This window comes from Sander lucioperca, chromosome 23, assembly GCF_008315115.2.
Source record: "Sander lucioperca isolate FBNREF2018 chromosome 23, SLUC_FBN_1.2, whole genome shotgun sequence".
Lineage (NCBI taxonomy): Eukaryota > Metazoa > Chordata > Actinopteri > Perciformes > Percidae > Sander > Sander lucioperca.
Window position 1 is genome coordinate 19,372,681 of NC_050195.1, and position 288,358 is coordinate 19,661,038.

The 288,358-nt window shown below is 39.1% G+C and overlaps 14 protein-coding genes across 40 annotated transcripts in view; 6 read left to right on the plus strand and 8 right to left on the minus strand.

Moving 5' to 3' along the window:
* Positions 1 to 1,014, minus strand: part of enosf1 (enolase superfamily member 1) — an 8,612-nt gene extending 7,598 nt beyond the window's left edge. For both annotated transcript variants that reach the window (XM_035998085.1, XM_031292867.2), the window contains exons 1-2: positions 836 to 1,014; positions 650 to 752 (exon numbers count right to left, since the gene is read on the minus strand). In XM_035998085.1, the coding sequence (XP_035853978.1) occupies positions 650 to 752; positions 836 to 916 (184 nt within the window). In that variant the 5' untranslated portion in view covers positions 917 to 1,014. The remainder of the gene's footprint in view (positions 1 to 649; positions 753 to 835) is intronic.
* tyms (thymidylate synthetase) overlaps positions 1 to 3,674 on the plus strand; it is a 15,987-nt gene extending 12,313 nt beyond the window's left edge. Inside the window, exon 8 of the mRNA XM_035998086.1 lies at positions 3,656 to 3,674. The gene's annotated coding sequence lies outside the window, so the exon portion shown is untranslated. The remainder of the gene's footprint in view (positions 1 to 3,655) is intronic.
* On the minus strand, positions 1,046 to 23,934 carry LOC116045280 (tyrosine-protein kinase yes). 2 transcript variants are annotated; one of them, XM_031292864.2, is made up of 12 exons: positions 23,378 to 23,934; positions 14,271 to 14,571; positions 12,311 to 12,410; positions 11,524 to 11,622; positions 11,188 to 11,291; positions 9,368 to 9,517; positions 8,730 to 8,885; positions 8,075 to 8,254; positions 7,243 to 7,319; positions 6,849 to 7,002; positions 3,908 to 4,039; positions 1,046 to 2,769 (listed from the first exon to the last, which is right to left on the minus strand). In XM_031292864.2, the coding sequence occupies exons 2-12, from the start codon at positions 14,560 to 14,562 to the stop codon at positions 2,561 to 2,563; spliced, it is 1,653 nt and encodes a 550-aa protein (XP_031148724.1). In that variant the 5' UTR covers positions 14,563 to 14,571; positions 23,378 to 23,934; the 3' UTR covers positions 1,046 to 2,560. The 2 variants fall into 2 exon arrangements, with proteins under 2 accessions (XP_031148724.1, XP_031148725.1); XM_031292865.2 differs by having other exon boundaries at positions 14,271 to 14,575.
* A 3,824-nt stretch (positions 23,935 to 27,758) lies between these two features.
* Positions 27,759 to 33,372, plus strand: adcyap1a (adenylate cyclase activating polypeptide 1a). Of its 4 annotated transcripts, XM_031292952.2 has the most exons (7): positions 27,765 to 28,058; positions 28,273 to 28,377; positions 28,962 to 29,096; positions 29,733 to 29,837; positions 30,651 to 30,785; positions 31,305 to 31,425; positions 32,916 to 33,372. In XM_031292952.2, exons 2-7 carry the CDS (start codon positions 28,280 to 28,282, stop codon positions 32,922 to 32,924), a joined length of 603 nt encoding a protein of 200 aa, XP_031148812.1. In that variant the 5' UTR covers positions 27,765 to 28,058; positions 28,273 to 28,279; the 3' UTR covers positions 32,925 to 33,372. The 4 variants fall into 4 exon arrangements, with proteins under 4 accessions (XP_031148813.2, XP_031148814.1, XP_031148811.2 ...); XM_031292951.2 differs by lacking the exon at positions 32,916 to 33,372 and having other exon boundaries at positions 27,764 to 28,058; positions 31,305 to 32,710; XM_031292953.2 differs by lacking the exons at positions 29,733 to 29,837; positions 32,916 to 33,372 and having other exon boundaries at positions 27,759 to 28,058; positions 31,305 to 32,710.
* A 32,831-nt stretch (positions 33,373 to 66,203) lies between these two features.
* Positions 66,204 to 67,829, minus strand: LOC118494390. The gene is made up of 2 exons (XM_035998283.1): positions 67,307 to 67,829; positions 66,204 to 66,997 (listed from the first exon to the last, which is right to left on the minus strand). Exons 1-2 carry the CDS (start codon positions 67,747 to 67,749, stop codon positions 66,430 to 66,432), a joined length of 1,011 nt encoding a protein of 336 aa, XP_035854176.1. The 5' UTR covers positions 67,750 to 67,829; the 3' UTR covers positions 66,204 to 66,429.
* Positions 67,830 to 113,180: 45,351 nt separating this feature from the next.
* Positions 113,181 to 123,387, minus strand: mettl4 (methyltransferase like 4). The gene is made up of 8 exons (XM_031292878.2): positions 122,948 to 123,387; positions 121,828 to 121,893; positions 120,388 to 120,748; positions 120,012 to 120,081; positions 118,398 to 118,572; positions 118,180 to 118,286; positions 118,006 to 118,097; positions 113,181 to 113,512 (listed from the first exon to the last, which is right to left on the minus strand). Exons 1-8 carry the CDS (start codon positions 123,173 to 123,175, stop codon positions 113,256 to 113,258), a joined length of 1,356 nt encoding a protein of 451 aa, XP_031148738.1. The 5' UTR covers positions 123,176 to 123,387; the 3' UTR covers positions 113,181 to 113,255.
* Positions 123,388 to 123,414: 27 nt separating this feature from the next.
* On the plus strand, positions 123,415 to 155,837 carry smchd1 (structural maintenance of chromosomes flexible hinge domain containing 1). 3 transcript variants are annotated; one of them, XM_031292875.2, is made up of 49 exons: positions 123,415 to 123,759; positions 127,801 to 127,876; positions 128,473 to 128,631; positions 128,738 to 128,820; positions 129,012 to 129,145; positions 129,243 to 129,357; positions 130,041 to 130,160; positions 130,304 to 130,470; positions 131,464 to 131,557; positions 131,670 to 131,886; positions 131,980 to 132,100; positions 132,532 to 132,712; positions 132,857 to 132,905; positions 133,040 to 133,113; positions 133,502 to 133,699; positions 133,790 to 133,903; positions 134,353 to 134,459; positions 135,918 to 136,000; positions 136,094 to 136,207; positions 136,874 to 136,951; positions 137,057 to 137,176; positions 137,267 to 137,411; positions 140,270 to 140,372; positions 140,546 to 140,618; positions 140,907 to 141,046; positions 141,942 to 142,070; positions 142,213 to 142,437; positions 142,691 to 142,833; positions 143,405 to 143,490; positions 143,574 to 143,692; positions 144,650 to 144,811; positions 145,568 to 145,696; positions 145,838 to 145,917; positions 146,101 to 146,258; positions 146,365 to 146,480; positions 146,589 to 146,650; positions 146,748 to 146,835; positions 149,264 to 149,395; positions 149,535 to 149,690; positions 149,798 to 149,924; positions 150,576 to 150,695; positions 151,064 to 151,143; positions 151,306 to 151,428; positions 152,294 to 152,475; positions 154,292 to 154,401; positions 154,875 to 154,945; positions 155,029 to 155,194; positions 155,275 to 155,433; positions 155,543 to 155,837. In XM_031292875.2, the coding sequence occupies exons 1-49, from the start codon at positions 123,628 to 123,630 to the stop codon at positions 155,635 to 155,637; spliced, it is 6,015 nt and encodes a 2,004-aa protein (XP_031148735.1). In that variant the 5' UTR covers positions 123,415 to 123,627; the 3' UTR covers positions 155,638 to 155,837. The 3 variants fall into 3 exon arrangements, with proteins under 3 accessions (XP_031148735.1, XP_031148736.1, XP_031148737.1); XM_031292876.2 differs by having other exon boundaries at positions 132,866 to 132,905; XM_031292877.2 differs by lacking the exons at positions 132,857 to 132,905; positions 133,040 to 133,113 and having other exon boundaries at positions 123,416 to 123,759; positions 155,543 to 155,836.
* A 710-nt stretch (positions 155,838 to 156,547) lies between these two features.
* On the plus strand, positions 156,548 to 169,944 carry emilin2b (elastin microfibril interfacer 2b). Of its 3 annotated transcripts, XM_031292909.2 has the most exons (9): positions 156,548 to 156,835; positions 157,028 to 157,153; positions 158,531 to 158,712; positions 158,847 to 160,457; positions 166,162 to 166,356; positions 166,446 to 166,499; positions 166,579 to 166,629; positions 167,607 to 167,723; positions 168,512 to 169,944. In XM_031292909.2, the coding sequence occupies exons 1-9, from the start codon at positions 156,708 to 156,710 to the stop codon at positions 168,841 to 168,843; spliced, it is 2,796 nt and encodes a 931-aa protein (XP_031148769.1). In that variant the 5' UTR covers positions 156,548 to 156,707; the 3' UTR covers positions 168,844 to 169,944. The 3 variants fall into 3 exon arrangements, with proteins under 3 accessions (XP_031148769.1, XP_031148770.1, XP_035854105.1); XM_031292910.2 differs by lacking the exon at positions 166,579 to 166,629; XM_035998212.1 differs by lacking the exons at positions 166,446 to 166,499; positions 166,579 to 166,629.
* A 67-nt stretch (positions 169,945 to 170,011) lies between these two features.
* LOC116045303 (phosphatidate phosphatase LPIN2) lies at positions 170,012 to 185,283 on the minus strand. Of its 4 annotated transcripts, none has more exons than XM_031292907.2 (21): positions 185,137 to 185,233; positions 181,240 to 181,297; positions 179,026 to 179,226; positions 177,329 to 177,424; positions 176,789 to 177,084; positions 176,590 to 176,706; positions 176,298 to 176,424; positions 175,653 to 176,121; positions 175,081 to 175,180; positions 174,635 to 174,807; positions 173,984 to 174,077; positions 173,797 to 173,866; positions 173,611 to 173,694; positions 173,317 to 173,396; positions 172,684 to 172,840; positions 172,298 to 172,446; positions 172,044 to 172,130; positions 171,782 to 171,934; positions 171,167 to 171,281; positions 170,919 to 171,022; positions 170,012 to 170,820 (listed from the first exon to the last, which is right to left on the minus strand). In XM_031292907.2, exons 2-21 carry the CDS (start codon positions 181,270 to 181,272, stop codon positions 170,676 to 170,678), a joined length of 2,850 nt encoding a protein of 949 aa, XP_031148767.1. In that variant the 5' UTR covers positions 181,273 to 181,297; positions 185,137 to 185,233; the 3' UTR covers positions 170,012 to 170,675. The 4 variants fall into 4 exon arrangements, with proteins under 4 accessions (XP_031148767.1, XP_035854103.1, XP_031148768.1 ...); XM_035998210.1 differs by having other exon boundaries at positions 172,684 to 172,843; XM_031292908.2 differs by lacking the exon at positions 181,240 to 181,297 and having other exon boundaries at positions 172,684 to 172,843; positions 185,137 to 185,283.
* Positions 185,284 to 187,128: 1,845 nt separating this feature from the next.
* myom1b (myomesin 1b) lies at positions 187,129 to 217,654 on the minus strand. Of its 10 annotated transcripts, none has more exons than XM_031292779.2 (42): positions 217,489 to 217,644; positions 216,809 to 217,029; positions 214,798 to 214,932; positions 214,508 to 214,682; positions 212,026 to 212,183; positions 211,760 to 211,852; positions 210,521 to 210,609; positions 209,902 to 209,943; positions 209,085 to 209,099; positions 208,077 to 208,238; positions 207,195 to 207,356; positions 205,624 to 205,765; positions 204,881 to 205,080; positions 204,377 to 204,430; positions 204,152 to 204,276; positions 203,888 to 204,071; positions 203,621 to 203,795; positions 203,412 to 203,533; positions 201,029 to 201,046; positions 198,998 to 199,194; positions 198,768 to 198,894; positions 197,548 to 197,732; positions 197,344 to 197,458; positions 197,098 to 197,254; positions 196,903 to 197,009; positions 196,755 to 196,799; positions 196,530 to 196,666; positions 196,280 to 196,424; positions 195,510 to 195,569; positions 195,012 to 195,079; positions 194,799 to 194,912; positions 194,156 to 194,215; positions 193,817 to 193,904; positions 193,694 to 193,732; positions 193,501 to 193,606; positions 193,058 to 193,221; positions 192,779 to 192,815; positions 192,540 to 192,562; positions 191,692 to 191,747; positions 190,880 to 191,095; positions 187,913 to 188,054; positions 187,129 to 187,821 (listed from the first exon to the last, which is right to left on the minus strand). In XM_031292779.2, the coding sequence occupies exons 2-42, from the start codon at positions 216,958 to 216,960 to the stop codon at positions 187,661 to 187,663; spliced, it is 4,752 nt and encodes a 1,583-aa protein (XP_031148639.1). In that variant the 5' UTR covers positions 216,961 to 217,029; positions 217,489 to 217,644; the 3' UTR covers positions 187,129 to 187,660. The 10 variants fall into 10 exon arrangements, with proteins under 10 accessions (XP_031148639.1, XP_031148638.1, XP_031148647.1 ...); XM_031292778.2 differs by having other exon boundaries at positions 187,129 to 187,822; positions 187,911 to 188,054; positions 216,809 to 216,974; positions 217,489 to 217,633; XM_031292787.2 differs by lacking the exon at positions 216,809 to 217,029 and having other exon boundaries at positions 187,129 to 187,822; positions 187,911 to 188,054; positions 217,489 to 217,654.
* myl12.1 (myosin, light chain 12, genome duplicate 1) lies at positions 206,220 to 224,135 on the plus strand. 4 transcript variants are annotated; one of them, XM_031292793.2, is made up of 5 exons: positions 206,220 to 206,225; positions 216,764 to 216,769; positions 222,667 to 222,861; positions 223,086 to 223,247; positions 223,583 to 224,135. In XM_031292793.2, the coding sequence occupies exons 3-5, from the start codon at positions 222,678 to 222,680 to the stop codon at positions 223,753 to 223,755; spliced, it is 519 nt and encodes a 172-aa protein (XP_031148653.1). In that variant the 5' UTR covers positions 206,220 to 206,225; positions 216,764 to 216,769; positions 222,667 to 222,677; the 3' UTR covers positions 223,756 to 224,135. The 4 variants fall into 4 exon arrangements, with proteins under 4 accessions (XP_031148653.1, XP_031148650.1, XP_031148651.1 ...); XM_031292790.2 differs by lacking the exons at positions 206,220 to 206,225; positions 216,764 to 216,769 and adding an exon at positions 221,032 to 221,145 and having other exon boundaries at positions 222,662 to 222,861; XM_031292791.2 differs by lacking the exons at positions 206,220 to 206,225; positions 216,764 to 216,769 and adding an exon at positions 221,038 to 221,153.
* Positions 224,136 to 234,188: 10,053 nt separating this feature from the next.
* On the plus strand, positions 234,189 to 237,970 carry fastkd3 (FAST kinase domains 3). Of its 3 annotated transcripts, none has more exons than XM_031292938.2 (7): positions 234,189 to 234,322; positions 234,635 to 236,131; positions 236,402 to 236,487; positions 236,997 to 237,171; positions 237,252 to 237,321; positions 237,418 to 237,532; positions 237,764 to 237,970. In XM_031292938.2, exons 2-7 carry the CDS (start codon positions 234,676 to 234,678, stop codon positions 237,860 to 237,862), a joined length of 2,001 nt encoding a protein of 666 aa, XP_031148798.1. In that variant the 5' UTR covers positions 234,189 to 234,322; positions 234,635 to 234,675; the 3' UTR covers positions 237,863 to 237,970. The 3 variants fall into 3 exon arrangements, with proteins under 3 accessions (XP_031148798.1, XP_035854142.1, XP_031148796.1); XM_035998249.1 differs by having other exon boundaries at positions 234,660 to 236,131; XM_031292936.2 differs by having other exon boundaries at positions 234,190 to 234,322; positions 234,657 to 236,131.
* An 88-nt stretch (positions 237,971 to 238,058) lies between these two features.
* Positions 238,059 to 241,631, minus strand: chmp5b (charged multivesicular body protein 5b). Its single transcript, XM_031292939.2, has 8 exons — positions 241,425 to 241,631; positions 240,696 to 240,800; positions 240,048 to 240,094; positions 239,800 to 239,893; positions 239,627 to 239,698; positions 239,157 to 239,265; positions 238,495 to 238,610; positions 238,059 to 238,400 (listed from the first exon to the last, which is right to left on the minus strand). Exons 1-8 carry the CDS (start codon positions 241,491 to 241,493, stop codon positions 238,350 to 238,352), a joined length of 663 nt encoding a protein of 220 aa, XP_031148799.1. The 5' UTR covers positions 241,494 to 241,631; the 3' UTR covers positions 238,059 to 238,349.
* Positions 241,632 to 247,250: 5,619 nt separating this feature from the next.
* Positions 247,251 to 251,468, minus strand: LOC116045350 (delta-type opioid receptor-like). The gene is made up of 4 exons (XM_031292985.2): positions 251,276 to 251,468; positions 250,752 to 251,004; positions 248,552 to 248,904; positions 247,251 to 248,191 (listed from the first exon to the last, which is right to left on the minus strand). The coding sequence occupies exons 1-4, from the start codon at positions 251,373 to 251,375 to the stop codon at positions 247,662 to 247,664; spliced, it is 1,236 nt and encodes a 411-aa protein (XP_031148845.1). The 5' UTR covers positions 251,376 to 251,468; the 3' UTR covers positions 247,251 to 247,661.
* Between the last annotated feature and the right edge of the window lie 36,890 nt (positions 251,469 to 288,358).

Consider the following 288,358-nt stretch of genomic DNA (forward strand, 5'->3'; position numbering starts at 1 on the left):
TGCTGTCTCAGCTAGCAGTTAGCCGAATTAGCTGTTAGCTAAACTAACATTAGCTTGCCTGTGGAGGCTAACGGCAGACCGCTACAATCAGCTAGCGGTTAGCCGAATTAGCTGTTAGCTAAACTAACGTTAGCTTGGCTGTCGACCGGAAGCGTGGAACAGATCGTGCAGTGTCGTAAATCCTCGTACAACCGCGCATGCGCGAACATTTTGCGCATGTGCAGAACGGATCGTGTACCGACACATACCTACATTTAACATTTCATTATAAAGAAGCAATGTCATATTTACAATTTTAGTCTTTTGTGTGCCTGTTTTGTAAATGATTTTACTTTGGTTACGAAAGCTGCGATAATTATGTTGAATATTGTGTATTTAACCATTTTATGTATTAATGTAATTAAGCATTTAATGTAATTATCTGATGCTGTATAATTTCATCCAACTTAGTTCAATTCACAAATAGGCTACAATGATTGGAACATGCAAAAGTTGAATTTACGCTCCAGAGAATCGTAATTCGGAGTTTATTAGGAGCACATGAACGGGCAACAACAGGCAAGCATTCCGAGGCCTAGTGTGTTGGTCGTGTTCTGAGGCTAAATGCGTTGTTTAATTGTTCGTATTTTGTGCATTGTGTAAATCTTACCAATCTCCGTGCCTTTCCCCAGAGTGAATGTGAAGCCGAAGCCTTTCAACCCGCAGTCCGTGTCGATAACCACATATGCGGTTGAATAATCCGGGTCGGTGTGCTGAAGGGTGGAAAGTTAATAAAGGTCTTTGCAAAAGTACAATACATGCACACAGCAAAGTGTTGCTGAACAAACTTCCTTACCATCGCATCAGAGCCGTGCTGCTCCAACGACGTCGGGAATCTCACATCCCTGACTGTCACATTAATAATTTTGTGCGACATTTTGTCACTGGATTTACATCCGCCTTGTGACTCAAGAGTAGGAGCGTATGCTTCAAAAGCTACCTGTCGAAGTTGATCCCACCCACTTCAGCCTGTCAAAACATTTCATTTATAAAAAGACCACTGGACTTAAAATCACGTCTTTATTGTACAAATTCCTCAGATGAGTCTTCTTCACCCACTTTCTCCCTCCCAAATATATTTTTCAATCTTGTCCAATTTATTAATAATCTTATAAAATGATGATTTTATAATATACAAAGCCCTTTATTACAAGCCCAGTCGTCAATTAGTGTTCCCATCATAATACTGTCCCAATGAGCATACAGGAGCAAAAATGCAAAGATAAAATCACTGTAAAAAACTGTCATCATTGCTATACAAATAGTTTCTGTAGAGCCACCTTAGATACATGAACATGAAAGAGTCCCAAGTGCTTCAGGTAGTCACATTAGATAACATGTAGAAGATAACATGTTGTTTTTCCAAATTATTTGGTGACTTTGTTCATAATTTCCACTTTTAGAAAGAGTATCTGTTAAGTGTCATTCTGGCTTGGCAATAAGCCACAAGTCCACGAGGTTCATCACTATTTAACTCACTGACACTGTGAACAAACAGTTTTTATGTAAGCATGTCTTTGTAGTGATTGCAGTGAGATTATACAACCCTGGCATGGCGGGACAGAAAAAGTTATGGCCTTGTTATAAAAAGTCCTAGCAGAGATTTTGGATGATCATGGACAGTTGGGTCTTCAAGTCTTCAAATGAAGCTATAAAACCATGTCCATGTGATATGAATAAAATATAATATAGTCTTGTGGTAACAAAGGAACATAGAAGAAAATAATATAAAAAGACAAAACAAAATGCATTGTTAAATATTACAAAAGGCATAAAAGACCATGTCACAGTCTCACTCTAGTCACCCATTTGTAACAAGTATAAGACATTGCACTGTAGCTGATGAAATGTAACTAAAGTTAAGCTGTGTGGAATTTACTTTTAAATAGTCACTGTGAAATGGACTGTGGTGATGATCATTAGTCCCCTGAGAGCTTTTCCCTATTAGTTTAATATATTATCTCTGTTAATTATTCATTGTTTTGATGCATAATTTACCAATTTATCACAAAAGAATATATTTTGGAGACAAAGAGAGTGTGAGAGCTCCCTATTAAACCACATAAAAGCCCAACAGTTGGACTGCCATTCTCAACAATAGGTTTTTCTATTGGGAGGCATTATCACAGCTTATTTTTACAGCAATATACTGTGTTCATGAGAACAAATTCAACATGTAGTGTATTTAAAATATAACTGAAATGCATTTGTTTCTTTCTACCACAGTCATTATTGTACATGGTGATGAAATACACATTAAAAAAATCAAACATTTTACACAGCTAAGACTTGCGTAGTACCATGAATGAAAACAAAAAAATATGAAAGTAAAATTAAATGAAGGCGGACACTGAAAGCAAAAAAAAAAAAAAAAAAATCAAGAATGGGTAGAGTAAGTAGTGGTTTATGCAACTGGTTAGCCTCCAGCCGACTTTTTACGGAGTCGAATAAGAGCTTATGACAATGTCAAGCTACGTAGTGTGCTCCCAGGCGTAGGGATACGCAGCAGAGGCCAGGCAGGCTATAGGTTCTCTCCAGGTTGGTACTGTGGCTCTGTGGCAGTGAAATAGTCCTCCAGGAAGGACTGGAGGTACTCGAAAGTGGGCCTCTCGTCCGGGTCCTTCTTCCAGCAGAGCTTCATCATCTCGTGCAGGGACTCGGGGCACCCCTGGGGGCAGGGCATGCGGTAGCCTCGCTCCACCTGCTCCAGTACCTCGCGGTTCACCATGCCTGAGGAGGAGACAGGTGGCAGAAAAGAGCTTTTAATTGTTTAGGTTTCTGAAGATTGTTTTTCCAACAATTCATTTTTTAGTATATAAAATGTAAAAAGAAATGTGAAAAATGCTTGTCATAAATTCTTGGATCAGATCAGATATACAGCAGAGAAAAGAGGTTCAAATAAGCAAATTAGTGACTTTTTTTCTTGATAAATTACATAATTAGTAAAAATAAATAAAATAGATTGACATTTTGGGACATATGCTTGTTTGCTTTCTTGCCAAGAGTTAGATAAGAAGATGGATGCCACTCCCATATCTGTCAATAAATTGGAAGCAACAGGAGACCAGTAGACATTTAGCTTAGCATAAAGACTGGAAACGGGGAAGCAGCTAGTCTGGCACTGTCTGAAGGTAACAAAATCTACCTACCAGCATCTCTGAAGCTCACTAATTATCATGTTATATCTTGTTTGTTAAATCCATACAAAAACTGAAGTCCCTGCTTGTTGCCTGGCAACCTCATGACTCCAGAAAGTCCCCCTAAAACTTGAGTTAATGGGCTGCTAGCTGTAGCTTCCTATTTAGCGTACAGATACGAGAGTGTATTGATCGTGTCCTCTAACTTGCACTAAGCAAATACTGTATGTATATTTCCCAAAATGTCAAACTATTCCTTAAATCAATTATCAGAATAGATTTTTAATTCATTTTCCGTCAGTGGACTAATCTATTAATTGTTTCAGTGCTACGTCTGGTAGAAAGTGGAGCTGTGTGAAGGTGGTGCAGAACACTGAAGGCACTGCTCCCCAGGGCAGTGTCAGCCTGGCAGATGGTTATAAACAAGAGTGGTGTTCAATCTCCTGATCGTCCTCCACCAGATGGTCTCATCTAATCTCGTGTGTGTGTGTGTGTGTGTGTGTGTGTGTGTGTGTGTTCCCCCTGCAGAGGCATAAACAACCAGCGCAGACAATGTCAGACGGCTTCACTTCATCCTCAGACATTAAGAAGCACATCAGCTTGACGTCTACTGACAGACTGAAAGCTGATAACTCCGGCCGTTAATCACCGTCCCTCCGACGGCATGCAGCACCATTTTTTTTTTTCACACCCGGTGTGTGTATGAGTGTGTGTGTGTCACTGTCATTTACCTGGGTAGGGCACTCTGCCTTTGGTGACCAGCTCGGTGAGTAAGATCCCAAAGGACCAGACGTCTGATTTGATGGTGAAGCGGCCATACAGGGCAGCCTCTGGGGCTGTCCATTTAATTGGGAATTTGGCTCCTGTATGGGATTAGGTGGAGATGGGTGAGGTGATTCCACTAGAGGGTGTATGCCTTTATGTCTGGCTTTACTTCCAGTGAATCACAATGGCCATAGTGATGGCAATTACATCATTAAGACAACATCATTTTTTGTTATTAAAGTGCTCATATTATGCTCATTTTCAGGTTCATAATTGTATTTAGAGGTTATATCAGAATAGGTTTACATGGATTCATTTTCAAAAAACACCATATTTTTGTTGTACTGCACATTGCTGCAGCTCCTCTTTTCACCCTGTGTGTTGAGCTCTCTGTTTTAGCTACAGAGTGAGACCACACTTCTGTACCATCTTTGTTGGGAGTCACACATGCGCATTACCTAGGTCAGCACTACAAGCCAGTCAGAAGCAGAGCATGAGGGAGTGCCACGCTAGCAGCTAGGCGAGCATTATAACGTGTGTTACAAAGTGACGCACGTTCATCACGGAAGTAAAGGCTGGACTACAACAGAGCTGTTTGGAGCAGTTTGTGAATGTAGCCCCTGGAAAATACCTCCTTTTGAAAGTATTTTTGTGTGTTTACATATAATGCAGAATTGAATCTGTATTCTGTTCAGTAATGTATTGAGACATGTAGTTTTATTATAAGTTATGCATTTCTTCACCTCGCCAGTAGGTGGCTACATGAGTAGTGTTTTGTGTTACAAGATACTGCAAGAAACCATAGAATGAGACACGTTTTCAGGTGGTAGTCAAGGCCTGAAGTGAAGAGAACATGAAGTGTGTGTGTGCAATGATGTACCCTTGAACTTGCTGTTTCGTGATAAGTTTTGCTGTGAAGGAATTAAACTGAACTTTTATACACTACTAGCACGGTCGCTGTCTGAGTGGTGTAACATGAACAGTGTTTTCTGTTGGAGATGGTAAGTCCCTTTGGGGTGGATTTTGGACTTTTTCAGTTTGTGAACCTATAACATGCACAAAAAAGATATATAACACAATAAAGGAAAGGGAAAAAGCCAAAAAGCATAATATGAGCAATTTAAGGTTCATACAGGCTTGTAAATGCCCCTCAGAGAAAAAGGTTTAAGGAATAAGAATGAGTAGTAAGGACATTATTCAGGCTCTTATAAGGATCGGTTCACCCAAATTAAAACATGCTTTCTGCATGCCCAAGCATGACATTATTTTCTTTGTCATTATTTAAGGCAAGACCCTACAGGTGAATAGGGTAAAAGGGTTAACTAAAATATATCACATAGAGCAGTAGTGGTAGTGTGCACATCCCCACCGGTGAGGTGCAGGGCAAAGACGCATGGGAGAATTAGCAGAGTGGGGGAACCTCATTCTTTTTAACTAAAATATATCACCATGAAACTTCCCCAGTTTATTGTGTCCATTTAGACAAAACACTTTGTATTACAAGTTTTTTGAAATTGTATAATTGTATGTTTAAATATGCAAATTAGCTATTATCTAGTTAAATATACACTAATGTGCAAACATTTCCAGAAGAGAAATGTCAGTGTTCACATTTCTGTTCTGGAACTCTATGCACATTAGTGTATATTTAATTAGATAATAATAAAGCCAGGTTCAAAATTCTTGTTTAATGTTGTTGATATATTAGAGTCAAAGGTTTTACAGAGGGAATTTTAGATATATCATTGTATCACTCCGTAAATCAAAAATACTGTCAACAGCCATACAATAAATTTGTTGCTGTGTTTTTAGAAAAAAAGTGTTATATAAATCTGGCTATGAATGATTAATGAACAAACCCCTCTGCGATAGGAATGAAACTGGAAGGTTTGTAAGTACTGCACTGCTACTGAAGTGGAGATTTTCTGGGTTAGGGTTAGTATGAGAACAAACTCACTTTGAGTAAACGGCTTCTACAGCTAAGTATTGTAAAATTCCATACAAAATCCCATTCATCTCCTCCTCTGCCAGCAGCAGTTAGTTACAGTTAAATATCCTGTCGCTACTAGCAACCACTGCTGCCACAGCTCTTTAGCAGTTAAGCTAACATTGAAGAAAAATACATCGAGGAAATACTGACAGGCATATTTGATGTACTCTCCAGGCGCCTGTGTTGAAGTATTATCTGTAGGTGTTCTTTTTACAGCTGCTTTGTATTTGCTAACCACGTTAGTCTCTAAATACTAGCCAAAAAAAGCTAATGTGCAACATTAGTCTAAGTAACTGTTGATTCCTGTTGGGCTATGTGTTGCATTGTATTATTATGTATTTAACTCTTTGTTCTCTTACTCTTGTTGACTCCACATGTATGTTTAATAGATTAGTTACTCTGTTGTACTTCCTATGGGGACTCTGAATGCCCACCCAGGTGTTTTCTGTGGACTATGTGTGCGTTTATAGACTGTGAATGATTGATATCAACCTGTTAGCTTTGCTGCACCTGTTAGGGCGGGACAATAGTGGAGCTTTCCTGCCGTCACTACACCTGGCACAACACTAAGCTGGGTATAGTGATGGCAGGAGATTTCCACTGTATCAGGTTGGAGGCAGAAATATCAGAGAGGGAACTTGGGCAACTAAAACCAAAATGATCCACAGCTAGATACCACTACAGGTAGTAATATGGGTGAACCAGCCCTTTAAGGAGCAGAACATTGCAGTGAGATGAATTATCCCAGCGTGTAAAAGTGCAACTAATCAGAGGGAACAGCAGCATCTGGTTTCCACTATTATCCTAATTCACCATGATAGGAGACAACAGGGAGTCATCCTTGCTGTGAGGTGACTGCTGTATCCTGACACCTCATTCACCTGTGAGTCAGTCTCTGTGTGAGTTTATGTACCCACCTTGCCTCGCTGTGTACTCATTGTCCTCTATCAACCTGGCCAGACCAAAGTCTGCGATCTTGCACACCAGGTTGTCGGCTACGAGAATGTTTGCGGCGCGCAGGTCCCTGTGGATGTAGTTCATCCTCTCGATGAAGGCCATGCCGTCAGCGATCTGAAAACAAAACATTTGACAGAATCTCATGACAGTTGCTTCGATAAATCATTTTTAGCTCCTCAGACTCAGAACATCAAGCCCTCTGTCAGGCATAAAGAGGAGGCAAATAATCAAAGACATGTTTGCCTGAGGCTGATGTTTCTTTCTTTTTTTAAACAGAGGCTTAAAATAAAAAAGCTAAACTTAACATTCACTGACAAATTCTGCATTCAAGAACCACTTTGTGGTTTGTCTTACCTGTGCAGCCATGTCTACCAACAAGGGAAGCTTCAGGAATTTTCCATCACCCTCTTTGATGAAGTCGAGCAAGCTTCCTATAAAGGCAGCAACAGTGAGAAGTCGTAAATGCAGGACCGACATGATATACTGTAGGAGCAATAAAAGGGCCGTGATACCAACTGCATACCAATGTGCTGCTATATGAAATGTTAAACAGTTGAATTAAACCCTCCATACTCACTATACCTAGGTAGGAAATGAAACTATCAAAATGAGCTTGACTGTGAATTGGTATGAGATTTAAAGTATTTTCTGCATGAAGAGAAGAACTGTGGAAACTACAACAGCAGTTAATCTATGAGATGACAACACACAGTAGATCAACAAACTGAAGGCATTTAGACACGGATGCACACACAGATGCATTACACACATACATCTAATTACTCGTAAAAGCCTTTTAAAAAAACTGCATTGCACAAAACTACTGCAGTTTTCAATTAAACATCCCAGTATCAGGCCTCAGGGAACCACAAGGAACTTTCAAGGACTTTCAATCTGTGCAGCACATTAATTAAAACATCCATAAAATTTACATTTTCCCTTTAAGGAAAATTGCACATATGTGACATCAGTACAGTGCCTGATAAACCAAGGCAGCGTGATCACAGGCTAAGATGCTTTGCTTTTCTTTAAAAATGGATCTCATCGGTGTCACGTAACAGGAAACAGCTGAGTCTTGTTATTCTCCAGGGTCAAGAGTTCTCAGAAATACAGTTTAATTGCTAATAAAATATGCCAGTCTGGAGCTTTTAAAAGGTTTTCAGGTACATTTCAGGTATGTGTGTACCTTTGGCCATGTACTCTGTGACGATATAAATGGGTTCTTCAGACACCACAGCATAAAGAGGCACCAGTTTGTCGTGCCTGAGCTTCTTCATGATCTGAGCCTCTTGGAGGAAGGCCTCAGGCGACATAGTGCCCGGCTTCAGCGTCTTTATGGCCACCTTAGTGGTGCCGTTCCACGTGCCTGCAGAGACAAAGATAGGGAGGGAGAGAAACACCCACAGGCCACAGGGGTAATCAGTGTTGTTAATGGGCTGGGCGCAAGACAATATCATTAATTAGGTCTTGTAATTGCTTAGACATGTGCTGTCATGCATGCACTCCTTGCAGAAATATGCCTGGGATGAGTGGATACAAGCCCGCGGTTCAAAAGGCTACAAATAAGTTTGGCTTGAGCTGAGTGAGACGACCCCTGGGGATAAAGAGAATACAACAAACAGCGGAAGCAACTGCAGGAAGTGGATAGTTTCCCAGTTTGGACAAAAATAGACACAATAAATATAGACATTGGGGTGTTTGATTTATGCGCATGTTTGCATTTCCTACATCAATCTGGGTCGATTTTGTATTTCCCCAACTAGATAATTACGACTGAATACTAAACAAACAAAGCATTTTTCTGAACATGTTCCAGCGTGCCTCGTCTGTCTTGCTCTTACCCATCCAGACCTCTCCAAAGCAGCCCTGGCCCAGTTTGAGCTCCAGTCGCAAGGATTCCCGGGGGATCTCCCAGGCATCTTTAGCAAGCCCCTGAGTCTGAGGCTTGACTGTGGGGCAAACTGTGGTCAGCCTGTGGCAAAGCCCGTCGGCATGCTCTGTGATGAAAGGACACGCAGAGATCAAAACACTACATTACACCCAGCAGTGTCACAGGCACACACACAAGTCTCTGAACCAGCAGGATACAGGCTGTTAAAGGCTGTTTCATGCATCAATCCATTCTATTTGATGCGGATGAATTCATGCTCTTATACTAACTGTGATGAAATATAAATGAGATGATTTTTTTTAACAAACCAAAATCCTCTCCAGAGTTGCACTGAAATGAAGTGGGATCACAGAGATTTAACCTCGACTCTCCTCAGGCTGAAAATCCTAACTGCTCTATCAATTGCTATTAAAATAAAAGACTATTCATCTCGGGGGCCTATCGTAGCTGGCACAGAAAACTGCATGGTGGCACAAAGCAGCAGGTGTGACTGAGAGTAATTTCCACGTGTGATGAAAGACTGTGGTGAATAATAAATGAGATGAGACAGAAAAACAGAGTAAGCAGGAAGCATTGCATACAAAATACCTGTGTAGTGTTTGACAAGCTTCTGTAAAGTGTCAAACTGTGCCCGGGTAGTGATGTAGTAGCCCCCACTGTCAAGCTTGCGGATCTTGTAGTGTTTCACATTGTCTCCTTTGGTTTCATCCCAGTCTCGTATGGAGAGAGAATAAGCTCCTAGAGGAGACGAGGGAAATGTTCTTCATCCATCAAAACAAAAGTGTCAGTGTGCGGGGCCTATAAAAGATGAAACGCTGGTTCCATGAGTATTTTTGTTTACTACTGTAAATTCCCAGTTATCTTGTAATGATGTTTTCTCCTCAACATAGAAACACAAAAATGCCTTTGTTTCTAAGAAAGTGATTTTTCTCCATCAGTTTGGTATGGCTTATGGCTTTAAATACTCTGTAGAACACACAAATCTGTATCAACTGTACAGGTGCTGGATCAAGAAACAAACTGAAAGCAGAGGTCAGACAAAAGATCAGCACACTGCACTGATAGCTCCCAATAAATCTAATTTATTTATCAGGCACTGACAATTGATAACGATAGAGTTAGATTGAAACATTGCTCTATTAAATCAAATATATTGGGAGCTAAAAGTACAGGTTTTAAGTACACTTAATTCTGCTTGTTTGTTTGTCACACTAGAAAATATGCATCACACCTGCAAAATATCAGCATATTAGCATGCTGACAATAGCATTTAATACAGCTTCACAGAGCTGCTAGTATGGCTGTAGACTCTTGTTATACACTGTCATGTTTTTTCCACTTTTCTTCAACCTGGACTGCTTCCATCTTGAAAAGTGCTACATAAATAAAGTTTGCTTGCTTATCTATCTTGTGCTCTAAATACTAAGACACCCGTGATCATCAGCTGACGTTGCTGTGGAGAAGAAGCCAGTCAAGAGGGGCTTTGTTTTTGCCTTTTGGAGAGAAAAAAACACAGCACCATAGTTGAAAAATTCATCACTGACCCAGAATCTGAAAGGTTCCTATCAAGCATAATCTGTAGCAACACAGTTTTTGAGCTCTGTGATTGGATGCTTCATAACAAAATGCACATTGGGAGTTTTAACCTTTGGACATTTTCTGATGCAGTTGCTCATCTTATGTACCGATGATTAGACCGGGAGAGTTTTGTGTCCATCCAAGCCTTAAGGTGCTTACACACCAACCAGACGGCCGACCGTCGGCAGAAAAGGCAGTCGGGTCCCCGAGGTCCAAAAAAATGCCTCAAAACACACTGAGGCGACGCCGACTTGAGCGTATGCTCTGCGTGTGCACGAAACGTAATACGTCTCCATAGCAGCAGATGGCGCTTCTCTGTATTGTTTCCCAGAAAATGAAAACCGGCAGCTGATAGGACGAACGCATCACGTGGGTCTTTTTTCTCCGGAAATTCACAGCCAGACTGTCATGGCGGCTTGTTCAGAATACGTCATATTGTACTAAAATAGTTCACCGAAACGTGTTTCTGAAAACATTTTAAGCGAGAAATAGGCCATACAGTTGCTGAATCTGTCTTCATTTCAGATCGACAAAGGTCAGTTTAAAAGATTTTCGTCAGATTTTGAGAGGATCATCCGCTCGCCATTTCCGGGTGAGTCCCGACTGCCCTGTCTCCGACTGAACACGTTGGGTCGGCCAAAATGAAGGCCAACGGCTCCTTGGGCGGATGACGGCACGGAACACACCGAACAGACTCGAGTCACCGACCTTGCCAGACGGTCCGACGGCCGATAATCGGCTCTGTGTGTCAGCGCCCTTAAAGAGCTCCATCTTCTAGTAGGCTAGCATCATTTAGCTACTACTACACTTCATAAAGAAGCAATCCTCACCTTTAGTAGTTTCACTTTCTCGCACCAGGAAAGTTCCTCGATGGTTTCCTGGATTCAGCAGCAACCTCTCAGCATCTTTGCGTCCCATCTTACCAAAATACCACCTGTCAAGAGAAAGCATTTACATAAGAAAAGCTGCCAAACTCACAATTTAAGGGGTGAATGAGAAAGCTGAGTGTGACTGTTGAAAATCATATGATGAAGCTTCATCCGGGTTGTGAAGCTGTTAGTATTGGGATTGTGTTGCAAGCCACATGAGATGGGATCATGCTAGTGTTATTATTCTCCTGGAGCAGTCGCCATAGATGGAGTAATGAGGTTATAACAATGGCTTACTCTTCAGCCTGGATGGAGTCAGCAGGGGCCACATAATTGCTCGGGATGTAGCCATTCCTCCCCGTGTTGATGGAGCGAGCCTCCCACCAGTCTCCCTCTCTGCAGTAGGACAATGACACAGGAGAGATGATTATGATTTTTCTGAGAGACGTTCATTTAACAGTCAACCAAGGCCTTGCATATCCTGCTATGATTGATACTGATGAAAATTGGTTAATAATGGTTCATGGTTAATAATTTAAGCCTTGGCTTTGTATAAAATAATGCTCACTTTAGCCGACATGGTGGCTTATGGAAATATTTAAAAATGGACATAGCTTTTTAAGTAATTTGTTCTGCAGTCATTTCAACTTCCTGATTGTCTGATCGTCTTAAAAATGTAAGGTAGGTATTTATTTATTTTTTTTTTACTTTATGTGACTGTCTGTTTATGTCTTGTATCACTTGTGGTTTCTTGTATTGTCTCAAATTAAAAAAAAATAAAAATAAATGTGAGGTAGGACTGAAAAACCTTGTCACAATGGGGAATGAATGAGACTAATCTCCTTTACATTAAAATGCTATAATCTCAGGCAAAATTTCTGCCACAGCAATAATCAATTAAAAGATCCACAGCACTGAGCAGAAAGCCAGGAAACAAGTGGTAATCAAACTCATTCATGAATACACATACACAAAGAACAGGTGCAGTATACGGAATACTGATTGAGAGGCATTTCATAATTACTGGAAACACATCTAAATTAAAGCCCCCATAAATTGAGAGGGAAACTGGGAAGATGCTTACGTATTGTTAATGATCTGGAATCGGTCTCCTTTTTTAAATGAAAGATCGTCAGATGTTCTGGCTTCATAGTCATACAAAGCCACAAAGAACGTAACACCACCTAAAAACACAAAAAAACAGACCCACATGTAATGAATAGGGAGCTTGTGAAAGTGAGTACTGTGAACACATAACAGGACATTATGATGATGTAGCGAGAACAGCAGGTTTGTTTGTGTGTGAGACTGTTTCAAATTAAGGTAGGCCAACAGATAGATATGTCTTACCAAGGTCTGAGAGCTCATACTGTATTGATTTTCTTTGGCTTAAAATTCTATAGAAAGAGTGCTTCCCCTGCATGTAAATATGACTAGACTCAACACACTCAGACACAAGCTAAAGGACAGTCAATACATTAAACTGGTTTTTAATAGGATTGTCTCACTCAGTCGTAATCTACCCAATTAGCCATTCTTAAGTTTTAAACATATTAATGGCACAACATGTTATACGAAACATAGTTCAGTAAATTATGGTATGACACAAGTCATCTTTCCGTCCCATGCCAGCATCCTGTAAAACACTACTGTACCGTCACACCCCCAGCCAGATGACATTCATATACCCACCACCGACAACAATGCTCTGTCAAAAGTAATTCCATTATCTCCTGCAGAAAGCAAATACCATGACAGTGCCACCTCCCCCCCCCAACACCCTCCCACCCTCTCTGAGGGCAGATAATCCAAGATGGAAGAGGATTACAACCTAAATCCCACCTAAACAGGAGGGTTCAATCTCATCTCTTTGCTCTCAGGATCGCTGTAAACTGCTTGGACACATTAAGGGTGATCACACATGATAACAGGACCGGTGTTAAATCGAACAAGGAAAAGCTAGTTAAAATAACAATGGCTGGGGCATTAGCTGTGACACCAACATGTCGGATCAGCATACGGACTACGTTAAGCTCAGTGGTAAGTATGTTTGCATGTTTTAGCCCATTTACGGTAATACAAATCATGCATACTTCACATTACTGCTGATCATTCTCCTCAGCATACTGTGTTTATACTTGTATCACAGTTATCATTATGTCTCTATTTACTTTTGACATGTTTGTCCTCGTCGTAGTGTAACCATGCATTTGTAAGTACAGATTAGTTACTGTCAACAATTAGATAAAACAACGAGTTTAGTTTAGCATGTTAGCATGCCAACATTTTCTAATTAGCACTAAACATAAAGTAAGTTATATCATTTTTGCAGCTGTTTGGTCATGAACCAAGTTTGGACTAAGTCATGGTGCTAGATGAAAAGGTAAGGGATCACCAAAATTATCAAAATTAATTCTAAGGAGGACACGAATGTGTGTTTTAAATTGCATGGCAAACCATCCAATAGTTGTCAAGACATTTCACTCAAAACCAAAAATGTCAATCTCTTGGTGGCGCTAGAGGAAAAGTCAGGGAATCACTAAAGTCATTAGGATTCATCGCCTGGTCACCATGGATATTAGTAGCAATCCATCCAATAGTTAGTAACGAGATATTTCACTAAAAACCAAAAATGTCAAGGGATCACCAAAGTCAATCAGTTCATTTTGTGCCATCTCTAGATGGATTACACATCTACAGTAAGTCAAGTCTCTACAACTTGAATTAAATACCATATTAAAAAAAAAGATGGTATTAACGATTTAATACCATACGGTATTATGGAAATACTACAGCAGAAAGCTGATTGAAGGATACAAAGATTACAAGTGGCTGCCCAGAAGATAAGAAAAATACATACAACAACTTAAACCCAATGGTAAGCTTTAAAAAAATGCAGTCAGCAGTAAAGGAAATGGGCTACAACATTAAAAAACAGTGGTATGGTCCTTTATGATATAGAAGTATGATATTAAGAGGGCAATGCTCTCCATTAAGACCATTATCAGTATTATAATGTCATCTTACAATCAAACACTACTCACTTGAGACAGTTCCAGAAAACGAGTTGGACACAGGACCGGAGAAGGAGGATGATGCCCCTCCAAAGGGAGTCATGGCAGACGAGCCACCAAACGGCGTGAGGGTGTGGTTGAAGTTTGCAGCCCCAGAGCCTGAGGAGGAGGGAGGTTGGTTCTGCTGCAGCTGGGTGGGATCCGGTCCGTAGTGACCTACGTGAGGTGTGGTTATGGTGGAGTTTGGGTCTGACACTGTTGAATTCTCTGGCCGATACTTCATCGTAGGGCCTTTGTCCTCTTTGCTCTTAATGCAACCCATTGTCTCGCCCTGCATGGACAGACACAACACAAAACTGTCAATGTAACGCCAGCAGATTGAAGAATACAGCATCCAATTCATCACTGATAATACATAAATGAAGTGAAGGGCCAAGAGATGTGCAGGATTAATGATTACAAAACAAGGCCTGTAGGCGCAGGAAAATGCGTTATGAAAGGAAAATCTAATGACCTGATATTTTCATGTGAATCATTTTGTTGTTGCGACCCACTAAGACTATAAGCCATGTGGTAACTGGGACATATGGGTAAATGGTAAATCCGCTTTGAACCGCGCGCGACTCAAACGTGTCGATTCAATTGTGCATGCTTGTTTTGAGGTACAGTACGACAACTGTAAAACGGAAGGATAAAAAGGTGATTATCATTTTACATTGTTGTGACCCATTACAGGTCCTTGTTGTTCCATCACTTAATGTTAACTTAAATAATGACAGAACCATTCTGCCTTGAAGAAAAATAAGAACCATTTGCAGTATCAGTTCAGTGTCCTGTTGTGATTCAAAGAGCCCTCTTTGGGGCCCTCAGCCATCGTAGGAATTACTAAACCTGCCTACCATGCACAGACCCAGGAGCCCAAGGGTTTAGGGGTCCTTGGGCCAGAACAGTATGAAGCTATTATTTGTTGGTGGAAAGTAAATCAAATGAGATGCAAAATGACCACAAGGAGAATCCAAACGACCACAAAGGGACTAAAAACAACAAAGAGATGCAAAAGGGACACAAAGAGACCCAATAAAAACTACAAAGAGACTAACAAAGACTACAAACAACATCTGAGTTGATTTTGTGTCTCTGAGTCTGAGACTTCTGGGTCACCTGCAAAATGTTACAGAAACAGTCTGGGTGTCTTGCTCCTTGGGGCCATCGTCTCATAATCTGTCCATGCCTCAGCCGGACCACGCTACAAGATTTAAAACATTGGTGTATCTCCATCTGCGTGGTTTTCATTCCTCGTACTAACGTAATTTGGCCTGAGCTACACTGAGGCATTCTTTTGTGAGGTGAAGGCCTGGAAAATGTGGAGACAATCAGACACGCTCGTAAAGACGTCTAAACTCGGGGAGATCAGAATGTTTTCATTCTCCAAGAACAACAGCTGCTCGAGGAGTTGGACTCGGGTAATTGGCGCTGACACATTACAAGACAGTAAAACAATAGAGAATTGAAGTGAAGCTTTCTTCGGTGATGTGGAACATGAAAGCAGACTAAACAAACAAGGTGCTACTGAACAGCCTCGTGGCACAGTTGGTGACATAAGTAACAAGATTACAGGGTCACAATCATGCATCGGTGAAACAGAAGAGGATCTGCTGGTGCAGTGAAACACCTTTCACTGATTTTGTAACAGTGGTCTTGATTTTGGGAGTTGGGAGGGATTTTTCCTCATCAGAGAAGGAGGGGCGCATTCGAGAGTTCATTGAGTTCTCCAGCTGAACTGCCAAGGAAATCAACAAAATGGGGACAAACCACAGAAACCTTCCAAAAATTCAGAACACTTAGCTCAAATAAAACCGTACAACTGTTTAAATTGCAGGTTACAGCTCATGCTGAGCATTGAGCAGTCCTCTATAAAACCATTTTATGAGTGGTCAGTCACTGAAGACGTGTCAAAATGAAACAGATTTCTTCTTTAAAAATGTCTTCAAAAGGACTAATAAATCTAATCTCAGATGTTAGATCTAGAGCCAATATGTTGAGAATGTTGGCATGGAAAAAAGACCTAGTTTTTGAGCCAAGCTTTCCTTTAACCTCGAGACCAAACCAGTGTCATGGAAAGCAGAGGGCTTCACGCAGTGGCTCAGTCAACTATGGTGGGCTTGTGTTTCATCATCAGACAGACGAGAGTCTGACTCGTTGGGTCAGTAGTGAATTTACCACGCCATAAAACACTGGACATTGTCCTAGGAATATTTGCACTTTAAAGTTTGCACATCCAAAAATGAGACGGCTTCATAAAAGCGAAATCCCTCTTCCAAAATGATCATTAATGCATAAATACTGAGCTGAACTTATGGAGCCTTTTAAAGAGAATTCAAGTCCTTAGATGTCAAAATAAAACACACATTAGAAGCTTGCCTAATAATTATGCATATTATGCATAATACTTTAAGTCATTAAACAGTGTAAAAATTCCAAAGATTTGCTGGCTTTAGCTTTAAAAAAGAGCATTTAGCATAGTGATGTTAGCGCTTAGCTCAAATCGCCACTGTGCCTAAATACAGCCTCAAGGGGCCACAAGCTGTCGTCTTTTATCATTAAAAACAGAACACTGAGTTCTTTGGCTCTCGGTCAAAGTAATTTATTTGAAGCAATTTTATAGAAACAAATAGCAAAAAGATCAATCAATGATTTCAAATTATTGTTAGCAGTAACCCTAATATGAACTTCTACAGAAACATTTTTCTTTAGATTTGGACTTGTAAGCAGTGTTACAAATACAGAAATTCCCACCGGAGAGAAGAGCGGTCAGCAGACAGTCCGTGTAGTATACATGCACACATGTTCCCTAGTTATATGATATATGGTCCACCATCTTTACCAAGAGCTGAACTAAAATTTCACTACACACTAAACAAGATTAATTCTTCTGGAAAAATGTCTTTTAAAAATGGTAAATCATTGCCTTTTATGCACATAAAAACACAATATCCAAACAAGATGATTCCCACCGAATCCAGGGTGAAAAGCAACAGAATAACTCAGATAAAATTCCCATTAGTGGCTGTGTGGGCATAACAAAAAAAAAAATCTGATCTAGTGTATGAGAGAAACAGAGAGGGGGAACAGCAGGTTGAATGAGGGAGGGGGCAACCAGGCAGACAGTGCCAGCTCTACCAGCTTGAACTACTAGGAGGATTATGAGGATGGGGGATTTACCCTAAGAGGATAATAACAGAAAACAAAAAGGAGTGAACACCAAGGCCTGGAGCTGAAACAGTGCCAACCCCAGACTCCACCTGCACATGTTCATTTTGGCCTGTGTTGACCTTCAATATTTTCAACAGTGAGATGTGTTTCAGAACTGAGAGGGATCTCTGTTGGAGGGCTCTTATGGACTCTTGCTGTGATGATATAATGCAAACCGGCTTTGCTCGGAGCCCCTGACTCAACTCAGCTAGGCCTCTAATCAGTGCCATGTTGGACAAACCAGCCAGCCATCACATAATGACACCATGGGCTTTGTCCACACTTTAGAATGCAACACCAAAGTCAGAATGCGGCAACCCTGAATGAGGTGAAAAGGAAATAATGTGGGTGGCATTTAAGGAAAAAGTCATAATGAAAGGTGTCTGAGAAAGATCACAGGAAAGATCATACCTCATTTTTTAAGTAATATAAGTCCAAAACTGTGCAGACACACTGGATCTCAAATGTCACACCTCACTGACTTTTACATCCAAGTCTATTCACTAAAACACAAGCTCATTCCTGAACAGCAGAGCTGTGAAATCACTGGGAAAATCTGGCTGGCTGCTAATTATAGTAACTTATTCTTATTGCTGACAACATCACACTGCCCCCAGGATGATAACATGACCTACAACAATACATCACATGCAAACACGAGAGAGCCACACAGAAAACAATGAGAGAGGAAGGTAAAGAGTTTACATGTAATCACAAAATACAAACATGTACATGCAAAGGCTCCCTCCTCTATCTGGTTGGAAAGGCGTGGTGCGATTATAGTCCGTTCTGACAGATACACAGAAAAAACAGACAAAGTCAGCTTGACTTTTCACTCAGTTCATCAAAGCACCGAGATTTTGTGCAAACTGTTTGAAATAATCCGCTAAAGGCAGAAATGCCTCTGTCTTCAGCCAACCTGACTGTAATATCTTAAAAACAAAGATGTGTATTCTTCTATGCAATACCAGCAGACAAAATGACGAATGAAAAATAAATTATAAAGTAATAATACAAAAACCTTGAATAACTTGTCCTTCCTGTGTTCATCTTTGGTACAAATACTCCTTGTCTTGACTCGGTCTCGACTTGTCGCTCTTGGACTTGTCTTGGACTCGACAAAGGTGGGCTTGACTACAGCCCCGCTTAATACACTTTAATATCTGTTTATTTATTATTATTAAGTAATTGCATTTTGCATCTTTTCCTCATATCGTGCAGCCCTATAGTGAAGTATACATTATTGAACAAAAGAAGCCAAAACTATGTGTTATCTCATACAGAACTTGCAATCTGAATGAACAGATGTATTTTACTAAATTTCTCATCATGCATTATAAATAAACTAAAACTGATTCTAAAATAGATCTTTCAGCATCTTACATTGTTTACAGCCTCCACTCCCCTAGGGTTTAGATAATCTAGACTCTGATGAGGTTGATATTTGGCTGGATGACAGTCATGCAGCCGAGCTGAAGGGTATGAAGGTGGAGTTCCTCCACCCATCAGCCAGCGGTCTGAGTGAAACCCTGCTCAGCATTGCATCGGACAGCTGTTAGCGGCTGCAGACGGGGAGGGTCTCTGGAGCTTTACTGGGCTTCAGATCTGCAACAGATGCTACTGGCCACCATCTACCACATTCCTCTGATGCCAAAGGGTTCCATCTAGACAAATGTTGTGATGTTATTAGGGATGCACCGAATCCAGATTTTTGGGGAACCCGACACCAAACCAAATCCTATTCCCATCCTCAGTCCATCCAACACAGTAAACACATTAATGAAGTAAACAACGTCCACAGCAGTGCATTTTTCATTTTATTTTAACTGTAAAAAAAAAAAAAAAAAGAATAGGCAACATTATGCCAGGAAGACAAGTGAGAAAAACTATTTTGACAAGGCCAATGTTTACCCTATCTCAAGATCCAATCAATATCCAAAATATTACCCTTTTAGATTTATAATCCCATAAACTAGGCTAAGTAGGTTGTCTGGTTAACACAAGTTTTTAGCTTTGACTGTCCTTCCTTTGCCTTACCTGAAATTGCTGCATATTGGCTGCTGTCTATAGATTCCTTCATGCACAACTTGTATTTTTTCGGATGTTTCATACATACAGCAGCGATGTTGTGTGTTGTTGACGGTCCTCTCGGGTGGTGGAAAAAAATTCTAAAGTTCGGCCGAAACCGAACCCCGTCAAAAAGGGAAAATATTCGGCCAAATCCAAACCCGAAACCTGGATTCGGTGCATCCCTAGATGTTACGGATGTAAAGCCTCAAAAGAGCGTCTACAGAAACTTAAAATTAGAAATTAGATCTACACCATACTGGCTGCAGAGTTCTTTTGCAAGCCCGCTCAAAGTAAATCTCTTCTGAGGCTTACAACGGTTTGAAAAGAAACTATTGAATACATTGGAAATGTATAGAAAGACTTGAGAGTGCTCGTCTGTTTTACTTTGAAATATAGCAGCTTAATTCCTAAGTTGTCTTTAAACCAATAATTCAGTCCTAAGTAAAAAGCTGTCTTTGAAAAAGGAGTTAATATTATTACTAAATGTACTTAACTCGACAAATCAGTCCACAAGTCCTCATAGAAAGCTTTTGTTGTGCTCATGTGAGTTAGTGTGCTGCCAGAGAACAGACATCACACATTTCTAGAATAAACAGGTCTTATGGGAATATCTGAATACTGCCACCTGAGTCTAGGGTATAAGTGTTAGCTATTTTGGGAATCTGAGTGTCTCTACAATCATCCATTTGTCAGCACAGAACAGGGCCTGTATTTGAACTGTCAATATCTAATAGAGTGACTGAACTGTTTTCTCTGGAGAAATATATCCAGACCCACTATCACATATTGACTAGAGATGTTTGTACACAAAACATTTTTTTTCAATCAAAGTTTCACATAGTAGTATGAGGCGAGCTTTCATACATTTTTGGGCTCTGCCTTTCTCAAATGCTGGAACATTTAGTCAGTAAGCTATTAACCGCAACACTTTTTTTTAGAAAAACTGAAAAATCTGAATTTGGGTTGAATAATCAGCTGCTCCATACAGATTAAATGGCATAGTAACTCTGCACCGATCTCATTCACCGGATTGGGATCAGCTTGATACTGACCTTATTAAGTGGCTCAGGGATCTGCAATTACGTAAGCGATTTTTTTGTCAATGTCATTTTAAAAGGTCAGTATTTCCACTATCAGCAGGCCAGCCATTAGGAATTATAGACAGGAGGACAACATTTTCCAAATTGGGCCCCTCATCCACTCCACCACCATCACCCTCAGCTCTAATACCAACACAGGTAATTTCAAATACGCTCTTGGCCATTAGAGGCCAGAGATGGAGTCTCTAACAGTATGCAGAAATATTCACATACACCATTTTTGAAAAACGGCAATGCTGCTTTTTTCCCCTCCCGCCAAAATTTAGTCTGAGTTTAGAGCGTTATTCAGCTCCTTCCTGACAAGATGGCATGCATGGTTAGAACCAATGGATGCATTAGGTCGTCTTGTTTTATATGATACTAGTATCTTCACTCTAGCTTTAAAACCCCACTACAGTGAGTCTGACTAGCTCCTCATCTTTGCCATGGTCACAAGTCTTTTTTTTGGCCATTGCCTCTCTGGTCCTTTCATTTTCTTGTTCTCTCTGTACCCTTGCTTTTCTTCTTGGAGCTCCTCAGTTTTGACTTAGCTAAGTAGGCTGCAGTTCGCTTTACATCTTTACATTATCGACTTGTGTGTTTGTTTCAACCGCACTGTTTTCACAATAACTGTGGAGGGGTGGGGTATCAGATAGTCTCGCATTGCCAGACCTTCCTCCACAGCGCTGCAAATGAGGGTCTGGCTAATCCAAACAGCATTCCAGAATGGGAGAAAAACGTGCTCTGGTTCATTGGAATTTATTTAAACCAATCACAATCGTCTTGGGTGGCGCTAAGCGCCTAGGAGCCCCGGTGGCGCTGCAAAATAGCCTCGGGAAGGAACTTGTTTTGGTGGAACATGTGTACATTCAAGGGTTGTTTCAGTTGTACAACAGAGAACTCAGATTGGACAGATAGTCTAGCTAGCTGTCTGGATTTACCCTGCAGAGATCTGAGGAGCAGTTAACCATAGTCCTCATAAAGAAAGCGGAAGGTAACGGACGTCCGGCCGTAAAGAGTGACATCCAGTGGAATTTCCAGCGGCAACGGACCAATCCCAGAAGTGGAACATTGTGGATATAGACTAGGTATCAGATGACAAGTTGAAATGTGTTTATTGATAACAATAAATGTATTTATCATGTAAATACAGTACATATAACTTGTATTGCCAGTGATATAAGTCAGTACGCAAATTGTTGTATTTGATCCCATGTAAGGGTCAACCATGGACCTTTGCATGGGCCCCCCTGGGCCTTGAGCCAGGGCCATCTGTACCCTTTGACCCCTCTGACGGCAGGGAACCATCTCTGGCTAAATCAATAGGTTTCACACAGCGAGGTACACTGATTTTAAATGTGTAATTAAAACAATGCTGGTACCAGATCGATACTCAGTATTGGCGGATATCTTGAGTTGAGTTTCAACAATCTGTATTGCGAGGAAAAAAAGTTGGATCCCTGTTTGTTGAGTCATAACATCCTGAGTTGAGCTGTCACATTTTAATAAAACATATAACACTGGTACTGGTGAGCGATATGCACAGGAATTCAAATCTTTCTTTTCAGATATGAGACTATAAAGTATATGAACAGGAATTTCAACACTTCATGAGCAAAAACTCATGCAGAAGTCATTTGGGTAAACAAAGTCAATGTCCATTCATTGTCAACGGTGCCACTTATTAATCACCTTTATCTTAGAAATCACGGCATTCCCCTTTACCTTCCTTCACTCCATGTTCACCAGTCCTTATATGGATTCTTACTAGCAACGATTCAGTCACTGTTGCGCAGAGCAGTTCAGGATGAGCTGTATCTTTTACATGACATGTTCTCCAGTCACCTCAAGCGTGACAGTCATTTTAATTTGAGTGTCACACACTGTGCGGGTAATGAGGAAAATTTCCCAGTCCCTGCCCTCAAAGTGCAGGTGAAAAAGTAGAAGAAGAATAAAAGCAACAGCACACACTTGGGAAGACACAGAAAACTGTTGTGACTCAGCTGTTAGATCAGGAAGTTTGAATTCAGACTGACAACAACACCAAAAAGGGCCTGAACCTTCTCACCCTCCTCATCCTCCTCCTTAACCTGCTACTGATTTAACAATAATCTGACTCAGCATGATTCAAAGATTGGGTTAAATATTGTGATGAGGTGGCACGTTTGCCTCTTGTGTCCGGAGCCAACATGACTTTAAAATAATATAATAAGTGGGAAACATCTTCACGACAGTGGTCAGAACAGATCTGAGAACGTTTTTGTACACAAGTTAATCAAACAAACAGATAACATCAATTAAACCATTTTCTAAATTGGAGTTTTAACTTTCAATAATTTGCTTTACTTCCATATAACTACACATATAAACATACATAAATTAAACTATTTAACACATTGAAATGTTATTATAGTGTCAAATATCTGTGGCATACTGACCTTGTCCTACTTTAAAGTATGCACTGTATCTGCTATCATATATGGTTGCAGTAATATTCCTTTGGGACTTGCTGCACATGCACTGATATGTTTTACCTATTTAAAAAATGATTTCATGATTAATTTATAGCTCTTGGTTTGCAGGGGGAATAGCAGCATATGCTACAACCTACAGACAGGTATATATGTGTATTATCATAAGACAGTTTCATTCCTTTGTTGACAGGCGAGCAGCCTGCGTTTCGGCCCATCCTTATCTAATGCTTCTGACAAAGACCACTTTAATTTGGGATTTTACCTTCAAAAATCCGCGTTCTTCTTCTCGTGTTTTCTCCTTGTTTCCCCTTCCCCTACTGAATCAGATCCGGGACACAAAACAAAATTCGAGTTATTCCAACCGGGACCGAACCGCCTCCATCCATCCAGCAGAGAGCCTGTGGTCGGATTTAATGTTGAAGTTAAATCAAAGCAGCGTTACAGTCTGTGAGGATGGAGGAGACAGTCATTGTCACCAGAGAGGTTTAATCCAGCTGCAGCATTAAAAAAAAAAAAAAGTGAGATCCTAAAGTGTCCCAGCTCTTTGTAGCCTGTACTTCCTACTACTAAACTTGCATCAACCCCCACACAACAACATGGCCGACCCTGCCTGCGGTACTGGAGCAGCCACACACAGCTGGAGAGATCCGTCCCGGTTCAGCTGACCTGAGAACAGCGGGGGGACACGGGACGATCACACGAAGGAGAACCGGCAGAATTAATACATTATAAAGAGAAGATAATGTGAGAGACGAGAGAAGAGCGGTCCGGCGGAATGCAGCACGGTTTCATGGAGAAAAAGGGAGGACTCAAAGCGTCCTCAATTTGTACCATTTTCAGTCACAAGTACAGATCTCTAACCCCCCCTGCTGGCTGTGCTGCTGATACTGCAGCTGCACATCTGCAGCTCAGGAAAACAGAATGAGGATCAGCTTTATTGGCCAAGTATGTGAACACATACAAAGAATTAGACTTGCTCTCAGCAGAACAATTTACAGGAAGGTAGAAAAAGATATACTGCTGTATATATATATATATATATATATATATATATATATATATATATATATATATATATATATATATATATATACTGTATATATATATATATATATATATATATATGGACATATGTATATATACTGTATATATACTTATATAAATATATAAATATACTAGTATAATGTCACTGCTACTATATTGCACATATCTGTACATGTTGTTCATACATTGTTCATATTACATAGCCATTTTTTCTGCTCTTATAACACTGCAATATGTTTCTTGTAGTTAAGTGGATGTTTTAGTGTCACAGGATTATTGACACTATATGACTTGACATATGAAATTGATGGACGTGCAGAGGACAGACTGGATGATTGCAGAGTAGAATTGGAGCAGCAGTTCATGAGGCAGGTTGAACTTCCTGAGCTGGTGCAGAAAGTTCATCCTCTGCTGGGCCATTTTGAGGTACTGTGGATCCCAGAAACCTGAAGGTTTAATGAGGCACTCCTCCTGAAGTCCACTGTCATCTCCACAGCGTTGAGCACGTTCAGCTAAGGTTATGATCACACCAGAGGGCCATCTCACTTATTGTATAGTTGCTTTTAAAGGACAGCAACATCATAATTCCAGATACACTACTGCACATTTTAAAACACAATAGTAATTGAGCCTATGGCCCACTGATGAAAGTATTTTTTCTCCATTGTATACACGCACAAAATGGAACTATGCACACAATTCTGAAAACTTGAACACATGTATGCACATGTATTAACCACAAAAAAGCTCTGACAAAATGAAATACATGATACATTACATTAACTTGTACATTTTGTAATGTTTATATCCACGTGTCCAATTTTCATCTTTTTGCATCACAAGCCACTCTCGTGTCACATGTCTCACTCGTATATTGTAAAAGCTGAGTGGTAAAATACTTGAATCATGAGACTGTAACCTCAATAAAACTCTTTAAACACAACATGTTAACACCGGTAGCCGCGATATATAAAGCTAACGGTGCTAAAATTAGAATGAGTCATATGTTCTTTATTGGGGTGATAAAGCTCACAATACGCACGCACAAACACACATACGCACACACACACACACACACACACACACACACACACACACACACACACACACACACACATCTGGTACGATTACTCACAGCTCTTTCCAAGTGAAAGAAATTAAACTGTGTGAATTTAAGGCAGCTTTGTTGTTTGCAGACCCATCTGACCAAACAGTAGTGCATTTGCTTTTACAGTGCCAATATTATTGATGAGTTACTGTAAGGAGCAATTTGTAAATTTACCGTATATGGATTTTATGTTAGATTTATCCGATTGTTTATCAGTTTCATTAAATAATCCACATGTTATATCAACACATGCTTTTATTATACAGTGTGGCCACAAAAGCAACAAACATTTAACTTACAGCAGGAGATTAAAATGTTCAGGGCAGCAAGTTTATTACAGTGTTATTTCACTGTGATTCTTACTTATATGGTGAGGTGAGTCAATCATTAGGAAATTACTGGATCAAAATTCTTATCTACTTTATGTTCTCAGCTCCGCACATAAAATTAGAGGGTGGCAAAGTGATATCCTGGCAATACCAGCTCACATATTGATTAAAAACATAATTATATAATGATCAAAACCAGTTGAGTAATCAGCATTTTACTGTGATAACCGATTCAACAAAAAACAATCCTGATTATATTATTATTGTCTTGTGTTACAGTAATCATACTTTATTTTATAGCCTACCTAACTCATTAAAGGTGGTTACATGACAATTTTGCTCTCTTTACATGTCCATTTTGAATTGATACAGCTAGGTAATTCTGTATACTAAGATAGCTCCTGTATCTTGAAGAACATTTCCTCCTGTCTACCTGGAGGTCTGTGGCATTACAGTAAAAACCTTGATACACTACAGTGAAATTTCTTTTCATAACCACTTGGGTGCAGTGCTCTCTCAGAGTAAAGAAAGTGCTCTACTTCAGTAGACATTTTCTAAGATTTTACCCCTTCATCTTGAGAATTCAGCATTTCTTACACTTAGCAAACTGTTAGCTGACGTCAGAGCCAGACGAGTATCGACCAGTCTGAATCAGCCACTAAAGATTCAACACATGGTCCTGATACCTGTGTGGACAAAGCTGGCTGTTTAATGAATGGTGACTAATAGGGACAGTCATGAGTCCTTGTAGTCCTTGTACTTTATCTTGTGGCCTTCTGGAGGGGCCCAACCCCTATGTTTGGGAACCAGTGGACTAAACTACCTAACAGTAAATAAAAAATAAAATTAGTCGCATTAACAATCTGACAACAGCTGTTCTCCTGTAGAATGAGTCCTTTTACTTTCGATACATTTTACTGATGATATTGGATTTTGAATAAACAACTGTGTGTGTTTACATTGTTGTATTGATACTTTTACTGAAGTAAAGGATCTGAGTACTTTTCCACCACTGGATTCAGGTTATTCATTGAATATTTGAATTGTGTGTTATACATCACTTACACTTACGAAAACGGAAAGTGGTTCAAGAGATGACTAGATGACTCAGGTGACAGGTTTCTGGTTCTATAACTGAACTTGACAGAGGTGGAGTATAGGTAGAAAAATAGAATATACTTATGAATCAGTCAGCTACCTCAGAGACATCTCTTTAGTGCTTTAGACTAGTCATGTTTCAGCACCGGGCAGCTCTGCAAGACAATAACGCATGTTAATTATATAAATAGGCTAATACATAATCTTTTCATCACCGTCCAATAAAAATCATGCATTTCCAAATTTGGCGATTTTGAATTCAAATGAGGATTACAACAAGAAGCCTAAAACAAGAAAAGAAAAACATCAGAATGTAAAAGTGCATTAATACAAATACTTTAATCAGATGACTCAGATTCAAACTCTACATTATACTTAAGTATCAGAGACAACATTATAAATATACTTAGAATTTAAGTCAGTCTGGCTCAGAGGCATTCGTTATAAGAAAGACTGTCAGTCATATGTCAGCACTGGACAGCTCCACAAGACAATTGCTAATGTTAGTTAAATATATAAGTATGTTAACACCACAGATTTGCATTAGTGTCCATTAAAAATAATGGATTACCAAATTTAGTGATTTTAAGTGTTTTAGATAAACTGTGTTAGATTAATAGTTCCTCTGAACAACACTTAACAGATAAGTGGTTGTGTAAGTGAGTCTGGCCTCTGACTTAACAGAGGTGGAAAGGTAACATATGTGAAATATGGTCAAAAATATACTTATAAATGAAGTCAGCTGCCTCAAAGACATCTCTGTAATGCCTGAAAGCCTAGAAGCTGTCAGACATATTTCAGTGCTGGACAGCTCCCCTGCACATGTCAGCACTGGACAGCTCCCTCCCAGCCAACCAGGCCTCTTGTGACGTCAAATGTTGACATTAATTCATTGTTTAATTAATGATAATGTTTGAATTCACAGGATCCATTTTTTTAAGACTTGGCTCGGGGTCTTTCATTGACGCGGAAGAAGGATGCACTCCAATGGGACGGGGGGGGAGGGAGGGGGGCTATGACGCAACCGCCCACCTCCCCTCTCCAACTCCCCCACCTACGTGACAAGTGAAAAAGGCATGGCTCTCGGATATATGAATAAAAAACCAAGGGGAGTTAAGTTCATAGGACGCAGGAAAGTTCTCCGCAGACAAATGTTTGGCGCTCTCCATGACCGAGTGCACGTAGAAATCCCAGAGAACTGAGCTGCGGGCGCACGGAGGGCTGAACACTCGGAACAAGCACAAGGAGACCGAAGAGGCGCTTCACTGAGGGATAGAAGAAGAGGAGAGGAAGGGAGAGAGAGTGACTGAGATCCAATCTCACTCTCCCAGTTGAGGTCCTCAGCGGATCGCGTCCCACAACTGGTAAGAGGAGGCACTTTTCGGGGGATTTTACGCAGCGTAAAAGTAGGAAAAAAAGTCAGGCGTGGCTGATTTTGTGCTTTTACAAACTCACCGGTTTGGTGTGAAAGTAACATGAAACAATACAATCCACCAAAATGCATCAAAGAATTGTTCTCATGAGTAGATAAGTTTGATTATACACCTGTTTACTCACTTCATGTTTTTTCTTTTGCAGCAGGACAATGTCAAGTAAAGCGACTTTAGCCTTACTCATCTATGGAATCATAATGCATTACAGCGTCAACTGCTCACCTGTGGGGCTTAGCTTTCCCAGTGTTAGGTATGTACACTCCTACTGTCACTTTTCAGGTGTTGATTTCTTTCTTCTTTTGGCTTGGCATTGTTGCACTCAGCAGCAGGATGCAGACTGTAGACCATATCTGCTTCACAGTTAGTTATGTCTGTGGCTATAATAGCCTATTAGATTACTGGATTACATCATCTGACAGCGGATCCATGGGGCTGCTCACACAGCAATAATTGCGGAGAAACATTCACCAGGGAACGGCGGTAATGTGATTTAGGCTGCTGGGGCAGTGAAGTACAGTATCTCCATCTGTCCTGCAGCCATTAATCGATCAATTCATGTGATTAGATAATGAATGGGAAACGGTTTTGTTGTAAGAACATGGCTTCTGATTTTTAACAATCAACAACAATTGAATATGTGTTATATACATATAAACGGTGGTATTTCTGGTGGACAATTGTACAGAGTACTGCTTCTTTTTTAATTTAAGACATAAAATGTCATTAAAAGAGTTCATAAAACATGTTTAATTATGTATATTGGAATGCACTGTCACTCCTCAGCAGCCGCAGAGTTACTGAAACAGATTGTGAAAACGTGTCTAATCTTTTCAGACTTGACAGTGAGGTTTATGATGAGGATGGAAACTCCTTACCGTCCCTGGATTACGACAGAGACCAAATGGATGTGAGAAGCCCTCCGTCTGTCGCTGACGACGTCTACACTTTGTATTACCCTCCAGAGAAAAGGTGACTATTTATTAACATTTTACCCAAACTTATTTTTGTCTCAACGTTAGCGACATCTATGTTGAACGTCTCATTGCCGTAGTCCTATTTCTGTCCTCGTATGTTGTACGTTTTGTGTGAATAACGTATCGTCGAAATGTTGTTATTTATTATTTCGAGACACGCCTTCACCAGATTAGTCTTGTTTTAAGTGAATCCCCAGGGAAACTTAGACGACTGAAATCATGCGTTCATTAAAACGATCAACGTCTTCAAACTGCAAGAAAAGAGTTACAATTCTTTGTGAAATCTGGCTGCATACTGAAGCGCTGAAAACTTCTTTATCAGAGTCTAAAATTTAGTTTTACTTAATTAAAATAAGAGAAATGGGCGGTTTCAGCAGAAGTGTTGATAAAATACAAAATAGCCTACTCTGGGTAATTTAAGAAAGCACTTCAAAAAAGGCACATGGAAATAATCTAAAAACGACTTGTATTTTTCGGAATGAATAGAGCACAAGGCCCAATATTATACTTGTAATTGACTTGTTAAGATGTTTTTTATTTATTTATTTTTTTAAGTGCAGCTACTTGAAATTATTGCCTCTCTTGCGCTGGGTGTGTGGTGATTTTACTGTGTGGCTATCTATCATCCCAGAACGGAAAGGCATGCAGACGGCATGTTTAATAAAGCCTACAGGGAAGCGCTGGGTCAGTTATCAGCAAGGAAATATCTGCAGTCTCTGATGGCAAAACGTGTAGGGTAAGAGCATCTTCTTGGTTGTCACCGCTTCTTTTATTATGTTTTCTGTCCTATGTGCATTTTTGTTTCTTTGGTCTGCTCCTTTAAATGTTCATACTTCACGCTGTTATACGTACTGTGCATGTCTGTGGTCCCATTATCTCCCAGCATGCATCTAACATCCTCTGAATCAGCCTGCATTAATGCTATAAGAGCACAAACAGGCGCTTGATTGATTTGGTAAGTGTGGTTTTCTGAACCTGCTGCTGCGTCGTTAAGGCGCAGAGAGAAGAATTAACCCGCACAGGTTTAAATTTATTTCCATATGAATAATGTATAGGCTAGAGTCCCAGTGGATCCCGATGGAAGAGGGAGGGGGAGGGGAGGGTGGGGAGCAATTACTCAAGCCTTATGAGCAGGCCTATCACATCTTATTGCAGGTCGAAATATATGGCAGATTGTCCGATTGATGGGCTAAAAGTTAAACAAAGAGAGAATATGTCTCCTAAATTGAAGATCATTTTGCAAAGATTCTTTATGCAAACATTTTGACAATGGAAGTACAGGCTCCCTGCTTTGTCCTGGAGAAAAAATGGTGAAATCTGATTATTTTCCCTAAAATGCTCTAAGGACATAGCTTGTGTCTCTGCAGGCTGCATTGTTGTGAACAAAACGGGAAATCTGATTATCTAATTATTTCCCCTCTAAGATGATGACACAAAGATAATTGAAGTGTAGCTTCACCTCAGCCCCACATGCTGTACATACAGAGGGGATCATGTGAATATAAATGCACCAATGTGATGATAGTGAAACCTTTTGTCTCTCACACAGCGGGGGGAAAATGATGGACGACAGCTCAGAGCCTCTGTCCAAGCGACACTCAGACGGGATCTTCACAGACAGCTACAGCCGCTACCGAAAGCAAATGGCAGTCAAGAAATACCTGGCAGCAGTCCTTGGGAAAAGGTATAGACAGAGAATTAGAAACAAAGGACGCCGGCTGGCATATTTGTAGCATCTTCCTCCTCCCCTCCTGAAAAAAAACAAACAAAAAACTTAAGTGTGTACAGCCCCACATGAAGTCATTTTGAGATCTGAACAATCAGTGGATCGCTTTTGTGTTCTTAAACATGTATTTATGTATGAAGTAAGCCATTAAAATGAATATTTTGATAATAATATTGTTTTTTATTTTGTACTTAAAGCACTTGAGGACACACATGTCTACTTTGTGGACCAATTTTTGTTCATTCTAAAAAAAAATAGCCTCTATTTATGTATTCATTGATTTATTTTTTTTAGACCTATTTATTGAGGGGAGACAATTGTTGACATGACGATATGCTCCAAACAGCCCTGTCTTTTAAATGTTTAGTGAAGAGATATGATTGTGAGGAAAATAAATAGTTTAAAAGACAATCAATGTATTGAATGCTGCTTTTTGTAAAGTGACATTAAGAGTTTAGTTGTCTTTATTCACAACAGCCTTGAAGACATAGGTTTTCACCATATCCTACAAGACATAGACTTTGATGCCCTCCCGGACGGGGATGAGTTTGAGGCTTTTTTGGGAGACTGGCTGAAACAGTTCTCTCCCGAATTTCCGGTGAGTTTCAGGCTCTTTCCTGAGGCCGTTATCCTCACAGCGGCGTCTCATGTCCCTCCCTTTTCTTCTCACCTTTAACACTCAAACACTCAACTCTTCTTCCACCTCATTTGTGCTCCTGTCTCTCTTAGAGTCTCACAGATGTTTACCTTTATTCCTCCTAATCCCACAGTGTGGAGAGACTTTTGCTTAGACCGATATGTTATACATATCATTTGCTGATTGATTTGACAGATTTATCCTCTTAATGGATGCAAGGATGATAAGATAATTATTTAAATAGATCTGGGTTAGACCAGATGAGAGCCCTGTTGGCTTTAAACAATGCCAGTTATCCATTTTCAAGTCAAAAGGAGATTCTTGACCAAAAAAAACCCAACCAAATCTGAGATGAGGACCAGAGTACTTTTGAGGTTTTTCTTGTCCTTTTCTTCCGCAGTGTTTACACCTTGTGTGAGAGTGAGCTTACACCTTTGACTCATGTAAATTAAATTGCCGATCTTGTGTTTCTATCAACTGGTTTCTGCTGAAGGGTTTCTCATGTATATCTGCCCATTTAATAAGTATCACTAACATCTAAAGCATCAGGCAAATTATTTAAAAAAAAAAAGCATAAAAAAAGAAGAAATGAAACTTGTTACATGGTGACTTATCCATCTAATTTGTTCTTTGTGAGAGACACGAGGCATTTTGAACTTTTGTGTTTCAACCTTCTGGGTCTATTGTGCTTCCCTTTTCTGTCATGTGAACCAATGTAAAAAAAAAAGAAAAAACTTCAGTAGATTGCATGATTAAAGTAATTGCACTAGCCACCGCATCTGTGCAGACGACTCCAACTAGATGGTTTTGCTTGCTTTCTGACTACTGCAAACATACATACCTGTCATATCTGGATGTTGTTTTGTGTTCTATTCTCACATTTCTACACAAACTGTATGTTGAAACTTTGTCCTTCTCTGAAGAATTACCTGAATGTACTTTACTGCTGGCAAGAATCTCTAAGTCTAATGTCATGCTTTATCATTTAGGCTCTGTTACTAAACTAATTGATTTTGTAACCAAGTGTTAAAATGTATATGAAGAAAAAGCTGTGATTGGACATTTAAAGTGGTCTCTTTCTGTAGTATGGCACAAAAGCTGCCCTAATTGACATCATTTGATTTAAAGAAGAGAAAGGATGAGATGCATGTACACAAGAAGTTAGAGAGACATCAAGAGAAAGCAAATAGAGGAAAAAAGATGACAAATAACACGCTGATTTTGAAAAGTTGAGGGATCAAAGTTTGCAAAAATCTACAAGATAAGACAAAAAGCTGACTGTAAACAAATGATATCCCCCCTGTCTGCACACTTCTTACCATATTTGTGAGAGAGAAATATATATTTTGCATAAGAAGCAAGTTGAGAACAAGTTCAAAACAGCAGGGTAAGAAGTTCTTCGATCTGTGTTTACTGTATCAATCTTTCTTTAATTTTGCATTCTCCTCTAGGCTTTGTGACGCAGGAAGCAGTTTGCGGCTGTGGTGCCTTGCATCGACTTTAAAATCGCCATGAATCACAGATGGCTATTTAGTAGCCCTACAATGCTGCACATCATCAGCTTACATTTCACCCTTTTGTTGTTGTTTTTGTGTTGCACAGACGTTTGATAGGATCTTTAGAAGCATCCAGCTTTAAGACGCCCAGCGTACTCGCTTGCAAATGCTTTCTTTTGCACTTTGTTTTTAGAGCATAGACGTAGCTTTTTGTGAAAATAGAGGGAAGGATCAGTTTCCCGCTCTCCATGAAACATTATATGTATGATAATGAAAGCGCCAATAGCCTTACTAAAATGAAATAATCTTCAAAGATATATATATATTTACTGTGTAGAAAATGAATATTAGATTACTACTTCAAATGGCGATCTGCAAGGGTCAAGTCAATAAATGTTTAAAAAAAAAAAGTGTTGTAAGATTTGTATGAATAAATTTTTGTAAACAACAAAAATTTCGTCTAATCTTTGAAGCCAATATCACCATAAGTCTTTCAGTTAAGACGTATTTGAGAGGATGAAAAAACGAGTAATAAAGACCAAACTCATTATGCTATTAAAATGGAGATGGACCCTCCCTCGACAGGTTTAACAGAATGTTACATATGAAAGGAGAGATGAAAGAAATTAAGAGAAAAATCAGCTCGTGGACATCACAGAGGTAAACAATTAGCAGTATTAAAAACATCGAAAAGACCAAACACCATCAGACAAGACAAAGCAACATACTGCAACTTCCAATCAAACACACACACACACACACACACACACACACATTCAAACACTGGGAGAAAAAATATTAAATTCATGCTAAAATAACAAAAATAGGAAGTGTCAATCACTTTTCTCTTTTCATCAGTGCGGGAGTTGTATGTTGTAGCTGTGTGGACGGTCAATAATACAAGATGTTGCAATACAAATAAGAAACAAAGGCTAAGCTGGTGAGAAGGAGACTAAAAGATCCAAATCTCTGCCCCCATTTTCATGGTGACTCAGTGGCTTTTGGCAGACGAACAGTGACACCAGTTGGCTGGGTGTCTACCTCCCCTCGGGACAGCATGAGTAAAGAGACGTGGGAGGGATCACCCAGTCTGCTCCACACGCTGCCTTGCTGCACTTTACACCTCTCCAGGACTTCAGCACTCGCCACCAAAGGCCTGCAGTACTGGTGGAACAGTTGGCAGGTCTCAACACTGGTACATTCACTTTGTTGCCAAAACCAACAATGTCGGCGTGTGAGGCAAAAGAGCTTAAACATCCACAGAAATGTTGGAATCCACATGTACTGTATTATGAGAGAAATCTACCTCTTTATTAAGTCTTACATAAAATAATGTGGTGGTGCAGCTGCTGTTGTTATGAGAGAAGCCATCTTTCCCCAGCAACAACCACAACCCACATCACAAAGTAGACTGAATGCAGTTTTATGCTGTGGCGTTCCTGGTTATATAAGTTTAAAGTTATATGAATATGTTTTCATATAGATGGTTCAAGATAGGCTCCTAATACATATGTGCAGGCTGTGGTGTAGCAGCACTCTTGCACCATTGTTTTAGAGAACAATTAGTCAATGAATTGATTACTTGACAGAAATCTAATCAGCAACTATTATGATAATAAACTAATCATCCATTTGTTTTTTAAGATTATTTTTGGGGCATTTTCGGCCTTCATTTTGATAGGACAGCTGAAGACATGAAAGGGGAGAGAGAGAGGGAGGAACGACATGCAGCAAAGGGCCGCAGGTCGGAGTCGAACCCCGGCCCGCTGCGTTGAGGAGTAAAACTATACATATGGGCACCTGCTCCACCAACTGAGCTATCTGGGCGCTTGTAATCATCCATATATAAGCAAAAATGCAAAAAATATTAATGGTCACTGGAGTTATTGGTTATTGTGATATTAAACTAGATGTCTTCAGATTTGGATTCAAATTTGTGGGATTTAAATTGGAATATGTCAACTTGTAAAGAGCATTTTCACTATTTATGTGAACGATTAATTGGTTCATAGAATAAATATTCAACAGATGAATCTACCTACATTATTGTCATACAAAATTACTGCAACAGTAGGAGACAAAACGACATAAGAAATAGCCCCCTTTGTCTTGTATTTTTGCACTTTGCCAGTATACCAGTAGGCACGTCTTTTACTGGGTGTGTTTGCAAGCAGGTAGAGGCAGAGTGGGGCTTTAACCTTCAAAGGGTTTCCCTCTACAGTCCCTGTGGTGCAGGAGTAAACCTAATGAGATGCAAATGATGTTATGACAAGGTTTAAAAAGCAAGCAGCCATTAACGCTTTAACAGTAAAGAAATTATACAAAATACACAGCTAGTATTCAGCCTGGCTATGCTTGTGGGTATGCTCAATCACTAACATTTCATAGCTAGATACGTAAGCTAACATTTTGAGGTACCTTTAAAATCTCTGTCCTTATATCTATTTATTTCACTGCATACACAATAAATCATAAGATAAATGCCTGTTCCCTGTAAGAAAACTAGCAAACATGAACTTAGAGTTGGAGCAGGATTGACACAATGCTAAATTAGCTAACTATATGTAAGTCTGCTTATTATAAAGCATTAGCCTCAGAACCCACATTGAAGCTAATATTGATTTTCCTCCATAGGCAGAAGCAGGATATTAAATATACACATTGCAATGGAATAATGCTATAATCGCTATAATATAATGATAAAATGTGATGTAACCTATCAGTCCAGTGTGTTCCCTCATGTTGAGACCCCAGGGTGCTTCCACACTGTGAGTGCAGCAGGTGGCATTTGGAATTCCACCACCCACCCTCTAGCCCTCCACCCTGTTCCTTATCTCCACTGTATACTTACAAATCATAGCTAATGACCTTAAATAGATGCCCGTATCTCATAATATCTGATAATACATTGAAGGCTAACCTCTGAAGACCTGCCCTGAAATCTCTTTAAAAGGCTTCAATTACAATCACATTGCTTGTGACTGTGAGTAGTCGCAGAATCACACCGCAGTATCAGACTGAGCCCCCACACAAAGCCTGTCGTGGCTCTCCCTGCTCCCCCGTCTGCGTAATAACCCCCCTCTCAGACGTGATGGCAGGGCTTTGATTTTGTGGCCCGTGGCCTCAACTCTCAGAGGAGTGCAGAGAGAAGATGATCAATGGGAGTGATCTGATTCCTCCGGCCCGTGCCAGACCCTTTCTTAACCAGGCTAACCCAATCAGACAGTGTTGCCAGGCAACCAGTCCCAGGAGGATGCGTTGGGAGTGGGTGGGGCGCCAGTGACGTTCCTGGGCACCCAAAGATCACGCTGATATATTTCACTCAAATGGCTTCAGTCTCTCAGCTATGTTGTCTTTTACTGGCTGGGCTGATAAAGAGGAAAACAGAGGTGGAGTAATGTGTAGGGATTCATAAAAGTGCACAAACATAAAGAAAGACACACACACACACACACACACACACACACACACACACACACACACACTGTAACCAATGCTTTCACAAATTAATCACAACGCACAGCAGTCAAGACGTATTTGTAAAAGACAAAAATGTGCTAAAAGTATAAATAATTCTATAATTTTAAAGGAAATGTGAATTGCACATTTGAGCAAGTCATTGAAAGTGGATTTTTTAATTCTGAATTTATTTCACTTGAAGGATTTTGAGACCCAAAGAGCTCAAAGTATCCAAGGTTTTACAAGAAAAAAAGTACCAACACTACAGTAAGAGTCTACAGTCTTGAGTCAGCATGCTAAAATGCTCACAATGACAATGCAAAAATTTTAACAGGTTTGATATTTACTATGTTCACCATTTTAGTTCAGTATGTTGCATGCTATTATTTGCGAATTAGCAGTAAACACAAAGTGCAGCTGAGGCTAATGAAAATGTCATGCAGGTGTTGGGCAAAGTGACATTTTGACCTAATGAAAAGTTTAGTGATCACTCAAGTCATTAGGATTCGTGATCTGGGAAACATGAACAGATGTATTACATTTTGTGCCAATCCATCTGGTAGAATGTAAGATATTTCACTGGATAAGTAGTGAAAACTTTGTCCTTCTGATGGTGCTAGATAAAAGTCATGGGATCACCAAAGTCAGCAGGATTCATCCTCAGGGGACCATGAATGTGTGTACTAAATTTCATAGCAATCCATTCGATAGTTGTTGAGATATTTTAGTCTGTCGGTGGATAGACCGACAATGACATCCATAGAGCCACGCTGCTAAAAATCCCAAACAATACACAATGTTTCAAGCTAAATCTCTCATCTGAACTCCAAAAATAATGTTTTTTTTACACTTTAACAATGTATGAGCAGAACAAATCAAACTATCAAAATCCTTGTATTTCCTAAGCTGCCTTTAGATAAAAGATAAGTTGCAAGCACTATTATCAAAAAGCAAATACATTCAAATATATGTGGTGCCATTGTTTAACATTGTGTCTATTTCATATCCAACTTTGCTGTTGGCAAACTGCAGCCTGATATACTCAGACTCTCTCTCTTACACGTTCAACTCCTACTCCAAAACCCAAACTCCGAGCTTCAACCCAGGATCCCCCCTGCTCCTCTGGGTGCCGTGTGAGTGACAGCTTTCTGGAGGGGGAATCCACATGAAACCGTTTCATCAGTGCCGCCCCCTGGGTCCTTACTTGACTGACTGCAGCATGGTGCAAAAGTTCAGCCATTATAGAAAGCTATTGCTGTATTCACACTAGTGAAATGTGTCGTTTTTTTTATGTCAGACCTTTAGCAAAAGATACATTTGTTATGTGAGTGGACAGAATCAGTCATCTTATACTTGGAACGGAAGAGACTCTTTTTTTCACGAGGATAAACAGGGTCTGAGGTGTTTGAGGTTTCGAGCAGTGCTGGGTTGGGACTTGTTTTTCAGGACCAATTAAGGTGTGAGACATCAGACTTTTCTCTACTTATGCTACTGTTACACTCTATATTTAATCATATAAAAAGGATATTGGACCTCTTCTGCAAAACCCTGGACAATTCATTTGATTAGATTGTGGTTATGGCAAATAAACTATAATTAAGATATGATTAAAATATCATCATTATGGTGCTAATACTTTTGTACTGTAGCTTTGTATTGCCAACATGTTGTGTTTTGTGTTTTGTGTTCTTTAATCTCTTTAAATTTCACCATAATGTGATTTATATTAAGGTGGAAAAACCTTGACATTTTAGACATCAAACTGGGAGGCTGTAACTTTTGAATCACAAACTTACACATTCTTCCTCTTACAAAAGTTAAATTCACAGCAACAAAATGCAACCTTGCTCAATTCACTACGCTCCACTGTGTAACAGACATTACTAAGCCAGTTTGCTGACTCCTGACTTTTCTTCACTTGAGCTACTGTTAAATGCAACCACAAGTTGCGTTACTTACGTCAATGATGATGCCTGTAGCACACGTAAGGCACAACCTTGAATAGCATATAGCTGGGAAAGCAGGGGCATATCACATCGAAACATACTCTATGAATGTGGGTGTTTTTGATCCAAGATATGCAAGCAGCATGTTGAAGTTTTCAATAAGTGGCTGTAACTTGTTGCCACAATACAGAGTCTTGCTTTTTAGTCATTCATTTACAGAAAATCAGTGAACCATTAAATAAAAATTCTTCTTCTGTAGGTTCAACATATTGTATCTGGTTTGTATTTATAGGGGACCAGTGGATGTGTGACATTTAATAAAGGCCAAGCAGCTGGCAATTTGCAATAGTCTCAGTTACAGAATGCATATATATATATATATATATATATATATATATATATATATATATATATATTATTTAAAAAAAAAAAATGTATTATCAACAATATCAATGAGAAGCCGTCTGAACAAAGACCCATCTAAATAATACATTTTACAATGTTTTATGTTCATATTCTTTTTAAACCTGTTCTTTTGCAGCACCCACCAATCCCATTTCTCAGGTTTCTCCTCCAGCTTCCCTCTCTCTGTGGACACCGTACACTACTTCAAAGCCCAATTAGCATTCTCCTGGCTCAGACGTCATGGCAGTCTGGGTTCAGAGGCCAAAGGTAGGGGAGCATGTACGTGGATTTGGACTGAACGCTGTACTCATTATTGGGCTGTCAGCTAACCCCTGATGTCATTTTCCTTACACCATTAGAGATACTGTAGGTATCAAGGCTAAACTGAGCTCACACATACACCGGCCGCAGCACCATTAATATGCATCTACTGACGTCACGCTATCGATCCATCCATTAGCACACCATATTACCTCATGAAATCATCACTGAGAAAGGACAGTGACTGTAACTTTGCAAGCATACAGCATGAAGAAGGTCACAGACACATTGGGAGATTTGACAGATATATACACAATTAAATCACACACCTCTCTGCACATTACACAATGCTCTAGCCCACTGTTTTAGGAGGTCATAGAAAGAGAGAGAACAAGGCGATAAAATGTCTTGTTGTGGTAGTTTTCATATCTAGACATTCATCATTCATCTGAGACCAATGAGACGAGACGGTGGTGATAAATCAGTTCAGCTGCTTGCTCTAAATCCTGCTAAAGATAGAGGTGGAGTTAATTCATCTCACTTGTGCTGACGTGGATATACCTGTCGTCTGTTGTTGCAGGAGGCACACCGCAAGCAGAGATAAATCATATGCTACTACCAGAATAGAGCATTCAGTCATCTCTTAAAAGAGAGCATCACACTTTTCCAGCTTCATTCTTTTGTTCCTTTGCAGCCAATTGAAACAAAATCATTCTTTATTTTAGCCAAGTTACAGTATTTCATAAGAAAAGGAAATTAGACAAAAAAGTGTTTTTTTTGTGGGAAATGCTTTGATTGTTCATAATGTATATTAACCCCAAAAGGCAACTTAAATATAAACTTAAAATAGCAAACAATAAGATAAATGACCAATTATTAGCCTCTGACACACTTTATTCTATACATGTCTTAATCAAGTTGTTTGCCTTAAATTGGCTATTCAGTGCTGTGAAAAACTAAGAAACAAAGCTACAGTGATAACTGTGTTGGCAGATAGGACCAGAAAAAGTTTGTAATTTGACAAAATGAATCTGATCTTAAGGTCCACTTTTTTTAGCTGTTTCAGTCCTAAAACTGCTCTGAAAAACGGAGAAAAGTGAGCAAACAACTGACACTGAGACTTTTTTTTATTTAAGGTTTCGTTTTATGGTTAAGATGCTTTAACTTCTTTAAATGGGCCAGATGACATATAAAGGTAAATGAAAGTAGAGAACTTGAGTGACACCTGCTGAAGTGATATGACAGTTCATATGATAACAATGATAAATTTAAAGGACATTTCATTTTTTAAAGGTGCAAAAGGTAGCCAGGTTGAGAACGCTAAGTCCAATGTCCCACAATGTCAATGTTAGCCAGATACTCCACAGCGCAGCAGAGTTACTAGATGCTGCTATGTTGACTGTCATAAAAGCCTGTGCTCTCGCAGAGCTCTGTACCCGGCTGACAGTCACCTTTTATTGGCTAAACGTAGCTACAACAACCGCCGAAAAGACTGCAACCCAGTGGAGCTCTGTACCGGACTGACGTCACTGAAAAAAACGCTTAAAGACAGCGACCTCGCGGTTGTCTGTACCCAGGGCACAGTTACCGTTTGTCGGCAGGGGAGAGACTTTCGTTTCTACTTTCCAGACCCTGTTATATGTATAAAATTAAATAAACATATAGCCTTTCTTCCATAAAGATTATAACTTTGTCTAAGTTTATGTGTGGATGACAAAAAACATTTGCTGTTGCATGATCTACAAAATAAGTTAACATTACTAAAAACAGCTTTTCTACACTGTACATTACACATTATGGTTGCATGTCAGTTTGTAACAAAGTGGGAATCATCTTCCTATTCAACATATCACTACCTTGCAGCTGGCGATGGTAACGTTAGCCACACAAATATTCCATAACGTAACACATTGCAGAGCGACCTGTAGAGAATGTAAGCTGTGCCCCAATTCAACAAATGTAGCTCAGCGCAAATTCTTTCAGGAAGACCTAACAAATAATCAGTCTCTCCTAAAGCGAATCAGCGCTTGAGGCACTGAGACTCCATAAGACTCCATAGGCCAATCACAGCGTCACAACACTGTTTTAAAAGCGCTTTCTCTCCCTGTGCTATCAGCGGTCATTTCAGAAAGGCGTCGTCCCTCCTCCTCCCCTTCTACCTCCCGTCCTAGTGATTCTACGGATGTCGCTCCAGTGCCTCCTCGGTCTGGTCTTCCGGCCCTTCCCCACCGTCACCGGTGTCTGGATTCCATCGGGGGTTACATCATGGTTCACTACCCCTATATTAAATGTATTAATATATCAAACGTATTAATACAAATGTATTAATATAACGATGGAGTTCAATCTCCAATACTATGTTCAAATTATGCTCTTGTTCAATAAAACATTTTGCATATCTGCAAACAGTCTCTCCTGATTGAATTCATGCTACATGGTTGTTTTGCCAAAGTTAAATTGCATGTTTTCATGAGGAAGTCAAACTTGCAGTTTCTGTCATTTGTCTGTCACGGTGGTTGTAAGCAGCCGTGGCCCACCTGCTTGCTTGGTCATCCAGGAACATTAGCAATTAGCGTGTTAGCATGGCAATGTTAGCCAGCACCAGTCGGGATCACTTCACCGGCTGTGTCTCAATTTTTTGTTTTGCGAGTAACTAACTGTTGAAGTTAAAACAAGTTAAAACATTGGTGATGTTTTAGAGCAATATACTTTTAGGTCAAAAATGTAACTTATTTAATGTAAACTGCTGTGAGAGTGAGTGACACTGAAACTGAGCTGAAAATGATTGTTTCAATGCTGATTAAGCCTAATCAGCATTCGACTGCCTCACCGCAACCCTAGCTTCTAAAGAATTGAATAAGTCACGTCTGTTATTTAGCATAAAGGTAGAAACACAAGGAGACCTATTGTTTAATCAACTTTGAGAGCCATCCCCTGTTGGGCCAGACAAAGAATGAGTATTCCTGTAGTTTGGAAACAATTGACATTGACTTGGTAAGATCCTGTGGCCGGGTGTGGCCACAAGACACATGGATTAGGAACACCTTTTCCTTTGAAGACATCTGACCAATACGGAGGGATTTAATTTGAGGAACCACCCTCAGCTCCTTAGGATAAATTTGGAAACTTCACAATGGTTAAGGACTGTTTGAATGTGTCTCCCGAAGGGGAGGCATGTTTGGCAGTCCACTGCTGGCCGTGTTTTATTGATGTATTGTTTTGTATTGTTTGGACTGCAAAATTGTGACCCCACAAGGAAGCATGCTTGCAGTCCACAGCTGCAGTGCAACATTTGTTTTTGTCTTGTCATTTTCACCATGTTGTTTATTAAATCTTTTTGTTTAACTTTCAATTGGACCCAAGCCTTTCTCCTTCCTCCTCAGAAATCAAACAATCACGTTGTGTGCTTTTAAATTTTCCAACATAACTCAAGAACTCTATAATAATTTAATGAGAGTACACGAATGTTGAAATGAGTGAAAATGCCCATCCCTACTAGCTGCCGTGATGAATTAGTGAGGCTTAGTGCTTACCTGTTCAGGAGAAAATTAACAAATTCAACGTCCTTTTGGGCTCTAAGCTGTCTCCATCTTTGAAATGCATTTCCAATATTTACCCGTGTTTTACCACATATCTGGTTATGCAACTATTTAGAAAGATGTTGAGTTTTTTGTAGGTCGGGTAGAATCAATTTGTTAATCCAGTTTGTTTGGTTGCTGCTACCATGGCTGCAGGCAGCACGTTGTTTTTGCGTGTTTGCGTTTCATGTCTGACAACCTGGGTGTCAAAATGGGCAACATCACACAGGCCAAAACAAAAAGATACATTCCGTCCCAGAATGGACATTTCAAAGGAGAAAATTTAGCATTGTTGTCAGAGAAGATTTTAAGCATGTTTCCTTAATATCAGATGACATATTGTGGTAATTTTTTGATTTAATACAGTAAATATATTACATGTTGGACCTTTAAATTGTGTCATACAAAAGTTACAGTAAATCACCGATCAAAACAAATCTACAAATTTGCCTTTTCATAACTTAACTATTGTTTATTTTAAACCAACATTAATTGATTTTTTTGGCCATTGGTCACGCTAAAAGTTATAAACACAACACGGACATATTATCACCTCGTAAACGTGTTGTGATGAACCTGCTCGCAAACAGTTGACATGACACTTTGTTGTGTTTCTGACCGCCTGATGAATGTAAGACACTTTTTTCCCTAAAAACGAAAACTGTAAAAATACTGTAAATCTTTTTGTAAAAATTTTATCATTAAGCTGTGCACGGCCAAATCTACACCAATTCTATAAAGAGTCCATTCATTCTTCTCGCTCCACATCAGTACAAATGTTGCTTCGGGCTGACATTTCAAGGAAAGGCTCCTGTTATTCATCTTCATTGGAGATTTCCTCCATCAGTTTTCCAAGTCGCCAAAGTGAATGGCGGCCTAATAAGATTTCATGGATTCTTTTAACCCTTCCACCTTCGTATTGGCATGTAGACAAACAGGTGATGAATAAGAAAGGTAATTAGATTTGACTCGAGCTCAAACATATTTCTAAATTAGCTGCATGACCAATGCAATCTGCTTTGTTGAAGAAATTAATTTCCTGTCATACATGATTAGACCGCTGAATATTATCCTGTTAAGTCAATGAGTCATTCATTCCCCTTTGGATTTTACATGTCGTTAACATCGCTTGGCAATGTAGTCAAACATTAAACAGTCTTTGGTGTAGATTGTCTTGATGATGCTGAATATAGTATGCAAATGTTCTTGTTTTTATGTTGCCCCTGAAATACCAACATTCACTGGATTTAAAAAAAAATTTTTTAATGAGTCAGCTAGGTTAATGACCAAAAATAGCAGCAGGTTTGTTCCTCAGATGTCAGGCTGATTTGCAGCTTGACCGCTAATCAGCAACTAACTAACCTTTATCAATTAAACATCCATAATAACACTGGTGGCTATCCTTTGGGTGCTTCATAAAAGCAGCTTTTTAGTCAGCCACAGATCTGAATGAGAGTGCCATCATTTATCTTCTACTCTGCCTGTTTCATATATATCTTTAATATCTTCAGTTACTAAAATAGAGCCTCTATCTTTAGCTGTTCACAGTTCATCTTAGCAGACAGTGACTGCTCCTGAAATAAAGCCTCTTGTCTTCTCAGATTCCTCCTGAGGTAATGCTGCCGGGCGGAAGTGTTGATGAATGACTGAAAAATGTGAACACTTTTCAGTGACTGAAAAGCATTGACATCATCATTCTGTAGCTATTAAATAATGCCAAAAAAAGATATTACAGATGTGATAGAAACATAGACAACCACAAGCAACTCAGCAACCCAGCAGCTGCAGACTTTGAAAATGTGAGGACGGAAAAAGTTCTATTCCGTACATAAAATCTATGGTTTCCTTGAAGCTTGAAGTCTTGAAAAATGCATTATGCTCATTTATTTGTCCCCTGCACACGCTGAAAAATCACTGCTGAGCAACCAACAACCCTTTATGTCAGGATCAGCACCATTACTGTCTGACTGTTAAGCTCTGAGCTTATTAAAAAAGACTGAGCACGCCATATCTGCCAACATTCCCGAATCCTTCAGTAAAGCCTTTTTTTGTGTTTGGGAACATGTGGAGGGGCAACACTCCTAGGTGTCATCCTATGTACTTTCTGTTCTTCCTTATGTCCTGCTGCTCCATTTGAACATATCTAATGATGTCATATATTTGTTCAACGGCATCACAAAGTGCTACTGTGACATAGAGAGACTCACCAAAGAGCCATTTCTCAGACAGATCATCACATTGTAAAAGATGTGAAATAGCATATGTTGTTAAGAGAAAGTGGTAATAATATAGCATTTGATTGCACCTAACTCTTGCTCTCACTTGTCAAGCTTAAATTTCAAAGGTTGTTACTGAGGATGCAACAGAGTCTATGATTATGAGGCCTTTCCTACAGTACAGACACCGGATGGACTAATGGTTCCATTATAATACACAATGATTTGTCTGTCATGCTGATTTGTTACCAATTCAGCATGTTTTAGAAACATATCCAGTCCGGTGTAAATGATGACACTGGTATCTGCTGAGACACACTGTGGCGAGATGCAATTGCTCCTGATCATTAAATCTAATTTTTGCGTCCGTTTTTAAATGTGTCAGTTAATGAGACTAGTTTGTGGGATCCTTCTATCTGTTCTAACAATTGTACCCTTCATATGAATGCTTTTGATATTGGTGTTTCATTTTACGGTGCCTGAAAAACAATCACAGCATATAGTGAGTGAAGAAGTGCTATAAGAGGTTCATTGTCAATCGTCTACGACATACTCTGCATGTTTGTTTGTCGTCATACATAGCTCCTCTCTACACTTACATATTTGAATCCATTGTTTAGCCATGGTATAAAGGCGTGGCTCTATGGATAGTAATGTTGGTCAGTTGACATGAAACTTTGGACAGTCATGGTCTCAAGACAGTGAATTCTGAATCTGGTGATCCCCTGACTTTCCCTCGGGCGCCACCTTGATGTTCAAATTTACAGTTTTAGTGAAATTTCCAATACTTACAAAATACATACAAAAGTGTCTGACCAAATACCTGTGAATATATTCCCATCAGCCTCAGCTATACTTTGTGTTTGGTGCTAATTAGCACATGTTAGCATGCTAACAGGCTAAACTAAGATTGTAAACATTATAACTGCTAAACATGTTAACATTGCCATTATGAACATATTAGCATTCTGATGTTAGCATTTAGCAGAACGCACACAGCTGCTAGCATGAACTCAGCCTTGTTTTTGTCTGATATGTATACACAGTGTTGTGCTGTGTTTGACTTGTTATTCATTACAAAACTAATAAAGACTTTATTAAAAAAAGCAGCCTTTGGCTGACCAACAAAAAGAGTGAGAAAAGGCTTTACATAAGGAAAATATATAAAAAAGAAACTGAAGGGGAAGCCACTCGAAAGCTAAAGTTGATGCAGTCACAGGAGATACAAGCTTCCTCATGCAGCTGGAATACACACACACACACACACACACACACACACACACACACACACACACACACACACACACACACACACACACACACACACACACATCATTTATAAGAGGACTATGAGACATTGTTAAATCTCAAACCGAAACTGTGTTGTAATTTTCAACAAATAATTATCGCATACAGTTAAAGTTCAAATCAGGATGAACTGAGGTGACCCTGAGGTGGTTCTCCATGATCGGAGAGGTGGATGTGTCTCTAGTGACAGTGAGGGCACGGCACCCTCACCTCACCCTGAATTTCATCAGCCCATATACCCCAAGGGTATCCGGTCAAACTAAAGTCTACCTGGAGGAGAAAAGCGTTGTACCACTAGAGCTGTCAGTTTAACATGTGGTGTAAACTACACTGTATTATAATAGTTCAAAAGGGAAAGGGCTGTAATAGTGTCAGTGTAATTATGTCATGTTTAATTGAGAGGATGCATCACCAGGATGAGTGTTTTCCTCGTCTCTCCTCTCTGTTTTGTAGGAACGAGGACTTGCTCATTATTGGTCCATTCAATGCAAAGGGTGTTTTAGTGTCAAATGAGATTTGTCTCACCATTAATAGTTACCATCAAGTAATTGGTCCAGGCTCTCTCTGTAATTTACTCTCAGCCAGCGCTGCATTGCTTTATGGTGAATAATTGCTCTTGTCTGGCTCACTACTGTTATGGGTAACATGAGTGTAGAGCTTCTGCAGCTGAGGGGACAATGATCCACAAGCCACAGGGCTCCAACGCTCATCTATTCTAATCTGCAGTGATATCTTGTTTAGAGCTAAATATCTTCTTTTTTTATTACAGAAATTCAGTTATTTTGTTGCTTGCAGAAATATGAGAACACTGCGAAAATGAGCAAATATTTAAAAAAAAGTTAAGATAGGATTTTATGCTTCTTTCCTCTACGCTCTACCAGGATATTATCTCCCTATAAAACTTGAATTTAAAAAGTTCACTCCTGGCAAGTTTGTATTTATGAAACTCCTTCAACCACATCCCGGGCTCTTGGTGATAAACAATGAAGGTGAATGATTCCACAATCTCATTTAATGGCCATAATGTCCTCATAAGACAGGCTCACAGCACTATGGATAATGCAGACGCACAGACATTTTAATAATCCAGTACTGTGGTGCTTTTTCTCTCCCCACAGAGCTCACTTGTATAACCTCACTGTATACTGATGAGCTGATGTAAGTCTTTTCGTTCATATGAAAGTGGAAAAATATAAGTGCAGTTTTTCTTTGTCTAGTAGATCATCATTAATTGCTGTGTCTGTACCCAAAAATACAATGCAATCTTTCCTCCTAATGTCAAAAACTGCCAGCCTCAAGTTTCTTAATGTGTCTGTGTTTAATTGTTATGTAATCTCATGTACTTTTTTTCTTTTCAGTTGGTCTTTAAATTCTGAGAAAAGTATCCATAATTCTTCATATTTAAATAGAACATTAACATACACCATATAAAAAAGAAGGTTCACCAATGAGGCTGTTTCTCAATTGTTAATAAATTACTAATCTGAGACCAAGAGAATCATTAATTATTTGTGCACAACCATGCTACAGATGTTCAGCATAAAATCAGATCAGATCTAGTAATTGCTGTACACTGACAGAGGGAAATAACAACTTTTCTATGTCATCAGTTAATCTTACAGGCTATAAATTAATGGAATGAGAGTGGCTAACATTTTCTCAGGGATAGTTTCCTTTAAGAGACTATTGTTGGACTATTACATTTGTAGTTCAGCATACAAAAAAGAGTCATGGCATGCAGTATGGTCGACTATGCTGTAAAATAATTTATTGTGATTTTGGGGCTTTGATTGCTCCTCCTTTGGTCCTCATGTGCGTGGTCACGGAAGGCTTGTATCATGTGGACACGCCGACAGTTTTGTTGTCATTACTTAGAATTCCTCATGCAGGTGGCAGAAACTATGCACTATTACAGGTAGTTTTTTTTGGACAGTTATGTATCATGTTAGACATTTTGGAATCTGGAAAATTAGTTTATTTAAGATACAGATTTAACAAAAAAAATGTATACAATCTTCCTCTTTTTATACTTACAATTTTTTGTGGTTTTGAAGTATTTCAACAGAATTCCCCCAAATTAACAAAATATGTTGTTTGTCCATGCTCTCTGGAACAACACATAAGCATTTTCTGAAATCGACAGTAGGTCGTCACTATTTGTCTACGCCTTCTAAAACAGTTGGACCGCTATGGTTATGGTTCGGTTACGCTTAGGCACAAAGATGACTCGGATAGGTTGGGGAAAGATCAAGGTTTGACTTAAAAAAATACTACTTTGTTAAGGTTAGGGTTTTTTATTGTATCCTATTCATCCACCCAGACTTCCTGGACAAGAGTCATAATTACTACGGCAGCTAGATGTCATTTGAATGTCTTTTTTTGCCATTTTAAAGTGGCTATACGTAACTTTCAGTTTGTGTTGATCATAGTGGCCGCTTTGGACAAAAGCAGTAGTGTTTTTACCACACCTGTTGTCGTAAAGGTCTTTTCTTTACGGTGCTGTATTACCGAGTTAGCGTTACCAGGAAGTCATATAGATGCGATGAATGTTTTGCTCAGACAGAAATTTACAATAAGATAATACGTCACAGATGCATCGTTGCATTTCAAATGTTGCATACGTAACTTCACCTACGTTGGCTGTATCGTAACTTTGATTAATATAGCACATTTCATGAAACCCAAGGATGCTTTACACAAGTACAGTACTAAATGGAAGGTCAGCCGTAATTTAATGTCAGCTACTGACTACAACCACATTGCGCAATGTAAAGTTATTTTTAAATAGTTATAGTTATTTTATTAAATAGACATATTACATACCTGTGAGCCAATTTGGGGTTGGTTTTGTATCATTTACAATCCTGTAATTGTCTACATCTGTTGAAAGCCCAACCGAGATTGACTTCGTTTAATTTCCTTTTTTCTGTGATGGCCCTGCCCCAGTATCAGCCATAACTACAACAGATAACTTCTAAAATAACATTAATATACAATTAGGCCTATATAGAAATCTCCTGCTACCCTTTACCTGGCTGGATACACTAACACTGTTTTTTCGGTGTTACACCAAAATCTGTGACCCATCAGAATGTGTGACTGTAGAGCATGGATGTATAATGACAGTAGAGCTGGTCGACCTGCCGTAAATCGTATTGTGACTTTGTGGGGAAAATTGGACCCGGGCAAAGGCATTATTAAAAACTATATAAAAATAGTGTTCTTTTAATTCTTTTCACTGTTAGCCTTGTTTGCTGTTACAGGTCCTTTTTGATCATCAGATGAGAAATTACAATGTTTCTGAAACATTTAAAAGTTACATATAGTTACTTTAAACACCCACTCAAATATTTTAGCCTCACATCACTGACGTATTGAAGTCCATTCTGTATGTGTCACATCATGACTTTCTATAGAGCACAACAGGAATCCGTACCTCACCTGGCTGTGAGCCACAGAGAAAACAGGTTCTCATGGTATATTGATGGCCTTGGCTCTGATCGGAGTCCTTCACTGTCTGCTAGAGCTGTCCTGGTACATGCCTCACAAATTTTTAACTTAGGGGTAGGATTTAAAAAAAAAAAAATGTCATTAGTGATTTAGCGATAAAAAAATGTTCCCGTCCTTATGACCCATACCCTTCTCTGTGTGAACTAATTTGGCAGTTTTTTCACAATGAGGTTCACCTCTGATTTGACATTGCTGCATCTTAGAAACAGCAGAGTTAAGCTTAATTTGGGGCAGCGGCTTGGAGATAAATTACTTATTTACTTATTTCAATTTATATTTCAAAAACACATACACTGCCAACTTCCCATCCTGCACATTTTAAAGAGTTTAGCCTTAATCCAACATGCAAGAAAATTAAACTACAAGCGTCCATGCCATTTTAGAGGCTCCCAATCAGATCCAGATGAACTTTGTCAAATGAGAAGGTTAAATGTGAAAGCCACAAACTGTTTGCATGGCCAGAGCTCATTTCTGCGTGTGTTTGACAGCTGTGATTGACAGTTTTGGCAGACTCCTTAGTGCCCAAAAAGTTATTTTTGCAATGCTAACCACAGGGCAGCGGGCACACGCTTGAGACGTGGCATTCAGTGTTGGGAGAAAGCGCTGATACTGTGCCTCATTACTGTAGTTTGTTTTGTGTCTCATTGTTAAATGTTTAAATACTTGCTTAAAATCTTTGAATCTGGCGAGGTCAAAGAATTAGCAAATAGCAGATTTGCTAATTGGCTAAATGTGACATTGAATTATGCTGCAGTGTTGTTCTCGAAGGTAATTAGCTGAAATTATGTTAATGGTGTTCTCTCTGACTGATTTTCAAGAGATTTAATTACAGATGTAGCTAAATGGGCAAAGATCTAGCCTTATTATGTTGAACAACTCCTGTAACTCTGGGAAAAAAAGTAACAGGTTGAACATTTTCTTCTCCTACTTATGATTTAAAAAATATCTATCTATTAAGATACTTAATAGCCTTTTGAGCTTGCGATAGCTTTTTGAGCAAAGACAAAAGTGACATGATTAAATAAACAATGCAAGAATCATCTGTGTTGCATGTTGGAAATGCAAATCCAGAGAAGCAGAGCTGCACATCTCCCCAAGTCTGTTAATCTCTGTGACACCTTGACACTTTTATGAGCTCACATATCTGTTCACACGCTCAATGTGTTCATGGTTGCCCCCCGGTGATGCCTTGATATCACTTGCTATCTCAGCTGCTTGAGGAGCCGGATGAGCTACGGTGAATTTCCTGATGGAGATGGAGGGAGGGTGGCGAGTGTGTGAGGAGGGCCATGACAGTGAGAGGAGCTGGGTAATTTACTCATGTCCATTCATTATCTTCATTAAAGTCTGAGGGGCAGACACATGCTCACTGTCTGATTTATCCAGGCAATCCCGGCAATGATAGGATGGTCAATTACACTCCCTCCTCCAATCAGATTCACCATTTCATTAATGCCGCTCTGTAGATGACTCATCTGTATTTCAATCCTCTGTTGAATCATTGGGCTACGTAACGTCTTTAACTTAATAGAAAATCATTATAATCTGTATTGTCCCATTTCTTTGTTCAGTAAATGTTATTAAATGTCTAACCTGCTTCATAGAATAATCAGGTTAAGTATTTGTCTAGACGATTGAGCGCAGCTGAGGTATTCCAGCTCCGTTCAATCAGACTGGTGGAGGACAAAATCGTCTCCCACTTCAGATTTTTGGTTTGTTGGAGAGAAAGATAGTTTTAGCATGTCTGTTTATCATTCTCCACTGTTAACAGCCTGCACAATGGAAACAAGTCTAGGAGTCTACAGCCATGCTTGCTGCTCTGTAACACTGTAATTAGGCACAGTGGTTATTTGAGCTTAATGCTAATGTCAGCATGCTAACATGCTCACGATGATAATGCAGTTCTGATGTTTAGCAGTTATAATGTTTCCCTTTTTAGTTTTGTGTGTTAGCATGCTTATTTGCACTAAGTACAGCAGAAACTGATGGGAATTTCATTATTTTTGCAGACCATAAAAATAACTATTGGCCAACTTACATTTTAAGTAAACGTCAGGGGATCATCCAAGTAATTAGGATTCCTCCTCTGGGGAACATGAATGTATGTACAAAATTTAATGGGAATCCATCCAATAGTTGTTGAGAAATGTCAGTCTAGACCAAAGTACTGGACCGACCGACAGACATTGTCATCCATAGAGAACATTGACAGGCAGAGTAAATAACAAATAAGAGACGCATCATATAAAGAACATTATGGTTTAATTGGTTGTTTTTTCCACTTTGAACCAATAAAACCTTCTGTAATGGTTAATAAATCCCACCCCAACATAAAACCCAACAGCCTTCCTCTGCCTAACAAATATTACACTGGGTTTCACTTTTAAAGTGCTCATATTATGCTTTTTGGCTTTTTCCCCTTTCTTTTATTGTGTTATCTATTTTGTGCACGTTATAGATTTACAAAGTGAAAAAGCCCAAAGTCCATCCCAAAGGGACTTACCATCTCCAACAGAAAATACTGTTCACAAACTGCTCCAAACAGCTCTACTGTAGTCCAGCCTTTACTTCCGTGACAAACGTGTGTCACTTTGTAACACACGTTATAATGCTCGCCTAGCTGCTAGCGCATGTGCAACTCCCAACAAAGATGGAATAGAAGTGTGATGTCTCACTCTGTAGCTAAAACAGAGAGCTCAACACACAGGGTGAATAGAGGAGCTGCAGCAATGTGCAGTACAACACAAATATGGTGTTTTTTTTTTTAATTAAACCATGTAAACCTATTCTGGTACAACCTCTAAATACAATTATGAACCTGAAAATGACCATAATATTAGCACTTTAAGTGATACATTCCTGGTGTTATATCCTGCCCTAGCACACTTTAGTAGGAAATGCATCACATTAAGGAAGAATGATGCTCTCAAAATACTATTTCATTTTAAATTCAGAAGAAAATGATGCAAAGCTGTTGAAAGTTTAAAAGTAGTTATACAATAATAGATGCAAACGACACTAAATGACAAACTACTGGCTCAAAAATTAGCACTGCTGTGAATTAACACCTCTGTGACACAGCCTCGGAGTCTCATCATTTTGTCCTCTGTTTGATGGATATTTATAGACTATGAAAGACTTCTCAGTTTTTTCTCAGTGTCAAACGGGAACCAGCTAATTAGAAGTTAAGGTGCAATCTCAAATCGTGATCAGTCCAAACACCAGGAAGGATTTGGAATCACTTTCTTGGTAAGTTGTTGGAGGGTTGTGTGTCTATTTGGCTAATATTGCTTCTGCCAAATGTCAGAGAACACAATGTGAACAATATTGTATTGATATTTTTGCAACATTTATCACACATTATACATACAATACAATAATTCTGCTGAGGTCTGGTGGCCTTGAGGCTGAGCTGGATGTCAGGCTGAGGAAAGGAGAGGTTGATTGGAATTAAGGCTCTGTTGGTAGAAGCCCCAGCAGTGACAACCACAGGAGGCTAATTGGCCTTTGCCATTTAGCACATTGTCAGTTGAGGAGAATGGACATATTTCCCCATGTGTTTTGACTTCCTGGTTTGCATAAAAGAGCAGAAAGCAGCGTGAGAGCAACACCTTCACACCACATTCCATATATATATATATATATATATATATACTGTATCTGATTAAGCAGCCCTTGTTATCTGTCATTGCCAGAGAAATTCTTCCAACAATTGGTTGGTGTGGTTGATTAATATTTATTCAACTGTTGCCAAATCCTGATTGGTGCACATTTTCCCAACTGAGCCTCCAGCCTCAAACCAATAAAAAAAAAAAAAACACACATTCAGAAATCTGAAAAAATCTGAGAAAAGATTTAAATCTGATATTTTGGACATTGCTCTTTTTTTGACAGAATTATAAGGCCAGGGATAGCTATGGAAATATGTATGAAATCAGTTTTCTATATTATTAAAAGATTATGTTTAAAAAATGGCAATTGTTAAAGTGTTGGCTGATCTTTCTAAATTCTTTTTGGTAACACTTCATAATACAGTCAGGATTTACAATATTATTTTGTTGTATAAATAAGGTATCAATAAAATCTTTATTGAGAGAGAAACATACACAATTGTTAATCTCTTGATTCCTATATTGCTTCCACTGTATCTACATTAAAAGAGACATTACGCTGATTTACTGTAATTCCAGCTCTGTGTCATGGCAGTGTGGGCAGTGTGTGCAGATGAACCTCCAAGGCCGCAGTAGATGATGCCAATTGCGTCATGGAGGTCCACTGAGATCCGCTGGAAAACGCAAAATGGCACGTTTCTTTGCTCTGTGAACTGGCGCCATGGAGGAAAGCCAAACACCGTAAATCTAAACACATTGTCCACACAAAGAGGACACAGAGCTAAAATCGGCAAAGTATACCAATAGGACCTGCTATGTATTTTATTGGTATCTTGTTTTAATAAATTTACTCTGTAAATCGCAGGCTGTATTATAAAGTGTCAACTTCTCTTTAACTAGTGCAGGTCTGGATAAATAAAAAGTCTCTTATTACAAGATAAAATATCTCACATAAGGAATTCCTACTTAGGATATCTGTCATTGTTTTTATGATTTTTACATATTTATGAAGGACTTAGTGGTGGATGTTAATACTGACGTGTTATCTGCAAGAACAATGCTTTGTGTCTATTAATTGTGTGTTTAAATTATTTTCCACCAAATCATTATTCTCAATCATATTTCTTTGCAGCAGGTAATGGCAACCAATTACCAAATGGTAGAAACAATCGATCCACTGTGTCCTATTGTAGTTTGTATTCATATCTATAAAACTAGCAAAGTGCCTGTATGTACTGTACATTCCTGTACTATGCATGCACACATGAGGTCTTAGAGCTGTTTGGCTTTGACCTGCTGGCATTTCTATAGGCAGAACAGGACAGATCACCTCTCCCTGCAGCCTCCCTGCTGGGCAACAAGGATCTCACTGAGTCATGTGTGTTTGTGTGTGTGTGTGTGTGTGTGTGTGTGTGTGTGTGTGTGTGTGTGTGTGTGTGTGTGTGTGTGTGGTTTTCCCTCATTGTCACCAGTTTCCATCGAGCCTGTCATCCTCAATTAGCTCACTGTGACTGAGATCTTTAAATGCTCGGTAACTACAAGAAGCTTACAGAGCCAAAAATCAGCAAACAATGTGTTATGATCCTGCTGTACAAGTCAAATTATAAAGGGGAAAAACTACAGATTTTCTTCACCTTCAGCTACTGTATAAGATTAAACAATGCAAAGCCTCTCCTGGTGAGTAACCTCAAACCTCTGCTGTGCAGCAATACACTCGGGATATTATAAATACATGATATGCTAAACAAAGCCAGTTTGAAAATTGGTATCGGAACAATATTATGCCTTCTGCACATGTGTTACTTCTCACATACTGTCAACACACAACCATGTATGTGATACATTGTATGGAGAGCATGGAGGTTATGTGTTAGGTTTAATGCTTCATACATTTTCTATGACATTTTTCTTTTGGTTCTTAAACCTGAGTTAGCGCAGCAAGGAAATATTGAGTCCAGAATCTTAAAATCAGATCCTCAATACCCTTTGCACACGATTTCATCCAATGTTGCCTTATTTCATCACAGAAATTGTCAATTAAACAGTTCAGGCTGTTTCTTTGTTAAACCTTTAATCATTTCATAATTTACTGCAAATATCATCAAACCTTCAATCACTACGAGACAGGATTGCAAGTTTAAACTGAAGTCCAGATTCAAGTCCAGCGGTGACATGACGAACACTAGTAAGTGTTCTCATGTTGCGTTTTGTTTGCAGAGTTTTCCCGCAAGAATGTAATCATTGACAAGATTCAGTGATTTCTGGTACAGGTAGCATCGAGGGCTCTAGACATCTATCCTGCACATTTTGTTTTGATTTTAAATGAAAAAAAACACCATCATAATGCTGCCATATATCCTAAAGATAAAAGGAGGTACAAATCATTCCATTTGGTTTTTAAAACAGACTTGAAGATGCATGGCGTCTCACTATGTGTGAAGAGGCATGGATGTTCTCTCAGAGACAAAAGTTCAAACGTCATTGTCTTTAATTAATGGATTTGTTTTTGTTTTTTTGGCACTAAAGCCTGGAGATAAATGCTCATCTGCAAAAAACTGCCATGCATCACACCACCATAAAACTTGCTAAAAATCCTAATGAAACCGTAAATGGCAAAACCAGCCTCCTGATAAACAACAGAAAAGATTATTTTAGATTGAAACTTGCAAAATTGTAGCACTTGTCTACTTTGGATTAGTGTTACATTAACAGTCCTGGAGGTATAGATCATAAAAAATGCAGAAGTGGCTCAAACCTTGGATAATAAATGAGTTTCTTTCCTTTTAATATATATATATATATATATATATATATATATATATATATATATATATATATATATATATATAGAGAGAGAGAGCTCAGCAAAAATTCTGACAGGAAGACTTCTAACTAATCATGTTTCTCTCTCTTATAAACTGAACAGATATTAGAGACGCCCACTTTAGCTAACCAATCAGAAGAGGCCCTGAATTTCTCAAGCCAATCACAGCACGACACCTCTGTTTTAAACCTGTCTCTCTGCTGCTCAGTTGTCATTTCAGGCTAAGAACAACCCTCCTCCTCCCCTTGCTCCTCCGGCCTTCATCCCGCACGGCTCCTGGTTCCTCCTCCGACCCGACTGCGTCGGCTCATCGGTTCGACATTCGGGTTCCTCACACCGCCATCAGTGTCTAGACTCCATCGGGGGATCAGCTTTTGGCCTTCTAACCCCCTAATTATTATCATTCAATAATGATGGAGTCTAATCTCCAAAGACTGTACATGTCATATCATGCTTTCGTACAATAAATCTTTGCATATTTGCAACGAAGTCTCTCCTGATTGAAATATATATATATATATATATTTAAGTCAGTTCTCTGAAAAGCTTGGCTTATGTGTAAGTTGACCTTTGCTTTAAAAGTAACTAGAATTAGACATTTTCTTTCACTTAATCATATACTTCAATGTGACTAAACTTAACTCAATAAAGACAAAGGTAGAGGTCATACAAAAGCATGTTATTTTATTAGAATACTTTAAATATAATCTGTTAGAAACGCGCCTCTCTTGTAATAATTAGGAATCAAAAACATTTCCCTTGTGACATTGCTGCTTTCCTTGGTCAAGTATTTTGTTTAATTAAGCCACGTCCACCTGCCACATTTTCCAGCTCATTACCAGCTCGCTACTTCAACCTGCTGCTTAAGCTTGCAGTAAGCATAGCACAATGGCCTCATGGGAGAATTAATAGGTGACCGGTCCAGCTCTGCAAAGGACGTGTTGTTGTTTACGGATGAATATCAATTAGCAATAATTGTAATTTCTTTAGGTGAGATTCCTTCTTTAAGCCCCTAGTTGTTTTCTTAGTCTCACCTGCACAATCTTTCTTTTTATTTTTCCTGTTGTGTTCCTGTTGTCTTGATTTTATTGTGCAAAAAATGAAATAAAAAAATAAAATAAAGCAAGGTACTTTTTTCCATTTTAAACCTGTAATATGAGGAAATATGGTATGAAACTACAGAACACATGCTGGTAAAATAACGAGTATCTTTAAGAGATTAATATTAATATTTGTGTTAAAGAACAACTCTACCTGCATACATTCCAATCATTAATATTCCTGCCTTACTCTATGCTGGCTAAGCTCCTCCTCGGTTTTAGACACGGCCATGAGATTCAATACCTTCTAAAGAAGACATTATAAGCAACCAATTAGTAAAGAGGCAGATTGCAAAGATTTCCATCAAGACGGGAAAGGAAAAGAAGACAGTCAATTAACATGCATTTACTGATGTAAGGACAGCATCATCCCACTAAACCCACAAACACTCATCCATTCAGTCAAGGCTGGCCGCTCTCTATTGATCTGACCGCTAAAGAATGTTGTGCATTATAGGACTGCACCATTACTCATCTCAGCTGAATGGATGTATTGCAGCAACAGACTAACTAAAACACTGTGGAAAATAAAGTGAAAAGGTGTGTGTAGGAGGTGATGCCGAAGTCTATCTGTCTATAGGCTATTTGTAATTGGATGGCTTGACGTCCACACAGGAATTGCAATATTTAATTGACGATTTAAGTAATGCCATGGAAATATATATAAATATATATGTTTGGTCAAAATTGATTGGAAATTTTTTTTTCCACAGTGTCCTGTTTCTGAACTCTGATCACTGATTGTTTGATGTCATTTGCAGATGTAGTAGTTTGTCTTATTTCTGTTGTTTGTTGCATTATGTTGAAACTTTTTATGCTGCTGTCTTGGCCAGGACTCCCTTGTAAAAGAGTAAATAAATAAAATAAATCAATGCCACCAAGGACATCAAAATAATAATACTAACACAGAGAAAAGAGGAAGGATATTTGCAGTTCCAATTTACAGAAGTCACTTTAAAGTATGTGGCAAAACCTTGTGTTTGTGACTGAAGTATTATGTAACGATGTATTATCCAAGATATATTTTTACTCTGTTCTCTCTATTCACTTCCTGTATAGCTTAACAAGTACCAACCTTGGGCTGGATGTGGATTTCTTTTTCTTCTGTCAAAAATGCTTTTCATGGGGAGTCAGCCTAACAAAGACATTGCTTTATGAATTAACAGAACCCATGTGGATAGACTGAATTCAATTTAAAAGTGGGAACAAAATAATATTTAATACTCCGCACAACTTGAGTCAAAGCCTAACCATGGAGGAAAAAAATACTGATTAGAAGTAATTAATGTGAGCAGGAGGGACTGATTACAAAGAGAAACTGGTGGCATCTTGAGTCTTTAAATTAAGTTGGGTGATCACAGAGATGGAGATCAGGTGTGTTTAGTGATGATTAAAAAGCAACAGCTGAGCTCTCTGATCAATGCCAGAGCTGCAGTGAATTCCCCCACTGGAAATTTGATGGTGCTGGAATCTGATCAACAACAACATCTACCTGCCAGGTTGTTAACACCTGATATTTCCAAAGGGAGAGAGTATTCATGATTAAATAATAAGGAAGCGATACAAGCTTGGCTTTCGACCCCAGACTTGTTTGGAAAAGTCTGAACTTCTAGTTTCTATGGCTACTAATATCCATCCTCCTGATAATAAAACATTGATTGTAAAACAATGGGTTTGAATACCAACAGTCGACACCTAAATAATGCACCAAGCAGAGCTGAATGGAATTCATACAAAGCTGGCTAAACATGATTCAGCCCAAATCAATAGTCAGTCTTTTGTTGGGTGTTGTGAATAAAAAAGTCGATGTGCATACAGCGTGGCATTCAGAGACAAGGCTCCCAACAGGTTAGAATGGATCATTGGAGTACATCACACAGTGACAGACCTCCAGGTGTTACTGCAGCAAGACGGACAGGAGGACGCAACCTCAGACAGAGACAGGTGACTGTCCATCCTCCAAAGTACTGTTTCACTGAGGGGCCTTTGATGCTTCCTGGGCCATAGCTGACATCACTACATTTTAGTGACAACATCAGTGCATGAGGTGAAAGGCTTTGATGTGATGCAGCATGAACAGGATGCAGTTTGTGAAGAAATCTACAGTTGCATTTTAGTATAGACATAGAAATAGAAGAATTCAAGAGGAGTTGGAAGAAAGAAAATCTATGATACATGGTGCACTCTCCCATTTGATAACAAGCGGTTACAGGATTGTGTTATTTTTTGACTGGGTAGAACATTTAAAAGATAATCACCAAACAGACAATCAGACAATAAAAGATCACAAAATCACAAGATGTAATTGCAGACCACAAACTGGATGTATAGGCTGTGTGTTTAGATTGAAACTTGAAACATTCTTGGAAACTTTGAAAAGTCGGTTTTGGAGCTTTTGATCTAATCACGAATCAAACAATACCAATCAATGTTTCCTGAATAAAGGAGAAGGCATTGTGATATCTTTCTCACATCGTGCCTATACAGTCATTGTTAATTCTTCCCCTTTAAAAACAAGTGTTTTTTTGAAAAAGGGTTTCTCAAAGAGGGTTTCTCATTTCATATCCAAGCTCTTTAATTGGAATTAGGTGTTACTGAACAGGCTGCTTGTTAGAGCTTGTCACAATGAACCTGCTGCGTACTGAGAGGAATGTCTCCAAGAAACACACAAACCACCCTCAGCATCACCTGAAAAGTATTGTTTCCATAGAAACTCTGAGCAACTTTCCACCAAAATGAAAACATTTCTGAGAACAGGCATTAACGAATCCTCACAGATTTAACCAAAAAAAAAAAAAAAAAAAAAAAGTATAACACACAAATGTTCAAGGACTCTTCCTCATGTACTTGACTGTGGAGATTAAACTTAAATTTAGACACTTTGGTCAACATCATCACCACCATCATCATTTCTCCCACATGCTAGCTACTATGGCTGTCAAAGTTAACACTTTATCACATGCTGTTGAAATTAACACACCTTATTTTTTAAAATCACCTTATTGGATTTCCATTTTCATCTTTCCCCAAAAGACAGGAGAGGTGCCTGTAGGAAGGGTGACTATATTAAGCCACACAAGTATCTACGGATAATTACACAAAGATGCTGTTGACCTTGAGTGTTCAATATTAAATAAACAAAAAACTTAAAACCTAGCTCACTATTATTTTTTAAATGTTATTTCATCATTTATTTTTATGATAACTTTACTTTGAAATTATTGTTTCTCTAACAGGAGCTAACTGAATCTGCAGGGAGTTGTTGAGCTTGCTTGCAGAAGATATCCAGCCTCTGTAAATGCCTCAATGGAGTCCGCAATGCCTCCATTTAGTAAAAAAAACAAGAGATTCAGACCCTCTGACAATCTATTGCAGTTGTGGAAATACTCCTGCAGTGCCTCAAAGCTGCTGTGAACCACGTTTTTTACTCTCACCTTTTACGCAGCAGCCTAATTGCTGGGAAACAAAGTGGCTGTCATACCTGAGGTGGTTATTGTACACTGTTTGGTGTTCTCTGTGTTCCTTTTTATTTCCCACCTATCATCCTGAAAAGGCTACGCTGATTAAATTCAGGTTTTTGTAGGTTGATCATACCACTGAAACCGGACAACTTTCTAAAATCAAATTAATAAAATGGAAAACATACAAAAAATAGAAAGAAAATAGTCTTATAGTGATGAGTGCCCACGTCACGTGCAGCTACATCATGTAGATCTCGATGTCCTTTACCAATCTCTTCTCTGACTCCCTGTTCATACTCGTGATCAAAGGCCAATAATGTGACCTGCACCTGAATATTTTATTCTTGTTTGTGCTTCCTCTTCGAGAACGCCCCTCTTGCATTATTCATTACGTGAGCTCCCCATTGATTCAGCTTCTGTTTAATCTCAGCAGTGGCGCAATACTTCCCACGTCAAAGTCACCGTCACTCCTACCTCGGCTTCAGCTGTCACACATAAATACCTGCTCCACCCTCCGTTAGCTGAGATGAGGTGACTTCAGGCAGCAACAAGTGAGACTCTCAGGGTCTGGAGAAACTTGTGCAACTAGTATTATGGGATTGGTTTAAGAAGGACATTGTTGCTCGATGGCGTTTTAAGTCTCCAATGTTGCCTTCAAGGCAGCTAACCCTAACCTAAACATAACCATTGCCGCGCTGCCTGGAAGACGACATTGGGGGCTTAAAACACCAAACACCAACATTGTTACTTCTTTCTGTGACTTCAGCTGCCTCAGTACTGAGCCAATCCTTAACCTTTTGGTAGTCATTATAGGCAAATAGAGACTCATTTTGATCTTATAACTAATGTCTGATATGAAATATTCAAGGACCCGAGGCTTTGCCAATTAGCCAAGCTGTAGGCGGTCAATGATGCTGCTATGATGGCGTTCACTGTGACTGGGTATGTAACCACTATACTGTTATGGCCAACTGCGAGGCTGTTGTCAATGTCCCTGTCAGGGTGGGAAGGAGCACTTAGGGCAAAAAGAACATTTCTCAAAGGTGGTCACTTCATTCACACAATGGTGCCATTTAGTTCTGTCATACTGCAGGATTTAACAGCGTTTTAGGGTCATAAATGAAACATCTTTATTCCCTTATAGATGAACAGCAGACACAGCAGATCCACCTAGACTTGCCTTTTTTTTTTTATTTGCAAGTTAGCTGTCAAATAGATGTTGTGGACTAAACAGTACAACAATTGATTGTGATGCAGTAATGCAGTATTTGGAGCCTATACCAGCTCCCCCAGCGATAGACATGGTACACCCTGGACAGGTCGCCAGACTATCATAATTACCCAATGCTTGCATGTCTTTGGACTGTGGGAGGAATTCAGAGATCCCGGAGAAAACCCATGCTAACACGGGGACATGCTAACTCCACACAGAAGGGCTTTAGCCGGCCTATCTCGCAATTTGTTAACCAAAGATAATAATTATGTTCACCAGCTGGTCAATACGTTTGTCTGTGCGCGTTTTGGTTCTAGACAGGTACCATACAAAAAATCATCAATTTTGTTTAGCTGAAGACGAGGTTGATGTGAATGTTGAAATTGAACAACAGCTGTAAAAGTGCATCTTGTAAAGCCAAACAAGCTGAGGGCACCTGAAGAGTCACCACTAGTGACCCTTTACACATTACTCACATTTCATTCATATGTGCTTCATTTCCACCACTGATAAAGTTGTATGCTCATCCAGGTGATTACTGTATATAAGCAAACATATCCTCAAAGTTTATTGGGGTTTTTCAATTACGCTCAAACAAGCCACACATGCTGCATGTTGTTCATTTATTACAAACAGGAAATTTGAAGGTGGTTAAAATTCTGGTGAAGGAAAACATTGTGCGGCTAAAAGCTGTAATATAAATGTAATTGCTGCTATTAGTGTCACAATGAAATATAAATGCAGAGGAAGTTGAGGGTTTCCACTAAAAGGGTTTAAAATTGCATTAGTCTTTATGGTAGGCATTAGGTCAGAGGTGACTTATGTCACCTAATTGTGTGGCTGACGTTTCTGATTGGACAACACACTTGTCCTCACATCTGTTCATTCTGGATTCAGACACTTTATCTAATCCACAAGTGCAAGACAAGTCCAAACTCTTCATGCGTCATTAACATCCAAATATAGTTTACATAAAATACTCTGTGATAAAAAAAGAGCATCCTGTCAATGTTGCCTCTGGTATTTCAGGAGATGAAAGAGCTTCTTGACAGAACTGTCAATGTTTACTAAATATTTCATCTATTAGACGTGACCACTGAATAGTCATGTAGCGGGTATAATCTCTCTGGAGTAAAATGTACGACCAAATTAGCAGTTCGATTTCCATATCAAAAGCCATCGTAGTTTCACGGCTCAGGACTAGAAAACAGCACAGGGAAACAGGGGAAAGGCAAGCCATGTGTTGTTTCTGTGCCATTGATATACAGTGTGAGCATGATGTGATGACATGAAGTGAAATCTTGATGTTGTTACTTCACTTCCAACATTAGACATCCTGTAAAATTGTGCTTTGGGGCAATGAAAAGGTTTTATATTAAATGTAATGCATTAGGGATCACACCTGCCTCTCGCTCTGCTTAGACACAAATTGTATTTCCTCACTTTTTTAGGATGGTTGAAGAATTTTTCCTTCTTTAGGTATATGTTGTTTTAGTAGAATTCGGTGGTAAAGAAATTTGTATTTTTTATTATGAAATATACAGTAGTTGTGCTGCTGTCTGTGAATTAGGAGAAAGTAGCTGCTTGTGACTTAATCCATGTTTTGTATCTTAAAGGGACAGTTCACCCAATAATCATGAATATATATTGCCCCCTTACTTGCCCAGTGTTGGAAGAAATCATGACACATTTACTCATAATAATCCACAGACCTGGTTGTGAGCAGTTTTGACTGATAAATGGAACAACAGGTAAGAGGAAAAATATGTACTTTGGATTTTGGGGTGAACTGTCCCTTTAACATTGAGTGCATCTTGGTTTATTCCTTGTTGATTATGATCATCATGAACTTGTCAAACATCACATTGCCTCTGTTATCGTTGTCTTGCCACAACATGAAAAATCAAATAATATCTGTCACTGGAAATGGTTATCAACTGAGCTCAGCTCAATATAATGGTGTGTGGTCACTTAGTGAGGGCTTCATAAATGGTTAATAAGTGGGGTCATGAAACATTAGCATCACACTATTGATTTCCAATGGTCTTGTGTGCTGAGTGATGTTCAGACGCTGTCAAAACAGTAATTGTTTTGTCCATCACCTCCTGCCTAAAGAAGTTCAATAAGTATTGATTTCATATTAAGTGTGTAATAACTTCCAAAAGTGTCATTGAGAGTGGATACTAACTTACAGTGTCAGGACTTAAAAATCTGACTTTACTAAAGTAATTCTCTCTGAAAAGCTTTTCTTGGATTTTCTTCAACTCAGATTTATTTGAAATGGTTTAAACTTAAAATAAATAAATAAATAAATAAATAAAATATCTTTTATTGATTAAAATCCAATACATTTTTATTTGTACATTTATTTTGTGTTCCAATTAAATAATATGATGATGAAATCATGTACAACAATGAGCAATTTTAAGAGACTATTTAGAATGAATACATTGAATGGATATGAAAAGGACTCAAGGTTATAGTATTGTATACTGATCGTATGGTTCCTGGGCTTATATACTAAGTCTAGTTTGAATGGGTTATTATTCGGTTTGATGTAGATAGAAGGAAACAAAGTAGATAGATGGAAAAGAAAAAAATGTGTAAATGTGTGTGTGCATGCATGTATGTATGCATGTGTTCATGTGCGTGCAGGTAGGTAGATATACGGTACATGTATGTGTATGTAAACATGTATGAATAAGTGAAGCATCAAATTGTCTTGTATTTAACTAAAGTATAATTATAGAAAAAGGGGGTAGGACCAGAACATTTTATGAACTTCTTCCTATTCCTTTTTGAACATGGGAATTTCTTATTTGAATCACTTACAACAATTTTGGAAGATCGTGCTGAGATATATATATATATATATATATATATATATATATATATATATATATATATATATATATAATGTTTTTTTTTTTTTTTTTTAAACATGTTTTAAACATGTTCAGAATAACCTAAACCTAACCGTATTTGTGTCTTAGTCATTGCTGTTCTTATGTATTTTTCTTTTCTTTGTCTCTCTGCTACTTTTAGTGCTTGTGACCTCCTTTTTGTCTTTTCTCTTCCTTCTTTTGGTCTTGGTGTTTTATTACCCTCCAAAGCACTTGAATTCCATTTGTATTAAACTTTAACTTAAAAATGCACCTGTGTCTTTGATAACATCCACTTCTATACAATGACTTTAATGCATTGATAGGTTTTGTGCCACTCTACACCGATTTATACAAGCTGTTATTCTTTTTTTACAGTCTTTGGTCTTGACCCGCTTGAGAGAGTATGCTAGATTGGATCCGATAGACGTGTTGACGTCAAAGGACGTGCCTTGTGGCCCGCCTTATTCTGCTTCTGATTGGCTTACCCTGGTATTCTTACCCTATCCCTAACCAATCCCCACTCCTCATGCCTAAACCTAACTACGTCGACCATTCTAGCAGATCTGATTCACAGAGGTGGAAAAAGTACTAAAATATTGTACTCAAGTAAAAGTACCAATACTTTGATAAAATATTACTCAAGTACAAGTAAAAATACCTATCTGAAAAATTACTCAAGTAAAAGTAATAAGTAGTTCATTTAAAATGTACTTTAAGTAAAAGTTACTTAGTTACATTAAAAATAACTGTACGACAGTGTGATAATAGGGCAAGGGTTCATAAATCCAAAACTATTTTGTTTTTAATTTAAGAAAAATCTATACAAATGTATACACATGTAATAACAACATAACACATCTCATGTAATTACACTGGTCCAATTAAATAAGGCCACGCATCATACAGATGTCCTTTGATAATTTATTTCCACCTTTTCGTCGTAAGACACCGTGAAAACTACAAGAAAAATAAACACATAAAATACAATTAGTCAAATATACTTCTTTCAGTCATTTTACAGTCTCTTAAGCACATTTCCTTAAGTAGATGGGCCCCACAATGTTAGCGTCACAACAGTACAGAAAGAGCATTAAATGCAAAGAAATTACAACAAATATTAAACACAAATATGACAAGGCTGAAATACAAGAAGCACAATTACCGTGTGCGCCTCTTGAACCGTGTAAAATCTTTGTTTGAGGCCGTACATTTTTTCTCTGCAGCCACGTTGGCTCTCTCTCTGTATTCCTCTCACCCACAATGCAACAGGTGAGGCCTTCGCTAAACTCTGGTCATTTGACCTCAACATCAAAAATGACATTTGTAATAAAGCAACAATTTAAACAAACAATATTTTTAAGGTAAAATATTTTAGTACAGTTTTAAATCCAACATCCCTTTTTAAACTCTTATTTATTACATTTTTAATGTTTTTAATTACTGTATGAATTCAAACACTAATGAAATTAGCAAAATATAGACTTAAACATGAAAACTCAGTAACACTGTCCCTCAGACAGTTACACTCCCATCAAATTACTATGATTTATGACACATTTATGGAAACATTTAAATAAATCTAGTAATTTTCAAAAATAAACAACTGGCATTTTATACCTCTCAGGTCAACACTGCCACTTTAAACTCTCCTTACTTGTAGGTTCTTAGAGATTAGTTCCATTACAACACATTTTAGTTGTTTTCTACAAGTACAACTAACTTATGAACAGGTCGTTCAAGAATGGATGAACTAGTAAGTCTTTGACCCTCTTTCCTGAGCTTTCTGTTTCCCATTTGTACAGTAACTTTCCGCACCAACCCATCTTCGTCTTTACAAACATCTAGTACCCTGCCAATTCTCCACTCATTACGGGGCACCTCGTCTTCTTTGACAATGACGATATCTCCAACCTTCACATTACGCCTTGCAGAGTGCCAGCGTTGTCTGAGGATAATGTTTGTCAGATACTCTTTCTTCCATCTACTCCAGAATTGTTCTGTCAGGTACTGTACCCTGCGCCACCTTTTCTTGGCATACACATCTTCTGCCACAAATTTTCCTGGAGGAGGAAGCGGAACAGAGCTTTTCATGGTCAGCAAATGGTTTGGAGTAAGTGGTTCTAGACTTTTGGAATCATTGATGCTGTCAGTAGTGAGGGGGCGACTGTTTACTATTGACATCGCTTCATAGAAAAATGTCCTTAAAGACGCATCATCTAATCTTCCAGCACTCTTGGAAAGGACACAGCTGAGAACGCTCCTAACTGTCCTTATCTGCCGTTCCCAAACCCCTCCCATGTGACTGGCATCAGGTACGTTCATGATAAAGTCACAATGTTTTTCGGCCAGGTAAGACATCAGTCTGTCTTTATCAACTTCTTTTAAAGACTTTGTGAGTTCATTTTTTGCCCCCACAAAATTTGTCCCTCGATCTGACCTGATTTGTCTTACAGCTCCACGAATAGCTATAAAACACCGCAGTGCGTTTATGAACGCATCAGTTGTTAGATCTTCCAATATTTCAATGTGAATTGCCCTTGAGGATAGACAGGTGAATATCAGACCGTACCTCTTATGCTCTTTACGAACCTGCTTAGTGAGAAAGGGCCCAAAACAATCCATCCCACAGAAGGAGAATGGTGGTGAGGGATCAACACGGTTAGCAGGTAAATCTGCCATCTTTTGTGTTTCCGTTGGTCTGCGAGCTCTCCTGCATGTGACACATTGTTTGATGTAACTTGCCACAATTTTGCTGCCACCCACTACCCAGTAACCATGTGCTCTGAGCTCGTTGAGAGTCTGTCCTCTGCCTTGATGCTGACCTTTTTCATGGCAGTAACCTATGATCAGAGATGTAATCACCCCATCTCTTGGTAAGATTACCGGATGTTTCAAGTCATGAGGTAAGCAGGCCTTCTTTAATCGTCCTCCCACTCTGAGAACACCGTCTTGCATTACTGGATCAAGCTGGAATAACTGATGGTTTTGTGGCAGTTTACCATGATTCAACATTTGTATTTCCTCTTTGAAGGCATTCTTTTGAGCTAACTTCACAAGTACAAGCCTGGCTTTCCTTCTGTCTTCTACACTTATGGGCTCTGCTGTTTTCACTCTCTTTGCCAGTTTCTGTATTCGAGCAACAACATTCAATGTTGTATGCCATTTTGAAAAACGCCCCAGTCTTTCCAGAAAATTGTCCTCTTCAACTACTTTTGTCTGTAGTGCTTGTGTCACTTTGACTTCTGGATCTCCCACCATAAGCTGTGGAGTTGACCTTTGGGTGACAATTTCTCTTTCCCACAAGAATTTTGGTCCAGTGAGCCACGATGAATTCATCAACTCTGCCACCTTGAGCCCTCTGGAAGCATGGTCTGCCGGGTTTTGGTCAGTGTCAATGTAGTACCACTGGGCCGGGTCTGTTGTTTCTCTGATTCGTTGGACTCGATTGGCAACGAAAACATGAAACCTGCGTGCCTCGTTGTTAATGTAGCCTAAGACTACCTGTGAGTCTGTCCAAAAGTATTCTTGGTCAATCTTGAGCTCCAGCTCCTCCTTAACATACTGCCAACTGCTGAGGAGACCACTGCGGCTGTTAACTCCAGTCTAGGTATGGTTACAACTTTGGTGGGTGCAACCCTGGCTTTACCTATGACTAAGGAGCAATGCACTTTGTCTTCTGTCACCACTCGGATATATGAACACTGACCGTACCCATAGCTACTCGCATCCGAGAAGTGATGCAGTTCAATCCTCTGTACCTTCCCTAGGTTTTCAGGAACAAAGCATCTTGGAATCTGGAGTTTCTGCAGATTCTCTAGATCATTCAGCCAATTCTCCCATCGAGGCTTTAGTTCTGCAGGCAACTGTTCGTCCCATCCAATGCCCTTTTGGCACATTTCCTGCAGTATTTTCTTTCCCAGTAGAAGGAAAGGAGCCAGGAAGCCTAGTGGGTCAAATACAGAGGCGACTGTGGAGAGAATTCCCCGCCGTGACGCTGGCTTCTCATCCAGGGTGACATTAAAGGAGAATGTGTCACTGTTCGCACTCCACTTCACTCCCAACACAGTCTGGACTGGGAGTTCCTCATGATTGAGATCCACATCCTGTACTCCACTAGCTAGTTCACTGTCAGGAATAGACTCCAAGACTTCTCTGTTGTTTGAGATGAACTTGTGGAGGTGTAATCTCCCTTTGGCACATACATTTTGCGCTTCTCTGACTAGTTTGATGGCTGTGTCCACAGAGTCTACACTGATCAACCCGTCATCAACATAAAAATTCTTCCTTATGAAGTTGGCTGCTGCGGGATAATCCTTCTCGTTTTGGCTTGCAAGGTACTTCATTCCATAATTTGCGCAGCCTGGAGAAGATGCTGCTCCAAACAGATGGACCCGCATTCGATATTCTTTTGGCTCTGCCTTTGTATCACCGTTTTCCCACCACAGGAATCGTAAGTAGTCTCTGTCCTCTGGGCTTACATGGAACCTGTGGAACATTTTTTTCAACGTCACAAATCAGTGCAATTGAGTGTTTGCGGAACCTGCAGAGTACTCTTGTCAATCCGTTTGTGAGGTCGGGTCCGGCTAACAAGTGATCATTCAGAGCTGTACCCTCATACTTGGCGGAGCAATCAAACACAACCCTGATTTTTTCTGGTTTTCTAGGGTGATATACTTACTCCCTGGTGAGGAATATACCAGACGTATCCTGCCCTGGGTTGGTTCTCAGCTCTCTCTGCATCCCCATCTTTAAACACACTGTCCATGAACTTAATGTAGTCATCCTTGAATCTAGGATTTCTCTCAAATTTTCCCTTCAGCTGCTTCAGCCGCACCAGAGCCAGTCGCTTATTTTCTGACAGTTGTGGGCGTGTCTTAAAAGGAAGAGGCATCTCGAGGTGTCCATCTGCATTCTGATGTATGCTTTCATTCAGTAAATGCGTGAACTGAATGTCATCTTGTGATATGCTCTTTTCCCCCGGGTTAGTATCTTTGAAGTCAGCTTCAAGGGCTCTGATGACATTGGCTGGTGTCAATGGTGGAAGTTCCTTCACAGATACCCGATGGCACAGACCTGTCACTTCTGTTGACTTTGCGACCTGAGATGAATTGCCAACAATGCTCCAACCCAGGTCAGTTTTGATACCATACGGCTCATAGTCACCTCCTGTTATGACTCGTCGTGGAGCCAAAGCTCTGGGGCAGTCATAACCTATGAGGAGTCCAACCTCACACTCCATCAGCTCTGGTATTTCCTGTGCTATCTGGGTCAAATGTTTCCACTTTTTGGCAGTTTCAGGGGTAGGAATGTGAGAATGTTCAAGTGGAATGAAGTCTCTGGTGTAAGCAGGTGGCAAGTTGACAAAGCTTTTTGAGGTATACCCTCTAACTCTAAGCCCACTGACTCTTTCACTCTGAACAATGGAATCTTTTCCCATCATAGTGGTAAGCTTCAACTTGACTGGCTCTGAACCCGCCCCCATCTTCTCACTTACCCCTTGGTCTACAAAAGTGTTGCTACTTTGTGTATCTAGTAGGGCATACACTAAGGTCTCTGTTTCAGGGGTGTTGATTGAAGAAATCCAAACAGGCACTATCATGGATGTGCTCCCACCTTCACCTCTATCGACGCAGCAGGAAAGGGAGGATGTATTTTCTTCTGCTTGCATAGCATGAGAAGAAGATGCAGCAGAACGGTCCTCGTGAAGTGGTGTTGGATGAGGTTTCTTACATATACCACAAGCTGCTTTATTCTTGCAGTCCTTTGAATTGTGTCCCTTCCTAAGACAACCAAAGCACAGATTATTGTCTAAAACAAACCTTTTCCTTTCCTCTGCAGGCTTACTGGAGAGCTTCTGGCATTTGTGGATGGAGTGACTCTCTCCACAGCATAGGCATGTTACTGATATGCTCACTTTCCTTGATCCATTTGAATCTTTTGAGCTGTTCTCTACAGCACCGCATGTTTTCATAATTGACATTGATTTATCAGATTTATCTGCTTTCACATTTGTACTGAATGCACTAGCCTTTGGGCGTTTTACATCTCTTAGTGGCCTTTCTTCAGGAGACTTTAAGGCTTGAAAGGATGTCACAGGATTGCATGCTATATCTGCTTCCTTTGCTACAAAGTCAGCAAACTCCTTGAAATTGGGGTATTCCTCTGTTTGTCGCAGCTGCTTTGTGACATGGCGATTCCAGCGAGAGGTTAACCAATCTGGGAGTTTCTGGAGCATCTTTCGGTTTTCCTCACAGTCATTCAACACCTGGAGTCCCTTGATGTGAGGCATGGCATTGCTGCATGCTGTCAGAAAATCGCTAAATTGTCTTAATTTCACTGACTCTCTTGGGCCAATCTTCGACCAGTTGCTCAATTTTTCTATATATGCACACTGGATCACAAAGGGATGTCCGTATCGAGCATTCAATGCTTCCCATGCTTGATTGTAAGCTTCATCATCCTTTCTGTAGAAGGTTCCTTCTACTACAGATCTTGCCTCACCACTGATGTATTTCTGCAGGTAAAACAACCTGTCCACTGGATTTATACATCGACATTCTATCAGTGCTTTGAAACTTGTTCTCCACTCTAAGAACTTAAGTGGGTCTCCTAAAAAGACTGAGGGTTCAGGTGTAGGAAGTCTTGTAAGAAACATGGCATCATGCAGGGCTTGCACTAATGATGCTTCATTGTTAGTATTGGTTGTTTGTTCATCACCATTCTTACACGTTCGTTCTTTTTTCATTTCTTTACGTGGTACTGGAGGTGTTGCTTGGTTTTCGCTGCAAATCTCATTTGAGTCAGCTTCAGAGTATGCCCTAAGCTTAGCAGCTATCACATCAAGATCTCTCTGATTTTCCAGTCTTTTAAGTTCTTGCTTTTGTGCAGCAATTGCCTCCTCCATGTTTATTTCAACCTTCTTTGCGGCCAGCTGCGCTGCACACTCTGCCCTTTTGGCTGTTATGCTTTGCTGTTCTGATGACTGTGAAGAACGGTTTGAGTGGTGGCTACGAACAGTAGATTTGGTCTTTGAAGACCCAAGTATTGACTGGGCATACTCTCTGTCCAGTATCAAATGAAGTCTTGCGCTTTCTGCCTTAGCATCAAATTCCTCTTGTCCTACTTCACTCATGCGTACTTTCATTAGCTCCATCAAGTCTCTTGATACCGCTGTGCAGGAATCCACCTTCCTTCTGATCTCAGTAGAAGGTGTTGATTGAGATCGTACATTTACATATGCATCTTTCACTTGTTTCTCTAGCCCTTCCACAGCATCCATCATTTCACCCAAGTCTTCATCAGAGCACTCATCTTTAAGATTGGTGCGTGCAGCTTTAACCTGCTCTTTCCATTTTTCATACAATGTTATGAATTTACTCTCATTTTGAGAGATCTCTTGTTGCTTCAGCTCCAACATTTTTGGGGTTAATTTTCTCTCTCGTGAAGATCTCCTGAGGTTGTCTGTCTGGTAGGTGGTAGAGATAGGCTCAACCGTTGATACTTTTACTATCTCTATTTTAGCAAGAATTTCACCTATAAGTATTTCTAATCTCTCCTTTTCAGCTTCATCCGTTTGTGCCTTTAACTGTACTCTCAAACTACTTAACTCCTTTTGAAGATACTCTATTTCATCACTTAACTCTGCATTTGGTGATTTTTCTTCATGAACTGACATTTCACAGATTTTAGAAAAGGCACTGTCAAATTATTGCTAATTGTGCAGATAAACCCTTACAACTATGTAATCATCAGTGCAATCAACTGCTATTTCTATTCACTCAAACTCGTTTGAGTATTTAAACTCTCAGATGAAAACTATTAACAATAACATTAAAACATTAATAAAAATTACACTGATAAATCAGGAACAGCAATTGGGCTATAAAGACAAATAAAATTAATCTCTCATTACTAAACCAGTGTTTTTAACAAGTTTCTTTTAACATTTTTTGTCTTTTGCTCATAAGGATTAATGAATGACGGTCTCTTAATGAACCAGTAGTTTGTTTTATCAAGTCCTTTCTTTCAAACTGTACAAAAGTCCATAGAGAAGCACAGAGTAGCACAATCAAACCTGGCGCTGTCTGTGGAGCCGCCCGTTTTGTGTTGACCGCAATGGACGAAACGGATACTGCACTCTGTGGCCTGTAGGGGATATTTGCGAAGCTGTAGTCCTCGCTGTTGCTGTCCTCTGTTGGCGAAATCGCGGCACTCTCCAACCTGTGTCGAAACGACTATCCTTCCTTCTCCCGTGGATCAGCACGTCACTTCTCTAGCTTCTTGTCCGGTCACACGCTGCCTCAGCGAAGCCTCTCTCTCTCTCTCTCTCTTCTTCACGGACACACGCTGCTCTTTAGTAAGACTCTCACTTTAGACTCTTGGCCATGCTGGCGTTACGTTTTCACTGTAATTACACTGGTCCAATTAAATAAGGCCACGCATCATACAGATGTCCTTTGATAATTTATTTCCACCTTTTCGTCGTAAGACACCGTGAAAACTACAAGAAAAATAAACACATAAAATACAATTAGTCAAATATACTTCTTTCAGTCATTTTACAGTCTCTTAAGCACATTTCCTTAAGTAGATGGGCCCCACAATGTTAGCGTCACAACAGTACAGAAAGAGCATTAAATGCAAAGAAATTACAACAAATATTAAACACAAATATGACAAGGCTGAAATACAAGAAGCACAATTACCGTGTGCGCCTCTTGAACCGTGTAAAATCTTTGTTTGAGGCCGTACATTTTTTCTCTGCAGCCACGTTGGCTCTCTCTCTGTATTCCTCTCACCCACAATGCAACAGGTGAGGCCTTCGCTAAACTCTGGTCATTTGACCTCAACATCAAAAATGACATTTGTAATAAAGCAACAATTTAAACAAACAATATTTTTAAGGTAAAATATTTTAGTACAGTTTTAAATCCAACATCCCTTTTTAAACTCTTATTTATTACATTTTTAATGTTTTTAATTACTGTATGAATTCAAACACTAATGAAATTAGCAAAATATAGACTTAAACATGAAAACTCAGTAACACTGTCCCTCAGACAGTTACATCTCACACATGACATTTAAGACCCTTAGAAAGGTATAATGTGCAATTTTAGTTCAGACCATCCCATAAAACGTTTTCAAACAATCAATTGAAAGTACCATACATTGTTAGTTCTGAGGGCCATCCTTCTTTTCTCCACAAACATAAACAACAGTTAAAATGCAAATCAAGGCCAAATCACGTGTTTTGACTCCATAAATGGGTTAGACCCTAATGTTCACAGCCCAGACTAGCAGCTAGCTTCTACACATCTAGGTAGCCCGTATGAGCTAATTAGATGTATGTGAATTAATTTAGCCAGTCTCCTACATACGTTGCCCTATGGAAGGGGTGGGCAATTCATTTTCCAAAGGGGCTACATGAGAAACAGGGACTGTTTTGGAGGGCCGGACCAATATGCTAAACTCAATTCTGCTCAATATTAATTTTATGTCAGGCGGCATGTTCTCAAACGTCTCTTTTTTCTCTGGGCATATTAGCGCAGCAGAGTCCACCAAATTGTGGCTTGTGAAAATGGCTTACTGTTTTTGGCGATTTTGTGGAATATGACAAAGCTGGTCTTGACTGCTGCATCCCTGGATGCCTTGTTGCTTTTGCAGCAGAACTAGCAAAGCTTCAGATGTCCGTGCCTGGTCTGCATCAGTCAAGTTGTTGTATTTCTCTGCGTGTTTAGTATTGTAGTGGCGATTCAAATTCAATTCAAAATTCAGTTCTCGGCAAACTAAGCACACGGCTTTACCTTTGACTTCAGTAAATAAATACTTAGAAGTCCATGTTTGGTTAAAAACTCGGCACTCTGTATCGACCTTTCTTTCTTTCTTTCTTTCCCATGAGCTGACATTTTTGAGGGATAACAGCTCATTCACGCTGCATTCACATCCATGCTAACGTCTCCCACTCAGTTCGCGGCTCGCCGACACAGGGGTCCGACCATCCGACACATTGCAGTTCTTCTTCTACTTTTTTTAATTGCAACTTGCAACCAGAGAAGAAGAAGCTGCATACGTTCGCACAAAAAAAGAATGCCCAGGTCTGGTCAAGTGGGTAAGTGACGACTTCACTTACCCCTTGACCCAGTCGACTTCAAGGCAGCGCTGTGACCGTCGACTTCAAGGCACCTAACCCTAACCCTAACTATTGCCTAATCCTAGTGCCTTTCAGGCAGCGCTACCTGGAAGACGACGTTGGGGGCTTAAAACACCAAACACCCAGAACAACTTGGAGCTAAATACTCTGAAGACAGTGGAGATGGTTGTGGACTTTAGGAAAGACGCAGCCCCACCCGCCCCCATCACCCTGGGTGACTTCCACAGTCAACATTGTGGAGTCCTTCCGCCTCCTGGGCTCCATCTCCCAGGACCTTAAGTGGGAGCTGAACCTCAGCTCCCTCGTCAAAAAGCACAAGGATGTACTTCCTGCGGCAGTTGAAGAAGTTCAACCTGTCAAAGACTATGATGCACTTCTACACTGCCATCATCGAGTCCATCCTTACCTGCTCCATCACCATCTGGTATGCTGCTGCCTCTGCTAAGGACAAGGGCAGAGTGCAGCACATCATTCGCTCTGCTGAGAAGGTGATTGGATGCAGTCCATCAGGACCAAAACCTCATGCCACAAAAACAGTTTTTTCCCCTCAGCAGTAGGCCTCACCAACAAGGCCCCAGACCCCCACTGACACTGACTCTTAACCCCCCCCCCACACACACACCTTTCACCAAGTCAAATTCCACATAAGTGTACTTATTGTGGCATTAAAACCTTTTCTGATTCTGATTCTGCAGAGTATACCACCTGTCATAGATTGCTGACACATTGTGGAAGCCGAGGACAGAGTAAGGCCGAAGGATAAGAAGCTGTGATATAGTCTGAACACTGGCCACACACAACACAACAGCTGACCTTATAGCAGGGAAACCTGCAGAGAAAGTGAAGCAGCCTCTGCAGCGCTTTGTTCAATACCTTAATAGTAGCTGGGAGGCTGGGGGGAGTTTATTTTTGTATGTTTTTGTCAGGAACCACCCAGGGATGTGAGTGAGCCTGGTTGTTTTTAATTGCACTTACCACCTCAGTGAAGCTGTAATTACTTTACTGTGAGGCTCATTGTGCTGGTTTGTTGATTCATCTTTTAGCATCTTTTAGTTGGATTCAAAGACATGCTAATGCGTTTGTGTGGTTTGGAATAAAACCTGGGCTACTCTTTTCAGCCTCATGAATAAAAACACACGCCAAATGGCCTAGTTATCCCTCAGACTTAAGACAATGGTGATGCATTTTAAGACGCCGTAGTCATGGGAGCATGTATTGAAACAAATTGCTTACTTTCTTGTCTTGAAATTGCTCATGACTATGACTCATATACATTCACTCACAGTGACATATGTGGCAGCCTGTTTATGTCTCTGAGCAACCTCTTGGCTGTGCTCTCCAAAGACGGACCATCTCAAATTCCATAATCCCACTGTTTGCATGTATGAGCATACCCCCGGTCAAGCATGAGAGAGCCAGCGCTCGCCAGATCTCATTGATTGTCCACACGAGTCTCTCAAAGAAAAACCAATTTAGTTTGATACTCAGGACGTGATGAATGAAGTGTGTTAAGAAATAAGAAATGTGAAGTTTTGTTAAAAAGAGATGAGGGCATTATGACAATCTACAATGTAGGTCACCTCGTTCCGTTAGATTTTCATCACATCTCGTTGAAATACACCGGAGGCTGCCGTTTCTGTGTTTTGTTTGTTTTGGTGAAAGCTATTCCTTTCCACAAGTAACACGGATTCATGCTAAACCAAAATTTGCATACTTAATTTAATCATCTGGTGGATTTATAGAGCAATATTTAATACATCTGAAATCCATAACTTGCTGCAGGGTACTGCCTGAAGACACTGAAGGCCTCACTAATAAGATTTAAAGATACCCAAAAACGAAAACACTGTAACTTCACCGTTGGGCTTGGTTACAGGTCAACTTTAACCTGAGCTACCACAAAGTATTATGTTACTCCATAACCAAGTCCTTATAGTTAAATATACCTTAACAACAGTGGTATCAGATCAGAAAACGGACATACGACTACTATGTCTAACGAAACTAACAATGTTGTTACTGTGTGACAGATCAGAAAATGCAAATACTGGTTTTTAACATTTGCATTTAATCTAATTATTGCTATTTAGAATTTAGATTTGTCAGTTAGCTTTAGCATATATATTACATGTTTTGTAAAATAAAATCTAGCTGCAAAAAAGTCAACAAAACTTGAAGATAAAATGAAGCTGTTAATGTCTTTATGCACCACTTTACAATCAACGTTTTACCGATACAGAGACCATCCAGAATTAGAGGTGGATAACAACTTGTCTGTTGTTTTTGTTGTGTTGCTGTCTGCCATGAACAAGGAGAAGAAGTCATGCAGAGAGACCTGATCAAGTGTTGATTGTGTCCAGTGAGACTGTAAAACATGTACGGGTCTATTACTTTTATTCTGTATTCCAAGACATTTCAAAAACGTCTTCAGTCAGGAAAGGTGACATTTAAAAAAAAAAAAAAAAAAAACCCAACTCATAATAATAGAGTAACAACTCTTCTAAGAAAAGAGCTTAATGACAGGATTATCTGCTTATTCTAATGCTTAGACAAAGTCATATCACACAGATATTCAAACCCAAAGATGCCACTTTTATGGCCAAAGCATCAAATAACAATGTGTCTATGTCTTGGAAATCATTTTGTAGACATTTTTATGAATTGTAGGTGATATGATTGGTATCTTTGAAAATCTCAGGATGTGAACTAGAATTTAAAATGAAATTCTTTGGGTGTTAATCGCACTTGGAGAGATTTTTACATTTATTTGCTTTCAGCTTTCAAGAAACTGTATATTACCCCTCGTAAAGGTTGAATTACATAATCTTTACTCAATTTGCCTTCCAATTACGTTCAAACAACTACTCTTAACACTTTTTTTCCACCTATCCTATTTGATGTAGTAGAGAAGCTGCTCCGTTTCTCTGCCTTGTCAGCTTTACATGTGTTTAATTGCTGATCGCACAGTCACACTCCTGCATGCATTTGTTTGCTTTCTCTCCATGTGGTGGTGAGTAGGTGGAACAAGCAAATGTCACCAACGATATAGTGTAGCGCAGTTAGCACTACACGCACGCACGCACGCACGCACGCACGCACGCACGCACGCACGCACAGGCTTATACATATGCTGTTATATAACACCCACTGAATGATATACAACCAAAGTGTGGCAAGAAAATACATACTGTTTCTTTATTTTTACAATGACTTAATTGAAGAATACTCACCATTCATCCCAATGTTGACCATACACTCTTGACACGGTGCTCTTTGTATCATAGTGTGATTGAAAAAAACAACAGAATGACGCAGTTCTGTGCTGCTCCACACACCTTAAGCACCTTTCACCTGCCAATTTCTCTCCTGGTTTTCTGGTCTTGGGCTGTTAACACACACAGAGGCATTGGTGCACCTGGGGTAGCAGAGAGGAGATGGGATTACAGTAATAAGGCTCTGAACCCAGTGTTAACCTGAAGCTGGAGCTTCAGAACATGTGAAATGAGAAAGGATGCACCTCAACTTGTGGGTGAAAGCAGGGCTGCAAGAGTAGAAAATAAGGAAACATTACCCAGACTTTGTCAAAAGCAATAGAACTCTGTATTCATTTTCTTTCTTCTACTTTTTTTTTTGGATTCATACTCATGCATTTTCTTTTAGACTACACTAAATTGGCAAAATCTAAAAATGCATCTTTTTTCTCTCAGTTTTGGGGAGTGAGAATGTGTTGAAGGTGTCAGTATGCTCGAAACTAACTAACACACGTCATCTGACACAATCAATCGTTCAAATTCAGACAGTATTTCCTCAAATGCATTAATTGTGTTGCACTCATTGGTACGTGCTCAATTGTACAAAAAATAGACGAAAGTAGCTGTGTAAGAAGAAGATAAAAGACAGATTGAGAGAAGTTAAAGCCAAGCGTAGTTCTTCTCACCTCTGCACACCAATCGCTGCATGAAGCGGGCGTGAATATCTGATTGTTGGTTTTCAAATTGTTCCAGAAACATTCAGACGCAGCCCCTGCAAATCTGACATTGGAAAGATAAAAGGGGAGGGGGGTTTTGGATTCTATTTGACTATCTGACAAGCATTTTGGTTGAAGGATATCCTTAAGGCCCTGATCAGATTGTAATGGGTTTCGATGAGAGGGAACCGTTTCTGCTGTATGTGCCTCACGTTTTTACAGCAGCACCCTAAATTGAAAAAAAAACGGCGGAAAAAACGCCCAACGTCATTAACTGAACAGCAAAACAACGGTTGGCTGAAGACGGGTGATTGGGTGGTTGCCTAGCAAGAATAACATTCTCCAGACTCAACCCAGTAATCCCTAGAAAACAAAGGAACCATGACATAGCTGTCATACCGAGATATTTAGAAAGGGATCATTTTAAAATATTCTTTTATCAGAGGCGACCTCTAGCTCACCCAGTAGTGTGTGCGCTCCGTGCAGGCTAAAGGTTGTTTTATGCTTCTGCGTCAACTCCACACCGTAGCTACGGCGGCGTGACCCTTTCGGAGTTCTGTGTTGGGGTTGCTTTGCATCGCGGTGCATTTCACCGCCATAACGCTAGGGGGTGATAAGTCTGAGGTTATTTGCGAGGTGTCTGCCAGCCAGTTTATGTTATGTTAGCAAGCAAACTTAACTGCCCACAAAGTACTGCTTGCTGGCGAAGTGCTAATTTCAAAACGTTACTGACATATAGACACTACAAACGGATAACCCTGTCATTGTAACCAAATATGTCTGAGTTTATTTGCAAAGCTTATGTCAGTGAACTAGCATGTTGCTACTCCCCATCAACACACAGGACGAGTTCACCTCAACGCAAAGTTACACATTTTTAGAGGTGCACGTCAAGCTACCGCGGAGGGCTCGGAGGGGGGTTTGCAGCAATGCAGAGGGATCTGCGGGGGTACGCTGTCGATTCGACGTAATTGAGTTTAGGAAAAGAAGAACGGGACGGTTGCATTTAGAAAAACGACAGTTCGGTTTAGGAAATGTAACATGTGGGACACGATCCCCGGTCTCCTGGGTGAAACCTCCTTACGTGGATTTTCGGGCTTTCATACTACTCGCTACCTTAGTCCCTTGCTACGTCATCTTCTCATTGACTTTACTTTGGCATTATTTTCCGTGATGGCCACACAGAATTTTCACACATTCCATGCCACCACCACGTAATGCACTGTTAACAGTTCGTGCTCATTTCACGGAATTCTGTGAGACCAAGCTGTATGGATGGACGTCATTTTCAGATTTAGCTGTCTTAGCGTGCAAACACTGTCACTCTCTCTCTCGGCCGACTGACCACGATCCTCTCTTTGAACAGGCTGTCAGGGCAAACGTGGACATCTTGAATTATCTCATCTTACTTCACACATGTACTCCACCTCTTCTCAAACCTCCTTCTTTCCTCCCACATCTTTAGCTGTCTTTGTAGTGGCTCAGTCACCCTGTCGCCTCTGTCCTCTCTTTTGACATAATGAGTGCTTTCTCTGTGTCCCCTCCTAAACCTCCAGATGCCACAACAAGACAGAGACAGCTGATTGAACAAATGATAAAACAAAAAGCTGAATGTGCCTTGAGTTGACACTTTGTCAAAGCTGCACTGTTTTAATGACATTGTTTTCGGTGCACACTTTCTTGTTCACTTCTTCAATGAGTTTATGGTTCATTCACATCATTACATTTCACTGGAATTGTTCCTTGAATTGAATGTGACAAATAAAATTGATGAATTGATTGATTGATTGATTTGAGCATTTATAATGTTGCTGACAACTGCATTGTGTGAGCTGAAGCTAAATTTAGTGTGTTAATTAACCAAGCTCCAGTCATGCTCTGGTTGTTGTTGCAGTTTGATTTGTTTGTGTCACCCAGTGCAGACGCCTCCCTCGTACTCTGCTGGCGATCATGCATTTAAATATCTGAATTTCTGTAATGTAATACAGATTTATCAAGTTTGAAATAGATTTATTATGTTGTTGGACAATAAAAGCAACAGTATACTCCTGACTGAATTTAAGACTCCTGCACAATGTTTTTTAATTGAAGAACTGAAGATAACAAACTCTCCACTAAATGTTTTTTTTTTTTTACCGTGGCATGGGGGTGTAATGATTAATTGTTGCTAAGCAACAGTTTGTCCTAGCCATCTGGTGGCTAACCATCTTGTCAATTTTCTGTATCCCATCAAAGCCTGGACCAAGTAAATGAACTTGAAGACCAAATATTCAGCTAAAATATCAGGGCCTATGTCCGATATTTTTGCTCTTGTTTTCATAGGTAATAGCTTAACTTAAAAATAAAAAACGCTGGCCTAAGTCTATGATATTGGGTGCCTTTTTGTTTTGACATGTTTTGTTAGATTTTGGTTTTTGGAAGTATTCTAGTGTGAAAAAGTTTACGTTCAAGAGTGCACTATACAGTATCTTACCGGCAATGTGTATTTTTATTTAAAGCTGCTTTATTTTGTATTTAAAATGTGTAATATGGATGATGTTGCTTATAGTAACTAACACACAGAATTATCATCCAGCTCTGCAGTTCCTCTCAGCTCTGCGAGTTTTTCAGCATCTTTCAGCTCATTGTTGGTTTTACGGCCCGCAACTGTTACACTCACCACTCTCATCAGCTTTGTTTTCAACTGCAACAGACAGCTGTTTTCAGTAACAAAGCTCTACCTGCTCGGCACCAAACAACAGACAGACACAGTTAGTGACTAGCGGGTGAACACAGTGGAGAATTTAGCAGCTAAAGAGAAAGATATTTCCCTCAGGAGTTGGTGGAGACCAAAACAAAGCTTAAAAAAAAAAAAAGAGAGAGAGAGAGAGAGAGAGTATATACTGCACATTGATCAGATGGCCAGAAATGCAACTCTGAATTATTTTGCTGAATGTTTAAACAGGTCACTGTTTGCATTATTATTATTAGCCATATTAAGTAATATGGTAATAATAATATGTCAATGTTGTGTTCACAGTGTGTTGCATTGCCTCAAAGTGGCCAAAATAATCAGTTATTGCAGGTTCAAATTAGATATTCTTGGTGCTGGAATAAAATTGTAGTTAATTCACTTGTTTGATGGATTGGGTACAATAGATAACACTGGACCCGCCAAAGATCTCCCCATTCATTTGAAAAATGTCTACAAATTAGAATTTCTTTCCAAGTATAGTGTATTTTGTAAAGCTGGAGTAGATGTTTTACGTCTTTACCTGCTTTTCATGCCACAGCACACACCCAGAAGGAAGTGAAAATGTGTGCTGCTGCAGTTTTAACACTAAGCAGTCGCAGTTAGGATGCACTCTGCGATGGGCAGGTCATCTACTTTTACTATTAAATTTAAACTCTCACGCCCTTTGCTCTTTTTCCTCTTCAGTAAAACCCTCTCACAGTGGGTCTCTCCCTCTTTCTATTTCTTCTCTTGTGATTGCACTAAGTTGCAAGACGTGCTTTGCAACTACTTGATCTCTTTCTCCTCCCAAAAGATACAAAGCAGATTTTTCCTTGTTTCCTATCTGTAGTACCCCTTGTCTGGAATTTTTATTCTTTTTTTCCTTTAAAAAAATATTTTTATTTCCTTTAAATATTTTAAAAATATTTATGTTTATTTGCAAAATTGTGGCAAGCATGTACAACTGTCTTTAATTTCAATATATGTGGGTTCCTTTAATAAGCCCTCAGGTTGTTTTGTTTTTTTATCCCACCTGTGCATTTTATTATGTTATTGTATATTTCTGCTTTTTTATTTTATTTTATATGCACAAGTAAAGAAAGAAAGAACGCAGATATAGCAATGTCTGCCTCCTCTGTGTGCAGACATTGTAGCAGACACTGTGTGCATGTTTGTAGCATCTGTTCAATCTCTGCTGGTTTATTGATTGATAAATAAACAGATTTGTCTTGGCTGTGTAATATCGATGACAAATCTGGCAACCCCCAATACGCTTGTTGGGCACTGCCAAGGTGCTTGAGAACTCAACTCTCAAAACGTGGCCTGTAGTTTTACAACTTCTGTAAAAAAAAAAATAATAACAATTGAGTATGCAACATTAAATATTTTACATGTTAAAGTTAATGTGGCAGCAGATTGTTGCTGTGACACAAACCTTCTGTAAACGCCTGATAAAGCTTCAGCTGTGAAAAACCTGACAAGGGTAGCACTAAAGACGAAGACAATGTGACTTACATGGACTAAAATAATGAAGGTAATGATTTACACTTTATTTCTCATCTTTGAATATGTCACAGTATCACAACTTTTAACTCAACTGAAAAGAGTTTTATAGAGGTTTTTTTTATTATTTTATTATTTTTTTCTTACAGTGTAGTAAAAATATATACATATATTGAGTCACAACCAAGTTTAAACAGCGTTACGCTGTTTGCATACTGGATTGTGGAAAATATGGCATTTACATTTTTTTAACCACCAGACAAAATGCTTTATAAACTTCAAATTGAAATACACTTTTATTTGTATTTTGCTAAATGCATATTTGAATAACATAACCTTGTTTTTTATTTGTATATACTGTAACTTTTTGAAATGTACTCACTTTTGCTAACTGACATATGTGAAAGGACAAATCTGATTCTGTCTCAACAAACTTTGCAGAGATTCCACATTAAAATGAATCTGCTTTGTTGCAGCTGCAAGGTATTCATTACTCTTGCCATTTACCTACCTGCCAAATAAATAATGCCACAAAAGTTTGTTTGTCCTCCGTGTCCTGTTTTTGGGTACACCATACATATTTATCTTTACTGATGAATGATCTATTATTGAGCCACTGATATTCTGGTGTCATAATATTACCCACATTGTTTCTTATGTGTTTTATTAATTAGATTGATTGTTTTACTGTCCACAAAGTCCCTCATCCCCCATCTCCATATGAGGGATTATCTATAAAAAACTCAAAAACAGAACCAAATTTTTTAAATTCACGTGCCATATCTTGATATGAAAAGCATCTGCACACTGCTACTATCTGTGCAATATCCATGAATTGAGCCAAGCTTTCAGTCAGGAACCTAATTCAAGCATCAATAGTTAACAGGTTAGAACAAATACGGACGATCACAATCACTTGATTACATCTGCTGCAGAATCATGAAGATTTCAATTCCAAAAAAGACATTATAAACGTATTACAAAAGTATTAAAGTATCTGCTTATTTGGTGTTATGTCTCAGGGTCATTATGTCAACTACCTTGTTCAGGTACAGTGGTATAGTGTACAGTATAGGTGTCAACATGTTTTGGAAAAAAGGTCTCAAAGGTTTTTTCCCATCAGCAGGTCAAGTAAACATCTGTCCCCCTCCATCCTCCACACAAACAAAAACATTCTGAAAAACACATATGTATTGGTGATGCATGATTTATGGACTAAGCAGATATACTTTTCACTCTCCCCTTCGTTTTTTACCGAATCCTCAAGAGTCCGGGGTGTTTCACTGGTCTGGCAGTTTTGTACTGTTAATAGATGTTCATTAAAATCCAATTGCATATTTGGATGTGTTTTCTTTTTCGGCATCTAACGAGTATAATTAAAATGTATTCAGTGATTCAATGCCATTGTCTCTGTGGACCTTTAAAGCGTTTTGGCCAAAAATACTAATTAGTGTCAGATTTCCACTGTAGATTAATTTACTCTTTTTTTCACACACACAGACAGGCTCTGGTCTCTCTAATGAGGCCTGTCGAGGTCTGGAGGAGGAGAGAAAAGAGGAAGTACAGGTGGCAGCTCTCTAATTATGTCCCCAGTGGATGACTACATTACCCAGATATCCCAGGCCTCTGACAGGTGGGTTGGTGGATTGGAGATGGACCATCACTGGGACGAATGACACTTTTAATGAATCATTTCCTCAGTTATTCCATTAGGGATTAGGGAAGGGAGTGGGCTTATATTTCCATTAAAATAGTGCACTTTTGTTGTCTCTGCACAGTAGAATTGAAATTACAGCACATCTACATAGCACATCTACAGCGATCTGCTGCTGCACCGACTCTTTGCTCGATGTAGTGAAAAGCCGTTGTGGTGCAGCGAAAGCCATTGGAAATAACAGGGTTCAGAGCGCAGCGGCACCATTGCCGCCTTTGGTTTGAAAGGCCCATTGCCTGTCAAGACTTTTACTAAAAGGTTAAAGTTGTATTTTTTGTCAACCGTGATAACACCGTCTACATTAGGGGGCATGCCTTTTTGGTTCAGACTGATTCTGTTGACACTAAGAAAACACAAAAACTTTCTAATCATGGGTTCTAATATGATTTCAGTTCCAACGGACAGCTGTGGGCTGACATTGTTAGCTGTGAGCTTAATCCCAACTGTTATTTATACACCTACTACATTACTTTGTGACTCTGCATATTACTCCATGTTGTGATTTGAATCACAGAGTACCGTACAGTGCTGAGGTTACAGAACTACCTGTTGCTGTGTGTTAAATCTAACAGGACAATGTACGTATCCTTCCAATGGTCTAATTTTGTAAAGGAACGTATGGTTTAAATTAGGATTGATATCTTATGCTATGTGGGCGGAAAAAACATCTTGTACTGTATCAATGTTCATAGGCTACACAAGCAATGACGTGCTGCAGTCGTTAGCATACCACAGAGAGAGAAAGAAAGATGTTTTAATTACTCACATTACATAACCAGCACTATGTGGGCTTTTTGAAAAAGGGGGGAAAACGTCTTGTAGCAATATTCATAGGCTATTATGATGTGCTGATTTATTTGCTAAGTCTGTTTCCATTGCACTTTGGCGGATTTTGCTTTTATCGATGTACCAACTTTTCCAACTTAGCCAGGCCTAATTTAACTTTTTAGCAATATTTAGCATTTTTTTTCTCTCTCGAATTTTTTAAACCTTTAAAAAATGGAAAATCATTAAAAAAATGTCACAAAAAGTACAGTCATTTTGACTTTAAACACCTTAAATTAATACCTGACTTGACAACTGTATGTGTATTTCTTCACTACTGGAAAGTAATATCTCAATATTCCCTTCATTCCCTCCTCTTGTTTGGATGAACAGTAGTTGTCCTTTCGAAAACGGTCATGGGAGCAGGCCGAAGCTTCCTTGGCAGTGATTTGTGTGGAGGGAGTCAGGTCCCATCTGTTCCCTGTCCACGGGGGATGTTGGGTTAGCCAGCCAGTCTCCAGCCCCACCACACTCCCCCCTCACATCTCCACTCCCCCTTAACACCCAGAGAGAGGATAATGAGAACAGGGAGAGGGTGCACCGCACCACACCGGGCAGCATGCTTGTCTGAGCTCCTGCCTCGCCACGTCTCGTCCCCTCATCCCTGTCATATAGACTCGGGGCCTTAGCTGGTCGCATGTGATCAGAGCGATCAAGAGGTATTCTTCAAATGCAGATAAGCTTTTTGACATGTGTCCTACTGACTGTTGCTTCAGTGACACACTCTTCAATCACAGACAGTAGCACTTATAGGGTAAATCCACCCATTTAAAATAAAGAAGCATAGGCCTGTAATTCCCTCATTTTCTACCTATGTACATAAATTTGGTTTAGCATCAAGTCTTGTGCTGCAACCTTTTTGCCTTTATAAAGGGTGATCACAAAGCGAATTTTAGTGTGAGAGTCAGTAATAACACTTTGCAAAAAAGGAACTTTATACTTATATCCTGCAGCTCACTTACAGTACTGTATGTATTTTTTTCACTGTTAAACATTCAGTGGTACAAATGCAAGCAGGCCAAAGCACAGCTTGCAATATTTCATTGAAATATGTAATTAAAAGGAGAATCTGGCAAAGGATGCAGCTTTTAAATTTAGTTTTGTTATTTTTATCCACTTCTTTAGAGCCAGTGACTCAGCGTAAGATGTCAAGCTCACTTCTCTTTAAGTGTCATCATTTTTCTCTCTAATAGAGAATCAATCAATTGTTTCTCCCCTGACAGCAGCTTGGACGAGCCTTTCTGTAAACACTGTCTGAGATGTGACTAACAGGCCACCGTGATTTGTGTCTAGCCCCTCCCAAATGACGTCTTTCATTTCCCCCCACACCTCTTGGCCCGTGGAGCTCTGACAAATGTTTATTTTCACTATTCAGAGTTAGACTGAGCATTAAGTCATTTATTCCAGCTTGTTGAAAACCAACTCATTGTCTGGCACAGCCGGAGCCCACAGTGATCCGGCCAGACGTTGGAGGCTTAAAATTTCACGACTTAACAGTGTGACCAGATGTTCCAGTGACCGTCTCACGTTTGCAGTGTAACAGATGAGCTCCGACATCACACTCTCTGCCGGCCAGAAGAGGCTGAGACACACCCACACAAACAGAGGAAAACTCCCAATGGGCTTTCACTATCTGAAAATGAAATTACCCTCACTCTGCCTGCAGAACACAATATGCTTAGATTTGCAAGTGTGAATGAAAGTGTGTTACCCTTGTACGACTTCTGAATACTTGATAATATTGTATTCACATTCTTTTTATCCTCTGCAAGATTAGTGTTACACAAAGGAGCCACAGTCATCACACATATGTTTGTTGAAATTTTTCAGTATCTCATCCTGTTCTGCTCCACATTTATGTTTGCAGCGTTTGGTTGATTGCTTGCGCTCACATAAACACAATAAAAAGGCAAAAACACCCTGGATCATTCTTTAAGGGCAGCCTGGAATTAAAGTGTGTGGAGGGTGGATATGGTCCTTTTTGGAACCCGGGTCAGACGATCATTAGAATATTGATTTAAACAGAGAATGGACTCAGATCATCCTGGCACAGAGATTTTGCAGGATGTTTGCAGGATATTATTTCACTAAAAAAACAGAGTTTGAGTGTTAATTGCACTTTGGAATTAGTGTAGCTCACATTCAGACATTCATCAAAAGTTATGCAACATTGTCTATCACCCCAACTGATATATTTATTTCAAAGCAATTTATCCTGTCTATACTGTATGTGTTAGTATATGTGGTCAGGGTGGAGTCTATCCTGCACAGGTCAACAACACTACATAGGAACTAGTCTGTTTTAGGCATGCAGATATTCTTCAGATACAGATGCAATTATATTAGTGTAGACAAAATGTTCAATACCTTCACTGGAATACACTTTTTAGCATGGTGTGTACTATTGTATGTCCACAATTCACTGTAAATATCTACTAAATTAGCTCTAATGACTTTGTATTGTCTGAAAGCTCGGTGTTAAGTGGTGAGTAATTGTTTTTAAATGGGATTCCCGTCATTGTGTACCAAAAAAGCCGGTCCTTTACAGTATTTAATAAGACACGTAAAAGCCTCCTGTTCAGGTTTTAATTATGAATCTCGTTTATGTTATTAATATTTTCTGCAGAAAGTGTCTGAAATAATGTAAATTGCAGCATTTAGGTGCTTTTGAAAATTCTCCATGTTCACCATCCTTGTGCTTTTTTACGTGTTAAATTCATGAATTATGCAACCAGTGTGAAAGAGGTGTAAATTTGTTTGTGTAGTGTGAGAGCTGCACAGGGTTAATTCATTTACACTTATTCATTTTTTTTCACTACCACCTCTCCCTGGTTGTCACACACACACACACACACACACACACACACACACACACACACACACACACACACCCCTGCATCTGCCTACACATCTACACACACATTCAGTAAAGGATGTAAAAAAGCCCAGAGGTCAGAGGGGCAGTGGAGAACTGGAGGAGTGAAACTTTGAGTCACTCTCCACCTCCAGTCTCTCTGCGTCCCGCTGCTCCTTCGTACCTGATGGGGACATCTGACTGTTTGATGTGTGTGACAGCGGTACAGAGAACACCACACCCTGCTGTTCTGATCTGGTCTAATCGTGGACCCACCGCCGCGCTCTCCTGCCGATTTGCATCCTGTCACCTACAGGGGAAAAGGTCAATCCAGGTAACATCACAGCTCAAAAGGCAGGTAACTCACGATTATTTGTACCGTCCCAAACAAACATGGCTGCAGCTACACTCCGCCCCCCCCTCACTCAGTGCATGTTTCAAATCCACGCCTTCACACGGAGCTAGACGCTACAGGCTTGAAGCCAAGTGGCAGCCTCAACAGCTGAGTGTTGAAGCCAGTGCAGAAGTGCCTTTGGATACAGTTGTTCTAATGGCATCTCTAGTTCAGCACATTTCCAGTTGTAAAAGGATGTTTGGGAGGGAGCTAATGCAAGGAGGGTCTGCACCTTAAAAACACCATTGTTGCACTCTTCCAGGTGGAACTTATTTATACTTTACTTTAGTGTAAACGTTATACACTAGTATTGACTACCTGTTTATTTTGTTTCTTCATGCTTCATTATTTTGTACATGCTTAGAATGTATATAATATTCTACTTTTTTTTAAGTATCTAATACTGTTCTTGTGCTTCTGTGATGCTTCAATTTCCCTGCATGAGATCAAGGTTTATCTTATTTATTTTGGAGAATTTGCAATTTGTGACAGTTCTGTATTTTGAATATACATATGTTTTAGTTTTTTACAGTGGATTGCTTCTTAATACTGAGTAGTTTCTCTTTTCACTTTTGAGCGGTTGTTTTTTTATTACATTTTTAGCATTTAATCATTAAACAATTCATTCATACTCCATCGATCCATATATCCAACCTCGATGGATTACATTTATACACCGCTATTTTGCACAAGGAAACTATATTTAGGGGTAAAATATGCTTGCGATTATGTTTTTTTTAATTATTTACCGTTTTTGCCGATTGCTTACACACTGAAATCAAAAGTATTACACAATTATCAAAACCTTACACTAAAGGACCAAAACATTGGCCCAGATGTGCACCACTATAAGCACAATGTCGGCCTCACACCTTTTCCAAAACAATACACACAGTGATTTGCAAAACACTAAACACACTTGTATACATTAGACACAGAAGTATATCATGATGTCACTTCCTTGCAATTCCAAAGCACTGACTGTCCTCTGACTGTCATATTACCACACCTCTGAGCCAGTCTGTGAAACACAGCCATCAGGTGCGCAAACACATGATTGCTTACAGTTTTTTCCAATTGCTAAAACACAATTTTGCAAACTAGGCTGGTTTTATCAAAATACTTAACATAATTCACAAAACCACACACCCAAACTGCAAAATACCTCACATATCCTGCAAAATGAAGCACTGCAACCAAAACTACATATAGCAGAGGCCCTGGTATTGTGCATGCTGACTCACTGAAATAGCTTACTGGGACACTTGATGGAACTGAGCAATCGTTAAGGTTATCAATTTCAGCTGTGCTTTTCCTACTGTGACAAGTCAAAATGTCTGCTGTGAAGAAGGTCCACTACCAGATTTCTGTCTAACCAACTACACACTGTTGGGCATAATGAAAAGCACTCTCATCTTTAGTATGCTTTCCATAATACTAAAATAGTTCAAGTTGTAGAAAATTCTTCAGATTGTTCACATGCACAGAAATATTTGCAGGTACACACACATGCTGTTGAAACATTTTATTTTTTTTAAATTTTTCACCAAACAAGTCGTTGTTATAAGTTATAAAATGCAGCAGGTAAGTCTAGTATTTTCTGTACTGTATTTTTTTATTTCTTTTTTTGTTTGTTTGTTGTTGTTTTTACTGTAATTGTAACCTGTACTGGATATAGTATTTCATGTTTGTCTGTTGTTTGCTGAGCTAACAGTGTTATGCACACTAATGGAGCTCAGCGAAAATTCTGACAGGAAGACTTCTAACTAATTATGTTCTCTTTCTTCTAAACTGAACAGATGTTAGAGACGCCCACTTTAGCTAACCAATCAGAAGAGGCCCTGAAATTCTCAAGCTAATCACAGCACAACACCTCTGTTTTAAACCGGTCTCTCTCTCTGCTGTTCAGTTGTCATTTCAGGCTAAGAACAACCCTCCTCCTCCCCTTGCTCCTCCGGCCTTCATCCCTCACGGCTCCTGGTTCCTCCTCCGACCAGTCGGCATCGGCTCATCGGTTCGACATTCGGGTTCCTCACACCGCCATCAGTGTCTAGACTCCATCGGGGATCAGCTTTTGGCCTTCTAACCCCCTAATTATTATCATTCAATAATGATGGAGTCTAATCTCCAAAGACTGTACATGTCATATCATGTTTGCGTACAATAAATATTTGCATATCTGCAACGAAGTCTCTCCTGATTGAACTGCAGTAGCATGAAAACTGGGACATGTTTTGTTGTTGTTTTGTTTAAGCAATCAAAATAAAACAATAAAAAAATAAGTTGAACTTCCATTATTTTTAGTTAATCTAAGTTTAGGAAAGATAACCGCCATGCCCAGTGTTCCAATGGCCACCCTGACCTCTATATTCCTCCTTTTCTGCACTGAACATTTGCATTGAGAATAAATCACTATTTCAGAATAGTATGAATTCCAACCATATTTTAGGCAATTATCAAGGTCAGAGTTGCAATGAAAACAGGGCAGACTCCCTTCAGCTTTTGTTAGGCCCTTATGTGACTGCAGCAATCAGGTGCTTATCAACGTAATACGACCACATGCAGTACTTTATTCATACCCATGAATGATAATTAACTAAAAATCAACTCACTCTGCTTTTCTTTTTCTCTGATACACTGTCAAGCATTTGCTATTCTACTTCATTAATCAGAGTTGAAACATTTGGTGCACTGATCAAGGAGGTGCTCGTGTTTTTAAGTAGGTCCTATTGTTAAATAAATTAAGTAAAGTGTCTTTTTCTTCCCTTTCCCCAGAAAAAGTTTTAAATTACACTCAGCTCTGGAGTTTTTATTTACCCAGAAAGAAATCTTTTGAATCAGCAGCAGGATTGCCTAACTGCAGTCTCACCGTGTAGCTACATAGTGTGTTGTAGTTTAAAATAGAGGAAATGGTTAGCAATATGACCATGTTTACATTGAATATAATGGAGGGGGCAGCAGTAATTGCTTGCTAGCAATAAACAAGCCATTCTTTAATGTCACCAACTGTTGTTTAGTACCCTTTTTTTTCTTTTCTTTTTTTACTTTCTTAAAAGTATCGGTTCAGGCACCGTTAATTATGTATGGAATTAATTTTGATTAATTAATCACAAAGTATGTAATTAATTAGATTCATTTTTTTAATCGATTGACAGCCCTAAATAATATTCTAACTAATAGTTTGATACTGCTAGCTCACCTGAGCTAGCTAACGCTACAGCTTAGCCTAGTAGGACGCCATTCATGTTTAAATTTCATGCTGTCATGAGCACAAGCCTCTCGTCCATGAGTGCACTTCCTCTGCGCCATGATACAGTTGGTGGGTGTGGTTTAGTAGAAAGAAAATAGTTCCTACAAAAAGGTGAGAGAAGGCAGTCATCTATACAGCCGATATCTCCAATAGTAGGCAACTCACACCAATAGCACTACAAGTAAGAGAAAAAATATACATTTTTTGATTTTGGCGTGAACTGTCCATTTAAGTTTAGCCTTAAGTGAACTGAAGACCTCTTAAAGAATCTGTCAATAATAACTACATGATCTGCTTTGTTTTGTCTTCTTCTCCCTAAAGAAAAATCTTAAAATATGACTTGAATCCACATTTTAGTCATAAAAGTTTGTTGTTGGATGAATTTATAATGAACTCAACATGTGAGCAAAGATATTTGCTGTATAATAAAGTCATATAATGTGCTTTATTGCCATCTAACAGCCAAGCTTATCGATGTCTGTTTAATGATCTCCACTGCTCTCTTCTTGCTATGAGCCGTCTGTCAAAATTCAATTAATTTGTCAGAGGTTATTCGCCTGTCAGTGCACTGCATTTTAATAAAGCTGAAGAGCTTTGATAAGACCTCGCTTTAATTGACGGCACGCAAGCGATAAAGCTGGCTTTATTTATTCCCTCCTTTTATTTTGTCTCTTACAGTCAAGGATTCTCCAGTGCAGATTGATCAGTGAATTAAGGATGCACTCTTAAAGTCCTCCTGAAATTGTATGAAGAGTTTTCAGCAAGTACTCTTGTTTGAACTCCCCTCTGGGTTTTGGAAAAGGACAGTGACATCCCAACGCTGGGACTGGTCTTCCCTTGTATGTGCCGTCTCTGTCAGGCTGGTATTCTGAACTGACACGTCTCTTTTCCATCAAAGCAGCACATCTGGCCCTCCTGGAGCTGGACTCAAATGTCACCAAGAGCCCCCCACAGAGTGATGCCAGCCCTGTGTCGGGTTACACCACCAGATATTGAAGGATTTAAGTGTCATTCTTGTGTCGCTGCCCACTGTGATGCCCATGGGTTACTCCCTCGATGTCCCTTTTAAGAATTGTTATGCAACGGTTAAACAGGTTGTCATGATTCAAACTATTTTTTGAATAAGCATCAGTTTTGAGATGTAATGTTATCAGCAGTGGAACAAAAGACTGTGATAGTTTACACACCGTAAAGATTGTGTGTTCATGATGTGCACTGAGGGTGAACTGCACACATGCTACTGCCGAAACCTTCTTTGTCGTGACCAATTACTGTGCATCATCATCCTGATAGCTAATTAATCATGTCTCATGATTTCATTGGCTTTCAAGTGGATGTTACACAACACTAAACCCTTTCCCATGCCCAGAAGACACACATGCATGTACAGTATGTTTGGTGAGACTGCACACCATTCCTTTAAACCTAGCACATACAGTATATAGGACCGTCCGCAGCCCAAGATTTATGATGCCCAGAAAATGTTAACAGGTCCATTTATGCAGACCCCCAATGTAGTGTAAACAGAACTGTGTGTGTGCGTTCGCTGTCCCTGTCTGTTTCTGGACTATATAAGTGCCTACTAATGTGATGAGCGGTTGATATTAAAGGAGAACACCATCAATTTCAGTGGTGAAAGGAAGTAATCAGTTCCTTTACTTAAGTAAAAGTACCAATACAACAATATAAAATTACTTCACTAAAAGTAAAAGTCCTGCACTCACAAACGTACTTAAGTAAAAGTCGATAAGTAATATCAGCAAAATGTACTTAAAGTATCAAGAGTAAAAGTACTAGCTCTGCATGTTCCCTGTAACTGACATTATTAGATTGTGATTAGATGTGCAAGCAGCTTTTTACTTTTGTGGCTGGTTAAAGTGGAGTTTGAACTACTACTTCTACTAAATTAAAGGGCCAGTCCCCATATTTCAGACATTAAGTTAATTTTACTACAGACTAAAAGTCAGGATATCTCGTCTTCTTTTTCCCCCATTGAGACTTGATTGAGTAGTTCTAAGACTGGTCTTGACAGGTTAAGTAGGGCACGAGACGCAGCTCTCTGCAGGTCTCGGCCGCTGCTAGCTCACATTACCAGATACATCTTTATGAAGACTTTTCTTTAAAGGCCGATAAGTCAAGTTGTCACAGGCACTTTTCCCCAGGTAGAGTCTCATTTTGTACACGGAAGATCAAGGAGGACTTTGGGTTCGGCTGCAGCCTCTGCAAATGGGTTTTCAACAGAACTGCTTGTAATTCCTTGTCCAAATGAACTCTGGCATGTTTGCCTATTGACTTCCACATATTTAGATTCATGATAATTCAACATCTTATGAAATCCCAGGCAGGGCTGTGATGTTTGCTCTGGGCTTATCATCTAATCATTTGATGCAGGAGGCTCTTGTGTTGTTTAGACATCTATCTAATAAAAAAACTGTAATTTGCTTTATTTTGAAAGTGCTAAAGGATATACAGTAATGATGCATAAACTCCTGTATGATGCATGTTTATGTAATTTAGAACTTAGTATTTTTTTAGACTTCCTATGACTAGTAGCACATTTGATTTTTATTAGCACCATTCATTTTATATAATGCCACTATTCAAAAGATATTCAGCAACTACTTTATCTTAAGATGAGGCATTTTAGTTGATTGAAGTGAGCTAACCAGGAGTAAGAAACAGAGAAGACAATGCATTATTTTCCCATGAAACGGCAATATCTACTGTGGTACACAGTTCAATGCATTTACTCCACAGATCTCACTACATTTTGATCTTGCTACCAGATCCTTAAGCAAGAGTAGAAATACTATGATGCAGAAATATTCCCTTATAATTAAGTACTGTCAGTGCTTGAGTTAGTAAATGTACCTAATTTCCAACCCTGCCAAACAGACACAAACACAAAATACATGAAATGCATTGTAGTAATAGATTCATGCTGAGAAAAATACAATCATCCTGGAGGTACAGTGGAAATTTAGACCAGAACAAATATTAAACTACTTAACTAAAGGTCATTAGTTAATTCCCTACCATAGCCATGGTGGTAATAATAACTAGCTTAGGGTCACAGGAAACAAGCACAAAGTCACTGACTGATGGAGGAATTAGTTAACCATTAATGCAGGGACACAACACCCAGATCCCCGACTGTTCTGAGGAGAGAAGAGGAAGAGCGCCATCCCATCAGCTTGCATAATTGGGGGGGAAGTGAGTTTGATATTGATTGTCTGGAGGATTAAAAAGAGACAGGTGTTGGAGATGTGTGTCTGTCTGTGTGTGTGTGTGTGTGGAGGGGCAGTTGTTTCTGCTGGACAAGACTTTATTTAAGGCGAGAGTAAATGCCAAAGTGGCCCAAAAGGTGCCTAATTAAGCCGTTCGCTGGCTGTGAGGTGAGCTTTGTGGTCAAACCATTATATCTTCGCCTTTCACTTCATCTCCTTCTTGGCGAGGGAGCAGGCCTGTAATCATTAACGAAATGTTATGGATGAGTCCTTGAGAAAATCCTCCGCTATGTTCACATGAGCATCAATCATGTATTGACTGAGTTTGTGCAAAGACGGGAGGCTACAGCATGCAAGCAGAATATCAGAAGTTTTGGGCCAAACTGGCTGCCCCCTGTCCTAACTTCATAACAAGCTGTCCAAAGTGTCTATGCTATTAAAGTCTTTTTGTTTGAGGCTACCTGTCACTTTCCTCCCCGTATCAAACTGAACCGATGACGCCAAAAAAGGGCTCACATTTGGGAGTAGAACCTGACAATATTTCTTACAGCAGAGCAGACCTATAGTGCAACATCTCCACCTGAAGCACATTTTTTACTTAGCTAAATGACGATGTTAGAAATATCTCCTGCTTGTCTGTCTCCCTCTAGCTTTCGGGGACGTGGATGTGTGCAGCTAATTAGCATGGGTATAGTTTGAGAAGGTTGAGTCACTCAATTTACCCCTCCTTTACAGACTCTTCAGCTCAATGAATTACGAGTGGGCACATTTAAATTACGTTTAATTTTTTCACTCAATAAATGGTTGAAGAAAAAAAAATGGCATGGCCATTGCAATTTTAGTACCATATTGTATTGCATTTTTAAGGATATTTGTTCATTCAAAAAAGAAAACTTGCATGTATCTATCTATAAATTGCAGGAATGTCTTTCTGTCTGTCTGTCTGGCTGTTATGCGCATATCTCTCGAACCGAAAGTCCGATGGATTTCAAACTTGACAGGTGTCTTGCTACGGGCACGAGTAAGTGCAGTGCCAAGTTTGACGTTGTTTGGATTAGAAATGCAAAAGATATCGTTGGTAAAAGAAGCACAGATTGTGATATTTTGTGATTACATTCTGAATCTGCAATGTTCTCTGTCAGGTAAATACAGTAGTAGGTATAGGCCTACAATGTCTTCCTCTGATGTAGACGTAGCCTACACTGTAAGTCAGTAGTAGGCTATAGGCTACAGTGGAGTAAGTGGTTTGGGGTCCTTCTGTAAGTAATTCTGGGGTACAATTTGGTTTTGAAGAATTCTACAAGCAGCACTACCACAGGCCAAGCATTCGCCTGTTCCAAACAGGCACATTTTCAACGGGCTCTGTACTAGTTGACTAAATTTGACACATTTCTTTACTCAGTGTTTCCAGGGCGTCAGATTTTTTTTGCTCTAGATTTAGACATTAACTGCTAAAATCCTCACATTTGTCCATATGATGTGATTTCATGCAACGGGTTCTGGTTCTCGCACCTTTAGAGTTACTCCTGGTGATGTCAATCACCACATCAAAGGAAATATAATAAGCTCTCCAAAAATGAAGGCAAGCAATTAATCCTCAGTGGAACGTCAGATCAATAAATAGGAGCTGAATACTAAATGAAAACAGTTCAAACCTTGCCTGGCTCCAGACCTTTGAATTCGACATGAAACAGTGGTTTCTCCATTGAAAAACGAATCAATACAATGAACGCCGCTGGGGTCAAGTGTTATCAAGGTGTATTGCACAATACCACAATTAAAAGCCAGAAAATATAAGTGCTTCTTAGGCTGCATCTTAAAAGCATCCACCGACTCAAACTGTCTAATGTACTTTACTGCACTGTACTATATATAGATGGATGACAATAAAGTATCTCGTATCTCTTATGGCTACGCTTCAGTGGTGTCTTAAAATGACAGTACATACATTGGTCTGTAGTGATTGGTTAAGGAAAATCCTATCCCCCTCCCCCACATAAATTGGTTAGAGTGGAGGCAATGTAGTGTAACGATTTGACATTTCTGTCTGATATCAGGCAAGTTCAAACCAAGAGACTGAACATGTTACCTGTGGACCCACAGCATATCAAAGGTCAAGCTGGCCTTAGTGGATCAGAGGGGGTGTGTGTGTGTGTGTGTGTGTATGTGTGTGTGTGTGTGTGTGTGTGTGTGTGTGTGTGTGTGTGTGTGTGTGTGTGTGTGTGTGTGTGTGTGTGTGTGTGTGTGTGTTTGTGTGTGTGCAAATTTTCAACTAGCACTGGACACACTGTACACTGGAAACATTATTTGTCACGGTTAGTGCGAGGAGCAACACAGGGCAGAAGAACTCAAAAAACTCGCAGGTAATAATTCACAAGGAGCTAATTACAAAACAAGGCACAGCTGAGTGGGCAAGGAACTGGAATACAGAGGGAAACACTGTTATTGGGTAACAAGACAACAAGGACAAGGCAACCCAAAGACAGTCTGACGAGGTTAGACACAAAACAGGTATACAAGGGAAGACGTACTGGGCAGGGCTACAGGGAAAGAAGGAAAACACAGCACAAGCACAGAAAACTAAGAATATGAACAGAAAACCAAATACAAAACCACCAGAGACAAACACTAGAGCAGTAAAGGCAACTAAAGACACACTGTCACACTTTAACTTAGAATCTAGACAACAAAAAGTCTGAAGGCCTCTGGCCACAGAGCAGCAGTTTGACAGAATTGCTTGGGAAATACTTACTCTTAATAATTATCATATAGTGTATGAAAGAAAGAGCAATATGCCACAGCATCTGAGTTACACTGTTAACTGCTTGATATTTTGTCAGGAGTTATCACCCTGCTCTTTAGTAAAATAAAAATGAACTCGATTAGATGATATCATTAACATGTTGGTGTGATGAGAATTTCTGCTACTGAGCAAATTCAGTTCCTGTTTTTTCATTCAAGCCTGGCTCTGAGCCAAATCTTGTCTGACTCATCTGATTATTTCTGTAAACTATTTTGTACAAAGCCGAGTCATTCACTGATGTGATCGCCACTGGCTGTGAATGAGAACTCCGAATGAAGGGTTTGTTTTATGTGAATACGTTTATTTAAGGCACAAGGCTGTAACCATCTGGGTTTTTGTCATTACCTTTCCAGTACTTATTTCTTCAAAAGGTAGAACAGATGACTATACAGTAACATCATGTAACATCATTCATTTATTTTTAATATGATTTTTAATTTTCTCTATTACTACATCAGACGGAGAATGGGGTTCATATTTGGTGGTGCATATTGTTAATTTATTTTAACTTGACACATGCCTTGGTGCAACAAGTCCCCCAAATTAAAGGACAAAATATGTAAATGTATCACTGACCTCCAGAACATATATAGCTTATATAACAGCATATAAGCATTTTCATATTGGACTTCACTATCAACAGGACGTGCCTTAGTTTTCGACCGTTTTGTGACATTACGACGATATGATTATGGTTTGGCTAGATTTAAGCCCCAAAATTATTTTCTTAGGGTTAGGGAAAGATCATGATTTGGGTTTAAATTACTTATTTGCTAACAATAATGGACTTGCATCATCATAGTAACAATAATAACTACATGGTTAATGCTAGGGCATGATCATGGACATGTCAATAAACGGGACATGTATGGTGGTCCCCCGTGTTAAAGTCTGATGTTTTGACTCGTCCATCCACCCCGACCTCCTCCCTCTGTGGACTTTGTGGCTTCAATAACAACGTCACACTACTTCCTCCTTATGGACAACAGTCATGATTTCTATGGTTGCTAGAGGGCTTTGCACTTCATCGTAAACACATGACATTTTTGGACTCTTGCTAAAACGACCGGTGAAGTCATTTTTCTTGGGTGGACAGTCTTCTCTGGTGTTTCTGTTTGGCTATGATGACGCAATTTCAATGGCGTCAATTTTTTCACTTTACGTCATCTTTATTTCTGATGGTCACTGTTTTGAAGAGAGATAAAAGGGGGCTGGTATTTTTCTACATCCTTCTGCCCTCTCCCTCTCTCACAGTGAGCCTTGCTATTGCAGTCAGTTTCCATGTAAGTCTCTCCTCTCTAAAATACAGCTCCAGAGCCCTGGAGAGGGGATGCTGAAGTGACGGCATGTCATCGCTGTCCCATATCAGTGACTCACTGAGGCCTGTGTGCCCCAGCCTGTCACCGACCTGTCGCTCTCTCTTGCTGGGCCAGTTGGTGGCACAATGTCTCACCACCTCAGATTATTAACACCAACTCAGAAAAATCCTCACCCGATGAAAGGTTTCACAAGAGGAAGCACCTCTAAAATACCTGTCTCTCTCCTTGTGTCACTCTGCAGCATCCCTTCAACACAAACCTCTAGCTTCAACATGAAACAAAAAGACTACTCAAGAAAGTGTATTCATGCTAGTCTCACTGGCAGGCCTGAGTGATTTTGACTGCTGGTTAATTTGGTTTACAGCCACAGTCTTCCCCTGAGCCCAGAGGGTAGAGTAATTACAGATGTCCGAGAAATGGATTTCCCTAAACTGCCGGAAACACTATGTTATGCCATTAGAGGAGACATACTTAGTGATACAGATTTGCGAGCTGTCAGGAGCATGGGGAATAAGGAGGGAAGTGATATAGTGTGGACTTGGAAATGCAACTTAAACCAAAGAGAAAAGCTTTATGTGGTATGACAGGTGCTGTGGGGCATCCGGTCCCCAATACTGAGCTAAATATTTGAAACTGTAATTTGTGGGTTAATAAAAGCCACAAGTGAGGGTGTGGGTGGCTGTATTTCTTTGTTGCTGACATATAATGATGGAAAATTTCAAAACACTAGGGACAATATTTTATGGAGACTGCCTCAGGGCTTGTTGGAAAATGAAAATTGGAATTAAGTCCTTTGTATGATTCGTTTCCCGTATAGCTAAACTTTAAGACCTCTATCTGCTTGGGTAAGTGCCATTCAAAAAATGAATTCATACTTTTCTTCAGTTTTTTTAGGTAGAGAGGTCTCTTACATGTAAAGTCACTGGAGTTACTCATATGTTTGCTGTGTGTGAGGCTTTTTAGTGAATGCTATCACTATAAAAGCCAAAACATAAAGTAATGTGGGGCTCAAATTACAAACAGTAGAAACAGATTAGTGAGAGTTTGACTTGTTATGAACAATTAAACTCCTGTAACAAATTAACTTTTAGAAAAGACGTATGTGTGAACCCCTCAGTCTACCTTTATTTGACCTAAAATTCATTATAGATAGGTCATTTTCCATCACAACCACTCAGCGTTAAAGGTGAAAGTCATTAATCTTTAATGAGACCCTTCCCACCTTGTTGGAGAAGGGTATTGGACAGGACTGATAGATCTGGATCTGTTAGGAAAATAAACGTTCCAGCAATGTTGAAAGTGGAAAAGGGCTGTAGATAATAGTGTCAAAACCAATTTCAAGTTCATCAGATACATGAAACACTGACCATTCACTAAGCCCTTACAGTAGCTAGGTTACAGCGGTTGAGCTTTCCGTTCTCGTATGGCACATAACGGTGGGAGATTTACCACTCGTATTGGCTAAAAATGTGGCTCCTTGATTTCACACAGAGGTAGATGAAAGCATGCTCATAATTTCTAGCTGGCAATGGAGTTTTTTGGCTGAAATAACAGATTTTATCAGCTGTAGCTAGCTATCAACGGTCACATTGGACATATCATAGTGGGGGGGAAGTTTTAAGCATCAACGACTTCATTTCCTGCATTCCAATACACTTTTATGCACCAATTTATGGTAAAAAAATACCTTTATTCAGCCTATAGATGTTAAGAAAAAAAGCATGGATGACAATTCAAAATGTATCAAAAATATAATGGAAAGTATGTTGTTACGTGTCATTGGGCATTTTTAAGTGGGTATATAGAAATCCTGGAGCTTACTATCATGTAGACTACACCACTGGAAGTGATATTGATAGGCTAAGCATTGTGATTTACGTAAAACAGTGTCGGCTTTTTTTGCCAGCTTTCCTTCCTGCATTTTGCCTGTAAAACCGTGTCTGTGTTCTTCATATTTATGTAGAATTATAGTTTGCTCTTCTTCTGTAAAATATGCGGCTCTGGTAGATGTTTGCGATTGGTCGTGGTGCGCAAACACCGCCTCTTTTATGTGAACGTGTGCGCCGCTGGATTGGGAAACCCTGGGTTGACTGAACTAGTTGATAACCAGCGTCGTGACACAGGTTATGCGGGACCGCGGTTGTTAGGGTTAGTGAAGCCGGATAACTGAAAGAAATCCAGGGCACGTTGATCTTGATTCGTAGTACAGGCCTCTGGACAGAGCCGCTAACATTTGCCTAAACTCCTGATAACATCCAGGAAGTAATGCTAAGCTAGTTAGCCAGACATGTTAACGATTACAGTTTACATTACAGCAGATAAACACACTGTTTAATCCATTCACATTAGTTCTTGTTGTCTAGTTTTCAGGAAAGGCTTTCGATAGGCCTGAAGAATTTTGAATAATTTTAATTTTTTTTGTTAGTTTTTAGTCGTGAAACAGGCACAATATGTATAATAGAGCATCTTGACAGTGTGGTGAATCTTAGTTATTGATTGCTATTCAAATTACAGACTAGTAGATCTCACTAAATTCAGTGTGGATGATTCATCATCCCTTGAATCTTTTTGTTTTTGAAGATGTGAGCACCGTGTCCTCAGGCCGATGGTTGAGAAATTTCTATTGGTGATATATTTAACACAGTTATATTTCACAAATCAGATACATTTTACTTTTGTAAAATGTAACTTTAAAATGAGTTGATGCACCACTGTCCTCTGACATTCAAAGTTTCATAAGTAAAGAAGCCCTGAAGCAGTTGACTGCAACTAAAGTACTTTGAGTGATCTTTGCCACAGATTACCAGAAAAGGACTTTTGGTTTTGTTTATTGTTAATATAATAGATTATTGTACAATTTGCTTTGAAAAAAGCCTCTTTGAGCAAATAAAATTCACAGAGCTCTACATTACTTCCACTTCATCACTTATCCTGCAGCCAGCTCAATATCAGAATACTAATCCAGAGAGTCTGAGTCAATACTCAACAAAGGTTATCCATCGGATTCTTTCCATAAAGAACCGATCCATACTGCTGTATGAGCAGCCTGTTTAAACAGTCAACCTACTGCTGGCTTTGTTTACACAGGGATTTATTGAATTGAAGCTATTGTTATTGCTCTAAAATTTATTCCCTCAGATTCTGACACAAAGGCTGACAGTGATAGCTCCCCATGTGTTTGGAGCTATTAAAGATTGTATATTTTTTTTTATATTTGTAGCATTTGTGAAAATTGCACATCATCATATTTCAACTACAAATTACACACTACACTCTAATAAAGCTTATATGTCATTTATTTCACCTCTGCTTCCCTAAGTCTATGTACTCCTTTAAGAGGTCAAGGTAAAAAAATAGAGGTTGTTGTTGCTGTACTGTAGAGGTGGGAGTTTAGGCAGGCGGAGACACACCACTGGGACTGTGATTGATGGAACCCCTCTGAATAACTGGCTCTTACCAGCAGCAATCTGCGAGCGCTGCAGCCTCATCAACACAAACCCACATCCTACACTCACGGATTTACTTGCTCTCACATTCTCCCAGTGTAGCAGTGACAGCCATTGCTCTGATATCCTGTTAATACTGCATGGATCAAACAGCTGACACATTTTTCATCCTCTATTTTTAACTCTCAAGAAAGAATCCAGGTGTGGCTTTATCTGCCGTTTCCTCAGTGGTCAGAGCTGTACACTAGCCAGGTACCCATCCAAATTTTAACCAAATGTCCAGAAAATGTACCAAAGAAAATGGGAATTAATATGCGTTTCCATCCACTAGTTATGCGAACACTATAGCTAGTTTATCGAGATAAACAGCTGGTGGCATTACAGTAATTCTCCAGTCGGGTGCCATTGAACCATTGCAGAAGATGAGAAGATAAGACGAGATGACGTAACACATGATGAAAATGTTTTGCCATCCCCTTTTACAAACAGGGAAGAATATTAGATACAAATACAAATTTTATTCCATTCTTTGAAATTATGTAAAGCAAATAGAAATGTCTTTGTGTATAGAAAATGCTCTACAAATAAGTATTCCCTTGCCTTGTCTTACCTTGAAATATCCAAACCCAAGACTACATATTTTTATGGCTCACAACAGCATTACATGGAAATATTCTAGATGTCTTCTGCATTATGTTAAATACATTTACCCAAAATTCAGCCTGACATTGTTTTGGTATTTCCAGAAAACATTGGGGACTCTGTTTAGCTGCACAGCATGAGTTTGTACAGTCATTACAAATACAATTTAGTCAAATTATCAACTGAAGTTGTGCATTGATTTGTTATGTCCTTCTCTGAACTGTTCTGGATCATCCATTGGCCCGCTGATTAAAAAAGAAATCCTACAAACACCAACAAAGGTACAAAGTGTATGACAGGAGAAAGGGAGAGGAGAACCCACTGTCATATTATTACCAGTGGCATACTGAGCTTTGTTTGGAACACTACTGACCTTTGCTCAGTAGAGACAGCAGGGTTGGTATTCTCCAGCTGAACCTGCTTCTCTTGTTCCAGAAACAAGTGATGATTCACAAACCAAGCAGCATTGGAACTCCAGCTGCATACATTCTGGTCCGTTACTGAGTACAAGACAATTGAAGCTGCTATATTTTCTGTAGCCAAAGGGAAGGGAGGACGATTCAGTGTCACTATATTTCCTGGAAAAGCATGACATTAATAAAGTGAGTTCAGTGTCACTATGGGACAGGGACAAATACAAAATCACATGCTGTCAGGGAATAACAAGCAATAGTTTTGCAACAACCTTTTGTTTTACACAAGAACAAATCTTGTATTATCAAGTATAGCAGCACAAGTTTGATTGACCAGGGTCATAATAGCTGTCAAGAAATACCTCCACACAGTCCCTTAGTTCATCTAGTCTTTAGAAAACAGTCAATGTAGAAATGACAACACTTGCTTTTTTCCAGTATGAGAAGCTGCTCTTTTACTAAGTTGCCAAAATGGACACTAGACCAAAAAACAGTTGAACATTACACCGAATATATGTTGAAGATCTCACTCCAAAGCCATGGGCACGAATATCCTGATACAACTCTTCACTCCTCTTCACAAGATTTAGGAACCTGGCTGCAAGGATTCGCTCCCGTTCAGCCACAAGAGCATTAGTGGGGTTGGGTGCTAATGGTGGACGATCAGGCTTGACTCGCAGTCGGTGTTTCAGTTTATCACAACAATGTTGGATGCAGTGGCGATTTAAGAAACTTAGAAAAAGTGAGGCCAAAGGGGATGCCAGGCTAGATTTAGGTATACAAGTAGAGAAAAATGTGTATAATTATCAAACATTAGTAAAACAATAGGTTCTCAAATAAACCAATTCATCATTCAAATATCAACATAGATTAAAGAAGAAAACAACTATATTATGGGCTCAAATCAATCATAGTGGGTAAATAATCAAAATATTACCCAAAACGATATATCACTCAAAATAACTAAAGGAGGAAAACAATAGAATGGAAAAAGAGGAGATAATGTTGGCAATATAAATCATGTTTTTTATGGCAGTACACAAAGTGCTGCTTTTAGTTTCAGATGGCAGTGATAGTTGCAACTTTTCTGATGGTATACTGAATATTCTGATTTATTATACCTTTCCATCTGACTTTTCAGTCCCTCACATACCTTTTAGACCTGGAGCAGAGCATTTGGTCATTGGTTTTTGTCAGTGTACATTGTCATGGGTTTACTGTACAGTGTGTTCCTATCATTGGCCTGCTCAAAGACTTCAACCCCATCCAAGTTCGACCACCACCTAGTTCTTCCACACTTAATTGGGAAAACCATGATACACAATAACACAGGAAAGGTGCCTTCCCCAAACACACTGTTAACTAAAATAGCATGGTATGTTAGGACTACGACCCCTTCAAAAGTAAACAGGGACATACTTTTGGTAATTTTCTATATGTGAATACCGATACTGTCAATCAATTGAGTCTAAAAACATACTGTATGTTGTTTATCAACCCACCTCCTCTCCAAAGTATTCACTCACCTGTTTGAGTAGGCCTACCTCTTCACTGTTTAACAGCATCATTCTGTTACTGTTTTTTTAGGCCTGCCGATCACACATGAATACAATTTTATCATGTAGTTGTAATCACTCAAATGCCATTTCACAAAGGGATTCTTGGCTGCAATCTGTAATAAACAGAAGCCTTTGGCATTTTAATCATTAGCATAGATTAATTTTCCTCCCACAGAATTAAAAACTGCCATGTCTTTTGTTTACTCCTCTCACAGTGGAGTATCCTGCGGCAATGCATCCACTGTGATGCAACATGACCCATCGCTGACATAGAAATAATATTTACAAAAGCTTCCTTAGCAAAATAATGCAGCGTCTCCTAGGCAAAGTGAGCAAAGAGGTATTTACTGAGGAATAGCAGAGCTTTTCCTTTTTAAAGTTGCCCATTCACAAATTCACCTTTCTACTACTCCTATAGTTGCTACCGTCAATCTACTCCTGTACCGTGTTGGTATAAATGCATAAAACAGATTTTAAAAAAATAGCAAGCAGAGTTAGGACAGACAGGAAAAGAGAGCTGTCATGAATCTTTCTGTTTAACAAAGCTAGAAGATTTGTAAATCTGGCGCATTGATTTCCTGCCTGCTGCCATCCACCTGTCATCTATTTTGACACCTAAGCTACTTACATCCCTCAATTTATCTCATTCAGTGACTATTTTGGACTGGTTGCTCATGTTTGGATGTTCAAACTGTCGTTTTTCTTTCTATTTGACACCTTTTCATTGACTGACTGACACATGCTGCTTGCTGACAGACAGATCTTTACATGGGAGACATGAGGTATCCTGTGAATGAATATGGATGGCGCTGTCCATCTGTCCATCTGTCCATCTGCAATTAGGCCTCGCTGACACTGAATGCTGACAGGAAGCAGCAAGAGGCTGAAAAGAATATGAAAATAAGCTTGACGTGAATGAGACTCTAATATTTACCAGGGAGCCCAGGGGAAAAGCAGTCAAGGAGTAGTTTCAGTCGCATTTATACTCCTCGTAAAGCCGAGATGGGAGGTGCAACATTTGAAATATTAGCTTTGAGCTTTCTGTCAATATGCGGAAAGCGACTGTCCAAAGAAGCAGCTGAAGAAAAAGAGGTTTGGTGGAAATGAGAAGGAAGACAGGTTCAGCGTAGGGATAAAGAAATAACCATATTTATTATCTATTGAGCTGGAGCCTATCCCATCATGCCCTGGGCCGAAGGCAGGAAAAAAAACCCTGGACAGCAGGTTGCCAGTTTGAAGACAAAATGTACTAATGCTCACATTTAGACCAGTGGGCAATTAGGAGTCTCCATTCCATTCCACCTGACATGCATGTATTTGGATGTGTGGCGGGAGGAGAGCAGCATGAAGCCAAACCCCACACAGTGACAGGGAGGACTAATTAACGTAAATCAAATTAAAACTGAAGACATACGATGTAAATAAAACATTAGATACCATACAGCACCCGTCATTCTGTGGAATAAAATAACAGAAAATCATACTACTGAACAAGATGTGTATGTCTCCACAGTTCTATCTGACAAATTGTTTGTGTGTTTCACTGTTTATGAGCTTGATTTGTTAGCTTCTTAGCATTTGGCTGTCAGTAGCTAGCAGCAGGACTTCCTATTTGTCATTAGTAGTGATGTTGAACATTCTGTAAGTGAAAATCTTGTGCATGAACAAATGCAGGTGCAGTAGCTATCACCTTAAAGAAGTAGTAATTGTTTTTTTTTACCACTCAGGGAGAGTCATACTACTTGTAAACATAAATGTTCATATTATCACTATATAATGCAAATGCGTTAGCAAACAGTTGCCTTTTGACACAGCAAACAAACATGGAGCAACATAATCATTCATTTAGAGTCACGTTTCATAGCCGCCTGGCAAATATAAGTCCAACATTCAATTTCTTTTTTAACTCTGTTTTAGTCTCAACCAACTCTTTAGCAACTGAAGTTTTGTTGCCTAAACCTAACCAAACTGTGACCGTTTCACAACGTTAATCATGTGTTTAAAACTGCTTAACGTTTAGGTATGAGGACGTGTTGATCTGAAATTATCGAATTATCAGGTTCATGGTTAGAAACGGGAACTCTAAAACAACGTTAATGTTAACAGCAACACATGAGAACATGTAACAGTGCAGAGGGGGACTGTTACAATGCTATGCTAACCTGGGCTCATATAACAAAGACACACAGCTACTAAAGGTAGCTAGTAACATTAATTATATTGTCTCCTCTCCCTGTGTGTTGCGTTTAACGTGAGAATGAAGCTAAGGTGGCTTGGATTAGTGTATACTTTCCTACCTAAGAAGGGATGTGTTGTGTTAAACTGTCTCACATAGCCACCATGCTGTTTTGGGTTCCGCGATCTGGAGCCAGGCCTGCTAGCATTGGTCATCGTGAGCGACAGCCTGCTCAAGTGCTCCGAGCAGCTCCAGCGTCTCTTGTAGACTTCTCTGCTAGCCCGCTCTTTGGTGGTTTCAAAAGGTGTATTTACAAAAGGTGTGTTGTGGGAAAATAAGAATAGTCTTTTAGAGTATTTGTCTTCAATAGTCTTTCCGTGTGGTAACGTGTCTTTTCAGCTTCAGCCTGCACCATGCTCACTTCCGTCTTCCTCCTTCTGGAATCAATCTCAATCTCTCCCACCTGCCTGTGGGCTGGGTTAAATCAGCTTCACACAAACAGCTTCACCCTAACCTACTAACCACATAACTTCCTGAAAGACCTAGACTGACATCATAACAGGGATCCTTACATTTATCACTTGGTAAACATTTAATAGCATTTACCCACCTGAATGCTCCACCTGATGCTATAACTTAATAAAGAAACTGAATATAATTAAACTTTGATCCAAGTGTTATTTTACTACTATCTATTCACTATACTGGAACCAATGCTGATGTTACCATTGTCCAGCTAATGTGGCTTTTTAGCAATGATTCCCGTTCAGGATGAAAGTGGGAGATCTGTGAGCTACAGTGTGTTCTTGTAAAATTATGAGCTCTACAGCGTGTCTCAATTTAGCTCTGAAACATGCTCATCTCTCTCTCTCCTCTCTTCATATGTATATTTAATGACAGCCAGATATATCTTATCCCTTGGGTGACTTTGAAACATTTCATAAAGAACATGGCACTACGTTAAATCAGATTATGTTACCAGAGTCTACATCCTCATGAATACATTCAAGATATTCTGAAAGCATTTGCTTTCATTCCTCTCATCTCAAATTCGGAGGTAAATGAATCATTTGAGGAGATAAAATTATCATTTGAATGTGTATCAGAAAGGAAATCAAAGCTTACTCTGCTCCCTGTTTAAGTAACTGTAAAAAAAATCACTAAATATATTATATAATATTTCTGCTGATGAATAATGAAGTTTGAGAGCAAGAAGTGTGATAGTGTGTGTAACAATAAGAAAGTGTGAAGAAAGAATATAAAAGACCACTCAGAAATATCCACTGGTGGTGTTTCGTTTTACAACAAAGCTCTTCATTAGAAGTGTAAGAACATACTAGAGCTGCTACCACGAACATCACAGTTGGTGGTAAAAAATGTATAACTTGGGAATCGTTCCTACGTCTGCACACTCAACTTCAGATTTCACATTCTCTCTGATGATGCTAACTGATGAAACTAGTGTTGGTTCATTGTAGTTGTTGCAGAGCTGCACGTGTAACTAGCAAGGCAGCCCAGAGGACAGGGCTGAGGGATCGAGACAGACGCGGAGAAGGAGCACCTCTTTGGAAATAATTATCTCTCTCATCCACTTGCAGCCTCCTGTGGGAGATCTAGCCGTGATGGCTGCCAGTTTTCTGCACGGCTGTCTCCAAACCAAAGGCTTTGTTTTTCCCGCTGTGAGCTGAGTTGTTGACAAAGCTTCTGAGTATTTACAGCAACATTTTCTCCAACTCTCTCAATCCCAGGATTACATGGGAAATATGTCTGGCAGTTTCATTAGCAATATGGGGATAGTCTCTCGTGATGGCTTACAGGGATGGCACAAAATCATTCATTACCACGCTTAAGTACAACAAGCAAAGTGTCTGATCTGATCAAAGCAAGAAGACACTACACATTCCTTTTCTCAGGCTATATCTACAGTACTACGATTGAGACATCGATCTCCGGCCACACAAAGGTTTTAGCTCCAGTAGCAGAACTAATCTTTGTTCATATTAACACGTCTGACAACGCATATCACATGGCCATTCGTATACACTGGGCATGCGTTTACCGGTGTAAACAGTAAGCAGATTGTCTGACCTTACTCTGCGGTTGAAAATCATGGATGTATTTGTATGTAGTTGGAAAAAGTCTTCCAGGATTGCTCTGTTGCCGCGGGAAATTCCGCCGGATTTCACTCTTTTCGGCCGGATGTCCGTTACCTTCTACTTCCATTATGTTGGAATTTTAAACTCCGGTCGATTTATAAGGGCTATGGTTAACTGCTCTTCAGATCTTGTAAATCCAGACAGCTAGTTAGACTATCTGTCCAATCTGAGTTTTCTGTTGCACGACTAAAACAACTTTTGAATGTACACATTCCACCAATACAAGTTCCGTCCCGAGGCTATTTTGCAGCGGCACCGTGGCCCGGTGCTTTACGCCACCCAAGACAATTTTGATTGATTTAAAGATATGCCAATAAACCAGAGCACGTAGAACTGTAGTCGGTTTGAAGGAAATCTGATGTATGAATGCTCTTAGTCGTCCATCTCCTCACAGCCAACAGCAATCAGCTGATTGACAATTGACAATTTGAGGTGAATCTCCTGCTCCTGGTGTACAAGTTAATTTAGCAGAGTAGGAGGGGGAGCTGGAGCAGGAAGGGATGACCAGGTCTTCACTGTGGTGCTTCATCTTGACTTTGACAGGACATTCTCTATCTGCTGGCGCCTGGTAGAGAGATGATGCCCACAGTGACATCACTCTGCAGTGCGTTGTAGGCTTTTAGGGAGTTATTGTGAAGACAGAGATCATGACTTTCGAGCAAAAACAAGCCATTGATGAGAAGGGAGAGGAAAGGGTCAGATATTTGTAGTCTCGCTTTGCCAGACCCTCCTCCAAAGCGCGCTGAAGGAGGGTCTGGCTACTCCACATAGCATTTGGGGATGAGAGGAAAATGTAGCCTGGTTGACACCAGACCGTTCTCAGTTGTAACTGAGAGTGGGTCTGGGGAAGGTTCATTGACAGTTAATTTCCAAAGGGGCGTCACCAACGGACGCCGCTCAAATGCCTCTGGGCAAATTGGATAGTCCAACCAATCAGACCAACGATACCGGTGACGCTGCGCTTCGGTAGCCGTCATGTTGAATGTAAACAAAAAGCCGCTTGCAGTCGCTGCGCTATCGTCGTTGCGTAAAGCCACAAATGTCACAGGCAAGAGGAAAGCAGCCATACAGACTTCACATGGTAACTGTCAGAATTAAGTCTCCAATTTTAGCAGATGAAGTGTTGCAGAAGTTCATGAGCCTTCACCAATGAGCTTGATGATATGTAAGGTTTAAATAAGGGGGGTGGGGGGTGAATGCATCATGCAGGCAACTTTTTATCGCCAAATGCCCGAGTAAATTAATACGTGGCCAGTTTCATAAAGGGACGGTTTCTGCGAAATGTTCAAGGATGAGTTTCTTTGATTTGTCTTTCATTTCCGTGGGAACGCAGACAACGGAAAAACCTTGGCGACTTGACTGGCACTGTTCAGTATCCCTCCATTTCCATCTTGCAAAAAAAAACAAAAAAACAACACATTTCATTAAGACATTTGACTCTTTTCAGTTAAGTTGTTTCTCCATTGTTAGTAGTAACCTTCAACCTTTGACTATATGTATATGCAGTGCACCTCCTTCAGTCGGAACTTTAAAAAGCTGAAAGAGGGATATGTCCTTCACTGCATTAAATGACAGAACAGCAACTGTATAAAGTGATAAATTGCTTCAATATTAAAATAATACAATTTTGTATGAAGCAATCTGGGAGGACTTTGCACTTGTATCTTATTCCACATTATATATGGAGCCAGGTGATATGGATATATATGGAGCCACAGTGACTTAAAATGTTGGCATTGAAAAGAAAACTTGAAGTGAATAAGAAAATTGGCATCAAAACACTTTTTAATTTTCCATTAGTCTTTTTCAGTGATAGTGGTTTTCAGGCCTTGTCCATACAGGATTGTGCATTTTAGACTTTCCTCTACACAAACTAACTATACAAACTGCATTTAAGGTCACTAAAAAATGCATTTTGTCAAACTCCTTATGGGGTGTAGAAAGGGAAAGCTGAGATTTTGGCTTGCAACATCAGAGCGTTATCTCCTTTGTGAGTCGTTACAAAAAATGGCCAAAAAATTGCTGGTTTTGACCTTCACATATTTTACTGAGTTTTGATAACTTTATATTTGACTGTGATATTGAAGAAAAATCCCACTTCAATATCAGCCCACACATATGATTCCACCCTTCCCCTATGTGCCATTGCAGCCATGTAGCCTTCCGGTAATAGCTTTTTTTCCAGGCTTCTGTGAAATCACAACACCTTCTCCATGACAACTGAATGAACTCCATCTGACAATCAAGGCCAACATGCATGGCTGAAAAGAAAAATAAGTAAGTAATTATATTAGGATTTTGTACCATGTTGCTGTATTTAAAAATAATGAAAGATGACAGTTAATATCCCATTTATCTGTAATGACTCATTGTTTTATAGTTTTTCATGCATTTCATTCTTTCTTTAAACCTCATGGATACAGAATAAAAATACACTCAAACCTTTACAAAATGCTAATAGTAAGCACTAACAGATATTAACTTGACCCTCAACAACATTCAGCATAAGTCAGTGTTGTTTTTAGTTAATTGTAGGAAATCTGTTAAGAACTTTGATTTCAGATGAGGAGACCTAGATGTATGGACTGGTGCGTTAGAGAGACAGAGAGCATGACAAGCTAATGTGTCAATGATCCTGCTGGAGTCACACTCTGGCTCCATTAGCTGTGATGTGTACTGTGCAGCAGTGGACGTAACTCATTCTCATCTGCTTTAACGACAGCCCGGACCCCACAACACCACCACACCATCTCTCCTCTCTCTGGAGACCACAGACTCATTAGAGAGGCAAACCAATAGGAAAAGGTAGGTCATTATGCTTTAGAAGTGGTTAGAAGTGTGACACAGGGAGAGTACGTCTTTCAGTGGAAAGAAGAAAAATTCACCAACATATTATGTAAGCATAGAACTGGGCGTCCATGACAGGATGCAGCAGTGTGTTGTTTAAGTGAAAACTTTGAACGAAAGGTCTGTTAAAGGACTGCAACTAACCAAATGCATTCAATATAGACTGTTGATTTATAGTGGGAAACATTTTAAAATTCAGTTCAAAACAGCTTGAAATGAGTAAAAATAGAAATACTTTGATCATCCTTAAGACACATATTGTGCCAAAGATTACTCAAAAAAGCAAAAAAATAAACTTGTGAGTGTTGTTTATCTAAATGCAGAGTGGGAAGTTAAAAACATAGCTGCACAAAAATGCACTTTCATCTCTCCAAATGCATCATCAGCCCGGCGATTCACTATTTTAAAAATGTACCCAGACCCCCTCCAAAGAAACCAAAGGTCCCACATGCATGATAAGTGCAGATCAAAAGAAACTGGTATAGAAGTATTCTGGTGTTGAATCTTTATTAATTACACACTGAAGTACTGATGAGACACATGTTGAAGGTCTGTCATTAGTCCACAGTGGTGGGACAGTGACCGTGACGAGAGGATTCTCCAGGTGAACTTAACACTGGTGTGAGTGTGGGTTTGTCTGTGCAGTCATCTGCAGCCTCGTCTTTTGGGACGTCATCTGTAGGCGTCAAAGTGAAATAGCTTGTGTGCTGAAATTTCAGCACTTCGTTGCCCCAGCTGGTCCAACCAGGTTGAAGACTTCGGGCAAACAGTTCCAAGCACTTTGCTTCAGCTCCGATGTAGGGCTTCAACACCTCTACAGAAAGAAAGAAATTAGGAATTATCGTGGCTAGTTTAACCCACTCTGGGGCAAAAAATAAGTCCCTTATTGAGTCCCTGTTCCTCTCACTCTCTGTGCATTGTGTTTGTGCTCTGTCGCCTTAAGATTTAAATTAAATGCAAAGTGAACTACAGACTACACATAGCAACCGTAAATTTCACCTAGAGTCCCAATAAACAACCATTTCTGCCTGTCTTAGGTTTGCTGTTTCAAGGCTGAAAAGCAGTGTTTTACTGCCCTCTCTGGTTTCAAGTCTGTTGCACCTGCAACCACACCTGAAACAGTAATGTCACGATGCACTGACATACCCTGGAGTACGTTTCCACATCACAGCAGCATGGTAAAGATGTAAACCACTGAATGTCAGCAAAAACAACATTTAAGTTGCTTTTTAAAGAATACCTGTATTTTTCTTCTTTTCAAAATCTAATGTGAAGTTTCTGTTAAAATAAAAAAACACAATTGTAATTAAGAAAATGCACCATGTAATGATCAAGTTGATACTGTTTTTATAACTAGATTGTGTCTTGGGGCCCCATTTTCCGTCTTCTTGTTCTTTGTGTGTACTTGGAGGATTAAGAAGTGTATCCACAGGTGGAGGATAAGGTTTGAATAATGCCCCGGCACGAAAACACATTAGCAATTCATTTATTTTCTCCAAATGAACGGACAAGGAGTAAACATTGTGGCTTTCAAGGGCCAGAGGCCTGCAAAATTCAGGTTGTAAGATTACAGCACTGCATCCATTTCTTATGGGGGGAGCTTTACTTGATAATAGGCAGAGGAGGACAGCACTGGCAACTGCCCAGCTCCTTCACTCCACAGCACAGATTTTTCTATGTGGAAACTGGCAGTGACCTTGAGTCTATAAAGAGATGATGTTCCAGGAGCAGCATTCCTGCCAAATACGTTTCACTTCCTCTGCCCCGGTGCTACTCTGTCCCCTGTCTGCTCTTGTGCATGCTCAAACCACCCTGACACTCACCTCAGCCAACACTCAGGGAGTTAATGAGCTCAAAAGCCTGATCCCCAAACCAATCCAACCTGCACAATGTGGTGTCCTGCCTACCGTTTTCTCTTCCTTTGCACATCAGGGAGGCAGTCACAGAGTAGAAAGGCCAAACATGCAGCTCTCCGACTAATCCAACCTCAACCTGTGACTCAGCTCTCAAAGTTTAGCAGAGAATAAAAGGTCTAATTGTCATATTAACTCTGAAATGGGACAATGTATAAAACTTCTGACAAGAGAGGCCTGAGGCAAACTATTCTCTTGACAAGTAACATATTCATTTTTTTATATTCATATTCTGCCTACAGGCTCCTCATATTCTCTCTGGGGTTGATTCAGGATGAACAAAGTGAGAGCAAACTAATTATGTTCTACAGGACTGCTCCGATAGTTCAATTACAGTGCAGTAACTAGTTTCTTTTATACTTTTCCTTGATACACTGCACATTTAATTTAAATTAATATTTATTATATATATAGGAATACATTATTACTATGTTGTGGATCTATCCTTCCAATTATACCTTCAATCAATGTAATATGACTTTGATTCTAAGCACACATATCAAGTCCCCCATGGTCTTGTTTTTGGCCCCATTTTAATTTTCATTTACATACTTCTAAATGGACATACTATTACCCAAGATAACATAAATTCTTACTATTGTGCTGATGCCACACACACACACACACACACACACACACACACACACACACACACACACACACACACAGAGACATTAAGAACCTTTCTCCTTCCCTCTAAAAAAACTGCTTAACAGATATTCTATCTGCTTACAAATAAGCACAATGTCTTCCAAAATGAAGCTAGCAGAAAGAGTTTTTATATATAAAATTGAAGCTAATTTAAAACGAAAAAAGCATTTAGCAGCTATAAAGAAATATATTTCTCTAGGGAGTGTGAAAAGCAAACCAGAGCAAAAAGAGGAGTGAATGTTAAACTAAAATAAGTCTCTAAATAAAAGAAACTGTTGTCCTGTAACTGGGTTAAATAGCTGTTTGCTGTTTTCTGTATAAGGTGATAGTATGCTAATTTTGTGTTTACAGCTTGTTGCACCTCCCCCAAGCGACCAAAAGAATACGGTCTTTGGTGTTTTTTGCCCCCAACGTCTCCTCCCAGGCAGCGCTGCAATGGTTATGTTTAGGGTTAAGGTTAGGGTTAGCTGCCTGGAAGGTGCCGTTGGAGGCAAAAAAAACACCATTGAGCAAAGAATACTGCAAGTTAAGAAAACAGGATCTCAGCTTATTTCTATGAATTTAGCACCTTTACTCATCTTACTAACTAAGAATTGTTTAAAGATTTCACAGATCAGATTTAAATGCAACAATGACATATTTCTCAGAGGATCCAGAGAAAATGTAAGTCAATATTGAGAATTCAAATGCTCTACAAGCAGTCGCTAGAGGCGATGGTGCTCCTTACACCAGAGTGTATCAAAGGGATTTTAACCATCTGAAATACTACAGTGTCACATTCTCAACAAAATTGAATTTACCCCTTTGATTGAAATTTGATTGTATTATTTTTAAAAGTGGGATAGTTGACAAAGAAGGCCAAATATTGTAGCTGCCAATGAAAAATACTGTCACAGATCCATTCCCCAATTAACAGTAATGTAACCCATACAATTGGGTAAGTAAGTGAGCCTCTTCCTGACATGAATATTAGGAAGAGCCATTTAACCACTAACTATAATACCGAGTTGGGAAGGGACTTTTTCACAATTTCTGATGGTGTAGGGTGCCCTAATTAATTAAAACCACACTTTTTTTTTCTGCAGCTTGACCATCTGGCAAGGATGTGTTGTATCCGTAATGGTGTCCTTTCTCTCTCCATAGCAACCAAAAATGTCAGTGATAGGAGCCCCATCTGAGAGGGGAGGAGAAGTGGGTCAGGGTTTCTCAACGCTCCAGACCTGATGATTGTGGCTTCGCACCACTGAGGCAGGCTGCCCACTAGTCCGAGCAGACCTGACATGCTCGACAAAGTGCACCAGAATGACAGGGATGAGAGCTTGAGATGAGAGCAAGAAAGCTCAGGTTGATTAATGCCAAAGTTCTTTGGACATATTTCTAGCAGTTGCATAATCTATTGTGAACAAAACTCCTTCAAGCCAGAGGTGTTAAATTATCTTGTCAAATAGTTAAATACATAAAAAATAAAGTGTTGCTGCTTCAACTGGCAGCTCTGCAAGAGTTGGGTCAAGCCCTTCTAATATTTCATGACACACTGCAATTTACAATTATAACACTCATAGATTTGAGCTACACCCACCACCAACAGAGCTTTCTCACCTCTTGCAGAACAACAAAATGGGCATAGTAACTGGAGTTAAAAGAGATGCAACTGAGGTACACCACACCAGTTACATACTGTATGCTGGCCATTTAGTAGTCACACATTTCTTTAAAATGCAAAGCCATTTTCTATATTTTTGTCTTTATTAGTGCAATGTACATCTTGTGCAGCCGTGTACATCTAAATAAAGATGTTGTCTGCATTACAAGCTATTAAATAAACTTCAACAGCAAATACAGCAACTGGAATAAAAAAAACAGTTGTGATGAAACCTGCTGAGAGGCTTGGCCATTAACAAAGAATCACACAAGGAGATTGAACACAATCTGTGTCCTAATATCCATGGTATCACAGCTCCACAATGGCATCATTATCATTTAAATCATTATATTTTAAGAATATCTAGCCACTTTCATGAGGTGGAGGCTTTTCTGTGCTCCTGAAAGGGTGCTGGCAAACACTGGCTGTGTTTTGCTCTCCATACTGCACAATAAATCACGTTCCCCTGAGAGGGAGAGACATGACGTCAAGCCTCTCTTATTCATAGGCCCTGCATATTCATTGTCAAGGTTTTACATTGATTTTAAGTAGCAGAGTCCACGTTGGAAGTCAACTCTCCACTCTGACAAATCAAACGTGTTTTATAGGTTAAGGATTCAAGTCCTCCTCTTATTATGAAAACAATAGAGACCCTGCATGTTGTGTTTGACTCTTTACAGAAAACTGACAACTTTCTGTGGTGGAAAAGCAAGTTATACATTCACATAGTGTGATATTACTATTTATATAATGTAATAATCAATAATTTATTACTTTAGTGTATTCGTTCCTCATATAACAACACACTGTAATCATAATTTTCCATGTAGTAACTTTTGTCATCGTCTAACATGGAATAAAATCAGAATTTTATATTTCAGCCATACAAATCTAAATAACTGTCTTAGACTTAGTGCCTTTGCTTTTGCGTATTTTACCGCAGACTGTGATGGGATTTATATATTTTCATTGAAGCTGTACAGCAAGATAACCATCTCTAATGTTGCAGCATTGCCCTCTGGTGGCATAGCAAAACATAACAGTAATGTACTTCTTAGATATACCAAGTAGTGTGGCTTTCAGAAAAATTTTAATATTTACCTGAGAGGGAGGGCTTCTGGGAGTGGAGAGCTGATGGGACGCTGACAACCAAACGCTGATCCTCCACAGGAACCTCTGACGTCTCTGAGGAGCTGAAAGTGGTTCAACAAATATATTCTATTTAATTGTTATAGCATAAACAGAATAAACACAGATAAGCCAAACATTTCAAACCTTGTGGTGTCATCTGCAGCAGAACGATATCGGCCCAGCACCAGCACCTCATAAGGTTTCTTATGATGTGAATCCAGTGGAAACACAAACTGGCCAGATGTGGTTACCTGAGGGAAAAAGAGCAAACCCGTAAAATATCTGGAATCACCAATAATAAGAAAACACTAATAGGTCAGATGTTCATGATTGACAGCTGTATCTATTTAAAGTTTCTGTACCTTGACCCAGAACCATTCGGCCACAACTTCTACCCCCCAGTGTGGATACAGCTCATCACGGACAAAACGCAGGTGGCTGGGCCGATTTGTGACCCAGGTGACCACTAAACAGTTCATGGAGGCCAGTAGGGGGATGGGGAGCCGTTTGAGCTGGGATGAGGGCAAAGAGCTGTACCTTTGTTTAGAAAATATATTTAAAAAGGTCATGATGTGTAAATGGAACCACTATACCCTTCTCTACTTCAGTCTGATTAATGTCTCTATACTGCCTTATATAAGAATGAATAAATGCATTATTACTAGGCTAATTCTTCTGCATACCAGTACATTACAACCTTGGGGTCAGGGCCCCCCAATGTTTTCCAAGATAATCTGAGGAATAATAAAATGATTTAATAAATAAAAAAGGAGAAATAAATCTGTTACAATTCAGATTTCTTTTTTTTTTTTAAATCCCACAAATATGATAATGTCCACATAAGGGCCATGACCTATAAAAACGGGTCTTCAGTAGACATTGCTTCATTTTAAATGTGTAAGGAGCCAGACGATGTCTCAACGAAGACACCAGAGATTGCAGAAAATCTCTCAATGCAGGTTTATTTGCAACAAATACATGTTCACAAGCAAACTAAGCTGTCCCGGACACATTAACTGAATACAGGAGTAGACAATTGTGCACAGACAACCAAATGTTATTTGCACATGACTTTTTTTTCTACAGCCTTCAGGGCCATGTGAGTTGGACACCTGGTTTACAGTACATCATGTTTCTTACATCTAAAGATGGCCTTGAAAAGATAATATTTTAATCCAATCCTTACTCCCCTTCTCAACTGCTTCTCTTCCCTAATTTTGTCCAGATCTTCATGACCCAGCCAGATCATTGTTTGGCAACACTCTCCTGGGCTTCAGTGTTCAGGCCTACACTGCCATAACACTCCCTATGGTTTCCAATTTGCTTAGCACAGCCTAATTAGTGCCATGGGCTCTGCTATGCAGACACAATACATGTTGCAATAACTTAATCATTCCTGCGTCATTGATCATACTACCTTGGAATGGAGCCAGGCACAAGTGAGTTTTTCACCATTTTATGCACACCATTCATTAATATCCCTATCTCAGCTTCTTCAGAGTGAAAACCCCTCCGCCGTGTGCTGAAACACTGACCGGATGCACATTGGTGATTCTAGATTTCCTGTTTTGCTAACCTATGTCTGGTCCTTACTCCACCATTGTTTGGACCCAAATAACCTGACCCAAACCTGTCATGTTACACACAGAACCTCCTCTCCAAGTCTGGGTTAGGGTAAAGGTTATGGCATCACAAGACTAAACCTAGCAAGGCAATATTTAACAAAGTATTTACAATAAGAGTGTACTTTTTTCCCTACACTACTGTTAAAGGTAATGTAATGTATATACTGCATGCCATAGCTGCTGAATTTAATGTCTTATATTATTTATTATTTAGTTATAACAGTTGCTTTTAGCCTGTTTCATGTACGGTTGTAACATGTAAATGTAATCCCTGGAGATACATAATAATAACAAATTATCTTATCATCTTTTCTGCTTTACACCTTCTAAAGTGCTTGAATGCCAGATTACCTGCGACTCCTTTTCACAGACTTGTTTTCCCACGGTGGATCCATAACTATTAAGTCAAACCTCCTTTCATCTGTGTGGGAAATGAGCACCTTTAGTAAACAATGTCAGGCTGGGAGACAACTATAATGCTCTCTCTTGAGAAACACATAAGTCATGCTAAAATTATTTACAATGATACATTAATTTACCATTTATAATTTGCCACTATGCCCCCCCCCCCCCCCCATGGTTTTAAAGCTTCTTTTTTTAAATTGTATTCTTCTTTCAAAAGAAGTTACCACATCCATGCAGTGACTACAACTGTAAGACATTTTGTTAAATCTGCTTGAGATGGACAGATGTTTACACATTTTTCAGTTCCCGACATTGTACTCACAGTGGACTAGGGGCTGTATTCTTGTGAAATCAGAAAGCAGGAAGGCTGTGTGTGGTGGTATTACATATTCCTCTCCCATCAGTGTGACCACTGTAGCCCAGTCCGCCCTGTTCTCTGTTACCCGAGAGAACAAGTCGACATGTGACGTACGGCCATCTTCAGCAACAAGTATCTGAACACACTCCTCGTGCTCGTCATCGTCCACTAGAGGAAGCTCTTTAGCCATTTCAGAAAGAGCTGCGAGGCTGCACTCCTGAGAGGGAAGAGGCTCTTTCACTGTGTCTGTTGCACTGTTTAGATATCCGAGGGATCGGGCAGAGTCCACCAAGGACTTGGTTCCCTCCAGGACCACAGACCTGATCTGCATCAGCAGACATTATTATATTATACATTATTATTTAGGAGACTGGTGCTGGAAGAGACTGTATTTGGAAATGCATAGAATATGTAGTAGGAAACCACCTAATGTAACCACCTTAAACTGCTGGACTTTAGATGAACCTCTTTAGTGAATATGTAACCAAAGTATACCTCAAATGAATGCTGTATTCATTCATGGAGAAACCGTATGATGTTTTGTGACAGAAGGACAATAATATATAATAAATTGATGATAGGGTAGGGCTGGGCGATATGGAGAAAATCAAATATCACGATATTTTTGACCAAATACCTCGATATCGATACCACAACAATATTGTAGTATTGACTATTGGTGCTTTCACTAAATATTTACACAACGAGATTTTTGATAAATAATCATCAGTAATGTGGATATAAAGACTAAGTGGGTAAAGGGAAATTACAGAACAGCTAGAACAGTCTGGTAAGTTCAGAAAATGACTTTACTGTAATGCAACCTTTAAAACCAGGAAAAGACAACACTTATGCCATATTACGATATTACGATATCCAAAATCTAAGACGATATCTAGTCTCATATCACGATATCGATATAATATCGATATATTGCCCAGCTCTATGATAGGGTTAAATTAGTTAAGCTTTTGCTGCTGCATCAGCTCTATCTGACCTACCACTGCGACATATCTGCCTGACTAAGTGCCTGAGGCATAAAGAAATGTGTACTTAAGTGCTTATGGGGCATTATTATCTTAGGTTGTAGAGGATGTGCGTGACTAAGTGGTAAATTAAGTTAGATAACCAGACCATCCTTTATAAGTCCTATTCATCCTAATTATTGTAAACAGTTATCTATTCATTGTGTGCCTTGTTCATTGTTAACGATAGGCTTATATAAGATTGTGCCTGCGTTCTGTTCAGGGGTCAACTCCTGTACTGTGCTGCGTTAACTTTGCAGGACTAACCAGCAGTCTATAAAGTAGTTAAAATTGTTCTCTGTGACACATTCATTTCAGTCGTCTCTTTCGGTGATACATGCAGCTAAGACTCAAAGTTAAAGAATTAGATTTAACCTACCTTCTCATGGAAGGCCTGTGAATCAACTTCCCCCTGGTTGAGTTCACTGTGTTTTCGTTTCCTTTTCTGAAAGTCAAATTTATGATGAATAATTAATGGTAAGCACAGCTTTTCAACTTCTGGCTGCAGCTTATCAGAGGTGAGATTTTGCTGCTTTTCTTTGTCATATATGATAGTAAACTAAATAAGTGGGTTTTGGACAAATTGTCAAATAAAACAAGGAATTTGAAGACCCCACCTTGGGCTCTGGCAAATGATAATGGTCATTTTCACTATTTTCTGACATTTTATGGATAACAATCAAATTAATCAATAATGAGACATAATATTTATAGTTGCAACCCTTCTTTGTTTTGCTATGTTCAGCCTTTTCTATAATATAAACAATATTTGATCAAATCTGCCCTGTCTCTTTTTCCAGTGTTTTAAAATGTGTTTATTTAAAGAGAAGTGGGGAAAACATAGTAGGCTAGGTGCCGATTATGTTTTCCCCACTTCTCTTTAAATAAACACATTTTAAAACACTGGAAAAAGAGACATTTATGTTCAGTTATCTGGAAACTAAACAGTTTAAGGTGAGGAATGAATTTGTCTCACAGCATTAACAAATACATTTGTACAAAATTGTTATAATTTTTATAGGTGGTTAATAACTCTGATTTCTAAAGACACCTTATTCGCTCAGTTGCTGGTTCATAATGCAGTCTACTACAATAAATCCTTCCATTATGAAGTTCATAATGTTCGCTTTTTGTCTTAGAATAGGTAGCCTATTCAACGTTCTGATCATGTTGGAGGTTGTACTTTGTGGTGCTACTGAATTGTATTGCGTTATGCCAAGAGGCGTTTCCAAGTCTACCCTCATTGATATAGCTTAATGGGGTGGACAAAAATCCCATTAAATGAAAATCTTCAGGGATCATTGCAGGGCAATTGTATTGAACTGCTTTAGGCCTAGTTTTAGCTTTGTGTGCACTTGCTTCGAGAATCACAAGAAAATTGACGTTGAATTAAATAGATGTAGGCTATCACATGTCACAGACAGCAGTTATTCTAGGTGAATACAGCACTAGCGCCAGCAGTCGTCGCTGTAAAGTAATTTTTGGAGCCCGATATTTACCTTTGACGGTTTGTCTGTTTTCTGCAACATATCCGTGTTCCCTCCATCCACGGTAGCACTGGTACTATAATGGATTTTTACATTCTGAAAACACTGCCTTTTGAAAAGGCACTTTATATGTGACTTTTGATTATTATTTCTAAATCGGATGCAACGCGAATACCCCTGATCAATGAGTGAGCGTGCATCTAAAACCCAGCCTTGCGTGTTCAGAACCACCACGGCCATTGTGAAACCGACTGGTTAAAACTAGCTGGCATTATTAAAACGATAATTTAATTGGCTGTGGTTCTACGGTTCAGCAGCAGACATGTCCCGCCCAACAACAAAGTGGACAAACAACTCGATTTCCCTGAAAATGATACCGAAAGTAGAACGCGTGCTCGGCTCAGCTGCGTGCTGCTGTTTTCATTTCGCGGAAGTAGATGAGGGCGGTGATGTGTCCCCAACGAGTTTCCATAGCGGTGTTTACCACCTTTGATTTAAAGGCAAGGCTGCGAGGAGGCAACACATAAAATACAGTTTAATCAACGTCAGGATATGTGAAAAGTCGTGTTAATGTTACACACGGACGAAGAAAACGGCAAACTATAATGTACGTAGCTTTACTAGCTAGTTGGCTAAGGTACACTGAAGTTGAATACGTTTAATTGTAGCACTCAGCGTTTCTCTGCACCTAAATGGAGGAAGGAAGAGTCAACAGAAGGATCCGTGTTTACGACCGCCGCTCTGAAAACAAGCAGCAAGTTACGGGGAAATTGCTGGAAACAAGTGGTTTGGACTTCAATGGCTTTCTTCAACTTCTGCACCGGGTAATATTATTATGGGTCCAAGCCCGAGGGGGCTGGGAACCGCGTTTGCAAGGCAACGCGTTTCACAGTTCCAGCGGAGCTATGGAACCCTATTGCTTTCCTAAGGTTTCTTATTATTTTTCTCCGCCTAAAAGTCCCGCTACAGCCTAAACCGTACATGGTGGGGGGGTGCCATTTTCCCTGCAAGGACCTCGGACAAAAAAAATGTCCACTACTAGGTGGCGCTATAGCAGAGATACGGGTTTGTCCCTATAACTCCCAAACCGTACAGCGCACATTAAAAATACACATATCCACGCGTTCCCCGAATTCAGCTGTATCTCCCGATATAGGCCACGCCCATTTCCGCCTAGACTTTTATGCGCGAAAAATCGCGATTTATTGTAAGCCTACTTTTTCGAACTCCTCCTAGACCATGCCACCGATCTGCATGAAACTTGGTACGTAGCATCTCCAGACCGACCTGACAAAAAGTTATAAAAATAATTTTTATCGGATAAAAATTGCGCAAATTACGCACAAACAAATTTGTGTACCTAGCTACGAAAACACGAACTTTGCCATATCTTGGCCAAAATAAATGCTAACAATGCGAAACTTTAGATTCTTGGGGCTCCCCAACAAATTGGCCACTAGTGGCGCTACAAGTACAAAAAGTTAAATATCTCATGAACAGCTCATCTGATTTTTACGAAATTTTGAGGGTACCATCTAGAGCAGGGGTCACCAACACGGTGCCCGCGGGACCAGGAAGCCCCCAAGGACCACATGAGTAGCCCTTAGGCCTGTTATAAAAATGAAAATTGAATATTGATATTATCTGTTTCCTACCTTGTTAAGTCATTGTTGATAATTATTGTGAGAAATCATTAACTGATTAACTGATCATTAATTAGTGTCTTCACATAGATAAGAATCATTACTAAAGGCAAACTGAGCAATTTTTTTTATTTCAGAAGAGTGTATCAAACTGGTAGCCCTTCGTATGACTCAGTGCCCATGAAGTAGCTCTCAGTTTCAAAAAGGTTGGTGACCCCTGATCTAGAGCCACTCCTGAGGCCACACCTACAGTGGGGTATGGACCTCACATACCAAAAATTACACATATGGTTCACTAGGTGGTGCTATAATGACGTCAAACATGTTTTTGCCTATAACCAGTTACCAGTAATGTAACTGCTTTTTTCTGGTGAAAAGTAGTTTAACGCGCTACTACTGACGTTACTTTTCCCAGGGACAGATTTGATAGCGACGCTGCCTTCTCAGTTGTGCGCTCACAAGCTCCACACGGGACGTGACAGAGGCTGGTAGCAGAGCAATCATGGCAAGTGAGAAGTGGCCAAAGCTAACTTTTGAGAGTGTTTTAAACTTTGTGGCTTTTTGCTGGATGGCGCTCTGAGCCAGGCAGACACAAAGCTGACAACCTCACAGATGGATGCGGTGGAGATGGCCTCATACATACACGCAGCGGACCGCTGTGGACTTGTGTCAGTTGTACGGACACACAAAGATTTCCAGAAAAGAGGCTGCATGTGTCTTACTTTTTTAAGAAGTAATGAGCAAACACTACTTTTTAAAAGTAACTTCCCCAACACTGCTTATAACTCCCACATTACACATCACACATTAGAAACCCTTATATCCACAGGGCTCCAGACTAACTTTTTGCCTTGGTCGCACTGGTGCGACACACATATATATATATATATATATATATATGTGTATATATATGTGTATATGTGTATATATATATATATATATATATATATATATATATATATATATATATATATATATATATATATATATATATATATATATATAATGTATGTGTGTGTGTGTGTGTATGTATGTGTATATATATATATATATTATGTCAATTATTTTAAACAAGAATAAGGAGTTGGTACATTTTTTTTTTTTTATTTGAAGCACAATTATACTGTACTCAAAGTCTTATAGCGGGTCTCCCCTTGCTGTTAAATGCCCCTCAGATGGCCAACACCTGTAATTTGGCCTTCTTCCTTTTTGGCCTTGGCTAAACCAGCTTGCCACACTCCCTAGCATCAAAATTCTCCAAACTGGGCCCCTCCACACTGATTCTTATCAGATCTTCCACTAGTCCAGGACTAAAAATCATATCTCTGTATTTTTCGGCTGAATGGCGATACACAATATATATCTCTATCTCTAATATTTTTACAAAGTGGGCTAAATGTTCAGTTTTAAGTCAAAGCCACTTTTCACAAGCTCTTTTATTAAAACAGATGTGATTAAAATAAAATGCAAAGACAGGGTTTCCTGCCCAATTTGAAAATATACAGCTGCAACACATGTAAATTATCTGAAATAAATAGCCTGGGATATATTTAAAAAATATATATATCTCTGAGAAAGCTCCTTCACTTGTTTTCAACAACAATAACAGACCCGGAAAGCCCAGTAGCTCATATAGGGAGAGGGGGGGAGTACGATGGACTGAAGCGTATGCTACTCACAGAGTGACGGCTGACTCATTATGAATGGGTCCAGCACGGGTCGAATGCGCTTTGGCGGGTCAGTGGCGTTACACACGTCTTGTGTATGAAATGTCTGTATCGTCCCTGGCTGCGCTGCATTTTTATGAACTATGATAATGTGGCCATGGGTCACATCTCTCACCCAGGTCCAGCAGGCTCCGTCTCACATGCTATTACTCAACGAACTGAAGTTAGTTCCATTCAATAACTTCTTCTGTGTTTTTCGCCGTGGCGGCCGCAATAACAGAGAGTTACCAGCGGAAACACTGGTACCAATACAGGTTTCCCTCTCATACTTAATATACAGCTGTGTTAATAACAATTACAACTGTAGACAAATGTCAGCAGGCGGCGCTGTGTCTCTCCATGTTGCAGGTGAGCCGTGTGTGAGTGAATGGGGGCGGGGCTGCGCGGAGGAGAGATCCAAACACAGGCACGGCTTTACAGAAGAAATGAGTCACGTAACGCAACATTAAACCATATCGATATAAACAACATTGTTTCGTTAGTGGAGAGGCAGCGGATGCAAGGATGTTAGGTGCACCGGTGCGACCTAGGAAAAATCTTAGTCGCACCCTTACAAATTTTGGTCACATATGCGACCAAATTGGTCGCACTCTGGAGCCCTGATCCACGTGTTCCTTGAATCGAGTTGAATCTGATGATATAGAACACGCCCATTTCCACTAAGAAGTTTTTTCGCAATATCGTGCAATGCACAAGAAACAACTTTTCGAACTCCTCCTAGGCCATGCGATCGATCTGCACAAAACCTGGTACGCATCTCCAGATGCACCTGACCAAAAGTTATCAAAAGAATTTTGCTACGTTAAAGTGTGCGCATTTTACGACCAAACTAATTATCCTAGCTAGCTACCAAACTCAAACGTTATCATATCTCGACCAAATGAAATGCTATCAGCAAAAAAATATATATTTTCATTCTAAATTAATCTAAATATAACATTTCCAATTAATCGATTAGTTGTTTTGTCTATTAAATGTCAGAAAATAGTGAAGAATGTTGATCACAGCTTTCTTGACATCACCAAATGTCTTGTTTTGTCTGACCAACAACCTGAACCCCAACGAAATTCAATTCGCAGTGATAAAGAGCAACACATCCTTACATTGGAGAACGGTTGGCAGTTTTTTTTGACAAATTACTGAAACGATGAATCAATAACTAAAATAGTTGCCGCTCCATTTTCTGTTGATCAACTAATCCTATGACTAATCCTGTGGTTCCCAAACTTTTTCACGGCAAACATCACCAAATTGACACAATTTAGACCATGGATCCCCATTTGATAAGATTTTGTCCCAGGGTCCCCCATCTGATTTTTATAAATAGATGAAACATTCTGTAAATAGTTAACATTCTGTCATTGTGTTACTTATGGATGGAATTATAGTGAAAATAAACCACTGGACTAATCAATGATTGTTCCAGCTACAATTAAGAACTGAAACAAAAAAAGTAACAATTAGGCTAACACTCAGTTTTGACATTTTGTTACAGAAATTTGCAATCCCTTTACATGAAACATTTGTGTTGGTCACGACGGACAGAACAGTCCTGGATTTTGACAAATTTGGTGAGTAAATCCATCCTTGTAGGTGCAAAAGTAAACAATATGCTGCTATTAATTAAAGATAAAAAAAATAAATAAACAAATATGTTTTAAACTTTGGTAATTTGTACTGCAAATGTCATCACCCTGTACATTTATATTACTTTGTTCTTAATGTGCTGTGTTTTTCTGTTTGTTTTAAATGTTGATACTCTCAGTTCATTTTATAAGTAGGGCTGGGTATCGTCCAAAAATGTTGATACAATACCGTGACTTTTATACCGGTTCTTAAATTATACTTTTTTCGATACCAATTTTATTAAAACAAAAAGAAACCACAACATTACACATCACGGCACTTTCATGCACAAACATGCAGCATGCTTCTACCAAGATCTAATAATGTTCTATCTAATAATAAGCCTTATTGGCACTCTGACAATGATGAGATTTACTCTTTAGGGATTGAAATTGGGTATTGAATGACGAGGCATTTTTCGATTCTCGATACTTTTAAAGGCAATTCGGTCAGTGCCTAAAAAGTATTGAATTTGGTACCCAGCCCTAGTTATAAGTCAGTATTTATGTCAGTTTACAATGGTGAATTTCTTTCATTGTAGAGAAGCTTCAGGATGACAGCACCCTCCACTTGTTGCAACGGGAGGACCAAGCTCTGGCAGTGGCAACAGAGGAGCCCATCACGTTTAAGCCTCATTATAATACGTTGATCCGGAGTGGAATGTATGAGTACTACGCTAGTGCGGGCCAGAAATCATTGCGTAAGTGCTTATATAGTATAATTAAAGTAGTATACCTGAGATGGACAGAAACATTAAGCTGCATAGCATCACTCATAACTTGCTACTTTTTGTTATTTTCTTCCAGCATACGCACTTGCTGAGCTGATCGACAACTCTATTTCAGCCACAGCTAAAAACACAGGAGTGAGGATGATAGAAATAAGGATGGTTGGTTCTGCAGTTGCATATCTTATAACCAAATATGTCACCTTCACCTTTTGCATATTGGTTTCACATTGATGTCATGTTGTCCAGAGAGTTAAAAAAGTATGTGCCTAAATTTGTAATATTGACTGACTCTCTCTCTCTCTCTCTCTCTCTCTCTTCCTCTCTCTCTCTCTGTGTTTGTGTGTTATCAGATGTTTGATGAAACTCTTGGGAAACCTGCAGTGATTGTCTTAGATAATGGGTGCGGGATGACCTCTAAACAGCTCAATAACTGGGCAGTGTACAGACTCTCTAAGTTTTCCAGGGAAAACAGCACATTTGGAAGGTTGGTGCACTTTACCTTCTTACTTTCTAGCCTCAGTTTAGCCATGATTGTCCACGGTATGCTTCCAATGTTGTATCATTTTACTACTCCACTACAGTAAGCAAGAGGGGTATGTCCGGCCTGATTCTGTCCCTCGTAGTCTCAACAGTGATATATCCTACTTTGGAGTTGGAGGAAAACAGGCTGCTTTCTACATCGGAGACTCAACCAGGGTATGTCTTATTTGAAAATAGTTAAGAATGCAGCATCACCAGATGCATTAACGACTACCAAAAAGAGGAATACTAATGTAGCCCAGGACTATTTTCTTCTGTACTTTTTGGTTCATAAAACTTTTAAAACTCTGGAAAGTTATCACAGTGACATTTATTTTATCTTTTATTGTGACAATCGGGAGGTAAACAGCAGGAATATGACGTTCACATTACAAAGCAATCTCCCAGGCATGTGCCCTTGCATGTATTTGATTGGCCAACACATCCAGCCTCCTGACATTGCGTTTGTAGCGGTAATGGAGGAAATACCAAATATTCAAATACCTACAAACCTCATAGGACTGGTTGCACATGATTAAGGGAGAACCGAAACTCGTGGTTCGTCAAGCCATGCAAAAGCTGGTTTTTCCCTAAGACAGAAGTACTATACAAGAACTGACTGATCATTTTGAGTTATTGGTTATTATTGTCATATATTTTGAATCTTAATTGATTATTAATTAATATTAATTGCTTCTATTATGCTACATGTTGCAGCAAAAGTTGAGGTTAATCTTTTTTGCCAGTGGTCACTGTTTTTTTTGTGCCAGAGCCCCTACTGCGTCGCCAGACTGACTTTGTTTAAATGAATAAGCAAAAAAATAATTAAATTAAATAATTTGGTTTCCTTTGTTCATTAGATGATCACTAAACCAGTTGGCTCCCCAGATGTTCATGAGCTAGTTCTATCCAAAGAGGACTTTGAGAGAAAAGAAAAGAACAAAGAAGATATTTACAGTGGGACCATTAAAAACAGGAAGGTAAGAGCTCTGTTTTAAAAGCCTCTGTTCAGATGAAGTAAATGCACATTTATAACTTAATTATGATATGAAGCTATTGACGCTCTTTGTGTTAACATTACTGCTATTTATCCTCTGTGTGATGTTTCATCCTCATCCTGCAGGTTGGTGACTCTTCACATGTGAATAAAGATGATGAGCACTTCCTCCATTCCCTTATCGCTGAGGAATCTGGAAAGGAAAGCTTCACAGCCGTGATCATTATGGGAGTCTTGCCCGAGCATATAAAATTTCTGAAAGACGATTTTGCAGTGTGGACCAGACAGCTAGCGTGAGTTCATTCACCATCTGATATATACTCAAAAGTCTAAAAGGGTAACTACCGTTTTTTTCAACCCTATTTTCCTATGCTTTTGTGTCTAAGTGACTGATGGGAACAACAATCTTTGACAATGGTCCAGTATTAAGCAAGAACGCTGCAGTCGGCAGCGGTGAAACAAGCTACAATGTAAGTTAATAGGGCAATTGTCTAGCTTGTATTTACCTTCACAAAAGTGCTCGTTTTGCCACTGACAGGCTCAGATTAATATTCTAAGTGTCTGACATCATTATGGAAAGGATCCCATCAGAGATAGACCTTTAAAACCTCTTTGACAATTTTTTTTGTCTAACCAGAAACAGCTCTGAAGTCGCTAGCACTAAACCCACCAGACTCCATTTTAAAAAAACAATACTTTTAGCGTGTATAGAGCCAACATATTTTCACATGTAAATCGGTAAACTATGTGTTTATTTCAACCAAAACTAGAGTTGTGGTTGTTTGAAAAGTGGAAAGACGACCCAAAACGGCTTTTCATAGTTTATATTTTGTTTTTGTCGACTTTGAATGAAGTGTATTTTATATTGCTAAAATTACTGTGTATTTACATGGAGTCTGGTTGGTGTAGCGAACGAGATTTCGCGGATGTTTTTATGTTTAAAAAAAGGATCTTACTCTTTTACATAAAGGTCGACCTCCTTAGAAATCCTTTCCATAATGTTGTCAGACACTGTCAGTGACAAAACAAGCACTTTCGTGAAGGTAAATACAAGCTGGATAATTGCCCCATAATGTACATTGTAGCTTGTTTCGCTGCTGCCGAATGCAGCGATCTTGCTTAATACTGGACCAATGTCAAAGATTGTTGCCATCAGTCACTTAGACAGAAAAACATAGGAAAATAGGGTCCAGGTTGAAAAAAACGGCAGTTACCCTTTAACGTGGTCCCAAGTTGACCGGTTTCATTGATTTAATGTAAAAGGATGTGTTTTGTCCATATTTCAGTCACACATATCACTATTACATTCATGGAGCCGATGGAAAGAACATGAGTAGCAGCTCTACATATTCAGATCATCTCCCTAACATTGACATTCAGGTGAGGCGACTGGTCTTTAAGGGTTTCATTGTTGACAAGAGTGACTTCTACTTCTTAGCATCCTGCTTATGCCTTACTGCAGTTAATATTATCACGTAACTCTTTTAATCAGATCACTCTGCGGGAGAAGCCTCCCAGATGTCCCCGTGCGATGAATCTTAGGGAAGTTGAGAACGACATGCAGACTCTGTACATAAATGCTGCTGCCGACACATTTGAGTTTAAGGCCTACGCTGAACAAAACACTGGCACGGTGGAGGGAATTATTCGTTATCATCCCTTCCTTTATGACAAGGAGACTTACCCTGAAGACCCTGATGCTGCCCAAGGTATTCAAACTCTATTGTATTGAATATACTTAATCACAAATGGCTGATTTGGATTCAAATTGTGGAGTTTATTTAGTTTTTTTTGTTTATCAGCCTCTCTTGATGATGACAACGATGATAATGAGTCAAGAGTCCTGCATCAGGCAAGAAGGAAAAGGCCGATATTTAACTGTTTCTGGAATGGACGGCTCATACCGTACACCACCGTATCTGAGTAAATACTTTAAACTACTTTGTTACATCCTTTTTATAGTTCATACATTTTTGCTACCTGTTATGTAAGAGTTAGAACATAGTGAAAAACATGCTTATTTGCTTTTTGCAGAGTAAGATGAGAAAATTGATATCACTCCGATGTCTGTATCTCTTAATGACACCACAGCTAGCAGGTGGTTAGCTTAGCTTAGCAGTTGGTAGCGTTGCTGTAGACTCTAATGTCGTCCTAGTTTTGTTGAAACTTCAAACAGGGCATGGTTAACTGTTTCCACTGCTTTCAGTCTTTATGCTCTTTATGCTAAGCTAGGCTAATCAACCCCTGGCTCCAGCTGTATATCTATCTGGCAAGAACCCAACTTTAACTTTATTTCTTACAGTATTAGCACAGTATGTTGGTCTTCTTACATGAATGCTGTCCATTTATTACAGGTTTGACTGGTGTAGTCAGAGTAAAGGAGCAAAGGAACTTGCAGAGTGTTACAGTCGGGTGTCAGGGGTGCTTTTCACTGATGACAGATTTATGGTCAGCACGAACAAGCTCACCTTCATGGAGCTGGAGCTGATACTGAAGAACAAGGACACTATCTTCACACGAATTGTTAATGGACAGGTGGTCATATACACATTTCTTTGATAATTAGAACAAATTGCTGCCCCACATTCTAGAGTTTTTCCAGTATTTTTAAGATTGATTAGTGCATACAAAGTTACATGCAGATTATTTTATCGCTGTTGATGTTTTTATTATTGGAAGTGTCCACAGGAAAAGAAAAGATCTGCACTTACCTCCCTCCCTGATCAAGGTGCCTAACTATAGCAAAAACCTAAAGACAGGAAATGAGTCAATAAATGTATCAATCAGTTATTGTTTGTGGTATGTTATAGAGTCCGAGAGTAAGCCCATCAGTGACATTCTTTGTATGTCATATTCCCCTAGTGAGCGAGAGTGTAACAGAGACAAAAGATCAGTCAGAGAGAACAGGGCGGCTGCTACATCCATCCCTAATCAAGGTGCTTAAACAAGTTTAGAGAAAACAAGTTCAGCAGGATATGTTGCTAGACTATGGATTGATTAAAGCTGCATTAAGCAAAAGATTTAATTTTAAAATTGAATCAAATTACTTGGCTTAATCAAAACGGGTTTCTTGTAGTGCAGAAAGAAGATTAGCACAAGTCTGCTCTAAACAGCTTTTAGCTCATTATTTTGGCTCTTCAGTCTGCACATTGACGTGTGGTTGAATGTCACAGCTTTCAGCAGCCTCCCCATACACAACTCGTTTTGGAGTTTCTAGTGGACAAATATCTTAATTTTAATGCAGCTTTAGTCCATTTGTTTTAATTTAAGAACTAAAAGAACCATCAGGTGTTTTGTTGAACTGTTTTATTTCCATGTCCACAGAAACAAAGAGGTAACATTCAGAAGGAGTTTACGCAGTGGCTAAAAAACTGTCACGAGAAGTGGGACAAGCAAGTTAAGTTCATGGGCTATATGGAGACCATAACAAGAACAGATGTGCCTGTCAAGAGAGATCAGTATCCCTGGGCGACATTCTCCTCCATCGAATGGGACGGCAACATTTACAAAACGGGCCAACTTGTGAGCATCAATTTGCTTTTCTTTTTTTTCTGAGTGTATATTCTGATCATTCTGTATTCTGTATTGATGCCAACATACTTCTTCATACAGGTTAAGTCTCAGAAAACACTGCCCATTCTGTATGGTAGCGTGGTTCGTTTTTTGCTGTATGGGAAACATGACGGAAATGTCTTTGCCACAGGGGGACTGGTCGAAGTGGCTCTGGTAAGGAAGGAATTCTGTAGTTTGATAAAGTGATAGAAGTAAGAGTTTTTCTTGCATGTCAATCCTTTTTGTCTCTTTATCTTGCTGTCTTTGTAATGTAAGCCATTGTATGTTCAATAAAGGAACAACTGCCAGATTTTATTTGAAAAAAAAACAACTAAAAACTGAAAGTAAATGTTTGACTTTTTGAAAGCTTAAATAACGTATTACACAGAAATCTTGTACTCAAACATGGCATCAGGAAACTGCTGACTCCTTAGACCTGAACAGGGTTAAGGTGGCTCCTCACGTTTTTAAATCTGGAATCGCTTCTCTTCCACATTTATATGTAGGAATACGTGTGATGTACTACGTAAAGCATTTGATTTCAGTGAAAATGGCAAATAACTTTTTTTGATTTTACTGACTACTATTTAGCAGGATGTTGATTAACAAATCTGTTTCCCCAGGAACCCAAAGCATTTCACGACAAGATCAAGACCATAGCCATTTCCAAGATTGACAAGAGCGCCACTGATGAAGCCATTCAGAAAAACATCGACAAAGACTTTGCCAAGTGAGTAAGCATTTAGCATCCAATATGGGCTTTACAATGCGTTTATAACACAAAGCAAGACCACCCTATATACCTTTACACAGCACAAATATTTCACATTTAGAGATCCAAGATTTACTTTGTCTGTTATGTAACGATTGTTTTGTCGTTTGTCATCAACTGGCTTGACCTCTATGAGTTGACTCTGAAAGCAGTTACGAGATCTCGGACAACAAAGTGACATGAAGCAGGGTTTAGTTCACAATGTTCTAAAGGTTTAATGAGACACATAAGAATATGTACATTTTCGAAAAATCGCTCCATTCACTTCGATGACGTGAGAGTAGATAGATGAGAAGCTGCACCAGAGAAAAGGAGGATTGGTTCAGGTAGGTTCACACAGATTCATCTTCAGCAAGAAAAAAACAGTGTAACAATTTATGATACAAATTTATGAGACCCATTAAAATAGATGAGAGAGGCGTTGTTCAGAGTTTTTACAGAATGGAATGTAATGGATTCGACATTGTCATAGATGTCGTTCTATTTCATAGGGCAAGTGCACAGCAGAATGAAATTGCATCATTTCCAACTCACAAATGAAATGAAGAAAATAAAAGTTATTTGGTTGGATACTGAATTAGTGACACTAATTTTGGGGGTCCACCTTGAAACGGCGGTGATTGTATAGATCTTCTGTGCTTTCGGGTTGAAGATGTGTGTAAAGCATCCATTTTTGCCAAAAAAATACTTAGACTTTTTATTAAATTGCCTCAAAGTCTAAGTACGTATATCGTAAGTCTGAACAGACATGCATCTCAACCGCAACTTGACTGGTTGGCGGAGGCATATAACCACAAGTCGGTAATTCCAGTTTAGATGTGATTCATTGGTAATAAATGTGTTATCAATTGGAAGTATTTTGCGTTACGTTTTCATTTCTCCCACCTTATCTCCTTGTCCTGACTAGACATAGTAGTTTAAGGCTATGTTTAGTCGGAAACGATCTGAAGAGAAAACGCAAAAGTGGCGTTGCGTTCTCACTTTTTATTCCGCGTTTAGACGAACGTTATGGGGGGGAGGGAAATCTGCGTGCATATGGTGATGCAAAAGTGTGTGAAATGCGATCCACCAAGTCAGCGCGCCTGCGTAGAACCTTCCTTCTACTTGTCTCCGTCTCTCTCCCTCTCCTCTCCCTAGTAGCGCGAAGCGAACAACAATTTTGTCTGGACAGATGAGGAGGTGGAGTTATTGCTCCAAACAATGCACACACAGACACACACGGGGCGCACACACACACACACACACACACACACACACACGGCAGACACACATCCCCAAAAATGCTGTCGCCGTCTAAACGAAAGGCACATCTGATAAACATTTTTGTCCTTTTCACCCGCGAACGTATTCGTGTAAACAGGGCCTAAGCCTGATGAGACTTTATCAGCTCAAGTAAACTGTATTTTTTTGTTACAGGCTTCCAGAGATTCTGAAAGTGGACTGGCCAGAAGGTAACCCCTGGCCACAGAATGCTGCTCGTATGGCTGGGACTCCGTTCGGTAAACATGTAAAACATGATCATGTTGAAAAATGCACTTTTTCATGGAGCGCAAACGCCTCACTGTTTGTTTTGTGTTTTCACATCATTTCAGGGCCAATCAAAATCGAAATACTAAACAAGAAAGGAGAGTCTTTATCCAAGATGCCAGCAGTGGGCCAGGGAGCAGGGAAAAAACTGATTATTGAACTCAAAGTCGTTCAGCACAGTAAGAAAGAAGAAACCCACATCTTTAAACATCTGAGTAATGAAATCTGATAGTATGATGTTTATAGCTGCTATGCTGTTTTACTTTTTAGAGCTAAACGTAGTCATAGAGTAAGCCAACTAATTAAAGAGGCTTTACTCAATATTTAGCACATTAATATAGCAGTAAACTAATATTTTCTATATAAAGATTATTAGAATGGTGATGTATAAAAGCTACAAAAACGGTTCAAATTATTATGTGATAGCAAGTAAAATGTTAAACACAATAAATTGGTAATTTTAAGATAACTATTTCATTGTACTGCCATTGAAAGTGGTGCTATTACATTTGTAACATTTGTACCTCCTACTTCAGAGAGAACAGGTAAGGGCTGCAACAAAAAAAAAATTGATTTGAAAATGAATTTTTTTTTTTTTACCTAAAAATACTCAATTAACTGTTATAGATGACAAAAAAGTGGCGAATCCTTACATTTGAAAAGTTAGAACTAGAGGATTTTCCTTGTTAAATGAGAAAAAAAATGTTTGTTGGCACTTAATTTTCGTTTGACTAACTAGTTTTTTCAGCTGTACTTTGTTCCAGCCCTTCGTTCATATTCTAATTGCATTCAGTTTGTATACAGTTTGTAACTGTTTTTCTTTCTCTCTGAATGTTCATATATAGGTCCTAAAGGAGATCAAGAGGTTGTCTCTTTTGTTGGCCAACATTCACCGAAGTGGGGTTTCTGGTTCAAAAAAATTGGTACATTTCTTTTTATTTGTCAACTTTGTCATTATTGGTTACTTTTTGAATGCCCTGATTTTTTTTCTGCTGAAAGATCATGTATCAACATCTCATCTTTGGCAGATAAACTGACCGACCTAGGGAAGTATACTCTGTCCCTGAACACTATGTTATTTGAAAGTAATGCTACCGTCTTTGGAGGGAAAAAGCTTCCAAGCTACAAACTCAACTTCACCATCAGCGGTAAGCAAAACCGCAAAACTTTGGCTGTTATATTTGTTATCCTTTATGCATGCCCGAATCACACACGTCCACTGTTTTTGTTCTTCTCAGAGGGTAGTGCTGAGACTTTCGTTATCAGTGCAGTGAGCCCCTCTCTTTATGTGGGAGTGCCATTCAACATTCCTCTGCTGCTGAAAGATGGTTATGACCACCCTGTGATGTGTCCTCCTGATCTTAAACCTGTACTCACATGCAGGTGGGTCACTCCACTTTATCTGTAAAACATCTATCGTCGTTAAAAAACAAAAACATTTAACCTTAGTTTTGTTGTTTCCTATGTTATTAGTGGACAGCTTACTAAGACGCCCCTTCTTTTCTTATTGCTTGAAAGGCTGTTTTTTCATGTAACCGCAAGTTTATGTAACTGATTTGTAAGCTTAAAGGAGAATTCCGGCAAATTTTGACGTTAATCTTGATTGTTATAAATATGCGTGTACTTTCGATTGAAAAACCCCGACCTGAATCAGTGCGGGCAACACGGAGAAGCTGCAGCTACGTGTATGAGCTTCCACTGAGCTAAAACGGCAGTTGTCTGGGCAAGCTTTAAACGTGTTTTTATCCTCTAAACATGTTCAAAATGTCATTACAAGTGCCTACCCATGTGCAGTGATTCCTTCCAAAGGAACACAGCGAGTCTGGCTGCAGTAGATGTGACAGAAAGGCATAAAAGTTGTGTTAATCCATACCTCTGTTACTTTACTGTTTTCTGGTGAAGACCACACCAATCAATTGTCGAACGCATACAATCCAATATTCCAAAACGTATTTCTTCCACAAGAAAACAATTTGCCGTTTTTATGTCCATGCTAATGAGAGCAAGGCTGACACCCCAGCTCACCCTGCAGCAGCAGTTCAAAAGTTCAAGAGCTATTGGGCATGCACATAGGTAACTATAGCAACGGTGGAGACTCATAGACTGTCAGCTGAGAGAGAGACGGAGCTTGGAATTAGATCGGGAGGAATATGAGAAAATGGTTTGAGTTTGTGCCTTTCCAAATTGCAGCAACCAAATGAAGAGATATTTGCGCTTGAGCTTGAGCTTTCACCGTCTACCCCTCCGCAACCGGGAGATTTTACAGTTGTGGCTGGTTGCACTTCAGCTTGGTGTGCAAACTCCCTTGCGAACTTTACGTGAGAGAGATTACCGTGTTTGCAGTCAACAAAAGCACAAACGGAATGTGTAGGCTACGGTTATATTATAAAACCACTGATAACAGCAGGTGTTAGCAATATATTATATAACTGTACAATTTACTTATTCTTACAATTTATTTATTCAACTTTACTTGTACAATATACACATTCTTACTATTTCCTAATATAACTGTGTAATTGCTTTGCTTATTCCTAGTAATGATAATACCACTGATAACAGACAGGTATTTGCAATATATTATAGAACTGTACAATCAGAATCAGATTTATTGGCCAAATATACGTACATTCACAAGGAATTTGACTTTGGTAGGTGTTAACTCTCTATGCATTCAACAAATAGACACGTATTAGTAACATACTGTACAATAGAGACAGCAGTATACATATAGGCACATATCAAAATAATATACAAAAATAAAAATATACAAATAAGACATATCAGTACACATGGATTTGGATGTAAAGTGCAAAAAGTAATAGTGAAAATTAGTGTGCAAGATGCATATTCTTACAATTTACTTATTCAACTTTACTTATATAATATACATATTCTTACTTTTTCCTAATAGAACTGTGCAATTGTTTTTTTTAAATTCCTAGTAATGACAATACGAAGTAATACTAGAAATCACAGTATTAGACTCAGAAAATGTCCTCTGCCTCTTTGAATCCCGTGTAACTTCCAGTGGGGTGCCATGGCCAAGGCGCTCTCCTCTCAGAACCCACTCTAGAATCACCCGGTAGGCCACAAGTCTGCATTGGCTGGGGGGAGCTTTGGTTATTTCACTAACAAAATGGCACATCTATTTACAACAAAGAGCAAATGTACCTAAGCTAGGACAGAGTCACAAAAGCATGTTGTACTCACTCATTAGACAACTGGCCATCAGGTCCGTCCGGTTTAGGTTGCTTCTTCCAATTTACTTTAAGGACAAAAAAAAACGCTTCCAGAACATCCTTGTAAATCAGATGGGGAAACCTCTCTGTATGGGCGAAACAATGTCCGTTATCTGAGGACCCATCCAGAACAGGCTGTATGAGATCCCATTCCTTTCTTCCTCAGTGGTCATTGCGATACAGTTTCCACAGGAGCACCACTATGTCCCCGCACGTCGTGGCCTTGAAGCAGCAGCCTCTGCCTGCTCCTCTGTTTGTGCCCTTCTCTCGACAAGATCTTGTGCCAATAACTCTTCGTCTGGTTCAAAAAGATAACCCCGACCATCAAACTCCAAAAACTCCTCTGTGTGTTCCACATCGGATTGGTAAGAACTATCCATCTGAGTTGATATTCTAAAAACACTGACACAATCTCGTTATTATCCCAAAGCTCTGTCTCTCTCTCTCTCAGCTGACAGTCTCTCCACCATTGCTATAGTTACCTATGCGCATGCTCAATAGCTCTTGAACTTTTGAACTGCTGCTGCTGGGTGAGCTGTGGTGTCAGCCTTGCTCTCATTAGTATGGACATAACCACGGCAAATCGTTTTTTTTGTGGAAGAAATACGTTTTGGAATATTGGATTGTATGAGTTCGACAATCGACTGGTGTGGTCTTCACCAGAAAACAGGAAATTAACAGAGGCATGGATTAACACAACTTTTATGCCTTTCTGTCACACGTTTAAAGCTTGCCCAGACAACTGCCGTTTTAGCTCAGTGGAAGCTCATACACGTAGCTGCAGCTTCTCCGTGTTGCCTGCACCAATTCAGGTCGGGGTTTTTCAATCGATAGTACACGCATATTTATAGCGATCAAGATTAACGTCAACATTGGCTGGAATTCTCCTTTAAGTATACATGTATCTTCAGTTTATCATAAATCTCATCATGTCTTTAATTTGCCAGATGTGGGAGTTCTGGTCCCATTATTGTTTACCTTATCATTGTTATTATTTAGTGGCCTGGACCTGAGTTACGACAGAGTGGACAGCAGTGGGACCACGTTCACCATCATCGGTGTCAAAGCAAGAGGAAAACTCCTGAATTACCAACAATCAAAGGTTAGAAAAGCAATCTCAGAAGACATAATCTTGCATATTTACTAGAAAAGGTGATGCAAAAAGTGAAAAAGAAATGTCAGCCCTATAGACAAGAGTACAACATTTGACAAAAAAAACAAACAACTGCTTGATAGCCAAGAGTCAACAATTTATTTTAAACTTGTATTTTGCAGACATATGAGCTGAGAGTGACCATGCCTCGCCTGAAGAAAGACACACAGACAGTCACGATCAGTCTTCTTCCTGGTAAGACCTCACTAAGACTGCATTTATTTATTCATTTTGAACAATAAGTGACCTTGATTGGTTGAATGCTTGACTTAGTGATAGTTCATAGACAACAAGCACATTTTTGTTTTTTAGAACTGAAACAATAACTTAAATGATCAAATCAATTCAGGGTAAAAGAAACGTTAATTGCCAAACATTTTTTAGCTTCTTAATATTTAATGGACTGGTCGGCCAATCGGAACAATCAATTTGACTTGGACAATCATCCTGATTGTTGACAAAAAAAACCTCAATGTCTTTCAGGTAATCCACATGCTCTCCATGTGACACCAGATGACAACCCAATCACAGTCCAGAATGGAAACCCTGTCATGTTTAATGTTGAAATTCATGATGAGGCTGGAAACATCACCGCTAACCCCAAACAGATTGTTCGCTGCCAGGTATGGGTGTGCAGATGTTGGGAAATGCTGAGGTCTCTGTTCTGCGTTTGATTAATAAGTCCCTGTATGATGCATTTACCTTTTTTTTCTAACAATGTGTGGCATGAGGCTTAGTTCCCCCCTTACTCCTGCATACTGTGACACCTTGGGCAAGGAGGTCACCCTAATCTCTCCCTCTCCAACCTCCACACCATTAAAAAGCCAAACACGTGATATACGCATGAGAGAGTTAAGGAAGGGAGTATCAGAAGCATTCCTTACTGAGGGAAGTGTCTTTGTGGCGTAAATTATTACAGGAGGTGCAAGAAGCCAGCAGTCATTAGAAGGCAGTGTTTTCCCCTGTAGGATATACAGCAGCAAATATGATGATTATGCTCATGCTCATTTTATTGTATTTTCTGTTTAGCGTCTGTAACTGAGATGCGTGTGATGAACTTAAGCTGATTTTCACACATATTTTCATATTGTACAATTCGATTTTGAGGTGATTTACTTAAGTATTTTAATTTCATGCTGCTTTGTTACTCCAGAGCATTTCAGAAGGCAATATTGTACTTTTTACTCAACTACATTTATTTTACAGCTACAGTTACTAGTTACTTTGCTTTAATTTTATAAACCTATAATGATTAATGCTGGGGACTCTTCTCTGCGTTTGATTAATAAGTCACTGTATGATGGCGTTACCTTTTTTCCCCTCTATGTAATAAAATATTTAAGGTAGTGTTCTCATCCTTCTGGGCCTACTCCTACAACTCCCCCCTCTTTCTTTTAATATAATAACATAAACTGAATGATCATTATTAAATAACTCTCCCTCTTTTTTTTTTATTTGATAACATAAACTGAATGAATATATAGTTAACTTATCCTCATCCTTATATTTGTAAATAAGGTTCAGGGGTTTCCACTGGTGGCAACTGACTGCAGCACCACCGGAGCCGGACAGCTTGTGACAAAGCCCATAAACCTGAAAATGATCAAGGGAGAACCACAAAACCTCAAAGTTAATTTTGAGATGCCTGTAAGTAAAAAGAACTAAACTAAAACAAAGCTGCCTGTAAATAAAAATAAAAAAACAAAGCTTCCTGCTTCATAGTACATTCCCTTATATAAAAAAAAAAAAAAAAAAAAAAAACATTGGACCTTCTTTGTTTTCCCTCAAGAGTCAGAAGAAGATGGCTGTGGTTGTGAGGGAGCTGAAGGTGGTGCCCAGCACAAGAGTCTCCCGCATGGAGCTCTGCAGTGAGGATGATGAGAATTTGATGCTAAGGAACAACGAAAAGATAGAGTGGCTGGCTGGAGGCTTGCTGGAGAACCTGTTCTATAAGTTGTATGATGAGGCTGGCAGAGAGGTACCTCCCACTGCTCCAATAGCCTCCAAGATCAAGGTGTGTCTGGCATATCATGTATAATGCATTGTTTTCCTGTCATGTTTACTGTACTATCCTATTATGCAGATATTGGTTTTTAATTAGCATATTTTTCTGAGCAATATTTTACGTCTGTAAAAATCCTGTAGTCTGGCTGTGTGGTAATAAATAAACAAACCAGTTCTGCACTAAATCAGCTATTTAGGAGTCATTGTATTCATTCCCAGCTTATTGCTCTGACTTTTCATTGTTCCCGCTGACTGTGTTTAAGGTTAACTGGACAGGAGATGTAAATCTGGAGGATTTGCTCCAGGGCAAGCTGCCTGACGTACAGGTGCCCACGCAGGTGCAGGAAGCGCGCTTTTACCAGGTGTCCTACCAAGACCAGTGTGTGTCTGTCTCCTTCAACATAGTGTAAGACACATACCCAACTCAAAGCTGTGATTCAGTGTTGGTAAACTTAAAGGAATGGTTAAATTTTTAAAGATATGCGTATTCACTTTCTTGCCAAGATTGAGATGAGAAGAAGGGATACCCATTTCTGTACGATAAATAGGCAAGTAATCTGTAAGCTTAGCATAAAGGCTGGAAAGGGAGGGAAACAGCTAGCCGGGTTCTGTCACAAGGTAAAAGAAATCTGCCTGTCAGCACCTCTAAAGCACACTTTTTTTCTGTTTTGGGATTTTTTATTCCACCGTGGCTTAAAAAAATATCCACAAAGTTAAGGCAACACTAGCTGAAAAATGTATATACAAATTGTCGTTTTGTGGGTGAAGTATCTCTTAAATATGTGGAAAGTAGAAAAATGACCCCTTTTTCCAGTCTATATTTGGCTAAACTTCTGGGGACATAAGAGTGGCATTGATGTTCTCATCTTAGTCTCAGCGAAAAAGCAAACAAGTGAATTACCCAAAATGTTAAATCAAACATTTCTTTAAATATCCACATCCAGACTGGTCTGCATCCCTGCTTGTTTTTTTTGTAGGCCTCGTCCAGATGAACCAACACGACTGAAAGCAACTCTACTCCAAAGCACACTGAAGCTGGGTGAAATCCTACCTGGCCACATCAGTGAGTATAAACCTAATCACCCAACAATCTTTTTTGAGGATATAATTGCATATGAGATGACACACCTCTTTTTCCTTATACAGACTTGGAGCTTGTGGACCAATATGATAATGCAACCAAGACGCTTACCTCTACCTGTAAGAACCATATGACTGTGGAAGCTGAGGGTCTGGACAAATCGGCTGTCGTCTTTAGATGGCAGGTGGGAAAATAGACACACAAACTTAAAGTAAAACTTGACTTAGAATTCAGATATTAAAGGAATTGTTCAGCCCAGCTCTATCTAAGATTTTTCCAAACTTTAAGATGTCATGTTTATTTAGTTTTTAAGTTTCTACTAAATAGCTCATGAAGAGAATTCCAAATGTTTTATTGTAGGAAGTGGTGGGTTTAACAATGTGTGGCATGAGGCTTAGTTCCCCCTTTACTCCTGCATACTATGACACTTTGGGCGAGGAGGCCACCCTAAATCTCTCCCTCTCCAACCTCCACATCATTAAAAAGACAAACGTGATATATGCATGAGAGAGTTAAGGAAGGGAGTATCAGAAGCATTCCTGACTGAGGGAAGTGTCTTTGTGGCGCAAATCATTACAGGCGGTGCAAGAAGCCAGCAGTCATTAGGAGTTGTGCTGCTCCTGAGTTTTTCATTAGAGATATATATATATATATATATATATATATATATAGTGCTGCTCATAAGTATTCATACCCATGCTAAAGTTGACTAAAAAAAGGAATAAAAAAATCATCTTTTGGAAATTGATCTTAATGCCTTAATTAAAAAAATTAGGAAAAATCTGATTATTTATTTCTATCTATCTATCTATCTATCTATCTATCTATCTATCTAGTTAACGATTAGTTGATCTCAATGAGACTACCTGTTTGAATGAAGAGTTCAATAAATAAATACTCTATAATAATATAATAGTGACAATGAGTACTTTTACTTTAAGTGCATCTTGCTGCTCATACTTCTGTACTTTTACTTAAGTAACAAAAAATTAAACGCAGGACTGTTACAATCTAAAAAATACTTTGTTACAAGTGTTATCAATCCTTTTACTTAAAGGATCTGAATACTATATACACATAACTGTGTAGATGAACTGATAATTACTGATGAATTGATCCTCACTTTGTTTGTTGAAACCAGGCGAGCAGCAGTTCTGTTCTGGTTACGGGGGTGCGGTTTCAGTTCGGGACTCCTGGCCACAGAGAGATGTGCTTCACCTACAAGAGTTATGTGGAGCGCATCATAGTTAAAGTCGTCGCTGGCATCCCTGCGCAGCTTAAATTAGTCAGCGGGCCAGAGAAGGTATGAAATGATTTTTACTGCGAGTCCTGGTAGGCTAGGGGGTTAAGAAGCTGACCAATTAACCACAACCTTCCTAGTTTGTGTCCGACTGGAGACTTTTTCATGTCATCTCCCCCTCTCTCTCCCTTCATTTCCTGTCTCCTCTCTGCTATACATTCTCAAAATAAAAGCATAAATGCTTTAAAGCTAATATTAATTAGGTTTTTGATGCTTTAAAGTGCTCATATTATGCTCATTTTCAGGTTCATAATAGTATTTAGAGGTTATATCAGAATAGGTTTACATGGTTTAATTTTCAAAAAACACTGTATTTTTGTTGTACTGCACATTGCTGCAGCTCGTCTTTTCACCCTGTGTGTTGAGCTTTCTGTTTTAGCTACAGAGTGAGACATCTCACTTCTGTTCCATCTTTGTTGGGAATCGCACATGCGCAGTAGCTAGGTCAGCACTACAAGCTAGTCAGTTGCAGAGCATGAGGGAGTGCCATGCTAGCAGCTAGGCGAGCATTATAACGTGTGTTACAAAGTGACGCATGTCCGTCACAGAAGTAAAGGCTGGACTACAATAGAGCTGTTTGGAGCAGTTTGTGAACAGTGTTTTCTGTTGGAGATGGTAAGTCCTTTTGGGGTGGACTTTGGGCTTTTTTATATAAGATATATAACACAATAAAGGAAAAGGGAAGAAGTCAAAAAGCATAATATGAGCACTTTAAGTTCACGGTTGTGTTTATACAGTATATTCTTTTGTATCTATAAGCCTTTGCAGGTGTTGAATGACCAAGGCATCGCCACACCGTTCCTCGTCCAACTGTGTGATGAGTGGGGAAACCCCACTACAGACCAGAGGGTGGTGGTAGAATTGAAATCTTCACCCCTGACACTAAAGGTTAGCTTGACAAGCAATATAAACATGTACCATTTACCCTGTTCCATTTGTGTGTTTTTTAAAAGTCAGTAATGGCCAGGAACTTCTCAGTTGTACGGAATGATCCATGTGGAAAAATGTAATGAGACCTTCTTGTTTTAGGTGACGACAGCTGTTACATCACAACCCGTGAACGCAGAAGGGAAAGCCTCTTTCACTGTTAACCGTTTGAGCGGACCAAAGTGAGTTTCTATTTATAATACAATATAAAAAAGAGCCATTTTTTATCATCATAATTAATCACAATAATTGTAGCAGTGTCCCAAATCAGTGATTGTATCAACAGTCGTCCACATTTCCAATACTGTATGAGATATGTCCCACCATTTACTATTGGGAGTGTTGTTACCCTCTTGTTCCATTAGGGGGTACTATCAGCTGGTGTTTAAAGGTTCCCTCAACCAAAAACCCATCCCTGGTCCATCAGTGAATCTCACTGTCATCCCTGATCCCACCAAACCTGTCAGCCTGTCAGTGGAGTATGACACCAATGCCAAGCTTCCTGCCGGAGGCATCCTCCCAGGTTTGCGTCTCTATTCTCTATTTTTTGCTGAGCTCTTGTTTCACTATATGCAACCAGTTTAGTGTCTCTTAGCAAACTAAGGGCAGCTGTGTGTGTGTCTTTTCAGTCTTCTCAGTGACCGTGGTGTCTGATGAAGGAGGCCCGATTACGACTTTTAAGCCCACTGCTGTATCCATGTTTCTGTGGAAGGGAGTGCCATCAGGAAAAACACCTCCACAAACGGTGAGTGACTCACTTACAGACAGAGGGACTGTCACTCATTTGTTTTTGCTTTTCATTGAAACTATCATCATATTTTTTGAGTTATATTTTTCTGCTTCCCTTGTCTAGGCCATTGAGCTGAAGTGTAGTAAACCCATGGAGAATGAAAGGAATGACTGTTTTCATTTCAGGTAAAATGCTTTTACATCCTGTCTGTTCAGTTCTGTCCAACTTATTAGTATTCCTTTTAAGAAATATAAATATTGGTTTTGTTTTCTTTCACTGCAGAGATAAAGAGATCCCAGAACACATTGGAAAGCACACCATCCAGTTTTTTCTACGAATAAACAAAACAAATGTCCTGTACAGTAATCAGGTTGGTTGAACCTAACATCTGGAAACATCACAGCAACTAAATGAGTTATTTCCACACACCCATTTCCAGATAAGGCTATAAACCTTGACAAGCATGTCAAGTCCTTAACCTGCACTTGTTTTGTCCAGCTCAGAAACATTGCATAACTCAGGCGTGTTGTATCCTACGCTGAGTTAGAAATGATAATACATGCCTTTTGTTTCAGCTTTTATTAACAAAGTAGCATCTGTCAGGAAAAATGCCAGTGCTAATTTTAAAGTGTTTGTACCTGCTTCTCCTGCACACTCAGCTGTGTTTGAGGAATTTAAACCACTTTCACTGACATTACTTAGTGAGGTTGTACAACACATGAAACCCACCAATGGTCCCCTAGACATTGTTCCCGCCAGAATAGTGAAGGAGGTTTTTAATAGCACCATTGGGTCGAGTCTTCTTACTTTTTTTAATTCTTGTCTTAGTTTAGGTTCTGTCCCAGCTGCCTTTAAAAATGCTGTGGTCAGGCCCCTACTTAAGAAGCCTAATCTTGACCCCGCAGTGTTGTCAAATTTTAGACCAGTCTCTCATCTGCCTTTTCTTTCTAAGGTTTTGGAAAAAGTTGTTTTCATACAGTTACAAGCCTTTCTACAGCAGAACTCTGTGTTTGAAAAATTTCAATCTGGTTTCAGATCACGTCACAGTACTGAGTCTGCACTGTTGAGAGTACATAATGACATTGCCTTGTCTGTAGATGCCGGGAATCCTACTGTTTTAGTGCTCTTGGACCTCACAGCGGCTTTTGACACTGTGGACCATGCAGTCCTCCTCTCTCGCCTTGAGCATTGCGTAGGCATCAGAGGCTCGGCACTTTTAGCTCCTATTTGGCTAATAGGAGCTTTTCTATCATGATTGGTGACCTCTTCTCGTCAGCTGCTCCTCTCTCTTGTGGGGTTCCGCAGGGCTCAATTCTTGGCCCCATTCTGTTTTCTTTATATATGCTGCTTTTAGGGGCTATTATAGGAAAGCATAACCTGTCATTTCATTGTTACGCAGATGATTTGCAAATCTATTTGCCTATTAAAGCAAATGACAGTGTCACACTAAACTCCCTGCTTAGTTGTATCACTGATATTAAGCTGTGGCTTTCAGAAAACTTTCTTAATTTGAATGAAGATAAAACGGAGTGTATTATTTTCAGTACTTCAGGCACGCAAAATGGTCCAGCTTTGAGTTTGGGAGCTCTAGCATCCTACACTAGGTCAGCTGTCAAAAATGTGGGGGTTACTTTTGATTGCAGCATGAAATTTGACAAGCAGATCAGTGATGTTGTTAGAATGAGCTTTTTCCAGCTTCGTCTCCTGGCTAAAGTTAAGCCTTTCCTCAACAGGCACGATCTAGAAAAGGCTATTCATGCCTTTATTAGTTCTAGGTTGGATTATTGTAATGCTCTTTACGTTGGTCTGAATCAGACCTCCATCTCACGTCTTCAACTTGTGCAAAATGCAGCTGCTCACTTTTTAACAAACACATCTAGATGTGCACATATCACTCCTGTTCTCTACACCCTTCATTGGCTCCCTGTGCGTTTTAGAATCGATTTTAAGCTTTTATTGTTTGCTTTCAAGGCCTTAAATGGTCTGGCCCCGGAGTATTTGTCCGAAATTTTAACTTTGCGGGAGCACAACTGGTCATTACGTTCTTCAAACCAGTGACTTTTAGAAGTGCCAAGGTCTAGATATAAACGGTGGGGTGACCAGGCTTTTGCAGTTGCTGCCCCGAGACTCTGGAACAAGTTACCCCCTGATATCCGCACTATTACAGATGTAGCTCTTTTTAGGTCCAAACTTAAAACGTATCTGTTTAGTCTGGCTTTTAATACGTAGCAGTGGTGCGACAATTTCATTCTTCTGTTTCTCTGTAACTATTTCTGATTTTACATGTTCTTTCTTTATATTGTATGATATGTGTTTTTATTCTTGGTTTCGATGTTAAGCACTTTGGATACCTGCTGGTTGCTTTAAAGTGCTATATAAATAAAGTTTGATTGATTGATTGTTTATTCGCTTTTGGATTATTGTAATTCTGGTCATGTCATATAACCCCCATCCTGCACTGGCTACCTGTTAGATTCAGGATCCAGTTCAAGATTCTTGTAATAACATACAGAGCCATCTGTGGTCAGGCACCAGCTTACATTATTAATCTGCTGCACCCTTATGTTGTCAGCAGATGTTTGAGGTCCTCAGATCAGGGCCTACTATATAAATAAACTGTACTTACCTACTTACACCCAGTTGACTTAAAACATACTAGGCATTTGGAGATGGCCTCCACAGTGTCATATCTGTTTAACAGGAAAGTGGTTGTTCATTGAGTTGTTGCAGGGGTGTAGGTCATTATCCTGACTCACTGAGAGGAATGACTAATCTCAGCACTGTTTCCTGTCTCCTAGATTGCTATACATGTGGTGGCCAATCAACCTGTCAAACTGGCACCCGACTCTCAGCCACCAACCCCAGTTGTTTCCTACAGTGAGGTCATTGCCAACCGAACTTTGGTGGAGAATATGACCCTGAGGATAATGGTGAGACTTTCATGTTTACGCATAACAAACGAGCAGAAACCGCCTACATTTTCCAGTTAGATATCTGCAATTTAAAGCTGTAGTTTGGGTGTTTATCAGCGGCTATACAGCCTGACTTTGTTGCTTTGACTAATTTCAGGATTCATATGGAAATCCAGCGGGACAGGACCTGGAGGGGAAGGTGGTCATTTCTATAAAGAACTCTAGTGAAGAAGGCAACAAAAGCCTCCCTCTGTTTGAAAGCAAAACCAACAGCTTTACAATGAACTTGGTAGAAGGAAAGGCCCACATCACTGTGAGTAACCTATTTCTCATTGGACACACCAAAACCTGTATTTTGGAATGGTGGCGTGATGCACATAACACATACTGTATGATAACTGTGTAATTTATTCTGTACAGAGGCTTGCTGTCATGGAGAACAGCCCCGGTGAGAATGGAAGTACATACGTCCTCCTCTTCAACCCTCAAGTGTCAATGGTCCCCACGTCTCTGGCTCCCTTTGAGCTCCCCTTCCGTTTTTTCAATGGTATGATATAAAAAATAAAATAAAAAAAAACTTGGGCATATATTGGTGCATGAACTTGAGACGTTTAGAAGAGAGATGTTTTTTTAATGTTTTATTACAAAAATATTTTCTCACTCACCCTTAGTGGTATTAACCATGCAGAGTTTGGGTTTGAGATATATGTCTATTAAATGTCACTACTCCAGTACAATGGTGATGAATAAAACTTGTTATTTACAAAAAATGGAATTTAAAGACACTTCATATTCATTTTCCAACATTACACATATTGTGCCGCTCAAAACTAGCTTTTGTTTCTTTGGAGTTCTAAGTTTACGCAGGCTACATGTAAGCATCACAGGTGTACATCCCCTTAAGTAAATTCAACTGCAAAAAGGCTTCCCTGTTACTCTGGAAAAGCCAAAAGAAATTGCTGGCTGAAGTTATGTGGACTATTTCTTTGGTTAAAAGGTTGTTCCACTGAGGACAGTTCACAGCATGTTATTTTCAATAATTTGAAACCAGAAACAAAAATCTGTTCCTCTTCCGAGACAGATATCTAAAAACAAACTGGGCAAATAAAGCCCAAACTATCTGAAAATGTTATATTTTTAATTTGCTTTAACTAAACTTAAATTTAAAGTTTGTCTATTTATCTTTTTCTGTTTTTAGATGCAGAGAACCAACGGAAAATGTCTGAGCTGTCCAGGAAGAAAGATGAGCTCACTACTGCTCTTGCCAAATATTCAGAAAATTTTTCTACATGTAGTGAACTTCTTCGTTTACTGACCTGTAAGATTTGATTTCTTCTTCTTGTTTGTCCAAATAAGCTAATATGCAATGTGCTACCAGACAAAAGTTTGTCCTTTTGAAATATTTTCACATTTGTGTTAATCAGTAAGTGAGTTCCAAAACCAATACCAACACAATATATTTTTGATACACCTTACATCAGAGAAAAGAGGAAGTATCTGATCGAAGAATAAGTAAACAAGACTAGATATTTAATACCAGCTTTTCATGGTACCGGCGCATTTCAACCGGTACCAAGAAAGTATTGTACTAGTATAAAGCCAGCCCCACTTGTGTCTGTTCTTTATTTGTGTTTCTGCCAATATATTTGAAATGGTCTCTAACTGCAAGCACTTCTTCCATCATAGCTCATCACTTGGTTGCAAGTAACAAAGAAGCTGACCTTAGAAATGAGCTGAACAGGAGGAAGGTGGAAATAGCACAAACTGTATGTGAAAAATATTATTTGTATCCAAACTTTACTTCGGTATACTGTATGTAGACATTATGATTATGATATATATATATATATATATATATATATATATATATATATATATATATATATATATACAGGAGATGACTTTTGCATATTTGTTTTTCTTGGTAGATCCCAGATATTGACAGACTCCTAAACCAAAAGAAGATGGAAGCCAACCGTGTGCTACATACACCCAGAAGAGTTTGTTCCCTCCGTGATCACTTCTGCGGGCAGCAGGATGTTTTGGGAATGGTAATATCATGGGAACGAAAAACTTGGCTTTGCGCCGTAAAAAACAGATTTTTAGGGTTTGGCCGAATACCGAATCCACTGGTTAAGATTCTGCCAAATCCGAATACCGAATCCTACTCCCATCCTCAGTCCATTAACACAGTAAACACATCAATGAAGTAAACAACGTCCACAGCCTCTAAAATAGTTAAATGTAGCAGCTTAATGTTGAATTCCACACTCTTTTCACATCGTAGGAAAGCACATCGCTATTGCCAGATGAGTGACAATTTTGTTTGGCAAATATTCGCTAACCAGTGTATGATGAAGGCATGTTGGGTGGGTGAAATTTAGAAAGCTTGCCACCACGAGACAAATCGGCATTGCAAATTGAACATGTAGCTCGACTTGAATCACCTTCTTTTGACTGAAAGTACTGCCAAACCACACTTTTTCTACTCACGAGTTCCATTTTCACTTTCTCACAACCTACTGCATTGAACGGTCCACCTACGTAAACACCTTCCCGTAATCAACGGCAGCGTCATTACGTCGACCAGCGTAGTGCGCGTGGTGCAAGTGTAGGGTTCGGTGGAAAACAATTCTAAGGTTCGGCAGAAACCGAACCCCGTCAAAAAGCCCAATAGTCGGCCGAATCCGAACCCAAGTCCTGGATTCGGTGCATCCCTACTTAAAACCCAGTGTGTAGTTTCAGTAAACGGTGACCTTAATGCAGATGTGTCCAATCAATGTTTGTCCTACTGCGTGGGTTTGAAAGCAGCGTTGCCAGACTGAAGAAAGTATTCTCAGATTTTGTACATGTCCAACGAAGTATCTTCCAGGAGCTGTGTGTGTGTGTGTTTCATCCTTTACCTTTTGAATGCAGGTTGGCCACCTGGCCTTTGTGCAGGACGATGATGCTGCGAGGGTTATCTCCTGGCATATCAGGGGTGACATGGATTGTGTCATCACCAAAACGACCGAGGCAGCAATGAAGATCTTTGGCGACACTCAGGGCAGCCAGCAGGTCATGGCCCTTGACAGTGTTTATGTAACACCAGGCAAAAGGTACACCTTCTGTGTCACGGTTTCTTTTAAATAACGCTTAAAGTATTTTGTGACACTAAAATGTTCAGTTGGGTTCCCGCACTTTAAAGCTGTATTTAAGTGTGTTTATCAAGCCTAACAGATGGTTCGTACTGTATCTCCATGCACCCTCATTCATTTCTGCATGCTGTTGGCGCCTGAGTTGCCTTCCTGATAAGATTCCTGTCTTTTATTATAGTCTTTAATGTTTAAGCCTACTCCTACCCAAAGCCTTCCAACAACAGTAATTTAAAGATTTTATGGCACCTTCTTCTTGCACAGACTGTTAAACAACCATGCAGCAAGGGCAACTTTTGTGAAGTGAAGTCAATTTTATTTATAAAGCCCAATATCACAAATGTGAAATTTGTCTGAAGGGGCTTTACAATCGGATAAGAAAAAAACTCCCCTAGAAAATGGAAGAAACTTTAGGAGGAGCAACAGAGGAGGTATCCCTCTCCCAGGACGGACAAAACGGTTGTGTGTACAGAATAGACCAACTAGTAAAAATTACAGTATAGACAATCTGGTTGACCAAATTATAGATAGATTGTAAAAGCAAAGTCCTGCTTTCATTTATCAGATCACATGCATTTCAATTTAAATTACAATGAAACAATGGGGCAATAAAATGTGAAAAACTCTGGAAGTACATCTTACTAGGGCTGGGTGATATGGAGAAAATCAAATATCACAATATTTTTGACCAAATACCTCGATATCGATACCGCAACGATATTGTAGCATTGACTATTGGTGCTTTCACAAAATATTAACACAATGAGGTTTTTGATAAATAATCATCAGTAATGTGGACATAATGACTAACTGGGTAAAGTCAAATAATAGAACAGTTACAACAGTCTGGTAAGTTCAGAAAATGACATCACTATCTAATGCAGCCTTTAAAACCAGGAAAAGACCACTTATGCCATATTACGATATTACAATATCCAAAATCTAAGACGATATCTAGTCTCATATCACGATATCGATATAATATCGATATATTGCCCAGCTCTACATCTTACTCCATGAGGGCCACAACTCATTAAATGTAAGTTCTGCTTTTATGATATAAGACTTCATAAATGTTATTTATATACAAATACTGGTGACTATAATTATCATATATAAGAAGGAGAGCAACTTCCTTCCGGCTGTTCTTTGTGGTGGTTGATGTTTGTGTGTAGATGGCAGTTATTTAAATGACCATACTAGTGGTGTTCCGACAAATTGCATACTTGCATCACAGCTATTCATTTAGCAAACCTAAAAAAAAAAAATAATAATGTTTTCATAAAATCTGTTAAACGGTTTTTCCTACCGTTTAACAGATTTTATTTTTTGGTTATGATAAGTTTATAATTTTTGCTTGAAAAATTATTTAAACAATCGGAAATAGTTGCTGTTTCAGCTCTAATTAAACTTCAAAACAATAATGTAACTTAGAGTTGAACATTACCTGATCAATAGGAAAAGAATCGGCAACTACTCAAATAACAGATTAATCATTTCAGTGATTTTAAAAGTTAAAATGAAAATGTGCTTGTTCTAGCTCCTCCAATGTGAGGATTTCCTGCTTCTCTTTGTTTTATATTGTAGTAAACTGAATATTGAGTTTTAGACTTTGTCGGACAAAACGAGACATCTGAGGACCTTGGGCTCTGGGAAACTGAGATGGGCATTTTTTGTATGATATGATTTTTTGCTAAGGAGCTAATTCTTTCAAAAAACACTCAAAACAATGTTTGGATCATCTCTACAGTTTCTTTGCTAAGATTTGAATTGCTTACAGGCCGATGCCACACATAAGAAATGGCCGCATGCTCTTCGATCCCCCTGGGAATCCAGTCCTCGCCAGAGATCTCCTGATCTTCACCCGCGACCAGGAGAGCTGTAACATTGGTGAGCTACCTCAAATGTATTTCCCTCTGCTCAGTGTGACATTGCCTAGTTGTTGTTTTTTCATAGCAGATTTATATTACGAGACCAGGGTTTCTGTGGTTTTCTCCAGGCTTCCCATGTCTTTGTGTTTGCTGTTGTTGGGGTATTTCCTTCATGCCCCCGCTACTCCTTTTGAGTCTTGGGTAAAGTGGCTCCATCTGGCATCTAACCTCACAGGGGTGGAGGGGTTACCTCACCGGGGGGCCCGTCACTGGAGCAGAAATCGGGCCTTTTTTGCCACATTAAAATTAGTTTTGATTTAGGCATTTTTTGTAGTTTTGGAGTTCCTTCTATTTATACATATATAGATAAACATAAATGTATCAATAGCCATTTCAAAAAAGCTCTCCATTCTCCCTTAACCTATTTTTTATGATTGTGAAAGTTTGTCAGTTGTAAACAAGTTATGAATGTTAAGATTTGTCCCTTTGCAGCTTTTAAAAGCATCCTAGCAGACACAATTCTGATTGATGACCTGAACTCTGGAACCAACTACAGAAAGGCGGTGAGTGGTGCTTGCTGGTGGAGCCATGCCATATGTTAACTGTCCAGTGGTTATTTTTCCTCTAAATGTGCTGTTGCCTCCAGGTGGTACAGAATAAGATGCAGTGTCCCACCATCCTGACCAGGCAGGGGGACAGGATCAGTGCCAGGGGCAAGTTTGGAGGCACACAGAACAAAGCCCCAATGAATATCACAATGGTGTTTGGAGCCCCCCTTCCACAACATTACTACACTCTTGTGGAACACATAGGTAAAGTCTCTCATAGTCTTATTTTAAAGTATTTTTGTCCTGTTCATTTAGATGTTGCTTTAACTTGTTTTGTTTGACAGACCTGATCAGCCAGCACAAGTTAGCTCTGGAGAAGAGGGATGTGACAGCAAAGACGCGTGACGATCATTTAAAAAGCATGAAGTCGCCTGAAATGCTACAAAAGCGTCAAGAAATGGAGGAGAAAAAGAAACAGCTGGAGGAGATTGAGAGACAACTTGGTACGTTTGTTGACGTGGCAGTAAGGGCAGAGAAAACATGTATACAATCATTTTGCCTTGTATTCTTTTAGTATTATTGATTTCTAATTGGTCTGTATTCTACTTCTAGTGTCAACCCCAGTAAGACCAGTGAAACGGGGTCTTGAGAATGCTGGTGAGCCATCCAGAATCCTTGCAAAGAGAGCAAAGCAGAGATCCATATGAGAAGTGGTCTATAGTTCAACCTGATATATTGAGCACAAAATTCTTTTTTACCTCTTTTTTATGTTTGAGTTAATTAAGTTGTTGTAATTGATTTGTGTTTGTACAGATTTGTTTTTTTTCTATTGTTGAACACTTGTTATATTCAAAATTGCATGGCAAAATATATCTCAAAGAACGTTTTGATTTTTTTTCTATAAAAAACTGTACTAAAATCTCTCTTTGCCTGTGTCATTATTTCTACTAAATAATAACTTCAGTGAAATAGAAACCTTAAAAATAAAATCTTAGTTTTAAGGATTTGGGCGCGCATTTTACGCACGGGGTAATTACGGTGCCTTTTCGAAGCAAAGACGATCATTATCCAAAGTTAGCCTCCGGAAATGATGTAGGCCTATGACATTGTGTTTTTGGATGCCGAAAGAGAGGTGTGTGTGTGTGTGTGTGTGTGTGTGTGTGTGTGTGTGTGTGTGTGTGTGTGTGTGTGTGTGTGTGTGTGTGTGTGTGTGTGTGTGTGTGTGTGTGTGTGTGTGTGTGTGTGTGTGCGTGTGTGTGCGCGCTTGTTTAACTATATTCGTGGGGTCCAAAAAGCGGGAGTCCAGTATACTTGTGGGGTCCCGACAGCTTTGTGGGGCCAAAATGCTGGACCCCACAAGTTTAAAGGGCTGTTTGAGGATTAAGACTTGGTTGAAGGATTAGGGATAGAATTAGGTTATGGTTAGGGTGAGGGTAAGGGTTAAGGTTAGGCATTTAGTTGTGATGGTAAAGGTTAGGGTAAGGGGCTAGGGAATGCATTATGTCAATGACGGGTCCCCACAAAGATAGTGCCACAAACCTGAGAGTGTGTGTGTGTGTGTGTGTGTGAGAGAGAGAGAGATCTGAAAAACTGAAAAAGGCATCTGTCAGTATTGGAGGGGGTCCCGATACGTCACATCCAAGGACGCTGGAAGGGGCTTGTTTCGATCTGCGCACCACAGATTGGGAACAACCGCTTCACTGATCACTTGATCACAGACCTTCAATACTGATTACATTCTGAAAGCATACTGGAGCCTTTAGTTCACATTTTAACCATGAAGCGCGGATTTTGTGGACTTATTCACTTTTTAATAACTTTCCCTCTCATCAGTGGATCACCTTTCCAACATAGCATGTTCCGGGGTAACGCATATTCTGGCACCGAAACACGACAGAGAAATAAGTGAGTAATGGATGTATTGTTCATATCATGTTTGCATGTTGATGGGAACCACTCATTGATTCGACTGATTAACGCACCTCATGTATCCTCTACGTGTAAATTAACTCTGTCACTTGAGGAAAAGTAATCCATGCAATGAATACCCACCGCAGCTTTCTACGCCAGGAGTGATTAACGGTGATTTTTCTGCAGAAACTGGTGCGCCTACGTTGTGCACAAGAACGTGAGCTGTGCCGTCGTGGGAGGTACGGAGAGTTTCCTGCAGCCAGAGGTTTTGCCGTGTCCACCGGAGCTGCCAAATTGTGCGCAACAAGTGATGTAAGTTCCCAGAAGTCCAGGACACTGGATGGAGGGCAGATGTTCTTTGCTTTTTTTATTTATTTATTTTTATTTTTAACAATGTCAGGCAATACTGTTGCTTTTACTGTACAGCGTGGATTTATACACTGTCAAAAAACTTACTGTGGTGTTAAAATGCAAATCTTGAGCTTGGTCAGATGTGCGTCTGAGGTAGGGAGGTAGAATGAAGCTGTTAACATTCCCCAGTGTTCTATGTTCTTCTGTGTTGTCATTATATTCTTATATTTTATTATAGATTTTTTTTTCTTTAGGGCCAAAACTAACAAAGCGTTGAGTATGAAAACATTTAAGGCATTGTTGTATCTGCATTAGTGATTTATTATTTCATAAGTAGTGGTGTAGGAAGTATTTAGATCTCATACTTAAGTAAAAGTAGTAATACCAAAGTGTAATATACTCAGTTTCAAAAGTCCTGCATTTAAATTCTAAAAAGTAAAAGTACAAAACTATTGGCATCAAAATATACTTGTAGTTAAAGTACTTACAATGCAAATGGAGAGTGAAATGCAGAAATATATATTCATATACTTCTGTGTAGCTTATTATAAATATACAGTATATATATATATATATATATATATATATATATATATATATATATATATATATATATATATATATACATACACACACACACACACACACACACACACACACACATTAGTTGATCTACATTTTGTATAAATAAATATAAAGTAGGCTAACTAAAGCTTTCAAATAAATATAGTGGCGTGAAAAGGACAATAATTTCCTTCAAAATGTAGTGGAGTACAAGTTTAATGTAGCATAAAATGGAAATACTTAAAGTATGAATACTTCAAAACTGTAAAAAAAAAAAAAAAATGGCTCGCAATAGAGACAGTATAAATGACATTCATTCTTAGAATCTTAAAAACATTATTCAAGCATCTGTGTTGAATCTTCATGAAGGGCAATATGGTCAGACATAACTGACTTTGTTTTGCTTCAGTGTTCATTAAGCAACAAACACACTTGTGAGATGTAATTAATCATCGAGTGGCAGGGGTCTGTGGGCCAACAGTGTCCTCATGACGTAGAAGTGGTGGAAAGTCTTAGCTGTTTCCTGCCAATTGCGTGATTAATTCAATGCAAATGTGACTATTGTTTATTTAATCTTAGTTGTCAACAAACAGACTTTTATTGTGCTTTGACTCCAAGTTTACATTGTATTCCTGAGAGGGAGAGTTGCACAAGTCTTATATTGAGACTCTAATGAGAAGAATTATTATCGCTATTATACTGTAACACATACCATTGTATAAGCATCTGAATTTTTAGAATGTAATCATGTCTTCATGTGTTGAATTCCTCCAGATATCAGACACACTTTAGGCCCATGTATAAGATTGCATACAAGACCGTAACGGAGCTGGAGTGGAGGTGCTGCCCGGGGTACCAGGGCCACGACTGCCGGGAGGTGAAAGACATAAAGCTGCTCCAAGTGGAGCGTTTGCCTCATGCTCCGTCTGCCTCTGGACATATTCCAGTCCCACAAGGTGAAAGACATCATTATAACTAAGGAAATCTAGCATGAAAATATGTGAAACAAAACAAGTAACTGCTGGAAAAATGCCAGAATAAAAGCAGTCATATTCCTGTTTCCCATCGCTCTCTCTGTTTCTCTTTATAGCTCCAGAACAGCGAACAGAGAACCAGAGGAACCATCCATGGGGAGTAGCGGGGCAGTTTGCAGGTCAGCCAGGTCACAGGCCACTGGAGGGTCATGGAGGATCTCAAAGTGCACAACACCTGGAAGAGGAGGTGCAGCGACTATCCCACATGGTCCTTAACATGCAAGCAAGAATGACAGACATGTCCTCCAATCTGAGACTGGATCTCCAAGAGGACGCCAGTAAAATGCTGGTTACGCTGTTGAATAACTACAGGCAGCCTGCCAGTGCCAGAGGCACAGAGACCCACACCGTTCAGGTTCAGGACTTCTCTTTTGGACACGAGACAACGCAGATGGACGACGTCATGAACAAGATCAGCCAGGTCACAGACGATCTAGAGTCCAAGAGCAATACCCTGGATGACCTGCTTGGCCGTGTCAACCGCCATGATGGACAAATTAATCTGTTGATGGAGACGGTGCACAACCAGCTGTCCACACCCCCTCCTGCTCTCCCAGCCAGTCCTACAGACCTGCGTGCCTACCTGGATGAGAAGATCCGCGCTCTGAGAGAGGAGTTGATGGAGGGCATGGACATCAAAATGGCAGACATGAAGAACTCATGTGATTATAAAATAATGTCAGTTCAGGAGCAGTGTGAGGGACAAGAATCCAACTACCTCAGCCTGGCCGAGCTCATGGACTCCAAGGAAACTGACCTGCGCAACGAGATCCAGGACCTTAAGACCAAGCTGGTTGATCCAAGAAAGGAAGACACCCGTCCTGTGGAGAACCTTGAGATCTGTCTGAACTCATCTGAGAAGACTGTAGCGGCCCAGTGCCTCTCTGTGGAGGAGAAGCTGAAAAAAGAACAGGCCGAGGTTATCAAAGACCTGAAGGACACTCTGGAGAAAAAGCTGGCCTCCGTGGAAGACAGACTGGCCACCCTGTTGGTAGATACCAGCACCGACTCCCCATCTGGTGGTCCTTTGACTGCTGTAGATGCTATGGAGAGTAGTCTTAAAGGCCAGCTAAATGGCCTTGGAGCAATGGAGGGGCAACTCCTCAACTACAGCGCCAGCATTGAGAACGTACACAGCAAGTTGAGCCATCTGAAAGGGCGTGTGGGCAGGTTGGAGGACTCGCTATTAGATGTAGTCCACCGGCAGTCTCAGGTGTCTTTGATCCTCAACTCCACCTCGGGTCAAGTTAAAACAGGGGCTGAGAAGGAGGCCAAGGACCTTCTGGAGCTTCACAGGACCCAGCATCAAGAGCTGAGAAAGCGTCTGGATGAGCTGGGCAGGGAGGTGAAAGCCAAGGCCGACCACTGCAAGAACCAAACAGAAGATGTCGGGAAGATGATTGCACACATGGACAGCCGCATTGTTAGTGTGGAGAGTTTATGCGGCAAGCTGGATCCCATCTCCGGTAGCCTCCAGAGGATCAAAGAGGGTCTGAATAAACACGTCACTGGGTTGTGGACTTGTGTCAACCAGCTGAATAGTACAGTTAGAGCTCACGCACGAGATATCGGAGGACTGAGGGGAACTTGTGAGAACCTCCAGAACCACATCTCTAATGCAGGCGGAGACCTCCAGGTGCTAACGAACAGCAAACCTGGGAAGACAAGTAAGCTGCTATACACACATAAACTCACCCATTTTATTTTCTTGGTGTGAATGATTACCCGTGAAGTAACGATTTAAAGCGACACTTACATTCCTCTTGAATATATTCTTCTTCTTACAAATGAAAAGTTGAATACCTAGAATAAAACGCACTCTTGCTCAAGTCTGGTACCTGGTCTGGTATGACCACTGGCTTATGATGGCTAATGTTAGCCAATGTTATTACAGATGTTATACTGACTGAGTTCTGCTTGTGCTACTGTATTTTACTATTATCCTGTAAACTTCACCTGTGGCCACAGTGGGCACTTTTCAGCAGAAGTTACATCGTCATTCTTTAAACACAGGCTAAATCTGATTTCTCATCCACAGAAGTTTAAATAGAAGCTTGCGATCAATGAAATAGCTGTAATATTTCCCAACATTTTAGATCATTGCTTGGACTGTAGTCCATTTGTTTAGTCCAATAATGGGAGAGGCTACGATATTGGAGTGTGTTAGAGTGTGTGAGTGAGAGGAAGTTGGATTTTTATTTAACCATGTTCTCAGTTAAAGGAGGCAGGGTTTATTAAAGACACATGCTTGATTAAATATACCCAACTTGTGTTGAGCAATGCTTTGACAAAAAGACATGTTGCTTACTTGGCTTTTTTTGTGCATCCAAGTGTGCATTTATGTGTGTATATAAACTCCTACATGTATGAATAGTTTTCTTGGGAGTAAAATGTGAGAACAACGTCACCCTGTTTGATATCATATGGATCTATTTGTTTATCCTTAATGCTGGATATTATTGCAAGACTAGTTGCGGTAAGCATATTTCAGCGTACAGATTTTCATATCAGTGCATATGTTGCATATTTCTCGTATGAGCCTGCTTTTAATGGTGCCTATGAGACCGAGCTGGACTTCTCTGACTCTCACAGTTGTAAATGGGAACAAGAAGCACGCCCATAATGTTTACGAGCCAACTCTCTTCCTCTGGGACCGGCTAGTTTTCAGTCGCTGGTTTAATGGTGCAGGTGATGCCACATGTGATCCAGTCCAGAATCTTATGGGAGGTGAGCTGCAATGAAATAGTCCTGGTTCTGGTTCTAGTCCAAGTTGGACCAGAGGCTTTGCATCATATGTTTTCTGGCTGATTCTTCAGTTTTCTCATTTTTGCCAATCTGTAATGACTGGGACATGTTGCCACTCCACCCAATGGCTGTGGTCATAATGTAATTTCATCATTCTGTCATTGGGAAGTTTTGCAAGTGGGAGCACAATTAATCATGATTTCCACTCATGCTCAGCGGTGTTACATGGGCCATTTTGACCTCTGACTCCTTGTCTTTGCCCTGCCAGCTGCCTCATCCAATTGTCTCCCCCTCCCGGCTTATCTGAAGAGAGTGGAAAAACCTTCCTTGGAGAAGTCCATAACAGAGAGATCTCCACACAGCTTATTACAGCGAGCACTCATGGCCGTCTTTATATCAGAGCCAGGAGCTTCAGTTTGTTTAGATTAGGTGCTACTGGAATCAACATTTATATCACTCCTTTTCCTCACAACCCCTGCAGTGCTTTATTTTACTCTTCAAGTCCCATGCAGTTTTCTCACTTTTTTTGAACTTGCACGGCTGAGTTCCTTTTCTGTTGAAATAAACAGTGTGAACACTTAAAGCTGCACCAGGGTCCCAAGGGTCATTTGTCAATGTGTTTACCATGATGCCATACTGGTTGTTAACCTTGACTGACAGGGTCAGGAAAGGGACAAAGACAGATGCAATGTGTCATTCATGAAATGATTTTGCTGCTTTCAGTGCTAATCATGACGTCATGGCTTTATTTTATTTTGGCTTGTTGACACAGGGCAGAAATACATAAGCCACTGAGGTTTTGCTGGAAACCCCCATTTTTTCAGTCAACAGTGGGCCTCCAGTGAATATGCATTACAGATACATGTACAGTTGCTCAAAGTTTAGAAAAACTGAATTATTAATTAATACCTGAACTGAAATGAGCATTTCACTTGATTCTTGACCTTGACATGGTTTGAAACAGAAATGGGCACACTTTTAAACAAGGCACCATTTCTAAAAGGTTTAAAAGTTGTTGCTAATAGTTTTATTAATGATTAATCAACCAGTTATAATCCATTAATAAGAGCAACGTCTGGGTTGCTAGTGTTTCTTTTTTGTTTGTTAAGAATGCAGTTATAAATGTAGGTAATCTATTAAAAAAACGGCTTTTGGAATTCACACTTTCTATTAAGTCAATCAAGTCTAGAGTTATAACTGTTAATACATTGTTAATAAATAGATTTTTGTTCAGATACTCTGCAGGTTTTCCTAAAATGTAAGCGGTCCATGAGAGTAAGTACCTGATGGAATGAATAGCTATCTAAAAGATAAATCAAGTGTCCTGGCACTGGAGGAAGATAAACACCAAAGGGATAAAGGGATTTTCTACAACCTGGCAACCTAAAATCATTCTCATTAATGGCTTATAACTGATGTATAAAGCAATATTAGTAAACTATTTATAAACTGAGTAAAGCCATTAGTTATAACGTATAAACCCTTTATAAAGTATGACTTATAAGAAAGTTGTACCAACAAATCGTAACACAAGGTCCGCTAAATGGCTTTTTTCGCTGAGCCTTCAACCACATCGCACAGTTATAATCCATGGTAACGGTGCAAACACCCCTTATGTCCCCTTATAAATTGTTATTATTATATATTGTATAAACAATTGATCACAAACAATGTTTTTTGCATACTTGGAGCCATACACTACAAAGTGCCTTTTCCTGTGTGCATATGTAAAATGTATACGTTTCCTAATCCTTTTACTTGCGTTAAAGCACATCTCTCTCATTGTGTTTGACAAGGCGGCCTCCACTCACTTAAAGCATTGTAGAGCTCTATTACGGGGACGGGAGATTAGAAAGCACACTTTCCTGCTTCTGACAACGCTTAGTGTTTAAGCTGGTAGGTCAATGACCTACGAGAGATGAGGTCATTGGTAGGGTGACGCTCTCTGGTCAGTGGTCAAACATGATAACCCCATGAACCAAAAACAAGATGGGACCTAACAGAAAGCCCTCAAGAACAATATTGCCTGCGGCATTTGGTGGCTGCTCATTTTATACCCTCTTATCTTGACAGGGAGGGTTTGGCATTATCTGACGCGAGGCATTTAGCCAACTCCCTTTTATCTCCTGGGCCCAGTTTTAAAAAAAAATTTAATCTGGATCAAATTGATGCAGATTTGGAAATCCCATGTTTGGCTCTTCAGGATCACCTGATCCACCTTACTTTTATGACAGTTTTTTAAAGGAACATTGGATTGGATCACTGTGATCCAAATACCAAATTTCAGGATTACCAAATCCTGTTTACCAGAGCCTTAAATGGAACCAACAGTGTAGCCTACTGGCAATAGTCCATATCTCATTAGATGTGACGTGCTTCATATATGCTTCAAATATGAAGAAATGCATCAGTAAACCTTTATTTTATGTTAAATGATAAAAAAAAACCTCTCTGATTTTATTTGGTTCGAAAAATCACAACTGAATCCACCCTTCTGATGGGATCAGGATAATCCTGTATTTTTTTACCAAATGGATCCCAAACCGAGTTCCTAGTTTTGAGAAACCCAAAGGGCAGGTTTGATCCAGATCAAATGTAAGATCGAATTACATGATCTGATCTTGTTCGGAATCCCTCTTTTGCTTTTGAAAAACCCATTTCCAAGATTTGATCCAATCCGTGATCCTAAACCCCACTGGATTACTTTTGAAAAACTGGGCCCTGAGTTCTGAGGCTAGATTTATTGATTCCTAAATAAAGTCTTATGAGCGCAGTTTGTTTTTGGCTAACTGACTCATAAAGTCAACACTTTCCAAATTGCTGTGCAGTCATTATTATGTGGTATGTAATGCGGAAAGTGGGCATTCTTGTGACACAAGGGGCTGTTGTATTTTGGAACTGTGGGGGGGGTTAAGTGACTAACAACAGAGCCAGGGTTTCCCATGCTGCTTTGCTGGATATATTGCAAATTTGTGGCCAACAGCAGACCCAGCTGCATTTGTTTACAGCTCACCTCTTTCATCATGACATTCACTCTCAAGTACATCCATCCACCCTGTGTTTGCCTCCTTTTATCCTTGTAGCACTAGGCCTGAAATCAGTTTTGAATCCCTCCCATCAAAGGCTACTCACATACCTCGCTTTATATGAGCAGCGACACGACTAACAAACGCAGACCAGTGAAACACATGCACATGTGTGTATATGCAGACTTACCCCCTTAGCTGTTTTATGGTTACACGCCGGTCCATCGCCACATGTTGTGTTTAACAGGCAGACTTTTCTGGCTTCTATACTAAATGACCCTTTTCCTCGGGGTGAGGGGACAAGCTGCCTGGTGGTTGAACATGTGGCTGTGCCTTGGTATGCTGCTGGTATGCCTTTTATGTGCAGATTTCCCCGGTAGAACAGAAGAGTTGGGGGCAGTTTTCTTGTTGTAGAGCAGAGTCTGTGCCCCCAGCCAGGAGGGTTGATTTGTTGATAAACTCCAGGGTTCGTCCCAGCAGTGGTTCTCAGGAATGCAGCGGTACATTCAGAGCTGATCACCATATGATGGGAGATGGGGAATTGGTCGGTCATTTTCTCTGTTTATGGCCATTAGAACAGGCTTGGATAACCACTCACTGTTTGGCTGTTAATGAGTCTACAGTAGCCCTGCCATAAACATAAACGCATGTTTCTTGAAAAGTTCAAACGCAAGTGAAAAAGTAGAAATACAACGTAGAATATAATTTCACGTTATTGCTATGAGGTTTGTCAACATTTGTTGGTGCAAACAAGTCATTGTAAAAAGTTTGAAACAATTACGCTGTTGACCAGTGTCATTCAAATTAAAAAAGAGAGGCCTGCCAGTAAATACTACGGTTATGAAACCTGTCATTTTTGAGTTTGTGTAAGAGAGGTATTCATTTGATTTCAAATGTATTATGAATGTTAGACCATAGTTGTATTGGAGGTATGTGACAATGTTAAATGACATAATGTGTCCGCTGTCAAGAGACTTTGCTATAACATTAAATACAGTATCTCTGTTTGCATTGGGGCATTTGATCTCAAACTTTTTATGTCATGCCCCCCTTGGGGAAAAACACAAATTGATGTGCAAATTAATAACACATGATAAACTTGTACATGCCAGTTGGTCTGAAGACATCTCGCAAACCTGAACCTTGATTGCTTTGCAGGACTCAAAGCACCTTTGTTAGCTTATTGTTTCTTCATGAATATGACTTTATTTTTATTTTTTTACGTGACATGCTCTCCACATTTTCCCCCTAGTCATGTGTGACCTCCTGCACTGGCCCTGCCGGCAGTTTGAGAACCCATTACACTAGACAAAAACTGCTTTATGGCATTCATATATTCCCATAATTTCCATTTCACCCATTATAATTTTCTCAATTAAATTCCTAGAAAATGTACTCCTTTCATGAGATTAATCAATATTGCACAGTATTGAAATATACTGTAAAATGACATATACTATGACATAAATCAATGCCTATTTGCCTCTTCTGCTCATAAATGTTTTTGACTGCAAATGGTCTCCAAACATCTGCATCCATGCATCTATCTCTCTCTTACCTGCAACCTCTCCATCGCTCACTCCATATCTGTTTTTTTTAGGTGTTCAGGTTACTGTGGAGGACGGTTTAGGTAAGAGCCCTGCGGGGCCGCTTGGTCCTCCAGTCGCCTCCCTCCCACAGCCAGCTGTGATAGAGACCGGAGAGGCGGGACCCCCCGGCAAGATGTCCTCGTCCAAGTTGCCCAAGGGGACAGACGGCAGCATGATACCTGTTCAAGGCTTTGCTGGAGCTCCAGGTGAGTCACACCCACATGTACATGCACTCAGCTCTGCATGTTTCCCAGGATTGTTTCATGCGTCTCATTTTTTTGTTTTATTTTATCAGCCTCCGCAGTCAAATCTACTGACTCGCTAAAGCCCAGCGTGCCACTCATCTCAGGTAAATACTCCTTTTTCTTTGTGCTGCATCACATTAGCCTTTCAAGAATGAATGCCAATATTTTTGTTTTGATCAACAGATGTGAACATGGCCCACAGACCATCACCACAGGAACCTGCCTCTGCTTCAGGTTAGAATGTATTCAGTCTACAGGTTTCTACCTCTGTTAATATGTTTGTTAGTTAAAGCGTAACTCTCGCCAAAACGCAACCTAGGGTCTTTTTGTGAATGTACCCGAGTCAAACCTTCGTTTAAAAGCATAATTAGGACGGAAACGCCACTTTTAAGATTTATTGTGTTCTCATTTTCGGTCAAATGGCCTTTTGAATGGGAGTGTATTTTTAAAACACTAAGAAGGCTCAACACAACATGAAACTTTGCTCGAAGTATCACCAGGGGCTCTACACATGAACGCAAGCATTGAGAACATTGTTTGTGTACACAGAGTTTACTAAAAAAGGTTTTAACAACTCACTGTAGCTGTTGATTTTTCCGGTCGCCAGTCAAAAATAGTCGATCTCCGAATGCAACGTAACGGGGAGGAGAGTAAAGATGGAAAGCTCCAAAAGCTTAGTTCCATATAAATGCACGGATAATTCGTTGTTTTGTCGTTAGTGAAAAACAATATTGACCTTGTAGTTGAAAAAGGAGCCTCATATAAGAATGACATTTCCTCCTATGGAGTCCGTTCATTCGCATTCGGAGATCGACACTTTTTGACTGACAAGATGGTGGATAGCGTAAACAACTGCTAAAGTGAGTCGTTCAAAACCTTTCTTTTTAGTAAACTCTGTGTACACAAACAATGTTCTCAATGCTCAAGTTCATGTGTAGAGCCCCTGGTCATACTTCGAGCAAAGTTTCATGTTGTGTCGAGCCTTCTTAGTGTTTTAAAAATAGTGATTTTGATGCTATCATTGTAATGCCCCTAGCACTCCCATTCAAAAGGCCATTTGACCGAAAATGAGAATACAGTAAATCTTAAAAGTGGCGTTTCCGTCCTAAATATGCTTTTAAACGAAGGTTTGACTCAGGTACATTCACAAAAAGACCCTAGGTTGCATTTTGGCGAGAGTTACGCTTTAATGTTTCCTTTCCTGTGTTCAGGTGAGAAGGTGTCATTCTCAGCTGGTCTGACTCTTCCTCCGTTCCAGGGAGAGATCGGAATCATTCGATTCAACAAAGTGCTGGTCAATGATGGAGGACACTATGACGCTCATACAGGTAACTGTTACTACAGTCGCACTGGCCCAAACAATTAACCATAAACCTACATTTTACAGTTATTGTAAATTTCAGTTTGAACTGTTGAATTTAATTTGAAACGCTGGCGATTATTTTGTAATTACATTTAATTATTATTTAGTAGGGGTGCACGATTCAGAAATTGTCACGATTCGATATCGATTTTTAGGCTCAGGATTCAATTCAAAATCGGTTTTCGATTCAAAAACGATTCTCAATTCAAAAAAACGATTCACAGTATGTAAATGTAGTTACTTTTGTCATGTGATTGCAGTAGACATACAATAAATTTTTTTTAATTTTTTTAATTTAAATAAAAAAATAATCGATTTTGAATCGATAGAGCTTGAATCGCGATTCGAATGTGAATTGATTTTTTTGCACACCCCTAATATTTAGGCTATAAACGGTATGAAAAATGTTTAATGCTCATCACAATTAACAAGAAATCCAAAGTGACAATGCTTCTTTGTTTGACTAACAACAATGTACTCAATTTATTTATAATGAAATTCATACCCCTTACTGTTTATTCCGCTTTCTATTTATTCTATATTTTTTCTATAAATGACTCTGCACTTAACTGTTTTTTTTACATGGTCTGGTTAGATGGTAAACTGCATTTCATTGTCAGAGGATCACTATTATTGGTAGGATTAATCCTCTGGAGAACATGAATGTCTGAAGGAAATTCCATGGGAATCCTAAAATATTTAAATCTGTGTGCCCAAGTGTGTGTATTATAAGCATATGGGTGTTGTTCTCAGGTATCTTCACAGCTCCCACAGACGGCCGCTACCTGGTGACCGCTGTGCTCACAGCCCAGCGCGGCGAGAGGGTCGAGGCGGTCCTGTCTGTGTCCAATCACAGCATCCAGAGGTTGGACTCGACGGGCTTCTTGTCAGAAGCGGCGGCACCGCCCTCACATGATCGGTGTAACTGCAGCGGTTCAGCCTCACTGAGTCTGGTTCTGTCGCTGAGGAGAGGAGATCGAGCAGGACTGGTCATGACTGCTGGAAAACTCGCCAGCTCAGCCTCCTCTGAGATCCTGTCATCTTTCAGCGCTGTGCTTCTCTATCCCAGCCCATCAAAACGGTAGCCCTGCCCTTTTTAAAGACACCTTATATAAGCCATAAGTGGAGTATGGTGTACATTACTGGGGACACTTTAAGGCTAATGGTGGTATCACATTATCAGAGGAGGGAAAGAAATGTCTTTACCAGCACGGGACAATGTTAAATGAGATTATTTCTATCATTAGTACTTATATAGTGTGTATACATTGCATTATTTTATATTTTCATTGTGAAGTTTTGTCTATGACCTAGATCTTACACATACACATTTATTTGTGGTCCACTGCAGTAATCAGTTTTTCCTTGGTATTTAAAAACTGTGTATTGTAAGTGCACCACCTTGTAATTGCTGATGTTATTGAGTTGTGCTAATATTTGAATTCCAGTTGATCCAATCTATTCATTATGTACTTAGGAAATCAGTTAGTGTTTATTTTCTCAGAAACATCCTACAGTTCATACCAGTTTTCATTATTGCATATATTATTTCTTATTAGTGCTAAAATTGTCAACGTGCAAAATAAGCTTTGATTGTTTCAAATACAATTTGTGGTTTTATTAATGCATCATTCATCATTTGATTTAACTGTTTATTATTACAACACATATAGTTTATAATATGTATACAGAGTTCATACTATACCTATTAACTTATAGTACTTATACTTAATACTTAAATAATTCTGGTTTTCTGAGCTCAACTCTCAGACAATCTAGCAAATAGAAAGCAGATTAAATGTATTTATCAAAACAGTCATCCAAAACATACCTGGGCTTACATTGTTACATCACAATGTAAATTGGATTGCCATGAGGTAAATTTCAACAATCTACAGAAAACACTTTAAGCAGCAGCAGCAAAGGTTCTTCACTGAAAAGTGAAATAAGACCACTAAACAAAGAAAATACTGTGTTCTCTTCACACAAAGTGCATCACTTTCATAGAAAGAATGCATTCAACTTTACTTAAAGCTGCACAACTGAGCATGAAAATGATATAAACAAAGAGGCCTAGCATTGATATACTGTATTTTTCACAATGACAAAATCAAAGAAGTCTGGCAAAAACTTCAGCAAAGATTAATCAAAAATACTTTTCTACTGTCAGTCTAACTAAATCTTGATTTTGGAGAAAAAAATACCTTATACCAAATAGCAGCAATATCTACCATACAGAAAGTGCTTTTTTTCCAAATTGCATTAATGCAATTATTAACTATTCATTTCACATTTTTTCTCATAGTGCAAAATCATTAAGCTTTGGAGCAATGATGTAAGACAGTTTTTGCGACCATTAAAGAGTGGATAAGGCCTTAAAGGGATAAAAATACTATAACTATTACCTTCTATTTTTATGATAGCGCTCAAGTCAGGGAGAGCATGCAATACAGCGAGTATTTTTGTTTCATACCGAGCCAGTAGCCAGTTTAAACACCTCCACTCCTAAATACGTGCTTAGAGAATATCTTCTCATAAGCACTGTAAAAGAAACTATTCAAATGGTAAGAATAATAACTCATACAGTATGTCATACTTTTGGCTTTCGTATGTGCCAAAAGCTTACAGCGCCTTCAAATACACCTCTTAACTGTGTAGCTCAAGCACAAAGAATACAAGCAGGTAAAGGGAATAAATGAAATGAGATGATGTTGTGCATTAAAAAATATGGAATACATTCATATCCCAAACTTCTTCACTTCAGTGGAATGTGTCTAAGATAATATCAAACTATTCCAGTAACCTACAAAAATTGACAATTACAAAAACTTAACAATATTATAAACCAGTGCATACAGGCATTACTGCTCTGAGTTACGTCGACAACGTTAGTGGAAAATGTTAATATCGTTTTGAGTTAGAGCAGCTCCTCAAAACACACCTCAGCGATCGGCTGTCTCCAGTAACAGAAGGAGCTGAACTCTGGACAGCTGAAGGTGGCGCTGTGTTGTGAACTTCGTAAAGGAAAAACATGCTCCACCAGCTCACTCAGCCGGCTGTATCTGTAAGATAAAAAGCAGCAATAAGAACAATAAACATTTGTCTGAGAGAAACCGCTGACGGACACAAACAACGACTCCAGTAATGCTTGGAGACTTACGATGTTTTATTGCCTTTGGCTTGCTCGAGGATTAACTCCCCTTTGGGATTCACTGTGAATATCCGACACACGGGCACGCCCACTTGCTTGTAGGCAAACACGTCCTAAAACACAGAGGAACAGACAACAAAGATCATTTTCAGAGTAATGGCATCTAACCGACCATAACATTATACCTCTTTTTCATATAAAAATATAATTAGGATTTATTGAAGATAAACCCCCAAATAAAATAAAATAATACTTACGTTTGCCCGGTTTCCAAAGGCTGCATAGAAGGGATGTGTGTTTGGGAAAAACAGGTTCTTGATGTCTGTGAGGCATTCGATCTTGAACTTCTCAGGCTTTTTTTCTATGATCTCTCTAACAAGGCAATTACAAAGAAAGGATTACACACTTAACCTCTGACCTTTCACTGCTGCTGGAGTTGCCTACTGTATTATTTATTACCATTTATAGAATCAATGAGTATCCAAAATAACCATTAAAACTGGTTATTATGGTTACCAATTAAGTGAAAATACATAAAAGTGAATTCTGAGATTTTTGGTTTTCTAAAACAAAAGTATAAGGTCTTTAGCTGCTCAACAGTGCATAATGTGACCAGTGTTGAGACACATTTTAATTCTAGCTAAGCCAAAATAAGACATAGCAAAATTACTTACTAATATTGGAATAAATTCCATTTTTGCTTAATCTCAACTTTAAATTGCTGGCAGTCTAGTAACTAAAAGCACCGCCATTAATACCAGACATCTGCCAATGCTGCTTCAAATCCTCGGTCGATAAACGTCTATAACTTAAATCCAAATAATGCTGTTGACTGAAGCTTAGAATAAATGCTTAGGTAAAGGATTTCTTACCTGTGGAAGGCGGAGAAGAGGCTGCTGGGGGAGAGCATGAGCGGCCCTTGAGGCAGGAGAGTCCCTCTATCGTTCACCCAGTGCAGATATCCTCGGGTCATGTCAGCCATGCCGATTGCTCGGGCCGAACAGTACAGGAACTTGTAACCATTCCTGTAGCAGTATGATATTTATTGATAGGTTAAACCTGTTACTTAACTTCAGCCCCATCGCTGTTTGACGTCTCTTATGCTGACAGAATAGAAATAAATCGGTATCTTACTCGTGCACTGAGTGGTAGAGCTTAGCGATGCCTTGATGAGTCCAGTCTTTTCCGAGCTGAGGCAGAATTTGACCAAACACATCTGATCTGTGGGAGGACAATGATTTAGGGTCCTAAAAAACTCTTTCAAATATTGTGAATGGGACTGGATTAGTTTTAAGTCTCTGTGAGCAGCCTGAGAACAGGACAGTGTTATTTATTGCTGCCTGAGAGAGAACACAGTAGAATTATGAAGAGGTGGATATTTCTCGTACTTGGTGATGGTGCCATCGATGTCAGAGATTATGACCTTATCGTCCCAGTTCCACAGGTAGATGGTTCCCTCGCAGCGACATGTCCCCTGGTACTGAGTGGTTATGCTGAAGGTGACATCATTGGGGCCCTCTCTTAGCTTCAGGCTGGCCTGTAACAGACAGAAAATCAGCTGCGTTTAAAAGTGTACCCATTAATTTAGCATTGCTTTCCTATAAAAATGTCAGACTCATGATGGAGAGTTAAAAAAAAAAAAGGATCAAATTTGATGCAGCAGGACCAGAGATATTCCTTATACATCATCAGAAAAAACAGCAGACAGATAAGACAGCTTCTGTGTTTGCCTAATTTTAGCCACACTACCAGTATCAGGGATCACTTGTCTTACTATCTGGTCAGACGACAGGCGGAGGGACTTCTTGTAAGAGTGACAAGGCGCCAGTGCCGAGCCTTCTGTCTGCACATGCTCAGTAGGTGGCCGAGCAGGTGCCACAGCATTCAGCTCTTTAGTCTCATCGTCGCTGGACCACTCTGCTGCTTTCTGCCTGCTGGAGAGAATACAATCTGAAGTGAGACCAGCAAATAATATGATGGCGACTGAGTTTTAGACAAATGTATGTCAAAATAAGCACAATGAAAAGGCAATGCACTGACATAAAGCCATATTTATACTTGTGTGTGAGTCATGGTCAACCAGCAAACCCAGTAGAATCATTTACAGCCACCAGAGGGCAGTAGACCTCCCTGCCTGTAACTCTGCTTTGTTTAACACTAAATATGCAGAATCTTTTTGACTTCTTATTTTACACAAAACCTGCATGCACCCTTAATAATCCCTGAAACAAAGTTAAAACTAGAATCTCCCAGCTGCCTGGTCCAAACTGTCTTCCTCCTGAATTCTTAACGATGAGTTCATGAGTCATAAAAAAACTAAGATGCTAATCCAGCCTGTGTGGGACATGTTTACCCAACACTGCCTGTGTTGGTGTGTGACTGTAATGTTGTGAAGAAGCTGACTCACTGTGTTTCTGGGGCCTGGTGAGGGGAAGGGCTCTCTGTGGTCAGAGACTCCTGTCTCTCTGACTTGGTCTCTGATGATAACTAAAGAGAAGACATTATCAGCTTCTTTTTTTTTTACATAATGCAAAACCAGGATGCTATGGTTATTGATGCATTTGGGCAACCTGTTCTTTATTTGCCTAGAATAATTTACAATGCAAAGTCACTCAAACAGTATGGGATTCCCACTGACCTCTGCTATACTGTAAACACACAGATGGAGCTGTGACTTCTGGGTGAGTCACACATTCAGTACCTGCTTTACGCTGCTCTTTCTCCAGAACCACCAGCGTCCAGACTTTTTTGGCATTTTCTCCTTCACCCAGGCCTCCTCTGTAGCCTGCCATTCAGATACATGATTCATGTATACATAGAAATACTGTGCAGATACACAGTATAAGATCAAAAAGTACTCTATAAACACATTCGACAAAGAGTATACCTTTGGCAAGTTCTTCTGAAAAGCCTGCATACTAAGTATCAATGGTGCTGCCAGTGTCCAGTTGTAATACCTAGGGGGGAAAAGTTTTAGCTCTAATGTGCTCATCATATAATTACATATTAATGAATCATATTAATTCAACTTTGGTGAGTGTTTTAGGAACTGAATTGGGAGATGCAAAACTCACCTGTTTGCAATTCTAACTACCAAATTAGGATTGTCGATTATTGCTGGATTCTCTGCAAATTCATTATAGGTGATGATGTGCTCCATGAATTTTTCTGGAATAAATGAAACATAAAAGCCTGATTTTAAATGATGGTATTTGCCCATAATATTAATAACAAATCCATCAGCATGCAGGAGCTGAGAAACGGCACAGTCACAACAGGTAATGTATCCTGCTTATTTACTTTTCAACAAGGATTCAAAGCTTTATTTCCCACATACACAAGTAATATGATTAGTGAAATACAATGTGGTGCCCTCCTAATGTGCTAAAAAACTAATATGAAAAATAAGGATTAGAGAAAATAAAGGACACAAATTCAAGATAGAAATGTATAAATATAGTTAAAAACAAGTTAATGTAAATATGTAGCAAGCATGCAATGTGCAGGGCAGTGCAAAGGTTTAATGGGCATACAGTAAATCCTAAAAAATGAATACTAAATGACCGTTAACATCCTGTATGAGCAATAAAGTTCAATCAGCTGCTGCTTTCAAAATCTACCGTCCATCATGTATTTCTTTTTAGAAGATATCACTACTGGGATTTTCAGACAGGTTTTATCAGTGTTGCTGCAATAAATAAATCGCTGCTAATATTAGTGGGTACCTTTAGGGATCTCTGAGTTCTCACCAACACCTCCACACAGTGACAGGGTGACATCAGGGAGGTCGCCGGCAGAGTCAGACAGACACTCAGTGCCGCTGTCTGCTGCTGCGCTGCCAACAGACTGGGGAGACTGGGATCCAGAGCGCCTCTCCACCTCAACCTGCTCAGACTCACTGAAAACACACACAGTTCAATTTCATCACAGAGTTGTATAAATAGCTGCAGCCATTGTTATGCATTAGTGATGGCAGTTATTTGCACTACTTCTGTTTACAGGTAGGGCTGGGTATCAAACCTCAATATTTGGCTAGACAGCACAAGTACTGAAAACTGTTATTTCCTAAAGTTGGCAATGAATGCTTTCTCACCTATGGTACATACATACACAATACTCACAATAATCCTAAATGAGGTAACATGACTGAAATGATTCCCAGGTTTTGTACCTTTTAGGGAAGTACCGGGCAACAACATCAGGTTCAAGTGCATTCAGGTCATCCAGGTAAATATCTTCAGGTCCCTGATGTTGGCTCCTCTTCCTCACACCTTTTACGAACGCAAGACGAGACGCCCACTCAGAAATCGCTGACTTCAATTTTGTTTGTTACTTTTTACTTCTTTTTTTGTTCAAAACTTCTGCATGTGAATGCAGAGCAGACAGAATATACACTCAGCCTCTCCCCAAATAGAAACCACATCCTTCCTGTTAACATTCACTTTCAAGTAGAGTACTTTCACACAATCTGGAGTTTTACTCAAGACTTTCCCACGTTTAAGAATGATCGAATAATGAAATGACAATCAAAATAATCTTCTACACAATTTTTAAAACATTCAATAAGCAGTAGCAGATAGAATTAAAGGTTTTTAGCCTATTCTGGAGTCCCTTGAATCTAATAGTTTTTTTTAAATCTAAACTTTTGCTTATCCTAGATTTATTTTTATGTGATTATTTCCTTATGACATTCATTGTACTCATTCAGTCACTAAAATACAAATATTCAGGAGGTTGTGTTACCTCTCCTCTTGGCGGGGGAGTCGGTGGGTTTGGATGGGGCTCTTGCATCAGGACAAACAGCTGCCGAGTCTACAGCCATGTTACCGGCTACACTGGCAGCAGTGCTGCTGTCCCTGCAGTTGGGTGGGGAAGACTTCCACTTGGGCTTGCATGCGGTTTTTGGGATGAGGTCAGAGTTAGTGGGACACAGCTCAGAGGTAAAACTGTTGGACATTAAATCTGAAAGGTCTGGCTTGTGCTTGGTAATGTTTGTATTGCGTGACGAAGCTTCGGGGGGCTGTGGTTTGAAGCTGCACTGATCAATTCTGATGGTCCGAGGCTCTGGCTTTACAATACTGCAAATGGAATCTGTGGTTCTCTCTCCTTCCCTTTCCTCCATGGCTTCTGTGCTCAAGATAACCCTGAAATGTGTGTTCTCAGAGGGAGTGATGGTCAGCGTCTTTGGCTCTGATTTGTCCTTTTTGTTGACCTGGATGCAAGAAAGAACAGCACAAGATAAAGCTATAATATACATACACAAGTCCTAACTAAGTATCTAAATATGTATAAAAGAGGATATGAACTAAACTTGCAATTCAACCCCACAAATGTCCCTTGTTTCACAAAGTTTAGAACAGATTCCACCAGTCTAGATCTGTGGCTTACCCTGGTGGATTCTGGAAACTCTCCCCAGGTCCACTGCATGTGGGACTCAGCCCTGAGCATGCTTTCTGCTGGCTTTACCATCAGCTCAGAGTCACTCTTGGGTGACATGGGCTCCGACATCTCCCTTCTGTAAGCAAACAGCACATTTCTACTGAGTCAGCTGTAACAAGCCTGTGGGAGTGATTTGTTTTATTCAGCCTTGCCTGTTTTGATAAAGTGGATAGTCTCACTGATTCTCTATGCTTGTATGAACAATGTAAGAAATTGACAGGACAGAGTGGGGGGGGCGTACGTAGTGCAAGGGGGCCAGTCTCCATCAGAGAAAGGGTAGCTGTCCCATTCGAGGGCGGTGAGAGGGGAATGTTGCTTGTAGTCCATATTTTCCTTCACCATCGAGAGCGATGATGCCCTGAAGACAGGAAGCAATTAAATTAACATATGGTTTATGATGAATAACACACAAAAATCCAGCTTTTAAGGTGTCTACTTACCGTCCATTTTGCGCATTGTGCTCCTCATCTGAACTGAGCTCACACAGCTCCAGCTCCCCGCCTGCAGGTGTGGTTTGCTCCTCCCTGCGTGGCTCGGCCTTGTGCTTCCTCCTGCGTCTCCTCTTCTTCTTGCCGGCGGTATTGGAGCAGGGTTGGGGGTTTCCAGAGGCAGAGTCTTCTGGATTCAGAGGCTGACCGTTCTCCGCCGCTGATCCACCACACCTGGGCTCTCTGCTCCTGAACAGAGCCTCTTCTGTAGGGATGGGCGAGGTCACCAGGTGGGCTGGGACAATCTCCTGTGTCGAGGTAAAAAATAAATAAACTACATGCTGCTGCGAGGCTGTTCTTAGCCACAGCGATGCTTTGAGCTAAATGCTAGCATGCTGATGTTATTCAGTTATAATGTTTACTATGTTCACCATCTTAGTTTAGTGTGTTGGCACAAAGCAAGAAGTGTTGTATGTTGTTATCACAGTAATTTAATTTCTACAAGTAAACATCAGTATTTTTCATCTTCATCATAAACTCTTCAAAACTCACATTGTGCTGCTCTGTCTCCTGGACAAAAAAGGCCTCACCGTTGTCTCCCAGCTTCATGTGCAGCTCTACAGGTTCCCCATTGATTTCTATATCAATCTGCAGAGTCATACAACACATCTCTGTAAGAAATACTCTGTACAAAGCTTTACTGTGTAGTGCACCACAATCTCCTCAGTTGGCCTCAAGCAGACATCAATTAGGTTTGTTAACAGCAGAAAAGCACCATAGGCATGCACAAAACAGCTTATGGATAAAACAGAAACCGTGCCACAGATTTACCTGATGAATTAGAGTTAAGCCAGAGAAAGAAAACAGGGAACAGCTTGCACAAAGGCTTGCTATTTTCAGCAAATGCCACAAGTTTCTATCCATGTATTAAACAGACAGGGGTTTACTCAGACCTGCTGCCTGGGTGGAATTAGGTTGTTAAAAAAGGTCAACAACATAAGCAAGCATATAGTATTGGAAGTTGTGTGCACAGTGATGCTTTCTTCGGTCTTTACATTTTGAGAAACCAAAATATACTCTAAGTGTCTGCAAGATGCTGACATTTGATACGAGCTCAACATTAGGTTTTGTTCTGTTTGTTTTTTTTCTGCTTGGCTGCTTAACAATGACAAACAACAGACTTCCTGCACTGCCTGACTCTCCTGTGAGCTTATGAAAGAAAAGTCTCTTATGTAAGACACTTTTTCTTGAATGGGAGGTAAAGTTGGGAATAAGAGACTAAATTGAGCTTTAATCTGTCTATCCCACCTTAGTCCTCAGCTGACAACTACACACTGTCTATAAATAGAGAGAAAGGGCAATCTGCTCCTGTGAGAAGCAGAGAGCTTCAGAAGGGAAGGAGAGCAGCAAAGGGCTACAAGAGAGATATAAAATGTATTGTGCTGCTATCCCTCATTTTAATGCATGTTTTTAAAGTGCTCATATTGTGCTTTTTGGCTTTTTCCTTTATTTTGCTATATATCTTTGTTGTGCTTGTCATAAGTTTAAAAGTGAAAAAGCCCAAAATCCATCCCAAAGGGACTTACCATCTCCAACAGAAAACACTGTTCACAACCTGCTCCAAACTGCTCTACTGTAGTCCAGCCTTTACTTCCGTGACTAATGTGCGTCACTTTGTAACACACGTTATAATGCTCGCCTAGATGCTAGAGTGGCACTCCCTCATACTCTGCTTCTGACTAGCTTGTAGTGCTGACCTAGGTACTGCGCATGTGCAACTCCCAACAAAGATGCAATAGAAGTGTGATGTCTCACTCTGTAGCTAAAACAGAGAGCTCAACACACAGGGTGAAAAGAGGAGCTGCAGCAATGTGCAGTACAACAAAAATATGGTGTTTTTTGATGATATAACCTCTAAATACTATTATGAACCTGAAAATGAGCATAATATGAGCACTTTAAGTGTCGACCAGAGTTTTGATTGCAGGAGTAACATATAACAATACATTGCTGCAGTAAAGTGAGGAAGTTGGTTTTCAGATAGAAATCCATCTAGCTGCACAATTTATCATGCACTATTTTTTCATCAGCGGTTGATCTTCCTTTATCAACAGAATGCCGCATTTATATGTAAATGTTTTCCTCAGAACAAATGCAAAGTTAGTTAGATAGTTAATTTTTTTCTACAAGACTCAAAAACTAAGGATCAAAATCGAAAGATTCAGTGATATCAATATATGGGCACTCACTACTTTCTCCCTAGAGCGCAGCACCCCCAGTTTTCCAAAGCGGACATGGAAAGGGGAGCACTGGAACGTCCCGTCAGGCTGTCGGACCACGATCACGTCGATGCAGCCCGACAGAGTTGCCTGATTGATCCCCTTATACAGCTCCTTTACTGTCACCAGCACCTGGCCTGCCAGCTGCCCCACGTAGTTCATGGTGTCCACCTGTCAGCAAAAAAAAAACATCATTTATTAGCATATATGTAAAGACCGTATTCTGCATTTATTTACTACTTTAGGGCTGCAGCTATCGATTATTTTAGTAATCGAGTATTCTACCGATTATTCCATCGATTAATCGAGTAATTGGATAAGAAATACTTTTGCTTTATTGAAGAGCAATAATATACAATAGTTTGGTTTAATTTTCGGAAAAAAACAACATTTTTATTGCTTACAATATCATCTCTCAAAAAACTAAACATTAAGTGCATTTAAGTGCCATATTACATTGTTTTTAAAGAAAACATTTTCTGAAATGCAATAACAACCTCAAACTAAGGCATACATTAAACATTACCTTAAGTTGTGCAACTTAACTTTCAGAACTACAAGTTTCAACCTGAGACTGATCTGTATATAGGCCTACATGTAAATATTACTTATACTTAACCGCTAGTTAGTTTGATTTTGCAGTAGACACTGTATAGAGTTTTCATTTTAATTACGTTTGAACTGATTCCAAACTTTGGACACTTTCTGTCGTTTTCTCCAGCATGTCTCTTCTCTTTGCCCCTCACTATTTACGCTCTTTCTTCATTTTGTAATCAGTCTTCATGGCATGTGTCGCAAGCAGCGTCAGCCCGGTGTGCAACAGTAATAATCCTCCGTGCGGAAACACCGTGAGCGATACAACGTTGGTAACATTGTTTAAACGAAGCTTCCAGGCAAATCATTTTGCATCGAGGATTTTTAGTAATCGAATTATTCAAGTTACTCGAGGAATCGTTTCAGCCCTAAACTACTTAAACAGGTTTAACACACATAAATTACCCGCAGAATGAAACCGCACTCTACCTTTTTTGGCGTCTTACTAGGTCAGTGTCCCATCAGAATAGTCTGCAAAGGAAATGCAAGCAGGTCCCTAAACACAGCGGCTCTGTCCCATTTTCCTCACAAGAGTCCTGAGCTGATGGAGACTTAATCAGGCTCTCGATTGCAGCAACAAGGCTGCTGCAGAGCAGAGCGGACAGTGTGCGTTTCTGTCTGCACAAGGAACACACACTAAAATTACAAAAAATAAAAAATATAAATTTGGGTCAACATATCTAGCCACTCTAGCTCTTTTTGGCTGGACCATGGTCCGGCAGGGCCTGGGTCAGCCCTACAACCTCGAAACTCTGTCCCTTTGTCGCTCTGTCACTGAGTGATAAAGGTCCACCATTGGTCATAATGAGTTTGATGACGTCAGTGTTGGGGTTTTCTTATTGGTCATTTCCCTTTCAAGCAGAATTGGCGCAACACCAGCTTTTACATCCGCTATCGCCCATCAGCGGATTCACTTCCTCAATACACAGGTGGATGTTGTTGTTGTTGTTGTGTATGTGTGTGTGCAGTGACACTCAGTTTTAATATTTCATCATGTAAAAATCGGGGGAATTTAAACTCCTCGAGAACAGCAGGGAGAGGGGAAGGAAAATAAAAAGAGTTGGCAAGCAGGGGATGCATATTTGATCATTTATCAGAATCAGATAATTTCTGTCATAAATATTATGTCTTCTATATCGTTTACAATAGATTATGGTTAACTGCTCCTCAGATCTCTGCAGGGTGAATCCAGACAGCTAGCTAGACTATCTGTCCAATCTGAGTTTTTTGTTGCACGACTAAAACAACTTTTGAACGTACACGTTCCACCAAAACAAGTTCCTTCCTAAGGATATTTTCCAGCGGCACCGGGGCTCCGTGCAGCGCTTAGCGCCGCTCATTACGATTTTGATTGGTTTAAAGAAATGGCAATAAACCAGAGCACGTTTCTCTTCCATCCCGGAATGCTATGCTGACTCCGCAGCGTTGTGGAGGAAGGCCTAGCAAAGCGAGACTAGTAGAGCAGCAACAGTAATGTTTACAACAGCAAAGTCACTTTAGAAACTCATACTGAGTAAAGTTCAGAAAGATTGAAGATTCAAAAGATGTATTTGTCACAGACATCAGGCAGTATCAGTCATTCATCCTTACCTCTGTCCTCCTTCCGATGTCATTGACGTGCATAACAATAAGCAATGTGGATTTACCGCTGAAAGAGGAAGGAGGAGCTGGTTCATCTCAGCCAGCAACTGAGTTTACAAGAATTTGCCAAATTTTACGATACGTGGCAAACTAAGATAAACAGTTAGACTTCACACAGACAGGTTTTGTTTTAGCTCGTCCAATTTGCTATTAGCCGAGCTAGTGCGCTGTGCTCATGTAAAACATAATCGGCAGTGGATGAGTGACTGCGACAGCAGATTGTCATGTAATATTATGTATAATTTGATTTATCCATGTGATAATTCAATATATTTTATCTATTATTGGCATCCCATATAAAACTGTAGTCTACAGGTGTTTAGTTTGGATTAGAAATAGACTCAGGATTAAAAATAGGGTCAAGATTACAGTTGGAGCTGGGGTTAGGATGAAGTCAGAGTTAGGTTTACCAGAGTAGAAGGTTCACAGCATACTTTTGAAAGCTAGTTGTTGTTAAAAGATTAACACTTTCCAAATGAAAATGCTACCAAAATTGCAGCTCTACAGGTGACCTCCCTGAGAGCTCCATGTGATGGCAACAGGAGCTGAGCTAAGGCCTGCTCCCCTCCCCTCTCATCCCCCGTTCTCAGCCAACCTGCTCCTCTGTATCATACACCACAGCTCCTACGACCTTTTTAACCCCTCTGACTAAGCACAAACTCTGAGGGAAAATTTCTCCCAGCCCGAGTCCTAAAACGCTTACATAAGTCTCTTTGCAACGGCCCACTGTGACCGCCATCGTGTGATCGAAAAGTCTCTACAGAAACCTCACAATAGCTTGAGGGAACATTTTAATCAATTGTTTGTCTAATAGGGGAATCATTCACTCTATAATGTGAGAAACAATGACAAAAGCCCATTAAAAAGCTGTGTTTAGCATGTTAGTGTGGGACCAACCATACACAGCACATTTAAGCACGCTATTGTATGTTAGCATTAATCTCAGCTGACGTGCAGCTGAAGCTGACAGTAATTTGATCAGCTGTGTTAGGGATCATGAACTATAACTACATTTTAAGTCAGTAGGCTTCATCTTCTGGTGTGGGGATCTTTTAATGTCTGAATAAAACAGTTGTTGAGATATTTCAGTCTTGACCCAAGAAGTAGGCCAACTGACCGTAATTGCCATCTTAAAATGGCAAAAATGTATTAATTAAGTCACAACTGTTACTGAATCATAACTAATGTAACTAACAACGGTTACTGCAAGCATCCAGTGTATTATGCTACCAGTTGATAATAGGTTCACACTGCACACTGTGTTTGTCTGTGGCTTTCCCCTCAGTGAACTGCAGCACATTGTAGAGTGAAAGTGCTCATTTAATGGACAAAGCAGAAGAGTCTAGATGAGAGTCATCAGCTGTGATAGCAACGCTGCACAACCAGATCTCTCTAGTGAGCTGACTACACACTGTCTGCATGATCTACACAACACATTTAGTAAAAGCCTCAACTCCCACAGCACTTAATATAGACCCCTCTGCTGCAGGCTGAATAAAAAATCGTTCTGTAGTCTATGATGTTGTTCTGCAAAGTCAGGCATTCTGTCTATGTGTGAGCTTCAAATGTGCTGAAATTAGAGTTAAATTAAATTAGAGTTTGTTATCTGATCAATAATAGTGTTCACATTAGGGACCAATACAAACTCGCTGTTTGGACAAAACAATCTCAACTGAAAGGCAACTTATTGTTCTGGAGCTTTTGACCATATTACATGCTCTTCATCATCAGATGAACTGTCATGTTCAACTTTTAACCAACGTGGATGAGAACTCCCCCGTTATTATTCTCTTCTCTTTATTTAAGAGAAGAGAATAATGGAAAGTTGAACTTCTACAGTTCCCAGTTAGGCTGCAACTAACAATTATTTATATGATCGGTTAATCTCACAATTATTTTCTTATTAATAAATCAAAATAACAAAACAAATAGTAAAAAAGAAGCCCATCACGATTTGCTTGTTTGTTCAACAAAAAGTCCAAAACACAACGTTATTCAGTTTACTATCACAGAAGAAAACTGAGATACTGGAACCAGTACAAATTGGTAATCAATTAATCATTTAAATACTTCTTATTCAAAAATGAATGTCAACTGACTAATGTTTCTGTTCTAGTTCCAAGACAAATAAGCAAAGTCTTTCTGCTGATGAAGACTGCTCGCGTGCTCCAGAAACAGTGAGGAAGTGGTTGAGTTGAGATTGTTTTGTCAACTTCTGTTTCAAGGTCAAGACAGAAAGAGAAAGACCTTTGGAAGATAAAGGTGTTGTTGTTGTTGCATTTTGTGGTTGTGCTTCTTCGTCATTCACAGTAAGCAAATTGCAATGACTCAATAGTTTAAAGCTCCACCGTTTCATATTAAGACAATGATCTAGCTGTCTCCATGGATACAGTACAATTAGAAGGCTGACCAAAGCCCTAAAGCTTTGTTTTGTGCTGCATTACTAAATGCCCAGTAGGCCTACTTGAAACGCATCTAGCACAACCAGATCTCATCCACGACACCCTGAGGGAACCTTAAGGAGGTGTTAATCCTGTTTACAAGATTAGGACATATCTAGCTTTCCCTGTCTCGGCATTTTTGTCCTGCTCACTACATCCAAGTGTCCAATGTGATTCTGCGTCAACCAGTGATGTTTTTGACCAGCATTGTGTAACTGCAACTGCATTGTGTAACTTTATTTCTACCACCACTTCCTGACAAATCAAACACCACAATGTTGATAATGAAACTACTTACAATTATTTGTATTTGATTAATCCATATTTTATTATTTTATATAACCATTTTGTCTATAAAATGTCTAACAGTCCAAAACCTCACATTATTGAATATACAACAGAGAAAAGCAGCAAATCGTCACATTTGAAGTGCTGGAACCAGAACCATTATATAGCCTATTATATAATTCACTGCTCATACAGTTGTATTGCAGACTTTGAGAAGCCAAAGACAGCAGTTAATGTAGCCTAAATCTCAGTTCTCTGGCGTCACAATTGCAATATGATACACAACACTGATATATATCTCACAAATCAGGATCCTTATCTTTATTAGAGATCATGCTGTTTAACATAATCAAATCCTGCATAGCCTACTATCAGTCACTGAGTGTGAGAACTATAACATTATAAAAACATATCTATCTACCCCATAATGTTAATGATATTGCTAAAATGTAGGGCTGGGCGATATGGAGAAAATCAGACATATTCTTGTCCTAATACCTCGATGTCGATATTGTGGCGATATTATAGGGTTGACAATTGGTGCTTTAACAAAATATCTTCACAATGAGATTTTAGATCAATAATCTTCAGTAATGTAGATATAATGACTAAGTGGGTAAAGGTAAAAATAATAGAAGAGCTAGAACAGTCTGCTAAGAGAAAATGACATCACTTTACTGTAATGCAGCCTTTAAAACCAGGAAAAGACAACACTTGTAACTTGCACCTGCAGACATTAAGTCTTCAGATTTGGAAATTATTTTAAAGCTATGATGCGTTTAGGGACACAGCTGCAGGGTTTAATTTGACAAAACAGACAATTTTACAAACAGCACTAACGTATCGTACAGTAAATGTTCGGGTTATCTAGGGGGGTACAAAGGGTCTGCATGTCCGGGTTTATCGATAATATCCGCTATCACAACACCTCACACGCGATGTTTGGTATCAAACCGTTCTCACGAGTTACACACAAGCCGCAAAATGCCTCCTAAAGACGGTTTCAATGACTGCGCTGCGACGTTAACAAGCATTAATACACTTGCTGTGTCGTTTTATTTTCTAGAACTGTTAAATGAGCATATACAGAGGCCTATAACTCATTAAATCATCCTACCTGCCGGAGTAGAGGCTCACCCGCAGGCAGTCACACCTACAGTCTGTTCCTCCACCGGTTTTTTTTTAGTCTCTGCTGCTGTGATGAAGCCGACACTGCACGTGACCCTGCAGCGCTCAGGCTGCACGTGATTACAACGCAAGAGGACGTGCTGAGGTACTTTATTACCTTAATTATTAGAGATTTGTGAGGAATGTTGAGGATGTTTTCACGCACTGTTAAACCTCTAAAATGTGGAAGTCCACCCCCCGAAAAAAATAGATGAAAAATATAGGCTATCTATCTTAAAATAAAAGTAGGCTATCTCTAAAAACTTAAAAAAGAATTAGCTGCATTAGGTAAAACATCAACAGTTCCTGTAGTTGCTGCTCTCTGCATATGTAAGACAGTGTGCTTCTGTTAAATCAGTTTCCTTGTTTCTGTTTCATTCTTACATTAGACTACCTTTGATCTAACTTTTGTTTTTTCAAAGTTCCACTGTTACTTCCAGTAAAAGCCTCAAAGTCCAACCGCTGTCTTTGTCTTCAACCTTTATTGAAAGTGTGTTTAGGTCGCTGCACTCTGTAGGCTAGCTGCAAAATCCACTCTCTAAAATAAAACACTGACAAATCTACTAATGAATATTTGAATAAGCAAAAGTCTCTTTATTGGCATATTTGACTCCACAAAGCATAGGGTGGTAAAAATATGATCGACGTCTGGTCAGAGATATAGGTAATTAAATAACTTTTAAGAAAAAAAATCATCAATAAGACTGTTTATGTATCAAGAAGCTCCTAAATCTAATCAGATCATCTAAAGTACTGGGTGATACTCTGGTAGTTGATGTTTCATATATTTTGTCAGGCACTGCATGCAAATGATAAATCAATGAAATGACTTGGTTCACCAGAATAAAAACATAAAGCCTGATTCTTGCAGACAAAGTAGTCCCCATAAAGCACATCCTCAATGTAAATCATTTCATTTTATTATACCTGATTCCACAAGAATATATTTATTACTTCTCATTATTCATATACATTTTTACATAGATTATATCCCTATATTTTAACTTCTACACTATTTTATGTCATAGATTCTATTTTTGTACTTGTGTGATTTTCTTTTGTACATATTTAATAATGAGCATTGTTGGAGGGAAGTTGAGATCTAAGATTTCTATTGCCAACCACTGCTTCTCTGTAATTGTTGTGCATATGACAATAAATAATGTATAGGCTAACTTTAACCTGTTTTAAGTGATACGATTTGATCAAATGTGGATGCTGTACAGTTAACCCATTGTTTCTACACTGCAATGAAGTGCAGCACGCAGGTGGTATGAGATATTTAGGAATTTGCTTGCTTTGACTGCCTCAAGCTGTCCTACAAATTAAAAGTAAGGAGGAACAAATGAGGTGTACCATCCACTAGCTCTGCAGGGGAAGTAGAACGTTTCAGTTCCCCATAAAACACCTGCTGAGTCAGACTTCGGCTGGATGTTTACCATAGACTGTTAATATTACAGTCTATGATGTTTACGCAGGGATTTCCTAGATTGTGGACCTTGTAGCTTAGTTTAGCATAAAAACACAGCTTTTGGATTTTGTGGAAGCACCTTTTAAGTTAGGTCTTGTGTTGCTTTTGTTTGCTATGTCCCTGAAATGTGTCAGTTAGCAGTACATTACAAGCCTTACTGATACAGTAATTGGCCTGTTAATAATACATCAAAAGCAGTAAAAAAGTATTTAGATAAATTTCAATAATTTGAATGAATATTAAAATAAGCAGCAGTGGCCAGTACTCCTGGACCTATACAACTGTTACACGTGTTGATTTGAATTAGTTCTGCCCTGTTTCATCCCAAGCATTTCTCATGTTTGCTTTGTTCTTTCCTCCAACTAGTGAGTGCCTCACCTCTGTAAGCCTCTATGTCTGGGTCCCTCTGTAAGGTATATCCCAAAGTCTTCTGTCACTACATACTAACAAGTGTGACCACTTAAACCAATAGATATGTCAACAGCTCCTTTATTCAATCAAATATGACGAAAAGGATAAACACGGTATAGACAAAATATCCAAATCAAATGCAGGCAAACTACAAAACTGTGGTCTGTAAAGTGTGATTATAAGTACATCATATAAAACAAAAAGTAGTTTAATGTTCCATAAAATACTTCTTCTTTTGGCTGCTCCCATTACAAGTCACCACAGCAGACCCATAACAAACCATCTGAATCTCGCCTCTCTCGCTTTGACTCTAAACCATCTAACCGGAGCTGTCACTCATTCCTAATCCTGTCTATCCATAAGATACCTATTCAATTACACAAATGTGGAATATCCTCATCATTAATATTTGATGTGAGCAAATGCAACGTCAAACTGGAAACACAGCAATCAAAGGCTCAAAAGCCCACATCAGACTTGTAGCATATGTATGTATATGTGAGTATAATCAATACTTTTCTCAATTAGATTCACTCAATGTTTCTGGCTGTGTTTCAGCTACTGGTCCAGGCTCCTCCACTCTGTCTGCAGGCTACTCAGGGGCTTCTGATTGGTCAGCTGTCAAAGGCTGCTCAGCAACTTCTTCTTTTGCATCTTCTGTTTGTTCTGAATCTGAAGCTTTGGCTTCAACTGTAACCTTCCCCTTATCTTTGTCTTCAACCTTTTCCATTGGAAGAGTCTTAGTTACAGAATCTGCAAGAAAACAATCATGAGTAAACGATCTAAGTTGCGACAAAATTACGGCATACTGTAATGTTTCAGACATTACACATTCATTTCACACCCTTTTGCTTCTGCTTTTTCGTTCCAGTTACTGTGGTTTTCATCCTTTCCTTAGGGGTGTTTGGGCCAAACACCACATTTCCCTCTGCATCAGTTGAGTATGAAGTCACCCCCAAGTCAGGTGTTCCCTCTGTGATTTCGAGCTGAGAGCAGAGAAACTGGAGTTAGATGTCAGAATGTGTAAAACCCCCACAAAAAACAAAAACCTATTCTAACCAGAATTAACCAACACAGCAGCCAAAGAATGATGTATGCTACTTACCCAGGACGTACAGTGAGGTCAGACCTATCACTGACTGCCAAAGTAATCCAGATACACTTGACTACAAACTTTAATAAATGTATTCACCTGATATTAAACATTTTATAACCCACTTCTTTTCAGAGGGATGCCTCTGTTGTATTATATCCAATATTTTTCAAATTACTTTGACTGACTCTGAAACACAAGTAAGGATATTGCTTCATATTAAGTATTATTGTCTTATTTTGACCACTTTAAAACCAGTGATTCCCAAATTATGAAAGTAAAGACACCCTATAATGAATATATGTATATTTTGATAATTTCAGCTTACTTTCTAATAAGAACCTTTGTCAATGTTTTTCATCTTTTCTCAAACTAATATCTGACTTAGCCATACAGACAGCCCTTAGCACTTGTCAGACATACAGTAGTCCTGGTCTGTTCAATGAATAGTTAGGTATAATAGACATTTTGAGATATATGCTTTCTCGCTGAGAGTTTGATGAGAATACCGATATCACTCTCATGTCAGTTCAATTGAAAGCTACAGGCAGCAGAAGTTCATCTTAGCATAAAGACTGTAGCCTATACAGGGGGAAACAGCTAACCTGGCTCTGTTCAAAGATCAATAAATCTGCCTAACAGCGTCTCTAAAGCTCACTAAATAACATGTTATATCTTTTTTGTTTAATCCGTACAAAAACTTTTTTTAAACGGGCTGGAGTATTTCTTGGCAAAGCACTCATTTTAAACTGATGAGGAAAATGACTACTTTTCACTTTTATATTATAGAAACATCTTGGATGTATTTCTACAGTATGGTACTGTTGGATGCTGGTGACCAGACAACAAGGGGAAACCGCATTAGTTTTCTCTCAATTCCAATCAGGTGAGCTTTTGTTTGCTCTGTTTGTGCTTGTGTGTATTTATTTTAATTTCCAGAGCATCATCAATCAAGCCCATGATGGTTACAGTAAAGAGAGGGGTTGTCTCCATGCTGGTGGTTGATCTTCAGCAGTCCAAGTCTACAAAAATCGTGACTGGGAGTGAAAAAGGGAAGAGTCAACTGAAACGAGAGAGTGAATAGTGAAGGGTGGAGGGTTCAAACCAAAGTGAGACAACTCAAAGAGGAAGAGGAGGAGGAGGAAGTGGGGAAGTACATGCTCGTTTTTATTAGTGTCACCAAGAAACAGGAATAGGAAGTGATGCAATAACCACTGTTAATGAACAGTGATCTAACAGTTATCATCATAATGAAGGAGGCATCATAATCATTAATGAAGGGCTGTGAAGGGGATCTCATAACAATGGGCAGTGGGCAAACATACAGTCTTCACTACAGACTGGGAAACAATGGAAGTGATGTCATGATCACAACATTCAAATGATTATGAATAATATTAAACAGGACTAAATGTAAAATCTGATGAAATGACACAATGCATGTTTTAGCCCATTTGCAACCAATTTTGTTTACTTCTACTTTTACCCAGCATTACTTCCAAGGCTAGGGAGGAGCATAGGCTATCATAGTTTTTGGGGTCCAGGTTATGTTAAAAAAAAAAGTTTACGCCTAGCTTGTATGTAGTATTTCTACACAAGTCCTAGATGCTATAGCCTATCAAAGTTTTGTGTAACGTCAGTGGCTCTGTCCTGCTCTTTCGTTAGATTTGGGGAAGATAGTGTTACTTTTACGTTACATCATCCTCCTAAAAGCCGTTTCTCTTGTTACTTTCAAAGTGAAAACATACAGTTTGACAATACAGGGTGCATACTTTTTATGAAAGGTCAATCGGAGACGGCGTTTCCAACTCATTGAGCAACCAACTCACAGAGCTAACATTAACAAAGTTAGCTAACTAGCCACAGATGATACAATCTAAAATGTGAGAAGCCTGCTTTTGTCTACCTGTGTCTGAAATACAGGACACACTGTTTCAAAAATGACCCAGAATTTTGACGGTAAATCTGCCGCCATTATTGAAAGCAGAAAGCTTGACAGCAGAATTTAAAAACTCTGATGCTCTAGATTACCACCAGCACATGAATGCACCACGACTTCCTACATGCAACAATTATAGCACAAAAGGGAAGATGACTCACCACTGTTATTCCTGACTTTCTGTATCTCAAGCATGTTTCAAGTCCTTGCAAAATGCTTTCCATATTTCAATAATAAACTAAAATAAATTGCTTCCTGAAAGAAAAGCTGTTGAAACTGTTGCTTGGCAGTAAAGTATGCAGGATTAGCAAATGGGATAAAACATGTAAAAACATTTGGCTTTTTAATAGACATTTCACATTTTAACTTCATGATTTCTTTTCCTATGATTGAGTGTTGCATCCTATCAACACAACATGTCACAACTTTACACTAGCAAAAACAAAAAAAATTGCACCAGTAACATTTTTGTGAGACATGTGACATGTGAGTTTTGTTATTATTGGACCATAATACATGTTATTATGATTTTAAGTCACAACATTTCACCACACTGGATTTCTCTCTGAACTGTTTTCATTTCACACTGACATTTCATTTCAGATTCAGCACCTCTACAGTTATTTTTATAGTCTACACAAAAACATCTAACACATCCTCAAGCCTGTTTCTTTCCTTGAACTGTTTCCAGTGTTTTTCATTTATACATATTTACGACAAGATTTGGACCGCTTTTATTTTTTCTTGCCGCCCGCCTCATCAGGGATGAAGACACTTACGGTGAAGTCCCCGCTCTCTGTGCCGTACTTGTTCTTCACCAGGATGCTGTACTTGCCCGAGTCCGACGTGTTCACGCCGGTGATGATGAAGCTGGCAAACTTGCCTGACGCAAACTTGAGGATGCAGTGGTCGTCGGACGTGATCTCCCTGTCATTCTTCAGCCATGTGACCTCTGGCACAGGGTCGCCCGAAATGTTGCAGGTGAGATTTAGAGCCTGGTAAGAGGATAACACGCACCAAACAACCAGAATATTATACAGTATGTACAGGCTAGTCTCGCTTTGCCAGACCGTCCTCCACAGCGCTGTGGAGGAGGGTCTGGCTAGTCCACACAGCATTCCGGGATCTGAGAAAAAGGTGCTCTGGTTTATTGGAATTTCTTTAAACCAATCACAATCGTCATGTGCGCCGCAAAGTGTCGAACAGAGCCACCATGCCGCTGCAAAATAGCCTCGAGAGGGAACTTGTTTTGGTGGAACGTGTACGTTCAAAAGTTGTTTTAGTCGTGCAACAGAAAACTCAGATTGGACAGATAGTCTAGCTAGCTGTCTGGATTTACCCTGCAGAGATCTGAGGAGCAGTTAACCATAGTCCTCATAAATCCACCGGAGTTTAAAATTCCAACACAAAGAAAGCAGAAGGTAACGGACATCCAGCCGTAAAGAGTGACATCCGGCGGAATTTCCAGCGGCAACGGAGCAATCCCGTAGTGGAACGTTGTGGATATAGACTATGTTCAGGCACATAGAGTCACTCTCTCTATAACTGTCATTAAGGTGCAGGCCACATAATATCAGATGAAACAGTTTACCTTGCCCTCCTGTATAGTGACCACATCAGGCAGGCCTCCTGCTACTCGAGCACGACCTGAAAGAAACAATGTTAACTTAAATAATTACAACAAATATATTTAATTTCTATGGCAATCAAAAGTAAACGACCATGTTAGCTACATATTAAAGGTATAGTGCGTAGTTTCTGTCGCCCCCATGGGGAATTCTGAGTAATGACAACAACACTGTCGAGGCATCCACATGACGCAAGCCTTCGGTGATCGTACCCCCACCCCTCCTCCACACATTTGCTAACACGGGGGATTAAAAAAACATGATGGACTCTTCGGAAGAGGTAATTATCTTGTCATTTTTTGTCCTCTTTGTCTCCATAGCTGAACTCTGCTGTTGTTCTTTCTCAGCAGTGACGTAAAACGCATCCCTCGAGCTGCTGCGTGTGAAAGTCACCGGACGACACCATTTTGTAAACATAGCCTTATGGAGAAACACAGAGAGAGTTTTGTGGAGCTGATAGGCTTAATTAGCTTTGTCTCAACTCATTTGGCAATTGCTTGAATGTAACCGACGTTCATTGATACAAAATAGTTGGGCACTATAGCTTTAAACTAATATATATATTCTGGATAATTTCTTTCTTTAAATGTAATCAGTTGAATCTTATTTTTTACGGGACTGTAAGTATTATGTGGAAAGACTAAGGGTTATGTGGTCTTTGAGTTAAAATCCAAGTTGTAGCATTTGAAACTCCATTATACAGTATTCTAAGCAATGCATGAAGGACAGGTCTTCTTGATGATTCAACAGTTACCTCAGCCAGGCCTAAAAACTGACAAACACAAAGCCACTGTAAACACAAAACACTTACTTCTCTCTGCAATAGCAGCAGCTCTGATGAAGTTAAAAAAAGAAAGAAAGAGAAGAGGTAACAACAAATTAGATGAAAGGTGCTCAGAATCAGAAGTAAAAGTTAAGGCTTAATCTGCATGCATAAACCTTCATGTAGTTCCTCAAATCACTGTAGGTTTAAATTGACAAAATGTGCATGCTGTGATTGCAGCTACATACTGTAAAGCCAGTAACATGATCGAGTAGTCAGTAACTTACTTGAGTCTCTGGAATTCTGCAAAAGCATCGTCAAATGCTGCAAAAAAAAAAAAAGGTTGTTGGAATATGAAGGCTTGGGTAGGATACACTAAATTCAAAACAAGAAATCTAATTAAAAAAAAGTATAAAATATAAGAGGTCTATTGGAAGTCATTAATGCCTAAAAAACACATTTTAAACATTGTTCTCTGAAACAGTAAAACGAACAACATTAACCTAAACATACAATCAATGTGGCTAAGAGAGAAGATTCAAATATGCTGATGATGATGGTCTCACCTTGACCAGACAGCTCAACGGTCCTTCTTAGGCCACCTTTTCCATCGTTGAACTCAATGGCATATTTGCCCATGTCTTTCTCTGTGGGCTCTGTGATCTGCAGCCACAGCTGCTCTCCCACCACACCACTCTTTATACGGTCAGAGAAGGCAATGGCTGAATCCCTGAATCCCAGACGTGGAAACACAGAAACATGATAAGACTACAGGTGGACAAAGCACTGAAATATGTTACTATTGTAAAAAGGGCACAAATATACAGAAAGTACTAGAACTAACCAATTTACTCTCACGTGTAATTAAAAATGCAAATATTTTTTTAAAGGAATCATCTTTCTTAAATAAATCATCTTAATTGCAGTGCTTAGAGTTGCTGTAACTAAATCCTTTGAATAACAAATACACACATGCTTGCACAGATAGCAATGTAGCCTCAGAACGTACTTGTAGTGCCATGTCACTTGGAGTAAATCGTTGTAGTAGCTGACAAAGGTGTAGAGGCGGATGCCCTGATCTGTGCTCGTGATCTTCAGTGCAGTGGAGGAATTGGCTGCAAGTCAAATATTTATGTTCAGGTCAAACTGAAAATGTAAATGAATCAAGCACCAATGTATGGACAAAATATTTCTCTTCTTACCGATGAAACTGAAAACTTCATTCATCAAGTCCTTGAAACCTTAAAGAGAAACAAATCATCCTAAGTGATACATTTGCTACAGTCACGATTGGTTATCTCAGTATGTGACTCTCAAAAGGTTACCTTGATCTGTCAAATTCAATGTAGAAGTGTCCTTTCCTCTGTCATCCTTCAGAACGACCTCATACACACCAGCGTCCTTCTTGGAAATCTGACAGAGAGAGCAGGAACGTCAAATTCAGTCGTAAAAACAACACCGAACAAAGAATATGATTTGTATTCATCTGAAAAGGCAAGCGTTTCTCTTCTGCTATGGGTGCTGCAGAAAACACGTATATGACGCAAAAGCAAAAAAGCCAACAGACAAACAAACAAACATGAATAAATAAAGCATTCTCAGGCAAAACGGCAAAACCAGAAGTGGCCGTTGGCCCATGACGACAACAGATAACTGTTCCACACTTTTAGTCTTCTCCAGATTAGGTCATCGGCATAGTCTGCTGTGTCTGCAGGGGAGTCGCGCTGAAATGGACACATGTGACATCACGTTTATGTTAGACCAGCTGGAAGGATGTCATGTTACTGAATGACACTGGGACAGACTTTTAGAGACGACACAGTGGGATGGCAATGAGTTGTGAGGTGTAGAATGGAAAAGAGGGTTGAATGAAAACAGAGTAGAAGAAGACAGAACAGTTAGAGAAAGAAAGTAATAACGGAATTAATTCATTTAATTGTATAGTTAGGCATTAAAATATATGTAAAAAAAAAAAAAAAAAATGAAAGACAAGTAATGCTGGTTGTTATAATAAAACATTTTAGTGTAATTAGTTTTAACAACTCCCTTTTGATGATTCTTTTTATTCCAACTTACTCAAAGACCTGATTCTTGTGGACCAACATTGAAGGGAAAGAATCTCATAAAATGTGGAGGATCCATATATTTTTTGAAATGTAGACATGAACAGAGCTGTGCAAGGATTCCACCGTTAACATTTATATATGCAAATGAATTGACAATTATACAGTACATAAATATACATGTATATACAGTATATGTACATACATTTACACTTCACACAGCTTTCCTTTCTCATATTCATACCTGAGCAATTTCCAGTTTCAGCACTCCCTCAGTGAAGCCGAGATGCTCGTCTGATTTGATCTCGCGGCCGTCTTTGTACCAATGCGCAGAGGTTTCCTTCTTCACGTTGCCAACCTGAAATGCATCACAACAGAAGGATGTGATTAAAATGAACACTCAAAGTATTTCTTTAAAAAGAAAGCAGCATGAAAACCCTTTACAGTTCGGTCTCACCTTGCATTTCAGTATAACGCAGCACTCTGGTGTCACCTCGTAACCCAAATACTCGATAAAGTGAGGACCTGGAACAAACATGACAGTTACAGAAATGGAAATCGCATCATGTAAATGTAGTTCAACAGTGACTCAAGTAGAGCTGAAATGTTTAGTCAATTATTTGATTAATTGATCAACAGGAAATTAATCTGCAAATATTTTCATAATCAGTTAATTGTTTAAGTCCATTTTAAGCTAAAATGCCAACGATTTTTCTGCTTTTCTCTTTCCTATCTTTGCAACGGACAAAACAAGGCATTAAAAGATGTCAACTCAGGCTCTTTTTGTTGTTGTTTTCTAACGTGTTATAGACAACACAACTAATTGTTTCAAGACAATAATCATTAGATTAATCAATAATGATAATCATTAGTTGCAGGTCTAAATACATGAGTAATACATGAGTATGCAGCAATAAACACGTGAGTATTTAGGGCTGCAGTGAGTGTCCCACACCTTGCTTTCTGACCCATTCTTTCTTCTGAAACTCTGATTCCTTCTGCAGCGCCTTGAACACTGCAAATAAAAAGAGTTTACAATGTTAACATTTTATGGCTCAAAACAACGCTTCATCTATCCATGATATCATAACATGTGATACATATTTGGTTGCTGTTTAATTATGTGATAACATGAATGTACTGGTATTTTGGGATCAGTATTGCCATTGGACTGACAAATAGTCGCCCAATCAGAGCCTTGAACCGGCCCAATCGTCATATGAGTAGCCCAATTTTTTATTTGCATTTAGGGAAGCGCTTTTTAAAATAAACATATTTTAGATAATTTTACATTAAACGTTAAACATTTTTACTCATATGAACAGAAGTGTTTGCAGGTCTTTTATCACAATGCTCTGACAAAATAATGATTGGAATAGGATAATTGTTTCAACTTAGTTGTAATAAACTGAAAAGACAGATCGGTTATTGCGCGTTGAGCTGAGCTTACTGAACTCAGTGGCCTGTAAATCTTAATCATACTACTGGTATAATAATATCATATAATATAATATAATCAGTTTAAACTGAAGCTGCCAACAACTGATTTCTTGCACCACTAATTTATATTTCAATGCCAAAAAGTAAGTATTCAATGATTCTCTATGGGTTTTAGCCTCTAAAATATTATTTAGTATTGAAACTAAACAAAATTACCACTAACCCTAACCCTAACCCTAACCCTAACCTTGAATCTTCAGGATTTTATTGTTTGACTGAACATACCGTCTCCTATCAGTACCAAACTGGACTGGTTGGTAGCTTTCCCATCCTGCAACTGGAAGGTGAAGGTGCCCTCATCTGCCGGAGTCAGACTCTCCATGATCATCTCAATCACGCCGGTGTTCTTGTCAAAGTTCATCTTGTATTTCTACAAAACAAAGACAGCACTCTTAAAACTGTTCTCACCTACACACAAAAATCACACAAAAAACAAAACTCCAAAATATATTGTGAATACAAACTGTTCACTGACCTCCCCCTGAGAGACAGCCTTTTCATTGAAGATATAATCGACTTTGCCGTTAGCTGAAATTTTGTCCGCCTGCAGCCAAAAGCGAACCTTACCCTTCTCCAGCAGCTCCACAGCCAACTCTGACTTCAGGGGAATAACTAGTTTGAAGATAGAGTGAGAGCCAGCTCAAAGAAACAGTCCAGTCCATGACATACTTAAAAAGAAAACAGCTGTGATTACACTTACTGGGGAATTTGTGGTCATGACTGACCTCCAGCAGCCTTTTCAACTCTGACAAATATATGAAAAAGAGACTCATAAATAGGATAAAAAGCAAAAAACTGAAGTTGTTTTATTACGTTTACTTCTTGAAACTTGTGACTTTGTAACCCACCTTCCTCAGAGAGATTGTAGCTGGATGAAGCACCATCAGTGTGGGTGACAAGACATGAGTAAATGCCAATGTCCTCCTCCTCAAGAGTGTTGAAAATGGCTTTGGATCTGCAGGGTAAACACAGCATAGTAGTTATAATAAGTAAAACTACTAAATGATAGTGTGTTGATCAAAGAACTTAAAAAGTCATCTCACTTGTTTCCCTTGGTCTCTATTGTCAGGCGGGATGAGTCTGTGATTTCCTCGTAATTCTTGGACCACACAAATTTAGAGTCGGGGGTCAAGTCACAGAATTCATAGTTCAGGGAGATGATGCCATCATCATTAACATCGACTACTATCTCCTTGGTGCCTGAAACCCAGAAAGGGTATAGTGTTTACAGCTTGACATAATGAGCTCATCACCAGCACTTCATCACCATCAAATGCTTTTTTTCCTACCTGGTTTGGTGAGAGCTGGGACCGGCTCTGTCACGTCTGAGCATTCTCCAACACCGGCTTTATTCTGAGCGCGCACACGGAACACAAACCTCTCTCCTTCCTTCAGATTCTTAATCTGCCAAATGAAAGAAAATAATCAGATTACACACCAGCTGCTGCCATACATGTATGTGAAGAAGAAGTGCTCAGCCGGACGATGGCGACCTTGATGAACGTCTTCTCTGTAGCCTTGTTGTTGACTCCTCTCCACACCTCCTCTGGTGCGTCCGCTTCCTTGATGTCGATGTAGAATCCGTTGACCGGATCGCGGCCCTGGTACACAGGTGGTTTCCATAGCAACACCAGAGAGTCGTTTCGCACCTCTCTTACCTGCAGGTCATGAGGAGGTCCTGTGGTCCAAAACAGAAGAAATAAGAAACACACACCGGCTAAAAACTAGCTGCTGATCACTAGGTTAAAATATGCTTTACTAATGTTAAAGGGGTTCATAAATACCTCACAGGCATTGGGTTAACAATTATACACAGTAACATGGAAAATGTCTGCACACTGCTTTCTTGTTCCATATTCTTCCTTAATTTAATGTGGACAAAGACTGTCTAACATCAGACTGTCTGCTTCAGGTAAAGGTGAGGATGTGGACGCATAGGCTATGTAGACTATTAGTAATAAACCATCATGATGTCATTGTGAAATTAGATCATTTTTAGAAAGCAGGATAATGTGATAAGTCATTTTTCACAATTCCTCTAATTGGACTCAAATCAGACTTCCAGAATCTGATGACTTTAAACTTGACTTGACAAAGTCAAAGAAATATGTGCAAATGGGCTTTGGTCTTTTGACTTTGAATAACTGGCCCAAAGCTTACAAATGATGTATATGTTTTTTTATTTTTTTTAAGTGTGCCGCAAATTATCTTTTTCTTTTACTGATAATTGATGTCCTTTCAATCATCGGCAGCCAATCACAGTGCAAGAGGAAAAGCTGCGTTCAGGACTTGAAACACAAATTTAAGGACTTTAGAACTTGACTTGGGACATTTATTTATTTTTATGCTGCTGGATTTAAAGTGCAGTGCAGAGTCCAAAACACATTTTCCCATTGGGACAAATACAAATATATTATACATATGCATTACACATTATATTATCTTATCTTACTTGGGACATAATAGCATGATGTGAAAAACCTTTGTCCCGCCTGTGATTGAAACTTTCAATTTAACATTAAAGTACTTTGTATGTTTTCTATAAAGTACTTAAATATAATATTTGTATCATAGTTACATGTGGATTGTGTGATCAATTTTAAGGAGGTGAGGACATGAAGATATATCTGTGACAAAAACATTTTTGTTCTGTTGATGTTCTAAAAAGAGTTCATAAAAACATGCTCTCGGTTAAATAGGACGTCTAACCAACCTGGCACGGCGATGGTCCACTCCTCGCACAGGAAGGTGTTACTGGGCAGTGAAGGGATGCCGACACCTGCCATGTTGGCTGCGCGCACCTGGAACTGGTACTTCCTGTTCTCCTTTAGGTCAGACACCTGGAGACAAAGGGACATGAAGACAAAACCTTACTTATGGAATTGTCCTTTAAAATCTAATTAACTGAACCCTGTATTTGGGTTGTTAAATTGAATAACTCACCCTGTAGGCCCTATCGCTGATAGCCTTGATGTTGGCCTCGTGCCACTTCCCTGGCACGCCATCAGTGACCTCACGGTAATCCACAAAGTAGCCAGTGATGTCAGCACCGCCAATGAAGCTTGGCTGTTTCCAGGCCAGCACCATGGAGTCACACACACACTCCAGGACAGTGATGCCATAAGGTGGAGCAGGGGAGGCTGAGATGACAGAAAACACAAATTAACACCATAATGCCTCAATAGGGGATCACTGTGTTATAATGGGAAACTGAAGCACTACAATGAGTTGATACTTTTAATTCCCAAACTTATTTTTGCATCTCCTAATTTATTTATAATCCTTGATCTTTGAAATTCTTGTAAAAAGTTTATTGTTGATGTTGAGCTTCAGCGTCCCATTACTGATTTCTTTTTCTAGTTACAGCAGTTATTGGCTGCATTACAACTCACTTTCTGCCATGGCCCAAGCATCACTGAAGTCACCACCCGATTGTGTGAGAAGATGGTTAGGTTAGCTTAGCTTAGCATAAATACTTGAAACAGGGGGAAACCGGTAGCCTGACTCTGTCCAAAAAGGTAATTGACTAAAGCTCACTAATTAGCATGTTGTATCTTGTTTGTTTAATTCATGCAAAAACCGAAGTGTGAAAACCAGACAAGGCCACGAAGTCATGCGCCCGGCTAAAAAACAGGTCAGACACATAAGCCCCTGTAAAACTCAATTTTTTCCATCACTTTTACACTTCAGTTTTTAACATTTTTAAACTTGCCAAGAAACACATAACACATATGCATATTTCCCCAAATGTCAAATTATTTTTTATAGTATTGGTATTGGAATGGGTAAAATAGGCTAGTTATATAGGTAGGAAAATTCCAACAAAGGACACAATAATTTCTGGGACTTGAAAGAAGGAATAACTGTGAGCTAAGGGTTTCTAAAAGCAGGACCATGTAACATGGTGATAATAAATTGGCCTGTCGTACACAAATAGTCACGTCAACTTGATACTGTCCCCTATTTAGGGGTGAGAAATTGGTCAAAGTGTCAAAGAGGTGAACATCTGAAGGAATACACAGTGCGCTACCAAAAGGGTCTCAGGTCACAAGTGTCCTGCTCTTGTGTTGGTTGGATGACCCACTTTTCAAGTACAGGGTGTGATTAGCTGGCTCCTGCCATTAATTGTATGTGTGTGTATTTGTGTGTTAAAGAGCTCTGGGTACTCAATGTAATGGCAGGTCCTGAGGTGCCAGATGACTGATGTCGAGCCACCCAGGGAGGAGATTGTGGGAAAGTGGTGGCCAGTAAAACCATTAAAAAGCGTGATGTGTTGAGTTAAAGTTTGGTGTTGATTTACTTACCTTAAAGAGAAGAATACCAGTAGAGAACTTCACCCACTGTTTATTGATTATTATGTCAAAAGCATGTGAATGTAAAAGTAGAACCTTGCAGATGGGAAATCTCTAAGTCAGGGTAGAATAGTTTCATGGATTCTAAGTCAGGGGAAATGTTTTTTTTTTGTGTGTGTGTGTGGAGTTGACAAAAAGATTTCCATCTGTGACCGGTGCTCACCTGCCGACTCTCTCCTGGACGTCGCTGTCTCCCGATTAGCAGAAGCATCTACAGAGAACTTACGTGCCTGCTGGGCATCAGACTCATTCGCTGTCTCTACAGCCTGATCCTGAACCTCTGCAGTGACTGAGTCTAAGTGTGTAGCTGTGGCTATGTCAGTTAGTGATTCAGAAACTGAGTCTGACACAGACTCTGACACCAGATCTTTTGCCAGGTCAGGGGCCCAGGACACACTGCCACTCTTGCCCCCCTTGCGTTTACTATCCACAGGGTCGGGCTGTGTGAGGGCCGAGCTAGCTGCCCCGGCCCCCTGCCTGGCTTCAGTGTCAGCCTGAGCTTTACTGCGCTTTTGCATAGTGTCAGGGAGGGACTGGACAGTTTCATGCGTGCCCGTCCAGCGTGGCCTGTGCTCGGTTAGTTGGCCAGCGTTACCCCCCGGCCCCATCTCCGGCAACACACCATGAGGGATGCCGCCCCCTACAGGAGTTAGCAGAGAAAAGCAGAAGAGTTTTTTTTAAATTTTTTTAAACAGGCAACAGATCGGTTCACAAGTCACAGCTCCTCTCAATCACACAACATCCAGAGAGCAAAGAGAAGATGAGCAGAAACAGTACATCAGCCTATCAAGTACAGTAAAATGTCCTCATCTGACTGGAAGTGAAAAATGAAGACAAGATGACCAACAAGTGACATCCGTGTGAGGAGGTGAGTAGGCTTCATTTGGGATTATGAGAGCATGCAGGCGAGTGAAGTAGAAATGCAATGACTGTGGATATGCAGGCTTTGCACCAACCCTCTATGAAACAACACTGTACTTTAGTAACAATGCCAATGGATTCCATCACCTCCTACACTTCCACTGAAAAAATGAAATAATTGGTGTGTTGAGATTGAATGATATAACTCATATGAGCTGTAGCCTTTCTTCTATTTAAATGTACAGTAGATTAGGCTTTTGTAGTAGAGATGGTAGTATAGTACAGCCCATTCCATTCTTTGTAATTAAACAAAGTAGAAATTATGTACCAATATGTCCAATACGTCTGCCTGCAGAGAAACACACTGGCATATTTACTGATTGTACATTAAGTGAGTGTGTTTCACAAGGGAAAACAGAGCATGCTGCTCAAAACAAAGCTGGCCATTGATGTCAGACATCCAAAGGCTGAATGTTATACTGGTTATAATGCAGAGAGACTTTAGGGAACACATGCAGGAGATCAGAAAGAGTGACTCTGACAATTATCACAGCAGCAGGATTGGTCTGTTTTACACAGTATGTGCTCCAATTCAATATTATCATTTATTGACTTTCAGTGAAATTGTATCTCGTAAAGATACTAAGTTATTTCTTTAATGATTTTAAACTAATAAAATAGAGCTCATATTTAATGTGTAGAATTTCTTTTCCTGATGAAGTTTTACTTTTACAGTGTTTCAGATCTGAGTGAAACAATTCAGATATACAGTAGGAACTTTTTCTTTTTTTTGGTTCACGTGACACATACATAGGAAGCCTCAAAACTCCTTTTTTCTGTAGCTGAGAATAAGTGCAGGAAGAAGAAGAAAAAGAAAAGAAGGCTAATCTGGCATCAATGTGTGTGTGAGATGAACACAAAGTATCATGGGACTGTGAGTATTTTAACCAAACTAATTCCATAAATAATTCATAGTCTATGCATTAAAATGCGGTTGGCTATCCAACAGAGCAATTCCACTGCCAGGTTAGCTGTTTTGAGATTAAGACAGAGAAACTCAGTGCAGTTGGATGGGTACCGATGGAGTGGGAGAGGTGTGTGTGTTGGTACCTTTAGCACCATGTAGGGTTGCCGACACGCCTTGTGCCCAGGAAAGGAGAGGGAAATGGGGGGTGGTGGTGTGTGACATTGGGCTGGTTTGTAACGACCACTGAATTGGATCGCACTGACCCAAATTAGAGGAAGTCTACAAGTCCTAACCCCGCCTCAGGCTGTGCAGGGAGAAGGAGGAGGGAGGGTGGATGTGGCTGGACAGGGTGGTGGATAGGTGGGGGCACATAACAGTGCAGCATAATGTGACAGGGTGACAGGGTGGAACCACAGTGGAGATAGTGTTGGAGTGTAGATGCTGATGATATATAAAACTGAAGCCATGTCTCAAAAGACAACATGTTAAAATGCCAATTTTGTAATGTTTTTCCCTTAAAAATGTAGACAAACTTTAAAGGATAATTCCACCCTTAGAGCCAATATTCAAACCAATCTTCATTCTTTGGTGTTCATGCATTTCAGGAGTCATCTTGTGGTGACATTTCCTCTTTTTAGTGAGCTCCCCTAAACCTGCCTCACCTACCTCTACTTCAGATTTCAGGCTCTGGTTTCCTACATTTCTCAGAATAGCTTTTGAACTAAGGTGTCTTTTATATACGCTAAAATTCAGGAGATTGTATTTTTGCTAATTTAGCTGTTGCCCTTTGATTATTAAAAGTCAGTATAAAATAGTCTAGGGAGAAGCTCTTCATTTTTTTCAGTAAAATTACCTTTACAAAGATAGCGTAATTATTTATTATGAGAAATTAAATATCATATACATTTTCTAACATAATATATCCTAACATAATTGTCTGTGTTAAGGACGTTATAAAAAATACTCTAATTAATAGCTAAATTAATTCAGAAATGCAAACTACAACACCAACTGCTGATTTTTAAACATTACTAATAAAGTTTTTTTTAATTTTTAATTTTTACATTTTCCTTTTAGCCACACATCTGAATATACAATAATAATCTATAAGTCTCAGTGTCCTCGAACTCCTGCATTAGCTTTTTGTATTAAGATGTGAACCCTCAGTTTTACTCACCTATAGCAGCCTTCACCTCCACAGCCTCAGACTCCGGGGAGAACTGGCTGAGCCCTGCTGCGTTTACTGCCCTCACCCTGAACATGTACTTCTCTCCCGTCATCAGACCATGGCAGATGAACCTGCAGATATGATAGGGGCAATGCATTTATATAAAATAAGTGGACGATATATAAACCTCGGTTAAAAAGAAAGAGGATTCATTTTACCTGGTAGCCTTTACAGGCTTGTTGTTGCATGGCTCCCACACATTGCTGCCCTCAATGCTCCCCTCAATGTAGTAGCCCACCAACTCTTTGGCCTCACTGGACGCTACCCAAGACACAACCACTGATGTGTCTGTGTTTCTGGTAGGAACAACTTTGCTTGGGGCAGATGGGATATCTATGGACCAGAACGTTTAACATGTTTTGGGTCAAATTAACTGAGAATGTAACATTGCTGCTGTTAAGATACATGTATGTGTGTTTTCTGACCAAGCTTGTCACCAACAGTGATGGCCTCCGTTGGGTCAGATGGCTCGCCGACACCAGCAGAGTTGCAGCATCGGACGCGGAAGCTATAGGATTTCCCCTCGGCGAGATCGAACAGTGCAAAGCGAGGAGACTTGACTGGGATCTCTGTGTTCACCCTCTGCCAGCTGTCTGTGCCCGAAACACACTGACAAACAAGGATACAAGGTTAGTGTGGATTTTTCCTTACACAGGTAACATGTAAGAAAATGCTGACAAATAATTTACCTTTTCCACATAGTACATGACACCCTCGAGGCCTTTCTCTCCAGGTGGGTTCCAGCTCAGCACCACATAGTTCTTGGTTGCCTCTGTCACCTGCAGCTCAAGAGGTCTGCCAGGAACAACGCCCTCTGATGGTCAAAAGATAAAGAATGAGGTCCCTGAACACAGCAGCAGTGCAGCAGGTAAATGATCAAATGTGGCCTCATTGTGTTGTATAAAATGTCCTACCTGCAGGCTCCTCCTCTGTGACAATGATTTGGCCAGTCCAGGGAGCAGATGTACCTGACAGCAAGTAGATGATCATCATGAAACGTTATGAATCTGATGTGAATCAGGAGTTTTTGTTTTAGGTTTTAACATTTCTACATTTTTATTATTATTATATTTATGTTCCAGAATTTTTGAATTGGTCCATTTTCATATTATTTGTGTTTCTGAGCAGAATTTTATGTTAGGTAGTAGTAGTGGAAATGCCTTTATTAAACCAATAAAAAACACCTGTTCCATAGAAAACATTCTGTAGAAGAATTACATTTAAAAATTAATACATTATAATTTAAAAAAGTATAAATGTAATCACTGTTTATGTGCTGATATCAATGTATCTGTCAAGAAATACATTGCTATTACTCTCATTCTACTATTTTTCACTTTCCTGCGTTAATAAAGGTCTTTAAATGTGGATAGGAGACTGGTAGGCTGTGATCAGACATACAGTAAAAGCTGCAGTACCTCTCATGCGGGCGCGGTCTGATGGGTCCATGGCAGCCACTGGCTCAGAGACTCGGGACGGGCGGCTCATGCCGCTCTTGTTGATGGCACGCACACGGAACAAATAGGAACGGCCCTCCACCAGGCCAGTGACGGGGAAACGGGCAAACTTAACCGGAGTGTCATTGCACTGGATCCAGTGGGTGGTTCCAACCTCACATCTGTACACATTTTACAATAATTGTTAGTATACTTATGTTTTTATTCAAATGCTTCCAAGTAATTACAATTGTGGGATAATGTGTGCAGAGGATTTAGTGCAGCTGTTTGATTTTAAAATATCAAGTCAGTGACATTCTTGCTTTTGTTTCTATTTTAGGAATAGTTTTAGTGATGAGCAGTGCTCTTGGTATTACTCTATTTTCACACCTGACCTGGTTTTAATCTTTTCTTTTTCTGTATTTTTTTATTTTATTTTTATTGTTATTGATAAGAAGTTATGTAGTTGGTACTGATTTCTGTGGTATATATCCAGTTTTAGTTTTGAAAGCAAATCAATGTAGCTTCTTCATGTGTGCTGTGTGACGTTTTCATGGAATTTAGTACCTATTATGGAGTGTCAAATCACTAACCATGTCACAGACCATTACTGTATTTTAAAACTGTGATTCTCCCATTCCCTTAACTATTTAAGGGTTTTTATCCAGATGACCACTGCTGTGAGATAACTGACAGACATTTTTAGCAGCGACATATTGCCTGACCTGTCCACAAAGTAGCCCAGGATGGAGTCACCACCATCGACAGCTGGCTGCTTCCAGGTGACAATAATGTAATCCTTGTTGGCATCCAGACAGCGCACATCCAGAGGGGCACCGGGAGCTCTTTCAACCTCAGCATCAGCATCTAACACAAACAGTAACAACACCATCAAGATTGCCAGTATGCATACTCTCTTTTGTCTTACACACTCTTGTTTTTTTTTATATTTATTTACCTTTAAGCCAAAGATTTGTCTATAATGAATGGATTCTACTGTAGCTGGTGATTTGAAAGTCAGCTGTGCCCTGTGCGGAACTGTGTAGCTGCAGGATATGAAGCCTGGAATGTTTCTGGTCATCAAGTCAAACACAAGAGAACCGAGAGCAATCAGTGGCAGGAGGACAGAATTAGCTGCAGCCCCGGAGTGAAAGGGGATAAGAGAGGTGACTCTTAAAGAAACATAAGGGGTAAAGCTAAGCCACCAAGAGTTGCATCATAAAGTAAGGGCATATCATTATTGGGTGCATGTACATATGCAGCCTGCATGATACAACCATAAACTGTCAACAAAATGATACTTTTAAAACATGTAACAGGTCAAAAAGTTACAAAAGAGGATTTTTTTAATTAAGCAACTTTATAATGATCAGTCTATTATAACAGCATACTGAGAGATACATAAAGAGAACCAGATAGTGTGTTTTCTTACAAAGAGAGCCACAAAGAGCAGTAAGGAAACAGGGCAGCCTATTGTTTCTCCTTGAAACAGATATTTACAGTATCTATCTGCACGCTCACAGCCAGACTCATTCCATAGCTGAACTCTCTGATAATAGCCTGACTGCAGCCAGGCTCTTAGGAGACTGTACCTAACCTCTTCTTTACTGGGCAACCCTGAGCTGTAACAGAGTCAACAACAGGGTCTATGTGTAGAAGCTGAAGCTTTAAAGGTCAGATTGTCTCTGAAGGCAGCAAAGATAGGCTTCACTGACCGCTTTTTCCACTGTATTCAAACAGATGCCGGGGACTTGGAACTCTATTGTTGTCTCTATTAGATATATCCTATTTAAAACCAGTCACTCACATTCAAACACTGACTATTAGATGTGGTGTTGTCACCAGGTGCCAGAGGACGTGCTGTTGTGCCTTTGACCATGATCTAATGACATATTTGATGAAAACAAAGCTGGGGGGAATCAGGTTTCTTTTAGCGTGTGTTGACTAGGATGGTAGTGAAGTGTCTGCTCGGAGACATCTTAGATACGTAACATTTTACAGAATTAAAGGCTTGAGGACTTTTTCCTAATGTGCATGAAGTGAGGTGTTAGAACAGGCTTGATTGAGGTTTAATCGATAATCACTAAGAAGTCAGAGCTTTGAGACCTCTGAAGGAGTCTCAGGGTTGGAAGCAACATTGGATCTGGATGGATTTGGGACTGTAATCTCCCAAATTAGATATTTTACATACAGCAGCAGCAGCCATCTTTACACAAACTAGATTATAATCCATTATCTAGTGAACAGCTGAGAGTCATCTAGCTTTTTAATGACAAGTTAAGGAAGGTGCACCCACCTTTGACAAAGACGTAGGCGGAATAGGTTTCATATCCAGACTTGGTGGTGACACGCAAGGTGTAGAGCCCCTCGTCCTCTTTGTTGAGGTGTGTGAGTGTCAGCGTGGCTCGATCTCCACTCCAGTGCATGTGGTTCCATTTAGAAGGAGACAGCAGAACATCTGGGGGAAAAAGATGGAGGGTGGCTCAGTAACATGCATTACTAATCTAATCCTTCTTTATAAAATAATATACCAAGCAGAGACATGCACAGGGAATCTTACAAAATAACTACTCATTTCATACTTTTAGTTATTGTCCCAACCAAAATAATACATGTGATGTATTCAGATCATTTAGTCAAGTACTGCACTATTTTGAGGTAGGGCTGCTACTTTAAATTTCACTACAATTCAGAGGCAAATATTGTACTTTTTACTCCACTATATTTATTTTAATCCTTTAGTGACTGCAGATTCAGATTAATAATATAAAATATAATCAACAAATACATTATGATGTATTATTATCGGTTATGATAAAAAATTCACCAGCTGACCAGCAGCATATAAAGAGATTCAAATTAGCTCCATCTTTACCTGCTGCAACATTAGAGTGATGAACACATACTATAATCCACTAACAATACATGTCATTCTGAAATGGGCCATTCTGTATGAGCACTTCTACTTTTGGTACTATAAGTATATTTTTATGCCAATACTTTTAAGTAAAATTTTGAATGTAGGACTCGTAAGAAAGTATCTTTACACTCTGGTATTGATACAGATCAGAGTACTTCTTCCACCACTGTTGAAGTCTTATCCCAGTGATAGTGATACAGGCATTGGTTTGGAGTGGCTAAATCTGCAATAATCCACAGTTTGGCGTCATCTGCTTACCGTCTCTGTACCACTGGACCTCTGGCTTGTAGAGGTGCAGGGTAGGGTAAATGATGACCGTACATCCCAGACTCATGGTCTCACCCTCTCTTCCAAACGACACACCAAATTTATCAACAATGTGAGTCTGGAAGTTGATGCCATACTCAGACACTGGGCCATCTACAGACAAAGCGTGAAACAGAATCAGAGCTCCGACTGGCATTATTGTGCAGACACGCATAACAAGTAAAAAGAGTGTTCAAATCAAATGGAAGAACAAAACACTGCACTGTAAAAGAGACAGAACATTACCACATCAATAATCATATCCACAGAAAACCAATAAGCTGGATCAAAACTTTTCAGCCAGACAGAAGAAGGTGGAGAAGAGAACATGTATCACATGTTCAAGAATAAAGGACAACAAACAAATACAGACCAAAAGAGTTACTCTGAAACTGCAGTACAGTGCTCACAAAAAGAAGTGGGGGGAATATTGCAACTTGTCATGCATTAAACAGTGAAGCACAGCAGACACGTGAAAATTAAAAATAAACTTAATATCCAGTGATTTTAGTTGTTGATAGTTGAAAATACAATTATTTTATTGTGATCATTTACAGATTTAAAAAGATATATACAGTATGTACTGTATGTTTAAATAATGATCTCTAAAATAAAAAGAAATACTTCTAACTAACAGTTTGCTACTTTTCCCAATACATTGTAGGCCTACTTAGGCTCTATTATTATCAAATGACAACAACATGTACTCTAATTTTCTAATCTTCTCACAGCAGCACAGTCCTTCTACCTAATGAGAATATAAGCTTACAAGGTTGCATACTTTCAACATTGTTTTCAACCCGGAAATGCTGAAAAATCTGTAGATTTTTCCATATGAACTACTTCAGGAGAATACAGTGAACTCTACACAGACAGAAGGAGTCATGCATGGACATGTAGTCAGTGAAAACATCAAGTTCACCAAAATGTTTTCAAACCAGATTCCAGTGACCCTGTTACCTTCAGTACTGGCCCCTGCATTGTCGCCGTAGCATCAAGGAAACAGAAAAGTTGTTAGTGCAGTAGCACCCACCTGTCTTAACAGCCCCCAACCCAACACATTGCACTCATCACTGCAGTCAATCATGTTTGAGCAGTTAGCATGATAATGTTAATAATATTGAATTATGTTTTTTAATTATTATTTTTGGGATAAATGCATAATGCTAACATTAAAGCTGCATTATTTTAACTTTGAATCAAATGACTACATGCGATGTGAAATCAGCCACAAACCAACAGAGCATTATTACACAGTTGTTTGGAGCTTTTTTAGCTTCTTTTAGCTCATTGTTTTGTTTTGCCACAATATTTGCTGTCTAGTCTCATTGCTCTCATTAACATTGCTTCCAGGAACAGAGGGCAGATGTTTTCAGCAAATAGTCTCAGCTGTACGGCATAGGCACAGCACCACATAGCAGGCAGACAAAATTAGCAAGCTGGTGAAGAGAATCGAACATCTTGCAGCTGAAGACACAAATATTTTTCTCAAGAGACCAAAACAGAGCTGTAAGGAGAGTGACTTATAATCTTTAGGTGACTAAAAACATAGCTCCAAATGAGTGCTAATGTTGCCCAGCGTCTGCTGGATGTGTAAATAAGTAACTGTTTTCTAACACGTAAGCCGTAACAACTTAATTAGAAAAAAATGTCAAGGCTGTGTCTTTCAGCTTCTTCATCTGCCCCCTGATGGCCATAAGTGAATATATGCAGCTTTAAATTCCACAATACAACACAATCGAAAATAAAAACAAATACACAGTAAATTCACACTTACGTCTGGGGGATGGCAGGGACTCATCAATTTCCCCTTTGAACCCTATGGAGAATAGCAGCAATTACAGCACACACATAGTGTTAACAGTATTATACTGACAAGATATCAAAATCACATGAGAAATCACTTTTCACATAGTGGGTCTCTAATCATAATGGCACTTACAACTTAAATTACATTTGGTTCCTGTGTTTGAGACCTATTACAGTTTTACAGAAGCTATTAACAAGAAAACCTTTAAAGCTACATTTAAGATAAGATAAGATAAGATAGAACTTTATTAATCCTGAATAAAATTCTTGTGCCAGAGATTGTTTAAAAACTTCAACAACATAAGAATAAAACAATAAAGAAATTAATGTAAAGTGTATAAGGATTTATGCTAACACCAGTGCCTATAGATTAACAAAAAAGTAAGATCAATTTTGTAAAATAAAGTAATATTGGCCAAGATATTGAAAAGTAATAAAGAATAATTTAGAAACTGTATACACTGATATTATTACTGACTTGTGATTTTAAATAATTGTGTGATCACGACAAAACAGTTTTGAGAGCTTGTTCGTGTCGAGAGCATTGGGGGTGTGATGTTTTCAAGACTTCACTTGGTGAAACCCACTTTTAACAACGACAGAGGCATATGCAGACTGCTCTCCCTTGGAGTTCATGGCAGAGACGTGATACTGCGCCGTGTCATCAAAATCACATCTGAAAGAGGAGAGCATCAGATGATAAATGTCCATGATTCGCACATTCTGTTTTAAGGATTAACTTGTACAGTGCCCTTCCCCCACCTCAACCTCAGCCCTCATCAACCATGTAAATAATACCAACTATGTGAGCCCCGACTGTAAAGCCTTCCATAACTCCTGGCCAGGAATACTCGGGCAATAACTAGACACCGCTGGTGATGTCATGTGCACCAGGTGGTTTGGGTCGCTGTACACAAAAGTATCTACAGCTGAGTCGAGCCGACATATTCCACTAACACGTCATAAAGATAATCTCATACTGTAAATTCCTCTTTGTGAGTTTTGGCTGCTCTTTGAAATGGTGAAATGGTCTTAGCTATGTTTAGACAGGCTTTGTTATCTGTAGAAGCATGGGAAATAATGTGGCTCACAGTCTGTCTGTTTGGACAAGTTATGCAGGGCCAAAGGCATGGCCATGACACACATAAAGACGGAAGCTTTGGTTCTTTTCCACTGGGTACAATCATGACTGAAAGATTAAGCCAATGCTAAAGTAAGGTGCTGTATAAAAAATATTTGACTGGTTATATTTAAACAGTCCAAATTAACCACTTAATTCATTCATTCTACTGCGTGTTGGTAATTTGAATAATTGTTCGTTTAAATAATTGTATAAATTATGAATTAATCTCTCATTATATGCTACTGTATATGTAAGTGTAAAAAAGAATAATCTTTTACTATTTTTATATAAATATCTCTCCTTTCTTTTCCTGTAAAACATAAACATATTTTTAAAGACTGTGCTTGAACTCTGGGGCAGTTACATGAATGTTAACTACGTACCCCGTCCATTGTATCGAAGTGGAGCTAAGTTAAGTGCCAAAGATGGCAGACAACAATTAACCCAAATGTAAACTTCAAAATTGTCTCTTCAGAAATACAATGGGAGATATTATTGACATTACTTCCATTCCATGCTTTTCTACAGTCTATGGTCTGTTATCAAGGTGAACAATTATATTGTCTGCGTTAAACTCAAGTGATAGGGCCTGAGAACTGCAATATTTCTGGATAAAGCCTGTGAAGCCATGAAACAAGATGTTTCAGTGCATTTTTGAGAATACTTTATTTTGAGAACTGTGGAAAGGAAAAGCTACACCTACCTGTTAATCTCCAGTGAGTGCACGCTGTATCTGCTCTCAAGTTTATACTTCCCAGCATTGCCAATCGGGTCGATTGCCACATTGTTTTTGTACCTTGTAATGGGAGGCAGAATACATGACAAAGGACAGACCAGAGGAAACAGAAAACACTTGAAAAAGATGAAACAGAATCAAGAGGAAAATAATAAAGGAATAAGCAGGATGTTGAGGGAACAGAAAGGAAATATTAGAGATTATGTTATAGGTGATGTATGTCTGTGACCTACCAGACGACCCGTGGGTCGGGCCAGCCACTGACAGTGCAATGCAGCCGCACACACTGCTTCTCCCACACAGTGTGGGACCGTGGTTTAATCACAAACTCCGGGGCGTGCATCAGGCTGTCTTCGTTTATGCGCTTAAAGTGTTCCCCGTGTTCATAGATCTACAAACAGAACAGTACTTAAGCATTAAATCACTCAGGAAAATTGTACCTTTGCCAACCATAAGGTTTCAAAAAAAGAAAATCCCAATTCACAATGCATGGTTGAGGCAAAAACCAAGCTTTTACAAACACAAATTGAGCAAGATCCCAACATATCTTTATTTGTTTTACACATGCATGAACGTGACACGTTTTATGAGTGTGTGTGTGTTGTTCATGTCCTATGAATAGTAGAGGTGTCGAGGAGCCTGTCTCGTTGTGCATCCAGTAACTCAACACATAATATGACAACACCGTTGGGACACTGCTTCCCTGTGTCTCAAGAAACATGATCTCCTGAGGAATTTGTCACGCAGCAGAATGGCTATAAGTGGAGACAGACTGTGATTATGATTTATGATGCTTAATGAATGGCCGGCTACTACTTCACATAATCAACAGGGATGTCTTAGAATTTTTGAGAGCCAAAATTGGGAGACTTGAAGAAGTTTCAGGAGACTTTGATGACTTATTTAGAAGCATTTAATGAATCTTGATCAAAGAGAATTAGGATGAAGCAGTGCAATTTGCAGTACGATTTAACCACAGTGTAGTTTCATGTAGTGCAATCCCAACTCTGAGGATATCTTCATTTCCAAGGAGTATTTAACTTATGCTGGAGTAGTTACGTTTAACTGTTTACCAAAATACAGGCTTTCTATAACCTTCAATGCAAACAAAGATATTACTGGCACCGTGAACACATGTGCTTCTAAATCATGAACCCAAACACCTCAGCACAGACTAAAAACAATGTCACCCTGACCATACTGCAGTAGAGCCTATCCTTAGGTGTGTGTGTTTATTCAACTGTCTTCCCTGTGTGTGGGGGGCCTTATCTAATTCCAGGGACCTTGAGAGACAGAGATACACAGGCCCAAGACTTTTGTTATCATACAGCTGCTCAGTCTCCCTAAACTCTGTCTACACAGGTTGTGATGAAATGTTTCCAAATTGAACATGTTGGGCTTTAACCTGTGACTTGAATGTGACCTAGAGGACTACTAGTCTCAATTTAGCAATATTCTACCACAAGGGGCATTAATAACTTCATTGTGTAAGGAGTAGTAGTAACAACTACTTATTCACAGGTGCTTGGTGTTCCTAAGCAGAACTGCAATGAATTATGCTCAGTAATGTGACTAATGTAGATAACATTTGTGTTATGTAGACTAATATTAAAGCTTTAGTGCGTAACTTTTTGATATTAATAAACGTCCGTTACATTCAAGCCATTGCCAAATGAGTTGCTACAAAGCTAAATAAGACAATCAGCTCCACACAACTCCGTCTGTATTTCTCAGTATGGCTGTGTTCAGAAGATTGTGTCGTCCGGTGACTTTCCCGCGCAGAAACTCAAGTGAAGATAATTAACTCTTCTGAAGAGTCCATCATGTCTTTTTAAACCTCCGTGCCCTCCTTAGCTGCTAGCAACTGCATCGAGGAGGGGTGGGGGCGGACGCGCCGACAGTGTTGTTGTCATTACTAAGAATTCCTCATGGGGGCGACAGAAACTACGCACTATACCTTCAAGTTTAAATGGATTTTTTTTCACTATGATGTCACAAATAAAAATGTTGATGTCAAGAAACAGAACGATCAACTGTGATGTTACAAGTAACAATTTGATTCCATGATGTCGTGAAACAGAACAGCCTACTGTTATGTCACAAGGAACAATGTGATTCTATGATGTTGTGTCCTGTCAAAAGTAGGAGAAGCTAATCTGTGATGCCATGATTGAGATTTTCTGCTGCAAAGTCACAATTACAAATAATGTTTATGTATAGCATAATTATTATTATGTTATACCATGAAACAGAAGGGTCTACGGTGATGTTGCAAGCAACAAAAGCCATTCTGTGATGTACAAAAGCAGAGTGGGCATACTGTGAAGTCACAATTAACCCAAGCAACAAGCAAAAAACAATTTGAAAGAGAATAGTCTACAGTGAGTTGACAAGTAAGAGAAGTCAATCTGTAATGTCATGACTGAGATTGTCTGCTGCGATGTCACAAGTAACAAAAGCCAGTCTGTGACGTCTTGTCTACAGTGATGTTGTGGGTATGAAAAGCCAATCAGTGAGTCATGAAGGTTACTGGTTTGCAAAGACACATCAGAACAAACCCTAAGGACTAAACTGGACACTGATACCGTATGACAGTGTCATAATAATGTCACCGATGTTCTGTGATGTAAAAGTAATACACAGTTGTGTTGTTGTAAAAGTATATGGCCTCCTGTATGACCTCAAAAAAGCTACATGTAGAATTCCCCCACTGACCCTTTTGTTCAGAGAGATGCGTTCCGCCGACTCGCGCATGGTCTCCCTCCTGGAGATCTGCTCTGACCTCTCCATCTCCAGGCCACTGGTGAACAAATCCCTGCGAGCCATGTATGCAGCAGTGTCCCTCACCCTTGCTTCTTCTGTATTCGAAAATCCTGTAACAAACTCTTGACTAGGAGTTTGTAGAGCAGAGCCAGGGATGGATGTGGGGAGTAAGGCACACCATTAAAACTTTTGTTGTAAAACATTCTGGAAGTTCCAGTTTCATACGGTGAAGAGCTCATTACCTGCCCCTGAAGATAGGCACTACATAGCCGATGATTTGGTTCTCTTTATCCACAGCCAAGTAAGTTGGCTTGGCTCTCTTGGGTACAGGGCTCAGTCTGCTCGCCTCCAGCCCAGAATGTGAAGACACTTTAAGTCTGGGACATATAGAATACCATCAGGCACTCAACTAAAAACATAACATCAACATGTAGGGATGAAGCCAGGGTAGATGAGTTGTAGATGAAGTTTCAGTGGGAAAGTAGTGTAGGTAGTTTAGTTTTGATTATGTTTACACCTCCACAATAATTGCATTTTCACAATCAACAAAAGCCATCTGATATGACAATATGAGCACCATGTAATTATTCAATCCTTAACAGACCCTAATCTAATTATTAATTATCTCACTCTATATGCTTTCTTAAAATAAATTTAGGGAAGGGATGACAAGAGGAGTAATAGAAGAACACCACACAGTTTGTCTGTGGCAACACTATCTGCAGCCCTCGGAGAGTTGTGGTGGGAGCTAAAGGTATGAGATAACAAGAACCTGATAAGGAGGCGGAGGCAAGAAGGGGGACAGGGCAACTGCCCTTACATTTCCTATATCTATCTGAGTCACTGTCCACCTAACTTTGACTATCTACTCTCTCTTAAATTTCCAGGATCAAGGCTGCAACAACTCCCATTAAAACAGATTATAACATGGAGAGCTTCGGTTTCATTACTGATATCCAGAAAAGGTTATTTCATATAACAAATTCCAATGTTCATGTCTACATAAATGCAGTATCTTTGCCATAACAACATTATTGCAACCACACTGACTGTTAACTTATCATCACATCATAATCTTCCTCTCCTCATCACAGATTTGGTGGCTGGTGGGCTGCCCAGCCACATGAGTGTAAAGGCCAAGATCAGATGGTGTTATTAAAACCTAAGCCCTCTGACCTGTTCACACTCTCCAGGCCAGTGTATTTAAAGATCTGCCAGAAACTGTAAAAGATAGGATTGCAATAAACTGGGTGTTTTGTTATTCGTAAAATAAGAATGAAAAGCACATTTCTAGAGAGAATCCACATCATCAAAGAATTTGGAGAATCAGCTATAAAACCAAACTACTGGACACTACCATCATTTTTATTTTTGTTGCAGTTTTTGTTAATTTTTCAAAACTCTTTTACTCTTTCCTTGCAAAATTAGTGTTCCTTTATTAATGTACTACTCAAACATTTAACAACAGACACATACACTGACAAAGCCTCATTTGACCCATTCTCTACTAGAAACACTGGACAGCTGACCAATGCATTCAACTGGGACTGCACAAATCAGGGAAACAAAAACAACCACTGATGAACAGCAACTTGTGTCTATTGCAAATAAAGGTAGGCAACTACGTTTCCACAATATAATAACAAATGTAAATGCTACCAGGTTTTAAAGATAGACTGACAAACTGTCACTTGCTACTTTCCCTCCATCCTGGTATGCAAAGGTCAAGATTCTATTTCAGTCTATGCCATATACCATAACTCAGCCATTACATAACAGTGCATTTCCTTACAGCTTATCCAACAAAGGGGTGTTGCTCTGAATGCAGCAAAAACTAGACCAAAACCAGAAAAGGTTATTTCCCATAACTATTTTAGTTATTTAGGAATAGGTGTGTTACAGGTTAGATTTTTCTCAGCATGCACAACGGCAAACAGGGCATCTCTCTGCCTTCATGCAAAAAGCTTCATGCATGATCCTGAGCTGTTTTCAACCAGTAAGGAGCAATTAGCCTCAGGTGTGTGTGTATGTGAGGGTTGATAAAAGATAATTCAGATGAGGGAAGGATGGTTACTTTGGTGTCAATATGGCAGCAAAGCAGGAAAGATTATCCCAGGGCAGTGACAGGGAAGTGATCCAACAAGGGTGATGGAGGTGAACTTGATCAGTTGGGTTGGGTGATGGTGTTAAGGGGAGCTTCCCTGTGAGAAAAAAGTGGTTTGATGAAGGTATGATCCTTTTCCTCTTCCTTACCCCCTACTTGTGCTGATGGCTGAGGTGCTGCTGCCAGCAGTATATCTGCTGCTGGTCTGGTACTGGCTCAGTTTAGACTCTGTCTCCCTGCTTCTGTAGCCACGGTCATAGTGGCGATGGTGCTTCTGGTAGAATGGCATAGATCCAGACATGCTGCAGGCCGCTCCTGGTATGAGCCCAGGGTTTCTGAGTTTTTTTATCTGTTTGTCTGTGTGGTTAGTCTTCAAGAGCAGGTGGATTGACTATTATATTATACTGCATCTTCATCTTGACTTTCACTTAATTTTAAATGTTACAGACTTTTGTTGAAATCAGTAATTGACTGCATCAACAAGCTGGCCATGCTTTTATTTACTTTAACATGTACTTTATAGTTGAACATGGACTGTTAATCTAGCTCTCAAGATTAAATTAATCACCTGTATAATATTATGGAGAAATTATTTATCTCCATGATGACAATAACAAGTATATTTTCTTGATCAAAAAAGAAAACGACAGGGAAAATACTTTTAACCATAATGAAATTGTACATTCAAACCTGTAACATCAGCTAGCTAGACACAATATACTGTAAGATTCAGTTAATCAGGCACTTTCTCAGCATGCTTAGACAGGCATATGCAAAAACTACAACCTGGCTTATCACATTGTATCACCACACAACTGTTGACACTTACCCTGGACAAAAAGTCTCAAACTCCAAACTTTAAAGCAAAAGATGGTGCAACTCCACACTTAAAGCTTGATATCCCAGGAAACCTACAGGTAGGTGCGTACAGGGCTGCAGTTTCTACACAACCAAAATAATATTGGCCCTTGCCAGAGTGTCCAAGCAGCAGTCACAACCTTTTATGGTGAGGGTGGGGATAAATATAGCTGAGAACAGAGTGTGGGGGGCAAGTCAACTCCAGTAGGGCAACACATTTATGGGTGCAGGTCTCTGCTGATGAGCATTGCTGCCTGATATGCAGGTAAACACAGCACAGGCTTACTTTTGTACTTTTTTCTCCATTTTTTTTTGTCCAAGTTTTATCCACATTCTCTTTTTTTGCCTCCTTTATCCAGTTTCTACATTTAATGTCACATTACAAAAGCACCTCACAGTCCAACATTTCCAGAGACAATGATCCCCAGATTGGCTTATTTTTAATTCAATAAGTCCATCACACAAACATGAAGTTCTTGCTGACTTTTAACCCACAGTATGCCATCGCTGCTTAATCCTCAGCAGCTTTTGTTTTGACTTTTTACCGCAGCACTCTCAGCTGTGACTGTTGCTAACTTTAGCTATGCTATTGTTACTTGCTTCACATGCAACAGATGCCAGTTACTGTCGCTCTCTTTTTCGGTCCTACTACACAAATGTCCCCTCTTGTCCCTCTGCTCATAAACAGCTACTAAAAGATATGTTAAATAAATCAAAGACTATGATAGACTGCTTGTGCCAGGATGACATGAATGTATAAAAGTTATCCTGTAAAGACAGGACTTTCCTGTTTAAATAAAGTTTGCTACAGGCCATTTAGCATGCTGATTTATTGTACCACAGATGTTTGGACATTGTTCTGGAAATTTAATGCAACAACAATACGCACCTGGTAAGTTTCCATGGCAAAAATATAATGTCAGTGAACACCTCTAAGGCCTTTGTGTTGAACACTATTCTTTTTGGCCCTCAGCCACCACTGTCCCACATGATACAACAGTCAGCATGGCAACATACCTAAAATGTTATGGCAGCAATCTGAAGTGCAAACCCATTAAAAGAGATCAACACTGATGAGAACAATACATTAAGCAGAGCCATACCACTACATGCTGTCTAATGAATTTGGGATATATATTCTACAAGTGTAATATAATATGTCACAAGCCATTAAATCATTGGCTAACATTACTAATTTTGATTAACTAAGAGGCAAGACAATTAACTAATCATCAGAAAAGCAACAGTGATATAAACAGCTTGTTACAATCAGTTGCTGTGTGTCCAGTTAACTCTTAAGCCTGTAGTGCTGTAGTTCAACTGCATTTGGACTATATGTTTACTTAAAAGAATAGTTTGACATTTTGGGAAATACCCTTATTTGCTTTATTGCCAAAAGTTAAACGAGAAGATTGATACCACTCTCATGTTTGTAAGGTAAATATGAATCTACAGGTAGCAGCTGGTTAGCTTAGCTTAGCATAAAGAATGGAAGGTGGGAACAGCTAGCCTGTCTCTGTCCAAAGGTTACTGCCTACCAACACCTCTAATTCTGAGCTCACATCGTATCATTTATTTATTTATTTTTTACCTTTGGACAGAGTCAGGCTAGCTCTTTTTCCCTGTTTCTGCTAAGCTTAGCTAACCCGCTGCTGCTGTAGTTTCATATCCAGCATACAAACATGAGAGTTTTGGCAAGAAAGCCAAAAAATGACTTAATTCTATGCTATTTAAAAAGCATCGTATGTCACATGATTCTGTTTAGTGCTTGACGGTTGTCAGAATTGTAACAATTGTAACACCTCATAACTAAAATGTTTCATTACAGTGAGTACATCTGTATAATGTAATGCAGCTGTAAGCCTATAATGTTAAGTTTTGTTGACACAAGGTGTTGATTCAACTCTTTAGTCATTTTGAGGCAATATAGCAGATAGTGGTGAAGTTGTGTTAATATGGCATTATATTGAAAGGTTTTTCTAATATTGTGTCCATTCCACACTAGTTTGATTATCCAAGTGATCAGGCTTGTAATGAATCACATTTATGTTAGCACCATACCACTAGGTTCAGCTGTCCAGGAAATTCCAACTGTATGGACGTCTCATGGGGTTATTAGGGGTATTTTTATGCTCTGCTTAGTATGGCTCCCACACATTGAAGCTACTTGAATGTTTAAGATAACAGTTCTAGACATGAACAAATTAAATGAGCTCTCACATTGGATTGGGTAACATGCTGAGACAAACTGTTAATGACCTCAAGAAGAAACAGTCTATAATAGCACTGAGCAAAGGTAAGGTTTTCTATGAAGCTAGCACACTCTAGTGGTTTATGGTGACACTACAATATACTCTGTTTAGTTCGTCTCCTCCTTTGAAAGACCAGACAACCATTAGTGAGATCTGTAGTTATTTCCATTTTGTTTTTCTTCTTTCAATCATTCAACTCCTATTGTAACCATCATTAACACTAGTCATGTTTTTTTAGGGCTCTACAGCTCTAGACTGGTGTCTTGTTTAGTTATAAAATAGGCCTATCACATTACAATGAGTGACTCATGGCACATGTTCAACCATTTTGTTATCAACTTTGAAAGTGATATGACAACTGGACAATAAGACAGATGTGGCTTGTTTTAACCTGTGAGTCAACAGTTTAACATCTTGATTTTGAATCCCTGCAGCATTAAGCCTTCCTTAACAGCAATGACCTGGGGTACTGCACCAACTGTTGTTATCTATTATTATCCATCCTATCAACATTTTTCCCTCTATTGTTTAGGTTTAAGGGTAAGAGCTGTCTTTTCTTTTCCTTTTCTTTCATTTTATTTAACCAGGCCAAGTCACATTGAGTTTAAAATATCTTATTCCAAGAGAAACCTGGTCGAGAAGGCAGCATAACAACATTTTTACAGCAGGACATACAACACAAACACCATAAACAAGCGAAGACAACTGCCACATGCTACAAAAGAGCATAAATGACACCTAGTTGAGATGCAAATGAAGGTATTTGAGTGATCAAAATGACCCTAATAAAGTAAAAGCAATACTTTAGACTACTTTAATCCCTGCCAAACAGTATCAACTCAATGGGGAATAATTAACTAATTTGCATGTGACTGGCATACTATATGACATAATAAAACAATTTAATATGATACTACATATCAATTTCCTGATATGTTTTCCTAACCATGGATGTATTAAGAGAACGCCCATTTTTCCCCCACCGGGGTCATTTAATGTCTTCTTTCTTACCTTAAAAGGGCATATCCAGGAATGTCAACGCAGGCAAGGGAGTGTTTCTGGAAGTTACATTTACTCCACCGGGGGTGTAAGGGTACATTGTGTATTTTACTACGACTAACAATGAAACATTAGGATCTGTTTTCGAATAAGGTTAAATACGAATATTCTAATTGTAGTATTTACACCGAAACAACATAGCCATTCTTTTTCAAGAGCGTACCATTGTTTTAATACTTGATGATTCCCCCTATTTTCTTTAGTTGGTTTGTTCTGAATGTTTGTACGGAACCCAACATCATTATCAGGAAGTGAAGGGCGGTGGTTGAGAAAAAGAGCAGCATCGGGCTAGCTGACAAGTATCGGGTTGTTGTCAGGTAAGATTGTGTTTTAATATCTTTTTTTCTGTATATCACAGTTACTTACATTATAAGTGTTTTCCTATCAGGACACCACACAGCTGGTAACTTCCCAATATTAAAGGCGTATATCTGATTAACATGCTGTCGTGCCATTTTGCTTGTATGGTTGATTGCACTGAAAACACTGCTAACGTTAACTGTTAGCTGCGCGTCTAATCACTTTATGGCTAAAACCAAATCGGTTGCTATTACATGTGTATTTTAGACTTATGTTAATTGTTAGCTTAATAAGGGTAAACATCTACCTGTGAACCTGGGTAACTCCGCGGCTGTTCGGTGTTAACGTTCACAGCTGTCTGCACAATAATTTAACTCAAGCTAGGCCGCAAACCATTGAGGCTGTGTACGTACTTAATAATAATAATAATAATAATAATAATAATAATAATAATAATAATAATAATGCGCTAGGAGTTGTGATAAGTCCTCAAACTATGAAATTTCCGCCAATGTGATGCAAAAAAACAGATCCTGGAAGTCATCATAATAATAATAATAATAATAATAATAATAATAATAATAATAATAATAACTTAGTATATTTTGAGAAAGCTTCTCTTTATGTTGAGATACTTACTAATTTTGAGATTCTATCATTATTTTGAGATACTAGCTAGCTAAGTAAGAACGGTTCTCATTAAACGTTATAACGTTAATGACTTAACGTTACAGGAGGGGTTTTTCCCCCATCACGCTGGCGGAAATGGGCTTCCATATTAAAAGCAATTTAACGTGAGGATAAGTTGGTTTTGTTTGTTAACTATTGGTTTGTACGGGTTGTGCGTACAAACAAAGCAAATGCTACCATAACGTTAGCCATTTCTTTTTATCAGGAACACTTAAGTCAATATTTTGACGCATTTTATACCTGATGCATTTTGTTTAATTACCAGTCTCCTAAATAATAGTTAGCTCACCATATTGACAGTGTCTCAATACAAAGCCAAATTGTACACAGTACTAGTTGAGTCCATTTTCCATCAACACCCAGTGGCAAAAATGCAGTATGTCAACATAAAGATGTGAATGTAGACAGTTTAAGTCTTCATTCAAGACATTGCCTGATAAGGGCATCTGTCCTCACATCAGTAGTTCTCTGGCCCTCAGTGAAGGCAGGGAGCTGTTCAACCTAGAAAGAAGGGGAACATTTCCATTTATAGCCCAGTGAAGGACACCACACTGGGGAATCACTGCCAGAGAATTAAAATACCCTGCAACCGAGTTGTAGGCACAAATGACGACATCTTATTTTGAGTAACAGCATGATCCACGTTCCCTTTGATCAAATTGTCTCCCTGTGTGTCATCTTTTGTCTGTTATCTGGCCTTTTGTCTTGTTCCTCTGCCCCTATTGTTGTCTGTTTACACTGATTTGATTGTTTGTCTTCCTTAAGGAGTAAGCTCTTAGCTGTCATAATGCCTGGCTGCGGGGATGTATAATCTAACATGTATATATTTATTTATTTACATAGGTAAGAAACAGTCAAAATGTCAAGCAAAAGAGCAAAGGGAAAGACCACGAAGAAGCGCCCTCAGCGCGCAACTTCCAATGTCTTCGCCATGTTTGACCAGTCTCAGATTCAGGAGTTCAAGGAGGCCTTTAACATGATTGACCAGAACCGTGATGGGTTTGTGGACAAAGAGGACCTTCACGACATGCTGGCCTCACTGGGTGAGTAGGAGTCTCTTGAGTCAGTTTTTACTTCAGGATGAGCTGAACCAACAAGTCTGTAAGAAGTTGTAAGCAGTTCTGCACTTCACTCATGCTGGTCTGCACCTACATCTCTTTCCAGTTTGCTGTTTTGAAACGAGTTTCATCAGTTGTTATTGTCACTTGTCACTTCTGTACTCAAAACCCTTCAGACTAAGTGCATATACCTGTGTCTTTTTTTATAGGGAAAAATCCAACTGATGAGTACCTGGAGGCCATGATGATGGAAGCTCCTGGACCCATTAACTTCACCATGTTCCTCACCATGTTTGGGGAGAAGCTCAATGGCACAGACCCTGAGGATGTGATCAGGAATGCATTTGCTTGCTTTGATGAGGAGGGGACAGGTAAATTCTGACAGTTGTAATTTTTTTTCTTTGATAGTCACAAAAGAATCCTAGTTTGCCCTAATAAATACCCGGCCATTTTCCTCTCTTTAAGCCTTAAAATAAGACGTGAATTTTATTTTGCTGGTTTGTTTTTGTTCCAATTTTGTCTTTACCTTTTTTATATATAAAAAGCACTTTGAATTACAGCTATATTTGACAGTTACCTTGCCTAAAACACTCCAGCTTCAAGACAAATGGTTTCTCAAAGATGGTAATGCTATCATTGCAAGCTAAAGGAAATTCTTCAGGACAATGTTTATTCTGTCTAAACCTTATCTGATTTTGACCCTCAGGTGTCATCCAGGAAGAATACCTCAGAGAGCTGCTCACAACAATGGGTGACCGGTTTACAGATGAGGAGGTGGACGAGCTCTTTAGGGAGGCCCCGATCGACAAGAAAAGCAACTTCAACTACGTGGAGTTCACACGCATCCTAAAGCATGGTGCCAAGGACAAGGACGATTAAAGAGCCACTTTCCACCCCGTTCGCCTCTTCCGTCAGTTAGCTCACCGTGCTGCATGTCTCAACTCTCCAGTATAAACCCAATTTCAAACAAACCAAAGCAATAACTATCCACGGTTGTTTGCTGTGAACTTCCAGTACTGCCAAATGTACACATCTCTAATGAGAAGGAAAAATTTAATTGGTTGTAAAAATGTTTTTCCTTTCATGTAAAGATGTGAAGTGGCAGCACCTTGGAAACTCTAAGGGATAAGTCTTTGCTATTCATGTGATCAGGTTTAGCTGAATTTTTACATTTTATAATATGAACTTTCTAAATAAAGTCTTCTATCAAGTTGTATTTTGCTGACTGTTTCACTTCCATAAATGACAACTGAAATATGTGTTGCCTTATTCTCTTTATTTCTCTTTATATTTGTGGCATAACTAAAATGCTAAAGCACCATTTTTCTTTGTGTGCTTTTCAAGTCTTGACAAGTCAACTCCCTCCTCACCAAATTCATTCAACGTGTGCCGACTAGCACTAGCTGAATTCTTTCTGGGTGGGAAAAAAGGCAAATGCACAGTTAACAGACATAATCTACACTGAAAACTAGGCTGCATTTTGTCGGATGGTTAAATTCAACCCGAGAAAGATAATCCCATGATCACCTGCAGGGGACCTTAAAACTCTCTTTTTTTTAACAGACAAGTGAGGACTGCACTTTCAGACAAGCATAATGAAGGTAATCTCATCCTATAATTGTGTCGGGGTACAATTAATTTAGCAGCAGTACGCAGTTTATACTGTTAATGCCAAAACTTGAACGAGGAAAGAGTTTCTAATCTTTTGAGGGCACTTCATGTCCAGAGAAGGTTTTAACTGTACCCTATAGTGGATGAAGTCACACTGCATAGTCAAATTTCAGTCTAAATTATTAGGATAAATTGAATTGACTGGATTTTGGTGGAAATTGAAAAGGGTTTTTAATAGCATACTGGTATTAGATATTTAAGAACATTCAATTAAACGACTTTATTAATCACACAAGGGACAATTAGTTAAGAGCAGCTACTGACAACACACACCACAGCACATGAGCCTACATATAGGCCTAAACCCTAGAGAGCAGATAAGCAATAATCAAAAAATAGAAACATGTTTTTATAAAATACTCTTATGACTTGATATTTATGAAATACTATACTATGGCTTTGTTATATACTTATGCCAATATACTATACATTCTATTTGATATTTTTTATAAAATACTATGACTCTTGAGGCATTGTACAATGACTTCAAATATGCCATCTTTGTATAGGTCTTTGACGCTGACGACACCATTATTGTGCCAGGCCCTAAATGCAAGGTCTGAACCTGAAGGTGTAAAGACATGGTTTTTAAGCAGTGAGGTCAGGACCCTGTAAGCCAAAGTTTTTCCTAACTTGACTCCAAATCTTGAGCGAGAGGAATACAATCGGGCATGCGCCCACATGTTAAAGGCAGAGGACCGACTGCAGCGGAAGGCACGATCCCGCCTTTTCCAAATGCACCCAGATGGGTAGAGAGCATAGACAGTATATAGAAGGTAGAGAGGCGCAGTCGTCGCTCATCCAGTACAGGAGTTTCTGCAAGTTAGCTGCCCAGTAGTATCGCCTGAAGTTAGGGAGCACCAGACCCCCCCTCAGCCTTCGGAGACTGTAATATCGCCTTACACATCCTAGCTGGTTTGCTGCCCCACAGAAATTGAACTACTATGACCTTTCGATGACTTTTTTCGACATACTATAGTATGCCTTTTTCGACTTTTTTCGACCTACTATACTATGATTTTTTTTGACTTTTTTTCAACATTACTTTTTTGGACATACTATACTATGACTTTTTTTTAACTTTTTTTCAACATACTATTCTGACTTTTTTCGACATACCATACTATGACATTTTTCCATTTTTTCGACATACTATAGTATGCCTTTTTCGACTTTTTTCAACATACTATACTATGACTTTTTTCCACTTTTTTCGACATACTATACTATGACTTTGTATGCCTTTTTTCGACTTGCTATACTATGACTTTTTAATGAATTTTTCCACCTGACATAGTATGACTTTTCAAGACTTTTTTGACATACTATAGGCTACTATGCCCTTTTTTCCACATAATAAGTGTCATAGTATACTATGACTTTTTCATGACTTTTTTTCGACATACTATACTTTGACTTCTTTATCACCTTTTTTAACATACTACACTATGACTTTTTTCAACATACTGTAATTCGACTTTTTCATGACTTTTTTTCGACATACTATACTTGACTTCTTTATCACTTTTTCCCACATACAGTACTATGATTTTTTTTCGACATACTATTCTATAACCTTTTTCATCACTTTTTAAAAAATACTATACTATGACTTTTTTCCACTTTTTTCGACTTACTACACTATGACTTTTTTCGACATACTATAGTATGCCTTTTTAGACTTTTTTACACATACTATACTATGACTTTATTCAACATACTATACTATGACTTTTTTTGACATGCTATACTGTGACTTTTTTCGACATATTATACTATGACTTTTTTGACTTTTTTTCAACATACTATACTATGACTTTGTATGCCTTTTTTGACATACTATACTATGCCCTTTTTCCACATAATATATCATGACTTTTTTCGGCATACTATACTATGACTTTTTTAGGACCTTTTTTTCTGAAAAAATTAAACTGACTTCATGACTTTTTTCAACGTACTATACTGACTTTTGTATGATTTTTTCTGACATACTATACTATGACTTTTTTTGACATACTATACTATGACTTTTTTTCCACTTTAATCGACATATATTACTATTACTTTTTTCACTTTTTTTTAACATAGTATACTATGCATTTTTTCCACTTTTTTCGACATACTATAGTATGCCTTTTTCGACATCCTATACTATGACTTTTTCATCACTTTTTTCGACATACCATACTATGACTTTATCATACTATAGTATGACTTTTTCATGACTTGTTTTCGACATACTATACTTTGACTTCTTTATCACTTTTTTTGACATACTATACTATGACTTTTTCGGTGCATAATCTAATTACATATGTGCTAATTTCCATAAATACCACAACAGATCTAAACATTGGGTATAGCCAGGTGAAAATGTCTTGTTGAATCATGTTGACATCTTACAGTTAAAGACTTAATGTTAAGGTCTGAATGGAACCAATTTAGGCTACCCATGAGCATTAATACAGAGAGGCAGGAAGAAGTACTTTAAACCAGCCTTTATTAATTATTATTGCAGAGATGGGGAACAGGACCTACCTTTTGTCTTCTGCATTCTCCTTACCCTTGTCTCCTGTTCTTCCCTCAGACTCATCACCCAGAAACAGTCCCACGGACCTAGCCCCAAACACCATCTTTGCAATAATAATTAATAAAGGCTGGTTTAAAGTACTATACTATGACTTTTTCGATATACTCTACTGTGACTTCTTATCACTTTTTTGACATACTATACAATGACATTTTCTACATACTACACAATAATAAAATGAGGATTTCCCTGGGAGAAACTGATAACATTGTTGCAAAGAGAGTGATTTGAACACTGGCAGTTATATTGTTGTTATGCAACCATGACAGAATAAAGTACGCTGGTTCAACAAGAAAGGGATTTGAACCCACGCAAGCAAAGAACTATGGCTGTGCTGTCAATTACCTTAACCACTCAGCCAGCCCTTCTGTCTTTTTAATTACTTTTTTTTGACATACTATACTATGACTTTTATTTTTTCGACATACTATACTATGACTTTTTATCACTTTTTTTTGACAAACTTAACTATCACTTTTTCTATCACTTTCTTCAACATACGATACTATGACTTTTTGACATACTATACTATGACTTTTTTATCACTTTTTTTAACATACTTAACTATGACTTTTTTTATCACTTTCTTTAACATACTATACTATGACTTTTTTTCTACATACTATACTATGAATTTTTTTCCACTTTTTTTCGACATAGTATATTATGACATTCTTTCATTTTTATCAACGTACTACTTTTCCAATTTATTCAACATATATTACTATGACTTTTTTCCACTTTTTTCGACATACTATACTATGACTTTTTACCACTTTTTAATATACTATACTATGACTTTTTTATGACTTTTCGACATACTGTACTAGGACTTTTTTATGACTTTTCGACATACTGTACTATGACTTTTCGACAGACTATACTATGACTTTTTTATGACTTTTCAACATACTATACTATGACTTTTTTATGACTTTTCGACATACTATACTCTGACTTTTTTATGACTTTTCAACATACTATACTATGACTTTTTTATGACTTTTCAACATACTATACTATGACTTTTTTATAACTTTTCGACATACTATACTATGACTTTTTTCAACATACTATACTATGACTTTGTATGCTGTTTTTCAACGTGCTATAAAATGACTTTTTAATGAATTTTTCCACCTGCTATAGTATGACTTTTCGACATACTGTACTAGGACTTTTTTATGACTTTTCGACATACTGTACTATGACTTTTTTATGACTTTTCGACATACTATACTATGACTTTTTTATGACTTTTCAACATACTATACTATGACTTTTTTATGACTTTTCGACATACTATACTCTGACTTTTTTATGACTTTTCAACATACTATACTATGACTTTTTTATGACTTTTCAACATACTATACTATGACTTTTTTATGACTTTTTGACATACTATACTATGACTTTTTTATGACTTTTTTCAACGTACTATACTGACTTTTGTATGACTTTTTCTGACATGCTATTCTATGCCTTTTTTCGACATACTATACTATGACTTTTTTACGACATACTATACTAAGACTTTTTCCACTTTTCTCAACCAACTATAATATTATTTTGCCTTTTTTCTACATGCTATACTTTGACAATTTTTCCACATACTATACTATGACCTTTTTTCCACATACTTTTTTAGAACTTTTTTCGCCATGCTATACTATGACTTTGTATGACTTCTTTCGACATACTATTCTATGACTTATTGTTCGACATACTATACTATGACTTTTTTATGAGTTTTTCGACAGTGTGCAATGACTTTTCTCTTACATACTGTACAATTACTTTTTAATGACTTCTTCAACCCATCTTTTATATGACTTTTGTTATTATTGTCAATTATATTGACATAATATACTGTCTTTATACTAGAACTGTCTTTTTTATTACTTTTTTTAACATACTATGCTTTGACTTTTTATGACTTTTTTCACTGAATATACCGATACACTATAATATGACTTTTTTAAGACTTTCTTTGACATACCATGACTTTTCTTCGGCATACTATTCTGACTTTTTTTAATAATTTTCAGACAAACTATAATTGTACTTTTATGACTTTATTTGACATACTATAGTATACTGTGACTTTTATGTCTTTTTTCGACATGATATACTATGATTTGTTTTTATGACTTTTTTTGACATACAATACTATGACTTTTTACCTACATACGATAGTATGAATGTTTTTTTTGAATTTTTCAATATACTTTACTAAGACATTTTCATGACTTTTTTTGACATACTATACTATGAATTTTTATGATTTTTTGACATACTATACTATGATTTTTTCATATACAGAAATGAGGAAAGAAAAGAGGATTACATCAATTATTTAATGAAAAGTTATGCATTACATGAAAACATCAGTTAATGAAATGAACAACATTTAACTCGTCATCTTTATTAATTATTTAGTACAGTTAGACCTTTGGTCCGTCTAAATCAGCTCAGATTAAGAGTGTATCTTAAAATAAGATGTAATGATGCACCAGTTTCAAGACAAATTACTTGTGATTTTATATCATCTTTAATACAAGTGGACATGTGGTTTTCAGACCACAAATCATTTAAAATTACACATGAAATAACTTGCATTGCATAAACATGAAATAGATGTGACAAAAAACTGTTTTGAAACGTATTTGAAAAAATAATAGAATAAACCTGCTATGCAACACCTCCACTCCAACAACACAAAACAAAGAATATGAAAAGAATAGAAATGTATAATGAGAAGATAAAAAATGAAAAAAATCTTTCTTCATTAGGTAGTTTCAGAAACAGCATGAAGACCATACCCGCCATTTTCAGTAAGAACTCCTTCACTGACTGTAGTTTAACAGAGTGTTTCTGTAACAGCAATTAGAAATCTTTCCTTTTTCCAGCTGTCGAAAAAGTTAAAAAAAATCATACTGTCAATGTGAAAAATATCATAGTATAGTATGTCGAAAAAAAATCATAAAAAGTCATAGTATAGTACGTCGAAAAAAAGTCATAAAAAAGTCATAGTATATTATTTCAGTCATAAAAAAGTCATATGTTGAGAAAGTCATAAAAACATCATTGCAAAGTATGTCTAAAAAGAACTCCCAAAAGTCATTGTATAGTATGTCGAAAAAGTCATAGTATAGTATGTCGAAAAAAAGTCATAAAAAAGTCATTGTATAGTATGTCTAGATAAAAACTCCAAAAAGTTGTATAGTATGTCGCAAGTCATAGTATAGTATGTCATAAAAGTCATGAAAAGTCATAGTATAGTATGCGAAAAAAAAGTCATAGTATAGTATATCAAAAATATGGCATAGTATAGAATGTCAACAAAGTCATTAAAAAGTATAGTATGTCGAAAAAGTCATAGTACAGTATGCCGAAAAAAACTCCAAAAACGTTGTTTAAAGTCATAGTATAGTATGTCATAAAAGTCATAAAAAAGTCATAAAAAAAAGTCATTAAAAAAAGTCTTTAAATAGTATGTGGAAAAAAGTTATAGTATAGTATGTCACGAAAGGAAAAAAGTCATAGTGTAGTGTGTTGAAAATGTCATAAAAAGTCATAGTATAATATGTCATAAAAGTTATGTCGAAAAAAGTCATAGTATAGTACGTCAAAAAAGTCATAAAAAAGTCATAGTATAGTATTTTTAAAAAGTCATAGTATTTTTCTTCGGAAAAAAAGTAATTTAAAGGTCATAGTATAGTATGTCGAAAATGTCATAGTATAGTATGTCATAATAGTCATAAAAAGTCAAAGTATAGTATGTCGAAAAAATTCATAAAAATGTTATAGCATAGTTTGTCATTTTATACTATGTCTAAAAAAGTCAGTATAGCATGTCGAAAAAGTCATGATATACAATATGTTGAAAAAAAGTCATTGTATAAAATGTCTAAAAAAAACTCAAAAAAGTAATTGAAAAATATGTCATAAAAGGTACTTCGAAAAATGTCATAGTATAGTATTAGAAGAATACAAAAGCCATAGTAAAGTCTGTCAAAAAGTCATTAAAAAGGCTTTAAAAAGTTACAGTATAGTGTGTTGAATAAAAAGTCATTTAAACGTCATAGACGAAAAAAAGTTATAGTATAGTATGTCGAAAAAGTCAGTATAGTATGACCAAAAAAGTCATAACAAATTATGGTACAGTCACTATTAAGTAATATGTCATAAAAAGTCATAGTATAGTATTTAGAAAAAAAGATGGATGCAAGGTTTGTCATAAAATGTCATTACAAAGTCATCATATAGTAATACATAAAAAACGTCAAGCTCCTGAAGTTTGGACGACACCACCCTCATTGCTCTCATTTCTTGTGGGGATGAGTCTGCCTACAGGTGGGAGATTGACCATCTGGTGACCTGGTGCAGTCAGAACAACTTGGAGCTAAATGTTCTGAAGATGGTTGTGGACTTTAGAAAGGACGCATCACCCTGGGTGACTCCGCCGTCAACACTGTGGAGTCATTCCGCTTCCTGGGTTCCATCATCTCCCAGGACCTCAAGTGGGAGCTGAAAAAACCCAGCAAAGGATGTACTTCCTGCAACAGCTGAAAATGTTCAACATGCAAAAGACAATGTTGGTGCAGTTCTATACCGCCATCTTTGAGTCCATCCTCACCTGCTCCATCACCATCTGGTATGCTGCTGCCACTGCCAAGGACAAGGGCAGACTGCAGGGTATCACCCGCTCTGCTGACAAGGTGATTGGCTGTGATCTGCCGTCTCTCCAGGACCTGTACGCCTCCAGGACCCTGAGGCGGGCAAGAAAAGATTGTGGCAGATCCCTCTGACAAACTGTTTAAACCCCTCCCCTGTGGCAGGAGGCTGTGGTCCATCAAAACCAAAACCTCACACCACAAAAACAGTTTCTTCCCGTCTGCAGTCAGCATTATTAACAATGCCCGGACCCCCGCTGACATTGAATCTTAACCCACCCCCTCACCCCTAAACACTACACTTTGCATTAACCTACATCCTGGACTATATAAATGTACCTGCCCATTGCACACACTATATATTCTAAATGTTTTGCAGATCCCTAAACATTTTTGAACATCCTACACTTAACCATTCAGCCTCTTTTTTGTTAATGTTAAACAGTTATTTTGTATATATTTGTTTCTGCATTTATTATTTATTTCATATTCATGTTTAATATGTTTACGTTCATGTATGCACAATCCAACAAGGCTAATTCCTTGTAAGTTTTACTTACTTGGCAATAAATCCTTTTCTTATTCTGATTATAGTATGTCAAAAAATAAAAACGTCATAGTATAGTATGCCATAGCATTTCATAAAAAAACATGGTATACTACTGTATGTCATAAAACTCAATGTTATTTATGGTAAAATGTCATAGTATAGTATGTTGCAAAAAAAGTTATAAAAAGTCATAGTATAGCCTTCCATAAAGATATCATAAAAAAACAATAGTATAGTCTGTCATAATAAGTCATAAATACGTCACAGTAATGTATGTCTAAAAAGAACTTCAAAAAATCATTGTATAGTATGTCGAAAAAGTAATAGTATATTATGTCGAAAAAAGTTCATACAAAGGTTATAGCATAGTATTTCATAAAAGGTCAGTATAGTATGTTGAAAAAGGTCATAGTATAGTATGTCAAAAAAACTCAAAAAGTCATAGTATAATGTATGTAGCTATTGTTCATTTCATATTGATGTTTATTATGTATTCACCAACCACCAAGGCAAATTCCTTGTATGTATTACTTACTTGGCAATAAATCCTTTTCTGAAATCTGATTATAGTATGTCAAGACATAAAAGGACATAGTATAGTATATCATAAACTTTCATTAAAAAAGTTATAGTATAGTATGCCATCACATTTCATAAAAAACCATAGTATACTACTGTATGTCATAAAAAGTCATAAGAACTGTTATTTAAAAAGTCATGGTAAAATGTCATAGTATAATATGTTGCAAAACAAGTCATAGTATAGTATTTCGTAACAAAGTCATAGGAGTTCTAAAGCATGTCTTAAAAATATACAAAAGCCATAGTATAGTATGTCATAAAAATATCATAAAAAGTAATCGTATTGTATTTCATAAAAGAAAAATCATAGTAACGTTTGTCATAAAAATATGAAAAGTAATAATTTAGTATGTCATAAAAATATAAAATTATAGTATAGTAATATGTCATAAAATATAGAAAGTTATAGGTTAGTGTGTTAGAAAAATATCACAAAAGTCATAGGATAGTATACCATTAAAATATAAAAAGTAATAGTATAGTATGTCATAACAAAGTCATAGAATGCCTATAATAGCATTTGATAAAAAAATCAATTAAATCAAAAATATAATTAGATATTAATAGTAGTATATAATAATGTCATAAAAAATGTCATAGTATAGTCATAAAAAGGGCATAGTATAGTTTGTCGTAAAAAAGTCACAGTATAGTATGCAATAAAAAAGTCAAAAAATGAATATATTGTATGTCATAAAAAAAGTCCTTAAAAGTCATAGTATAGTATGTCATAAATACTACGCATTTTTACAATGCTTTTTACCTTTTAAATTGGATTACGCAGTTTTTAAATGGGTTATATCGCCCCCCCCCCCGTCCGAACCATAGACTGTATGGTCCGAACGAAAGTTTCAAACTGAAACTGTGCTGCTTTCATTTGCTGCGTAAAAATAGGAGTTACAACTGATGCGCATAACGTCCATCAAAAGCTAAAAAGGTCAATAAAATGTGACATAATTTAATACGTGGTGGCCGTATGAAACATAGACATTATGTATATGGTATGAAACGGCTGTATGCAATTGTCTGCGATATGTATGATATATACAGTTCATTAATTGGGATATAAAATTTGAGGCGCGAAGATCACGGGAGCGGTTTACATGAAAGGTATGTGCTTTACAGCCGAAGTTAATCAGAATCAAACACCCATTAACACCTCTCTTCTGTCCCCGTGAACATTTAAGTTAGGTGGTCTAGTTTAATCATAGACAGTTAAAGAGTTTAATTCCTAACAAAACACTTGGTTCAGCCAGACAACTACCGAATAACGAGGTTCCCTGAACGCCTCACGATCCTTTGGAACCACGTTAGGACAGCATCTTCGCTGTCACCGGTTCTGTGACCCTGTGCAGTTGTTGGAATGTCCAGGTATGAATTTCGCCGGTTTCATCTTGTCATGTCTTGTTTATTTGTCTCTCTGAGCCTAGCTGTCAGCCTTTAAAACACGCTAGTCAGAGCGGTGTGACTCTTCTAGACTAGCCAGCAAGCTAGCAGCTAAGTAGCTAACGTTAGCTAACAGCAACCTCAAGGTTGGGTAACGTTAGTTAACATAAGAGTCAGGAAGGAGGGATCTGAGTACTTAAATTGCCAGTAGTTCTGTTCTCTGATTTTGTTACATGGTGTGAATATGTGCGTTGTCCTCAAGTAAACCCTTTAAAACATGTTCTTGTTTTTTAAAAGTTTTTGTTCTTCATTGTTTCAGCTGGGTCTGAAGAGTGGTTATGGCTCTGAAGCTGATCCAGAGATGTCCGCTTCTCGGGCAGATCGGGATTCAACGTTACCCTCCTGTTGGACCCGTGTGCACCACCAGGCTCCTGAGTATCAGCAGTCAAGGTCTACCCTTATGTGTAGCTTGCCTGTGTACCTCAGCCATTCGGAGACAGTCCAGCAAAAAGCCCCAGTCGGACTGCGGGATAAGAAGCCTGACCACCATCGTGAAGGAGCCGTCCTTCGTCGCTAGCAGCTCTGTAGGACTCCACAGAGATTCAGGCCCTCGGTTCCGTTTGACCCAGCTCCACCGACCAACAGCTGCAGAGGAGCAGGCTTTCCAGCAGCGTCTAGGGAGCTGCTCCTCTTCCCGGCAGGTTTTCACACTGCTGCGCACAGTGGAGATCATCTCTGACACCATGGCTGCAGCAGCACTTCACCGTGTGGCCGACCTGGAGCAGGAGGGTAACTCTTTAAAGGACCCTACAGTGCTGGAGAAGGACACCATCATAGCTCTGTGCTTCCAGCTGGAGCAGGACTCTGGGCGTCTGACGGATGCTGGGCTAATATCAGCTCTCCTTGCTTGCACTCGCCTCTTCTTGGATCCTTGGAGCACGCTGATGGTACGGCTGGTGTCTGAGAGCCAGGAGAGGCTAGACAGAGGGCAGATGAGTGTAGGGCAGCTGTGTATCCTGGGCCAGGCGATGCTGGCTGTGGAGGGTCCTGGCTGTGTGATGCTGGAGCAGGTGATGGAGCAAATCCAGAAGCAGGAGCCTGCCAAGTGGAGCCTAGCAGATCTCCTCGCTGCTTATAGATTTCTGCAAGGTGGAGTGGGTGAATATGGAAAATTCCGCGATCTGCTGAACGCCATGCACACCCACGCCGTGAAAGTCACCTCCCGCATGGATCCTCCTGCTGTCAGTGGGCTGCTCAGTGCTCTTGTGACCCTGAACCAGACGCAGGCAATGCCTCTTGTGATCAATCTGTGTAAGCAGGCTGTACGGCATGTACCTCACTTCACTGATGAGGAGCTCACAATTGTGCTTGGGGCCCTAATGCACTTTGGTCACAGCGATCATTACTTTGTGGAGGCAATGGAAAGGTATGTGCCCACTATGGCCTTCACCTCCCACCCAGAAACAGTTACCAAGGTGGTTCAGTTCTTTGGCCGGAGGAACATCCTGTCCCCGACTGTGTTTGATGCTGTTGCAGAGAGCTTTGTGTACAGAGCAGACGACTACAGCACCAGCCAGGTAGCCAGGCAGATCATGGCTCTCGGAAAACTCGGCTACCTTCCTCCCAACGCTGGCGAGGTATTCAGGAAAGTTGAAACCATCCTGCGTACACGCTTTTCACACTTCCAGCCCCGAACGCTGCTTAACCTGCTCCACTCATGCACCCTGGTGGAGAGGTTCCCTGTTAATTTTGTATCCAAAGTTTTCAGCAGTTACTTCCTCCAGCAACTGCAAGGTAAAACATCCTGTCAGACACCTGCAATATTTATAACCTTTCCACAAATGCATGCTTAAAAAGAATAATTGTCTGATGTTGTTTGTTTATCCTGCAATTAAACTATAATTTTGTCATTCTGATTGTCCATACTGTCATTTTACTATGTTGGTCTATTATCTACTATTTTAGGGGAGTTTTTTTTCTCTTGAGGCAAATTTGTGATTTGTGAAATTGGGCTATATAGATACAATTGACTAAAATAAAAACAAAACATTGAATGTGCTCCAGAGCAGGGCACAGGAATGGACCGGATCGTCCTGGCACAGCTGACCCAGCTCTACATGACTCTGAAGTTGGAGTGTCCTTTCTATGAGGTAAATATGTAAAACTATGCCAAGAATAATGCAAAGTCAGAAACCTGAATACACACCCTCTTACTTAACATGTCATCAGTATGTGAGGTTCAGTGCATTCCAGTTATCTGTGATTAAAAACCTGTACAGGTGACTTTCTACCTTTTACCATAATGGCTGTAGACCAACACAAACCAGATGCAAACCTGTTGGGTTCGAATTTCCAGTTGCAATAATAAAAGGCATTGTATCTTGAAGCACTCAAGTTTGAATTAAGTGCATCTACTACGTGGTTTGGTATGCATGCCCGGATGTTTTTTTTTTCTTAAGGCTGAGACCGAAACAGATATTGTACATCAGACTCCACTGTAGCTTTCCTGAAAATGTTATTTTGGTTAGTTGTTCACAAGAAATCAGAAATAAGTACTTGTGGATTTAGCTGTAAAGTAGGAATTTAAGACAACAGCTTTGAAATACTTGCACAGTGTTAATGTATTTGTGTTCCTTCACACCTTCTGTCGTCTCCTCAGGGTCCCAGGCTCCTCCCAAAGTACCGCGTCAAGTCTTTCCTCATGTCTGGACGCTCTCTTGAGACGCCGGTGGACGCACATCTGTACAACTCTGTGAAAAATGGACTGGTGGATTTGCTAGGGGCTCGTTCATACTTTGGATCCAAAGTTCTCACACCGTACTGCTACACACTCGGTAATATAACCGCTGTTAATCTCCTAAAAGATTCCAGTAGTCTACCTAAATGGGCTTAACTTTGTTTTTTGTTCTTGTAGATGTGGAGATAAAACTTGATGAAGAGGGATATGTGCTGCCTGCCAGTCATATTGATGAAGTATACAAAAGGTAATAGTAATATATTAGACAAGGTTGCTAGATTTTTTTATGTACTAAATTTTAGAGCTGGAGCGTTTGAACACATTGCACTGTTGTGTGTTGCAGGATAGCTCTTTGTATTGACGGACAAAAGAGGTTCACTACAAACACGAGGCAGCTACTTGGAAAAGAGGCTATCAAGCAGCGACATCTGAGGCTTCTGGGATATGAAGTTGTTCAGGTTAGGCCTTCATCTTCACATTTATGCTTTAGTGCGTCAGCAATTTGTGTTCTTTGAACATCTTTTGCCAGATTTTCATCTGCCCAAATTTTTTATTGCAAAATGGTACATAAAATGCAAGTATCACGGGACCTTGTGACTGTTTTTACCCATTCGGTTTTCTGTTAACATGTTCAATCTTTTGTTTTTATAAAATGACTGAATCATGATTTGTTGCTTCTTTTTTTCTAGATTCCTTACTATGAATTTGAAAAACTGCAAAACAAGACCGGTGTTGTGGAGTATCTGCACCAAAGAATCTTCCCTCACACTTACAGGCTGAGCTGGTGATGATACAAATGAGTATGCTGTGTCATTAAATCAGGGGTCTTTACTTTGGTTGAGCCCTTTCTGGCTTAAAGAAATCAGTATTTATTTTTTCAAATAAATGTAAAAAAATTGTTTAAGTTATTGATTATGCACGTCTACATATTTAAGTTGACAATAAAGTGGCTTTTGTATAAATACTGACTTTGAATGACTTCAATTTATTGTTTGAAAAATAAAATTTATTTTGTCCTTGGCGACAAACGCTGCAGAAACTGTACAAAGTTAAGAGAATCCCAATTCAAACAATCACCTCAGATACATATATAAGCTCACTCATAGAATAATAGTGAACTTTTAATTAAAGATGCCTGAAGTTGTAGTTCATCATTCGTTGCACAGAAGATATTCTGGTTTTCAATGCTGCACCCTAAGGCTGGGAGTGTCAGTTAGATAAATACAAAAAAAGGCGAAGATACATGTAAAACTAGCAAGTGTTCTGATTGCTCCTTTATGTAGCAGGAATCTGAGGAAGGCCAAACTCGTCCACCAGGACACCGTCCTGAAACACAAGAAGAATGCCCATTAATGAAAAAGCCCTTTAAAATAATTAGAAAACTCATAAAAAATTGAAAAATCTAAAAACTGTGAAGTACCCTGTTGACCGACTTGTCGCCGGGCATGCCCTCTGGGATGGAAGGAGCTGTTGAAGCCTCATCCAGGTAGGAGCTGTCGTCATCCATCAGGAGCTCGTCTCCCAAAGCATCCAGCTCTGTGGACACACCGACAGTTCAAGATAACAGCAAATGGCAGCCATCATTAGCACTATCACCTCGTGTGAAAGAAGGGTCCCGATGACAAAATCATTTTTTTTTTTAATGAGTAATAAGCATTTAATCATTACTGTTAAATTATGACCAAAGTCAAATGAGCACTAGAAGCCCTGGAGAAACAATATGACACAGAGTGGCTAAAATTACATTTCATTTTAGTCATAGTGTCAAATCATATCTCAGAGGTAGGTCTAGGCCACACTATAATTTACAGAGACCCAACAATTCCCCGCCCAAGAGCATGCATTTGGTGCGACGGCGGTGAGGAAAAACTTCCTTTTAACAAGCAGAAACTGCAGACTGAACCTGGCTCTTGGTGGGCGGCCATCTGCCGCGACCGGTTGGGGATATTACCACACACATGATCCCCTCTTCATAAGCTGTACACTGTGACTGCTATCTGTACCACTGCAACAGTGGCCTCAGCATTATATGTTATAGGATATCAAAGAAAAACCCTGGCATCCTGGAAGTATTTTACTGACCTGCTTCCAAGTCATCGTCATCAATTTCAGGCGTGCCATAGCTTCTTCCCAGCGCCTCCTGGATGTCATTGGCATCCTCCATCATGTCCCCGAGCTCATCCTGAAGATCCTGAATTTTTTAATTAAAATAAAGAGTTAAAATGTTTGCATTTCATCCATCGACTCTGTAACAAAGACTTCCATTGTGCTGAATGCTGTACAAAAGGTTAATGAAGGTCCCACACACTGTCCCAAGCTAACAATCCATCTACTACAGTAACTTCATTGCTAATAAAATGTTCTGGTTGTGAGCTTCAAACAGTGTGTGGTACCCTTTGTCCCTCAACACTTTTAGTCCACAATAATATTTTTTAAGTGTAAATGCTACGCTAGGAGGTGAATAGGGGTGTGTTATCTTTAAATATATACACAATCATTTATCTTAGTTATATATCCTATTGAAGTAAATCTGTAGTCAAAAAAACAAATACCTCAATCTGATCTATTTTCACATGCTTGTATGCCTTCTTCATGTCTTTGAGGCCGATTTTCATGGCATCAACCTGAAAGGAAAAAGCAAATGTTAACAAAAAGACCCATTTTGTTCTAATATTATCTTTCCGGTGGAAGGAAATCATATCTGATAGATAATTTACTCTCTTACGGTGGTTTTAGTGTCTTTAAGGGTCTGGAGTGTGTAGTTTGTTTGTTCCATGTTGAACGACTGCTGCATGAGGTTATCTCTCTGGCCCTCATACCTGGAAGATATTATAATGAAATAAAGTTTGGTTTTCACAGCAGTTGACATAGAGAATAACTTTGGTTAATAAGAAAAACATTTGAAGCTTTTAAGGTTAAGTTGACTTGTTTAATATTATAAACATTCTGACTTTGGGAAATAAAAGTACTTACATTCGCTTCTGCTTCAGAACCCTCATAGCTTTTTGCTTGACCATGTTCTGGTAAATGAAAAAAATGATTGAGAATACTTAACAAATGATAACTGATGATCAACACGAAACATGAACTGGACAAAAGTATATAACGAGTATGTTTTGTTTTTACTCATTTTTTGATCGTATAGTTCCTTAAAATTCTGGTGCAGCTGTATTTAACATCTGAGAAGACTGACTTAATTTATTAAATGAAGAAAATTAGTTTTGTTTACATTTCACACAGTACGGACTTGGAAACAGTATCATTGTCATACCATATCTCATGATACTGAAGGATATCATATTGTTATAATAATGATAGGATCATGTATTCGGTGATCTTGTGCAAAACTACCATATTTTATCATAAAAGTAAAGAATGAGAACTCATTAATTTGTTCTTAAAGGTTTCATTTTAATAGCCAACAGTCCACTCACACCCACATTTCGAGCTCTGCCTTTCCCAGCTTATGTGTGTGTTATAATAAAAAGGATACAAGTTTGTGAATGCTCCCTTTATACTGATATGTGAGTGGAATTTGGTCCGGGATGGCAGCACCCTAAAGGGTTTCAAGAGAAGAGCCCTTTCCCTTCTTTGATTTACAGCACAATAAATAAATCTCACCTTTGAGGGCCCATCTCTCATCTTTTTCATCTGGTCCTTGTATTTCACAAGTTCAGCATCTAGTCTGGCAATCTTCTTGTCAGTAGATTCTGCACGAGAATCAACCTTAAAAAAACAGATAAGGACATCAACTTCTGATTAATAACAGTACGATAATCTTAAAAATAGGCCTTTGAGAATAAACATAGAAATTTTGAACTAATGACTTGCATAGAAAGCTTTAAGTACACATACACTATACAGTAGCTTATTAAGGCTAATTGAGCACCATTCATAATAGCATGTGTTTCTTCCTATACCCCTGGCTAACAAGACGCATAACCTGTATAACTCGTTAATGTCAGCTGTTTCACCGAGAGAGCGACATTGGTTTCTGTTGTATGCCAGTGAAATAAGCTCAAACTCCTGCTCACTATTACATAATGCTGATTCATTACTTAACAGGTCAACCTATTGTTTTGGTGAAGTATTTTGTTTATCGACCGATACTACCAATAACGTTAAATTGTGTTCGGTAAAAACGCCCAATGATATAATCATGTCTGCTAAAAATATTGCAACAACTATTAACTATTAAGCTTGTTTATAATGACAACATGGCAGATAAATATGGCAAACAGTGGCCTGTTTTTTGCTCATAAAAGTTAGCTAACCCAGCCGAGAAGGGATCCATCTTTGTTTACTTTGTTCGAGACAGCGTTCAAAAAGTTACTTTGGGATTGTACTTACGGTTCCTATGCAGTCCGTAAGGTTCGGCGGTGGAGCTTTGGGTGTTCCCCTACCAAAAATTCGGTTCATTTTGGCAAAAATTAAGGCTTTAACACTTCAAAAAAGCTAAGGTAGCTCGCTGTCACCGTCCACAGTCCAGCTGAAGGAGAACACCCGGAAGAGACTGAGCGATTACGTCAGAAGAGTCACATGACTCACATGGCTCACTCAGCCTCTTCTTCTTCTTCTCCACTTCTTTTCAACATGGATAACAGGTTACGCACATAGACCATACAGTCTATAGACAGTGTCGGTACACGATCCGTTCTGCCTGCACGATCCGTTCTGCACATGCGCAAGATAATACTGTTTTACGTATCTGTCGGTACACGATCCGTTCTGCCTGCACGATCCGTTCTGCACATGCGCAAAATGTTCGCGCATGCGCGGTTGTACGAGGATTTACGACACTGCACGATCTGTTCCACGCTTCCGGTCGACAGCCAAGCTAACGTTAGTTTAGCTAACAGCTAATTCGGCTAACTGCTAGCTGAGACAGCATGTAATAACTTTAAAAGACCCTCAAAATAAAACTTGAAAATAAACGTTGACATATATAACAAACACCTAACATATATAACAGCTGTTACGTCAGTTCTACTTTACTTGTGCTCATTTAAAATACAATCACTCAATACTTGTCTTTATTGTTATTACTGTGAAGTCTTAATTTAGCTGTAGCCTGCTTTTCCCATTACGTTTGAGTTAACGTTATTTTAGACTGAATCTAGCTGTCAGCTAGCAGTTAGCCGAATTAGCTGTTAGCTAAACTAACGTTAGCTTCCCGGTGGAGGCTAGCCATAGGCTAGCGTGGAACAGATCGTGCAGGTCGTATGGATACGTAAAACAGTATTATCTTGCGCATGTGCAGAACGGATCGTGCAGGCAGAACGGATCGTGTACCGACAGTATCCATACGACCTGCACGATCTGTTCCACGCTAGCCTATGGCTAGCCTCCACCGGGAAGCTAACGTTAGTTTAGCTAACAGCTAATTCGGCTAACCGCTAGCTGACAGCTAGATTCAGTCTAAAATAACGTTAACTCAAACGTAATGGGAAAAGCAGGCTACAGCTAAATTAAGACTTCACAGTAATAACAATAAAGACAAGTATTGAGTGATTGTATTTTAAATGAGCACAAGTAAAGTAGAACTGACGTAACAGCTGTTATATATGTCAACGTTTATTTTCAAGTTTTATTTTGAGGGTCTTTTAAAGTTATTACATGCTGTCTCAGCTAGCAGTTAGCCGAATTAGCTGTTAGCTAAACTAACGTTAGCTTGGCTGTCGACCGGAAGCGTGGAACAGATCGTGCAGTGTCGTAAATCCTCGTACAACCGCGCATGCGCGAACATTTTGCGCATGTGCAGAACGGATCGTGCAGGCAGAACGGATCGTGTACCGACAGACAGTATAGGTTACGCATCGACTGTTCATAAAGTCTGTCGGTACACGATCCGTTCTGCCTGCACGATCCGTTCTGCACATGCGCAAAATGTTCGCGCATGCGCGGTTGTACGAGGATTTACGACACTGCACGATCTGTTCCACGCTTCCGGTCGACAGCCAAGATAACGTTAGTTTAGCTAACAGCTAATTCGGCTAACTGCTAGCTGATTGTAGCGGTCTGCCGTTAGCCTCCACAGGCAAGCTAACGTTAGTTTAGCTAACAGCTAATTCGGCTAACTGCTAGCTGAGACAGCATGTAATAACTTTAAAAGACCCTCAAAATAAAACTTGAAAATAAACGTTGACATATATAACAAACACCTAACATATATAACAGCTGTTACGTCAGTTCTACTTTACTTGTGCTCATTTAAAATACAATCACTCAATACTTGTCTTTATTGTTATTACTGTGAAGTCTTAATTTAGCTGTAGCCTGCTTTTCCCATTACGTTGGAGTTAACGTTATTTTAGACTGAATCTAGCTGTCAGCTAGCGGTTAGCCGAATTAGCTGTTAGCTAAACTAACGTTAGCTTCCCGGTGGAGGCTAGCCATAGGCTAGCGTGGAACAGATCGTGCAGGTCGTATGGATACGTAAAACAGTATTATCTTGCGCATGTGCAGAACGGATCGTATACCGACAAAGGCTACTGTCACTACCTGGTCACTACATCCATGTACTGTCATTGGTTGTACGCTGGTTTTACGCTTACTGCATTTGGCATCCCGTATGTTGCATTACTGCCTCCTACTGGTATTAATCGTCAGCTATTATTCTATTCCATTAAAAATAGACCGGTGTTTTTAAAAAAATATATATTTATTTTTTTCACCCTTCAGCCCACAGACTAGGCATATTACTAATATTTACAGTTTGTGCTTCAGCCACGCCCTTTAAGCTCTTTTGTTTTTGTGTTTTTTTCTTAATTTTTAGATTATTTGTTGTGTTTGTATTAATGTCCCTTATTTTACTTGAAAATATTTAATAATAGAAACTTATGTTAAATTATATGTTTCTGTTTTTTTGGCTGCAAACAGTAAGCAAAGAAATAAAGACATGTACATAACATTTAAAGATATCTAAACATTCAACACAGATAGTTAATATAAAATAGCACACTAATTAGGGGTGGGGTTTCAATGCCCATATCCTTTTATGTTTGATTTATGTCCATTGCCAAAGCCCCTTGCCTTAAGGGTATGAACTGCTTTCTCCACCATATATTCTTTGATCCAGTTATCCATACTATGCCAGTCCTTTTTCCCTCCATTACATTAATACTGCCTGTTTTACTGCATGCAGATAAGGCACTGCTTTGCTTTACATGCTCAAGTTGTTTTCTGTGTAAACATATCTGGACAGTCTGTATGTTTAACACTGATGACAGGGAACTAATCACAACCCTCCAGAACCTCTTCACCTCAGGGACAGCCATAACATGAGTGTGCCAAACTCACCACAGCCAAGCCAACATGCTTCTGATGTAAATAGTTTGGTTTCTTTCTTTAATTTACATGGTGTTACCATCAAAGTAAATATTCACAATCATTGGTTTGTAGTGCTATTAAATAAAAACAGGTCACAAAGTGCTTTAGAAAAGGCAACACATGAAAATTAGATTGAATATTAACTGCACCAGAACAAAATAGGTCAAGCAGATTTCAGTAAAATAACAAAAAATGAAGTTACAACTTAAGTAAACAAAAGATAATTAATTAAAATCAGGATGAACTCTCAGATTTAAGTGTGTTTGAATAATATTAGGGTAGGCTATTTTACTCATTATATGGATTAAAAGACCAACAGATTAGAAGATTGTATCATTTTTTAATCTGATATTCAATATTTTATTATTTAATATTTGTATATCATTAATATCCTTATTTCTGGATTACCAATCAGGCAAAGCAGGAAACTGCCCCTGGCCTGACAGACCATCAAGGGTCTTGGTTTGTGTTTTGTTGGGGAGTGTGGAGATAAAGCACTGACATGATAAGGGCCTTACAGAGGTTTCTGCTTTATTAGGCTATATAGAACTAAGACATTTGTTATTTTAGCTGATGTTGTGCTTATATGTTGCATATTTCTATATTTGTTTGTGTTTAATGAATAACCTCACAGCAAACCTGGAGCCAGGAATGATGTACACTGTGCAAGGGGAGGGGAAGAATGGCCAATCCGTCAGTGTTCTCCTCAGTCTGACCACCTGCTGCAAGCTGCTGTAGATGGCTGTAGTGAACCATCTGCTTATGTCAAGTTATGTACATGCAACTATCAATCATTGTAAAATTTATTTTTTTAATCAGACCACATGTATTTTTTTTTTGAAATTACAGTTTTCATCCTCTGGAGGGAGCTGTGGGCATACAGTAAAACACTAAATCTACACCTACAGTGGACTCCTGACCTCCCACTTAAACTCATCTCTAAAAACAAAAACTGCTCTTCATCTGTCAAACTGTGATTTAAATAAGCCACTGTGAGGGACAGTTCTTTCTTTTAAAATAAAATATTCAAAAGTAATGATGCAGTGCAAACAGAAAGACGTTTCTGGCGGTGTCTAAGGGATGTATCACAATTACACACTGCAGAGAATTTACAAATAAACACTGATAACAAGATGAGCTTGTCACTGCAAGAGAAGAGAATCAAAGTGGATTTGTTAAACTTGCTTTAATATTAAGTGCTTTACACACAGGAGGTTTTGATCAATACGTCTAACGTTTAGGTTGGCAGCAGTCAAAGACAATATACAGCAGCAACAGATGTAAACAGTAAGCACAGATTTTTCATCTAAGAATAAAACAACAATGTCTTGGTCACAGTGTGGTTCCTTAGGATAATGTCTCTTATTATTTTGTCTAGTAACAGAACGTATGTGCTTTATATATTTTTATGCCAGTATACATAGAGATTTGTTAACAGTAAGAAAAAGTTGCCCTAAACCAACAAAGCTCTGGTTCAGGGACTTGAGAGTGAAACAAAATGTTCATGAAAATGGATTTAACTACTGAATTATATACAAATTAGCTAATGAGTTAGATGAGTTAATACCATGGGTAATCATATGTTTATATAATACAGAATCTATTTGCAGTACATTCGAAATAACAGCACAGTCCATCAAGCATACAGGCTGCCTATGTTGCATTATACTATCATAGCAATGATCATTGACATGCTACACATACAGTATATTTCAATGATGTCTGTGCAATATTTTTTGTTGTCTATACAAAATTATGTATACATACTATCATACTGTACAGATGAATAAATACACTGTATTTAACCAACTTTAAACAGCTATACTCATGTTTTCAGATTGCACTGATGAGAACGTTTCCCTACAATAATAGCACAAGCATTTCACAAAGCACATGTGATAAAATTATAAACCATTAATTGAACAACTTATCAAACTGGACACAACTCCAGAGTCAAAGCTGATAGAGAGCCCTCTGTCAAATTTTAAATGCACATTCAAGTCCAGGATTTTTTAAGTTTTCTCATCGATAAACTTCCTTTGATGCAGTTTGGATACTTAATTTTTTTTTGTTTACCTCCCAGTGACTTCAAAGTCCAACATGACTCAGTTCTGTGACATTGTGGTATTAAAAAAACAGCTGCTGTTTGACCCCATTTAGTAGTCATTACTGAAATCATTTTCCGCTTCTACAAACAAATGTTATCCTGGACTGTAAAAGGCACATTTGGCAATAAAAACATTATTGGAGGAAATTACAGGAAAAGATAGAATTTGAGAAACATAAAGCAAATAAATGAGCATAAAAACATTGATGTAACAAGTATACTATGTGAAGGCTCCAATCATGTTACATCTTTCATCCGTCTCTTTGTAATTTTTCTATTAAAAATTAATTAAATTATTTAATTAAAATTAAATTAATCAACAATTTTCCTGAGAAATGTTGACATTTTGCAATACTGTTTGGGATGTGCCAGATGGTTTGGGGATGTCCCACTTATAGGAAAACTTATAGTCCATAGGAGATTTGAGGGGGGATGCTATCCCTCTTGTTAGCAAAATGACCAAAATTAAGGCATATTAACCTTTCCATCCCTTAGTAGTTGAATATGTTAGTCTAGTCTGTCTCACTAATCCTTTATCTGACTAGGTTTGTTCAAATTATAATCTACGACCATGACTCTGAAACTGTGCTGTGAACTGACCAATTCATGGCGCTGTCCGTGGTACTGAAGTAGCAGACAGAATTGCAATTGTGACTTTTTCTCCAAAAAAAATTATCATGGGGCGGTTCGCTAGTTGTGGGTAAACAACCGCCTATTAAAAATGAATAAATAAAAACAAATCGCCTATACTGACTTATAGTCTTTATTAATAAGTTCAGTTCTTTCTTAATAATATACTCTCTAGCAGGACAGAGAATGGTTTGAAAATCAAAGACAAATAAAGACAAACTGGCCTTTTTACTTGCTTAAACCAAATTATCTTCAATTTCACATCCACTTACAGTAAATATGCAATCTTTATAACAACTGCCATGAGGGGAAAAAATAATCAAAGTGGAACACAACTTATAATTAATTTGATCTGTTAAAATTAAATCATATAAATGGTGGCACTGATTAAACCCCAAGTGATAATACAAATGAATTCTGCAATAGAGTCAAAACTACATTTCAGATGTGACGTGGGTTAGGCCTAGGTCATGTGAGTCTTCTTTTCCAATGTGGGAAATTGAAGACAGTTCCACTGCTAGTCATGTCGGCTTTCTAGTCCCATCTGAGTTCTCCAGGGCAACAGCGGCCTCACGGACACTGCTGGGGGTCTTCTTGCTTCCTGACACCTTCTCCCCATTCAGTTCGGCTGTGAGGCAGAAGTCTTTGAAGCAGCGTTTGAAGTTCTCATCCAGAAAGGCATACAGGACAGGGTTCAGGCTACTGTTTGTGTAGCCCAGAGCCACGCAGAAGAAGTAGGCGGCCATGATGCCGGTGGTTTCAGGTATGCTCACCAGTGCCTTGACCAGGATAAAAATGTGAATGGGAGTCCAGCAGACTACAAACACAGCCACAACGACCACCACCAGCCGCGTGATCCGCCGCAGGTTGCGGTCTTTTTCTCGCGTACCGGACAACATTCGGACGCTCTTCAGCCTCAGGACCATGAGAGAGTAGCACACGGTGATGATGAGCACAGGCACGACAAAGGCAAAGACAAACACACATATCTTCATCAGTGTGTCCCAGTACACGTACGGCTCTGGGAACTGTAAGGCACACTCAGTTATGTCTGCAGGAGCAAAGGAGACAGGGAGGGAGGGAGATGTGAATAACGTGATGAAGTGCACATTTGCTTTATCACAAATAAAATCCCATTCTGTGCCCTTCTGCTGTCAATTTAGCAAAGGGTTATGCAACAGCTAATCTGCACTCAAAAGGGTACATTTTGCTCTAAACTCTGCTTTTTTCTGACATCATCTATATATTTAGGAAGGAAGGTGCATGATGTGTGGTTAATGGAAAACTCTGCACTGACAGATGAAAGAATATATTTCTGCTCTTAAAATATTATCGGCACATGATTTGAGTAAGTCTCCAATACTTAAAAGCTTTTCAACGTTATTCAGGGATGGTTAAAGCACTTCCTCACCACTTTTCGTCTGAGTGCCACCCAGGATAAAAGCAGGTATCCCTGCAGCTGAGGACAGGATCCAGATGCACACGTTGATCATCTTGGCTTTGATCGGAGTGCGGAAGTCCAGGGCTTTCACCGGGTGGCACACAGCCACATAGCGATCCACACTCATCATGGTGAGGGTGAAGATACTAATGAACATGTTGTAGTAGTCGATGGAGATGAAGACCTTGCAGACCACCTCACCAAAGGGCCAGGTATTCAACAGGTAGTCTGTGCTCTGGAAAGGCATTGTGGTGGTGACGAGGGCATCAGCAAGGGCTAAGTTGAAAATGTAAATGTTGGTGGCTGTCTTCATCTTTGTGTACCTGTTAAACACGCACAACACAAGGTTGTCCTGTGATAGTGAGGAGGAGATAGATGACCAGAGCTAACCACCCATCCAGATATAGCAGCCGTTTATTGCTTGGCTGGCTCTTCTTGTCTTATTATGAATTAAACATTGTCCATTATTCCCCGCTGCTTCATTGAATCCGTCATGTCATTTTTCTGACTCACACTTTGTTATTTATAGTGTGCTGCTGATTGCAGGCCATGTGTGGTCAACTTGTTTTTCCCTTCATTAAATTATGATAGCGTTAAAAGGAACAGCGTGTGGGAATTAGGGGGATCTATTGGCAGAAAGGGAATATAATATTTAGAACTATGTTTTCATTAGAGTACAATCACCTGGTACTAAGAATCATTGTGTTTACGTTAGCTTAGAATGAGCCCTTCATATCTACGTATGTAGCGGGCGGGTCCTCTTCTACGGAGTCCACCGTGTTGCACCGCCATGTTTCTACAGTAGCCCAGAACGGACAAACCAAACACTGGCTCTAAAGAGGGCCTTTCATCTAAATGTTGTTCGGTGTTCAACAGGTAGTGTTCAGTGGTTTCATCTGAGCTTTATCTGCCTGCTGTGACTGGAAACGACACTGATGAGAGCCGTGAGAGTGAATCAAAACATATACCAAAACAATGAGTTGAAAGATGCTAAAACACTACTGAGAGCTGAGGGGGCCTGCAGTCGGGGGATAATTATCTTTGGGTTCAGGAGAGACCCCCTTCATGTAGTCATTTGATCCACTGTTGTGGTTATAAAAAATTTCATTAGATCAGCTTTAACAGTACACACCATTTAAAGCCATAAAGGGTGCACTGCCCTGTCAGATACTTCTAATAATTGCTTTGCTCAGCGTCTAATATGTGGCCTATGTTGACTTTGTGAGAGTTCAGATGAGGGTAATTTCAGATGTTGTTTACTCTAAATCAACATAAAAGGCTTTTTGACTTTGACTTAATCCTCCACCAGGGAGCAACTAAACAGTATAAAGTACAGTCTTTTCTGTAACTGAAGTGATAAAATTGGCTTCTATCGACAGGGGACACAATCAATCTGATTTGAGGTAATTGTTGTCTACCAACCGAAGCATTCTGGATGGCACTGCTGCATTTTACATTACATCAAAGGAGATTTATTGGTACTCACACCATAAATAACGGCCAATGAGCTACAAGCAGGCTATCAGCTTGCTTTCAACTATGATTAATATCATGTCCATCAGGAGAAATGTACAGAATATTATTATTATTTTGTGGAGCTTGGGGGTTATTGGATTCATAAAATTGGCCACTTTGAAGGAGGCAGAAACAATTGCCATGCATTTAACTAGCACTAATCTCAACCCTTTCTTTGTCAAAATGCAACTCCAGTTTTTGTCTCTTCTGACTTACAGCAAAATGCATGTATATATTTAGATGTTATCCCAGCCATTTAACAGGTAACATGCTAGCTCTTTGGATGAGATGTAGAAGTGGGCTTTAGAGCAGAAGACCAGTCTCTAGAGAGCATCCAGGCAGTAAGAACAACTATGACATAGACCAGATGGCATTGAGGCCACTGTGAAAGCCCAAGGGTAATAACATTTACAGTGACTGGAGGAACACATTCTTCTGCATAGACCTCGGTTGTTTTCTATTTCTAAAAACACATAATTAGGCATCCATGCATGTGCCAAAAGAGATTACTAGCCATCTTTTCTCAATTTCCAGAACATGTCCTATTAAAAATTATCCTTTAAGTTCAAACTGCACCTTTAAATCAACATTCCTAGTATATTCCTAAAGTGCATTGCCATTGTGAACACTATTGTATGGATTTTTATGACCTTACCTGATGATCACATACATGACGAGGCAGTTGCCCAACAAGCCGACCACAAACACCACGGAGTAGACTGCAGTGATGATGGGGATGATGGGAGACATGCCCTCCGGCTCCCAGTTATCATCGTGGGTCATATTGCGGCTCTCGGAGTATCCGGACACCCAGGCTGAAGAATTCACCGGACAGTCTTCCAACAGCGCAGAAAAGCACTTATTGTCTTCTTTGAAAAATTCAACCGGAGTGCTTTCCATTTTCACACCTGTTTGTTTAAAAAATAAGCTTTAAAATAAGACATTAAATGAAAAAAAAAAATGCTTGTATGGCAATAAGTGATGGGGCGGACATGGTTGTGACTGCACGTGGAAAAATATTTAAATCCTGATTAAAATAAAAAATAGCCTACATCATCACGTTACTTCAAAACCATGACAGCCTAACTTCACTTCGGTTCCAAAGCATATAGTCACACAAGAGCGCTATCGCCTTTCAGAAAAAAACGACAACACATCCAATTTGAAGCTCGCACTCACCTTGATAGACCCAAATAAGCGGACGCAACCTGTAAAATATATATGTTTGTATGTACTCAGTCCGGGTTGTTTTGTTTCCTTGGGGAAGGTTACAGCTCATCAAAGTTTTTGGATGGTACTGCGCGCGGAGAGGAGCAACAGCGGCTTTGCGGACACTCGTGCACACGCACTGATGGAGAGGCGGTGCGCATGTCAGGCTAGACCAACCACACACACACACACACACACACCAAGCCAACCTTCACCCAAAATATGAAATGACAATAACCTGCAGGCAGGCACACATCTTTCTACAATCTTATGTCACAGGGGAGTAACAACTGTTAACATCATTAACCGAGTCATCCCTGATTTGCATATTCGGAAATTTAAAAAGGGTTAACCACGGTAAAATAGCATTTGTGATGTATTTATCCCCTGATGATGTCCAAAATCATCTATCTTAAAATAGGCTGCAGGTTCATGTCACAGCAGTTCTCTGGAAGGAAAAACATTTTTTTTTCTGCTGAAGATTTTAAAGGAATCTGGCCAATTTAGCCTCCTCAATTTCTCTGTGTTAAATGAGACACTGGGGGAAGTGAGGGTGAGACAGAGAGGAGGATATACAGGGGAAAATAAACAGGTAGTATTTAGCTCTGGGGTCATAACAGCACTGCACATTTCAGGGCTTTTCTGTTTCAGAGGGACAGAAAAAGGAAATGATATATGACCAAGGTCTAGTGCAGGCCAGATTTCACCTTTTACGTAATTTTAAAAGGAAAAAGTTACAATCAGCCTCAGATCTCCGAATGTTGCTGCTTTGTTAACATTTATTACTGTAATTCTCTTGGTTTTTCTTACTTTTTAAAATTTGTTCACATTAAAATGCTGATTAACATATAGGTTTTGTTCAAGGGTGCATGAAAAATAGCTTTATATACTGTACCTAATGCACAATGTAACTTTTATCTCTAAAGTCCCCCAACCTGATGCATTGAGTCTTTTTTAAAGGATCCCCTGCAGTATAGGTGCCAGGAAACAGCTCTCTATCCTGCAGTACTGGCATCACAGGCTGTAAGTGAACATAGTATTATGATAGTAAGTGAAGTGTGTTGCACAAATGTGTGAGGTGCATCATGTCTTGTTTTACTTCCTGCCTTGTGTTTTCCCGCCTTTGTTATTGTCTGCCCAACCCTGATGTGTTTCACCTGTTCCTGAGTCCTCGTGTCACCTGTTCCTTGTTTCACCTCATTATCTCTTGTATTTAGTCTCTGCATTGTCTTTGTCTAGTGTCAGATCATTGTTCTGTATTGGATCGTGTGTGTGTAGTCTACCTTTTTGTCTCGGCATTCCTGTTTCTTGTGATTCCTGTTTATTGACTTCCAGTATGTTTTGGATTACTTTTGCCTGCTGTATTTAGGACTCATTTTGTTTGTATGGATTTTATTGTATTAAATCCTCAAGCTCATCACTGCACTCATCACTGCCACTTTTTAAATGTTTATTTTTAGACATCCAGCAGTGGGTCTGTGGGACCCAAACAATGAGGAAGTATGGCAAATGTCAACAAAACACAAGGGTTAAGTTGTTTATTTAAAACTTTATTGCAAGTGGATTTTTTTCTAGTTGTGTAGAACTGATTAATTTACACTGAAAGCCAGACTTGTCTTGTTTATAAGTTCTTTGTCTTGTTCATAATTTCTTCATCACATTAGATCATTTTCATCAGTTGTATTAAAGATAGCCAACATCAAAGCTGCAGGGGTTACATGAAACAATCAGACTGAAAATAAGTGACGTATTAATGTTTACATTGGATCCATTAGATTGACCCTTATGTGATTATTATGCAACAGTGATATACTGTGGATCATAATGTGAGTCATCCTCAGCATGTCATAGGCTCGGCAAAGTAATATCTACAGTGACGCTAATGTCTGAGGATGTAAAAAGCTCTCATTTGCTGATTCCTCAAGGCCCTCTGGAATAAATGAATCTGTGAGCTTCTGTCAGTAATTATAGTGAATATAAGGAGAAAAACCAATGAAAAGTCAAAAGTTATTATTGCAGAAAGAAATTACTTTAAACAGTAATAGTAACAGAGTATCTGCTTCCATTACATTTCTTTATACTCAGACATTTATCGGTGCAGCAATCAGGCCAATTAGTTGGAGTTATTTAAATTAGGGAAATGGAAAAGTATCCACAGATACATAGTTTTCTCTACCCACACAATAATTGTTTTTCATTTTATGAAATGTCTTCTTTTTATTTTATTACCAGTAAAACTACTTTTTTTTAACTGTTAAGCTTATGAATGTATTTATCTTTTGTATAGTTTGTTAATGTTGAGTTTTTGATAGATTGAGGCAAATCTCAGCCACTATAAACATGCAGCAAGTTTTCCCTAAAGCTAGCTGATCTTTAAATGTGCTGAATGTTATTTAGACAACTTCAATTTGGTGTGACAGCTCAACATTATTTTCCTCTGGCTCCACAAATTCATTACTTCATTTGTCTTCCATAGAGTGGCAATTTTATATCCCTGCTGGTCCAACATCTATTGGCTGTAATATAGATAGCTCTGTAATGTTGGGGCAAGTTCATAGTCGCTGACTAAACTGTCTAGGGGCTCTGGAAGAAGAAGAAAAAGGTGAAATCTTGAGAAAGGAAGGGGAAAAAAGCTTCCTCACAGCAAGGGGATGCTGTAACCTCACAGTGTTACAGCATCCCCAGTGACCCTTTGAGGGGAGGAAAATTAATCTAGGAAATCTGCCAGTCACCCTCTGCATGCTGGGATAGGCTACAGCCCTGAATAGAAACAAGTAAAAAATTGAAAAAATAAAAGAGAAATCTAGGAAGTTGGATAAAGGCATACATGCCAATACCGGTGCTGACACAAGTGTAATACATATTGAATGTTTGTATTGTGAAATTTAAATCAATATACTAACTTACTTTCAGAATTTGAATATCTATCTATCTATCTATCTATCTATCTATCTATCTATCTAGAGGCAGACAAACAAAACACAAAGTACAGCTGATGGGAACGTCAATAGTTTAGGTATTTAGTCATAAACAACAGTATTTCCTGATGATCAGGCTAAAGGAAAAAGTCAGAGGTTTGCAAAAGTTATTAAGCGTCTTTGTCTGGGAACCATGAATGTGTACACAAAATACCACAGCAATCCATGTAATTGTTGTTGACATATTTCAGTCTGATGGAGGCCCAGTTGACCGACGTTGCATTCCCTAGAGCCACGCTACTATCATAAAATCCTACTTTGGAATTTGCTTGCATTCATGACAATTACATAACAGATCAATAATGTGAATTTAATTTTGGAGTTGACAATGTTACTGTAGGAGTAGATCTTTGCTTTAATCTACTCTAGACCTCTGTTGTAATCATCCAAACAAATCCGATTTAAGCTCTGTGTTAGCAAACCCTGACCTCTGACCCACCGCAATATACAATACAAGAATACAATACAACATCACATTACTATTCTAAATAAATCCCATCCTTATCTCTACATAGACCAATACTCTGCTGAGCTTACGTGAAACAAAGACACAATCTTGTCAGTGTAAGTATTTCAAGTGAATGTCCACAGTGAGGGATTAAATAGATTTAGAAGAAGATTACATTGAATGTCTGCATCTGTGCTCACCAACAAACAACATAAGATGTGACTCATGCATCGTGCTATTTGGAGTACAGACTATACTTCTTGAGGATCAGAGAGATGGAGGTTCAAACATCTCTAAGAGTAGTAGTAGTAGTAGTAGTTTCCGTGAGTTTTTAAAAAAAATAGAATTCACCTGTCAGGCCCCAGGGATTTATCAATCAATCAAGCAATCAATTTTATTTGTCACAATTAGAAATCGTACAAGCAAAAAGTCCAGTGAAATGTTCTCCCATCAGCTCCTTAAAATTGTGCATGATTCATCATAAAGCAGAATGTGGCCATTCAGACATACACACCGAAAAAGAGTTACCCGGTTGAATGGCATCCAGCCAAGGCTCAGTGAAAGGACTGTAATAATTTACTGGTATGCATTGATTTGATTGCTTCAGAGATCTCATACACCCAGACAGCTTGGGCACTTCTAGTACTCTAGTACTGACCTGATTGCTACGGCATTTGCATGAGCTGTGTAGGAGATATTTTGCCTCTTATGAATGCTTTTAAGGTTTCCCATAGTGTCTTCTGTTCTGTTATTCTCAAGGTAGAATGGCGTCAGAGACATACGTACCCATCTCTATCCTAATAGACAGCTCCAACTTACTGATGTATTTAACCCGAGCACCAAGCCTCCATTGTATGAAATTGTGCGTGACGCTGATGATGATATTCACAGTCTGCTCATAATGTGCAGGTTTTGTAAAGACATGTGGGAGGCCGGTAGAGTATCTCTCACCAATTTGCCTGAACTCACAGGCATGAAAGGACAGATGGATGCCATAACATGTTTGTGTTTTTTGTTCGACCGCGCAGAGATGCGAGTGTGTCAAAGAGGATCCCTGGATCTAATTTGGGTTCAGTACTTGAAATTATGCAAGCAGAGTGATGCATTTTAATTTGGGGCCCTGATATTTATTCTAAAAGTTTAGTCTAAAAGGATTTCTAAAGGAGACCAACTAAATTAGTATCTGGAAGCCCTTTAATAAAAGAGATGAAATGAAAAAGTGCACTGTTGTGTCTGTCAAACATTTATTGCTCTGACGTCCTCGGGCAAATACTGTGCGCTTACGCCCACAAACCTTTTCATTTTGGTTTAATCAAAACCTCCCCACGCCCTTTTGTTTCACATAATCTACATATTCTTCATAATTAAAAACAGGAAAAAAAGAACATTAAGAAAAAGTGAATATTATGTTTTTAATTCTATTATATTTGTAGTGTTTTGTTCATGTTTTCATTTTCTAAACATCTCAGCAGTAACAGTCATAGAGGGCATCACAATTTGATGCCTGGTAACAAACCAGCTCTCTCTTGTGTATGTGTGTGTGTGTGTGTGTGTGTGTGTGTGTGTGTGTGTGTGTGTTATGACCTACAGTGTATCTACCTACAGTGTTTCACTATAGTACATTCACGTAACAGAGAGGCAGAGATGGAAAATGTGTAGGTTCAGAGAGAGCAGGTTTTCAGGCTGGAGGTTTTCCCTGTAGGATTAACACACTATGTGGGAAATTGAGCATGTTTTTCTGCTGATCCCAACATGGAGTAGGTAGTAATGCGTTTTTATGTTATTGGAAAAAATACTCTACCATCCCCAAAGTGCACTCACCAAGAGAACCCTGATGTTATAAATTGTATCTTGCTAGCTGTGTTCTTCAATCAGAGATGTTCTTTCAAAGGCTGCGACCACACTGATCTGTTATTGAGTGGACCAAAAGGAATGTGTTGCACCCCAACCTTGTTTTGTTTGAGTAGTTGAATAGGCTACATGCATCTGTTTTTCAATTTGTTTTCCCGTTTCCAAACACAATGAGTCCAAACGTGTTTGTTCCTTGGTCAGACAAAACAAGCTACCTCACTTCGGGTTTTGGGAAGTTGTGATGGCTATTTTTTTTTACAACTTTTAATATTTCAGGGACAAAACTATTCCTTGATTAATCAAGAAAATAAGGAGCAGATAAATCAATAATGGAAATAATTGTTAGTTGAAGCCCCAAATTCTCAGAAGCAATACAAAGTCCATCACCTTGGTGTCCTCAGTGGTAAATACAGCCCTGAACTCTGAACAATAAATAGACCGTAGACACTCCTGATTAAAAAGCCACAGCCAGACATGATCAATGTGGCTTCAACCTAAGTAAGAAGAAGAGAACTTGTTGTAAGATATGTAAGTTTAGCAAAAGACAGAAAACAGAGGAAGAGTTTTACTGTCAAGACAGTGGTCTGAAAATGCATTATAATTTAATTGATTTGTCAAATTTTCTAATCAAACACATACAGATATATATCGATACAACAAAAGTCCCCCTAAAGCACATCCATACTGTAGGTGTTTATGAGATCCACCGTGAGGTGTGGAGCCAGCGGGGCACACTGTGTGATCTATGACCCAGAGGAGCAGCCAATCACCTCTAAAAATGCTGAATTTGCTCTGTGAGCGAGCGGGACATTTACAATCAATGGCCGAGGGATTGGACCACACACAGACCTCTACATCAAGGAGAGAGAGGGGGAAAGTTGGAGAATTTAGGAGTTGATGTAGTTAAAAAGTTGGAGAAGAAGGCAGGAGTTATGCAAGGTATGGAAAGAGGCCAGAAATGATGAGACAATTGGGAGAGGCTTTTACAGACTGAGACAAATCATTACTCATAATATGTGTCCTGATGTAAACTATGGACCAATTACACATAATATTAATACAATATATTTTTTCTTAATCATATACTGTTATAAATGAGCATGTTCTCATGGGAAATTTGTATAACATTTTCTGAAAAGCATCACATTCACTACATATTATATACAGTACTGTAACATTATACTCAACAATAACCTACAAGCTTAACTTTTGTTTTGCCTCGACATAAAGTAAAATTTGGGTTTATTATAAACTCAGTCTTATTTTGATGTTATAAAAAAAATTGGGCTGTTATTCTTTGGAGCTGCAACTGTCATAAACAGTTTTATTACATAAAATATTACAGTCCTGCTTTTTTATTTCCTTGTGAAAAAAAATTATATTTTGTCAGTTTGTTTGCATCGAGTTGAACAGCACTGTCCTCATGCCAATATAATACAACTCTATATTTAAAAAACAATAAACCAAGAAACGTATCACAAACCCACTAGAGCCTGATATTACACAGAGAAAACACCAACACTGTGAAAATCTTCCTGTCTCACAGTGTAGTGAATGATTTGCCCCTCGGAATTCAAACTTGTTTAGCATTAGCGGCCAGCGTGGACGCTCCCTACAGACACTGTTTTTCATAAATAACAAACACACACATTCACTAAACCTTTATGCATTCTCTCAAATGTAATCCTGATCTATTCTGCTGGGCGGACTGTGCAAGGTGTCCTGGGCCCCTCTGCATGTCTGCCCACGGTACATTAAAGCTCCTCGGTGTGATCTTCCACCAACAGTCAGCAGGGGAGTCAACAACCTTGTTGATGGATGCCTGTGACTTAATGAGAAGTGGGAGCTGTCAATAGACAGGATCAATAGGCATGTTGATGCATATCACAGCAGCTTCACTTCAGAGAAAAACATTTTCATCCTTGATTCAGAGCCATGCAGTGCTACCCCAGACGCACATATGCATTCATACCATAGACTGTAAATAATATTAACAGTCTATGGTTCATACACACACATATAGCAGAAGACTTGACCTTGGCTGCTGCAACCCGTTCTCACTCCGAACTTGTAAAATACGGACGTTTGAACAGTGGCTGTCAAGGCCGGGGTTCGTGTCCCGCGTGTGTCTTTAACCGTCCCGTTATTGCCGCGTGTCACGGAAGGCGCATTCTTCTTTAACCGGCCCGTTATTCCCGCCTGCCACGGAAACGTAAGCCCACCCACGACCTTTTCCTAAACCCAACCGTCCGGTTCCCACGATTCACAGAAACGTAAGCCAACCCACAAGCTTTTCCTTAACCTGTGTCAAAAGGGACGCCAATAGTCCCGACCAAGCGCGTTTAGTTAAAGCGCGTTATATGACGCTAAAGGAGACTTTTAGTGTCAATAACAACGACAAAGGCACCTGACCAAGCGTCCGTATTTTACGAGATGGGAGTGAGAATGTGTTGACTGCTGTAACGCTGAAAATATCAGTGGATGTATGTTTCATAATGATTGATTCATAAGACACACTGTAGTGAAAGCTAAAATTCACAGCTGATATTCACAGTTGCTTCAGTTTCAATGCCTATCAGAAGTTTCTGTATTTGATAAGGAGGTGCTGTAATGACCTTTGTAGCACTTTAACCTGTTTTTTGGTTAGTGATGTCCTATATTCACAATTACATTCCCCAGAAATTGTGCCTGAACTTGCAGCAGGCAGCGCATGTACATCAAATCGATCAATGTGCCACAGTTTCCCAATATGGCACTCAAAATGCAACATGTTGCTATACCGCACTTTGGTCTAACCCATCCCCTGCACAGTTATTATCCAGTCATACTATAGCTTAGCAGCTGTAACCAGGCATGGCAGGCAAGTAGATACAATATAACTGCAACAACATTAGGTATACTAGAGAGCCCATGGGGGTGAACCTTATTGGCTCCATGTTGCCACAGATCTGTAAAGCAGTTGGAACTGAGATAACCACTGCTTGACTGGCCTGATACTGCGTTGGCTTGTTGCCCAGCAAGCATTCTGCTAAATGTCCTGAAGAACTACATTGCTCAGCAGAACAATTATTATTCTTTCTCAATGAATAAGCACATTATTTGTTGCTATGCGTTTATTTCATTAAACATTGCTAGGTATATGTAGTATCTGTTTTAAACAAGCATAAGCCACTTGAGGACATTATTTACCGCTTTGTGCCTAACAACACCACTTAGCTATTGCCTCTCGGGGCTTATTGCCTTATTTTACATAACTTACACTTCACATGTAAAATATCAGAAAATCCTGTGCCTCTATGTAGGCCTACATTGTTTACATCTGTTTCCATCTTTTTATTTGTCTGTATTCTACTGGTAAAGTAGAACCTAGCTGGCAATGATTGCTAATGTTATATAATAATAATAATAATAATAATAATAATAATAATAATAATAATAATAATAATAATAATAATAATAATAATATGTTTATTTGATATAGCATCTTTTACCTTTTAGTCACAAAGTGCTTCACATGATAACAGTGTCAAAATAAGACCCCACAGTAAAATGAAGTGGCAAAATATAAATAAAATAACAATGGAAATAAAAAATTGAAAGACTTAAAAACCCAAAGTTACAACATCAGTTAGCACTGGTTCCCAATAGAAGTTACTTTTATGCATGTGAGCTCATGGTGATATTGGCAAGCTCCTGCACATTCTCTGCTGGGAATATGTTGGCAATATAGAAATCTCGCTGTGTCTCTTTTTCATGGCTCCAGATGTGGTGATGGCAAATGTCCAATTTGACAAAACTCACAACAAATATAGGAAAGCAAAAATTATCACAAACTAATTCATTAAGCAATTTAGTATGCCTGCCAATAATATTTCCACTTTCTAACGATGAGTTTTGTCCAAATAGCCTACATACAGAAATAAATAGTTTCAGTCACAATCAACAATGTTAATATATGTGCTATGTGACATACTATAACACATGGCGTTGTTTTACGTTTGGCATCAGGTGTGGATCTGTCCTATGTTTGGGCTTTAATAATGATGTCAGAGATTTGAACAGATGGTTAGGTGAAAACATCAGTCACCTATTATATGTACAGATGCCTCCTCCAAACTACAGAGACATAACCGGCTCTTTAACCAACAAATGTAACGAATGTTAATAATTTTGACAGAGGAGAAACATGATTGTGATTGGCAATTTCCAGACACAGACATTCATTTATGCAGGAAAAAAAATCGGAAGCATTGTTTTCATGAAGGAAGACACTAATTACAACTCACTGCGACCTGTAGATCTTTTTTAATTAGCAGTTTATGAGGCTCTTAATGGTTTAGCACACTCAGCTGACTGCTTTTATAGATCAATTATTATTATTATTACTGCATTAAATGTACAGTTCAGAAAAAGAAGCATGGTGAGGCAGACATTTCATATAGACTAAACCTGCAGTGGTCTGCTCATATCTAATATGCAACATATGTAAAAACAAAGAAGACTTGTTTAATCTTGCTTTTAAATTAGTTTGGTATAATAAAAATAAACTAGCTTCTCTTATTCACAATTTAATATGGGGAATGGATGGCTTTTCAGCAAGATCACATCTTTCTTCATACATACGCAAAACAAGTCTTAATATTTCTATGTGTAAACAGAAACCATCTTAACATTTCATTAAAATGTGTATTATTACTCTGTGCAGTCAAAAGACACAATACTGTTCTCTATATTAAATTTGTTCCACATGTCGAGTCCCACATAAAAATGATGCTCAGATGACTGCCTAAAATAATGATATCTGCCTGAGAACAGAACAGAACAGAAGTCTCTGGGGTTTCATTATGATTTGTCTTGCAAAAAATAGTAGTGAGTAAGACCATACAAACAATTATTTATCATTGTTCTATACGGGCAGTGAAGGGGCATGCAAGGGCGGAATATGAGACAATGTGGGCCTAAACTATGGACTGGTTAATCACAACTCTAGAGTGCAACTTCAGTGTTTTGTTAATGCTGGAGATGAAGAGAGTGCAACACCATAAACATCTTTAGGGTGCCATACTCCTGCCCACCTTCGCCACCCCGTCTGCTCCGAGACACATAATTTATAGACGCCATGCATGCAGCTCAGTGTGTTCTATGCATGTTTGCATCAGACCAGCACCCTCCCTCAACAACAGATGGGTGCACACAGTCACTGACACAGCGGACAGATGGAAGTATGTGGTCAGTTGGGTGTGAGGTGAATCACTTGCTGCTCAGTTGTGTCCACATTTCTATGACATCCATACGCAGCAGTCACACCGGAGTGAGTGGTGACCTTTAGATTTATATATTACTTAATTAAAAATACTTTCTAGCTCATGTGGAAAGTATGAAACCTGTAAATAAAAAGACCCAAATAAAGAAATAATCAACTAGCTGCAGTGAGTCTGAGCTAAACGAGCCTCATAAATCAGAAACAAACTTGGACAATCTCAAATATGAAAATGAAATTGGCCCAGCCTATTATGGCTGCGACATAATTATTGCTTTATAATGCGGCTGCTTAATAATGTATACTCTATTACACATGCTTTAAGAGTAAATGTGTGTTTGTTGGCGGTGGTTCGTAGTTCAACCCAAAATGAATCGCCCCCGTCAGAGGAATTAACGTGATAAATCACCCTGATGCTGAGCTGTAAGGTTGTAGGCTGTTTTTCCAATATGCACTTAATAACATACGGCTCGAGTGGCACTGATTTGACTTTACAATTTATAATAGAAGCACTGAGGCTTATGCTGCTGTGCATTAGGCCAAGAGAATAAGCGACCAGCCTGAAAAGCTTTTGTGTTGCTACATTAGTGTGGTTTCATCAACACCCCTGCTGATGCACTGAAGAGTATACTGTTGATGATGTTAATGGCCTAATTTCATTACATCAGTTACAGTACCTGGGAGCAAATTTAAACAATTTGAATATTTGTCCATAACCACAGGAAAAAAGCTATATAATCAAAAATATTTAAAACAAGTACTCACAAGGACAACACCACCACCAACAGGATATCTCTTCTTCTATTCTCTTCATTATTTTTAACTGCTCTTTAATGTTTTGAATTGCCCTGTTAGCTATCTCAATAACTTTACTGGACAGACAGACATTCATGATCCTTAAGAGGCCTAGTGACTTTGGTAATTCCCTGACTTCCCCACAATGAGGTTGACATTTTTTGATTTTACTTAAATGCCTCAACAGCTGCATTACCATGACATTTGGTACAAATATCCATATTGCCCAGAGGATGAATCCTAATGACTTTGGAGATCAGCTGAGATTTCTTCTAGTGTCATCAACATAATCTTAAATTGTGCTACAGAATTGCAAATTGGGATTTCGGGTTCATCCATCCATCCATCCGCCCATCCATCCATCCATCCATCCGTCCATCAGGGTCAGTTTTGAATGAATTCAGCAACTATGGCTACGTGTTTTGTTACTGCTCAGATTTTCACCTCTGACTGACTATATACTCCATAGCAATGGCATCTGCTGACAGCCAAAACAAGAACAAACATAAATAAAATATAAGAATTAGACATTTTCTGCTACTTTATACTTCTCCTCTGCAAATATTATACTTTTTTACTCCACCACATTTATTTTAAATCTTTAGTTAACACTAATCTTTGCAAATCTAGATTGATAATATAAAATATAATTAACAAATAAATTATGATGTATTATCATAAGTTAAGATAAGATAAAAATGAACACATGAACCATCAATACTTTAAGCATACAGTATTTTGATGCCAATGACAAACTTTTACACGTGGTATTGCTTCTTGACAAGATCTGAGTACTTCTTCCACCAGTGGCTGTACTATAAAGCTACAATATGTTTTTCAGACACAAACTTATGTTAATGTTCTCTTGGTGTGCTGCCATCTGTACTGCAAGTTAAAAACACATAATGAAGCAAACCTAATGATCCTTTTCCCCAATATGGATCATTAAAGCATACATCGCTGTAAAATGAGATATCAGAACAATTTCCTCTCATTCATTAGACAGCTGCTTCTGGGAAACTGGACAGGCAAATATTAATACATATATCACATGTATCGGCAGAGAGGGATGTTAAGTGCTGGAAGTGCATTTCTAATAACTCCTGCCAGCAGCACCTAAAGTATCAGAACATAAAGATAGCAGCGGTGGTTTGGCATGTAGCTATAGATTCATCCTCAGCTTTACAACCACTAAAATCAGAGCAGAGTGATAGAAGTTCATTGATTGCCATATGGAGAAAGAGAGAGTGCACTACATTTGGTATAAATGGTGCATTGCAAATAAAAAAATTGAAACTAATGGCACACAAAGATGTCTAAATCAGAGACACTTCTTATCTTACTCGTACCAATTAAAATGTGCCTCCAGCTACAGCTTAATGAAGTACCTAGTGTCGTCGACAAATAGCCTGCACAGTTTGGAGTTGTCATATGAAGTTTGACCATGAACACCCGAATGCTTTGATCCTAAAAGCTCTGCAAATGGCAGGCTGATTGCACTGCATGCAGCTGCTCAGCAGGAACAATACCTACAGTAAAAAACAACAACTAACTAACCAGGAGTACAGACTGTTTTTTTGTTCAATCTAAGCATGATGCTTTTAGAGTGTTGTGTTCCGCTTGTATTAAATTTCTCTGATGTACATTTAAAAAAATGTTCTACATGGAGGTTTATCTTCTTCTCAAATGATCCCTGAAGGGAAATGCCTCCTCATTAATTTATGTATAGGATGGAGGTTGCTCTGTAAGACATCAGCAGAGTTTGAACCAGAGCTGTACAACCTGCTGCATTTAAAACTCTGCCTGCAGGGCTGTCAGATCAAAACCCAATTTGGGTTGTAACCCTCCTACATCCTCATAATCCTCCATCTGAGCTCTGTATATGACACTAATAAATAACACTGGACGGCTTCAGCCACAGTGAGACAAAGTAAGGCGAAGATATTGTGAATTGTACAATGTGACTTTCTCCCGACCTCACTGCCTGTCCATCCAGCTGAGCAAGATCCAAAGTCAGGAATAAAAGACATCAGCACTTATGTGGTGCTATGAGAAGCTGAATATTTCTATTTTCATTGTTCCCTCTGGTTTGCTAAGTGCAGCATGTGATGATGGATTAATATCTAAGGTGTGTTGTGAAAAAAAACTGTTGGATGATGGATGCATTAGCAAAAGATTTAGATATGGTTGGACAGATATTAGAAATACTGTTTGAAATGAATTTCAGGGGTGGTGATGGTTTTGAGGTAATCAGCTGCAAGAAAAAAACAGCATTTTCCTGTTAAATTATTCATAGCACGTACTGCACTGTGTGTATGCTCAATCTGACAAGGCATGCAGTATGAAAGAATAATGGCAATGTCAGAATAAAAAGAGCCAAACACATTCAACACAATACAATATATTACAGAAATGTTCAGTTTACACATTAAAATGTTGTCACACAAGGGCAGTGTAAAAACCCAATCTCAGTTGTATTTGTTGCACTTTATCTCCGTAGATACCCAGTAAGTATCATGTCTCAGCCTTTTTCAGCTTTACAAGGGGGCAGACCTTTGGAAGATATCTGCTCAAACCATGGTTTATAAAAAAAAACTGGATACCATGTTCCAAGATGGTGGATGATTTCCAGCTGGCTCCACGCACACATAAATGACTGCTACATTAAGGAACATGGACTGAAGTTGCAGCCAAAAAAGTGCAAGCTGTTCCAAATGGAAGTACACTACTTGGGACATGTAGTGAGCCAACATGGAGTGTCTCCTGACCCAGAGAAGGTTAAAGCTGTACGGGATTGGCCTCCACCCGCTACTGTACGCCAGGTACGTTCTTTCTTAGGGTTTGTGGGTTATTACAGACGTTTCATCCCTTCCTTTGCAAAAGTCGCTGCCTCCCTACATGCGTTGACACATGGAGCCAAACAGTGCGGGTCAAAGACTCAGCCTGTCGAGTGGAACTCCAGTTGCCAAGAAGCCTTTGAAGCTTTGAAGAGCCAGTTGGTGAGTGCTCCCATTTTGACTTATGCAGATTTTAACCTGCCTTTCAGACTGTACACTGATGCTAGTTTCGAGGGCTTGGGAGCAGTCCTGTCCCAGGTACAGGAAGATAAAGAGCGAGTAATAGCCTATGCAAGCCGATCCCTAAGCCCCAACGAGCGAAATAACAAGAACTACAGTTCCTTTAAATTGGAACTGCTGGCCCTTAAATGGGCTGTATCAGAAAAAATCATGGATTATCTCTGGGGTTCTGATGTTACTGTGTATACAGACAATAACCCGCTGGTGCATTACAGCTGGGCATTCTCCAACAAAAGAGGGCATTGCTGATGACTCCACATCCAGCATTCCATCCACTCGCCCTACAGTGGCCGGTTTTGGGAGTTGGCTGACTTGCTTGTCGCTGGGAACAGTCACGTCGAAAATGTCCAGCTTGTCCACAGTGTAGGCAAATAGGTTGCCCCTGATCATTCCAATGCGGTGGTCCATGGTACTCACAATCTCCTCCTTTAAGGCTTGTGTCAACTCCAAAACTATACTCTTTCCACTTGGCGAGGGGGTCAACAGGGGATGCGGTGTATGTTATTGGATCATTTCTGGGTGTTTGTGGCGCTCAGAAAAAATGATTTACTTTCCAATATGACCCATATTATGTGAATGTTTCCGATCTGCCAACATCACGCCAACATTACGCACAGTTTAATACTGCCTTGCAAAAATGACCAATTTAAAAAATATTCACATGAAAGTTATGACGTATGTTTGGGAAATTTAGGCAACTAGATCTACCAGGTTAACATTAGGGAATTATTGTGATCATGGTGAAAAGAAACACTGATGGTACGAGACAGGATGTTGCATCATAGGTCACATATGACAACAACTAAGAACATGAAGAACGAGGGTTGTTTTAAATGTTAGAACAAATGACAAATGCTGTAGTTTTCCACTGAGGATGGTCTTACATTGTTTTATTTTCCTGTGGTGAAACTATTTAGGCTGTTTTCATTCAGAAAAGTAATAAAATGCTTAATACATATAAAACCCAGAAAATCGTAGGCCAGGACGTGTAGGGCTACCTCTAAGAAAGGGCAGTATAAAAGAGTGACAAAGTCTGCGTAGGGAAGAGGTCGGGGTTGATGGATGAGTCAGACAAACACAGGACCTTAACCCAGGAGGCCGTTGTTTACGTCCCGTTTGAAAGCAAAAGTCAGTGTTGACTTATTTAAACGTACTTTTGTTACGTAACTTACGAACTTAAAGATGCAGTAGGTAAGACTTATAAAACTAACTTTCTGTCATATTTCCTGAAACTGATCCTATGTTCCAGTAGAACTACATGAAGCAGGTAATTTAAAAAAAAAGATCCGGATCCTCTGGCACCACCTACAGCTTGTAGTGCGATTTGCAAAAATCCACCGCTCACTGTTCAGATACACCAATCAGGGCCACGGGGAGGGGGGGGGGGTGTCGAACTGCATGTCAATCACTGCTCATGCACACGCATTCATTCTCCCTTGTGGGGGAGGGGCTTAGGAGACCGTTTTGGCCTTTAGTGGAAAGGGGGGAGGGGGCTGAGAAGTTGTAGATGTTCATATTGTTTTACTAAGACCTGGATCGCTGCAATCCTACATACAGCACCTTTAAATAACACCACGTATGTAAGTTACGAAACAAATTTGATTTTAACCCAAACCATGATCTTTTTTTGAACATAACCAAGCAGCTGTGTTTCCTAAACAGGTTCTGCACTGCAAAGGCTTGCGCATGGGCACTGATCGCTTGTGTTGATGGACATTAGTAAGAGAAGGCATGAAAAGGGTTAACAATTAACCATAACTAATCCCATTATCTCATTATCTACAATCCGTTATCCACCGACAGTCCACCTGTTTATTAGGTGGATTCAGAAAGCAGCAGCAGATTCAATGGGACTGCTCCAGAGCATAAAAGCCCAAACTGACTGATCTCAGGAGGGGAGGAGGAGAAGAAGTTAAAAGATTCTGCTATTCTTTGAAGTTACAGTACAACAAAAGGATGAAGCAGAGGCATCTAGGGAATCCCCACCGCAGTGCACATTCATTTATTTCTCTTTTCATCTGAGAATACAGAAAGGGTATGGAATGGAATGATACCCTGCTCATTTTATAACTTAATGTCCCCTCTAGGTTTTCAAGTGAGATTGTTATTTTTGCTCCTGACAGGAAACCACAAACGATAAGTAAGACTTTGGAAGCCAACAGAGGGATGGTCATTTCTCTCTGTGCCACAGAAAAACTTCCAGGCATGGCGGCTTGCTCAGAGGCTATAAAGTGATAGTTTTCTGCACAATGTTCCTTTTTAAAAATCCCAGCTGCTCCCACAATTAAATCTCAATGCAGATTTGACATGTCAGCTGCATCTGCTGAAAGAGTTTGGCTCCAATAGTCCTGGCTCTCATCTGCAATGGTGCTGGGAGCTGTAAATAACCAAAGAGTGCTTGGTAATAATAGCATGGTATGCCACTGAACAGAGAGACTTAAATGCATGTGAGAATCTGAATACAGCGAGGCAGGATTAAAAGACGTTAAAGGAGTTCAGTGAAGGACATTGCAACGTCAGGATTTAAACACAATTGATGTTGTTGGTCTGATTCTGTATATGTGAGCACAGGATTGTACCACAATTCAGATATTTTTGATTCAGTCTGTGGCACCGTTAGAGCTCATTCTCATTTGGTTCTGAACAGCAAACTAAGTGGAGACTTCCAGAGACTTGCTGTTGTTAATCCTTCACTGTGAACAAGCTACAAATCTCATTTTGCAAGGCTGCATCACAATGGTGTAATTAAACTGACAGGAAACTCTTTACTTCTGACGTCTCTGATATTCAGTTTCCTGTCCAAAATAAACCTATTAGCAAATGCTATAATCTGATTAGAGCACTTGAAAATGATAGACAGCGCTCTAAGGCAGTGAGGGCAGACAGGGGAAGATGGAACTGTACTTCAGAAAGACACAGTCAGAGGCATCTTGGTCAATTCAAAGATCCGCTGCAGAGAAGCTGAATACTTTGGAAGGAAGTCAAAGTTGAGCTTTAGTCATCTAGTCCAGAGAATCAATGGAAGAAATATGAAAGTGTGGAAGATATAATAAAGTGTGTATACACCTGTTTTGATGCACATTTTGAAATTGCAAATTGTGGAACGATAGAAAAAAAGGTGGAAATATCACTTACTTTGTTAAAGTTTACATATGAAAAAGGTGTATCAATAAAAACAAATGTGTGAAAGTGGAATGGAAACAGACACAACATACATGAAGCAGCTGACATATTTGTCGTGTGGAGCGATGAGGAGACTGTAATGTTCCTCAAAATAATACATTAAACATAAATGTCATTTTTCCATTATGTTTTCCACCATATGAGGTTTGAATGGTGGCCATTTTTATTACGTCATCTCGTTGTGCCTTCTTCTTCTGCAGGAGTTTATCTGCACCCGACCCAGCTGTCTATCTCGATGAATCATCTCGTCATTCTTTAGCAGATTTTCTGAAAATTTGGTTAAAATTTGTATGAATACATTTTTGAATATTATGAATACTTACTTATAACAGACCAATTAAAATTTCTAATTCCAATGCCCAGAAAATATCAGTAAACATTGATTGAACAGTTGTTGTTTTTTGCTCTTTATGGTAATAGCTTGAACGATTCATTAATGAAACATTAATTATATTCTTGGTAAAAAGCAGAGAAATTAATGCCATATTTCTTCAATTTCATGTGGAATCCAAAAGCTTTAAGCTACTTAAAGGCTTAAAGTGCCCATATTATGAAAAAATCCCTTTTTCTGGGATTTGGGGTGTTATTTTGTGTCTCTGGTGCTTCCACACGCATACAACTTTGAAAAAAAACATCCATGTTGTTCTGAGTGAGATACAGTTTCTGAATGTGTCCTGCCTTCAGTCTCTGGGTGAGCTGTTCAAAATCTGCACGGCTTTCTACATCACTAGCCGAGACGAGCTGGCTAACCGCAACCGTTAGCATGCTAGCGCTAGCATGCTACCTCGTTCTCAATGGCAAAGCACTGCTACAACACACACAAGTTCACCATAATCTACAAAAGAACTACTTACATGTGTACCCTCGTTTAGAAGAAGTCTCCCGGCTAATCCTGCCTTGTAACTGACCGAAGTTGGAGAAACAGCCTTTCTTTTACTGTCTATGGAGCTAGCTGACATGATCTATGATCTGAGCTACTGCGCATGTGCGAGTGCAAACAAAGATAGTACAGAAGAAAAGATGTCTCACTCTGTAGCTAAAACAGAGACCTGAACACAAGGTGAAAAGAGGATCTGCAGCTGTGAGTGAGAGCTGTGCAGTACAACAAAAATATGGTGTTTTTTGAAAATTAAACCATGTAAACCTATTCTGGTACAACCTTAAAATACAATTATGAACCTGAAAATGAGCATAATATGAGAGCTTTAAAGTTAGACACTGACAGCCATGAGGAGCGGAGTTATATAAAATATGTATGTATATATAGTGCCACACTGTATCTACACTATTGAGGACAACATCAATCATGAAGTGAGCTATGAATATTGTAAAAACTACAACACTAGATTGCATTGCATATTCAGAATGCATTTCTGCAGGCTCTTGCTAACTCAGATGGGAAAGTGAGCGGGATGGAGACTGAGCTGAGTGCCAGGTGCAGCCCACGAGGAAACCGAGCCAATTAAGCTCTTTGTATGTTTGTTAGAAGAGGAGCCTGAGCAATGATGGCAGAAAGACATGTAATTACACAAGGCTTTTGTAGCAATAATCTCGACTTTAGATGAAATCGCATGACTTGTATATGTCTATTTATAAAGTAGAAATTAATTAATCTCTCAAGCTTCTCCTTTCCTCTGGAACTGAACAAATGCTAATAAACAAGCACAACAAACTAAACTAAAAAAAATGTCTGTCTATAATTAACCAAATGACATAGTTATTTCATGGAAATCTACTAGAAAATAAATAGTATTTTTTGGTCCCCTGCATTTTAAATCCCAGCTGCCCCTTTTATCCTTCAGGAAACATTAATTCACTTGAAATTAACCCATGGAGTCATGCAGGTTTGTTTTTGTAACATTACAGAAGCTTTATTTAAAAAATAATTGGATCAATGTGCATATAGCTAAAAGGCAAGGTTGCATGGTTTTGGCTGTATTCCGACTCCATAATTTGACAATTAACATCTGTTTAAAACAGAAGGTTAAAGTCAAACTTCTTACATGGAGGGTTTAAATGTAAATCACTGGGATTTCCATAAGGGAGAGAAGGCCAGATGGGCTGGCTTATTCAAAAGACTGTTTTCCAAGAAGTAAAGGTGCTGGGATGTTGAGATTAAATATATAAAGACTAAAGGTGTTTTTTCACTTCAATCAAATGAAGCTCTGTTGCTTACTTCTTGGAAAATGTCTTCCTGTGCTGTTTCATTTATGTATTTATTTTTTCCTTTTTTAGGTTGTTTCCTTAAAATGTAACATATATTTCAGCTGACAACAGATGTTCCTCTGATTTATCACTGAGGTGTTCACACATCTACCAGCAGGCCTGACACACTTGTCCCTATTCTTAACTATGACGAACAAACCCAAACATCCCACACAGCAACACATGCAATTAGTCGGAAGCCAGAGATGGCCTCAAGACAGCAGGCATTACTCTTACTAATAAGCCCCGTCAAAGTGGAACAAACCCTCCATCCATCAGCCAATAACAAAACAACACTGTCTACCTTGAATGTCTAAAACACACATGGCAATGCCTGTTAATCACAACACTGAGGCAAAATAAATTGTATTTTGAGGAATAAAGTTTCTCTCGGTTTCTGCTGGTTGAAAGGAAGTTGATTTTGAGATGGTCATCTGAGATCTGCATCTCCAGGTGCACAAAATTGACTCATATTACATAATGTGGACAAAGTAAATCGTCTAAATAAGATGATAAAATATTATAATAATAATATAACATCATATTGAGTCTTACATTCTGTCATGAGTCTAATCCTAATTGGTGTAGTGCCTATAAAACCTAAAACCCTTGGACTATTTCTCTGTTGATCAGGGTAAAAAATACAGTCCTATAAAAGACAAAGTAAAAACAAGTTATCAAATTATTAGTCTGGATCAATGACCATGATAATTGCAGCGATGTGTGTTGCCGTTGTCTAACTCCGTTCTCTTCGGGAAAGGGGGGAAATACATTTTTTGAAATGAAATAAATAAATCAAAATAGGAAATGAAAATGAAAGAAATTACATACAAAGATATTTTCAACATTCTTTGCCCTTAACCATTTAGTATTTGAAATTCACATTTACATGATAAAACATATAAAGAAACTGTATTGTGTGCAGGTCGTTGATTACAGAAAAAATGTCAGCGATTGTTTTCTTTAGATGGAACATGTGACAGCTTATTTTCTTTTGTAATCTTCTATCATCATGATTACTTTACCAGCATGCACATCCCCGAAAACTTTAAAAGAAAAGCACAGAGAGACACTTTTTATGTGCTAAATACTGTATTATCTGAATCATGTTTATAAATTGAGCATCAATGTTGAGCCTCAAAAATACCTGCTGCATTATGATGTGGTAGGCTGACATTTTGAAATATATTGAGTTGTGTATGAGTCTTGTCAGTAAAAAGAACATCAATAATGACGTTTAAATCCTTCTTTCTCACGCATGCTTCAACAATTGGATCTATAAAGGCATTCATCTGTATTTACATGTAAACTGCTGAGTTGTACATCAAACCACCAGCTGTTTATTTATTTTATTATTTAGTGATTAATTTTCAGTTCTTTTTCAGGGGCGAACACATTATATACAATGCATTGGCTGAAGCTATGAAAAATTTATCGTTATCAGCGATATTATTCACCATCAACCAGCTTCATATTGCTGAACCTTTTGGGGCCAGAGGCTCCCCAGACTGCTCTTTAGGCTAATAGAGGTGACAACCAGCAAGTACCACCGTACTAATGGTCAATGGCCTGACAGGAAGCCTGCTAATGAGTGCTGTATCCCTCGTCCAGATACCTGACTGACCTTACATGCTCTGAAGTACACGCCTGAGGCAATTATAGGATTGTTATCATTTCAACCAAAGTATCCGGGAAACATTCATCCGCTAGAAATACACATCTAGCGCCTCAGGAGGACACATTATAGTCACATATGGGTTTAGATCAGCGTAAGTCATCATCTTCTTCCATCTTATTGCCAAGAAGGTAAAGAAGTTCAGGACAGCAACATGATTCCTTTAATAAACTTGATTGTGCCAATGTGTTTCAGAAAGCTGCGTCAGTCCCCAGGGCACACAATGATATGTTTTCAAGTGTAGAGCAGCCCCTCAGGGGTCAGAGGAAGCCAGCTCTATATGATTGAAGTTCCAGCATCTCCGTGATCTTTAAGATCAGCTCGAGTAATAATATATGTCTAGGAGGGGTTTAAAAAAATTTGAGATTTTATTTTTTTTATTTAGAGATACATTTTCAGGTTGGGCTAATAAATATGATACAATATATAAAAATAAAAAAAAGTTCTGGTTTGTTTTTAATCTGCTATAAAACAACATACAAAAAACACACTTTTCCACTCACCAAGAAAAACAATCCAATGTAAAACATGTACATGCAGAAAAACAAGACTGAAGCCCCTTTCACACATGCACACACGCCTGAATGTATCTAGACATTACCCAGAGGAGCCGTATGTAAGAACGCAAATGTCCGAATCAGTTGGACCAAACATTAAACGAGCATTACCCTGCCAGCTCCCTATTACAAAGTCCATGTAATGTCCGATTGAGCCCATGTGTGAATAAAGCAGGTCATTGTTCGGAGAATGAACAGCGAGTGAGTGAGCGTGTTGATGGCTTTTCTATCATGCGGCTTGCGCGTAACCAGAAGAAAACAAACATCCGAGGGTGAAGAAGAAGAAGGGGGATTTATATAAAGACTCCAACAAAAATGTCTGACTGGAGATACAGAGAGATTCAGGAACTTCAGTCGATAAGGGCCAACACAGAAATCGTCAGACAAACGGCAAGAGACTCATTGGTTTATGACCAAACTACGAACCGGGTACATGGCCATGGCCTCCTGCAGGCTCCACCCAGACTCCACTCCTCCCCTAAACCAAACAGAGTTTTTCCAGACGGTGAGAACGTGTCTGACACGGACAATACAATGTTGTGTGCTGCATGCGTGAAAGGGAAACTCCGGACAATGTCGGGGTCTCCTAGAACAATGGTTCTGAAACTATTTCACCTACCACCTCAGGAAATATTAGGCTCTCCAAGTACCACCATTTTGGCCAATGGTCAATGGTTTCCTCTTAATAACATTATTTATTGTTGACTGTTGTCAGCCACAGGAATTTGCGTAAACTCAATTTCATTTTCTAAGAGCTAGCTAAATGATATATACATGTTTTTATCCTCCTCCAAACCCTTAATGTGTCACCCACCAAATATTCCACAAAGCCTGCAGCTAACATGTCAATCCTGTGTGTTAAAACTGTTGTGTACTGTCGTACCAACTAATCAAGTTGTGTTTCTTGCACAGCACAGTACTTAGCTAAATGAAAGATAAATGAAAGCAATCCCGTTACAGCCTTTTGTTGTTAGATGAGTTTCTGGCAGGATATGACAAGACAGACAACACAGTCACGAGGAGGCTTTGATCTTCTACTTCAAATTGGTGGACTGAAACAACCCTAATCGTTCCTAATCAGATTGCTTAAAATTAATTCATTCATTCATTTGTGTGGTCAAACATGTTGTGTCTAGACTGAAAACTCTCATAAAAGTACAATATTCCACCATCTAGAGCAGAGACTTCTTCTCTGAGGGCTGCACCCCCTACATCAAGTCATTAATCAGATAGATTTTCTGTCTTTGAAGTATGGCCAGTGCAAAATAAGAAGAGCCTAATTATTAAATTACACAGAAATCTGAATTACCAGTATAAGCCTGGCTGATTCGCTCACTGCAGGTCTGATTGTAAATGGATTCACCAGACAAATATCTCAATCAACAGTGCATTATTAATTGGTTGCTTCTCACTAAGTGTTAACAGAGAAGCACAATCTACAACGGATGATTTACAGCAATACTAAAAAAATGCTTTATCCTCTACACTGTGCTTTTATCGTTGTTGCCACAGAGGTTATGGGCAGCATACAAAAAAATCATATTTACTGTTTACCTTTTCCTACTGAACTGTGTAGGTCTCTAAGGCCAGTGTGCTCTGAAAGAACAACTTCACTGGGTAATTGGTTACATCTTTAAGGACACAACAAGGGACAACTATCCAGATTTTACCTGGAAAATCTCTTTGCAAAGTAAAAGGATTTGTTCCACAGCACAAACAGTGAAGATGGCTTATATCAGATCAATAAACTTCTTTCTGGCTCCCCCCAAACCCCGCCCATTTAAATTATATGAACTCTATCCTGCTCTCCCTTGGGCTCCAAGTCTTTCCAGTCAGTTATGTCATGTCAGCTCATTTGGAAGTGATTGCAGCTGACATCCTAAAGTTGGGCTGGGCCAGTTGCCCTTTCCCTTGCACTGCAGAGAGAAAAAAACATGCAGGAAGAAGGAGGAAAGTTTGAAACTGTTTAGATAACAGCACTTATCAGCACGCAGGTCCACTCAATAGACCTTATTTACCATTAGACATGAGGAGTGGTTGAAATATTAAGACGTTTTTTTTTCTTTTGATAAACGAGAGAGGATGCTGTGATGATAATCACCCAATCAACCATATCATCCTGGAACCTTTGAAGGGAGCCTTTAAAAAAATGATGGTCTAATTTTAAATCAACCACAAAATGTAAACATTCACCAAGTACAATATACAGATAAATTGATGGTATATGAAGCTGTTCTCACTCCCAACTCATCAACATACTGATGCTTGATCAGTGGCCCTCAGCATCAGATACCGACGCACAAGGCTCCCTTAGCGTCTAGAGGAGAGGGCCACAACCTTAGGCACCACTGGCACGCAATAGCTTAACCAATGGCACACTAGCAATAAGTGTGCAAGAGAGTTTTTTTGGAAATGTTGAAGTGTCCTCTTATGCGCATGCCAAATTATCTCTTTCACAGCACAATCTATTATTTAAGGTGGTTTGATTAAATTTTTCTCCATCCATATTCCGCAAGGACCCGCCCTACTCTCCCACTGATTGGTTATCCTTCTTCACAGAATGTGGCGCAAAGGGAAAAAAATACTGCCTGAGAAGGCTCAGTACATGAAGTCAGGCTTTATGCTGATTTGGCACATTGATTAACAAAAACATTTTAAAATGGCACTTAAAAATGTTGCCGGCCACTGGTCTAGAGCAACTGCACGACTGCGGTGCTGCAAGATAACAGCGCATGAAGAGTGACAGTGGTAGGGAGTAGTATTAAAGACTGAAAATGAGGTTGGGTGGTGGATGAGTCAAACAACAGGACTTTCACCCTAGCCTAGAAATCTAGACGCACCCTAGCGGCAGCAAGGGTCAGTCTAGCAACTCTCCGTTGGCTTGTGAGCTGGAAAAACCAAATTCTGGTCAGGCCAATCACATCGTGTATAGAGTCGGTGGGCGGGCTTAACATAAGGACGGCAGAGTTGCGACGGTTCCGCATGAATTCCCTGCTACTTGAAAACAAAGAAGATGGCTACTGCTGCTGGCGAACAGCAGTCTTTCGAATCGGCTTTGGCCGTGACTCTGGAAGACTTGGAGTTAAGCACTGAAGTCATTCTTAAAAAAGGAAGATGTGTTCGGAGTTTTGCCGACCGGATACGGCAAAAGTTTAATCGATCAACTAGCGTTGCTCTGGTTGGTTGTAGCGCTATCCTATTGTGTGCAGAGAGAATTTGAAAGACAACCGTTTATTCCGCCCCTCGGATGGACCCAACATCTTGATGTGGGTCTGGCTTGTCAGGCTACTTTCACCCAGGTTTGTGTCCTATTCTTGTCCCACGTGCCACTTAAACATACATCTTTATCAAAGAGACCCAGAGCGTTCAAAACTGACTGCAAGGGGTCCTGACCAAGCATGTTAAAATGTGACGCCAAGGGGCCCTGACCAAGCATCAGTATTTGATGAGCTGGGAGTGAGAATGTGTTTAAATGATAGCGACAAAAACGTCTGCGGAACTTAGACTGAGCAGGTAGTGTACAGTGTGTGTTTTTCAGAGCTTTGCTGCTGAAAAGCAGTGAGAGAGAGAACCAAAGCAGTAAAGTTAAAACAGTAAGTTAAGTGATCATTTATGTGGGTTTGTCTCTATGAGTGGCACCTCTTTACCGATTCTTCATATAAAAACATTGGTAAATGCAGCTTTAAAGTAAAATTACTTTTTGAATTATTAAATGAAGAAACTATCTTCATGTCATTCAAGTGGGTCAGTAGTGGAAACTCTTGAATTGTCCTTGTAATATAGGCCACCAAACAGGGAGGCGTCAAAATGTTTTTTGTGTGTGCACTGGTGGAGAAGTAAATCAGTGAAACAAGCTCACAAGCAGACTGCAGAACTAGTATCACCAGTTTCATTTTAAACTTGCTTCATGAAACAGGAAACAACTGGTCGTCCAGCTCTAAAAAAACAAGACAAAGACTTTGCTGTGTGAACTAATTAATCACATTTTAGATAAGACTATAGGCGAAATAAATTTGGAGACTTGCTCACTCTCTTCCTCCATCACTTCAGGTGTTTGCCAATGTATTCCTCTCCTAAAACTCCTTGCCTGTGCCTACTATCCATATACAACTCCAAAAAAACAAAACATGCTTTAAAGTAGACCCTCTGCTGCTTCATTGTTTTTCCATTTTAATTTTTTTCATCTTAAACAGATTTTATTTATAAAAAGGGTTGTTGGAAATTCAATCACAACTGCAAGAATGACTGTCTTTACATTACATAACATTTACATTTGGTCTGGGCTGCATTATGTCTTCCAATTTCCACCATCTCAGTTACTTTCAAACATGTAATCCCAACATGGCTGAAATTATTTTTCTACTTTGAAGTAAAATGTCCAGACAGGCCTGTATTCATGTTGATTGAAAGATAAGGCAGCAAGAGTGATTTAAATGACAAACATGCATAGGTAGAGACTGAAGGATCATTTTGATGCGACTCACCGCCTGGAAATGATGTGGGACAAAACCCAGTCACAGTCGAGAGATACAGCTCATCAAAGCAAAGCTTTCCAAATAGATTCAACTGACAGAGAGAACTCAGAATAAAAAAGACAACAGAAGATCAAAGGAACCCTGATTATCTTATCGTAAAACACAAAGTCAGGTCAAAACAAATGCTAAAACAACATACAGAATATTTCAATACGATAAAACTATTTCTCCTTAGATAAAGGAATAGTTTGATATTTTGGAATACGCTTATTTATATTGTTTAGGGTTAGATGAGAAGATCGATACCTCACTCATATCTGTCCATTTAATACAGTGTGAAGCTAAAGATAAGCAACAGTTAGCTTAGCTTAGCATAAGGACAGGAAACAGGAAAACAGCTAGCCTGGCTCTGTCCACAGGAGTAAAGCTGCCTACCAGCACCTCTAAAGCTCACTAATTAACACAGTACATCTCCTTTCGTCATTTTGCAGTTTTACAGTGGATTATGTTCCATAATGTTTCATGACTTCCTAAACTGTCTCAATTTGTGTACTTCGGTACTTACACATGCTATTTTAAGTATATACGTGCGTTCACACTGACAAGTATGGCAAAATGTAGTGCACTATAACTGCCCAGATGCTGCACTCATAACGGTGGAACGCTGGATACTTCTCACTCTTAACAGTCTGCATTTTTGCTATATAGCAGAAGGGGAGGGTGCACAAAACCTGTGAAAATGGTGGCCAAGGAAGCTGCAGCGGTTGCAGTTGGGAAACACCGGAGGACACGTCTGCGGCAGAGCAATCTCCACCTCGCGTGAAACAAGGGGCCCACACAAGCAAGAAACAGCTAAAGCATTTTAATTGTTATTAAAATTGAAGTTAGAAAACAAGCCAGTAGATATTGTCATGGGCAACATTACTTGGCCATGGTGCTCCGTCCGGTTGCAATTCACCATTACAAAGAAGTAGAAGAAGTGCTCAAATGTTGTGATCGTCATTTCACGTTAAGTGCAGTAAATGTGAAATGTATGCACCACGCAAGTAATTACATGTGTACACAGTGTACTACATGTATCCGAATTGAGACACAGCACTAGAGCCTCGTCGTCATTGTGAGGTTGCCAGGCAACCAGCGTTTTTTGTACTTTAGTTCTTGTATGAATTAGTATGAAAAGAAAGTGAAAGTTTATCAAGTCTACAACACACATATTTGTCTTCATTGTACTGTGCAAACAACAATATTCAAAACACTAATTAGACACTAATTTTCCATTTGGTCTTTGTGCTTCTTTCTCTTCGCCTTGTTTTGACTCATGTTTTGTTTTAATATTGTATTTCGATACTTATGTAATTTTCAGTGGGAACATAGAGATGGTCTTACTGGGATTTTTGCCTTATAAACAATTTAATATTATATTATTGCTCTTGTGAGATATCTTGACTGAGACTTGTATGAAAAGGCTGTCTTGATTGACACGTTGTCAATGTGAATGATAAACACTACTTTATTATGCTGCTTTGACTTTTCCTCCTCCACCTTTTTCCAATTTATTTTCATAAATGAAAAAAATGTATTATTGGTGTGAAAAACTCAACCTCACACATACACACACACACACACACACACACACACACACACACACACACACACACACACACACACAGTCAATCAATTTTCATGGCAATACGCACACACAAGCAGATTTAATAATGGCCACACATGTCTTCTGGGATAAAACCAGCATGGAGACGTATACAGTAGCTGTGAGAAGCTAATTAAAGTTAAGATAATTCTCCTATTTTTTTTTTTATAGTTTTATTTTTATAAACCAAGAGCAGTAAAATCAGTGAGTGGATACCATCATTTTAACAGTCCAACACTAACGTCCCCCCCCCCGGCTGCTGCAGTATTATTCGACAGTGTGCACTCGGTGCAAACAGGTGTACAGTAAAACAGACTTGACAGCCATCAGATCCGATCTGCTCTAACAGTTATACTTAGATTCTCCCAGGTGTACTGCTTACATTTGTTACTGTGTTACGAAGACTGCCAACAATAATGATAATACATCAGCAGAGACAAATTCATTTTTGCAAAGAAACAGACTGTCTGTTCAGTTCAAGCTAAATTGATTAAATGGTATCGTACTTCAAGTTAAAATATTTAAATGGTGTTAATCAGTTTGTTTGCATAAGACCTACTGGACAGAGACAAGAAAAATAATGTAAAAGTGAGCAAGACTAAGAGTCTACGGCCATGCTAATGGCTCTGTAAGACTACACAGACATTGGTATAAATGCTAAAATAAATGTCAACCTCATGCTGGCACTAGAGCAAAAGTCAGAGGATCACCAAAGTCGTTCATGGTTCCCAGAAATTGTCTGGGAACCATAAATGTCGATACAAAATGTTATGGCAATCTATTCAATAGTTGTTTAAACTAACCGACCAATCAACCAACAGGCCGTCCATTGCCGTTCTTAAAAAAATGAAAAACAGAGACACAAAAGATCACTTGGTTTTCCATTGTCCAGCCCTGCGTTGTGGTTGTTACAGTACACAAAAACAATAATGTTGTTCCAGGTTGATGGTATTATCCTGCTGCCACACGTGTTTGTCTGAGGACGGTAGGAGACACATTGAGAGAAAACCTTGAAAATGTCACATTTTTAGCATGAAAAAAAACAGCTTTCTTCTCAACAGTGCTCTTATACATTTTTTAATTTAACCAGGCATTTCAAAAGAAGTGAGAATAATAAAACTTTCTCAATTCTAAAAGAAGGAATATAATCTTTCATCTGCATGGAAATAATGTCATTGTCTTTCAATGAATAATAAAGAGCTTAATGTAAAATAACCATAAAATTAAGAAGAAGGCAGAGAGGGAATATAACAGAGTGGAGGGGGCTGGGGTCCTCCTTATTTATATATTCATAAATATAAATCTATGTCCGGGGAATTAAACCAGTAAGCTCTTACAGTAATATTGCAACAATTCAAAACGTGTGTTTGTCCATAAATGCCCGATAGGACAAGCATATGCTACCTATGGATTTTCAAATGTGGTTCCTTGCCTTGAGAAAAAGACCCAAACTGGCATGACAGGGAACTCTTTTTAATTTGTGGACATGATTGTGGCGTTTCTTTGGGCAAAAAGTCTCAGCTTTGTCACACTGCATTCTGTCAACACAGGAAAATACTTTGAAACAGGCACTCTGTGGGCACATCTTGGCTGCTTCCACCTATGTTTCACAATGAGCTTCCTTTTCATGTATATAGATCTCCTTTGTTAATTCCACTTATAGCTCCTGCTAATTAAACATATTGTTGTGCTTTGCAGCAACAAGATCTTTGACTTTTATGCTCATAGCTTTGTGTTTGAACATGAAAAGGCCTCTCGTCTAATAGCAAAATTGTGTAATTGTCTTCTCTTCGAAAACACCTTAAACAATAGATAGGCAGCCTCCTATAGTGATTTCTGCATTGATGAACTTCAAAGACATGAACCACTGAGTTATAATACATTTCATATTAATTTGGCTGCTTTGAATAGAGCTAATTGGAAGGCCAAAGACCAAGACAGGAATAATAACCCTCTCAACCTCCTTTCAAAGAAAAAGGATCTACTTGAACCAATTTGTTTGACTCCCCTTTGCGTTTATATCTTGAGCAGCTCTGAGCTAAAGGTCATTGATTCCCCTTGAATGACTCCAGCCTGTATTGGCTGCCAAAAATCTCACTAATAGCTCATTGAGAAGGGCAATTTAACGCAACAGATACTGAGCAGACAGAGAGAGAGAGGTCTCATTTCTGTGGCTGCACCTTATTATTAATGTACTGCAAAATAAAGTTCTACTTAAAGGAGCTGTACTCGATATTCAGAAAAGAAAAAGTGGTCTAAGATTGCCTCCACACGGCTCTCACAGATCGTTTCCAACTCGTCAATTACTGACTCTTCGTCATGGCCTCGTACCAACGCACAAGGCACTCGCATGCAAAACTCAGATTACACACAGGGAGTGTGACTTCCTTCTCTGCCATTACTCCACTATGTCTTTACATAGCAAATAGTTGTTTGCTGCTATATGAATGTTTTGAATATCAAGTACAGCCCCTTTAATATTTATCATATGAATGGTTTATTTGGTGCGTCTGCGTGTGATGACTACTTTGTGTGACTGAATTGTGTTGTTGTAATGTTGTGTTACTGCCATTTGTGTTCAGGTACCTTTGTAAAAGAGATCATGAGGTCTATGAGACTAAAGTTAGTGAATCATCTCTTTATCTCTGCATCACGTGATCTTCCTCTCTACAATTGGAATTATTCAGTAACTAAAAATATGGAGAATAAAATACTTATTAACCGGAAACAACAACAGAGATCTTGGATGACATTTAAGTCTAAAGGTTCTTCATCCAACAGAGTAAAATCATGCCTCAGGAAATTCTATTTCTGCAATTAGAATAAAAACAAGCATCTTTTACACTATGAATCACCATGACTCACAATGGAGGATAACAAAAACACTAGAATCATGGACTTCCGGATGCATAAATAGAACAGCTCTTCTTAACAGCTGTGAAGTTATCCAGTACTGCCTCATATTATATTGCAAACACCGCAGTACAACAACTTTCTTCACTCCACCACCTTCACCCAGACACCTCTCTTTAGAATAATTAATTGACCTCCTAAACCTCTTGAGGAAAATTAATGGATCAATGGTTAATGGATTTAAACAGTGGCAGAGAGCGGACTCCTCTTTGGGGAAATTTTAAAGTGGACAAATAATTTCTCTATTTTTGGAGCAAAACCATTAGCTGCTATTCAAAGGGGCTTGCAGATTCAGTAAAGAGCTAAAGAGGGAAGGAACAATAATACTTGTACCTAAATTCTATATTTATAAAAACTGCATTTGTTGCTGTTGTGGTGTAGAGGTTATGATCCATCAAAGGAGTAAATGACCTGTTGCATGTATGTGGGCATGTATCTGCCACCCAGAGTCATCCTGCTCCTTTTGTCATAAACAAACTGCTGAAAATAAAAAGGAAAATGTCAACAGTGTTAGCTGTGAATTACCTACTGTGCTGTGGGCGCTCACGATGATGCAACGAGGCAGCTCTCCAGGCAGCAGAATAAAGGATCACAGCGTGTTTGAGTGCAGGAAGGACTTCCAGTGCTTCTAGCATCAACGAAAGGTGCACACTCTAAAGCCAAAACACATTGACAACATATCTGGTAAAAAAAAAAAAGGTAAAATCTCTTTTACTAAATAGTCAAACATATTTTGCCATTCATAGAAATGAACAATTTCAATTCAAATTCAACAGGAAGTCTCACTCCACCCAGTCTTCAGTACATCCTCCCTGACCAACCAACCAGACGACATCTCTTTTCAATCTCACCCACCATCCAAATCTATTCCCATGCTCTTAACATTCAGTGTAGTCAAGCATTCATTCAATCTTTAAATTACATATTGTTGTGGCGTATCTGTAGTTGTATGCTGTGTAGCCCAGGCCTCTCTGGCTGACTTATGTTAGCATAGTAAGCGCATGTGGGTATAGCATGCTGACCTGCTAACATGAGGCATTTCAGTGCACATTAAATAACCACTCGCAGAGTGCAGTATCTGCATTTTTAGGCAGTATTCAGGTTCAATGGCAATGACTTTTTGTGGTAGAATAATCAGCATAATGCGCAAAATAAAGGCATTACGATGCATTTATATCTCTTTGCTGACCAGTCTGAAAACTTTTACACCATTTATTTTTTTTATTTTACTGCTCTCTCCATTTTTACTGCATTATATTAAAGTAATGCTTAACACTTCTAATATAATAGGAAGCTGTTTTACATCTACTTTATCTCTCTCTTGTGACCGAATAAGATGGATCCTTTACAAATCCTAAAATATGAGACTGAACTGGCATCAAGGAGGTGGAAGGAGAGACACCACGTCTTTTTTTTACCACGCCAGTGCAGCAATACAGTATATCTGCAAGCCGTCAACTGTCTCCAGTTATTTTGTAGGAACAGGTTCCATTTCTCCCAACCTTCATTTTACTCTCGAGAGATCTCTAATTAGTGGTAGTAGTAGTAGACGAGTTGAGTCTTGAAGCAGAGTAACGGATGTGGAGGAGCATAATACCTTTACAGGCTTCCGGACAGACATTAAAGACACCGAGGTGTATGTTGTGTACAAGATTTATGAGCATGCAGAGACTAAGATGAGGTGACATATTAGCTTTATAAGTCAGACTCCACTAGAAACCAGAGGGTGATCCACTCAATAATTTCAGTTTCCCAGATGTACGAAGAAAAAACACATCAGAAGAAGAATCGGTTCTCTTTTTCTGATGTGTTTTTTACTTGTTTGCCCACAGACTTCCTGTGGATACTGTTGCTGTCTGGCAGTGAATGAGGCGTGAATATGAAGTGCCTCCGACCTAGTCACTTCATTACCTGCTCTATTTGCTTCTCATTAATGTCTCTTCCCCCGGGAGTGCAGGAATCATTGACTGCAAGGCTATTGTATTTGATTTCGTTATGCAAATGTCAGGTGTTCCTGTTATTGTTCAACCCCTGAGTTTATACATTAGAAAATAACACTGTTAAAGTGGACAGAGCATTTAAAATCATATTATATACAGTATGTTTATAATTCATTGGAAATATGTCATTAGATGATCTTTACTACTCCAAAAAAATCATAACAATGGTTTGAACACTGGAATTGGTAAATGAAAATATGTTGATTCATTTTGTACTTTCTGTGCTTAATCAACAGAAATTTAAAAAATCATTAATTGATTGCCTGGTGCTGATTTTCATTGTTTGGGCTTGTTTGGGAAATCTTAAAAAAAAAAAATTTAGACCAGGGTTTTCCAACCTTTTTAGCTTGTGATTATGGCCTTAGTGAGAACATGAGTTGTGCGGCAGTTCAATCAAGTGATTTTTTTTTCCTTCTTGGATTGGAGTTTTTGAGGCCTGAAGAAGTAAAAGTTACCCGTATTTAACCAAAATAAAGCAAAACAATCATCATTATGGAAATATTTACTTCATTTAAATCCCTTGTGACCCCTCAGATGCATCTTCCCCGGGTTGGTGTGGAAGATCCTGACTGGTGTGCACTTAGACCTGACCATCCAACACCATCAGGATGAACTGGAATGCCAACTGGCCTTTGTCACCCAACATCAGGGGCCGAACTCATTGATGCGCTTGTGAAAATTCCTGCAGCCAGAAATCAAATGGAAAGCCTTCACATGAGAGTGGAGGCTGTCATAGCAGCAGGTCAATGTCCATGGTTTTGGAATGAGGGTGTAATGTTTGCTTGTCCACATGTATTGTTAATGTACAAAAACATACACTATGTATGTAGATATACAGTACAAGTGCACACACAGGGATCTGGTAGGTCCAGAAGGCATTATGCAGAGACATTGTGCAGAATAAGGTCAGGAAACATATCTTTTTCATTCAAATCCTAGTGAAAATTAAAGTTTAATGCTCTGCTGCGAATCCTAGAGAGGTAATATTCATCATCATGATTCCACCTTCCTGCTGCAAACATGGATGATGTTCACTCTGAGTGCCTGTCACAGTGTGCCTTCCACAACATACTGCCATCAAACTCCCTGAAAATGACAGCTGTAACCAACACTTTAGACATCTATGGGGAGAAAACAAATTGTGAAACTTCTAAAGTTGTCATTTATCAAAATGAAAGTGAATTAAGCTGAAGGATGACGCCGCTCTGTTGAGCTGTATGCAGTCTGAGGTCTTCTGTTTCCTTCTGTTGCTTTCTCCTGCAGGCAAATGACAAATCAATTTCCTCTAGTATTAAAGCTTTGCTCTGAGTTAAAATGGAAATGAGATGCAATTCACTGACAGAGGCAAAGTTTTTCCTATATGTGCACTAGAGTTTGAATTACAAAAATGGTAATCAATAAACAAGTATGATGATCTTATTTTTTAAATCAGCTCGACTCGGAGAATGTTGAATGCAACTTTAATCTGAGATTTGTTTGACTATTGTACATGGAGAGAAAGGGTCAGTTCAGAGACCAGATTTATATATACAGTAATACATATCTCACAAATTGTGTCTATTTTCAGTAACACTTTACTTTAATCCCCCATTTAGCATTCATCACAGCAATAATCAATATTTTTATTATAATACTGTACAGTATCAAATTACAATGTGCAAGGGGTTGTTCGTAGTGATGAACCTATGGAGAACTATCACTCAAATCTGCAGCTCCCCTCAGCTTTACTAAGTTTTATAGTGAGTTTCAGCTCATTGTTCAACTGTCGGCTGTTTTGGTTCACTCTCACTGCTCTCATAGTGTTATTTTCGGCCAATATCTATTACATAATATATATACTACCTGCTCAGCTGCAGCAGACAGACAGACACTGTTGGCAACTAGCTGGTCAACATAAGGGAGCATTTAGCAGCTTACAGAGAGTCTAAAGATATAACAGAGCTAAAATAGAGTGAATATTCATCAGCTGGACACAAACATGGCTCGCAATAAATGCTAATGTTCATCAGTACCTGCTGTTATGTGTAAATAAGCAACAGATAAAATTAAAATATAAATATTAAATAAAGGGCTTTAAAATAAAGTGTTCCCCTTATTTATTAGGGGCGGCTGCAGCTGTGGCTCAGGTGGAAGAGTGGTCTCCTACCAATCGGAAGGTTGGTGGTTCGATCCCTGGCCCTGCAAATTCCATGTCGAAGTGTCCTTGGGCAAGACACTCCCCAATTGCTGCACCATGGGAGTGTAAATGTGTGTGAATGTTTATCTGATGAGTGGGTGGCACCTTGTATGGCATCCTCTGCCACAGTGTATGAATGTGCATGAATGGTTCCTGTACTATGTTAAAATGTTTGGAGTATACGTTAAGACCAGAAAAGCGCAATATAAATACAATCCATTTATTATGCACATTTCTTACCATAACTTTTTATCCTTTCTTCTCTTCACATGAGAACTGATTCTCATCTGCTTCTGCTGAGTCAGATTGATCAATTTGGAAAAAAAAGAAATCTCTAAATCAAGCCAAATCTATCAACAGTGGATGTGATTTACCCGAGGATGCATTCAGGCGTCCTCACCTTCCTGGTGTTGAGCAGCAGAGGCAGGCCCTTTTTGCCTCCCCTCTCACTCAGACAAGCAACAGTCCAGGAGAGAAAGGCATTTAATCAGCCAGACAGAAAAAAAGAAGAGGAGTCATTACAGCGGAAAATCCTGTGACTCTGAGATAAACTCTGAAGTGTGTAACTCTACTTGATATAGTGGAAAAAATGAGATTTTTGAGCCTCAACTCATTAAAAGATGCTTAGTCACTGTCAAAGTAGGAATAATGACTTGCAATGGATCGAGGTCCGGACTTTGAAAATGGGAAACATAATAACCAGAGTGAATGTAACTGAACATTTTAGTTGTAAACCACCTCAGCAGACAGCTCAGTGGCTGATTTACTGAATGTGTGTTGGAAGGCTGGCTCTTTTTTTCCACAAGGCTGCAACCATATGGACTTTAGAGATACGGTAATACACATACAGTAGAGCTAGATTTGCTGACAGTTTATAGGTACTTACACTCAAGTGGAAAAATGAAAGAATTCACACGTGTGCTTTGTTCCAGCTCTAGATCACTGCAACAGTCGTCTCCTCAGAGAGCAGGGTCCGTTTAAGAGGTAATTCTTTTCAAAGATTACTACGGCTACAGGATGTATGATTTATTACGAGGCTTAGAGGTAGGGACTTCTGTATAATGAATATGTTTTATAGCTACAGTATAGGTGTCACACATACAAAGTGGAAGGGGATGGATATTCCTCCTGCCGCAATCACCATTTAACACATTTTCAATGTCGTATTTGCAACTTCAGCTGCAGTGGATAATGTCATTCCACAATATCTGCTGTGCAATGAAATAAGGTAGCAGGAGTGAGAAAATGCATTCAGTGTAATTAGTTTTCCTACTCCTACAGTATGTGTGTTTGGAAGATAGTATATATGTGACCTGCAGTGAGATATATAATTTCTGATTTGGTCAGACTATCCAACGTGTCTTAAGTTCAATTTACTCTGCAGGTTAAAGGGACCAAGTGTCAAATATAAAAGTATGGTTCTGCAGAAAAATGCCACCCCATGACTGATATACACTATATTCTCATATATTACATTATTAGATTGTGCTGTAGCATTTTGTAGCTCAGGGTCAGGGCCCTCTAAAGGGTCACATGGCTAATAATTGGGTAGGAAAAAAGACATTTGTGGACTATTCGGTAATCATTGCTTTTAATAATTTTACTTATTTGGGCCTCAAACAGTTAGATGAAGCCATGTGAGAAGTTTAGAGGTCAAATGTCTCTTTGGCTAACGACTCATAGACATCTGAAATGTTACAATAGGCCCAACTACACAGTGCATTGTGTTTTATAAAGCTTATATGCTTTTTTGTGTGCATATAATATAATTTTTGAAACTTCTAACTTTAGGTGTCAGATACATATAGTGAA

Excerpts from the sequence above, each read along its gene's own strand:
- LOC116045280 (XM_031292864.2), bottom strand. The coding sequence starts at position 14,562 with ATGGGTTGCATTAAGAGCAAAGAGGACAAAGGCCCTACGATGAAGTAT. Across the intron at positions 12,411-14,270 it reads GTTTTCTGGAACTGTCTCAA|GTGGTGTTACGTTCTTTGTG; the intron begins GTGAGTAGTGTT and ends TTGTGTTTTTAG. Across the intron at positions 8,255-8,729 it reads CTTTGGAGAGGTCTGGATGG|GCACGTGGAACGGCACCACT; the intron begins GTAAGAGCAAGA and ends TTGTCTCTGCAG.
- adcyap1a (XM_031292951.2), top strand. The coding sequence starts at position 28,280 with ATGTCAAGTAAAGCGACTTTAGCCTTACTCATCTATGGAATCATAATG. Across the intron at positions 28,378-28,961 it reads CTTAGCTTTCCCAGTGTTAG|ACTTGACAGTGAGGTTTATG; the intron begins GTATGTACACTC and ends TAATCTTTTCAG. Across the intron at positions 29,838-30,650 it reads CTGATGGCAAAACGTGTAGG|CGGGGGGAAAATGATGGACG; the intron begins GTAAGAGCATCT and ends TCTCTCACACAG.
- LOC118494390 (XM_035998283.1), bottom strand. The coding sequence starts at position 67,749 with ATGTTGAATCATGGTAAACTGCCACAAAACCATCAGTTATTCCAGCTT. Across the intron at positions 66,998-67,306 it reads GTTCGTAAAGAGCATAAGAG|GAGCGTTCTCAGCTGTGTCC; the intron begins GTACGGTCTGAT and ends AAGGACAGTTAG.
- mettl4 (XM_031292878.2), bottom strand. The coding sequence starts at position 123,175 with ATGGCCGTGGTGGTTCTGAACACGCAAGGCTGGGTTTTAGATGCACGC. Across the intron at positions 120,749-121,827 it reads CACAGGCCTTCCATGAGAAG|ATCAGGTCTGTGGTCCTGGA; the intron begins GTAGGTTAAATC and ends CTGCTGATGCAG. Across the intron at positions 113,513-118,005 it reads CCAGAAGCCCTCCCTCTCAG|AGGTGTTGAAGCCCTACATC; the intron begins GTAAATATTAAA and ends TTCTTTCTGTAG.
- smchd1 (XM_031292875.2), top strand. The coding sequence starts at position 123,628 with ATGGAGGAAGGAAGAGTCAACAGAAGGATCCGTGTTTACGACCGCCGC. Across the intron at positions 132,906-133,039 it reads TACCTCCCTCCCTGATCAAG|TGAGCGAGAGTGTAACAGAG; the intron begins GTGCCTAACTAT and ends ATATTCCCCTAG. Across the intron at positions 137,177-137,266 it reads ACTCAACTTCACCATCAGCG|AGGGTAGTGCTGAGACTTTC; the intron begins GTAAGCAAAACC and ends TGTTCTTCTCAG.
- emilin2b (XM_031292909.2), top strand. The coding sequence starts at position 156,708 with ATGAAGCGCGGATTTTGTGGACTTATTCACTTTTTAATAACTTTCCCT. Across the intron at positions 158,713-158,846 it reads ACATATTCCAGTCCCACAAG|CTCCAGAACAGCGAACAGAG; the intron begins GTGAAAGACATC and ends TTCTCTTTATAG. Across the intron at positions 166,500-166,578 it reads CAGCGTGCCACTCATCTCAG|ATGTGAACATGGCCCACAGA; the intron begins GTAAATACTCCT and ends TTTGATCAACAG.
- LOC116045303 (XM_035998210.1), bottom strand. The coding sequence starts at position 181,272 with ATGCACGTCAATGACATCGGAAGGAGGACAGAG. Across the intron at positions 172,844-173,316 it reads CACCAGGCCCCAGAAACACA|CAGGCAGAAAGCAGCAGAGT; the intron begins GTGAGTCAGCTT and ends TATTCTCTCCAG. Across the intron at positions 172,447-172,683 it reads GCCTGTCGTCTGACCAGATA|GCCAGCCTGAAGCTAAGAGA; the intron begins GTAAGACAAGTG and ends TGTCTGTTACAG.
- myom1b (XM_031292778.2), bottom strand. The coding sequence starts at position 216,960 with ATGTCTGGATCTATGCCATTCTACCAGAAGCACCATCGCCACTATGAC. Across the intron at positions 214,933-216,808 it reads GCCATCAGCACAAGTAGGGG|ACTTAAAGTGTCTTCACATT; the intron begins GTAAGGAAGAGG and ends TATATGTCCCAG. Across the intron at positions 209,944-210,520 it reads TGCCTCTGTCGTTGTTAAAA|GGTTCAAAGGGGAAATTGAT; the intron begins GTGGGTTTCACC and ends TATTCTCCATAG.
- myl12.1 (XM_031292793.2), top strand. The coding sequence starts at position 222,678 with ATGTCAAGCAAAAGAGCAAAGGGAAAGACCACGAAGAAGCGCCCTCAG. Across the intron at positions 222,862-223,085 it reads CGACATGCTGGCCTCACTGG|GGAAAAATCCAACTGATGAG; the intron begins GTGAGTAGGAGT and ends CTTTTTTTATAG. Across the intron at positions 223,248-223,582 it reads CTTTGATGAGGAGGGGACAG|GTGTCATCCAGGAAGAATAC; the intron begins GTAAATTCTGAC and ends TTTGACCCTCAG.
- fastkd3 (XM_031292938.2), top strand. The coding sequence starts at position 234,676 with ATGGCTCTGAAGCTGATCCAGAGATGTCCGCTTCTCGGGCAGATCGGG. Across the intron at positions 236,132-236,401 it reads CTTCCTCCAGCAACTGCAAG|AGCAGGGCACAGGAATGGAC; the intron begins GTAAAACATCCT and ends AATGTGCTCCAG. Across the intron at positions 237,172-237,251 it reads ACCGTACTGCTACACACTCG|ATGTGGAGATAAAACTTGAT; the intron begins GTAATATAACCG and ends TTGTTCTTGTAG.
- chmp5b (XM_031292939.2), bottom strand. The coding sequence starts at position 241,493 with ATGAACCGAATTTTTGGTAGGGGAACACCCAAAGCTCCACCGCCGAAC. Across the intron at positions 239,266-239,626 it reads TGAAAATAGATCAGATTGAG|GATCTTCAGGATGAGCTCGG; the intron begins GTATTTGTTTTT and ends TAAAAAATTCAG. Across the intron at positions 238,401-238,494 it reads GCGACAAGTCGGTCAACAGG|GACGGTGTCCTGGTGGACGA; the intron begins GTACTTCACAGT and ends CTTGTGTTTCAG.
- LOC116045350 (XM_031292985.2), bottom strand. The coding sequence starts at position 251,375 with ATGAGCTGTAACCTTCCCCAAGGAAACAAAACAACCCGGACTGAGTAC. Across the intron at positions 251,005-251,275 it reads GCTTATTTGGGTCTATCAAG|GTGTGAAAATGGAAAGCACT; the intron begins GTGAGTGCGAGC and ends TTAAACAAACAG. Across the intron at positions 248,905-250,751 it reads GTCATGTATGTGATCATCAG|GTACACAAAGATGAAGACAG; the intron begins GTAAGGTCATAA and ends CGTGTTTAACAG.